The 288,358-nt window shown below is 41.5% G+C and overlaps 1 long non-coding RNA gene across 1 annotated transcript; it reads left to right on the forward strand.

Moving 5' to 3' along the window:
* Positions 1-38,574: 38,574 nt before the first annotated feature.
* LOC142829420 (uncharacterized) lies at positions 38,575-201,693 on the forward strand. Its single transcript, XR_012903820.1, has 3 exons — positions 38,575-38,731; positions 122,006-122,078; positions 200,779-201,693. It is a non-coding gene; the product is annotated as an uncharacterized LOC142829420 (long non-coding RNA).
* Positions 201,694-288,358: the final 86,665 nt, after the last annotated feature.

Below are 288,358 nucleotides of genomic sequence, written 5' to 3' on the forward strand. Positions count from 1 at the left end.
TGTTGTTGTCGCTGCTCCATTGGCTGGCAGGTTATTTATTTATTTATTTTTGTGCTAAGCGACTGCTCTGCCCCCACGCCAGTGTAAAATTAGAGAAGAGACTCCGCTGTGGTGCCCTGGTGTGTTGGTGAAGAAGAAAAGCCAAAATAAACAAAACCAACTTCTCCATTACTAGCGTTACAGGATGAACACAGAGAAAGCTCAAACTGTGCAGCTAGTGCAGCAGTACCCTTCAGGGCTTGTTAGCAAAACACGCAAACTGCTGTAAGAGAAAATCAAGTACATTCACCTCACATGCTGAATATTTTTATCCTACTATATGCAAAACCACTTTGCCTATAACAATGAAAGCTCATTTGTGTCCCTGAAAATATCCCTCCACCTATCTATGTTTGGTATTAACCAGATTCTCCAAGTGTTAGTCACGGAAGAAGTCCTATTGAACTGGAAGGGCCTGTTTGCATGCATAAGAATTATAGCACGAGTCCCTTTATCTCTTGGAGGCAGATTCAATGAAAAAGCGAAGATGGAAGGATACAGAGATTTTGAACTATATTACGTCTAAATGTGTACAGACGCAGATTTCCCTGGGGTAAATGTTGCATTCGAAATTTACTGCAAAGATAATGAAGTCATCGTTAACATTATAAAGCTTTTTCAGTCTTCATAATCTCTCTCTCTATATCCCCTGTTTGAATGAACTGATGTCTTTTATTATTATTCATTATTATTCTTGATATTGCAGTAGCAACTATTAGCCCCAATCATGGATCTGGGCCCCATAATGCTAGGCATTGTCCATATGAGCAAACCAAATGACAATACCAGGCTCAGGAAGTGACAAGGCCCAACAGATGGATAGGAAGACCAATGGGAGAAAGAGGAAAAAAGCAATAGTATAGAAGGGGACACCTTGCTATGGGAACTTGTGAATATCACTTCCTCTCTCTGTGTCTAAATAACCTCATTTGTACAAAGGAGTGATCCTTTTTTCCCCATCTTTGTAAAGTGCCTTGAGAATATTTGAGGAAGGGAGTTTATAAGTGCTATTAATTTCTAGTATATTTTATTACCAAAGGTCATGCTATTCTAACATCTCACATTTTTGGAGTCTATGACGGCCTTTCCCCTTAGTTCTGATGGGAAAAAATAACTTGGAAATGTTATACTTCCTGTCGTCTAAACTTTGGGCAGATGCCTGATTTCCATTTCATCACTGACCCTCTCCCCCTTTTGTGGGTGGAGGCTTTTGTCTCTGCCAAAAGCAACAACTTTAAGTGGGAGAGTTTGAAGGTCAAGAAGCAGAGAAAGAAACTCTGTGTGATTGCTAAATGAATTGCATATGCCATCATACTTTGTGTGGGTGTCGCTCTTTAGTGCAGACATGGAAATTAAGGCCCCTATATCATATGGTAGTGAAGCAGTTCGGGTGTGGAGGGGTGGTTCCGCCACGGAGAGTTGTGGAAGCAGAGCATCTCTCTATGTGCAACAAAAACAGTGTAGATGTCTATCAAGGTATTGTTCCCTCTAAGGTAAAAAGCCTGACTATGGCAGTAATTGGTGCACTATTTTTTTTGTCTGTACATATATAGTGCCACCTTGTGTATGTGTACTGTAGGTGGACAACATGCTAACAGTTTCAAACCAGCTGGTTTAGTCATATTTAAGGCTGCAAGTCTGTCATGGAGGCCACAGATTCTGTGACTTTCTGGGACCTCCATGATTTTTGCAGTGCCTGGAAGCTGCTTAGGCTAGCCACACTGGCCACTGCAAAGACAGTTTTTGGCCACCAGAAACACACTCCCCCCACCTCAGCAGCAACAGGGGTTCCAGACTGTGAGCCATCAATTGCCCCCCAAGCACCAGTAGGAGGTCCAAGACATGTGCTACCATTGCCTTCCCCAGAGTACCCCAGAGCTGCCACTTCTCAGATTACCCATAGTAGCCCTAGGCTGCCCCATGCCTGAGAGCATGGAAGAGTTGATAAAGGGTATATAATAAAAGTCATGGACAGATCACGGGTTTTGAACTTTTATTTACTGCCCGTGATCTGTCCATGACTTTTATTAAAAATGCCTATGACCTTAGTCATTTGTAACTTATAGAATGATATTTTTGGACTGCCTATGGAGGTCTGTCACAACCTGAAGCAAAATTCAGTTCACAAACATCCCACTCTCCCTACCTCTAATATCATCAATTCACAGACACTTACCTTCTCCCCCCCCCCCCCCCCTGCATTCCCCTCCTGTTCTGCAATGTGATTTGTCCTTTTCATATTTGTTCATTTTTTTTAATTGTATCCTTTGGTATATATGGTTGTGACTACTTTCTTCCACTATTTGATCTGAGGAAGTGGGTCTGGCCCACGAAAGCTCATCATCTAATAAACCATCTTGTTAGTCTTTAAAGTGCTACATTGTCCTGCATTTTGCTTCAGCTACCCCAGACTAACACGGCTACATCTCTATCACTATGTCACAACCTGTATGTTATTGTAGTGGCTATATCTTTCTTTGTTTTTCCCAGTGCCTGTTTATATTGTGAAGATATGCTAGATGCATCATATCTTCAATGAAAATACTATTTACAAATAAGTATCAATTTTTTTGTAAGGGAAATTTGGAGGCCAGAAAGAGTTCACTACTATTATTTCAAAATCATTTTTGTCTTAGTAAATATCGTCAATAACTTCTAAACCAAATAATAGTTTCTCCCATCTCTATTTTTCCCTAGTTTGTATTATTACTAGCAGATGTACCCAGTGCCACTCTGGTCTTTAAGTGAAGTTTAAATTGGTTTTGGGTTTGTTTGGAAAATACACATGCTTTATTTAAATGATTGTATTTTTCAAAAATGAAGGAAAAAGACGTTTGTATTAATAAAAGAAGGAAAGTGATTCAAACAATAGAGCTTGATGGTATACAATATTTGCAAATTTTCTGTCTTTTGCTAGAAAAAAAGGGGTTGGGAGTACAGGAGTGGGGGAGAGAGCTAAGAGGGTTGGGGGGCTCAGGCAGAGGATGGAGGGTGAAGGACTGAGGGCAGGGGTAGGTGGTTGAGGGAACAGGGCTCACTAGAGGGCTCAGTGAAGGGGGTGAGGGTGCAGCAGTTAGGACAGGGGTTTGGGTGTGAGGAGGGCTGAGGGCAGGGGATGGGGAGTGCTGGAGTCAGAGCAGGAGGTCAGGAGTGAAAACAGGGTGCTGGGAGGTACAGGGCAAGGGTGAAAGGTGCTGGAGCAAGGAAAGGGATGGGGGCTGAGGACACAAGATTCGATGGCAGGGCTCAGAATCTCAGGACTGTTTCTGGCCATTCCTCCAGGAGGACATCTCCTTTGGTGGGAGGCAGGGACACAGTTCCTGGTTCTGGCCTCTCTTTGGGGGAGCCTCTCCTGGGTGGTCCCAGGGGAGCCACGATGGTGGAGGTGGGGCTCATCTAGACTACAGGCAGGATTCGAAAGAGGATATGCAAATTCCCAGGGAATTTGCATATCCTCTTTCGAATCCTCCCCATAGTCTAGACATAGCCCTGGAGGTGGAGGGGCACCCTGCACTCCAGTCTGGCACTGTTTGGGATGGGAGGGGGGTACATACTCATTCTGGTGGCCAGTCATATGGAACCCTGTCTCCAGCTGGTCACTGTTCTGGTGGTGAAGCTGCCCCCATGTCTGTATAGCTGCTCCTCACACTCGTTGCCCCACAGTGGTCACTCTGCAGTATCACTCTCCTTCAATTGGCCACCTCCCTTTCCATGTTATGGAAAACAGTCCCATTCCTGTTTTCCTGGCACAAACAAACCCTGATCTTGCTATAAGTTAGGATAAGAGGAAGGTGCATACCACATTTGGTGGTTCTACCTCTTACAGTTTAAGAGGCATTCCCGAACAAACAGACTCACAGACAGACAAATGGATGGACTCACTGACATACTCTCTGAAGGCAGATAGAGAGATAGATGTATTATATATGGTACAACTTGATATTTACTCAAGCTACTATCTTCAGTGACTATCTTTGAAAATTGCCATACATAATTTTTTTCTATTTTATATCCTCATGTAAGAAGGTGATATCTATATATAATGACAACATTTAAGAATATATTAATGGATGATTATTTCATAGCCTAGATATCAAGCCTGACAAGGATTGTGTATTATATTATTGTAATAGTTTCAGCTATTGCAAATTATCAGATATCCAATGATGGCACCCATTATCACAGAATCTGAATGACTCACAATATTTTATGTATTTATCCTCATCACAATATCTTCATAAGGTAAAGATGTGCCCATTTTAAAGATGAGGAACTAATGCACAAAGAAGCTAAGTTCCAGATCCTCAAAGTTTTTGAGTTTCCTAACTTTCCCCTAGTCACACAGAATGTTTGTGGCAGATCAGGGAATTAAACCCAGTTCTCGTAAGCCCTAAACTAATGCCCTAAGTAGCAGGCCAAAATTCCTTTCAAAACATTTAGCTAAAATATGATGTAGTAGTGGGTTTTTTCTCTCCATGATGTAATATAATAGTTAAAATATTTCCAAGACAAATTCTGAAGTCTTTTCTCATGCTTAGTATCACATTAAGCTACAGTTCAATAAAGTATGTACACACTTACCAAACTGTAAGCTTGCCAGACTATGTTTAAGTTCTGAATCATGGCTTTGGGTAGGCATATTGAAAGGAAAGGGGAAAGGGGAAAGTATGGTGTTACTCAACATAATAGGTATCAGAATCTGGCCAACAGTTTTTGCCAAATAGCAGGTTTGACCCATGAGTAGGTGGCAAGAAAGTTCTAGATGGGTAGCCACATCCAAGCTGATTAACCTATCACTGTGCTCTAGTGTAGGCAAACACATACTTTTTGGCTGTGTCTAGACTGGCAAGTTTTTCCGCAAAATCATTCGATTTTGTGGAAAAACTTGCCAGCTGTCTACACTGGCCGCTTAAATTTCCAGAAAAGCACTGACGATCTCATGTATGTTGCTCCCGTTTGGGCAAAAGTCTTTTTCCGAAATACTTTTGTGCAAAAGGGCCAGTGTAAACAGCACAGTAGTGTTTTCTGCAAAAAAAGCCCCGATCGCAAAAATGGCGATTGGGGCTTTTTTGCGGAAAACCGTGTCTAGATTGGCCACGGATGCTTTTCCGCAAAAAGTGCTTTTGCGGAAAAGGGCATCCTGCCAATCTAGACGTGCTTTTCCGAAAATGCTTTTAACGGAAAAGTTTTCCATTAAAAGCATTTTCGGAAAATCATGCCAGTGTAGACATAGCCTTTCTGTCCTGGTGCAGACAGGAGTTCCTGGGGAGGGCTGTTCTTTAGGATGGCCATGGACCCCAGCTATGGGTTTTGGGACCTGGTACAAAGGCTCTGCTCAGGTTTCTCCTGGCTGCCCTGTGACCTTCCTTCCAAATTGCGTTGGGACTAGTGATGTGGTAAAAGGTACATATGTGTAAAAGTGTGTTGAAAAATAAAACCCAAACAAAAACAAAAAAACACAAAACACCCAAAACCCAACAAATTAAGTTGGTAGATCCCCTTAGTAAAAAGTTTAGAAACAACTTCATTGAACAATTATTAAAATCCCAATAATACATTTGCTTTTTGCTCCAGGCGAAGAATTTGATTTGCTGTGGAAAGGTGACGCCTTATATAATAATCTCTGAAATATTTATGATGAAATATTTTTATTCATCTAGGAGAAACTGTATTAAAAAGAACGCTGAGCTGATGATTTAAACCCAGGAAAAATAAAGACCAGTCAAGCACAAATGTAAATCTTCCATAACTATTCATACTGGGAGACTGTGAGGTAAAAAATAAGTTGTCATCTTCTATCACCCAGGCTATACTATGGGACTTGATCCGAAAAAGGTACGCAAATTGCTACCTTTTTCCAACAGTTTTTTCGGAAGAGGCTTTTCCAAAATTTGGCCCATCTACACTGGGCCCAATTTCAGAAAAAAAAACAACCTTTTTTGGAAGAGCCCTTCTTACTCATGGGAGGAGGAAGACAGGGCTTCCAAAAGAGCTCACCTGCTCTTCTGCAAAAAAAAGCGGAAGAGAAGACGTGTTCCCTCTGGTATCCTTGAAAACCCTTGTAGTCTAGACATAGCCCCACATCACTCCCTGATAATAATTAATTAATAAATATATACTAATTTTATGGTTACAGAGCACTGCTCAGATTTTTAGTCTAGGGCTTATGCCCACCTGTTTGTTCAGCAAAGCAACAACAAACTCGTGTGGTGCGTCAAGTAATGATGAAAAGCCCCACAAGATTTTAAAATCTTAATCTGGTTTACAATCTATGTCCAGGTATTACTCCAGCACCCTTGGGTGGAGGGTATAAGAGGCAATGCCTTCCCTGGGTCTTAGTGCTCAACTACTCCCCTCTTCCTATCCCTATTCTGACCATTCCTGAAGGCTCCCTCTGGAGGCTGTTGCTGATTGCAGACTGGTGACTCTTCCCCTGAAGTGGGTTTGTTAACTTAAAAGTGAAAAGCCTCTTAACTTACCAGCTCTATTAGTATAACATTGAACCTGTGAACGAGCCATTAAGTGGTAATGAAACCATTTAACAGACATGTGCGAACCCTGAATTTACTGACAAAAACCATTGCGCATTACTATGTCTACAGGAACTTAGTTTAAAAATTGCTTTAAATATTTCATTAGTTTGTTGCTGAAGATTATAAAATCACATCTCTAAAATCCTTGCACAGCTATTTAGATACACAATCTGAGTGTTCAGCTGTAACCTTAAATACTTGGGTCTTCAGATGTATAGGTTTTTAAATAAATTATTCAAAAGTCCACTCTTCTCTAAAATACACACTTTAATTTTTATTTCTACAGTACCAAAACTTGCTTCTATCCAGCCTTACTGTCCTTTCCACACACACAAACCCTGGTGAAGAGAGCCTTTAAAGGGACAACAGTCTTCCAATTAGTTGGACAAATGAGTTTCCCTATTTGATGAACTAGTTTTAAGGGATCCTTCCACCAAAATCATTACCTTACTAAGATATAAAATCCTTTGTTATGCCTAAAATCTTTGGAAACATATTTTTAATATAAACCTATGATGCAATTGCATAAACATGTTTTTGTTACAAAAATCACACAAAATAAATGTGTCCCCTTTTTCTAAAAGCAATTAACTTTGTTATGAACACACTGAACCACTCTGACTTAATTTAAAATCATGTGTTTATTTCTGCAAGTTTAAATGTTGTGACAGACCCTGACCAGGTGGCTACCACAATCTGATGGAAGGTAGAAATTATGGCTGAAGGGTTTTTTATTTCCTGAGCAAGCAGGGAGGGGCTGCTGCAGTGCAATCAGGAAAAGCCTGAAGCCAATTAAGAGTTTGTGGGGAAGCAACAGGCTAATCAGAACACCTGCAGCCCATTAAGGACATGCTGAGGCTAGTTAATAAGGATTTCCTTCAGAAAGGGCAGGCTGGTCAAGGACTGGGAGTGAAGAGGTGCTGGGGAAGTGTGTGTGTGTGTGTGTGTGTGTGTGTGTGCGTGCGCGCACGCGCAGGTATCAGGAAGATGGTACTGAGAGGAGTTTGTTGGCGAAGGAGCTCAGGGAAAAGCTGGCACTCTGGTGGTAGAATCGCTACCTCCTGCTGCTGCCATTATGATCCCTGGGTTGGAATCTGGAGCAGTGGGCAGGCCAGTGGCTTGCTGGCTCATGTTTTGGAGCTACTGGGTCAGGGGTAGTGACTGCTGGCTCTGGGCTGGCAGGCTTGGAGCTGGCACAAGCACTGTGGCCAGAGTCTACCTCTTTAAGGGCTCCAGGGATGGGGGAAGGGAGAGAAGTGTTCTTGGCTGAGGCTGGAGTGGCCACCAGGGCACCCTGGGAAGGCTGGAGGCCCCCTATTTCGAAATAAGGGTATGTCTACACTACCCCGCTAGTTCGAACTAGCGGGGTAATGTAGGCATACCGCACTTGCAAATGAAGCCCGGGATTTGAATTTCCCAGGCTTCATTTGCATAAGCGGGGAGCCGCCATTTTTAAAACCCCGCTGGTTCGAACCCCGTGCAGTGGAACGAGGTGTACCGGTAGTTCGGAATAGGAATCTTAGTTCGAACTACCTAGTTCGAGCCCCGTGTAGCCGCGCTGCATGGGGTTCGAACCAGCGGGGTTTTAAAAATGGCGGCTCCCCGCTTATGCAAATGAAGCCCGGGAAATTCAAATCCCGGGCTTCATTTGCAAGTGCGGTCTGCCAACATTACCCTCCTAGTTCGAACTAGCGGGGTAGTGTAGACATACCCTAAGTGTCTAAACAGCACTTAATTCAAAATAACTATTTCGAATTTGGCGTTATTCCTTGTAGAATGAGGTTTACCAAATTTGAAATAAGCACTCTGCTATTTTGAATTTAGTTCTATATCGGTTTGGCTGTGTAGATGCTAATAAAGTTATTTAGAAATAAGGGCTGTTATTTTGAAATAACTTTAGTGTGTAGACATACTGTAGAAGTGCAGCCCAGCCACAATGTGGTAATCTGGACTCCTTACTTTTATGAAGGCTTAAAAGTATAGTTAAAATATAAAATCAGATTAGAAATACTGATGAAGAAAATATAAAACAGAGAAGGGCTACATCATGTGTTCCATAATATTTAATGTTGTATTCAGTAGGACAACTGACTTGACCTTACTACAAAGCTTTTGCAAATAAATCTCTGACCAACTTCAAGCATATTAAAAAAAAACCCTGTGACTGACATTTTTATTCCTATATTCAGTGCTTTAATTAGGTACCTTCTGCATGTCCAGTCTTCACAACCTGGCATGTAATGGAAAATGTGCTCTAGTTTCTTTAGAAAGGCATTTTAAAAGACTGTTTTTAAATGTCATTTTCTACATTTGGGTAGGAGTGAACGAGGTGGGGGGGGGGGGAGAGAAGGGCGAGACTGTGAGGAGAGGGTGGAGCCTGGGAAGAGAAGGGGCAGGGCCACAGGTGGGGATACTTGCCTCCCCAAGCAGCAGTTTCACCTACCACTCATGCACACCCAGCAGTGAAATGCAGCCTTCTCTGGAATGAAACACAGCCACACAAGAGCTCTGTCTAGCAGGGCAGGACAAGAAATGAAACATCACATATAGAATTGAAATTGCAGAGGCTATTTAGCTAGCCAGGATTTAACTGGAATGTGGCTGAGAGTCCTCTTGTGTGCTTCTTCCCCGTTGGCTTCACAGTCACTTTGTTAACATCTGATTTTGTATAGAAATGGGCTCCAATTGTGTTAACTTGCAATGCTTGATTTACATCCTGACAGAGGCATTTCTTACCCCCTGTCTGAAGAAATGCCTGGTTTTCACTTTTACTGGTGACTGATACCTTGATAAAGACTTTCAAAATGTATTTTCAGTGAATAGACTGAAAATCAGCATAAATTTTGTTTTATCCTTGCATGAGAAATGCTAGCAGGAGAAGGTTTGCTTGCTCCTTGGAGGATGAAAGGACTAATTAGGGAAAAGGGCATCTGGAGAAGGTGCAGACCCTTGTGGACCACAGAGGTGGATTTTTGAATATCACTGTGGGTTGCATGGGGAAAGGTAAAAGACAGTCAGTTCAGAGGTTAGTCTGTAACTGGAAAAACCTAAAAAAAAAAAAAAAAACGTGCATAGACTAGCAGTACCTTAAAGACTAACAAGACATGTAGATGATATTATGAGCTTTCTTCAGATGAAGTGAGTTGTACCCACGAAAGTGCATGATAACATCTACATGTTTTAAGGTGCTGCTAGACTATTCGGAGGTTTTTTTAGGTTTTTCTAATGATATAGGGTTTTTCACTATTTGGGAGTCCATGTTCACGGGTAGGATGAAATTCAGAGTGGATGCCTGTACAGTGTGTTTACATACTGGTTCCTAATTGCACCTGATGATATGTTTGCCTTTATTGTTTCGAATTCACAAGTGTATGGTATGTTGTGGTTATAACAATAAACTTTCTTGATAAAATAAAAAGCTTTATATACAAACCTGTATTAAAAAGGATGTTAATCTTTTGCCCGACAGGCCAGCTGCTGCTACCACATCAAAACACTGGAACCGTACAGAAAATGGACATTCCCCCCAAAGTGCATGAGCAAATATGGACACTGAAACCAGGTGCACTCTACCATTGTCTGTCTCCTTGTTCCCTGTGCTCCATTCCCGTCTTTCTGTGTGTGCCACATACTTGGCACTGAGGCACAGAGGTGGAGTTCTTCACACAGGTAGGGGTGAATATGAAGGTCTCTACCCAGCTGCTCATGGAGGCCAATTGCATAGGCCACAGAGCCATGGTGTTTTCCAAGTTGTTTCTGGACTGCAGCACAGGGTGCCACATTGGGGACTCAGACCATAGAGTGGATCAAACAGGAGGAGCCATAAGTGAAGTGAGTCATTCAAACTCTTTTTTTCTCTCCTGAGCTCTGTCTTCCTCCCTTAGCTGCCATTCCTGTTCTAAGAACTACAAAGCAAGTGATCACTCTCATGCTGAAACCCTGTCCTCATGCTGTGTAGCAAACCTTAGCCTTGGATCTAAATTCACGACATGCCTTTCCTTTGTCTTTGACCCTGGACCTGCTTGTTAGCCCTCTCCAAAACTTCAACCATAAGTTCCTTATGGAAATGCTTCCTCTTGGAATGGTTCATGAAGGCACATTGGTGCAGGCCTCTTGGGGAGCTGCCACGGTTCTGCAGCCAGTAGATGCTGAGAAGCCTGGAGCAGGATGAGACCCAGAAGGTTATTGTTTCAAATAGCTCAGTGTGGGGGCACAGAAAACATCCTTGTGGAATTTCAAGGAGATAAACTGTTCAAATTCAGCTTGGAAATGTAATATGTTGTGAAAGGGATGCTTCAGGCCACAAACTCCCTGGACACAGCCCGGTTTGCTCCAGAGAAAAGTGCAGAGACAATGGTAAGTTAAAAATTCAAAGCTGTGTTTGTTTTCTAAAAAATTGCAGAACTACTGGGGTTGGGTGGGAGGTGTGTGTATGTAGGGGAGGGGGCGGCATTGGAGGGTGGCTGTGCTACAAAAGCTTTTCCCATCGTTTCAGTCCTTCCACGTTTTGGAAGATGTAATAGTTCTTGTGCCCATTGGCCAGAATGAGATGCTGCTGGGAAACCTTAGTTTCATGCAAGCATTTTATTCTAAGTGGAGTTAGCTGTTGAGGTTATCCCTGGAAAACTTGCCCTTTCCCAAAATGTGACTACCTATTTGGAGTTCCTGCTTCAGGAGAAGTTTGAAGCTATCAGCACTCAGGATTAGGCCAGAATTCATGAGAGAATCAGCAGGCTGTTATGGCTGTGTGCAAAAATACAGAACTCCATAGGGGAGATGGAAATCCATAGCTTCCATTCTTCCTCATTTCTGGACAAAACTTCAAGCCGCAGTTGAACTTGGCACAAATGATTTGACAGTTTGGACTTTGTGAGCTACCTTTAACTGAATTTAACTAGATTTGTAAAGGGGAAAACATTTCCACCTCCTCTGATTCCAAGCGGCTTGTTATACCACTGCGTGGCTACAGAGCAGTGGGCTTAAAGGCATGACAATATAAGATTATTGGTTTTAAGACATAGCAAGGCTCTAGCAAAAAACTGGGCCTCCTAAAATAAAAATTCACTTCAAAGCACTTCCTTTGTGTGCATTTCCAGATGTCATTTCTGACTCCACATGGTGGGAACCGGGGAAGAAGAGGAGCCAGTCCCAGCCAGGATGAGGGCTAGCTTCTATCCTTTGTGTCTGCTCCAGGCTCTGCAGCAAGCTGTTTCTTAGGGGATGAAGTGAGGATGATTCAAACAGCACCTGGGTGTTTGACTCCAAGATGTGCTGGTGCTGCTCATGCTCCAAAGCCAACTCTCAGATGGGTTTCAGCAACAGTCACTTATTCTCACTTGGCACTTGATGCTAGCTCCTATCATGCTGGCTCTATGCCGGCTTTTGGCACTTCAAAATTCATTTCAAGCCTGGGAAGAATATGAACCACTCATCCTATGAGGATAATCCTGTTGCCTGAGGTTCTGCCTTCACTCTTCCTCCCCACCCTCCAGTCCCTCTCATCTTCTGGAGGAGGCCCACAGGCCTGCACACTCCAGCCATCATGACCCCCAGCCACTTGACTGAAGTCCCCTACATACTGGCCCTCTGTACCAGCCCTGACAGCTGGCCTGCCCTGACCTACATGAGCAGCCCCAGCTGGCCCACCCATCTGCTCTAGCAGCCCTGAGCAGTGGCTCATCCACTAGCCTGCTTGCCCAAGCAGCTCTGGCCCACTTGCCTTCCTGAACCACCCCAGCAACTGGGAGGAGCGCAGTACCTCTCTATATCTTGGTTCTGGAGCTGTGGTAGGAAGAGTTAGCAGAGGTTTGTGGAGGTTTAGCTTCCCCAACCCCCATTACATGCTGCCCATGAGCCCAAGTTTTCATTCTTTGAGGTAGAGAGTTCACAATTCTACTACTTAAAGGCCAATTATAAACCTATAGGGGAAAAGTCACTAAACAAAAGCATCCATGTGCCAACATACAGATTATCCTACCCAAAAAAACACCAAATGACTTCCAGTTCTGACAAATAACCAGTGGCAGCCAGAACCTGGGGTGTTTATGGGGATCATCAAAGTGTAAACACCTGGGCAAAACTACAGCTTTTTCTTCCCCATCACTCCAATGTGAGCTAATGTGATCTGAAACCTGTGAACGTCAAGGACTTCTAACAACAACCAGCCAAAAAGATCTGCTGTCCAATATACCCCTGAGACAGGCTGCATTGTGAGACTGGTTTTCTCTTACCTTTTGATAAAACTTTAGAGGAATAAGAATGAGGAATGAAATTAGTGGCTGTAATTCTTGTACAGTATTTGTAACACTTTGCTTTTGTTACTTGAAATGCAGCTGCTTTACAAGCACAGCTATTGCTTGGCTAACGTGCATTATTTATTTTAGTAATGTGGTCAATGGCACAAATCAATGGTTCCCGCATGTGTGCTCCAGCAGCGAAGGTGTACTGTGATGAGCAACATGTCTGCAAATCAGGAGTAACTCTACAGAGGTCTGAGGGCCTACACTGGTGTAAATCTGCGGTGACAGAGGGAAATCAAATCCTATTTGCAAACTAGATAAGCCAAGTCAAATGGTTAGTAAGCTGGGCTAATGACTTACTTGTGGGGGAAGAGAAAGGAGGATGTCAGTGCCCCTAAAAAAACCACTGTCCACAACTGGTAATGACTATGGCCCCAAGATAATGGAATAGAAACATCATGGAGATCTTTGCCATAGGTCTAGGGGGCAGAGAACCATGGGATCTTATTATGTAGGCAGGGGGGAGCAGGGAACCTCTGACCCAGCAGGGCAAAAATGAAAAAGTTCTCTATCCCAGAGAAACAAATAATTAGGGACTGACTTTGATATAATCAAATAAGCTGGAAATCATCAAAGTAAGTATGTTAAAAGCAGTAGCCTATTGCTGCCCAAAGGAAAGAGAGCTGTTGTAATTTCAATTGGTCAAATCATTTGAAGGAAGAAAGGGGTTGAGAGCTTGTTGCTCAGTTAAGAAGTTTGAAAGAGGTAACATCTCAGACTCCGTCTGTGTTGATAAAGCAGGAGGCTTGCTATTAAGATGAACTCTAACATTCTTCTCCCAAGAGTCAGAGAAAGCTAGGATGAGGTTGGAAAGAGTAGTTTCCTAGAAGTATAAGCTCTCCAATTCTACAATGCTTGCATCTATCAAATTAATCAAAAGTCCTAGTGTAGGCATGTAGTATAACTGTACTTATGAGGAGTAGAGCGGGTCTGGTATTTTCTACTGGAATTATTATTATTTTATTATAACGGTGTTTGTCCAATCAAAATATTTTATCTAGAAAAATGTCAGTGATTCTAATTTTAACTTTTTTTTTTGGTCAGGAAAACCAATAATGAAACATTTTATTTCAGTTGGATTCAACATTAAATTGCATTTTCCTATTGTGCCACATGGCCTCACTGGAGTTATAGCATGGGCTTCCATGGTCTCCAGGCTTATTGGCCAGATTACATCTCCCATCATGATCTCCCCTCTGGACTATGTCATGGCAGATACCGTTCAGTCACAGAGCCTGATCCCTAGAGCATGATGAGGTCTCAGGCTCCCAAACTATAGCTCTTCTGAAGGAATTTGGCACCCTAAGAAAATGTAACTGAATGCTGAAGTGACTTGAAATGAAACATTTTAGGTCAGTTCAACAAATTGAATCCTTTTGTTTCAGAGAGTATTGTTTGAACTATTTCATTTCAATTGAAACTGTCAAAAGAAATTGTTTTTCCATTTTCAAAAGGAAAATTCATGATTTCGAGTAGTCGTTCCAATCTGAGATGAAATCAAATGTCAAAATATTGGAATTTGCTGCAGTTTGAAAATTCTAATTTTTGTTCAGTTACACCGGTAGAGCTTTTGAGTTATAGACGAAGGCCTTTAATTTTTTGATGAGGTAAAGTTACTGCAGTGAATACTTGAGTAAATATACCCATCTGATCTGTGAGAAGGAGCTGGGCAGCAGAATGGATGGCCAGTGCATTATGTGCTGCACTTGAGAGGTCAATAGAAATTGTCTCTAAATTCATATGGATATTTTGCAGAACCCTATTCACAGTGATCAATAGCTTATTCCATATGTATTCCCATGGATTTCATGGTATAATGTATCATTCAGTGTTTACCTCATTGTTTCTGAATAGTGAATAGAGTAGGGCAAATGTTGCAAAGGAAAATCTTGGAATTTTATTTTGACAAAAATGTGAATTTTCTGACATTATTGCAAATTTTATTTGAAAATACATGTGTGTTTTCAGAAAACAAGTTTCCCAAATACTCAAAAAAGATGTGTGTACCCAGAAATTCCCATCAATAGTTGAATATTCAGTCCTGAAGTCTTTGCATGGTCATCTTACCACTTATCTTTGTAGGTATCTGAGTCATTCATTCAAGAGGAAGAGAATAACACCATGTGACTTATGTTACTAATTATACAACAGGAATAGGAAATTACCAATTGAAAAACACAAATCAATAATCAAAATGCATAGGTAGTGACCAATTGACAAGGTGAAATATTTTTGTCAGCTGTTTAGCAAATAATTTCACATAATGAACACACTTGTAAAATATCAACGCCCTCCTGGAAAAAGAACAGAAGTCTTCAAGTAAATGCTGTATTCTAAGTTGTCTGACCACTTCTGTTTCTGGTATGAAATAACTGATGGCTTGACAAATTTACTGTAGACTTTCTGATTTGAACTGACTTATAGCAGAACTTCTTTAACAAATTGTGGTTTTGGCTTTTCACTGTTTTTTTTTTTAAAGAGGAATGAGGGAATTTAGTCTGACTTTAAAACATAACCCCAATTACTATTTTTAATTGACTGATCAAATGAAAGCTGACTTGTAAAATAAAATTAACCTCAGGCCTGTTGGTTTTTTAATCACTGATTAAATGAAAGTAAGTGACTGTTGGGCAAATTGTACCTCAGGCTCCCATGGTGAGAGTTTTAAATGACCATGTGAATGAAAGCAGACTTGACAAATTTTATTTACGTGAACTTTCCTAATTTTAGCTGGCTGATCAAATCTGACAAAAATTGTTAGTTTTAAATGAGTAATAGAACAAAACTGTTTTAAAAAGACTGAACAAATAGCTCATTAGTATTGTATAAAGAACTACTAAAATAAAAGTTTTTAGGGTCAAATGCCACTTTAACAGACACTTAATTAGGTTAGTTTTCCATACTGTTAAAATATCATAATTACAGTCATGGTTTGAATCCTTTTATTAGCAAAGATTATTCACTGGGCCCTTTAGCTGTAATAAAGACGCCAACACAATGTAGGTCAGGTATGGGAGTATCATCTGTAAATGTTACTTTTAATTATAGGGTTTTATGTGGCCATTCAATCAAAATGCTAATAGTTATAATTTTCGCACTGTAACTGAATATTGTTGTTTTAAAACCTACAAAGAACCAAAAGTATGAGAATGGCAATCTCAAATCCAAATACAACATACAAAACAAATATGGAATCTTAAAAGGTTCCTTTTAAAGTACAGTACAGTACAGTGCAGATGACATCCTCCTTATTGATGCCAAAGAATATATGAATAGTCTGAGCTCTATTCCGGTAATGAGTCTGGAAAGGCGTAATACCGTGATGGTTACAGATGGATTGCATTGCTATGCTTGAGAACTACAAATGTGGGACTTGCATACACATAAAAAATCTGCACCTATGAAAACATACATGTCCAATACACACACAGAGTTAAAATGCCAAATTATAAAAGAGCTAGTTCCACATCATTACTCTGCCTTTGAAAGAATCAAGTAACAGCTGGTGAATGAGTTATGGAAAGGAGTCCAGATTACATTTTTTTACATCAATTATACCCACAATGCAAAGCCTACACAGGACACTTGGTTTTACTACTTTCTTATCTAACCCATGTCTGAGTGACCCTCTTCTCTCTTTTTAAAAAAATGAGCCTGTCTCAATTTTTGCATTTCTATTTAAACATGTAACCAGGAAGAAGTTGCATATTTCCAAGTGTGTTTTTTGACATTTTGAATAATCTTCTTAAAATGTGGTTACACTAGTGAATCTAAAGTCACGCTTTTCCTTGTTTGGTAGGTAGGATGGATGTGGAGATGCTATATAATTATACACAAATATTGAGATGTAGTAGTTTTATGAACACTATGTGATCTGATCAGAGAAATGAATTTGTATATTCTGTTAAACTACATTCAGTAACATCTTATATCTTAATGAGAAAAACAATATAAAAATCGGTGGGGGAGGAAATAAACAAGGAAACAACAAGGTAACCATAGATAACCTCCCAGATAAATTGGCCAGACAATTACAAGACGATCACTTAATGAGAGACTGTGGAGTGAATCAAAAGAAGTGGCTCTTTCCCCATTTCCTGGAAATAGTAAATTTTTGAGAGAGGATGGGGTATGTATAGCCTGATTTATTGTTCTTGAGGTCTGATTTCTCAAACATTTTGCTTCTAAATAAATAACATTTGGCTTTAGGAAAGCTGTTTGGTCACTGGTTACCACTGGCAGCACTCCCTAAGGGAAAAGGGTTGCAGATGCTGAGCATAAGTCAAATGTGCTGAGATAATCTCAGTTGATCAACGACAATTGCAGCCCAAGGCCTGGTGGCAGAATCACGAGACCTGACTGGGGAGTGCACTTGAGGAAACCGGCAGGAATCAGTCCAGCAATGGTGGCAATAAGTATTGTCATTCTCATGACATGGATGAGAAAACAGATGCAGACACTTGAAATGTGCTTCTCGGACACATGGGGAGAATGTCCTGAGTATCCAGGTCTTCTCCATGTGTGTGAAATGGAAGGATCTGCTGCTTTTGTGATACCACCCTCCTGTTTCAAACTGCATGGAGAATACTCTGTAAAGTCAGGAGAATGATGCTTGGGGATGGGAGTGATCAAGAGTAGGGATGAGGAGATAAGCATGCACTGAGTATATCCTTCCATCCCCAGCAAGGAATCAACTCAGGAGTTAGTATGGGCTTAGGTGCTATTAATTCCTAAATATATGTCTTCCATATAGAGAATCTTTTCCTACTTCTCCTGCAAGACAAATTCCAGAGGCCTTTGCTGACCAATGCTGGGGAGTACAGTAAAGAAATACAAGGCATTGTGAAAGCATAGAGATCTCTGCATAAGATGACTCCAACCTCTAGGAGATCCCCAGAGATGTCAGAGGATTAGCAGGTGCTAGAAGCTGAAATTCATGTCCGTTACATGGAGGAGAGAAGGGATAGTTTACAATACAGAGATTAAGTTCTTTACCCAAGGTCACATTGGATGACTATCAACCGTATTCAAAGAACCCAGGTCTCTTAGCTGCCAAGCCAACGTTTTAATCTTAGAATCATCCAGTCCCCATCTAAAGTGATGTGCTTTCATTTTTCTAAACTGATTTTCCTCTGAAGGGAAATATAACATACGTTTAACCCTCCTTGTTAACAAAACTGGGTTTGTCTTTATCCATTTCCTGGGCTTGACATGGTACGACATTGGGATGACAGAAGTGTTGGCACATCACGGTTAATGCAATGTAATCTGACGTGGCAACAATTCAGCGAGGCTGGAGGTGTCGTTTCAATACTGTGTCAGAGTTTAGTAAAAACTAAGCGATTGTGAAAAATAAAAGTGGATTCAATAGGAGGGACGGGATGGCTCTGGGGACCGGTAATGGGATACAGAGCCTTTCACCTCTAGGTCACCGCTTTCACTTCAGCTCAGCTCAGTATCAGTGAAAGCTGTAACTATGACTGTTCAATGGACAATGTGAAATCAATTTGGAGATCTCAGCCCTTTTCCCCTGATACACATGAGCCTATATCATTACAGCCACCTCCACAACTGATACTACTTGGCAGTGCTGTGAGCTTATTCTATAGAGGTTCTTGTATGGTGTTCAGACTATAATATCTGAGCACATCAAACAACATGATTAAAATCTGTCACGTTTGTTCTCTTATCCTCTCTCCAGGGAAGCAAGGATGGGGTGTGTGCAATAGAGTCTTTTATTTGGAAATTGCTTATGCACACATGTTGCTGTATCTCTTTTGTATGCATTGCTTTTTTTAGAGGAGATGCTGATGACTGAATGGTCTACAAGCTGGAAGCCTTCTCTTGATGTAATGGTTGACAAGGTAATGCAAACAAGTGTCTGATATCTAGTTTATTGATTAAATAGAAGGCTTCAGTATCAAGGTTTGTTATGTTGTCACCATACACAATTCTTTAGTCATGAATATAAGAAAGATGCTGTACTGAAGTTTTAAACGCAAACACTAGAGTTATTCCTGATTCATATCAGTGTAAATGAGAGAGGAATCACTTATTTCATGTGATTTTTACAGTAATTAGTAAGTTGAAATGAGATCTAAAAATTAAAGAATATAGGCCATTTTTGTAAAATGTTTACTTACAATATTTGTTGCGCAGTCCTTATGAAATTTGTGTTGCTGCTTGCTGCCCATGCATTGCATGTATTTCATTACCACCAACCTACCATAAAGTCTACTATTAATGTATACCTACTATATTTACATACTGCTCACTTTAAACATTTTCTTCATATTCACTAAACTACATATTCAATAATATATAATATAATAGAAAATTTAAAAAGTAAGTCATGAGTAATCATGATTAGACACACAATGAATATTTTGAAATAAGTTTTCATAAGCTAAATACATCTGGAATCCAGTTCTGTGATGGCTTCCATTTAAGTCTCTCTCTTTTAAAACAATAAATAATTAATTACCTTGAGAAAAGTGTTATCTATTTTACAGATCACAAAACTACACCACAAAAGGTATTTGTCTCTGGCTACACTGTAATTTAAGGTTAAGTCTGGGTTTCAATTTACATTTTAGCTCAACTTTTTCAGTTTTTCGGGACTTCATCCAGAAAACTCTTTCCTAGGCTTTTCCATGATCTCAGCACAGAGGTGACTTCTTTTTTTAGCTTGTGTAAACAAAATTGGTTGAGCTGTTTTCTGAGTTGAGTTTGTCTGAAAACATTCAAAGAAACCCTCCGAATTCTCCCACTGAGGATCTGACCTCATTAGTTTGTTAGCACATTTACACTGAGCTAATTTAATAGCCAAATTTAAATATTTTAGCTTTAGTTTTTTGTTGCTGAAAATGTCATTAACATCTAAAAACTTAACCAACTGAGAAGAACATCTGTGGAGGTTTAAATATGACAGTTTAAAGTCAAAAGTTTCATGCATACAATGTAGAATTTTACAGTACATAATGTAACTTATTTCCATAAGATTGTCTGCCCAATTTAATTATTTAATAATATAAAATGCTATAAAATAGATTAATTCAAGTCATATCCACAGGCATAATTAAGATTTTTTTTATCGTTTCCTCTGCATTTCCTTCAGTTGAAGTGGGTGGCTTCTTAATCTTTACCTCCTGTTAAGAGTAGTTTGCATGTATCCCAGCATAATAAATAGCTTCAAGAGTATAACAGAGTGAAATATGACATGTTTACAGATTTCAATAATAAGTTAAATAAAATAATGACATAGTCCATGAACAATAGAATCAGAAGAAAGCATGTAGTACCAACAAGCAAGAAAAGAGCCGTGTTCAGCTTTTATTTGAAATAAACAAGTGTGATAAATCAGTAAGGCAGAGACATAAAAGATGGTTGCTCCAGATGGCAGGACCCAGAGAAGACCACAAGTGGCAGGATTGTGCAGAGGGAAATGGAGAGGCTATTGCTATATAAACAGATGATCAAATGTGGGCGTATAGAATGAGAAATTATGTAAGATGGGATGGGAAAAATCCACTGATTTTTATAAATAAGAAAGGCAATTTTTACTGGGATCCTTAAATGAATGAGGTGGCAATAGAGTTGATTGAGAATAGAGTTGACACTTTAAAGCTTCTTTCTTCCTCACATGTATGTGTGGGAACAAGTAAGAAGCATACTGGAGGATAGATGGTGATAAAGACAGGAGTTTTTGTAGTCTGGGTCAGAGGAAATTAAGGATGAGGATTTCATCAGAAATAGTCATGATATAGTGATCTGTATTCTGTATGAATAATACTGTGGAGGTGCTCATTTATGAATTACCAGATACAGGAGATGTAATATAATTCTTCTATATTCCAGACAGAACAGCTGTTTTTATACTTGAACATTATTACTTAGACCTTAGCTATTCTGTGAGGCATGCCAGTAAAGCATCAGCAAGATGTTTGTTTCCTGATGGTATTTGGGTTATGAGACTTATATAAAAATATTCACTGGGTGGCTAATGATGAATTTCATGACTTGTTTCTTTACCTCAAAAATTAAACATTATTAATATTATTCCAGCTTGATTACACTAGTAAATATGTAATAAAGCTTAGTCTTTTTTTAAAGTAATACAAATTATGAAACTGGACAACTCTCCTCCAAAATTTAAAACAAAAATGTGAAATGTTCATAGTTCTATGAGCTAGAGCTAAAACCATTTAAAAGACACACATTTTGTACTCAAAAGATACAATAGTACTGTCTTTCCTCTGACTGTACAACTTTATTCTTTATTTACTAAAAAGATAACACAGCATTTCTTACAGCCAGATGATTTACTTGTGCTTCTTTATATGTTTTGTCCTATAATCCCTGCATGAATTATGTGGGGAGTAGTACCAGGAAAGAAACAGCCCTTCTAAGGAAAAATAATGAAAATATGGATACAGTTTGGTTTCTGTACTTCATGCAGTTAAAATATTACTTGCTAAGCTGTAGAGCAATTAATGGCTAGAGCACAGGAAGTATTTAACTGTATATTGATTTAAGGCTCAGCTGGTATTAATCAGAGGTATTGTATTCTAATGAATTCACTGTATTCAGATCTTAATATTCTGCACAATCCTGATTTTCAGGCAATGTAGTTGCTTTTCCTCTTCATTTTTCAGGTACTCAAACCAGGATGTTCACTGACAGAATATGAAAGCATCTAGCTTTGGTTCAAGGCTGTGAATAGACCCTGTTAAAAACCAGAATAGAGTTATCTCTGGTCTTTTACCTTTTAGACCAAGTTCAGAAAGCTATCCTTGTACAGCAAAGTACTTAAGCACATGCATAAATGCGCTGCTGAATAAGGATGGATTTAAACACTGGGCTTAAATTTTGAGTTGAATTAGGGCCTTGCAGAACAGGAAAGTAAGTTATTTTTCTTTACTCCATTTTCTTATCTTTTTTCACTTGCTTTTTCTGGTTCTCACTGAAGGCTTTATTGGTCACTGATAAGGGTTAAGGAATTTTGTGCTAATTTTTAAAAGGTAGTTAGCAACTTAACTCCTATTGACTTACTCATTTCATGCCTTTTTGTTTTATGAAGAACTTAGGGACTCTTGCTGTAGTCTTAGCTTCTTTCCATGTCATTTTGATGTTCTTCACATCTGCTTCTGTAGTGCCCTTCCCTGTTTGGGTCTACTTCATTGCCTATTATCCTGGAAATTTGTCAATGTCTGTCTTGTTATAGTTTAGCTCTTTCTTCCACATGTCCTAACATCTCCATTTTTGTTTAATAATTTCCTGTCCTCTCATTTTCAGTTTTGCCCTTCTTCAAAGCTATTTATTTGCTTTTTTTTTTTTTTTTTTTTTTTTTTAAAGTCATCTGACATTGAAAGCAGCTGTTTTTGAAGACTTGGACTTTAGATATAAGTGACTTGATAACTCTTCAAGTTTCAGTGCAATATAATAAGGTGGACTTTATAGAGGTGTTAAATATCTAAAGTTTACCTAGGAAAGCAAAGTTTCTACTTCTCCAGATTGCATTAGGGTTGTGAAGACCTGATTTTTTCTGGTCTAGGTTTAATGACTTTGTTCCATCTGTTTCATTTATGATACTTCCAAAGTCTGAAGTGCTGGGCCTCTTCTTCATCAGTCTCAGAAGGATTAGTATTTCTTATTGCATGTTGATTCTCATTATTTTAGTTTTGTTGATTTTCAATCCTACTAACTGTATCTAGGTCCAGAGTTTGTGTGTTTCTTAACTTGCATGTCTATGGTATGCAGCAGGTTGGTGTTTTCTGCAAAGCTGAGACCTTCTAACTTCCATTTGAGTCTATTGTATACCCTTTGGTGGTTCTGTGGTCTTATTACCCAGTCCACTACTGGTAGACAGATGATGGATGATACAAGGCACACTTGTCTGACACAAACAGTAACTGCTAATAACTTAGTCAGTTTGCTGTTGTATTCATGAATGAAGTATTTGGCATGTCATATTTTCATAGGAACTCTGAATGATGTTTGCAAATATCTGAGGGATTCCATAGTGGTGTAGCAAATTCAACAAGACTTCTCTATTCACCGTAGCAAAGGCTTTAAAAAAAACTCTATGAAATTCATGTAAGCAGAGACTACTCTTTGATTAATTCTATGATGATACATAAGTTTGCGATTTGATTTATGCATTTTTTCTTCTGATTGAACTCTGCTTGGTCCTTCTGTAGCTTTTACTACTTTCTTTAGTCTTTCTAGGACAATGTGTGTATATATAATTTACATGGGATGGACAATTGAATGCCAGTCCAGTTTTTGCTCTGACCGAGGTCGCCATTTGAAATTGACAAAAGATGTGAAAATCCCACTATCTAAATCTTTAAGAACCAAAATACCTTTAAAAATATGTCCCTTTGGCACTAGAAACATAATACGCATAAGAGATTATATTGACTGGACTTCATAATGCTGTAACAATTCAGGACTCCGTTTGAATAGTAATGGAAACTTAAAATGCCTAAGACATTGCTTCAACAAAGCAGGAGAGTTACTGACAGAGAACCCACCAGAAGAATGAAGCTATGGGCAGGGTCTAAAGTAAGAAAAGAAGAGGATATTTCTATTTACCTTGTGAAGCAGGTATGCTCCCCTTCTCCTCCCAGATTTGGGCTCTTTTCTCAGTCACTGACTGGTGAAGCAATGACCCACAAGTCAGGTGAATCTACAATAAGAGAAGGCTCTGATGTATGACTCGGGATTTTCTGGGGTCACAGCTTTTCAGCAGTGTCTAACAGAAGAAGAAAATGTATCTCCTAGTTGTTTATTTTACATTTGTTTCTTTACCAGTTCCTCCAGGAAGAGAGAGGAAATGGAGAAACCAGCCCATTGCCAACTTAAAAAAAATAACAACAGTGGTCCAGGGAATGGATTTGCATACTTTACTCTTTAGCTTGTTTACAAAGTTATCTATCTATAAAAGGGTGTTTTATACTTACATTGATGTGGTTTTGCTTGTTTAAGCCAGAAAGTAGTATTTTAATTTGCCATAAAAAGGAAAGTCATAGTAACAGAAATATAAACTCTGTCAGAGTATAAATGTGAATCTAGAAATATCTGTGGAGTAAAAATAATGCTTTGGAAAAATATTCTCCAGTGGCATTTACAAATGTCAGACAGGTTGACAGGATTTCTGTGTGTCTGTCTACTCAAGGTCAAGTTAGATTTTAACAAGTTCATTGTATGTTTCTTTTTACAGCTATTTCTTGGTGAATTTCATCTTGTTCAATAAGAAAAACAAATGTAAAGGCCACTTCCAAGAAATCCTCTGTATTACAAACATCCCACCATGCATAATGGGCTAAGCCTAGGGATATTGGACTGAATTAGGAATTGAATTGGGTCACTTTTAGTAGATTAGAGTGCTTACACTTCTGAGGTTCTCAAAGAAATTAAACCTCAGTTAGAAATCTATCTATTGTACTTCTATGCCTCCATTCTGAAGTGTTTGCGCACCTAGCATATGATGTTGTGGTAGACTAACTATCCCCATTTTACAGACAGGAAACTTGAGGCAGAGAAAATTACCCATGGTCATGTAAGTCTGTGGCAGAGTGCAGAATTGGTCAGTTGAATTTCAGGTTATTGCCCTAACCACTGGAGAATACTTTATTATTCAGTGAGCATTGTAAAGATAAGGCACATGAGTCATGTGAATTGTGTAGCTTTCTGTAGTGAGTTGTGACAAGGCAAATAGAACACTGGTGTTCTGGCCTGTGTGATGAAGAGTGTATTAGAAACACTCTTTGCCTTTAAGAAAGAGCTGTATTATGAATAATCCAGTAGATTGCACCCACTATTGTAATTTGTCAGAAACTTCAATGATGAAGTGAGATGGCTAGTATTGTTCACATTAATATTAGGCAACTCATGTATACTCTGACAAACCAAAAAGATTAAAGAATAACAAATAACCTTCCAGACTAATATATTCAGTAAGTGTCCCACCATAAGGAAAAAGCCCCAGAATTATCTTCAGATTCAATTAATTTCTTTATGCTGATTGTTTGCTGGAAAGTTTTTTGTGCGTACAACACCTGAAATCCAAAAAATGACTTCAATGAGACTAGGTATATTTGTAAAGTTAAGCAACTGCATATGCTTAAGATGGCTGAATACACTGGCATTGTTTCCCATTGGATCACAGGAGCATCAAGAAAAACTTTTTTGAAAACATGTCAAGAAGCTATTTTTTGCTTAATGCACTTTGCCTGTCTGTAAAAGAGCACAACAGATTAGTAACTGATTATTCAGGAGACCTTCTACTTTAGGCTAGTGACAGTGACTCCTCATGATAGTAAAGGAGCCATAGAGATTTCTGATTTATTTTTAATCAAACTCATCATTGATTAGTATAAAAAAATCTGCCTTCACTGGTGTTGAAATGAGGATTCCAGACAAATCTCACCAGTATGAGCTAGTTAATTCTGAGAGGCTTGATTTGGATGAGATTTACTTGTAATTTTGAGGGTCTTACTGATATACTGTGCCTTTCTGAGCAAGGGAGCTCACTGTTGGAGCAGACAAACAGGGCTTCATTACTTAGTTCCTTTTGGGAGTTCAGCTAGATTTTAAACTGCAGCTAGGATTTCCTAGGAGCCCCACAAAACAGTAGTCTTAATGGATATCCTGGTCATTGATGTTCATTTCTGGGACTACTCTGATTGATAGCTACCACCTGATGGAGGTACTCTGTTCTTCTATAATCCCAAGGTTCTATCCTGGAGCCTTTGTGTCCTGGGTAGAATAGGGCATAACATAAGGCTGAATCTACCCTGTGCATCTAAAGTGGACGACAAACTGAGAGAGTCATGAATAAAGTGTGTAGGATTTGGAATCTTGCCCAGTTTATTTCTAATGTATTAAAAGAAACTATGATCATTTGAAACAAAGCAATATTATGGAGATTTGGGCCAAACCCATTGGTTGGTCATGTGATTTAGATGAGCAGAATTTGGCCTGTATTGTATGTGCTGGCATAAAGTTAATATGCTATTGCTATTGTAAATATGTAGAAATCTTTCACTGGGTTAGTAACAATAAAAAAGTGTTGTGAATATCTATTTCACACACATACACACTGAAAGAGAGAGACTCTACACTAACCAGTACCCACTACATAAGCCATAATATATGCAGCTCATGCTTGCATAGATTCCAAAGCAGTTATGTTGTAACTTTATAGGTGCAATTTGGCTAGCATGGAGGTATGCAAGAAGCAGATTGTTAAATGCTTTTTTTTACTGTTACTTACTGCTTAACAAGCTGTTTTGAGAGCTATTTTTCTCATTGGACCTGAAATGGTTCTCTCAATCATTTAATTAAATGTTAGGATACTAACAGGAGGGGGGGAGGTGAGGGACGACTGCATATTTTCTCATTTAACCTTCTCAGCCTTATTGTTCTTGCACTGTAATATTTGTGGAATTTGACTGAAGAGGGATAATTAAAGGGAGCTTACACTGGTTTTTTTTTTTGGTTTTTTTTTGCAGAGGTTAATGTATCCAATATCTGACTATCAGGATTACAGGATTCATGGGCTCCCATTTATCCCTCGAGGGTCCTGTTTGATAGCTGTATGTTGGAACTCAGAGGACATCTAACAATATTCTTCTTTAATGCCTTCAGTTTCATTCCATAAGAAACACAGCCTTCCTTCCCCCTTTGCTGCCTGATCTGACAGATTTCATGAGCTATAGTAATCCTTGTACCCATAGTTTGCCTGGGTCTACATGTGGACTGGAAGCCTCCAAAGAACATGCAGGAGATTCAAGTACTGGTGTTGATTGTTCAGAAGGTGATGTTCTTCCCTTTGAATCAGCACTGAGCCAAATTCCCAAAATAGAGATAGGGAAGTCTGTGCTGTTGTATGTGTGGTGTTTTTAGGTGAAAGTCAAAGTGGACCTCATCACTTCATGTTATTAATCTCTGTTTTCAGAAGGGAGTTATCATCATTTGGTCTACACAAGTAACATTTGGGTAAATACATTCTGCTTATTCAAAATTCCTCTTGCAATTTTACTAGAGTACCATACTCTCCTTAATGATTGTATAGTGTTGCCATGTGCTGCTAAACTGGTGTCATGTTTATGCAGAAACAGCTGCTGAATAATAGTTGGTAAAGTGTTTTAGTGTCCTTTGGGATACAGATGCTATAAAATATAACACTTTAAAACTTACCCTAGTCTATTCTTTGGTATCAGTAGAGAAGACGGAATAAGAAAACATTCCAACCAATTTCCTACATTTTAATGTCAGCCCAGCTACCAATTAAGAGCTTCTTTCTCTCATTTTGACAGAAATCCTAGGTGGTTTTCAAAAACATCTCAGTGGTTTAAGAGCCTAAGAGTGAGGAGACTTTCAATATACTAAGGCTCCTGAGTCACCTATCTCCAGAATGTCCAAGATACTTAGGCACCTAATGCCCATTGATTTCAAATACCTAAACAGCATTGAGGAACTAGGCTTTAGGTACATTTTAAAATTTGCCCCTCTATCTTGAGATTTATCCTTTCAGAACAAAGCTTATGGATTAATAATAGCTATAATTATCTGTAATACTCCAACAGAGGAGAGCAAGCACTGTGAATACTCAGACTGAACAAAGGCCTCATTCTCTTTCTGTCTTCATTAGGAGACCTGGGTTGAAATGGGTCAAGTGCCACCACACACAGAAGACAGTGATTTCAGACCAGTGTCAAAGAAAAATCAAAGGAAGGGAAGTACAAATGACCTGTGATGTTATAGAGTGGCTTCAAGAAATGGGCAGAGATCCATCCAGAAATACCTATAGTGTCTTAGAATTAAGAAAAATAAACTACTTTTATGACATCTTTTCTTGTGCTTTCTGTCTGTATCTGTCAGCTATTATGTGCCATACCTTGTGATTTTGTGTCAACCTCAGTTACTATCATTTTGGTGAGTAGTCAGTTTTGAAGCAACAATGACATTGTAAGCCAGTAGTTGTTTAAAAACAATATATGAATAAACTCTTGCATTCTGTGACCTCTGTGAACTCAAATTCTCAATCTCTCTCTAAAAACCAACAACTCTGGAAATTAAGAGGCACATTTATACTAGTTGGTAAAAAATGACAGCCTGGCAATATTTTGGTATTTTTCCCATCCAAAAGATTTATGCGACATTGCTATTGAAATGCAGGTAAAAAACATTTCTGTGCTGTCCCAGTCTTTCTTTTTGTTCTTTTCTAATAAACTGAAAAGAAAATGGGAAGAAGTTTTTTTTAATTGTATGTTTACCTCCCCATAGACATATACACAATGGCTTTGTCTACACTGGTGGGTTGTTGCGCCAGAAATATGCAAATGAGGCTAAGTGTGGAAAATCGCTAAGCCTCATTTGCATACCTAATGAGCCGCCATTTTTGCGGAAGAGGCTCTTGCGCCAGAAGGAGTATCTACACTGCCCCTTCTTGTGCAAGAAAAACCCTCTTGCGCAATGCCGCTACGCTGATTATTTTCAGTAATAAGGGCAATGCACAAGAGGGGATATCTTGCGCAAGAAGGGGCAATGTAGACAGCTCCTTCTGGTGCAAGAGCCTCTTCCGCAAAAATGGCGGCTCATTAGGTATGCAAATGAGGCTCGGTGATATTCCACACTTAACCATAGAGTTTATAGAGTAACAGATTTATTGGAGCACAAGCTTTCGTGGGCAAAGACCCACTTCGTCAGCTGCATGTAGTGGAAATTCCAGAGGCAGGTATAAATATACAGGCCAAACTGGACAGTCCTTACGTAAAAGAATAAACGGACACAAACCAGATATCAGGAACGATAATATACACAAACCTGTAGGAGAACACTTCAGTCTCCCTGGACACACAGTAGCAGATTTAAAGATAGCCATCCTGCAACAAAAAAACTTCCAAGAACAGACTTCAAAGGGAAACTGCTGAGGTATAGTTCATCTGCAAATCTGATACCATCAGTTTAGGATTAAATAAAGACTGTGAATGGCAAGCCAACTACAAAAACAGTTTTTCAGTTCTTGGTGTTCACACCTCCACATCTGCTGCTAGCAGTGGGCCTCATCCTCCCTGACTGAATTGACCTCGTTATCTCTAGCTTTACTCTTGATTGGTACTCTTTTCTTATGCCTGTATATTTATACCTGCCTCTGGAATTTCCACTACATGCATCTGATGAAGTGGGTCTTTGCCCATGAAAGCTTATTCTCCAATAAATCTGTTAGTCTATAAGGTGCCACAGGACTCCTCATCGCTTTTGCAGATTCAGACTAACACGGCTATCCCTCTGATATATAGAGCTTAGTTATTCCGAAAATATTTTGACAGGTATTTTCATGAACGTAATACAACATTGTGAAAAGTATATAGCAGCCACTCATAGGGTAGATAGGAGAAAGTTCCCTACTTTGGCTCCAAATCTGAACTTTAGGCCCGTGTTTAATTTTGATATGCTTTAGTAGGCTTAGGACTTAAGCCTGGTGTTCATACAGAGGGTGCATCTACACAGCACCCTAAACTCAAATCAAGATATGCAATTTCAAAATAGCTTATTTTGAAATTTGGTACATCTACACAGCACCAAATTTTGAAATAATGTGCTATTTTGAGCCATCCCTTATCTCTCATGCAACAAGATTTACTGGGATGGTGAAATAGCAAGCCATCAGCTTGCGTAAATATGGAGTAGCTATTTTGGGATACCTCCAGTATCCCAAAATAGCCGTGCAGCGTAGACTTACCCTACAAAACTGACTGAATGTAATAGTAACATTATTGAGTGTTCTGTCTGTTCACAGACCATCAATCAGTAAGGGTATGTCTACACAGCACGCTTATTTCAAATAAGATATTTCAGAATTGTTTTCTAAAATAGCTTATTTCAAAATAGCACATCTGTACTACAGGGACAAAATTGGTCCAAGGCAGGCTTCCCTAATGTGGACGTGCTACCTCGAATTAGAGTCCCAAGAAGTATTAAGGAATAATTACTTTAAATGTCTGTGGGGAGGAGCTATTTCAAAATTGCAGAAGTGGAGCATCCACACTGCTGCTATTCCGAAATAGTTTTTTCAGAAAAAGTATTATTACTCATGGAATGATGTTTACAGGTTTTAAAATAAGCTGTCCGTTATTTTTTGAAATAACAGAATTGCTGTGTTAGACGCTTGCATTATTTCAAAATAACATCAGTTATTTCAAAATAATTGTGCTGTATAGATGCACCCTAAGGGTATGTCTAGATTACAGGGTATGTTTTTTTTTTTTAAAAAAGTGGCCTTTGTTTGAAAAAACTTCCCCTGCATCTAGATTGCTGCTGTGTTCTTTCGAAAGTAAATTGTAATAATGCGGTAGTTTTTTTGACCGTGGAAAACATCATTTTATGAGGAATAACGCCTTTTTTCAAAGTTCTCTTTCCAAAAAAGGTGCTATGTAATGCAAACTGTGCTTTTTCAAAAGAAAGCATCCAGACTGCCTGGGTGCTTTCTTTCGAAAAAGCAGCTTGCTTTTTCGAAAGTACTGGTTGTAGTCTAGACACTCTTTTTCGAAAGAGGCTTTTTTGAAAGTATCTTTTTAAAAAGCCTCTTTTGAAAGAGGCTTGCAGTCTAGACGTAGCCTAAGTGTACAGATACTTTGGAAGGACAGTGTATAACATTTTGCTCTCAGAGAGCAGTAAAATAGATTGCCTGAACAGCGACTTTTTTTAACTTCTTTACAAAGCCACTAGAGGTAAGGCACATTTTTCACAGGCTCTGCATTATGAGAAAGGTGTTTTTATATAACAAAAGTGACCAAGCTTTTTAAATGCTCTAAAGTTTATTTCTGAAACATTATAGAGATCTCTTATAAGATCTTTTATTGGACCAACTTCTTTTGGTGAATGGGACAAGCTTTTGAGCATATAGAAAATCTTTCTAGGTCTTCCATTTTCTTCATTAACACAGTAACTTGGGTTAGCGGAGCTGAAACTAGACTGCTCAGAACAGGAGCAAGGACTCCCTCTTTTTCCTGCTCACCCTGTAAAATGAGTGGATCTTGTTGAGCACGCAGAAAAATAAAAGGATGAGAAAAGTTAACCAACAGCCCCGAAAAGGTCTGAAGGTTTGAAAACTATATGCATCAAATGTATAGTATGTGCACTATGAGATCTGCAATCTGCCTTTTGTGGGTAGATATGCCTTTTACTGCAGAGATCTGATGAGCCCCCCCCCCCCATTCACCTCAGGCAAACTGTGGATTTTGAACATTGCAATATGTTGCTGTTTCACTAGTTTCATATTAATCTGTGTCTCGTGACTGATAAACTGATGGGTCAATCTTAATTGATAGTCCCTTATTTATTAATGTGCTGATTCCCCAGCCTCTGCTTACACCTACGTGTACTAAGTTATGGTCAAAGTGGACTGCTTTCAGATCACTAACATAGTAATATTAAGTGTACAAAGTTATACTGGATCTGATCCTTGGCTGTGGCTCGGGAGCACAGAGGTAGAGCCAGGAGAACAACTGATAGTTTTGGTTCACTGAATAAACTGAATAAATAATACTAATAAATAGTAAATATTTTGGATTGTCCAAAACAACATTATTTTGGCTTTCTTGGAAAAACAAAAGAGCAGGAGAAAAGTTTTGGGTTGACAAAAATAATATACTCAACATGACATGAAGCATTTTGTTGCAATGCGTTTAACCCCTCAAAAATTAAATGTAGGCAACTTTCCAAATGAAATTTTGTTTCAAAAAGAAGAATCTAAATATTCTGTTTAGAAAATGTAAAAACAAAATATTTAGAATTAAAAAAAAACCTCCCCCTAACTTCATTTCTTGGAAAATAAAATATTAGTCTGAAAAATTTGCCCAGCCCTCTTGAGGAAGGGGAGGGCAAAGGTAGTATAAAATTGGCCTTCACGCTTCCCTGATCTCAGGCTGGTAATGTGCTGGTTCAGTGGCTAGGGCAATAACTTAGAAATTGGAAGACCTAGATTCAATTAGCTGCTGTGCCAATAGGTTTTCTGTGTGAACTTGGGTAACTCCCAATGGGAGTTAGGTGCCCGAGTCAGTAATGGTACTTTCTTCCCTCATGAGAGTTGTGATAAATATGTATTAAGGATAGTGAGGTGCTCCAATACTATGTCAATGAGTGCCATACAAAATGCCTAACATAGGGCTAGTTTACTAAGGGAAGTTAGGGAAAATGTACAAGGTCAGCAGGGCATGAAGGTACCTTTGGCTATTTCTCCCCATGCTGGCTGTAATTGTAAAGAAACGACATAGGTGCTGTGGTGATGTATATCACAAGTGTAACCCTCGGGTGGATTCATGGCCTGTAATGCTGACTTGGGGAACTCTGAAGCCATACAAGAGCACATAACCTGGGTCAGAAATTGTTATGTTCATTTAAATGCTGCACAATTGCTATATTAGATCTCTACATATGTGGCCACTTTCCAAATACTGAAATTTTGCCCCTTACAGCCTAATATCAGTCTGTGATTGAATTTGCCCTAGTTCCAGGAACATTGCTACTTAGTTAGCAACCTTTTAGCATTCAATTTAAGGGGTTTACAGTAGATCCCCAAATCAAATGCTGAGGGCAGCCCCTGCCAGCTCCTATACTCCTCATTCTGCAAAAAAATAAGGCACAGGACATACATTTCAAAGGGCAAGCAGCAGAAATTTTGGCTCCAAATAGTTAATGAGGAGTTAAAGATGGACTATTTCTGCAGTCAGAATAAATGAGTTACGTATTATTTGATATAACTATAGCAGAAAATGTGGAACATTCTGTGCTTTGAATACATAGTATGCAAGTTGGGAAGGGCAGATTGCCTATAGCATTCTCTCTCAAAGTATCTTCTATATTTTGAGCAGATGTGAACTTGCACAATTCACTGACTACCAGTGGGTGTTTTAAAATATTTATTAATTTCTATCTCTTTACAGTTGAAAAAGACTTTCAGTCTGCATCTGCCCACCACAAAACAAATCCTTAAAGAATAGGATTGCGTGATTCACCACCATTTTGACAATAACAAAACTGGTATTTAGCAGAGACGATATCAACTTGGTGCTGTAAGTGGCAATTAAATTACTCATCCCACTCATTTGTGTGGGCACTTCTCATTCCCTAATTTTTGCCTTCTCAGAAAATTCATTACAAACCTAATTCTAAGGAAATTGTAAAGAAAAAGTAGCTAATCTTGACAAAGCTCTTTAAAGAAAGGTATTTCAACTTCTAAAAAAGATGAATTTATCCAGCTGAAACTTCACATTGACTGATTTACATTATTAACCTTTTCAAAGCATTATACAAACACTAATTAATCACTCCCACAAAACCCCTGTGAGATGGATACAAAAATATTATGATCCTCATTTTACATATGGGAAAACTTACTCTGTGACAATCCCTGCTGTGCAAGCAAGATAGCCAGGAAGGAAAGGTGACAGGGACCATTTTTTGCGGGAGGAGGGATAGGAAGAGGGACTGTCTGAGCAGGGAATAAAACATTCAAATCTGTAATAATATTTTATACTATAATACAACAAGGGGGTAAACGTCCATAAACTGATGCCTATTACAGGGATAGGAAAAATCAGTCCTGGGGGCCGAATTGGGCCCACCAAGCATTTCTCTCTGGCCTGCCCAGCTGATTAGCAGAGTGTGTCCGGCTGCTCCTCCCACACCTTGTTCTGTCCTACAGTGGAGCTGCTCCTAAGATTCTCCTGCTAACTGTGCAGAGTGGGGGGGGGGGGGGGGGGTTGAGGGGAGTAGTGAAGTCAGGGTGTTCCCCTGCCCTTGTACCCATCTCTGTAGATCGGGGAGAGGGAGACACAGTGGAGATACTCCAATCTGAAGCATGGATGATAAGTGACTCAGGAGTGCAGAGCAGGGGAATGAGGGAGACAACAGAGCAGGACAAATTTCCTTTAAAGACACAGAGACTACATCTAGACTGCAGGCTTCTTTTGTATGAAGCATTTCTGGAAGAGATCTTCTGAAAAAACGTCTTCCTAAAAGAGAGCGTCCACATTGCCAAAGCACAACAAAAAAGCGATCTCCTTTTTTGAAATATAGCGTCCACACTGAATGGATGCTATCTTGCATTTAAGCTGTGATTACTATGGATGGAGTGGCCACCAGGGCACCTATGCTTTTTCCTCTTTCCTCTTCTTTCGAAAGAACTCCATCTTCCCCGTCCACACATGCCTTTTTTTCCCCCCAAAAGAGCTCTTTTGGAAAAAGGCTTCTTCCTTGTAGAAAGAAGTTTTTCCAATGTTGGAAAACCCCCTCAGTTCTTTCAATTTTTTTTGAAAGAACGTGATTGCAGTGTGGATGTAAATGAAGGGGTTTTTTTTTCCGGAAAAACAGCCGTTTTTCAAAAAAAAAACCTCTTTAGTGTAGACATACCTCTTAGAAACTTACACAGCAGCAGCTAGCACAGACCCTCTCTGTGTCACTATCACACAAATCCAGTCTGTGAAATACACACTGCTGCACACTCAAGCTGTGTCACAAAGTCTGTCTTTCACACTCACATATTCATAGAGTGTCTCTTTTATACTCATATACTCTCTTTGTGTCTCTCCATAGCCCCAACCCCACCCCTTCTAGGGGGCCCCCGGAGCTGACCTGTGACAAGATACCAAAATTCATGAAGTGGCCCCCCCGTGAAAATTATTGTCCTCCCCGACCTATCAGCTTAACTGCTCTTCTGATTGATTTCTGCTGCTTTATGTAGCAGATGATGCTTGTTAATTCGATCCAGAATATAAGTAAGAAGAAAGGGCCCCTTTAGATAGGGATATTTAAATAGGTTGGCTTGTCAGGTCTAGGAAGTCTAAAGAGAAAGTGAAGAGTTAATGTTATGGAAGTTAGTAATAAAGCTGAACATGAAGAATTGGAGTGAGTTTAGATGAAATACAGTGTTCTCAGTTTCACTTGGTTAATTTACAGCTGTTGAATTTTTATGGAGAATTCTAATGTGATAAATTTGGAAGGTTTAACTGAGAACTCTAAAACTCAATGGGCTACTCAGCCATTGGTCCTAGGGACTCTCATGGTATGGGGAAGCAAAATGCAGGACAATGTAGCACTTTAAAGACTAACAAGATGGTTTATTAGATGATGAGCTTTCGTGGGCCAGACCCACTTGGTCTGGCCCACGAAAGCTCATCATCTAATAAACCATCTTGTTAGTCTTTAAAGTGCTACATTGTCCTGCATTTTGCTTCAGCTACCCCAGACTAACACGGCTACATTTCTATCACTATTCTACATGCAAGGTATGGGGAAGGTATGTGCTTGTGGTATGTGCTTCATTTTGCCTTTGAGATCTCTAGTGTGAAGGGAGGGGGTTGGGATTCTGGCTTCCACTTAGGAGTCCTTGTCAGGCCTAGGGGACATAGGGAGGGGACATGACCTTCACTCTCATCCTATAGTTGCCAACTCTCCCAACCAGATGAACCAGACACCACTGCCACAACAGCATCCAGTTCAGGATCGCTGGCAATCCTAACTCACCCTCATGTTCTCATATGGGATCAATGGTGCTTGCTGAGATCCACACTGGAAAAGTCTTCTGGGTAACATAGGGAGGTTACCCAGGTTCCAGTTGTTAAAAAGGTGGGGCCTCTAAATGTAGTCATATCACCAGAGCTGGCCAAGAACAGTAATTCCATTTATGGAGTATGAGATTTCAGTGTTTGTGTTTTTGACCCAGTTAAGAACAAACCCCCAAAATGTCAAAATTCAGTAAAAGAAAATGAGAAAAATCATTTTAGATCAGCCATATGTTTCAATTGCACTTTGACTCTTCCTTATTTTGTACATGTTTATTTGTGTATACAGGGTGCAAAGAAACAAATAGGCCTTTTTTTTAACCTGAGACGGGAGCTGATTGTGTGTTTGTCTCATGAAAGGAGGGTCACAGCCACCTGACTGAAAAAGTGCTGCAGGGATTTTGGATGAGCGATGCTCCCTAAGACAGGGGAGTTGAGTCAGGTTTGGGCTTACTGTATATGTAGCCATTTGCTTCCAATTCCTTAGCTTATTGCTATTTAAATGTCTATGCTTTTATTCGACACCTTTACGGAGAAATTGAGTATAAGTGTATCTAAATGCTGTGCGTTACTAGTTCCAGCTCAGATCACTGCTCTGAGTAAGTTGGGGGGGTACTGTTTCTTTCATAGCAGCATATCTGCTAATATTCTGTGTCCAGTGGACCAAGGGCTGAGCACTCAAAGAGGAAGCTGGAGGGTTTGATGTTGGAGCATGCTACTTGGTAACCTTAAAGTGACAGTGAGAATGTGTGGGGATGGGGGGGGGGGGCGGGGGTGTTGCCCATGTTGCCCATGGCCAGTGGAGTTGGGAAGCTGATCCATATGAGGTACCAGTAGGGCTTCCTCATGTTTGGGCAGGCAATATCCAGGTGCCTCATAGCCTCAGGTCTAGTAGGAAACAGAGATCAGAAGAAATTTACAATAATCACTCTCACAGTGTGTGTAGTATTTTTCCTGTGGCGTATTTATCAGCTTTGTTTTTATTGTGGTCCTCTGAAGCACTAACCACATGAGAGTACATCTCTGGTATAAACTGCTGGAATGTTGACGTCTGGTGTCATTCCTTGTTAGAAGCTTGCTTTGTCTTTATTTTTCACAAGGCATCTGGGGATAAAACTTGGAGAAACTTCTATTGTATTTGTATCATAAATCAAACATTTTGCTAGAGGATAATGGAACACTTAAAAAAATTCAATCAATACAATACTTAAAAAGCAACAGCTTGTCTGCAACGTGAATGGTAATTCATTAATTAGTTAACATTTACATATTTACTCATGGAGCAGTGTCTTTGAAAACAATAAAGCATCAGTTACTTTCAGCAATGCCTTTAAATCAAGGTGTGGAAATCAGAACAAATATATTTTTCACGTTCTATCATCTGAGCATATGAGGTACATGACATGAATTTTAGAACAAGGTGAATGGGGGAGGGAGTCTAAATTTAATTAAACTGTATTTATTTTTTAAATTCATTGTTGCAAATATTTGTGTGAAGAGGCTTCATTCACAAAAGTGTTCAAGGGAAGCTCATATAGGCATAAGTATAATTGTTCATATATGTATTTTGCCTATATACAATATAAGAGATGCTGTCTATGGATTGGGACACTACATGTTATTACCGAGCAGCGGATTGGGAAAATCCATCAAACAGGGTAGGTGAGGACATGTGACTGCATGATGGTGCATCAGCTGAGTGGGAAACTAATCATCCTAATCCATGAAACACAGCCAGAAAAGCCATGTTCTTAGGGGAGATCATCTTTAATGGGACTCCAAGAAAAAAGGAATGTGGGACACTTACAATGGAAGCTACTCAGCCACATGAGCAGCTCAGTGCATAGGATTTTAAAAAGTTCAACTTGCTCTACTTAGCCTGCATTCACTTTACACTCCAGGAGTTATTGGTCTCCAAAGCAGAACAAAAATGGAATGATGCAGGTCTTATGGCACTACTGTATGCCCAGCGGCTGCTATGTACAATTTGACAGCCTCCCTGATTTGACAGGGTAGTCAAATCTGTGACACTTCAGATCACCACCTGCAGAAACAACTGCTTTGGGAAGGCAATCTCACACTAGACAGATGCTCAAATCTGGATCATCCAGCAGAAGTTATTTACTTGTCTTTACTAGCAAATTTTATTAGAGGAGCCTTTCCCAAACCAGGAATCTCAATCTTACACCTTGACATTTTTTATTTAAAAATAAATTTGTGCTATCTTCCAGCCCTGAAGACGCACATTGGATGCTCTTCATTCACCTATCAGGAAGTACTGCATAATCATTGCATCTGCCATTTCAATCCCTACCTTAAATGCAGAATTCTAGACCTGGAAGTTAGTTTTCCCAATGCCATAGATGGAGAGCATGAAGTCCCTAGCCCAAGTCCAACAGGGCTTTATGTGTTCTGTCTTTCCCTATGAAAGAACATTAAAAAGCATGCAAAGGCTCTGGGCCAGTGAATATTTTCTGTGCTTTCCAAAGACATTGTTTTCTTATTAATAGTTTTTTAATTGTGTTGTGGGTTATTAGTCTGAGGTTTGAGAGCTTTTCTCTTCTTGACATACTATTGCTTTTCTAAAATGATTGCAAAGCTAAACAAAGGCACTTATCATTACGTAATGTATGTGTATTAATTATTTTTGTTTGAGATAAGTAATCCACCATTTAAATTTTCAACATCCCTCCCCATTTCAATTGCTAGGACCTTTGAGAAAGTGTATTAGAATGTTTCCTCTAAGACTTTTGAAAATCATTCAGCACACTCTCTCACATTTCTTTTAATTAAAAAAAAATTCCTGTAGTTGCCTGCCCCTTGCTATCTTCATTATATCTGAAGTCAAACTAAATGATCTAATAGCCCCATAAGCCCTTTAAGCCTATGAAGTGGTCTTATTTTCTATCTGCTTCCATATAATGATATTAAGATACTTATGTGAATTAACTTTATTTCATCCTTTGCATCTGATGATCCTTTTCCCCAGTGTTTCTATTACCTCAATGGGAACAGAATCAGGCCACTAGTTCCATCAGGAACGAGGACTTGCAGCTGTGTTTGCCTAGTCTCTGGGCAGCCTCTTAGCACAGCTGAGACAGAGCAGGGCCACTTGGCTGACCACTCTAACTCATTGGCCAGGAAAGTAGGCAAGCTTGTTAGGCTTCACAGTAACAACTCAAAGTAGCTGCTATCTTTCCTGTATGTGCTCTGCTCCTACCCTTTGCTTCAGCCATGATCCTTGCCTTGCTTCTAGCCTGCACAGTGCCTGAATTTCTGCATCCAGGTTTGTGACAAGCTTTTTCTGTGGATATTTAGATTGTGGGGACAGAGAAAGGGGAAAAAAAGGTGCAATAATAATTCAGAGAGGAGGATTTTTTTTTGGAGGGGGGGAAGGTAGGAAGAGGAAGTGGTCACTGTAATTGCTCAATCTCTACCAGCCAGTCAATACCCCCTTTCATGTATAATGTAGATGGATGCATAGACAGACATGTGAAACTCTGCCTTTTTCATGTATCACATGGCTTACTTGTTTAAAATAACCATTGAGATCATGGAAGGACAGGTCCATAGGTGGCAGTTACTGCATTTAAATGGGGATAGGAAATAACAAATCCTCCAACAATCCTCACAATTTTTAGTGAGTAAAGAGAGTGCTCCATGAAAAGGAACAAGTTATAACCACAGGATTTTTAAAATGAACACTTTCAGAGGCAGTGGTGTAAATTATTATGCAATGACAATCATAGGTCAGATAGAAGCTTATTAGTCAAGCCTAGTAATAAACATGACTGACAGTTTTGCCTTGGATTAGAAAAGAGAACAGGGTAGTTTAGGTGTTCTGGAGAAATAACTGCTTGCTTGATGGTTAGTAACTGCAAAGGACTGTATATACACATGGATTTTAAGTAAGAGGCATCGTGTCACCCTCAACATTAATTTTTTAATTTAAATGTAAACCTTACTTATTTTTCCTCTGTAAACATAGCCTTCTTCCCAGGGAGACCGCATTAGAATTGGGATTTGGAAAATGAAGGTTGAACTCTTGGCCTGTGTTTGTTGGCCTCACTCAAAGATTTACTATTAGAAAAATGAGTGATGGATTCAAACAGATGCAGAGGAAAAATTCCTAATCTTTTTAATCAGGACCATCTTGTAAAGGTAGATGGTGCTACAGTGTAGAAGCTTTTTTTATTACTAAAACTAGGAAAAACATTAATAAAAGTAATGAGATGAATACCCTAGATTTTGTTATATCCAAAATCAGCAGGAAGAGAGTCTGAGCTTGCACCACCTACTATATGGTATATGAAATCACTTAACGGGTATATTGTAAGGGATACTGCATACTACAATACACTATAGGATGTAGTCATAATTCTTGAAAGCAAAATGTGCTTGCTTGTGTTAACAGACTGGGTCTGTAGGGGCATTTCAGTTTCTCTGAAAGACTGTACGTGCTGTGCACAATACTGCATGCATGCTTTCTGTCTATCCTCTGCCTTTGAGCCCCAAAGAACTGGAATGTGCCCTGTTATTCCATAGGTTCTAAAAACTACCAAATACTTGCTGTCTATTCACATTTCATGTATAAACAATGTGTGTTATACACATGCGGGAGGAGAAGGATTTCTCTTCTAAATATGTATCTTCTAAAAACCCGGATTTACATGTACTTTTCTGTTTGATGTCTTGATTATTTAAGTTACTATGACATAGGCTTTGTCTTAACATACAGATGTGTTTTGGTTTTGTTAAGTAACACAGTTGGACCTCTGCTAACTTGGCGTTTGTGTTTGTGACTTCTTTCTAAGGCCCTGAATGTGTCCACTGCCAGAGTTTTATCTGGACTGCAAAAGAAAATTATAGGCATACGTTTTGAGGGTATACTTTCTCCGGGTCTTTGTTCTCTTGTATCTCAGTTTCCCCTGCTCCTTATAGCCAGTGTCATCTGCCCTTATGACTGGGTAAAGTAGACAATTATCTCAAATGCTTATCTTATTTACATGTTCTCTTCCCACTTCTTCTCCCTTGCCCCTTGCTCCCTGATCTCTCCCTATGACTTTAATCAGACTTTACCAGAAAACATTTCCATTTCAGGACAACTGATATTTTAAACATTAGTTAGTCCAGTTCCAATATGTACACTGAACTCCACACCCTAATGTGATGACATGCAAGCTAGCATACACTTAGGAGGGAAGAATCCCAAGCACTAGAAGGCTAATGGCATATTAGGGTGCATTAGGAGGAGCATTGCCAGCAGATCTAGAGAAGTGATTATTCCCCAGAATTGGGAATTCTGGGTCACCCATTATAGAAAGGATTTGGGCACATTGGAGAGGGCCCAGTGGAGGGCAACAAAAATGATCAGGGGTCTGGAGCACATGACTTACAAGGAGAGGCTCTGGGATTTGGGCTTATTCAGTTTGCAGAAGAGAAGAGTGAGGGGGGATTTAATAGCAGCCTTTAACTACCAGAAGGAGGGTTCCAAAGAGGATGGAGAGAGGCTTTTCTCAGTGGTGATAGGTGACTTGAACGAGGAGCAATGGTCTCAAGTTGCAGTGGGGGAGGTCTAGGTTGGATATTAGGATAAACTATTTCACTAGGAAGGTGGTGAAGTACCTAGAGGTTTTTGAATCCCAGCTTGACAAAGCCCTGGCTGATTTAGTTGGAATTGTTCCTGCTTTGGGCACAGGTTGGACTCTATAACCTCCTCTGAGGTCTCTTCCAGCCCTAGGTTTCTATGTACTCAGGAAATCTGCTTAATCAAGATGCCTCCAAGGAAAGGACTGAAGAAAAACAATGCTGAATGAGAATGACTTCTGACTTTATAGGGATAGTAATTCCACTTACTTGATTATTTCAGGTGATTTAGCATTGCTTGGGTCTTTGGATGCCTTAGCTTCATTAGTGACTCTTCTCTCCTCCCCCCAAACCTAACACTTGCAAGAATCACCTTACTTGTGGCACATGCATAAAGTAAGTTGCTTCTCTTTTCTAGGGTTGCCAGATGGTTTCAACAAAAATACTGGACACACTTGACATTATGTAGATTATACATCACAATCTACATTACATCTTATTTAGAAAATACCGAACACTTATGTTCTCAATTTGTTTCCTGAAAAGAAAGCTCAATACTGTACTGTCCAGTTCAAAACCGATTACCTGGCAACCCTACTCTTTTCCCAGCTCCCAGTTTCTAGTTTGTTCATTCTATGCCAGCTGCACATTCTGTTTCACTCGCTGGGCAGGTAATCTCAGAGTTGCTCCTGTTGCTAGCACTGTGCTAGGCAGCATGTGCGGCAGGTCTGCCAACAACATTTCCAGGCCTGAGGGCAGAAGGCAATGGGTCCCCAATGCATGCAAAAGCTGCACCCATGCGGATGTAATCTGCCTTATGTTTGGGCGGTACTGCACCTGTGCTAGCAATAGCCAGAGCTTCCCTTTGGTACCACCTAGTGAGCAGCTAGGAACCTTGCAGCCTGTACGGGGCATTTAAAGAGACCTGGGGCTCCCAGCCTTTGACAATTGCCTGTTTTGCCCTCCCAATCCTGTTGGTCTGGTCTGGATGGGGATAGAATTCTCACTCTGCAGGGTCTGTGTGTGTGTGTGTGTGTGTGTGTGTGTGTGTGTTTCCAGGATGGGGTGGGGGGCAACTTAGGCCCTGATCTAGCCTGGGGTAGACTTCAGGATAGTTTAAAGTTTTCCTCTAATTGCAATGCCTGTCCCCCTGACCACTTCTAGCATGCTGTAGAATGGGAGTGGGCATGCACATCTGGTAATCTAGGCAGAGAGAGGCTTTGCCTTCCCAAACTGCCAGGCATGGCCCTGCCCACACTCTGACCCCGGAATGCTGGCTGTAGGTGTTCTGGGGGAAGAGTGTTGCTGCCCCCAATGCCCGCCCTCCTTGGTGCTCTGGGGAGATTGGGGCTGTCCAGCCTTCTCTCCTCTGTGATGCTGGGGCCACATGACTTCCTCCCTCCCTGGTGCTCTGGAGGCTGGAGTATGTGCATTCGCCCCCCCTCACTTTTCCCCTCCCCATGGTTGGGGGAAGGTGCACATACTCAGCATGCTGTCCCACTTCCTCCCCTCCCCGTAGTGGGGACAGGGCTGTAGGTGGGACTGGGGGCCTGCCTCCCCCAGCCCTTGCTACACCGACCATTCATGGGAATGGGGGAAATTAGGAGTGCAGCCACTGGAATCAGCTCTGTAGTTCTTGTTCTCAGATATTACTCAGGGCACATCATAGCCCCTTTGAGCTGGACTAAGTGTCACAGAGACCCATAGTATGCAGAAAATTCCTCTGGTAGTGTCTTTGTCTCTGGCATTGCTGGTAACATGATGGTCTCTGCAGCTCCCTGGGTGGCAGCAATGCTTATATATACTTTTAAAAAGTATTGTTTGATAAGTCAGCCCAGTAAGACACTGAATTTAATTAGAATTGATTACATTCAGTGTATGTGACTTATCTAATGCATGAGTAGAACTTCAGAAGTTCACTGACTACTAACATAAAAATAAACATCTCATATTTGTCTTCCACGAATTCCTTTGTGGCATCTATCAGGGTCAATTACAATATCCATTCTACTGACCATACTCCGAAGTAAACCAGTGGAACAGAGTACAGTTTGTCAAAGTCCAGAAGCCTTTTTGCAGGCAAATCTATTGAGGGAGTGAGGATTTAATGTTAATATCTAAAGCTTTTGTTTAGTTTGTAAATAATTGACAGACAGTAACAGAGGCCAGCCCCTTTACCTTTTAAAAAAAAATCTAATAACATTTTAGAGGAATATTTTTCTAATTTAATACTTCTCCACATCCTGATCAAGTAAGCTGTTTAACATGGGTTGACCCTTTTGTCTGTAGGTGGAGTCTTGTTAATGTCATAGGTTAATGTCAAAGGCATTTACCTGGGCAGAACAGTTTGCAGGTAAGACCGCTATTTTGTTGTAAAATTCTTGCAATGGAACTTAAAAAAATTCAGAAAGGTTGTTCCAGAAAACAGCTGTGAGGAGAAAATTCTAAAGTCAACTGTACCAAGGTTGTGCATTAGCATAGAGAAGTTCAGTGCTAGGCAAGCAGAATGAGTGGGGAAATGTCTTGCGATACAGATTTAAAAATACTCCCAAGCACTGACCTTTCTTGTTAGCAAATGGCCCGCAAAATTTCATTTAAAAGAAATGAAGCAGTTTGAGTTTAGAACTCTGAGCCCATGTGTAATCCTATGACTTGAAAACAGACAGGTTTTTTTTTCTGTTCAGTCTGATGTTAAAATGTCTTATGGCTGTGGCCACATATGCCAAGCATCAGCTGGGAGCAAAGTTTTACAGTTGAATTATAAACCCCTGGGAGATGGGGTTTCTAATGGAAAAACTGACAGACTCTTAACTACTGCGGCACTAGCAGGCGCCGTTATAATAAATGAGACTGAGGGAGACACGATACAGGCCCACAAGGTAATTAATAGCAGGAGTAAAATAAAATATAGACACAACGTCCCACAGAGAGCATGACTCAATGGAGCAAACTTGTAATAAAGCACAAAGAACGTCTATTTAGTACAGAGCTGTGTGAAACAGCTTGTAAAATAAATCATGGGCTAGTACTGTAGCTAGCAGAAGTCACTGCATAGTCCCTTTATTATTAGTGTGTTTTTCAAAAAATCACAACTATAAAATATTTTTGGCTACATAGAATCGCTGTGCATAATGGAACATGCAGTTATGAAGTGCAAATGGCACCTATCCAAACAAACTCTTAGTGTACTTCTGGGTATGAGCATAGTCACTTTTTCGTTATTTACTACTTCACATCTATTTAAACAAATTTTGAACTAGCTCTTTGATTTCTAAATTGTCTTGTCTTGTGCATGATGCTATACTTAAGCAATAATAACTTTGCCCCAGTTGCCAATGCAGATTTTACAAATTAATTTTTCCTGCTTACATGTTCTTCACTATAAACAAGCTTTCTGGCCCAATCCACAGTATCCTGGAGTCCATTAGAATCTTCCCACCTTTCAGTAGAAACTGCATTAGGCCCCTACATGCAATACCTATACAATGAATTGTTTAATGTGGTAATCTGCTGACCTACAAGTTAAGGTAGACAAGAAATCAAACATGAGGTAAGGGTACTTACACCTTTTCCAAACAGTGCTTTATGGAACAAAATGTACACCTCACTGAATGGAGCAATCACAGTTGATGACAAATTAAGGTACAAATATCACCTACTCATCACTATGGAAGCTAGCTGTAGGGTTTTTAATATACACTGAACATCCTACATTACTTGCATAGTAACAATTTATATGCATATTGCAAGCAGCAAGACTGAAGGACTAGAAGTCACACTTATGTTACTAAGGGAAGAATTTTTACAGCACAATATTTAAGAATAACAATTTAAATGAAATGTGGTTATCCTAGAATGTGTATCTTTTTTCAAGTGCACATGTCTTGTGTGCATTGTATGTGGAGAAATGTCTTAAAGATTATGTATCCTGATGGGAAAAGGACTCTCATACTGCAAACCTTTTGGGCTGGTGCTTCTCTGTTTTTATTTGTGTCTAGCTTGTGGTGTTAGTGATCCATTCAGTCTGAAGCAGTTCAACTGTGCAAAAGGGAAATACTACGTATATCATCTCTAAGGCTATGTCTAGACTGCAGTGCTTTTCGGGGATACCAGAGGTACTCTAAAGAAACAATGCTGCATCTAAGGCATGCATCTGCTTTTTTGGAAAAAATTCTGAAAAAGCAGACATAAATTCTGAAAGTGTTCTTTCGCCATCACTGTAAACCTTGTCTTATGATGAAGGGATGGCTCAAAAGAACAGGTGGTCCTCCCCCCCCCCCCCCCTGTAATGTGGTGCTGTGTAAATGCACCAAATTTCAGAAAAGCCTCTTTTGAAAGAAAAGTGGAAAAAGATACCAAATTAATTTGCGTATCTTTTTCCGACTGTTTTCTTTGTAGTCTAGACGTAGCCTAAGACTTGCCTACACAGGAATCTGATGTGAGGTATTTTACCCTCCCTCCGCCCCCTCCCCTTCGGCCCAGGATGATCCATAGTCCTCAAACTTTAGGGAGAGCACAAATTAACTGTTGCTGTTCTGCAGTGGGGGATGAGTGTAAGATTCCCTTGATTTCAGAGAAGTATATTGTTTTCTAAACTGAAACTGCTGTTTCATACATCCCCAAACAATAATAAAGAATATCTATAAGCTATTACTTAAGCTTAATTTTTGAAATTTACCTGCCTACGTAGCCAGGAACCACCTCTTTGATTTCAAACTCACTTGTACAGCTTTAAAGAATTATTTATCTTCCTCTAAGATTAGATTTGTAATGCTGTTTAGCTAAGGTATTGTTTGGCATATATGGGTATGTCTTTAGCTCTCTTTTTTTAAAGGTTCAGGTCTGTTATCTAAATTTAAACTCTGAATTCATAAAGCCAAGAATTATACTGATGACGTTCCACGATTGTCGCTATATAAAAATCATTAATGGAACAAATTCTATTTGTCTCTGTATCTAAAAATACCATCTATATCCATTGTGTATCATGGAATTCCATGACACTGGGAAATTATTAATAGCAGATCAACTTTCAGAATCATAACCTTAGGCTATGCTAAATAATCTGCTCTTTATAACTTATTTTGTAATGCCAGAGTAGCATCACAGAGTGAATTACACACTACTTAAAATAGTTTTGAAAGTGCTATTTTTAGTTGGACCATAAAATTTATACATTGTGCACATATATTACAACCAGGTGCAGCACTTATCTGATAATATCATACACATGAAAAACATACTTTAAACTTTTGGTATTCAAAAGTGTGAGGTGACCAATAGCCTTGGTTAGAAATTTACAAAGAAAAGGAAGGCAAACTGGGTAAACACCCCTAGGTGAGGGGCCCTGACCTACTTCAACCTTCTTGTTTTCTTCTAAAAAGAGACTTTTGAGTCCAACTGGGTAAGGGTTTGTGATGTGGACAATCAGAGAAATGGACAGGGTTATTGTTAGACCACCAAATATTTTTTTTTCCTGATAATGCATTTCAACCCCTTTCTCCAGAAACGAGAAGCTGCGTAAAACAGTGCACCTATCCCATGCATATGGAAAAAGATTTGCTTTATATTTTTTGAAGACTAATCTAGCACCTCACCTGTAGTTAAGGGGTTCCTGTGTGGAGAAAGCAGTGCTGTTCAAGTAAGCAAGGGTGGAGCTAGATGTGTGTAATTCATGAGTACCATCTATGTGAAGTCATACTCTAATTTTCCTGGGTCACTGTACATGGGAAAGGGGAAAATCGACTGCTCAGTGGGTATATGCAGTCTCTCCATTTTGTGTGAGAGAGTAGAGGTATGTAGGTGCCAACTATACACCACTTCAGCCAGTGGACTGAGGTTGCCTCTGCAGAGCTGCTCCATAGATGCTTTGCAGTTAGTCTTTGTCTGCTCCTCCCCAGGGTCTGGTCTAGTTGCTGTGGTCTATGTCAGGAGTTCTCAGCATACCCTGGGGGTACACAGAGGTCGTCAATTCATCTAAATATTAGCCTAGTTGTACAGCAGGCAACATGGAACACTAGTAAAGTCATTACAAACTGAAACTTCTTATGTGTCATTGTCTTTGTACAATATTTATACTTTCTTATTTACCATAGTATAAAATAGATAAGTTGGAATAAACAATTATTTAATAAATATGCTGTGACACTTCAGACACAAATATACAGATTAGTGAGGTGAGTCATGTCAGACTCCTGAAAGGAGTACAGTAGGGTTGAATAAGATCTAGCTTTGAATACGGCTTGTTTCACAATGCATGGGAAGATGACACCATCCATAGTGTGCTATTTTTGAAATGCAGATTATGTGCCATTAAGAACTATTCTGGATAATCCTGAAAAAAAATCATAGTAGCACCAAACACGATGATATGTCACTTTCAAAGTGCTGTACTTTATGGATGGTCTGTTGTGGAATTCTTGTCCTAAAATCTGGCTCCTCTTCCAGCCTGATACTGTCTATTGTTTCATGGTGGCATATCAATTTCACATCTGTAGATAGGATATTATTTGGAAAGTTTTATGATTTATTGGGAAAAGGCATACCCTCCCTTCTATTCAATACACACAGTATTGTTCTTAGCACATATCTTTAATGAAGCTTTTACATGACAAACACAAAAAAGGAAGCTTATAAGAAGCAGAAACTTGGACAGATGACAAAGGAGGATACAAATTTTTTTGAGCGTGCAGTGTTCCCTCTAACATTTTCCACCCATGAATGGAGTGAATTTTGTCTTTAATTTTTAAAAGGGGGCCACTTCCAAAATTTCTGAAGTGGTCCCAGGACACCCTGGAAGGGGCGGGACCTTGGGCAAAAGGGGTGGGTCCAGGAGACTTCTTGTGCTTCACCCTGATTGGTCTGAGGTGGAGGAGTGTGAGGTGTCTTCCCCCTCCCTCACCTGCCCTGCCCCCTAGAGAGAAATGCCAGCTATTTTAAAACAACTGGCACTCCCTCTAGGTACCTAGTGGGAGGAGACCTCGCACGCTCCCCTTGCCCCCAGGCCAATCAGTGCCTGTGAGCAAGGGAGCGCACCAATTCTCCTCGCCCCTTCAAGGGCACATGGCAGCTAGAGAGACATGCTGGCTCTTTTAAAACAGCTGGCATAGGTCTCTAGCCCAGGGGGTGGGCAAAGGGCTCTCTGCGGGCTGGATCCAGCCTGCAAAGCCAGTTGACAGCTCTCTAGCCACTGTGTGCCCCTGGCAGGTTGGGGACAGGATATGAGAGACTTCACGGGTGCTCCCTGCCCCTAGGCTCTAATTGGCCTGTGGGTGGGGGAGCGGCAAGGCGGCCATGGGCTGGATCCATCAGCTTAGCAGGGAGGCCCTTTGTCCACCCCTATAATAGTGCGTAGGTAAAGTGAGGTGTTTTTGTTTTTAAACAGATTACATAAATGGTCTACTGCTTATTTTCCTCTTACAATTTCAGGGTATAATTTAAAAATACACTTACTATAGGGGGACAGCACTGAACCTGCTTTATAAGCATAACCCCCCTTAATATATCTTGGGGTCTGTTAAACTGTGTGTAAATTATTACAGTAAACTTCCGATAATCCAGCACCTTTAGGACCCAGGGGGTGCCGGACTATCAGATATGCTGGACTATCAGAAGGGGGGGGGGGTTATGGGGGGTCTGGAGTGGGGTGGGAGGGGATGCCACCCCAGACCCCTCATAGCCCCCCCCCCTTACGATAGTCCGGCTCTGCCTCAGGCGACCCTGATTCAGCCACTGCTGGTCAGTTTCAGCAGCAGCTGAATTTGGGATGCCTGCAATAGAGCAGCTGGGGTGCTGCTGGGTTGGTCCCGTAGCGCCACCCCTCGTTGCTGCAGGACCAACCCGGCAGCACCCTAGCTGCTCTGCCCCAGGGGTCCCCAAGTCAGCCGCTGCTGAAACAGATCAGCGGCTGATTCCAGGAAGCCCCGGGCAGAGCAGCTCTGCTCTGGGCTTCCTGGAATCAGCCACTAGTCTGTTTCAGCAGCAGCTGAATCGGGGACCCCTGGGGCAGAGCAGCTGGGGTCCTGCTGGGTTGGTCCCACAGTGCTGTCCTTCGGTGCTGCGGGACCAACCCGGCAGCACTCCAGCTGCTCTGCCCCAGGCGTCCCCGATTCAGCTGCTGGTCAGTTTCAGCAGCAGCTGAATGGGGGAAGCCTGTCCGGCTGCCCCAGCACTTCCGGGTTCCTGATGTTGCCGGACCATCAGGAGTCCCAGAGCATTGGATGCCGGACTAATAGAGTTTTACTGTAGTTTTAAAATGTATTGCTTAAGTGACCATGCTGAGCAAGTCCATAATTCTAATAATGTCACACTGGGGTATGTCTACACTACAAAGTTAATTCGAACTAACAGCCATTAGTTCGAATTAACTTTAATAGGGGCTACACATGCAAACCACTAGTTCGAATTTAAATCGAACTAGCGGAGTGCTTAATTAGAACTAGGTAAACCGCATTCTACAAGGACTAACGCCTAGTTCAAATTAAGTAGTTCGAATTAAGGGCTGTGTAGTTGGAGGCTACCCCTTCCCAGGTTGCCCTGGTAGCCACTCTGGGCCAAACCAGGGAAACTCTTCTGCCCCCCTCCCAGCCCCGGAGCTCTTAAACGGCTACGGTCTGGCTACAGTGCTTGTGCCAGTTGCAAGCCTGCCAGCACACAGCCAACAGACCCTGCACCTGGCACGGCATGAGCCAGTCACCTGCTGCCACCCAGCCCTCTGCCTCTTCCCAGGAGCAGGCTGGCGGCTCCCAAGAGCCTGCCTGGGGCTACAAAAGACGGGCGCGTGCCTGGTCTAGTGTGGAGATGGTGGACCACATTGAGGTTTGGGGGGAGGACTCCAACGTCCATGATCTCCGCACTAGGCACTGCAATGCGGCCATCTATAACTGCATGGCTGCCAGCCTGGCCACCAGAGGCCACGTGTAGACCTGGGAGCAGGTCCGCTTCAAGATCAAGGACCTGCGGCAAGCCTACTCAAGGGCAGGCCTCCGGGTCGGCCTCTGGCTGGGAGGCCCTGATTACTAGGCCCTGGACCACATCCTGGGGACTCATGCAGTCCATGCCCCCCGGGTGGTGATCGACCCCGGGGTAGAAGAACCCATCCTGGACATGGAGGAGGAGGACGTCGAGATCCAGGAGTCTTCAAGGAGCCTGCCCAGGACCCAGAACCCTCGAGGCACCCCACAGAGCACATCAGCTGTGTGTCCGAGGCCGGGGAGGGCTTCACATGTGAGTGCCATCATGCTCCCCTTTTGCATGTGGGAGGAGAGGGAGCCCAGGGACCGTGTGCCTGGGCCTTGCCCACTATGGAGCAGCAGTTGGGTGTCATGCAGGCGCCCTGGCCCATTCCTCACACGCCAACCTCACCCTGCAGAGGGGGGCTGGGTTTCACCCACTGTGTCCCCAGGGAGAACTGACCACTGCTCTTGTTTCACTACAGCTACAGCACCTGGGACTGCAGGGCGCACCACCCCGCCTGCAACAGCCACCCTCATCCGGGCCAGCAGGCGCACCAGGTACCTGGAGGACTTCCAGCGGTGACACCTGTGGCTACTGGAGCACCAGCTCTGCACCCAGGATGACTTGGTCCGTGAGGACCTGCGGCTGTGGCAGCAGTGCTTGGAGGCACTGGAGGAGCAGGGCGGTGCCCTCAGAGGTCACCTCCAGACCTTGGTGGACAGGTTCCTGCCGCCTCCTGCTCCAGCCCCTGTGGCCTCCCCAGCTCTCGCTCCTCCTCCCATCCCTGCTCCTCCTTCCGCTTCCTCTACACCCCCCCCATCCCTCCTTCCACACCCACCCACCCCTGACGCCCCTGCAGTGCTGTGAGACGGGAGAGCCAGCAGGACCCCCAACCCTGAGCTTTCCCTGCCCTTCCTCCCCCTTCCAGCTCCCTCCTCCAAGGTTTCCCCCTCCCCTCTCCCACCCTCATTCCTCCCTCCCCCCCACCTCTTTATTGTTATGTACAATAAAAAGAGGTTTTCTTTTGGCAAAACAGGTGTTTTTATTTTACATTAGGGAGGGGAAAGGAGAAGGGGAGGGTGGAAGAAGGCCCCAGTGGGGCACGCAGGGGGAGTTCAGTCCTACTCCACCTGGAAGCTTTCCCGCAGGGCTTCCCAGATCTGGACAGCCCCCCGCTGGGCCTCCCAGACGACGGCGGTGCGGGGCTGCACTTACAGACCAGCCATACCCTCAGTCATCCGGGCTGGCAGGAAAGCTTCCCTTCCACTCACATAAATTGTGTAGCACACAACATGCTTCCACCACGGGAGGGATATTGTGTTTGGCGAGGTTGAGGCGGGTGAGGAGGCATTGAAATTGGTCTTTCAGTCGGCCGAAGGCCCCCTTGATCACAATGCGGGCCCTGGTGAGCCTGGCATTGAAGGCCTGCCGGGAAGGGTTGAGGTGTCCAGTGTACGGCTTCCTGAGCCAGGGCTGTAGGGGGTAGGCCGCATCCCCCACCACGCAGACGGGCATGTCCACGTCCCCCGACCCTGATGTGGTGGTTGAGGAAGAAGGTCCCAGCATGCAGTCTCTGGCACATGGAGGAGTTGTGGAAAACCCTGGCGTCATGTGCGTTGCCGGACCAGCCCACACTTATGTCCGTGAACTGGCCCCAGTGGTAAGACACGACCTTCAGGAGGACGGAGAAGTACCCCTTGTGGTTGATATACAGGGAGGCCTTATGTTCCAGGGCACAGATGGGGATGTGCGTCCTGTTGATTGGCTCCCCTCTAGTTGGGGAAGCCAAGGGCACCAAACCCCTGGTTGACTGCATCTGGGTCAGTGAGGCGGACTACCCTGCGGAGCAGCACCCGGTTGATGGCCTTGACCACCTGCAGAGAGAGACACCAAACTGCAAATCACTGGGGCACCCGGGTGGCTGGGAGTGTTCGTTCCCTGGCACTGCCCCACGCCCCACTCCCAGAAGCAACCCCTGCTGCGATCCTGGCAGCTGCGGGCGGCGTATAGTATGGTCAGGACAGACCAAACTCTCCTGTGCGGGGCACTTTCGCCTCTTCCCCTCCCCCCGACCGTTTTCCCTGGGATGGCCCATCCCCTTCTTGCAGTCCCCTGGGCCAGTGAGTGTCGTACTTGCATGAGCACTGCTCTGATGGTGGATTTCCCCACACCGAACTGGTTCCCGACGGATCAGTATCTGTCTGGCATGGAGAGCTTCCACAGGGCGATGGCCACATGCTTCTGGAGGGGGATGGTGAGCCTCATGCGAGTGTCCCGTCACTGCAGAGCAGGGGTGAGCCACTCGCAGAGCTCCAGGAAGGTGTCCTTCTTCATCCTGAAGTTCTGGGTCCGCTGTTGGTCTCTCCAGGACGATGCGGTCCCACCAGTCGTTGTTGGTGTCCAGACACCAGATGCAGCGGGGCATGCTGGTGTCCGGGCGCTGCTGTGGCTCCTCCATAGCCCCCAGAGAGGCCAGGGGGAGAGGCAGGGAGCTGATGTGCACCAGATGGTACCAGGCAGTCTCCAGCCATTGCTGGCAGGCTTGCAGCAGGAAGTCCAAAAACTGGAGCAGCATGCCCAGGGCAAGCTCTGGCTCCATTGTGCCAACTGTGGCGGCGTCCCCAATGGGAACCACCGACACAGGCAGGCAGAGAGGAAAATGCTTTGCTGTCCCTCGGCAAGGTAGGCGAGCAAGCGGAAAAGCTGAGAACCAGCTGTCCAGGGGGGTCCCTTTAAGCATGAGCCTCAGATAGCCACATAAAGCAACTACTGACCTGATGCCCTGCCGGAACCAGTTTCACCTGCCCTTAAATGTGACCCAGCATCCAATCAGTGTGGACACACTATTTTGAATTAGCAAAACGCTAATTTGAATTAATTTTTGGGTCTAGATGCGTTATTTCGAATTAGCTTATTTCAAATTAACTAATTAGAAATAAGTTAGTTCGAATTAGCGCTGTAGTATAGACATACCCCTGGATATTAGCCTTACATTCAGTGAGCATGGAAATCATGAAGAATTTAGGTAACGTATGCTTTTTTGTGGAAACTTAAATGTAAATTTTGGCAGATTTCTCTAAAATGTTTTGGGTGGCAAAATCCTGGCTCTACTATAGTCAATGGCAAAACTCCCATTGGCTTCAAGGATGCCAATCCTTGAGTCCTTTTGGCGTTGATCACACAGTGAAATACGTGCAAGACCCCTGAGCATAAAGAAAATACAATGAAAAGGGCAAGAAGTCCCTTTTTTAAAAATTTGAATCACTGCTTTTCTCTCTTCTTTCCTCTCTTCTCCCCCCCCCCCCCACCCCAATTCGGGATTTGCGCAAATCCCAAGTTCTGGAGAACTAGAATACATGAGCTGACTAATTATTCAGATCAGCTAGCAAAACCAAAAATATTTAGTTTGGTAGTGAAAATGGAAAAGTTCATTTTTTTTTTCATTTTTTTCTCCCCTTCCAGCCACCCCCACCCCTGTTAGCTTCAGAAAACTGTCTTTTCCTAAGTTCTACCTGGGATATGGGAGACCAAAATTTGAATTCCTACAGGGACTTTTGCTCTTCTGGAGGAGCATGTTATAGGCTATTGTTTTCAGTCTCTCTTGTGGAAATAGTTCCATTTTGGTCCCATGAATATTTATCCTGGAAGATTTATCTGGTGTTGCTTGAGTCCTTAACTTGAGGAAATTTAAGTAATTGTTCTGGGGTGGGGCTGGGATATGAGGGGTTCAGGATGCCCCAGGGAGAGAGGAAAACCCCAGCCTTCTCACCAACCTCAAGCTGCCACAGTGAGAGAAGTGACTGTCTATGGCTGCTGCTGTGGGCGCTGCCAGAGCAGGGGTGCACATCTCCTGGCTGGAGGACAAACAGACACCCTAACAAACACTTCAAAATGTATGTAGTAGATAGCTGTCCCTTTCTCCTCCTGATACAATTTGGTTATAGCTGTCTTGGTCCCCCATCTCTGGCCTCTTGCTTCCCCTCTGTGGTCATTCTACAGTATAAGTCCCTCCTACCAGACCCCCTCCATTTCCATTTTATGAGAAGAAAGATCTTAATTCCGGGCACATACCACTGCCTTTGCACAAGCAAACCCTGCCCTTGCTTTAAGGTAGGACAAAAGGAAACTCTCTACCAAATTTGGTGGTCATACCTCTTATCGTTTAGGGGGTGTTCCTGAACAAAGCGATACACACACATTTCTAACATCTGTAGAAAGTAGAACAACTTTAGAAGAGGTTACTGAGCCAACTATCAGGAGAATGGCCAATAGTTTGGTGATTTGGATGTTCAACTGGAAGAGGGGAAACCCTTGTACAAGTCCCAGCTCCAAGTTCAACCTTGTGTCTCAAGTCCCAGGCAGCTTCAGGGAGTAGCAGAGTTAGTCTGTACAGGATAAACTTAAAAACCAACAAATGATCTGGTAGCACTTTATAGACGAACAAAACATGTCCCAGGCAAACATTCCAGTCACTAGACTAAAAGTAGAAAGATGCACACATCTTTCTGAAGCTGGCCATTCCATTTTGGCTGTGAAAATATTTTTAATCGGGTCAAACTTAGAAATAGTTTCAGGTCACCTGAAACTGCATTTTTTTTGGTAATGAATAAACTGTCAAAAATTGTCCAGCTCTACACAATACAGTTATAACACTTGCATGTGGAGACAACAGTATAATTAGTAAACCAATGAATGCAAGAAAAGCTAAATTTGTAATTCTGAACGCTACCTTTTAAAAAGGGGAGAGGGAGAAAAGTTAACAGATTCCCTAAGAGAAGGGATTTGCTAATTCAGTGACTAGCCAAGTGATTTGTGGACCAATTTATGACAAACGCAAAAGAATCATTCTGATGCCAACAAAATTTAGGTGAGAACTTGTATAGAGCATTCACAAATGAGCTTGGGGGCAATTAGAAAAATATAGAGAAGTATACAAATGGAAGTTGGTTCTTCCTGAATTAATGTTGTTGGCATGCTTAACATTAGGGGCCTTTTGGTCCATCCATATAGAAAAAGCAATTAATACCCAAATATTATCATTATCATACTCAAAGAGAAGAATTACTGCTGCCCACTAATTAGAAAGAAATTCCAATAGATCAAGTATCAAAACAAATTCCACAAGGAATAGGGAAAACAGAGGTATCTGAGGCACAGATGTCTGTCTGAAGCTATGGCCTAAATTATGTACTCGGGGAAGCTGTAGAGACTCTTCTATGTCTTGATTCAATAACATGCCTTACAAACATTAACGTACATACTGATCTTTTTTCTGGACCATTCTATTATAAATTCATTTAAGAAAAACCAAAATTTCAACACACAGCCTTTTATCGAAAAGGGGAAATAAAGGGAAACATTCAATTGAGCTAGGTACCTGAAGAGGAAGGGACTAGATAGTTTTTCTTTCTCAGAATGCACTTTAGACTCCTCTCTAGCTCTATTATGTCTTTCCTCTGTAATCTAGTCTAAGATTTTGATTAAGATAAAAAATGCTCTCCCGTGGAAACATTTCTGTCTTTTTAATGACCACTTCACTGTGTATTGGATGAGCATGTGATTTGTTTGCTCATGGTTAACTTTTAGTCCTGTGTTCATGGAGGAGCTACTCTATTAACTCCAGTGTACCATATATTGTCTGTTTTTTATAGACTCCTCTAATACTGCTGTCACCATTGTTATCTCGGGATATGGGTTTTTTTTTTTTTTTGGTATAACCGAGTGCTCATCTTCATCTTCAATTCCCAAGAGCTGAATGGTATCTTTATAATACTTCATTTTGTATAGGTAGAGTGTAGGGATGTTAAAAATCAGGTAATTGGGTAAACATGGTTATCCACACCCATGGTGCAGGCAGCAGCCAGCTCCCTAGGAGCAGGGTTGGATCCTGCATGCAACTTTAAATGTTAACCAATAAACCCAGGCTTATTGACTAACCGTTTATTAGGAATGTGAAAGCATAACCATATGGGCTGTGTCTAGACTACATGCCTCTGTTGGCAGAGGCATGTAGATTAGACACATAGGCAAAGGCAAATGAAGTGGCAATTTAAATGATCGTGGCTTCATTTACATTTACATGGCTGCCGCACTGAGCCGACAAACAGCTAATCAGCTGTTTGTCGGCTCGCGTGCTAGTCTGGACGCCCCCCCTGTCGACATCAAAGCCCTTTGTCGGCAGCCCCGGTAAACCTCATCCCACGAGGAATAATGGGGCTGCCGACAAAGGGCTTTGATGTCGACAGGGGGAGTGTCTAGACTAGCGCGCGAGCCGACAAACAGCTGATCAGCTGTTTGTCGGCTCAGCGCAGCAGCCATGTAAATGTAAATGAAGCCGCGATCATTTAAATCGCGGCTTCATTTGCCTTTGCCTATGTGTCTAATCTACATGCCTCTGCCGACAGAGGCATGTAGTCTAGACACAGCCATGGAGTCCTTTCTCATCATCGAATAAAAAACACTTTTGTAGTTGATGAATGTCATACACGGGGTAAAATTCTGTTTGTCATCTTCAAAGATCACAGATTATAGACAAGTACTCTGTTGCAGAAGAATCATGGAGGGGGGGATGTTTCTGTTCCCTAGCTGACAAAATCTGTACCATATTGAGGCAATTACTTTGCATTTCAGTGAATGATCGTAGAGTGCAGGGAGTGAACTAATAAGATTGTATTTTCTCAGAATTCTATTATTGTTGTCTTGTTTTAAACAAAGATGATTGATACAATTCACCAAGACTTTCTCCCTTTGCTATTTTGTATGAGGGGTTTTGTAAGAAGCACACCTTTTTTTGCTAATCTTTCTAAATGCTTAACTAATACTTGTCTCTTTGTTTTTTTTAATCTGATATTTATGTATATTAGTACACTTAGCTGGTGTTGCTTGGGCTCCTTAAGAAGGGGTGTGAGGGGTGTGTGGGGGGGTACAGGAGTCAAGGTTGGGGGGAGGAAGGGCTCAGGGCAAGAGATGTATGGGGGGGGGCAGGAGCCAGGCCAATCCCTGGGCCGCACAGCCCAGACACTGCTCACCACCACGGGACCCTTATCCATTCGCAGTGGCCAGCAACATCCAGAAATCCACTCGAGACTGGCCATACTCTTACGGGTGTGCTCCTTGTGATCATTCTGCAGTATAATTTTGCCTGCTAGTATGCTCCTCTCTTTGCACTTTGAGAAACAAACTTATTCCAGGCAAATCCCATTGTCCTGGCACAACGAAACCCTGACCTTGCTTTGAGTTACAAGAGGAAGCTGCATGCCAAATTTGGTGGTCCTAGCTCTTAGTCATTGTAAACTTTTGTGTGTCTGTCTTGAATAGATGGATGCACAAACTCTCTCAGATATATAGCAGATATATATTTCTGATCATATTAAGCTTTTTTCTTAGGCAGTTACTGCATTTAGGTATGTTGTGGGGTTTTTTTTCAGCCCATGAATAAACCCAATTAGAAATGAACTAGTGAAATAAAAGGTTGAGCTTGATGCATTCATTTGTACCATCACCTCTCTTCTTTCTTCACATCAGTCAGTAAAGTTTTGTATTAGCAGACCTAAGAATTAGCCTCCGTTTGGTCTGTTAAATTCAGAGGGCTCAAGCCAGTCACCGTAAACCTCTGCCAGTGGTTTTGTATTGGGATCAAGGAGTCAATGGATGAAAAGATTGTTCTTAAAGTGAGTGGACCCTAAGAATTTGGAGCAAACCCAGGGGCTCAAAGGGAGTGAGATCAGATGTGTTTTCCATAGATCTGCAATGTTTGTGTTTAAGTGTTGCTATTTCGCCTTATCTTACTGCTATGCAGTGTCTGAAAGCAGAGCTTACACAGGCGGGTAGTCTCTGAAGGGAATGTGTCTCAGCAACTCATGAGCGGTGGGAGGGTAAAGTCACTGATTTCAGGGTCTGGGTGGCCAGTGGCTGTCAGACTCATGTTCTGCACCTGAGGCCAGGTACCTGATCTAGAGTTAGGAAAAAAGTGAGTAGTCACTTTCCAGACCAGGTAGCACAGCAGGCAGGTGGGATGCAAAGATTAATGAGTGCTGTTTGTTCAGTGGGGCTGAACTACGCTGCTGTGATAGATAAAATACCCAAAACTAATATTTATCTTTATCTAAGCCTTTACAAACGCATCCTTCACAGGTCTGCTGATGGAGGAGGAATGGTGGGGGGAGAGGAATTCCTCATTGCAGGAGGAATAATGGTAGTTCAAATGAGGAGCTTTAATTTGAACTACCTAGTCCGTGCCGCGTGTAGCCGTGGGCAGGTAGTTCGAACTACAGGCATTCAAAAATCGTGCCTACCCAGGAACATGCAAATAAAGCCTGGGATATTTAGATCCCAGGCTTCATTTGCAAGTTCGAATGACTACATTAGCCACCCAAGTTTGAACTAGGGTGGCAGTGTAGACATACCCGTAGTGTACTATACGTTGACATCCCTACTTTAAACTAGGCTGGAAAGGAAGAAGATGGAGAACTTCCTTATCGTTCAGATAGTCTGGCTGGCAACTCCAGCATAAAAACCAGGCAGCAGATTAGTATAGCTGTTCTACCACAAGGAATAAAGAAAACAATTAGTATATTAAAGAGCCATTCTACAAATGGCACGCCTAATAGGAATTAATGAAAACCTGTGTGTCCCTTTACATTCCTTTCCAATAGAAATTTAGGCTTAAATTTCCAAGACCTTATTGTTTTCGTTTAATGCTTGGCAAATTCTTAAAGTGACTTTGAAATACTAGCATCTTATGCTTTCATACCAGAAGTGATGGGTATTTTAGACAAAAATTAGAATGCATTGATCATGGAAAAAAAATTAGAAACTTTAACTCTTGTAAACCTTGAGAGAGAGGTACATTTTTCCTATAAGCAATCTTAATTCTGACATTTCCACATTTGGGGGCTTGAGTTGTAACCTGAAATATACTTAACATTTTTTGTATGTAATTCCATATTGGTTATACAATCTAACAAGCAGATTTCAGTCATAACAATCAAAACTTGACTATTTTTTCACTTATCTGGCTATATTTATATTTTTTTTCTTGATTAGTTTGCTGGTTTAAGCCTTGAGCTTCATCTTCATTTCTTTGATGGTTATCATAGTCTTTTAGTCCTTAATTTAGTCTGTACATCTTCTGATGATCAATCATTAGAGGCCAGAATCTGGCTCTGTTGGATAAATTTTAATCCTAGCAAACTACAACTAAATCAACTTTTAGTTTTCAACTTGGTATTGCATTTTTATGCCTATCTCAGGAACAAACATATTAGTTCTACTTTGGGGTGATGGATAACACAGAATTGATAAATATCTGATGTTTCAGGCACGTCTACTTTTTCCCCATAATCACTCAAATCAGACCTCAAGTAATCATACAGAGCAGCAAGACTGGTAGTTGATGCTGAAAGTCACTTGCTGCTTAATTTCATGAAGGCTTTCATCGTTGCCTCCTTTTTGGTGCATTCTTTATATTTGGCCATGGGCACAAAATATTGTAGCCACAGTTTACTCACTACTGCAGGAAGAAGGGCAGCACAGAAATATAAGTTAACTGATAAGCTACAGAATGGCAGGGAGAATGTATCTGAAAGTCACTGTCCTTTTGTTCTTTCCCTTAGAAAACAAATTCAAATATAGGAATTGACTTTGTTAAAGTTATGTTTCAATGCATTTCAGTACCAAATGAAGCTGAAAGTATATGAATGTAGTTTGGAGCAGAAAGGTCCTTCCAATGTTTCTTTTGAGTTGCCTCTGTGTAGAAAGCATCAATCCAAAAAAGTCCACCCAGATTGTCTCTCAAAAGGCTTTATTAATCCAGTTCACAGGAAATTCTTCACCGGGGGTATGTCTACCCTGCAATTAAACACTCATGGCTGGCCACATCAGCTGACTTGTGCTAAGGGATAGACTAACTGCTGTGTAGGCTTTTGGGCTCAGACTGGAGCCCAACCTCTGGGATCCTCCTGCCTCATGGAGGAGTAACTTGAAGTCAGGGAATCTGACAGACTCACCGGGCTCCTGACCAAAGTGAAAGGAGCACTCTGTACTCCCAGGCTATGTCTAGACTACACTGATTTATAGGAAAAAGGTATGAAAATTGCACTCTTCAATTAGCATACCTTTTTCCAATAGTTTTTTCGGAAGAGGCTTTTCCAAAATTTGGCCTGTCTTCACTGGGCCAAATTTTGGAAAAGCCTCCTCTTTCGGAAGAGTCCTTCTTCCTCGTGGAAGGAGGAAGACGGCTTCTGAAAGAAGCATGTCTACTCTTCCACCAAAAAAAAGTGGAAGAGAAAACATGTTCCCTGGATGCAGGGGAGTTTTTCTGGGATACCAGAGGTATCCCAGAAAAACCCTGTAGTGTAGACATAGCCCCAGAACGGATAGAGCCTCAGATAGAAGGGACAGGGGCACCTCCTCTCTTCCCCCCGTCCCATACCAGCACTGCCTGACCCATGTTGCCCAGGGCTCTAGCTGCCACAGTCACAGCAGTTGGGAGTCAGGTCCCAGGGCAGTTGGCCCCCTTGTGTGTCCCTGTCACCATCAACAATGAGCCTGCCTTAAGTGTGTCCATTGATAAGAAATATTGGTAATGCGTCAGTGTACAGCACTTTAGAAACAATAATTCAAGCCACAAATTCCACAAGGGATTCCCAAGTCTGCAATAAGTAAAAATTCAATCTAAAAAAGTACACTATCACAGATTTATTTTTATATATGAACTTGAGTTGAGAATTTTAGGAGGAAGCTGACCATGTTTGCTTACGATGCTTTATCTGTCATTGTCGCCACTGCTATTCTCTCAGTAAATGTACAGGTTTGTCAGCTTCATTATAGCCTTCCGATGCACGATTACTCTGGTCTTTCTAGCTGTGTAAAGAAGGTGACCTCCTGGGAACTATTCCATCTTACTTGCCTCCGCATTGGCAGCAACCAAGGGCCTGAAAACCTACTGATGAAGTAGTACAGCCCAATCACTGGGCCAGCGACTCAATGTGTCAGTATAGCACCAATAGCTGTGCATAAAATTTACCTAGACACAACTGTCTGTTTTATCTTTAGGTACGTCTAGACTACATGCCTCTGTCACCAGAGACATGTAAATTAGACTATCCAACGTAGTCAATGAAGCGGGGATTTAAATATCCCCCTGCTTCATTAAAACAAAAATGGCTGCCGCGCTGTGCCGGCTCAGCAGATTGTCGGCACAACGTGGCAGTCAAAATGTGGATTGGTCGACAGGGAATGCCTTTGTTGACCGCTCCCTCAAGGTTACAGGAGCAGTCGACACAGGTGTTCCCTGTCGACCGATCCACGTTTTGACTGCCGGGCTGTGCCAACAATCAGCTAATCCGGAACAGCGCAGAGGCCATTTTTATTTTAATGAAGCCGCTAATATTTAAATCTCTGCTTCATTGACTATGTTGGGTAGTCTGAGGGTATGTCTATACTACCTCGCTAGTTCGAACTAGCGGGGTAATGTAGGCATACCGCACTTGCAAATGAAGCCCGGGATTTGAATTTCCCGGGCTTCATTTGCATAAGCGGGGCTCCGCCATTTTTAAATCCCCGCTCGTTCGAACCCTGTGCCGCGCGGCTACGCGTGGCACGAACTAGGTAGTTCGAACTAGGCTTCCTAGTTTGAACTACCATTACTCCTCGTGGAATGAGGAGTAACGGTAGTTCGAACTAGGAAGCCTAGTTCAAACTACCTAGTTCGTGCCGCGTGTAGCCGCGCGGCACAGGGTTCGAACGAGCGGGGATTTAAAAATGGCGGAGCCCCGCTTATGCAAATGAAGCCCGGGAAATTCAAATCCCGGGCTTCATTTGCAAGTGCAGTTGCCTACATTACCCTCCTAGTTCGAACTAGGAGGGTAGTGTAGACATACCCTAATTTACATGCCTCTGGCGACAGAGACATGTAGTCTAGACAAACCCTTTGTGTCCATTTGGCATCTTTCCACTGAATCTGTAAGATGGCAATCACATAGAAATTAAGACTTATAACAAACTAAACCAAAACACCAAACTCATTACATCTTTTCTTTATCTTCATAGTTTTTTCCTTTTTGGTATTTTTCTTACACAATGATTATCAAATGCTAATATACAACTATCCCCCTTTTTCCCCAATAGGTAAGCAAGCTTTGTGGCATCAAACAAAAATAAATATTTTAACCCTCTGTTCTTGTTATCCCACATTATTATTTCATTGGAATGTCTATTTCAATAAGGAAAACATATTTTGTGTGCTTAGCCTAGTAGCAGGTTAAGATGTTAATGTGATCCTATAATGGAAAATGGCATCAATAATGAAGGCACAGAATGTGGTATACTTTTGGCTGCACAGAAAAAACAGTGTGTCGCAGGATGGAATTGAAAAGAGAAGCCTGAGTGACAAGTTTCTGCAACTCTTCAATATATCTGTAGAATCCCATTAAAACAAAAACATCGCTGCTCTATCTGAATAACTTTCTCTAATGTATCTAACCAGCTCTGAGTTCCTTTCCAACTCTAATGACTTCTTGTATCTGTCATGCTTTTTTTTCCATGAGTTATTTTGAATGTCAAAAGGAATTAAAGGAAACACCATTTATGCTCAGAAGAAAGTCAATAAAAGTAAGGCAAACACTTTCTTTACTTCTAACATATTGTAAGCAAGTAAAAGGCCAGACGGTGCACAAGTAAACAAGGCACAGAGAGGGGATAAAACTTCATGTCCCCTTCTCCTTCCTCTTCTCTTCCCCCCTCCCCCCCCCCTGCATTTTGCATCTCCTGCAGAAGTGATGGGCACAATAGGGTTTTTGTCCTCAAGACATTCAAGGACTTCATGGGGTAATGGTAGTATCCTCTGGACAGGAAATTGAGAGTTGGAGGAGACAGTGTAACCCTAGCTACGGCAACCTCTGCCATTGTGGTTTGCAACTTTGTGATTGGGATCATGGGTTTTCTGACATTCTATGGTGGGTTTTATCCCCCCCGCCCCCGAAAAAAAGCTTCAGTTCTTGGAACCATAGAATGTGAGAATCTTGGCTTTCATAGTAAAATAAGGCTCTAAGGCCAGGCCCACATGACCAGGGAAAGTCAGCTTAAGGAATGCAATTCCGGCTACATAAACAATATAGCTGGAGTTGATGTACCTTAAGCCAAGCTTCAGTGCAGTGCTCATAGTGGGAGGTCAACTTCCCTTAATCCTCATGAGAAGAAGTATTAGCGCCAATGGGGGCACCCTCAGCATTTGATTTAGTGGATCTTGACTAGATTCACTAAATTGAACACTGGAAGATCAACTGTCACAGTGTTTATCTTTCTGCAAGTGGTTTGAGCATTGGCCTGCTAAACCCAGGGTTGTGAGTTCAATCCTTGTGGAGGCCATTTGAGGCAAAAGTTTGTCAGGGATGGTACTTGGTCCTGCTGTGAAAGCAGGGGACTGGACTCGATGACCTTCAAGGTCCCTTCTAGTTCTAGGAGATAGGCAATCTCCGTTAATTAAAAAAAACTCTCATGGTAATGGAGAGCTGGAAAATGTTGACACTTAAGGCTGTGATAAATATTTAAAGCTAATCCCATGTTTTTTTGGAGCCTGACTTTATTTTTTGAATGCTTGGTGTGGGCAATACTCCATTAGACACATGTCCTTCTCTTCCAGTAGTGGTCCAGCAGTTGTGCTTTCCCTCAATTCTCCAGAGCTGTGTGAGCATTGTGCTAAAGGCATAATGCCTCTCAGAGCTCTGCGGAGGGGAGCATACCACACACTTCACTTAATTCTGAGGTGTTTAAGACTACAAGCCAGTCGCACTGGTACAGGAGAGGCATGGCTTAAAGTGCCTCCACTGCTGGATTGCAATGATATTAAATAATGGTTGCTTTGCTTTTTATTGCCACCTTAGTCAACAGGCAATCTGGTCTTTTAGTGGCATGAAAAAGGAAACAGTATAATGAGAACTGTGTTAGGTGGAAGCAGAATATGAGCCTTCCATTATGTCTGACCTATCTGTCACACCCTCCCTAACTCATTCACTTAACAATCTTTGTGCTGATTTCAGTTATGTTTATGAGCAGTTGGGTTCAACAACAGAACAAAGAAGAGACCACAATAGATGTGTGGCATTTAGTTGAAATTACTCAGATTTATTTGGAAACTCATTCTTTTCAAACCTCATGCAAAACTCCCATTAAACATTAAAAGTACCTCTTGAACCAGCAAATTTTTATAACTATAATTAAAATGTAATTTATAGCAATAATATCACAGTGTACTGCCAGCGAGCAACCTACAATATTTAAAGATACAATCTCATAACTAATTTTATGGTACTTCAGTATACAATAGATGACCATATAAATGAAACAGATTTCAGAATAAATTCTGTGCTGAGTTACTTAGGGTTTATTGCTATTATTTCTGATTTTACTACTTGGCCATGTGGGCTAGTGCTATAAAATTCAGAACATGGCCTTGACCTCTGCTCCTTAGCTTTTTCTAGCAGAGAAATGACACCTTTACTCAACACAGATTTTGAAATGACCTACATCTCTGGAGATTTTTGAATAGAAGACCTCCAGGGTAAGTGCACAAATCTGAAACAATAATGAGCTCTCTACGATGTTGGTGGCAGGAATGTTTCTGTCAATCTGACAAGCTCAAAGAAATCTACTGGAAATGTTGGTGGCAAGAACAAGAAATGGACTTGTTGGCATGTACAATATCCACAAGCAGATAAACAACAAGATAGCCCATTAATCAATCTGACAATGGGGAAATCCAGACCGAGGGAAAAGACACAATAGCTAGAGCTATACCATGTATTTCTTTTCTATACACATTCTGCTACTCAAGTCTCCTGTGTGCAGATGCAGTCAATTTCCTGTAGCTATTTTAAGGACCAGCTATTATAAAAATAAGCTACCATAATGTAATACAAACACTTTTTCTAGTGAGTCTTCCACTCCCCCTTTCCCCCCACACCCCTCCTGGAGTCTCATGTTGTCTTCGGTGCAGGGCTGCAAGCAGTAAAAACTTGGGATCCAAGTAATGGGAAGGAAGACTTTTAAATACACAAAGTTATTCATCACACAAGTATTTTGCTTCAGATTGTTTGTTGTCACTTCACGTTGTCAGGCAGCACCAGCTAGTTAGTGCTCATTGTCCCAGAAGATGAGATTTAGCACAAAGGCCACACAATGATGTATTGGTAATTAACAGTTTCTGTGGATTGGTAGATAGCTAGTTGAACTCCATAGTAGCTTTGTCATTCATCAACCCATACCCCATTTCCTGTTTTAGAACATCCCTTGCTACTCTGTGACTCACTTTCCGCTGGTCTGTGGCATCTGGTATGAGACTAGTAGACCCACTGACTGCAATTCTGGGTTCCAGAGCAGAAATCCATGGACCCCCTTCTCCTCCCTTGGCTGGGGCCACAAGCCCCCATGCCCAGAGATGCTCCATGCACCTCTTGTCTGCCAGAGGAGCCCTGGGCCTGACCTGTTTCTATCTTGTTCCTGCTCAGCTGAGCCCCAGGCTTACTGCGCCCTGCCTTCTCTGGGCACAACCTGGCTGCTCTGGAGAAAAGCTTTAGCAGCATCTCCTGACTCAAAGATGTTTTGATATGCCTCATGCAGGGTCGATGGCTCAGTAACCCTGCCATGGAACCTGCAGGGCTCATTTCACAAGGATCTTTGAATACAAGAGCCACTTTCCCCAGACTGCAGGCAGAGGTAGAGCTACCGCAGTAGCAGTGCCTGTAACTCTGAGAAATTGCTTCCTTTGCTTCTCCCCTTGTTGGTGGGTCTGGCAACAAGGCAAACCATATGTGTGGCTTCTGCATGTGCTCTGGAGCTACCTCCTGTGCCAGTGTGCTATTTCATCCCCTCCCCCTCCCATTAATTAGGGATGTAATCATGTAGCTTATCGGTTAATGCACTACATGCATCTCCCCTCACCACCAGTACATTTTTTAACAAGCTGGTCAGCAGCCCGGATCGGTCCTGGTTTGGGCTAGGTCCAAGACCTATGCCTTCTGCGGCTCTTCATTTAAAGTGTATTAGGAACCAGGCGGGCAGGAAGCCTGACTCAGATCCCCCTGGACAGGGGCTGCTGCCACCCCGCACTGCTGCCTTTGTGTGAGAGGCAGCGGCATGGCATGACAGGCAGCTGGTCCATGGGGGAGTGGGGCCGTAGCACACTGGCTATCAGCTCCACCCCCAGGAGAATATAAAATATTCAAGTAACTGATATAAAATATTCAAGTAACATGAAGTTAATCGATTATTCAATTAACTGATATTTAACATCCCTAGTATGTATTGTTCATGCTTCCCATCACCCACAATCCACCAGGACCATTCACACCTTTAATTCATCAGAACATCTATTGGCACGCTTATCTTATTCTTTGTCCCATGTTAAATTATTGTTATGAATATATTAGCACATGCCTTATCCAGGAGGCTGGCACTAGTCCGATAACTTTCTTTTGAGCATCTTTTCAAGTCCTTCTCCAAGACTCATATGGGAGCAGACATGATAGATGGTTCCAAGCATTACATGCTTTGGATCTTCCATGTCTATTCACATGGTCTTGATGATGTCTAAACCGAGTCCATTCCTTCTGAATTGAATTAGGCACTGTAATATTCCCTGTGCCCTCTGCATTCATGTGCTGTGTCATCTCACACTACTTTTGATGAAACAAGAAAGCATGGTTAACTTCTCCGTCGACGGAGCCATGTAGATTTGTTTTTTTGGCAAAGGCAAATGAAGCCACGATTTAAATGATCGCGGCTTCATTTAAATTTACATGGCTGCCACGCTGAGCCGACAAACAGCTGAACATTCTTCTTGAACTGAGGGCACCAGATACAGTGTTCTTGTGTGCCTATAGGTGAACATAAGATTTTGTGTGTCTCTTTCGAAAGAGACTTTTTCTAAAGATACTTTCAAAAAAGCCTCTTTCAAAAAAGAGCATCTAGACTTCAACCAGTACTTTAAAAAAAGCAAGCCGCAGGCTGGATGCTCTCTTTCAAAAAAGGACAGTTTGCATTACATAGTGCCTTTTTTCGAAAGCATTTTTCCTCGTAAAACGAGGTTTTCTGTGGTCAAAAATACTGCTGCGTTCTTTTGGCAGCAGTTTAGATGCAGAGGAAGTTTTTTTGAAAAAAGGCCTGTAGTCTAGACACACCCTTATGGAGGCTTCCCCTTACTTCTGTGGTAGTTTTGCTGAAAACTTACTGAAAACCAAAGAGGAGTGCCCCAACCTGATGTTTATTTCCTTCTTTAAGAATATCCCACTCTGATCATTCATAAAAAGAGAGAATGAACATTTTTTGAACAAATATCCTCTTTCTACATCAGTGTAATTGGGGAATGCTTCATAATGAATCATGTATTTGCTAAATCTTGCCTCTTTCTATTTGCAAATTAATCTAAACCATATTGTGACATTTTAAAATTTCTTTATTTAAAATTAACCATGAATTTCTTTATACAAATCTGGAGTCTTCTGGTCATTTCCAAGTATTTTTACAGATAGTCATAATTAGCGCTTTTAGCTGTGTAAGTCGTGTAATATCTCTTGTTCTTTGATTTGATCACTTGCATTTATAACCGGCAGTTTGTCCTTTGATTTCATTTTACTTGAATATCCACTCTAGTAAAGATTGAGCACTCAAGTGTTCATAAAAAGGAAAACACGACAGGATTGTGAATATGGTTGGCTCAAGCTTCACTTTTTCTTTTGAATCAATATTTGCTGACAGTTTTTTTTCCAGTTATTCACTCAACTGTTGTCAACATTATTTGCATTTGGTGTGCTCTGTGAGTTTAATTCCAAGGGCAGTAGCCCTATAAAATGTAATCCTTCTTTTGTTTGTACTGTTTCAATTGTATTGTGAACCTTGGACTGATCTAAATGAAGACAGACCCAATAGTTCTTTTTTTTTATTTATTGGGCTGTTTCTATTTGCCTTAATTTCTTATTTCATTAAAGAAATCATGAAGTAAATCTACTTTTGTGTATGCATGTGAGAGAGAGAGAAAATTACTTTGGAATCTCCAGATAGATTCACAAGGTACATTCACTATTTTTACAAAACTCCCAGAAAGTTCTGTGATTGTTTTAGTTGCTTTGAGGAGCCATCTATTCTCACTACTCAAAATGACTTGGTTAGTGAAAAAAGTATTTCTTCTATTTCTCGGAGACTCATGTCCGCCATCTCAAATGTAGATTTTAATATTTTATTACAAGTTGATTAGGGATGTCTTCTCTACTTGATATTTTAGCAGAGAATACTTGATAGAGAAGAAGGGAAAGGAAAAAATTTGAATAGATTGAAAAGGGGTCTGAATACTCAAACGTTGGGAACCACTGGTTTATAGGCAGTAGAGTGGGACTCTGAATTTGGCCCATTAATTTAAAATCTTACAATTCATGATTAATATCTCCCCCAATGATATTGTTGATGCAATGTAACTCCTCAGGGGCCAGAACTGGAACTTGAACTGAGGATGGGGGATTCTGGGGGTCTGCAGGGGCACACGGTAATGACTACATTTCAGCATTTGTAACAATCTATGGCTACGTCTACACTGGCCCCTTCTCCGGAAGAGGCATGCTAATTTAGAACTTTGGAATAGGAAAATCCACGGGGGATTTAAATATCCCCCGCGGGATTTAAACAAACATGGCCGCTGCTTTTTTTCCGGCTTGGGGAAAAGCCGGAAAAAAGCGTCTAGACTGGCGCGATCCTCCGGAATGAAGCCCTTTTCCGGAGGATCTCTTATTCTTATTCCGGGCTTTATTCCGGAGGATCGCGCCAGTCTAGATGCTTTTTTCCGGCTTTTCCCCAAGCCGGAAAAAAAGTGGCGGCCATGTTTGTTTAAATCCCGCGGGGAATATTTAAATCCCCCGCGGATTTTCCTATTCCAAAGTTCTAAATTAGCATGCCTCTTCCGGAGAAGGGGCCAGTGTAGACGTAGCCTATGTGACTACAGAGAATACAAATCCAGGAACATTTCCCAGAAAACCTCTTGCAAATAAGGTAGAGGTTGCTAGAAACCAACCACAAAAAACAAAAACAAAAAACAACCAAGGAACCTGCATTTTGGTCACTCATTCAAGCATCTTCATTCCATTCATCAGTTCCCCTTCTCAGTCTCCACTGTCTCCTTTCCACCACGCCATGCCCCTGTAGTTCCACTTTCATTCTAAGCCACCAGAGGATAGCCTAAATAACAGTTACATGTATAACCAACCTCCCTGTATATCAAATGTTCTGAGTCCAAAAATAAAAATTAATATGTTAGAACAATTGCTAACAACACAGATCACCCTTTCACACAACTTTTCCAACATGGTAAGAGGAAAAACAAACTTTACAGCAGCCATTCTCTGTCCAACCTTTTTTACTATACACAGTAAACCAGCTATATCAATAGAGATACACAGCTTCGGAAAGCCAAGTCTGTCTTTACATATGAAAGCACTTGAACATGTAACCAGTGAATCTGGAAACAATTAAATGGTGCCTGTTGGTTGCTTAGAATAAAGGAGTAGAGAAGAGCTGGCCAGACAATAGAATTTCTCAGCTGGAAAAAAAAATTGGAGAGGAGGGAAGAAGGATGGAATTGTTTTCCTGTGTAGGGATTTTTTTAACCTCAATACTTTTCATGGGAGAGAAAATTCTGAAAGTTCCACTTTGGAAGGACTAAAATGGATTTTTTTTCTCTCCCAGTTTCTCTTCTACTGCCTAGACAGCTGCCTCGATTTCCAGGCAGATAATCTACGAGTTGGTTTGTGTCAGAAGGCAGCTTCTAAGGGAACTGGTTTGCCAAATCCCCAGGCAAATTTTTCCTCAGGGTATCTGTGACGGGGTGTGGTCACAGACACTTCGGGGGTGTCTCCTGGGGTGCTGAAACGGCCACTGCCACTCGCCTTCCTGCTCTCTGGGGCTCCTCACTGCTCCGCTGGTCTCTCCCCCAGCCAAGTCCCCGAGCTGAGGTCCCTACGCTCACCGAGAAGCAGTACAGACACTGAACCACTTCAGGTCCAAGGAGAGTGCAGTTTAGGGCCCAGCCTCCTGAGAGAGCACTCCCCAGATGGGATCAAACTGCAAGAATTAGATAAGCCCCCCTTTGGCAATGAAAGGGGGAATGTGCACACTGGTTGCCCACCCCTCACCCCCGGTAACAATCGCTTACACTGGGTTTGATATAAAATAAAAATGGTTTTATTAAGTTGAAGCAGTAGGATTTAAGTAGTAATATAAGAGAAAATAGAGCAAAGTAGATTACAAATAATCAAAAGAAACAAAACCGCTTGGCTAATTCTCCACTGAAACCTCAGTACAAACTTAAACTCACCCTAAAACCTCTTTTCCAGCTGCCACTTTAAACCAGTGCTGTCTTCTCCACCCTGGAGTCTCAGGCTCCTTCCTTCAGGTGCAGCCCAGCTAAAAGACCTACCTCTCCTCTCCTCTTCTTTTTGTTAAAGGATTGAGGCCACTCCCTACCAATCACTGCTCAGGCTGAAGGACAAAATGGACAATGCAGGACAATGTAGCACCTTAAAGACTAACAAGATGGTTTATTAGATGATGAGCTTTCGTGGGCCAGACCCACTTCTTCAGATCAAATAGTGGAAGAAAATAGTCACAACCATATATACCAAAGGATACAATTTAAAAAAATGAACAAATATGAAAAGGACAAATCACATTTCAGAACAGGAGGGGGATGCGGGGGTGGGGGGAGGGAGGAATGTAAGTGTCTGTGAATTGATGATATTAGAGGTAGGGAGAGTGGTGTTCTATTGTTGGTTTTCTTGGGTCGCTGATCTGGAGGTATAAGTTGTTCTCAAACTGGAAATAATTGTGGGTGAGAACAAAGTTACATGGATTACAAGCAATTAGAAACACTATCCCAGAGGACACCACTGCCAACCTGATAGCAGACCAGAAGCTTCAGGATCTCTACCAAGCACTTATAAACCTCAACTACCCACCTGGAGAAATAAAAAAGCAAATTGAAAGAGCCAGACGAATACCTAGAAACCATCTACTTCAAGACAGACCCAAGAAAACCAACAATAGAACACCACTTGTCATCACCTACAACCCCCAACTTAAACCTGTCCAACACATTATCAATAAACTACAGCCTATACTGGAACAGGATACCATACTCCAAGAGGCTCTGGGAGACAGACCCATAGTCTCCTATAGACAACCACCTAACCTCAAGATGATCCTACCAACAACCACAGGACATACCACACTAATACCAACCCTGGTACCTTCCCTTGCAACAAACCCCGTTGCCAGCTTTGTCCACATATTCATTCTGCTGATACCATTATTGGACCTAACCAAGTGAGTTATAAGATCAAGAACACATATTCCTGCGCATCCAGAAATATAATTTATGCTATCATGTGCCGAAAGTGTCCGTCTGCTATGTACATTGGACAAACATCTCAGACACTTCGCCAAAGGATTAATGCCCACAAAACAGATATCAGACAAGATCACAAAGAAAAAACAGTTTCTTGCCATTTTAACCAGAAAGGACACTCTCTCAATGACTTAACCACCTTCATTCTGCTACAAAGACCTTTTACATCTGCACTTGAAAGGGAATCCTCTGAACTGTCATTCATGTTAAAATTCAACACTCTCCGGGAAGGAATGAACAAATACTCAAACTATCTTACCCATTACCAAGATAGCTTCCCCAATTATCACCTCTAATACCATTAACTCACAGACATCCCACTCTCCCTACCTCTAATATCATCAATTCACAGACACTTACCTTCCTTCCTTCCCCCCTCCCCCGCATCCCCCTTCTGTTCTGAAATGTGATTTGTCCTTTTCATATGTGTTCATTTTTTTAATTGTATCCTTTGGTATATATGGTTGTGACTGTTTTCTTCCACTATTTGATCTGAAGAAGTGGGTCTGGCCCACGAAAGCTCATCATCTAATAAACCATCTTGTTAGTCTTTAAAGTGCTACATTGTCCTGCATTGTCCATTTTGTCCTTCAGCCTGAGCAGTGATTGGTAGGGAGTGGCCTCAATCCTTTAACAAAAAGAAGAGGAGAGGAGAGGTAAGTCTTTTGGCTGGGCTGCACCTGAAGGAAGGAGCCTGAGACCCCAGGGTGGAGAAGACAGCGCTGGTTTAGAGTGGCAGCTGGAAAAGAGGTTTTAGGGTGAGTTTAAGTTTGTACTGAGGTTTCAGTGGAGAATTAGCCAAGCGGTTTTGTTTCTTTTGATTTTGTAATCTACTTTGCTCTGACTATTTTTTCTTATATTACTACTTAAATCCTACTGCTTCAACTTAATAAAACCATTTTTATTTTATATCAAACCCAAGTTAACAGTTGAGGGTAACACCCTCCATGTCTCCCATACATATATTTGAAACTCACAAATTATTCCCCACTCCCTGTATCTAATTTTACACACCCAAATGATACATACAACAGAGTAAGATAATGAGAACCAGTGGATCATGACATGAAGATTGATGGGTTACTTGAAATAATTTGCTCAAACCACCTTTGAGTTATATATTTTCGTGTCCATGAGTCCATTTCATAAACCATGGATGGGGAGGGAGAAGGGTCCATCACAGTATCAACTGCCCAGTAAGCAAGAGAGTTTTGCCTTTGACTTGAGTAGAGCCAGGTTTTCATCTGTGGATTGTAGGCAGTAGCAGTCAGGTGGCTGAAGCTTAGAAGGGGAATGAGTATGTACTTATTTTACACATCTCCTTCATCTCTCCTGTTTTTGGAAAGCTATGCATTATAACTCCCCTAAAGATAATAAAGTATTCTCTGTGAATTCTATAAAAAGTCACACTGAATATCAATAAATCGTACTTTATGAATCTGCAAATACAGTGCAGCCCGTCTTTGTATCGGGCACTGTGCCATGAAGATAGTTTTTCACATTGTTGCAATAACAAAAGCTACATGGTGATGATCTGTGGTTGATAGTTGTTAAGCTTCATTTCTTTAGCAAGCAGTATACTAAGAGGACACTTCTCCAGAGTAGAATTGTTTGCAGTCATGTCAGTGTTGCACAGTCACGTTTGTTGGGGCATCTTACTATGCTCTGCTTCATTTTGACAGCAGTGTGTAAAAATATGTCTGTTTGGTCCCTGTTAGGATTAACTACTGGCGCGCGCGCGCACACACACACACACACACACACACACACACACACAAAAGGCTGATGAAGGATAGAATGTGTTGAAAAGCTCCACACAGCTGCAGTCTGCTCATTAGCATAATGTGCTTTCTACTGTTGTTTGGCTCATTGGTTTCGATGTAGGACCAAGGTCAAGGAAGAACATAAATCTTTAGTGGTCAGAAGTGTACAAAGCACATAAATGTAACATGGAATAAGAACCAGAATCAATGCTCCTGCTTTTAATCCATTAAACTACAGTGGCTACAGGCTAACTCTACTTCAATATTGTTGTTTCTTTTACCTCTAAAAAAATCTTCTTGCATACAGACAGTTTGTAAGTGGAATGACAGGAAATTTAGTCTCACTATCACATTTATAAATACCTCTCTATGCTTTGCTGAAATACTGCATGACCCTCTAAAAGGGAAGATACCGTATGCCTTAACCCTGCACACATACCCACTTTTCATGGGCATGGAGGATCCTATACTCAGTAAAGACTTGTGGAGTTCTGCTGCACAGAAAGAAGACAGGATCTGGGGGAGATCCACAACTCCTGCACCCTATATAGCAGTGGTCCTTGGAACTTTTTTGTGATCCAATGCAGAGGAAGGGTTTGGAGCAGACCAGGGAAGTGGCACTGACTAAGTCTTATTAGTTGTGACTACTCCCTTCTACAACATCTATGAGGACTGCTGCAACTCTGAGGCCAGATCTACACTAGAGGAGAAAGTCAACCTAAGATATACAAATCCATCTATGAGAATAGCATAGTTGGAGTCGACGTACCTTAGGTCACATTTCTGCAGCATCCCCACTGCAGAAGGTTGATGGGAAAAACTCTCCAACTGAATTCCCTTACTCCTCCTGACCCAGTGGGATTGCTGGGATTCCACCATCAGTTGATTTAGTGGGTCCTTACGAAACCTGCTAAATTGAACCCTGACAGATCGATCTTCAGAGTGTCGCTCTCAGGGTAGGTGAACACAAGTACTGAGGCTATGGCACCAGTCATGGAATAGCTTTGCAGACAGCTTGTGGGTTTGTGAAGTAAAGGAATCCTTCTCTCTTCTGTGTCCCAGTGTATCTCACTGCAAAGTCTGGCTATCTGAGCCTAAAGCAATACATTTGGGTAAATCTTGTTTGGAGTAATGTTATGTTTCCACAAATGTGTTTTCCTCTTTTGGCCTCTGCGGAAAATGACAAGTAGCATACAACTTTGTTCCATTGTGGTAGTGGCACTTTCTGCATGATTTCCTATAGAGTGCTGAACTTACAATGCAGACCTCAAAAGCGGGAAACACAAGAAAATACACCTCAGCTATCATCATCTGTTCTTTTATATTGAGATTTATATCACTTTGTTCATCCACAATTCTTGATTTTTTTTCTTCTTTCTTTCTTTTTTTTTTTTTTCTTTTTACACAAAAATCTTTCAGGACTAATCTTAGAGCTCTCAAATATTTGCTTAGAAGTATGCTCTCTCTTGAGCCAAACTTTGCTTTTGACATATTATGTGATATCTGCACCACCATTCCATGAAATATTATAATCAGTAATTAAAATGAAGCTGCATTTATCCTGAGTGGCGTGGGGAACAAAGTATCATTTGCAACGTGTGGCCACTCTGCTAATTCAAACATACTACTTTGCGGTGTCAAGGGCAGCTCCCTTGAAAGCAGGTAAGAATTTCAGATCCTCAATATCTCTTGGGCTAAGGCCATCACCTTTGTTAAAGTCAGTGAAAATTTTATTTCTGGCATCAGTGAGGGGAAGAACAATCTGAAATTTACTAATTCAGAATAGATCTGTAGTTTCTTCTGTGACCCAAGATACTACTTCACTTATGTACCTGCAAAATTGTCTTTCATTTTAATCCATGTGTATTACTTTAAAAAAAATGTTATTGATACTGAACATATAAAGCGAACATGCTATTTAAATTTTCCATTAAATTTTAATGGAGAGTATCTGTTACTATTGTGTACTGATAGGCTAGAGTTCGTCATTTTGCAACTTGTATCAGTTAATCTCAATTTCTGGCTGGACCATGAGTATTTAGATTAATGAAAGGAAACTTATTACTTCTAATTTTTACTCCCTTCAAGTGAAGGATGGCTGGTCTATTTAATCATTTATGGATTAAAATGTTAGAAAGGAATGTGGACTAAGTGCCATGGGAATATTGACACACAAAGGTTAGGCAGCAAAGAAAAACAAAAGCATAATTTTCCATGGACGCTGGATTCATCCTTTCATACAATATGTGAAGTATTTCCGAATGTAATCTGCTGCAAAAACATTGGATAGTCAGTAGAGATGTGCCAAAGGTTTCTCTGTTAATTCAAATATCAGTGAATAGCAGATTGCAGTAAAGCTCATGAACCAGGCAAACACTTAGTCTTCATCCCACGTGTCTCTTTTTTTTGTTTTTTGTTTTTATAAAACATGAACTTCAACAGTTAATCAGTAGATCTTTTTGTTGTTAGTGCAGAATAAAAAACAAAAGATGTCAAAGGACAACTGTGGCCCATGTCCTCTGGTCTGGATGAGCTGTGTTCAGTGCAAGACTCAAGAGGATCAAATGTGGCTTCAGTCCCTGATTCTGGGAATTTGGTAAGGTGGCCCCAAGATCACTCAAATTTATGCTCACTATCCATATTCTTAGGCCTTTATGATAGCCAGGGATCAGCTGACATAGTTCCCTTTCCAGACTGCATGTCCCCTTTCTCAGACATGTCTGTATCTATGTGGGCAAGAGAGAGAAGTAGAGGTGTAATATAGGAATCCCTACCCTGGGGGAATTCTTTCAAGGTAAAACAGTGTTGCATCTTCATTGTGTTGTGAGAGTGGTGCAAAATAGCCAAAGTGAGCCAGATAATTCAGTCCATCATGCACATTCATTTTATACACACTTATTGTGCCAAAATTTTGGCTCTGTTCACTTCAGGCCCTGATTTAGTGAGAAGTGAAGCTGCAACAAAATGATTATCCAGCACAACCACTGCTTTATTAATTTATCTTGGCAGGTTTATAGTTAGTGAAACAGCTACTTACATTTTGTGTTATATGCACTTCAATGTATATAATATTCCAATACTGTCCACAGTCAATTTATGAAGATATTTAAACTCTTTATAGGTAACGCTGTTTTTCTGCTTAGATATATTTTTGAGTGAAGTTGCTTGTATTGCTCTGATCTCTGCAAAGTGTCAGATTGATTGACACAATATACTCTAATGAAATTAAACAAAAAGCCGTGTTTGTCCCTGGCAGGGAAAATAGTAAATATAGGTTGGACCTCCCTGGTCCGGCATCCTGAGGAACTGACCGGTCCCAGATGAGGGAATCTGCTGGACAAGGGAAGGTCCCCTAACACCAGCCCTTCAGTCTGCTGCCCCCACCCACTGTTGGCTCCTTTGACTGGCCAGGCTGTCTGCTGGCCAGCCGCAGCCCTAGCTCTACTGCCTGCTGGGTGTCACGCGGCCCCAGCCAGGTTGCCCCTTCTAGGCTTCTGTGGCTGCAACCCCAGTCCCACTGCCAGGTGGGTCTGTGCTGATTCTGCCAAGCCCCATTTCATCTTCCCCTCTGGGTTCCTGCAGTTGCAGGCCCAGCCTCAGTCCTGCTGATGGATGGCAGGCAGCCCCAATCACACTGTCACTGCTGCCCCAGCTAAGCTTCCCCTTCTGGGCTGCCATAGTTCCAACTCTGCTGCGGCTCAACAGGCAGCCCCAATAGTACTCTGCCACTGCTTGGCCTGCCCCAGCACCACAGCTGCCCTGACTGCTGCAGCTCTGCTGCTACCAGACTCCCCAGGCTCCCAGCTGTTGGCCCTTCTGCTGCGGAGCTGTCTCCTCCAGAAACATCTGTGGTCATGCCGGACCATGGATGTTGCCAGATGAGAGAATCCTGGGGAAGGGAGGTGCAATCTGTAGTAATCCAGTAACATAGTAGGCAAAATGGTATGCATGTTAAAAATGCTTACTTTCAAAATTCAAAATGAACTTTTGGAAAAAAGACTTATACCTATCAATGAATTTTAATCTTATCATTTTTCTGTCTAACATGCAATAGTGTAACTTGTAGGAAACCAGAATTTTACTTTCCACTTGCTTTTCCAAGCTTGCATCTTTTGTCTGCAAAATTATGGAAGCTGAACTATAAGTTCTCATGTGTCTTTCATTAAATGCAACTTTTCCCATTCTAGAGCCAGAGTTACTGCAGTCCATTACAAATCTGCCATTTCATACTTTTTTTGTCTCCTGTACATTCGATCAAGCTGAATCGTAATGATGCTGAGGTTGTACAAAACATTTATGCTGGGGGTGGGGGGAAGGGAATCAATAGTTTATAATGTCCAGTTAACTCTTTATCTTCTATTCAGTGCCCTCAATTTTGGATCCTTGTCAGTATTTCCAGCACTGATGGGTTTAAGAGTTAGATATAGTCCAGATTTTTCAGTGAGACTGCAGTCCTAATTGCAGCACAGGTGCATATATGCACATCTCTTAGAAATCAAGAGTGTGTCTTAACAGGATCTAGTTTTGTCTGTTCCCTCCAACTTTCCTTTTATTTATACTCTTTCAGATGTACAAAGCATAATGCCACTGTCATCCTTGCTGCCTCTATAGCAGACAATCTGCTGATTATTAGTAATGTTTCTGAAAAGCTTTATCAGCCTTCTACTACAGCAGCAGAGCTAGTGCAGTTGTATTGCAAGACCCTTGAGTAGCTAGTATCTGGATATTATGACATTTTGGGTTCAGTTAAAACTTCTGCCTCTGGCAGATGTGTGTGTGCGCAACTCTTTGACTGTAGGTGGCAGTGGGAATACGCTGTGCAACAACATTCCCCAACTTGGGGTCATGGCAAGAAACTACTTGCAGATTCATATTTTCAATGCCTTTTCCTTTTCATGGTGTTTTATTTTTTTTAAATGAAATTCTGTAGAGCTTTAAAGATTGAATCTCTTTGCAAGCATTGTTGACCTTTTAGCAACAATGGTTTCTTCTCATTCCAAATGCTGATCCTTCACATCCATTTCTTTAAACTAGTATTCACTCAGCCAAGGCTGGGATATATTTTAAAGTCTTTTTTGGAAAATGATTATGAAAGTAACTTTCATATTAAAACAGACAGAATATGCTAATTTTTCAGTCTGCTCCCTTCTTGATGCATTGCTTTTCCTGGCATGTGGAGACACTTTGAAATATGTGTAGATGTCTGTTTTAAAGATATCTTTTAATACCATAAGACTGCCTACTGCTTCTTTGGGATCTGAAGCCCTTGAAAAAGAAAGTGTAAAAAGACAGTTGGACAGCTGATCTTTGGATCCCCAAATGTAGGAATAACTTCTGTGTGTGAGGCAGGAAAGACATATAAGTCTGTGATAGAGGATAATTGTAGCATTCACAGAGCACTTGGCCTATAGGTTTGGAGGAAGGGAGGGAGGTTGCTGACTGAATAGTAAAGGATGAAGGGAAAGAGCTGGAAACATACAGATGTGGGGGCCAGCAGAGGAGATCAAGAGAGGGACGAAGGTTCTGAAGAGGGTTTGAATAAACTGTCCAAGTCCTAAAATTCTGTTGAGAGATCATTCCATGATCACCAAACATTTCTTTTCAGATGAATTGAGTTCTCGTGCTAACCCTTTGATTTTCACTTTGTATCAGTTTCTTAGGAATAAAACAATATTAATAATAAGTCAAAGTCAAATAATATAAAATAAGAGACAAGAATGACATACAATACAAGTAAAAAGGGAGTAAACAAAATTCAGTGGTTACACGTTTACAAAAATAAACTCTTTTTAACATCCCTAATCAAAACAATGCAAAACAACTCCCTTGAATGAGACCTAGACAATCATTGGCTTTCAGCAAAATGGGAATAAGGTGATTATGCCATACTTATAGTGTCTTCCCTTTCCTGTTTAAGTTATTTTGGCTCTGCATAAGACCTTATGAACTTTAAGCCTACCGTGCTGAAGTCCACACTTGCTGAATTAACTCCGTACAGTTTAAGTTCAGTATATAAATGTCCCAGTCTTAATAGAGATGGAATTGGCTCATTTGAACAAATAGACAACTTAAACAAGTTGTTGTTGATTACGTTCTTCAGCCATTTTAATCAAAGCTAACATTTCAGATACACTATGGGTGCATCTAGACTGGCAAGATTTTGTGCAAAAGAAGTTGCTTTTGCGCAAAAACTTGCCAGGTGTCTACACTGGCTGCTTGAATTTGCGCAAGAGCACTGACTTTGTAATGTACAAAATCAGTGCTTCTTGCACAAATACTTTCACGCTCCCGCCTAGGGATAAGCCCTCTTGCTCAAGAATACTTGCGCAAGAGGGCCAGTGTAGACAGGCACCTTAATTTTTTGTGCAAGAAAGCCCGATGGCTAAAATGGCCATCAGAGCATTCTTGCACAAAAGCGCGTCTATACTGGGCACGGATGCTTTTGCGCAAAAGCACTTTTTGTGCAAAAGCATCCTTGCCAATCTAGATGCTCTTTTGCAGAAATACATTTAACGGAAAAACTTTTCTGTTAAAAGTATTTCTGCAAAATCATGCCAGTCTAGACATAGCCTAACGGTAGATGTGGTCAGAAATGTCACTGATGAATTTTTGTTGAATAACAGGCAGGGTTCCGTGACTCATGTTGGGCCTTGAACCTCAGGGCCATAGACAGTGCTCAGGCCATGACCGCTACCCGGCAACTCACTGCAGTAATCAGCAGAGGGAACCAGTAAAAGATTAGCTGACAGAGGGCCCCAATTGGGGAAAACATCCAGTACCCCACTGGCTGAGGACCTATGTATTAATCAGGAGGTAGCCTGGAAAATTGTCTGAACAAAGGATTCCTTGGTTGGCTGTTACTATGGACCTCTCCTGTTTACCTGGCTCCTGTCCTCTCATTCCAGATCCACATTTTTTCCCAGTTCTTGCTTTCCTTCCTTTTTTACAAGTTGCTGCTTCTATGCCTGGCTCTCGCTTAGGTGCTGAACTTCATTGCAGGTTCCCAGAGAGCTGAGTTTGCCCATAACCTGCAATGACTGGGGCATGGGCAATCATACCTAGTGACCTGCTTTCCAGTCATGCAGGATGCATGTAGACTGCACTTAGGCTTCGTATCCCCAGATTTCCAGGCTTGAAGCTGGGAACCTGAATAGTCTGATGTATATCAGTGTTCCCAGGCTTCCTGACATATAGCTGGGAGCCTGGAAGATTCCTGAGCCAGCTGATTTTCTGGGCTGCCCAATTCCTGGAACAATTGGTTCCTTAGATCTACAGGAGTTTGGTGTCTTGAGGAGCCAGGTGATCCAGGGATTTGGTTGCTCTGGGGTCCCCACCCTGTGAAGTCTGCAAGGCAGGGTTGTCCCAGAGCAACAGGAACAAGGACCACAAGCAGCCGGCTAATGAATTGATGTGATTCTTATCAGTTGTATTGCTGTGCACCACCAAATAGAAGCATATTTGTGTTTTGGGAAACATCATGCTTCACTGTTTTTAACATGAATTTTGTTTTTAATCTCTGCCACTTCATGGAAAATCTCAAAATGTTAAAATTTCCTTTTGAACTAGACATTTTGAGTTCTGGCCAGCTCTGATAAACAGTTACTATTCTGATGATATCTAAAGCTGCTCTTGAAAGCATGAAGTAATAGTTAACAATATTTTTTTAAAATATTCACCATTTTTGTTTAATCATTTAAACCAGAATATACTTTTGCTTATTCTTTATTCAAAGTTTTCCTTTAAAAAAGGATCTATTATATTACATTTTTTAAAATGAAATCTCTTCTTTCCTTGTTTGCCAAACTGGAGGGATTAAAAAAAGACTGTAATTTCTGGAAGTAGAAAAGACCAAATGAACACCAGGTATAGTATACTAAACTTGGATCTATTGTACATTGGATATGTATTTATGGTGATAGTATGAGCAAGATGAACAGAAAACAGTAGAATGAAAGGATTAACTGCTAGAATGACATATCAGCCAGACAATGCCAAATTAGAGAGCTGAGACACACAGCATTCCTCTGGAAAGATAAGTGTGACATTTTCTTGATAGTGAAAAATATTAGAATGTTGCCTATGTGGTGACTTTATTTGACTGGGTAAATAAAATAATGGCTTTGATTAATCTAAAGGGTCACTTATGATTCAATTTTTGGTCATGAGAAAAATATAAAATGAAGGCCAAATTCTGCACTCCATGATTGTACATGAATACACAACCTACTGGAATCAATTGAAATTTTAGGTTCTTAAGGATCAAATTGTGTGTGTTTATCAGAACAGAGCTGAATGTTTCCCATAGCCATATAGAGAATCATTCAGACTCATAATATTTATAATTATTCAGCTATGTGATAAGGATGAACGTAATGATTTCATGATATGACTGAGTCATGTAAGCTAAGGGGGAAAAATAGAAATATCTCCAAATTATCACATACTGACTGATGTAGAGGAACTGGACATAACTGATAACTTTCCAATAGTCTATGAAATATATGTAAGAGTTTATATAGTTATTTGATTCCTAGCATCTTTATTCTTCATAAACTTCCTTTGACTTTCGTGTGATATTTCTCTTTAAGGGAAATATTGTTTCTGGTGTTCTCCCTCCTCTCTACCTTGAGGGATAAGAAACAAGCTGAGCAAGTTAATTGCAATGCTATGTGTGGTACATTGTATTCATTGTTGTAAGTATGATACATTCAGTTCATTGAATTAAAAGCATATGACCCAATTCACAAACCTTGGGAACATAAAATTGATTGTTCTATAATGTACTAAAGAGCTTGTAATTTGGACCTCGGGGATCAGCATCTGCTGTTTTAAAATCTTACACGTTGGATATTTTCATACTTAATGCACTTCAGTCATTTCTCATAGCCCATTATATATGGGCTGACATATCCCTGATTTGCTTAACATAAAATTCCAATTGATATTAGTGGTGCAAAGTCGATTTCACTGGAGTCTGTTATATTTACATACTGACAGATTTACTATGTATATGCTTAAAAACAATTAGAATGTTAAAAATGATCATGGTACACTTAGAATGGATTAAAAACTGGCTAAATGGTAAAAAAAAGTCTAAATGAAATTTTAGACAGGAAATTGGCAAATGGGTGTGTCTAGAGGGGTCCTTCAGGGATCAGTTCTTGCTCTCCACTATTTTACACTTTTTAAAATTACTTGGAAGACAGCATAAATTATCACTGACATAACTTGCAGATAATACAAAAACTAGGGGAGTGGACAGATCACTGAAAGAGCAACTGAGATTGCTTGGTAAACTGAGCACAAGCAAACATGTATGTTTTAATTGGGGGAAAACAAAACAGATGTCATACAGTAGTTCACCTGACCATTCTGGGAAGCTATGACTCTAAAAAAAAAAAAAAAAAAAAAGATTTGGTATGTCATGATGAACATGTATTTCCACAGTGACGCTTTGCTTAACGTGATCCTTGGAAGCATAAACAAGGGAATCTCAAGCAGGAATAGAAACATTATTTTACTTGGCAGTGGTGAGACCGCTGTTGGAAAACTGTGTCTAATTTTGGGATCAATAGGTCAAAGATGTTGGAAACATTGGAGAGGGTTCAGAGAAGAGCCATGAGAGAGGCTGAAAGATTAAAAAGATATATCTTATAGTAATGGCTCACTCTATTTAGCTTAACAAAGAGAAGTTTAAGGGGTAACTTCATCAGAGTCTGGATGCGAAATAAATATTTGATATTGGGCTCTTCAATCTAGCAGAGAAAGGAATATTATGATCTGACTGGAAGTTGAAGCTAGACAAATTTTAACAAGAGCACTATTGGAACAATCCACTCAGAGTTGTGGTGTATTCTTCCCTACAGACAAATTTAAAATAAAGATTGGATTTAATATAAAAGATATGTTTGAGGTCAAAAGGAACTATTTTGGGGAAGTATTAAATTCTGTGTTAATACAGGAAATCAGACTAGATTATAACAATAGTTCCTTCTGCCTTTACTACTTTGTATCCAGACACACAGACATAATGACAGACATAATGTCAGTGGCTACAGAATGAAACACACCATTAAACTAAGCATCATAAATAAATTGCATTGAATTAATGTGTGTATGACTAAGAGTTTGGGCAATATTACATATGATGTCAGAAAATGAAATTAATCTGCTGTATAACAGGCCTCAGATTCTAGCATCCCCTTCTGCTTCCATGAGAGACAATAGCAATTGACCATGGTTTTTAGCAGATGCTGCCATAATATGTATTTCTATACCAATTTTAAATTGTGCAAGCTGGAGACGAAAAGGCAGTTTAAAATGCACTTTTGAAAATTTTGGTTCTGTTATAAAATGTGTAACTTACTTTTCAGTATATGAAGTGAGCCAAACCAGAACATTTTGCTTTATTTAGCTGATATCTGAGAGAGTTAAGCAAGTTAAAACTAAGGCTGGGCAAACCTCACAAAGCTTTTGTTTATGAAGGGGGTCAGAGAATGGATGTTAGGCTCCCTCTGTTTTTCAGCACTGTGCATTTTGGAAAATTCAGCATGAACACGACTGACACTGGAAGTTTTCCTTGACCCTTATATTCCATGACTATAATCTAGTTAAACTGTGTATTGAAAATGGATAGAAATTCCCCAAACCAGCTCTTATGTATGCTATCGCAGTGCTAAAAGTTGAACATAACTAGTAGTGCATCAAGTGGCAACAGTTTCAATTATTTTTCTGCAAGAGATCAAATTGATAAATAAATGTCCTGAAAATCAGTAACATGCTTCTTTGGCTGTGACCTCAGTATGTACATATTTACAAGTCACTCACAGCTAAAATAAACGTTGGTAGTTCAATGGCTGACTGCAGAAAAACACATCCCACTCTTCTTAGAATATGTTATTGAAGACAAAGTGATGAGGGCTGCATCATTACCTTTGAGCCCAGTTCTGCATGTCCCTGAACACTAGGGGTAGATATCCAAACTGTCGTACAGAAGAGCTGCAGAGAGACCAGTTTTTCTTAATACAAAGTGTTTGGGGAAATTTATCCCTGAGTATTCAAATTAGTCATTAATCAAAAAAGCAATTTGTTGGGCATTTGAAAATCATTACTAGTTTGAAGGACTTAGAATTTCTATTTTAAAAAGTCCAATGGGCATATAGAACTTCAGCTATCACTGGGGAATGTTCAGTCTACAGGCGGTTTAAATACTGTATCTCCACAAGCACATGTGGCTTAATTTTCACAGTTTTATTGAAACAATCTTCTTATACAGTATTTATTCATAACAGGGAAAATAACCTTCAGTAAGGCAAGTAGTATGAGCTTCTTGTAACCAAGAATGTTAATAACTGGCTTGCAAAGCTCTTGTTGGCTCATCTTATAGAAGAATGCACTGCTGGGTGAATGTCTACATACAGCATGTTCAAGTCTAACCTAAATACACTTTTACACTGACTTTAAGAAAGGAATGGTACAGTAGGTAAAAGGGATAAAAGTTTTATAACCTGCCACACTCACCTTCTCATGCTGAGGCTGTATCCCAAGTACTATTGTCTAATACGGTTCTTATAGGATTTTTAGGCCATTGCTTCTACTACACTATAGGATGTATTTTCCCTCATGGATTTAACTATTATTTTTAGTCCTGTTATAGCTTGGCCCATTCACTTGGGATGACTATTTGGACTGGGTCCTAATCTTGGCACATTAGGACCATGTGCAGAAGGTGAAGCAGAGTCTTGCACTTGGACCTAATATGTCAAGAAGACATGCCTGCTCACTATACAGGCAGATGCAGAATGGGCAGAACCTTGGTTGGGCCCCCCAGCACAAGATGGGGTGCAGAAATCTTCTATTACACTGGTCTACAATTTTTTAGAAGTCGTCTGCTTCAGAGATAAAATGTGCTATGTATTATGTATTTTGATGTGCTGAATTCAAATATGACAATTAAACCAATTGATTGGCTACTGTTTCCAAGATATTTAAGTTTTTACATTTTACGTCTGTATATTGTGTAGATAGTAGAGTTTTAATCATAAATTGTAAACCTAGGTCTTTTCATGTGTTTATGGTTGCTTTACATGATAATATTTCACCTGTCCTGTTTATGTAACACTTTAAAAATCAGCAAAAGGGTTATATAAATAAAACGTATTATGAAACAAAAGGCAAAAAACTATTATGTACATAGTTTAGTCCGATTCAGTGTCTACTCGGCGCTTCTTGGCTTGTCTCTTGTATTCATTAAATGGAGCATCTCTTGTCATTGTCCAGCAATAGTCTGCAAGCATTGATGGGCTCCATTTGCCCTGATAGCGTTTCTCCATTGTTGCAATCTCCTGGTGAAATTGCTCTCCGTGCTCGTCGCTCACTGCTCCGCAGTTCGGTGGAAAAAATCTAGATGAGAGTGCAAAAATGTATCTTTAGTGACATGTTGCAACCAAGGCTTCTGTATGCCTTGAGGAGGTTTTCCACCAACAACCTGTAGTTGTCTGCCTTGTTGTTTCCGAGAAAATTTATTGCCATTAACTGGAAGGCTTTCCATGCCGTCTTTTCCTTGTCACACAGTGCATGGTCAAATGCACCATCTCGAAGAAGTTCACGAATCTGAGGACCAACAAAGACACCTTCCTTTGTCTTAGCTTCACTTAACCTTGGAAATTTTCCACAGAGGGACTTGAAAGCTGCTTGTGTTTTGTCCATGGCCTTGACAAAGTTCTTCATCAGACCCAGCTTGATGTGTAAGGGTGGTAACAAAATCTTCCTTGATTCAACAAGTGGTGGATGCTGAACACTTTTCCTCCCAGGCTCCAATGACTGTCGGCCAATCTATCTTGATGTAGTGGGAATCTCTTGCATGACTATCCCACTCGCAGAGAAAACAGCAGTACTTTGTGTATCCAGTCTTCAGACCAAGCAAGAGAGCAACAACCTTCAAATCGCCACAAAGCTGCCACTGATGTTGGTCATAGTTTATGCACCTCAAAAGTTGTTTCATGTTGTCATAGGTTTCCTTCATATGGACTGCATGACCAACTGGAATTGATGGCAAAACATTGCCATTATGCAGCAAAACAGCTTTAAGACTCGTCTTCAACGAATCAATGAACAGTCTCCACTCATCTGGATCGTGAATGATGTTGAGGGTTGCCATCACAACATCGATGTTGTTGCAGGCTACAAGATCCTTTTGACGGTCTCGGAACATAGAATCCCTAACATCACCTTCCAGGAGATTCCACTGCTGTATTCTGGAGCCCAACAGCTCTGCCTTACTCTTGGGTAGTTCCAAATCCATGACAGGGTCATTCAGTTCACCTTGTGTTATGAGGTGTGGTTCAGAGGAGGAGGGTGGGAGAAAATGTGGGTCCTGTGACATTGATGGTCCAGGACCAGAAGTTTCATCCTCTTCCTCGTCTGACTCAAGTGAGAATGATTCTGGTGCATCAGGAACCGGCAGTCCTCCTCCGTGGGGTACTGGGCGTATAGCTGATGGAATGTTTGGATAATGCACAGTCCACTTTTTCTTCTTTGACACACCTTTCCCAACTGGAGGCACCATGCAGAAGTTGCTGGTATGATCTGTTGGCTCTCTCCAAATCATTGGCATTGCAAAAGGCATAGATTTCCTTTTCCTGCTCAACCACTGGCGAAGATTTGTTGCACAAGTGTTGCAGCATATGTGTGGGGCCCACCTCTTGTCCTGATCTCCAATTTTGCAGCCAAAATAAAGGTGATAGGCTTTCTTAACCATAGTGGTTATACTGCGCTTTTGTGATGCAAAAGTCACTTCACCACAAAAATAGCAGAAGTTATCTGCACTGTTCACACAAGTACGAGGCATCTCTGCTCACTTTGGCTAAACAGAAATGTGTCCCTTTGCAAAATCAAACACTGACAAATAAGAGAGCACGACACTGTATGATTTCTAGAGCTGATATAGGGCAATTTGTTCAGCAGAGTGATGTAAGCTTCGTTATGACTGCATCATCCTTCACTTCTAGGAATAACATGATGCAATTCATATCATGTATTACGCAATACCAGCTTCAGATTGCATCATTCATTGTTTTGTCTAAAAAGCAAGTACTGTCCAAATCCAGTCATAGATCCAGTCAAAGATGTATTTTAGTCATTTCTGGTTTAAATTGAGATCCCTTCCCTTTATAATTCACTTATCCTCCGCCATTCGCAAGTCAAGGGTCGTTTATACTGACCCAATAGCATATCTTGAAAACTAGAGCCAATCAACAATTTTAAGCATCATTTTCGATCTCAGTGACCCAGAATTAGTAAAGTTTGACTACATTTATTTCAGAAGCATTTTGGCTGTAGAGCAGTGTTATGAGTGGGCTTTCTGTTCCACAATTCTTTCTAACACTCATGCATTTACAGTTGGGCAGATTGCATGTATAGTGAATAATGGAGCTGCTAAGAAGGATAAACCATATTGACTAGAGATTGGCAAGTCCTGGTGCACTTTATACAGGAAAATATCTCCAGAAATGTCAGGAAGTGGAATAATATGAATTATCCTGATTGGAATGTAGCTGCTGTTTCTTTGAGAAGTGAATGTGGCCATAAATCTAAATCTAAACTATTATAAAAAGAGAGGTGTCCGTCATGCCATAGGTCACAGAGACCATTTGAGAAGACATTGGAAGACTTGAGAAGTTTCTAGAAAATGCCAGAACATTTCATTCAGGATGAAATGCTTGGAGAGACAGAAGGGAAATGGTTCTCATTCCAAGGATAACAAAGACCCAATCAGATTCTGATTTCCCAGGGATGGGAGGATAGAGGAGAGGCTTGGGAGGGGTGAGAGGATGGGGAAAGGACCAGAAGAATCTGGTTGGGAGGAGTTGCAGAATGGGGAAGGTCATGAGGGAGCTGGTTGAGAAGGGTGGGCAATTGGGGGGCATGAGGGCTGGGGATGTGCAGGGAGGCTAGGGCAGGAGAGGGCATTGAGGGGAACCCTGGCCTGTGGTCGGAGAGGGCCCAGCGGTAGGCGGTCTAACAGCCTGGGTTGGGCAGGGCACATTCAGGGCTCCTCCCCTTGGGCTGCCTTTGGTGAGGATTGGGGTGGGGCTCAGCGCTTCCCTGGCAAGTGCCCAGCAGGTGTGGTTAAGAACTGGCAGTGGCAGTGATACCAAACAGACCTGTTCCCACAGGTGTTGTGGCTCATAAGGCGAGGCCCTATGTTGCTTCTTCACCCTGTTGGGGGAGCAGAGCTCTGGGGGAGGGGAGGGGGCTGTGCCTCGCCCTATTGACCAGCTACTTCCACAGCATGATGACTTCTCTGAGTGGCACATCGGGTCAAGGGGCAAAAAGAAGCACGAGAGGCTGTGAGCAGTGGGGCTGGTGGTAAGTCACTGTCCACTGTGCAGTGCTCATCTCTCCCTCGGCTGACTGAGCTGGTGTCCCCCAGGTCCTCCTGTGCCCTTCCTGTCCCCTGTGCTGCCCACTTGCCTGCCCCACATTGCTGCCACATCCTCCCACCACTGCTTTCCCTCAGCCCGCTGCACTGCAACTATGAGGCGGAGTTCACCCGGGCTCTGCTGGCATTGGCTGTGGGTCTTAAAAAAAGATCCCGCTCAGGGATGCAACAAGTGCTTGGAAAGCTTTTGCACGTGAGGGAGCAGGCATGCACCAGATACGAAGCTGTGAGGTGCTGGGTGATGCATGGTGCTCACTGACTGTTCTGTTTTCAGAGTATCGATGAGCAGTTTGAAAAAACCATCACATTGCTCTCAAGCTTAAAAGCTGGATCCCCACGAGCATTGGCTCCTGGGGAACTCCCTGTCTTCCCGTGTGTGAACATGTAACACTGAAAATTTCAGCAATTACACGTTTACCTAAATAAACACATTTTAACATCCCCAATATCTGCAGGTTTGCAGGGCTCTGCAGAGGAGTAGGTAGGAGCTATGCAATTTGCATGTGGAGTTACAGAAAATATATATGCAAATGCTCTGTAAGAGTTTCCCAAATAATTTTAAACTGAGTCTGTGTTCAAGTGGCTTTACGGTTTGGTGGGCCAGAATCAGTTCTGGTGTAACTCCATTGACGCCAGTGGAATTGCAGGGCTAAATTTATACCAATGTTAATTTCACATGCACAGCTTTACCTGGGAGCACTGTTTTGCAGTAGCTTTCATATGAAAGAAAACACCTCATGCAACATGTCCCTAATGTCATTCTAGGAATTGATGTTGTGTTGTTTGAAGGAGCTGCCAAATCACCAGTTTCTGAAGTGCCTAAGATACTAAAGAGGTCTTATGCAACTACTCAGCCTAAACTAACTTGTGAGAGTTCGGGCATGGGCATGGCTCCAAGATATGATGGAGGAATTGGCTATCAACCCCCTAATACTATCTGGAAACCTATTTGTGTGTGCACTCTTTTTCAATCCATGCCACAGTGAGCTGCTTGACTCTTGTATGCTAATAGAGGGATTACCAAAGTTGTTCAAATTAATGGCTACGAAGTCTAATGTTTGACCATGAATCCTATTCTTGTGGTTTCATATCCACCATTAGATAACTGTGGCAAAGCTTGTAAATTTAAGTATCTCACTGGAAGAATGTGTTGCTGAAATCTTTGCTGGAGGGCTTCAAAGTACCATAAAATTAATTTTTCACAGATTTGTAGAAAAGTGCTCAGACGTTGTCAGTATTGGTGACAAATGTGTCCTGCCTCAAAGAAAAAAGGAATTTTCATGACATAGCGCAATTTTGCAATCATGTAGTATGATGATGGCATGGTTCGTAAAATGTGAACTTTCACAGCAATGACAAAATACCTGCAGTAGGAAGAGAACTATTGACTGTCCTGGAAAGTTGGTAAAAAATTGTCTTGCTGCCAAAAAAAAAGTAAACTCTTATTTCATCTCTCCTCACCAATGTGGAAAATTCACAGAGGAAAACTTTCACTTACAAGAATCTTATACCTAATAGAAACTGCAAAGAATTCCCAAACACTTAAGTCCATTATAAAGACTACTGAAGTAAATACAAGAATTCCCATTGATTTCAATGGGCTTTGAACCAGTACCCTAGCAAGAAATATTGTAATTCCATGGTAGAAATCCTGAGTACCACTAGTTGTCTTCTAAAAGATCTTATATAAGCAACATAGCATAATGAAATCATAGGGGCAAGAAAACTACTGCATCTGTAGTAATTCTAACAGGAGACCCCAGTGGAACATAAAATACAATACCACCCAGCTACTCATCAAATAAAGTACTATTGTATAAATACTGTCTTCAATCATCTTTGTCATTTTGTGAAAGAACGGAGAGAAAATCCTGTGACTAAGGAAATACAGATTAAAGCAACTGCGCCAAAAGGCAGAAAAGTAATATCTTGGTTCAGGAAGATGTCAAAATCTAGAATGTGAGTAATCGCAGAAGACACCCAAAAAGCTCTATCAAATTCTCCCCATCACTTATAGGTTTCTAAAGCTTACCTCCAAATTATCAGCAACTGAGAGAAAACATAAATATTTCCAAACAAGAAGCTGATGGATTTTAACGTCCCTATTTCTGAAATATTATTCTGGAGCATATTAAATATTCAAGTACTTTTGAATCCTATTATTTTGGAATATATAAAGTTTTTTTACCATTTAAAATCCATTTATTAATTGTACAGTGTTTCGGTAGATTAGAACCACAGAGTAGTACGAGGAATCTGTAAAATACTGGCAAAGAGATTGTGTTTTAATGGTGGCCCTGTCACCTGTATTTTTCTAAGGGCAGGCCTATGCTACAGTCAGAGGTTGGCTTAAGGTACATAATTCCAGCTATGTAAATAGCATTGCTGGAATTGATGTACCTTAAGTCGAGCTTTGGTACCATCCGCACAGCGGGAGGTTGAAGGGAGAAACACTTCCCTAGACTTCCCTTACTGCTCACAACAATGAGAAGTACTGGTGTCGACTGGGGAACCCTCAGCATTTTATTTAGTGGGTCCATACTAGACCCACTAAATCAAACACCAGAAGATCAACCATCACAGTGTTGATGTTCCTGCAAGTGTAGACATACCCTAAGATTTTTTCTAAATGTGCAAGCAAATGTTCAGCCTTGGAAAGATACACTGCTATTAGTGCTTATTTGTGCCGATTTCTGATAGATGCAGTTTCTGAATAGGGCGCTGTCCCATCCAAGGGATAAATACCTGAGAGGGAAAGTTGTTATTTAAGTGCCAGTGTGGACACAAAAAGAAATAGACATAAAATAGCCATCAACAAGTTTAGATTCAAAATTAGGCAAAGGTTTCTATCCATCAGAGAAGTGTATTTTTGAAATAACCTTTCAAGGGTGCAAAAATGTAACTGTCTTTAAAACTGGACTTGATAAGTTTATGGAAGGGATACGATAGGTCTGCCTATGATGACACATGGCCAATTGGTGATAACCAGAGTGAAAATCCCCAATGGCTGATAATGGGACAGTAACTGGGGATGACTCTGCATTCTTAGAGTGGATTGTTTTCCAACCATCTGTCTGGTGGGTCTTTACCACATGCTCAGGGCATAACTGATCTCCATATTTACATTTGTGAAGAAATTTTCCCCAGGTCAGATGGGCAGAGACCCTTGGCATTTTTTCAACTACTTCTTCAGCATGGGGCACAGGTCACCTGCAGGTTTAAACTAGAGTAAGTGGTGAATACTTTGTACCCTGAAGTCTCTAAACCTCTGCTAGTAGATGTAAAAGGATGTCATGTGGTCTAAAATTAAGTTTTTAAGTTTTTAACAGCTGTTACTTCTTCAGCTATTGAAGTGTACATTTCTCAAGATTCAAAAGGAATCAACACACGTAAATTGACAGTTTTTAAGTCAGCCACTTTCGGTGACAAGAAGAAAGATTTCAATTACTATTCAAACATGTTAGCTTCATGTTGGTTTCTTTAACTGAACAATCAGAAGTAACTGGCCAGAAATGTATTCAGACTTAAGAAGAAACTTATCTTTCCACCCAACTGCTTTACTTTCTCTTTATCACTCCCAGTAGCTTCAGTGTAGGTGTGTGTATGTATATATATATACTGAGGAGAAAGAAAGGGGAATGTTTGCTGAATTTTTGACTCCGTAGAATTTTAGTGTGAAGTTCTAACCTTGTGAAACAAAAACTTATGATGGAATTGTTAAGCTTCACAAAATATACAATGGTGTATATTTCACCTATCTTACATGGTATCGGTCCTTAAGGTGCTGTGCACTCCTGGGAAGTACTGATTTCCCTCACATCTGATGGAAATCAGTGAGCGTTTAAGATTGAGCTGATAACAATGCACAATCGATCAAGATTTCAAAATCCAAAACTTGTCCATGCAAAAATATTGCTACCACAAGTTAAACAATTTTGGTCTAGTAAGGACTCAGTTGCCTTATTCTCTTAAGCAGTCTCACTGATTACTTTGGGTGTACTGAAATGAATAAGGATTTAAGGATGAGACGCAAGTACCTGATTATGCTGGGAAATCAGTGCCTTAGACATTGAGAAATCTAAAATATTGGTTGCAATTATTTATGCTTTCAGTCAATGAAAGGAGCTTTAAAATGACAATGGAGTTTTTAAAAAAGAACCATAGGTATATGTCCACCTGCTATCTGAGTTCCCTTTTCAAATGCCCACACTATATATTTTGAACTATATTTATATGCTGTAAGTCTTCACTTGACTATATGTTTCTCTGTTGTTCATGAGTCATGTCAGACACAGTTACAGTTCTGCCTCCACTTGCTGAGTGCCCTCTTGTGGTTTTCTCTTTCTAACAAGGGAGCTTACTAATGCAGTCCCCATTGCCTGCCATGGTGCACATGGAAACAGGTGGCTGTTGGAGTTCTGAGCACTGTTATGGCTACTCTGTAGCACTAGGTCTTTCTTGCCCTTTATGGGTAGTATTTAAAGCTACAGCGTCAGTTGAGAAATTCAGGTAGCTGGCACAGCTAAAGTTAAATTAGGACACTCTTGAAGACTGGAAAATAAAACATAGAAGCAAATTCCAAATGTGTTACAGAAAAATGGGGTATACACATATCAAAATTTTGAAAAAAAAATCAAACAAAAATTAAAGCAATATTTATGGGACAGTTTATGCATATTGGAACAAATACATATATAATGACAGCATACATATCCCGCAAGCATACCTGAGGGAGTAGGAAGATTGCAGTCTCTGGTTTGGTTTTGGTGTACATAAATGTCTAAATTCCAACTCTTCCCCCTTCCTGAGACTTTGATTTAGAGGGGATTTAGAGCAAGAGAGACTTGCACCTAGTCACCACCACCTGGGAGCAAGTGTTAGTAGAATTCCTAAAAGTAGACTTAAGCAAGAAAAGAAGCCGTTATAAAAGAGCAGAATAGAGATAAGTCCTAAACTTTCTCTGACCTTATACTCACACATCCCTAGAATGGACGGCTCTCTCTCCACTAAGCGCCAGATTACAACAGCCGCGATCTCCCAAATCACTAGGCCTAAATACCCCTTTTGGGCCCCAAAGCATTCTGGATATACCACCCCTTTTCCATAACTGGACCTAACTCCCCAAGATTTCTGAGCATACCATCTTTGAATGGAAGAAATCTTGGGGTATCTTATGAATATCCATTATGGGTGTCTGATGACTTTTTGGATGCTGTCCCTATACCACATAAAAAAGGCGGGAAGCTGTGCGGAAGCTGCGGTCTGTAAGATTCCATCTACTCATGATTGCACCAAGAGATTGAAACATACATAACTGTCATGTTAACAGATTTATACCATAAATTCCAGGTAAGGCTCAAAAAATAAACTTGCCCTGACTGCAGACTCTTGCTTCACACCTTTATGGAAAATTACAAACACAAGGCATATAGTTCCCCACTTATATCTTATTGCCATCAGCCATCTTACAGAACCTGGATTCTGTAGGCCCCTTGCATTACCAGCATATTTCAAATCTATATTAAAGAGAAGTAAGAATAACATAAAAACTATTGTTTAACTAAAGCGAATATCCTATTAATAGGCCAGAATAAGGTAAATGACAATTAATAGGTTACACACTGTGACATCATGTGGGTAAACTGAACCATGTGTTCATCCAATATAAAAACACACAAAGCAACATGTGAAAACAATCCATACTGGAATGGAATTTTTCAACATGAAAAATGAAATTAAAACAAAATGGGGGAACTTGTAATGAAATCCTGAAGTGAGAAAAACAGAGAACATGAAGTTTAAAAGCAAAATAAAAATAAAATACTCTTTGCCTTTCGTTTCATTCTAAATTCATTTCTGATGGAAATCTGCCTGTGATTTGACAGAAGTTAGTTGAACCTGAGATGCTCCTTCAAAATATTTTGGGTTCAATGAATCAGCATTTTCTTTTATTTCTAGATGGTGCAACTACAGGCAGTCCCCGGGTTACGTACAAGATAGGGACTGTAGGTTTGTTCTTAAGTTGAATCTGTATGTAAGTCGGAACTGGCGTCCAGATTCAGCCGCTGCTGAAACTGATCAGTTTCAACAGTGGCTGAATCTGGACGCCAGTTCTGACTTACATACAGATTCAACTTAAGAACCCCAGGCATCCCCAAGTCAGCTGCTGCTGAAACTGATCAGCGGCTGATTCCAGGAAGACCGGGGCAGGGGCTTCCTGTAGTCAGCCACTGGTCATTTTCAGCAGCTGCTGACTTGGGGACACCTGGGGCAGAGCAGCTGGGGTGCTGCTGGATTGGTCCAGGGGCACCCAGAACGGCGCTACGGGACCAACCAGCAGCGCCCCAGCTGCTGTACCAGAGGCGTCCGGAGCAAAGCCGCGGAGCACGGGGGCAGCGGGACAGCCCAGACTCGCTGTGGCTATCCTGCTGCCCTCGGGCTCTGTGGCTTTGCTCTGCTTTGCTCCCCGTCCCCCTGGTCTGCAGACCAGGGGGACGGGGAGCAAAGCGGCGGAACACACGGGCAGCGGACAGCCCAGACGCGTCTGGGCTGTCAGCTGGCCGCGTGCTCCGCAGCTTTGCTCTGCTCTGCTCCCCGTCCCCCTGGTCTGCAGACCAGGGGGACGGGGAGCAGAGCAGAGCAAAGCGGAGGAACATGTGACCAGCTGACAGCCCAGACGCGTCTGGGCTGTCCGCTGCCCGCGTGTTCCGCTGCTTTGCTTCCTCTCCCTGGTCTGCTGGAGACCAGGAAGAGGAAGGGCCCCGTTCGTAACTGCGGATCCGACATAAGTCGGATCCGCGTAACTCGGGGACTGCCTGTAGTGTATATTTCTATTCAGAAAATGTATTAGAAAACAACTAAGATAACTAAAATGATTATATGTTATATACACTTCAGTTTTCTTATACAGGCTAATTTTGTACCATGTTAATTGACATTTTGGCATTAAACTGTTTTTGAATAGTAAGTTATTTCATTTGTGTAAATGTTCATATTATGTTGTTAGAATTTTTTTTAGAAGACCTCCCTAGGTAAACCCATCACAGAATTTTGAAACATTAAGTATTGTGGGTATTGTAAGAGCAAGCTGGATGTGCTTATCCGAACATCAAAGAAAGGAGTCCCAGCTGTAAACCACAGAGAAAAACATCCAAAGCTAAAGTGAATGCCATCCACCCCATAAATATTTGCTGAGACAGATGCTAAATTGAGATGTGAATTTTTTTGATGGGGAGAGGAGGACAGTCAGTGCCTTTCACAGAACCTGAAAGTTTCTCTTTCTCGTATGTTTCTGTATTTGTTATTGAGCTAGTAGAGCCCTGAAGACTGACTACTAAGGAGAATGTTTGAGGATGGCAAAACCACTAAAGATCATATTGAAAGATATACTCTTTGTGACTTGCTCCACATTGATACCACAAAGCAGCCATTAGTCTATTTTAACTGGTTCATTAAGGTGGGTTTATGACTGATGCTGGAGTATACCTGAATCTGTCCATAGCACTGACATTCACTCCCAGGCAGGGTGTCAGCAAAAGGTGGTGAATATGATGTAAAAAGAAAGAAACGGCTAAATGTTGTTTCTTATTATCTGTTTACTTGTCCTTACATCTGTAAGGCAAGAATCTGATTCTCTAGAAAGTGCCTAGCCATAAGAGACACTCTCTTATGAACAAATATTGAATATATTGGGTGCTAGGCTAGTGCAGCTGATGTCTTGCATAGTTCAATTTTTCATAGGTCTTGTACTGATCCTTTGCCTAGAGTTGAATTTCACACTCAGCGTACTTGGCAACTCTGTGCTGTCCTTTAAAAAAAAAACTGATATTTTTACTCTATGCTTAGATGTAATGTGTCGCTATGTGCTATGGTAGCTGGATTGTTGGATTTTTTTTTTTAATATCTGAATTTCCTTGTGGAAGAGTAGAAGCCATGGGTAATATGTAGAGCCAGATCTTCAAATGTTAGAACTTCACAATTTCAAATCCATAGAGGCTGAGGGTTTGGAGTGGAAAGAATACTTCAGTTTGGTGAAGTAAAATACCGAGGTTACATTTTTCAAAAATTGCTGCTCGGGACAGTACTCAAGTAAACATTCAAAAATCAATGAAAAGAGATTATGTACATGTACAATGGGCAAGTATAGTTTATGCATACACCTTTGTAGGTTTTGCATATAATTGGCTTGCTATGGAACTCTTATCAAGAAAATATTATTGCAATCTTTAGTAATGGTCTAAAACACTACTTCCAAGAAAAAGATAGGACCATTACTGTAGAATATTGTGGTAATACTTTTATAAGGCTACTTAATTGCCTATATTTGAATGTGCCCTGGTGTATTTGCAGTAGGGTTTTATACTTGGTTCAGATACCATAGAATAGTCTAAATTTGTGAGGGAGTATTTAAAATATGAAGGAAAATGTATATCAATGTCCCTTTGTACTTGCCCCTAAACATAAGTCAAATAGGACTTAAAAAGGCAGATTGTCCTTGACATTCTGTTTATATTCACTGAAAACTTGTGCTATGAAACAGCTAGTTTCATAGACATTCTGCATGGACTCAAGAAGGGAAAAAAATTATCTACACTATCAAATTTGTTTTCTTGTATCCTAACAAGCAATAAATATCTTATTCATTGAATGTGCTGGTGGCTTTCTGGGGTCAGAAAAGAATTTTTGATTTAAGGTTCAGTTCTGTACAACTGCTTAGGTACCTTGCAGAAGTTTTTGGCCTTGTTATGGGGCATCAGATGCTAGCCAGTGTCAAAAACAGGATTCTGAGTTATATATACAAACTCTGTGGCTGTGTATTTTCTGAATGGTACCCTGAAATGTATCTCTTCTCTACTCCCCAAGTATCTCAGGCATCAGCTAACATTTCAACAGCTACCTTCAAAATCCTGATGCCTTCTAAGACACCATCAATATTCAGTATTGATTTGACTTCTAACTACAATAAATTGAAGCTACTGAATCCCTTGCATTTCAGCAATGGAGTCAGTGCTTCTAAGTTCTCTTTGTAAATTGTTTAGTGGAAGCATCACTTTTTTTTTCCTCACAGCAAGTCATTTCTTTGTCACATCTTGGTTTTATTTTTTTTTCTTTCTGAAATCTTTCTTAATGAGCTTGTTATGCTTGACTAGTTCTGAACCAGTTAGAAATTGTATTTGGTGAAAAGAAACTCATGCTTCTCAACCTTTCATCATGTTATTGTGGACATGTGGTACTTCAAATGTGTAAAGCATCTATGGATAATTGGAAATTTTATCAGGCTCTGGAAAATAAAGCTTTTGAATCTCAAAACAAGTGCTGCAGATGAAACCCCATAGTTCATTACCTAAATTTGAATTTGAAATTTCAGTACAAATTATGGGACTATGGTACACTCCTAGCAATAAACTATGGGAAACTGCTATATGAATGGTTCAGTGGTAGGGATAAACAAACAGTGAAACTGAGGCACAACAATTCAACCAATCTGATTGCTTTCTAAAATAGCAATGCCATATGTAACATTAAGTTAAAGGTTAAACGGACCATATTTTACATATTTAGAAGCTGACCCACTTACAAATTTGAATTTTAAATAGTTCCCTTTTTTGAGGAATAATCACATCTTGCTGCTCAAAGTTTTTGATAGGATTGTTTTTGTATCACAAATGTATAGTAGCAAAATTGTCTTGTATGAAGACAGAATGCTGAGGATTGTTCTTCAGCTTTCAATATATGCTTTTTTTTTTTTTAAGTTTGGAGAAGTGAACAACCACTAAAGCCACTCTAGCATCTTGAAACACTCACATTCAACTTAGGAACTCCCACACATGAAAAAGTTTGGGCAAAGTATTTTGGTCAGTTCCACCTATAATTTGTGTTAGTCTGATGCTAACTGTATAAATTTTAAAACTGCATTTATGCATGCAGCCTGTGAGCATAGCCAGCATCACTCTGAGCATCATATCATGAAAATGAAGGGTGGTGACTTTTGACTTTTTTTACGTAAGGCACCAAGATTATGAAAGAAAACTAGACCTGTAATTTCAAATACACGTACTTCATTCCAATTCTCTCATGTCCTTATTACATGCTCTAGAATAACAATAGACTTCAAAAGCCATTTTATCTGAATCTGTTCAAAATCAAATCAAGCTCTCATAGTTACAATGAACACATGCAAATGCTACCTCTTAGTCTAAAGCATGGGCAGCCCAGACAGCAACATGAAGAAAGTATTCTGGGAGACTGAGCAGGGTGTGTGTGTGTGGGATGCGGGGGGTATGCGGGAGTGAAGGAGGGGAGAGGAGGGGGACAGTGGTCTGTCTGTCTGAACAATGGAGGGAAAGGGAAAATCCACTACACCACCTGAGGCACTTTTGGGATCAGAAGACTAGCCATTGACCAGCATGAATAGTGACAGCCATTGTAGTTTTGATTCGGTGATCATAAACATGGCTTGCCATTCTCTAGGATTTATTTTAATCCTTTAATAGTAATAAAGGATATATCCCATCTTTTCTGTGGCTTCAGAAAAACCTGTCCTATTTTGCCTCTCTTTCGAAGCACAGTTAGGGTTTGTCTACACAACAAAGTTATTTCAGTAAAAATGGCCATTATGCTGAAATAACAATGTGAGTGTCTAAACAGAAATTCCATTATTTTGAAATAATTTTGAAATAACGGATGGCTTATTCTGACTTCTATGAATAATAACACTTATTCCAAAATAATTATTTCAGAATAGATGCTGTTTAGATGCTCCACTTCTGCTATTTCAAAATATCCCCTCACCAGCGCCATTCTATGCTATTCTTCCTGGGGTTCTAAATCAAAATAGCATGTCTACATGAGGGAAGCCTGCCTCAGACTAATTTTGAGGCTTCCCTGCAGTGTAGACGTGCTATTTCAAAATAAGCTATTTTGGAATAACTATTCTGGAATAGCTTATTCCGAAATAACTGTGTGGTGTAGACATAGCCTTAGTGTTTGTGGCTATGGTTGTGTATAGGTCAGGATTGGTCAAATAACTACAAACTTCCATTCACATTTTTATTCAATAAAAAACCTGGGCTTTTTTTATACTTTTCAAGAGGGAAAAAAAAAAAGATCTGCTCTATGTGAAAAAAATTTCTGGTAAAAAACCTGAACGTACAAATGGAAACATGTAATCATACATTTTTTTTATTTGGAAATACTGCTGTTACTCTGCCTGTCCCCACACTCCTTTATGGGTGTGGTTTGCTATTTGAACTACATCTCCCAGAATACACATCAGCAGCTTGCCCAAAGCTTTGTGCATCATGGGATGTGGTTTAGCAAGCTCAATAGTGGAGAATGGCTGCACAAGGCATCTGAATTGTAACTTCCATGATTTTTAACCAATCAATTAATTCAAAACAGCTCTAATAAAGGGAACTTGAAAGGGCATGATTGTAATTTATATCCCCTTATGTTGCCTGGGCCTCAGTGTAAATGACACTTGAGACCTTGAAATTAATTTTCTGTTCATTGATGAACAACTACACACTGCTTTATTTTGTAGTTTGGGTTTTAAATTGAGTGTAGCATTATGATAGGTAGGCATGTTGTTGTTAGAGGTGGTTCATTTCAAATTTTTTAATAACATTTCTGACAGCCTTACTTCTCTTGAATCTAGCGGACACTAATTTTCAAAACTACATTATTCCATTCTTCTTAGTCAGAACCTTCAATTTTTTTAGACTAAATTCTTATTGGATAGATAAATAATATTAAAATTTGATGGCATTCACTGTTTTAATGTGTTATTCACACTTTACATCTTGCTCTAAAAGATAAAATTGTTGCTTTTCACATGGGAAAAGCATTTTGTTCAGCAGAAACATTCCCTTTGATTGTAGAAGAGGGTTTTTTGTAGTAGGATTTCCAGTCAGATTATTAGTTGCCTCTGGGTGAGGAAAAGTGTTAATTTGAATGGCTGTTCCTGTTAATCCAAGTAATCCTGGTCTCTAAAGAGTTCAGTATAAACCTCATACATACTTGCTTCATTCTGTTCATGCTTTAGTAGTGTGGCTAGTGATGTTTTATTCTATCTGTGCCTTCAAACAAAATCATACCACTTGGAAAAGATTTTGGCTAAGTAAAACAATAACTCTTGATTTAAAAAAAAACAAGACAGAGAACTGGGTTTGAAATGGATTACTGTTTACTTAAAAGGAACATCTCCACCATGTAGTTGCAAAACTAAGAAAACTGTCACATGGAAGTTCTGCCACAGCCCCAGGAAGACCCAGGCTGACAGGAACAAGTTACAAGAACAAAAATGCATGATCAGCCAATATGAATACTATTGCACAGATGCAAAATAATATTCCAACTAATTTCAAGAAGCCGTAGGATGACTGAATAAATAGAACCCTGGCTATCTTATTAGCATCAGAATAATTCACATGAAAGTTCTTTAACTATGCTTTTTCAGTATATGAGGAATTTGTCCCTGTTTGGGCTGGAGCCAGACTTTCTGATCCCAGGACAAAAGGTCACCCAATTGAACTAATTTTCAGGAATACACCAAAACTAATTTTCCAGCTTTTGATTCACTAAAGACTATTGTATTTTGTTACTCAGTAACATCATGTTACTGTTACAGGTTAATAGATATATCCAAAATTATTTTAGAAGGCAATGTTTTGGGAGAGTTGCTCTTCAAAAAGAAAGTAAGATAGATCCTGCAATAACAAGTTTTGCATTTTATTATCCCAGAACATGAATGCATGAACATTTAGGAATATATGAATATTTATGTGCTTTAATGTAAAGTTAACTAAACAGCTAACTAGCCACAAGAACCATTCACTGGTGGCCTTGAACACCGATATCCACAAGCTGACCAATGATTTTTTTCGTTCTGCAACTCTGGTGTCAAGCTATCTCTGCTCTGTAACAGATGCTCCAGAATACACTAGCTGTAGCCACTACTGAGACATTTGAAATGAAATTGCCTTGCTATTTAGTTCTCTCTGCTTTTTCACAGATCCAGCCAGTTTTGATGCACCAGCAGTTTCATGATACTGCCCTTCATTCTGTCCAGTGCACTGTTTGCATTTCCAGGGTTGCTGAAAAGGCCTCCTTTTCGGGATGTGAGTTCCTTCCATTACTGCTGCATCTGGAGACTTGAATTCTCCAGCCTATTCTCAGCTATTTCTTCCTCCTTTCTGTCATTTCCTCCAAAGCCTGGGAAATTCTTCAGCATCACTTGATTATATCTGAGCTGTCACACTTAGAACTAGCTGCAAGGCACCTCTGTCTGACCTTAAGACTCAAATTTGGTCACAAGGACTTGATAATTTCAGTGCATGTCCATACCGACACAAGTGAGAACTTGCAAAGATTTCTTTTTCAGGTTAATATGAAATATGCCTTAATCTTTTACTTTAACCCATACTTTAACCTTATGCATGACTTCAAACTAAGTCAGGTAAGCCTCCCAGCTCATTTTGACAGCAAATGCAGGTGCATTCAGCCTTATCCTTGGCTTCTGCTCTTCACTAACTCCTTTCACAGTTGAGAATGTTTCATTCATTCCCTGCTTCCTTATTTAGTTGTCTCTAGCACTGTCAATTAATGAACAGAAACTCCACTATTTCATCATCTGCCCACTCAGTAAGTACTACAGCTGCCACAATCTCTTCATTAGTTTATTGTCTGTCCATGATTTCATGTGAGCTGGTGTTTTCTTAAAGCTCAGTTCCTTGTGGCATGTGATTATATGAAAATAGGTTTCCTTTTTTCCCCTGTAAAGGGTGGTTTCTGCCCTTATCCTTGAGGAAAAAAACATTTGAAAATGTGAAGCCTAAAGCCTCAAAATGCAGAAGGGAAATAAAAAGAACCAAATTTTATTTTATTTGTTAACATTTCATCCTTTAGGGGGTTGACTTATGATTTTTGTGTGCTTTGGTTTAACAGTACTATAACTAATCAGAAATGAAAACCTGATCTAACACCAATACAGCAAGTCACTCAATCATATGTGTAACACAAGCATGTGAGTGGTAGCATCGGGGTCAGAAGTCTATTTATCCCTGGTCTGCACTAGGGAGTTATTGCAAAATGCCCTTCCCCCCATTTCAAATTAGTAAGTGGAGCATCCACACTACCAAGCCCGTTATTTTGAAATAATGGGCTGGTTATTTAGAAATCTGTACCCCTGCTCTCCTTGGAGAATAACACTTATTTCAAAATGGTTATTTTGGGAGTTATTATTTCAGATTTAGTTATTTCGAAATAATGTCCTAGTGTAGATGTGCCCTTTCGTGCTTAATTACGTATAAGCCTCAATACAGCAGAATGTTTAAGCATGCCCTGCCTCTATATTTTAAAATGACAGTTTGTGACTCTTGTGTGTTAGGTATTGTGAAGTCTTCAGATCTACATATTTGTTTCAAGGATGGTGACAATGTCTTAGTAAGATGTCAAGTAGCAGAAATTGAAAGGAATGAGTGAGCCTATTTCATGAACTCCAGTTTTTCACTGGAAAACAATGGAGTATTTATTGCTGATTTCTATGCAAATTCCATGTGTCCAACTAATAGCAATTGGAATAGATTTTATTTTAAATTGCAATTTTAACTGGCAGAGGAACAGAAAACTATTCAATTCATATACCATAGAGGGCCCACAGTTGCCATGATATGTTCCATTTCAAAACTTATGGAGGTTGTCACAGTGAACATGGGTAACCCCCTGAATCCTTTCATTGTGATCTGTTCTAATTACTAAGGGTTTTGAAATTCTTTACTGAAGTTTACGGGGTTGAGAGAGTTGGGTTCTGAATACTGCTCTTTGAGAAGCAAATAGTCTTGATCTGACTATCAGCAACAGATATCTTCATGCAACTGCTTGTGTTTAGGCACCTAAAGCACAAAACTTGATCCTTCTGTTACATGGGCTCAGGAAAAATAAAGCTCTTAAATACTCATGTGGTAGAATTGCACTTATTGATAATAGTGGACTCTGTTTACGTACTATCCGGACTAGTTACATATCATATAATTTATTTACATGCTTCACTTGATTTCAAGTGCTCAACTTCTTAATTAGGCCTCTGTTAGACAATGAAACTTTTTCCTCCTGTACATACAACTGGTCTCAGTGCTACTGTAGCTGAAATAATGGCATATTTTTTGTGAGAGAAGTTAATTTGTTGCCTAAGATGTCATGAAGGAAATGTCAACATTTATATAAAGTTAATTCTTATACTCCAGCTACACCAATGTGAATATATAATGCCACATCTCTGAATGTGTGAAACTTCCACTTCCACCCTGTCACACAGAACTACATCCTGCTACCCTTACTCATCTTGAATACTATAGAACTGTGTGAGTAGCTGGAGTGCTACTCAACAGCAGTAAGTATGGCAAAATCTAGCCTGTGAGGGGTATATTTAGATCAGAGTTCATGGTCCTGTGGTAGCTGCACTTGATTGCCAGCCATGGGTGATTTTACCCTAAAGTTCAGCTTAGTAGAAACTCCAAGTAGTTGTGGAACATTTAAATTAACATTTCAAAAGGTTAAAAAAAAAAAACCCCAAATGGTCTGGTAGCACTTGATAGACTAACAAAACATGTAGATGGTATCATGAGCTTTTGTGGGCACAGCCCACTACTTCAGATGATCGGAGTGGGCTGTGCCCACGAAAGCTCATGATACCATCACCATGTTTTGTTAGTCTATAAAGTGCTACCAGACCATCTGATATTTTTTTTTCCTGTAACAGACTAACTTGGCTACCCCCTGAACATTTCAAAAGGTGTTTGTTTACTGACATTGTTAACTGCACTTAGAAAAGCACTTTGGTGTTGACACTTCCTCAGAGTAATTGTAGGTTAAGTCATGGGATATAACTTGTTAACCTTATGTGCTGTATCTAGTAGAAGAAAATTTCCTATGCATGTCGGTACATACCAGGAATGATTTTGATGCCTTCACGGTGGTTTAGCTGAACTGACCAACAAGTTTAGGAGTGGAGCCAAGTGTCCATCCAATTCTCACCCAGCTTCTACAGCAGTGGAGTTAGGCAGGTTAGCAGGGAGCCATATAATATGATTATGCATGGGAACACAGAACTATGTTTTCAGGAATTGCCCAATGAAGGAGAATACATTTGTGGATGAAGGAATAACATCTGAATGTTGCTCTTCCTTGCATCTCTCCATTGTATGTCTGAACACTAAATACATGTAATGGTGTAAGGATAGATTTTACTCACTTGTGTAGGCATGTAGCCCAAGTCACATTCTAGCCCTCTGAAATTAAATGGAAACTTCTACTTTAATTCAAAGTTGATTGTGCAGTCAAGTTGTCCAAGAACAGGACATGTGCAATCTATTCAGGTGTCTTCCAATCTATATTCTGTGATAAGTGACTGCTTTAGATTCTGGAATTATTTATAGTGGAAACAAAGGGGCTAGACAATCTGGTAAATCAACTTTGTGTTAGGAATTAGGATACTTCTCCTTTCCCTCTGAATTTAAACCAAAGAATTATTTCTTAAAGCTAAGAGGGATAGAATAGAAGGGGATATTGCAGGTGAACAGTAAATTACGGGGGCTGGCAATAGTGAATGCTGCTTAAAGAGTGCCTGACCTGCCACCTTTTGAAGGCAATGGGAGAATTGGGTCAGGCCAAAATATATAACAGCATTATGCCACCTTAAATTCTCTTTTATGCATACTAAGTGTGCCATCCCTCCGTACATTTTTTTAATGGATCCCAAAGGTGGTGCATCAAAAGAAACATCTTTCTGAACAATTTAGTCCCATCAAGACTAACAGTAATGTATAAAGCGTTGAAGCAAACAAGGTACTTTGCTAAATCTGTGCATATTTTAGTTAGGTCTTTAACCGAAGAAACAAATGAAACTAAGCCCAAATGGAGTAGACTCTGTAACAAAATCAATCCTAGAAGAGACTGAATATTTTACTGAAGAAAATGTGCTATGCCTAAGTCTGAGACACCTGCTATATGGTATGTTATCATTTATTTAAAAGAACTAGAAAAATCCATTCCACCAAATGGAATGCTCGGGTGCTTTATCATGATTACTCTTGGATAGTTACACTTCCAGGTATCTTGGGTTCCAAATTAAATGTCAAAAATCATTTGGCACTGAAAACACAATGTCTGTGACAGCCCATTTCAGAAAGCAAATAGCTCTATATCCCATGCTTTCCATTGGCTATTCTTGAGAAAGAGCCAAGAATGGTAATACTGCTACTGGCTGACAGACTTTTAAAAGTTCAGCACAACAAAGCTGGGAAGTAATAAAACATGAACAAAATAAATGAATAACATTGACATATGTTAGAAAGCACTGTATTTATGCAGCAGATACTTTCTACCTACCTGCTGTAATTTAAGGTTGTGCACAATAAAGGGACAACAAAATCTGTCTATGGATATGAGCTCTCAAAATGAAATTCATGACCTCCTATTTAAAACAAACAAAAGGGATTCTATTGCTTGAGATAAAGGAAATTCTTCATTAGGTTAAAGAGAAATAGGCATGATAGTGTATCTTCTTTTCAGGCTACTACAGGCTGACAGTTATATTGAGGGGCTTCTCCAGCAATTAATTAGACTTTTGCCTGAGAGATATAGCACCCAATACACTTGGACACACAGATTTATTTCAGAGTAGTATTTTTAATTCTGGAGTTTAATTGTCAATAAAGGCATGTACATTTACGGTAACTTCTGAAATTCTTCAAAAGCTGCTATAGGATGGAGACAATCTAACTAACCTCCCCACCTCCCATGACCTTTATCACAACTTCACTAGTATTCAAATCCTGAGGTCCTTATTGAGTCTTCACTCAACAATTTCAGTCAGTCTGCCCAGGAAAGGATGAAGTCAGTGGAAGTTTTTCTCTGTAAGAAGTAAGGGCTGAGTAAAATAGAAAAAAATGAATTATTGGCCTCAGCTCTAATATTCAAATACTGTTCCCCTTGATCTGTATCAAATTACTTTTCTATGCTCTTTTAGTTTGGACAGTTTATAATCCTAAGGATACCATTTGTTGAGTGTCATTGTACAAAACTTAAACAGCCAGGAAGCCAAAGAAATATTTTCTGTTAAGGAGTTGGGGTGTAGTGTTTGATTTTTTTTCTTACTTACTGGCCATTTTGCTGTTTAAATTAAATAGCCCAAATGTATGTTTTTCCTTTCTGTCAGGCAGTTTCTATAAACATAGAAACATTTAATATATCTTGGATGAATACTAGATGTAGTAACTTGGTGCAAAGATGACTTTGAATACTAGCCTTTGGCATAAAATGATTTCACATAAAGAAGGAGCAGAAGTAGATGTTATAAAAGTCCATAGAGACATGGAAGGAATTGTGCACTGATAGCCATTGGGTGTTCATGCTGTCAAACTGTGACATTTCAGAGGCTCAAAAAATGGCAAGGCCCACTCCAAGGTTGGTGATTGAGAAAGTGAGTAATTATGGTTTGTTGGATGGGAACCTGTGTTTCTCGAACAAATTTTTCTATTCCTTCCACAGTTTAGGGAAACACAATTATACCCAATTACTAGGGCTCAAGGTACAACCCTGTTAATTTAAACACCCCCCTTACTGAATTCCTAGGGCTCAGGGCATAACTTCCTGTGGGTCTGCAGGCTCTTTTGTCACTAAAAGAGCCTTATACAGCAATATTCATATTCTCTAGTTATTGACAATTACCAAGCAAGCGGAATATACATGTTAAACATGTTGGCTACGTCTACATTGGCAAGATTTTGCGCAAATACTTTTAACGCAAGAGTTATTGCATTAAAGTATTTGTGCAAAAGAGCGTCTACACTGGCATATGCTTTTGTGCAAGAGATGTGCTTTTGCGCAAAAGCATCCATGCCAGTGTAGACACTCTCTTGCTCAAGAAAGCTCTGATGGCCATTTTAGCTATCAGGCTTTCTTGAGCAAGAAATTCATGTTGCCTGTCTACACTGACCTCTTGCGCAAGAACACTTGTGCAAGAGGGCTTATTCCTGAGCGGGAGCATCATAGTTCTTGATCAAGAAGCCCTGATTTCTTACATTAGAATGTCAGTGTTCTTGCGCAAGAACTCGCGGCCAGTGTAGACAGGCGGCAAGTTTTTGCACAAAAGCAGTCGCTTTTGCGCAACATCTTGCCAATGTAGACACAGCCATAGTGTCATGCTCACCAATCCTGATAAAAGCAGAGTCAGTCTCTCAGGATCCTAGCTGCTGCAAGTCAGTCGTGCAGAGGAATACTGGAAGCACTGGCCTGAAGGCTGTATCTTGGAGGCGAACTCTTATTCCAGGTCTTCCCTCCTTCTTCTTGATATTCCTTTCTTTCTTTCCTCTTTCCTTTCCTTCATCCCTTTTCTACCTTTTCCTGCTGCTCTCCTTCTTGGACCCCAACTTATACAGTGAAATTTGAGTCCTGCTTAGCTACATTTTAACCAATTATTTTAGTATAATTTTACTAACCAAACACAACATACTGTAACAATTACCTAACCAATTATACCCCACTACCTTAGTTGATTTACATCTAGCAAAATGAACAATACAACGGAAAGAAACCATTCAAAAACAGGCAGTGATCATACAGACAAACAGTAGGAAAGTGAGGACAATAATCATAGAATGAGGATTCCACAAGCTCAGCTATTGATAAACAGTTTCTTGCCAGACAAAATGTTGTTTAGCGAAGTTTTCTCTACCCATTTTGATATCTATTTCTTGATCTGGTGAAAGTGGATGTCATTAAGACAGGATCTCCTTCTTAACAGCCTGGTGTGACACTATTTTAATGCAATTTAGATAGAATGTGAGTGTGAGACTCCAGGCTTTACAGCTGATGGTTGCTGCTCTTTAATCTGGCTGCAGAGGAAGGCTTTAGGCCTTCCAATATATCTACAGAAAAACCATATTGTTGCACCTGAGGTGGAAGGGTAGAATTACGCATCAAAAAGGTGACTGAAATTGTCCTGTAAACTCACATGATACCCCTTCACACACAGCAGAGTGTGAATGCTCACTGCTCTCTCATTAGTGAGAGAAGAGGAAGAAAGGCGGGAAAGGAACAGAAGCCAGGGAATTTCTCTGAGGTATATCAGGAAATTTATCTGGAGCAAATATGTATCAAGAACAATCAAACCATATAAAGAAACAGGAGTAGGTATTTCCTAAGTAGAAACCACTGGCTTTTGGTCCCTAAAAGGGTTAAAAATAAAATGAAAATATTTTTGCCAGCTGCTGTTTTGGTTTCAAGATCCAATGATAATCCCACTGAAATGTGCATTGGAGAACATGCCACCTTTCCTTTCATGACTCACTTGGGCAACAGGTTGCAAGCATTGGCTTCGAGACAGTTTTATCAGTTTAAATTACAACATGAGCTGATCATTCAATGAGAATATCCAATACTGAACCTTCTGCAGTTTCTAATATGGGAATTTTGCCACTGCCTTTGAATATTTGCACAGGCATTTGCATTGTCTCTTTATGCTACTAACACTCAGAAGGACTTTCTGCTGCTGATAGGATTTAAATTTACAAGTCAGAGAAATTCAGGTGCTTTTGCCTCATTCTCTATCCCATTATTCCCTAGGCTTCTGTAGTATTTCTTGCAGAATTCTCAATTTTATAGGATTGATTGGGAATAAGTAGACAGATAGAGTTTTGCATTCAGACCTCAGAATCCATTAAGCAAGGAAAATCCAAATACACTTTGCAGTTGGCCAAACATGGATGTTTTCATTCATTTTTTTTCTGCTTACTTACTCAGGCAGAATTATTGACTTCTTTTGGAGTTTGCCTAAGTAAAGACTGAATAAAAACTAAGTAAATTCCTCAGAGCATAGGGCAAGGATATTATTATTGGATAAATGATCAGCCAAGCTCTTCAAGAGAGAGCAAATATTAAGATTTCCATTTATTAAAAAATCAACACATGTTTTCATGTAAATTGAATTACTTCAATCTCTGATCCATTATTGCTCACAGTAAAAAATTGAGATGATTTATTTTTTAATCATGCTTCAAGAGTGCTTTCCACCTAAGGATCTCAAAGCACTTCATGAAAACAAACTCATTAATTATTACAATACTCTTGGATGGCACACACAATACCCAGGCTTGAGAACTGTTATCTCTGTTTACAGATTGGTTATTGATACATAGAGTGGTTAAAAGACAACTTTTGAAAAGCAGAGTGTACATGATTTGTCTGAGGATAAACCTTTATTTTTCTGCATATTGCTGGTTATTTGTACATATAAAATAAGGAACATACCCATTTTTGTTCTGGATCAGAGTGCATAAGTGTCAAGGATGTGATTCGAGCCTTTTGGGTTCTGTCATGTAATCATTGGACAACAGTGGTTCTTAAAGACTTGGCAAAACATTTTAAACAAAAAGGGACTGTGTTTAGACTTATGGCCAATTTCCTACCCATCCCCTGCAGTCTTTATAGGGGGTGAATATATGAATATTTGGCAAGAAAAAATTGGCTTTTTTCCTAGCTATGGAAGTGCTCTACTGATGTCAGATGGAGACTGGGTGTGGGCACAGTAGATAAGAGGTGCTAAAAAACCCCTAGCCCTATTCATTGTGCTTATTTGTGCTTCTCTTGTTGGGACCTCCATCAGATTGACTGAGTTGTACAACTGGGTAGGCCAGCTGTTAATGACATCAAGGGATGTGAATTAATATTATACATTTTTATGATAAATTAAAGAACACATAAGGCAGAAACCACACGCTCTCCTTCGCACCAAAACAGATGTGTGTTGTATGTTCACTAGAAGAGGAGGACTTACCCACATTGGTAGTTTCTACTTTTCAGAGCATTAAGGACAAGACTTAAAATCAAAGTCTGGCTATTTATTTTAGTTTAAAATGTTGTATTGGTTTGCCAAACAGGGCATTAGAAATAGAGATACAAGAATTAGTAAATACAAATTGGCCATCCCTGGTCTGGCACCCTAAGATCTGACCACTCCTGGATGAGGGATTTTGCTATCCCATGGGAGGTCACATCTGGCCCCCCCTGCCACTGGCCTCTGCAGCCCTAGCCCAACTGCTAGCCTCCTGGCCAGCTGCCCATTACTGCTGGCCATACTGCGTTTCTGGGCAACCCTTCTACTGTGCCGGCCAGCTGGGCTCCCAGCTGCTTGTCCTCCACTGGGACTCTCTGGTCCTAGAATAGAACCATGGATGTTATTTGCAGAAATATTCAATGACTTCTTGTTTACTTTAATTGCTCTCTGGCTACCAGATGCTAAGAAAAGCTCCCTCTTATAATACTAGAAAATAAATACTCCAAAATGTATGCATCCCACACACGAATGTATGCAAGAAGATTATTAATAAACTAAGGCAATGCAACCTAGATGGTGCTATTATAAGGTGAGTGCATAACTAGTTGGAGAATCATTCCCAGAAAGTAGTTATCCGTGGTTCACAGTCACAGTGCTGGAAGGGCATATGGATCCCACAGGGATCAGTTCTGGGTCTGTTTTTCATTAGTCATTTAAATAATAGCATAGAGAGTACACTTATAAAATTTTCTGACAATGCAAAGTTGGGAAGGGTTCCAACTACTTTGGTTGATAGGATTAACATTCAAAATTAACTAAACATACTGGAGAAATGGTCTGAAGAAAGAAGGATGAATCAATAAGGACATAAGAAAATTACTCCAAGTAGGAAAAAAACAACCAGCTGCACATATACAAATTAGGAAATGACTGCCTAAGGAAAGAAGTACTGCAGAAAGGGATCTGGGAGTCATAGTGGATCACAAGCTATATATGAACAGTATATCACTGTTGCAAAAAAAAAAAGTAAGCATCATTCTGGGATATGATCATAGGTCTAGAAAACATGACTTATGAGGGAAGATTGAAAAAAAATGGGTTTGTTTAGTTTTGAGAAGACTGAGAGTGGACATGCCCATTTTCAAGTATCTTTTTAACAATCAGGATGGTTAAACATTGAATAAATTGCCCAGGGAGGTTATGGAATCTCTATCATTGGAGATTTTTAAGTGAAATTTAGACAAACACCTGTCAAGGATATTCTAGAGAATACTTGGTACAGCCAGAAGTGCAGGGGAGTGGACTAAATGGACTCTCAAGGTTCTATCCAGTCTTGTGATTCTACGATTAATTACAAACAGTTCATCCAGTTTAGTGAAATAATTCTAGCAGCCCTTATCATTATATTTATCCATTTCTAATGATCCTCTCAATTTGTTTCTTTACTGTCATTGCTTTGAATTTTTAAGAGACATTCAGTGTTCACGAATTGCAATTTAGATTTTGATGAACATGTAGGGTAGCTTTCTTGGGGACTTTAATATTTTAACCCTGTCACAGGGTTCACCTCTGGCATGGGGTGCGCCCCCCTCTTAAGGTCCCATTGCCTGCTCTATCAGGGTGAATACAACCCTAGCAGTCCCAACATAAAGTCCATGCCTCTCTATCAGGGTAAATAAGGGGGTAGGGGGACCCGGGCCCTCCCTCTCCACTGGGTCCCAGCCCAGGGCCCTTTAGGCAGGGCCCATGGCTCCTGCCCGCTCGGCGGGGAATCCGGCCCATATACCCCGAGCCGCGCTTTGAATCCTTTGCCCTGGGCTGCTTCCTGCCCTGGTCCCCCTGGGGCCCATTCGCCTCCGAGTCAGTACCTGCCGGGGTTGTGGACGCACTCCTGCCTCCGTGGGGTTGGCAGCTGCTGGCTCTGCCTCCGGGTCAGGCACGGGCGGCAACTCCAGTCTCAGCTGCTGCAGAAACACTGGCCGGGCCTGGGCTCCTCCCTCATCCTGCAGCCTCTCTGGCTGCAGGACTCCCTCTGTTTTTATACCCAAGCTCTGCTGGCATGCAGGGCTGGAGGGGCGGGGCCTTCTCAGCCAGCTGGGCCTGGGCTGCCCTTTGCCCTTCAGTGTGGGGCCTGTCCACCCCATCACAAACCCGTTAAAATTTAATGGCCTTGTAACACCAAAGCTGAAGGACCCTCAGCTATCACAAAATTTCTAGGCAATTTTTTCTTCCTTTCTCTTTAATCCATTGTCTGTTTACAATCTGATTACAATCTTATTGGCTGTAAATTCATCCTGTATGCAATCGGTAACCAGTATTTGTACTGAAATCAATGGGACTTGTGGACTGTTTCTCTTCTCTCTCGGGATTGAGAACAAAACATGTTCTATTTCAAAGACTCTGCCTCTGAAATTCCACTTTTGAGGGATGTGAGAGATCTAGATTTTTCCTTATCTGAGCTGGACAAGTGTCTTTTATTTTTAGGGGAGAGGGAGAGAGAGAAGGACCAGTCTGAAATCTGTCAAAACTACATTTGACAGTTATTCACATATCTCTCCTCTTTAGTTGGATTACTATAGTTTTAGCAAATGGTTTTGCCTGCAGGCACATCTTTGCACTTGAATTTTCCTAACTTGACTGAGGACTTGACTTTAAGTGAAACTTATGAGACTATTTATGCTTACGTTTCAGATTTAATTTCTCAGTTGTTTTATTTCAAATCAATATCAGGACTTCTCTTTGGTGGTTGAAAATCACAGTTTTTCAAAGTGCTCTGTGACCCTGCTTTGGGAAAGCCACCAGTGGGCCTGTACTGCTGTGTTTATCTAAACTGTTGGTAACCACAGAGACTTGTGGCTTCCATTGGCTCTGGTTCACTTTTTCCAGCCTTGGGGAGCCACAGGAAGTGGTGGCCTGGGCCATGCTACTTCCTGTGGCTCTGGTTGGCTGGAAATGGCAAACTGGAGCCTTGAGGCTTCATGGCTATGGAGCCTTTGGTTAAACAAAGGGGCATGGACCTGCTAGCAGCTTCTCCAAAGTAGGACTCCAGTCCACTTTGAGAAACACAGCTCTAAGTGGAGGAACATACCTGCAAATCTTTACTCATATGAGTAATCTTTAATATTGATTTGAATGGGTCTGTTCATGCAATGAAAAACAATTCAAATGAGGAAGTGTTTGTGGGGCCATGCTCTGGAACATTACTCAGAAGTACAGTTTGTGGCTAAAGCTGCAATTATTTTGCTCTGGTCCTAGAAACTATAAGATCATTAACTGCAAACAACATTTTTTACATCTACAGAAGAGTCAAAACATGAGAACCTAAGCATGAGACCTCAAACTATGCTATTGCCTTAAACTTTGATACAGGGTTACATTTAAATCCATGGTTAGGTCCCATAAGCACAACAAAATAGAATTTTGTTATAACTGTTTATAATTTTACTTTAATATCAACAATCAAATATGCTAAAATTGGCCTTTTCTATATTTTACCCATCTGAAAAGCAAAAAATAACAGCAGCTTGGATGACCCTTTTAGAATAATTGGAGTGAAATTCAAAGTTGCTGTTAATGGTTCAGGATTTCTCAGCAAGTTACAGATTAGTCTGTATTGTAAACAATGCTAGTGGCCTATTTATAACTACAGCTGCCTCAAGAAAGAGCCTACAAGAGATGTGATCAAACCAGACTTTACAACAGAGCACATTAGGAAAACATGCAATTTATGCCAAGGAATAATTTGAAACTTAAGGAGAAAATGTCAAATAAGATGACTGAAAACCAACTCTCTTGGAAAATCAAAACACTGTGTATATGTGGCATTTGCCAAATTTCCATTCCTTTTCAGTTGGGAGTCAGTCATCAGTCATATCTGCACTTCTACTTTACTGAATTTTTGCAGTGGATTTCCCTCTTTGAGGAAGAGCAACGAATGCTATGTTATAAATGGAATAAAGCCATTCAAGTAATATTTCATTGTGAGCATTTCTATAAACAGATCAAAAATAGTTTAGCCTCAAATAGATGACCATGTTTCAAAAAATACACATCACTAAGAATACTGGTGCACTCTTGCTCAAAGGTTAATTTATAAGAAAAGCTCTTCCTAATAATTGTTGGCTGACAACTATTATTCCAGAAATTATCTCTCTTCAATGTGTTTGTTGTATATGTTTAATAGAGCGGTTTGAAAAAAATCGTGATGGAACAATTTTCCATAGGAGATTGCAGTTCTGTCTAAATTGAAACACTTAGCCAGGCAAATGTTGATTTTTAATTTAGTTGTCAATGTGAAAGTCAATGGCTGTTGATTTTGCCTATCTATTGAATTCAGAAACATTGCAATGTTTTGTTTTGACTTCTATCAGAAATTAATTTTAATATTGTCATACTTGTATATAATATTTATTCAATATTTGATATTAGAGTTTTGCATTATTGAAATGATTTTTTTTTCATTTTCATTCTGCAAGAAATGTTGGCATTTTAATTGAAATGTAAACAAATGTCGACATAATGAAATTTCCCTTAAAACTGAAATTCCATTTTAACCAGGACTAACATGTTCTCGGCACATGTAAATTAAATCAATTTACATATGCTAAGGATGTGATTCTATCTCCCTGTTGTTAATTTAATGATTAATGGTCAAATTCTTGTTTCACTGATATAAATCCTAAGTAACCTTCTTGATTTCACAGAGGGGGACTCCAGATTTACTCTTGTGTAACTGCAATAGGATTTTGGCATGTGTGTGTTTGGTTTTTTAAAGTATTTTAATCGTTAGCATTGCCAGCTCACTTAGTGTTGTGTTGTATCCAGTGGCATTTAGAAGATGTCTATTTGAGACCATACTGTGCTAAAATATTTGTTCTCATTTACACTAGTATGTACAAATATGTAGTGATCTATTGAAGTCCCAGGCATCATATGCCATGAGTGATTTACAAAAAATACCTAGCCACATCCTCAGATGTGACATTACAACCATACGTTACACATTGATAAATTCAAAGTCTTCAGTACAGGTTGCTGTGGCAGTGAGGAATGTGCTGTCATATTAGGAGAAGCAAATTGGTCAGCCCAAATTTATTGGCATTTCTCTAAATACTTCAGGAATAAATATAAATAATTGTTGTTATGATGGTGATACCATTTTCCTAATAGTTTTCTGTCACTGCCAGTACTCTGATTTCATAGCTCAAAATTTCATTTAGATTATTTGTGTCATTTAGGGAGGAGGTAGAATTAAGCCAGTCATTAGGGAATGCATTGAGAGGAATCTGCCTCGGGTGTGTGTGTGTGAGAGTTGTCCTCATGCCAAGAGAATAAGTATGATTACTGATACACCTATTGGGAGTGCATCTTATTCCCTTCAGTGTGCTGATCGTGCTCTGTGTGAGGGAAGGGCAAGACCAAGTCCCTGCCTCCTACTGACCATTTCAGTTGCTGTGTTCTCCTCTGTACCCAGTACCAGAAATTATGGCTGTCCCAACACCATGACAGGAAAGAAAGAAACAACCCTTTCCTTGCAACATCCCTTGCCTTCCCATCCAGGGTCAGATTCAGATTGAGATGAGCAGTAGGCTAGAGGTTCCGAGCACCTAAAATCCCACCCCCTTGAAGATTTTGACTGAAGTGTAGAATTCAAGTTCATTTTGGACTTAAAAATGCTCTTTACCTGTAATTTGTCCCGACCCTTTGAATATGCAGAGGTGGGTTAGAAATTTCAATGTAATCGGTTTCTTCATAAAATGTACAGAATAACTGGTTTTATATTCCCAGTAGGGAATTGGTACAAGGATAGTTATTGTAGGATTTCAGAATTTTTCATTTAGGGCCCTGGAAATAAATGGTTTGTGTGCAAATATCAACTACCAGATCAAAAAACTTCCATCCATAATTATAAAGAGTGCTTTGGAGAATGCATGCATTATTGTCACTATTGGTATATTTTCTGCAATTTAAAAAGGGGTGTCATTGTCAGGTGTTCAATTAAAGATTATCAATGATTCTTCTCTTGTTTCAGTAGTTCGTCACACAGTTACCTAACCTTCTCATAATCTGACTCAGACTAATGGAAGGCAGTGAGAAATTGGAAATAGGCATATAATGGCACAGTCCTTTTTGTTTTTAATATTAGACATGAACATTATAGTGAAGGGGAAAACTGTACATTATTTACTCACTTATTTGTACTATAAGCAAGTTCAGCAGAATTTTTGAAGAAAAATGCAAAAGATGTGGCTACTGTGAGAAATAAGGCTCTTGAAATGAAATGCAGAAGTCTATGTGTGAAGACATTTGGTCCAGATGCTGCTGTTTGGGGTCAGGACCTTAGCTGTCAGTCCCTACTTCTGTGTAGACTTGGAAATGGTATCATAGTCGTTAAATCTCTCTCTGACCTTTCTAATGACATTGATGCTAGGAGTGAAGTTATCTGCTTTCACTCTGCTTTCTGAGGACATTTAGAGGTGAGAAATATTGGACATGTGAGCTTTGAATTTCCCTTGTTTTTGCCAGTGGTGCCTGTTATGTGGGTTCCTGTCATAGATTTGACTTCCAAGGATGTCTCTCAAAGGATTACACAAAGTTCGGGGAACTGAATCCTCTTTAGCTAATCAGGATCCCAGCCCTAAAAATAAAGCCTAACAATAAAATGCACATAAAAGTTACTTTAGGAGTTATTTTGGTGGCTACTCAAAGCTTATGGGCCAAATTTAACTCATTTGCACCTTCTCTGGATCAGATCAAGTAAAAAAATGCTTAATTGAGAACAAAGAACAGTTTGCGTGGAAATAAAAATATGAAAGAACTTTATGTAGAAATTAATGATGCACGGATGCAAATTGAAAATATGGAATCCTTGGCAAGCATCTTAATTAAGAAGAATGTGCTTGCTTACTGAAAATTTGAAGTGATGGAAAATTTGTAAAGTCTGGTCATATGAACATGTGAGCCACTCCACAAAGCTAAGAACATGCATCTTTGTGAAAATAACTTTCTCTTCTCCTGTTAAATTCAATCTCCCTCTTTGTAAGCTGAGAAGAAATTTTGGAATCTTCTTGTATATTTAATAGCTCTTACTACTTCTGCTTCACTTCCCTTGACCAGAAATGTTGGCATCTTTGTGGGAGACTGATTATGCCATAAATAATATTTGGAAAATGAAAGGAAATATATAATTTCTATACAAAAAGGTTTTTATATTTCCTGATACTAATAAATGAAAACAAAGTTGGTGAAGGAAGCTCTACTCTTGCATGCTGGGTACACGTCACTGTTGAGTTTATTTCATTAAGTGTGCCATGCACCTTTATTCTTTTCTACAAAATTTAGATTAATTAAAAATTAAAGTGTGTGTGTCTGTGTGTGTGTGTGTGTGTGTGTGTGTGTGTTTGACCATGACAATGCCAAAGATGAATGTGGGTGCAATTTGATATAATGGAAGATAAGATAGATCCTGAAGAGAAGGGATTGAATCATTATTTTCTGAGTGTGAATATAATCCATTTTCTCCCTCTTTTTTAAATTATATGCTAATATTGTCCACTTTTGTGGCTACTGCCAAAACTGCTGAAATGGAAGATTGTTCTCCTTGATATATCCTCTAAACACTGCTATAGCTTGCTTTATGTGCTAGAGACACAAAAAATAATTTGAGAGTCTAACTGCCACCTTAGGAACCTAACCCCCAGAATCATTCTCCACTGGGAATCACAAAATTTCCACTTAGCTACTGCTGACCCCTGTAGATACCTAAACTTGTTTGGCATGTACATTTTTGTAGTAAACATCACCTGCGTGACTGTGTTTCTGCATCTGCACATGTGTGCGGCACCTCATTCCAGATGTCTGAATGCCTAAGCCTTCGTATGATGCACAAACCCAGGGAATATAAATATTCCTCCACCTAACACCCATGAGGTCAGACTGGAAAGCATCAGGACTTCAGCTGAGAGGTAGCAGATCCTTGCTCAAGTCTCTTCTCCTCCTGAAGTGGAGGGGTGATTTGACCGGGGGACTCCTATACCCATGGTGAATACCCTAAACAGTAAGCTAAAAGTTTTGAGGGAACTCTTCCTTCTCTTTCCCTACCCCCCCAGCTTCTTCCCAAAACAGCTGAGGTTCCTAACACCAGGAGAGGATTTCCAACTGACAATAAGAAGCAAAGGGAGATGGTTCCCTCCAGCCTGAACTAAGGCATCAAGCTCCCTGTGAGGGATGGATTTAGACCCCGCCCCTGAAGCTGGCACCTCCCATGGACTTGTTTAAGTAAGGAGTGCTGGCTTTTGTGAATCCATTCTAAGGTGCCATCCCACTCATTGCATAGGTAGCCTAGGTGCCTAATTCAAACTTTGTGAATCTGCAAGATTTTTAAAAATTAGATGTGGTAATGCTTAGAATCACTGTGAGTAAGTTCCCTTGTGAATGTAGTTCTCTATCTGTAATGACTGTTTAGCCTTTGGCTGTTACATTGGGGTGTATTTTTCAGTGAGGATTTCTTCTAACTTGTGGATATTCTGCAATGAGGAAAAAATGTTCTTCTATTGTTTTCCTGTGATTCAAAATGACATAAGTGTAGCTTCAGATAAATGATAAGAAAAGCTTATTTCAAGTGAACCTTAAGTAGGAGAAAGAGCTTAGATAACTTGAAGGCATGGTTAATGAGAAATCTAAGTAGAGTAGCTCCATTGACATCAATGAAGTTATACCAGTGTAAACTATTTTCTCTGTACTACAAAGTACTATTTTAATGATTGCAGACACAAACAATTTGACTCCTTTCACAAATGAACTGTACTATTTAGGATGTGGGCTCTGTTTAAAGGGGACACATAATATTAGTATTTGTGTCCCTAATTTAATACAGGTACATGCATGGAAGGATGTTAAATGAATATTAGGAAATTTGGGTCACATTCTGCTTTCATTGTCTCACTCACATACAGCAGCTGCGGGTCCACTTTATTGTATTTCTAAAAAGGATTGGGAAAATAATTTTTGTAATGCCTACTATTATTTCGATGCCTTGTCTAGTTTTAATTTACTTCAGTGAGAGTTGAGGCCAGCCCTGAATGAATGAAACCATGCTAGCTATTTTATACTGCATTTTAAATATATAACTATTGCCTGTTAATCCTTAAATACAGTATATTGTGTAATATGTAGCCTCTTGCATTATCTCACGCTGCAAATTCTGTAATACTGTAGAGACTGCCAGAAAAATATATCCTCTCTTTATAATTTATGGATATAATAGCCAGTTCTAGAAAATAGTACCATACCAGTAAAACATTTACTAAAAGGCATCAAAATATGGCCAATTAGAATTCAATTGAAAATTTGTGATTTACATTTTTTTTGAAGGCCAGGTTTGATGTTACTTTTTTAGGCTGGGGAAAAAAGTCTTCCTTTCTTGTTTATTGGTGGTCTATTATATTCCTCCAGTGTTAGTACACTTCCACAGGCTTTCCATCATCATGTCAAGGTAGTACTTCACAATATTTTTCACATTTTCTGCCTCATACATCAAACTATTGAATGCTATCCATATAGCACAGCTGTCATTCTGCAAAATTTTTAGCAATGTTCTCATTTTTATCTGACATCTATAAATACCTAACGTAATAAAAAATCATTTCTACCTCATATTTGCTTTGGTGCTCTTTCTGTCCCTGTCGGTCTCCATAAAGGGTAGCAAGTGAAGATTTATATATCACCTTGCAGGGAGTTGTGCAAAGGCATGCATAGAACCCCAGTTTGTGCTCTAGGTAAATACTCTTTCTAGGTAAATCTATATAAACCTGATTTTATGTATGGTGTGTATTATTCAGTAATTTAGCACTTACACAAAACAGTTCAACATACATGATGGTAGGAGAAGATTAATTTTACTCTCATTTTCCTATTTTTTTCAACCAAAATTCTGCCTCTTTCTTGTGTTCTATATTCCTTGAGTAGCCCATTGACTTCTATGAAACTCCTTGGGGAGTAAAGTACCATTCAATGTGAGAAAGCATATTAGAATTTGGCCCTTGATCAGTTATGAACATGCTCTTCAGAAAGTGGATATTCATTCTTAACTAGATTGCATTTGACAGCTGAAATTCAGTCCTCTGAGTACTTAGAAACATCATGTAGAGAATACCAAATATATCTCTCATACTTTAAAAAAGTGGTAATTTGTATTAAATACAGAGATCTGCTATGAGAGCATGAGAGTATAAGAGAAAGAAATGAGTTTGAGTTTCCAGCATCTAGCTTTCTTATGGTGAATAAAAAATCTGTTGCGAGCACCTGACATTTTTGCTCCAATCAGTACAAACATTATGTGCATCATTTGTTTAAAAATCAAGCAGGTTTCTTCATGAATTTTATGCCAGTTTCAAAGGGATAATAAGTTATACACACCAATACACCTGATCCTGCTACTTACCTATGTAATTCCAATTAAATCAATGGATCTACTATTAATATTTATTTTTATATTATAGTAGTATTGTATGTTATTGCTGAGTGTTGCATAAACATATAGTCACTGCCCCCAAAGAGTTTACCATTGAATTTATAATACTTAAAGATATATTTGTAAAGTTACCACTATAAGCATTTGCAAGTTGGTCCAAATGTCATCTTCCTTGCAAAGGTGAACCAATTTGAGTTTGTTGTTTCAATAGCATTCCCTGGCCAACATTAGCATTGCAAATAAGGACCACTGCTTCATATTAGAACAAAAACTGTCAGTGTCTCAGAGCTAATTAGACTAAACAGACAATTAATTACATCTTAAAATGTAAAAGACCTGTGACAAATTGTACTAATTGTATGTTCTTATATATCTGAAGAGGTCAGGCTACTTAAAAAGTGTGGTGTTAATGGAAGACAAATGTAGTTTTATGCACTTGATAGGGATATTATAAACTACATTATTTATTACTCCATTGGACACTTAATTTTAAACTGCTCATTAAACAGGAGAGCCAGCACAGAGTCCTGAAAGTAGGCTGTAATAGCCTGTTGCCAATGTAATATTAATGTGAAGGTCTAGTCTTTTCTGACACTATAGAAATGCTGTTATTTTAAAGTACTTGAACCAACCCTAGGGGAGTATGATCTTTTTAAATATGCCACCCCTGTACAATCAATCAAATGATGATAATTAAAATAACTTATTTAGTAATATTTACTGCAATTTATATAAAACTCCCCATCTCTCTCAAGTCTTAGCTATCATTCTGATCTGCTGGAAACTTTTTCATTATAAATGGCAAGAAATAGAATACTAATAGTGATAATGGAAAATGTATAAAAGGGGACTTGAGAAAGATAGGGGAAGAATTGTAATAGCGTCACATTTGATTTAGCAACCACATGGAATCCAGACCCTACCTTTTGGCTAGGGTGCCATATATGTCTGGAAGCCCTATCTTATATCTCTACACTGAAGCCTCTCTTAAAATATATATTTATTTCAGAAGTCCTTTTATCATGTTCCTTTCATTCGGAAGTCCTTTTATCATGTTCCTTTCCAGATTGTCAAGAAGATAACTAAAATGCTAAGCCCTCTTTTGCCAATGATTCCACAACACCAAGAAAAGTCAAAAGGTAATTCTGAAACTAATACGGCACCTTTAAATATTTCTGTCCAGTAAGACAGCTTTGATATAATTTTATTTCTTAATTTTTAACTACCATTTGCATGTGTAGGTTATAAAAAATTTTGGAGAAAGAAATGTGTTTTCAAACCTGTCTGAAAAGTATGTAACACACAAATGAAAATGTACAAATACTTAATAATTACAAATAACGAATCAATTCATTGGATGAATTTCAACTTTAGGAAAGCCTCATCCCATAGTTTGCACTCAAGCAAATTTAGCTTAGAAGTCAATGAGAGTTTACTTGAATAAGAACTGTCAGGCTGGATCCTAAATCTATCATGTCTCCAAAGATACATTTCAAAACTGAGGTTTTTTTTTTGTTTCTAATGCGGAGATTGCTTGATAAACTCTGGAGAAACTTGTATTGTTTCTGGAAAAGCATTGTTTCTGAAAATCTCTGTCATGTCTTTCTAAATTCATGAACTGTAGGTGTTGCAAGAATGAAATTAATGTTGCTTAGAGCTGCTATCATTTGTCTATGTTTTCTTGGGTTTTGCACCATTGGACATGTTTCTGCAATATACTTTTCTTGATTAAAGAGAGAGGCTAAAATAATCTTTTTGATTAGTTCAAATAGACAAGAGTAATATCCTAATTCTATTTCAAGAAGAAATCTATTGATATATTTTCTAATGGCCTGATGCTGTCAGAAGATAAATTATAGTTATTAACATCATAGATTGTAAAGGCGAGAGAGAGCATGGAAGTGAACAAATCTAAACAGAAGATTTTTTTTTTATTACAAAGGTAATAATTTATGTGCTTTGAACCATTTATATAAAAATAAATTTTAAAAATCTAGTCATGCTTATTATCTGAGGCCCCAGTACAGCAAAGCATTTAAACACATGCTTAACTTTAAGCACATGTGTAGCCCCATGAATTGCAATTAACTCCACACATGCTGAAAATTAGGCTGTGGTGGTTCTTGGGTATCTAGGACTGAAAGTCACCTTGTTACCCTCTCTGCCTCTATGAGCAGGAGTACTAAGATGTCACTTGCTTGTGGTAAGTGGAGATTGCCTCCCTAATAATACTAGTTTTAGCCACTCAAGTACACTCTATGCCAGCCCTGCCTTTGCCTCACAAGAGGTGGACTCCAGTCCCTTTGAAACATTCTCCTGTGAGGTCCTCTGCCCCTGACAACAGATATTCACAGATATTCCAGTTCCCCTGAACCCAAAGGTAAAGCATTCCCCAATTTTCTAGTTTTACCTTAAACTACCACTGCTGTAAATCATACAGCATTTGTGAACATTTTTAACAGGCCCATTGATGGGAGGGGCTTGGGAAGGAGGTAATTGCCCTGGGGGTTGGTGATTGAGAGGGCCTGGAACTCCCAGCTGTCACTGCTACTACTGTGACAGTGATGGCGGCTGGAGCTCCAGGCCCTTTAAATTGCTACCACAATGCGAAGCTGCATACTCCTCATGGCTCTGAGGGCTGGGTGGTGCCCAGTGCTGCATTTCCAGTAGCACTGAGGTTTGACTACCTCTGTCTCTGTCCCTTCTGGGGCACAAACCTGGGCGCTGTCCTCGCCTTGCTCAGAAGTCTGCATTGGCTGTTGGCCTTGCTGATTTTTTAATAGAAGTTTTATATAACAAAAAAATAGATATTCCCCTGTAAACAAGAGAGATAATGATGGATCTAAGTGATTACAATGTAAAATGAAATTAAAAATATATATGAATTATGGCCTGCAAGTATTAATGGCTGCCTTTCCTAGCTAACAAATTAGTTTCTCCTCCCCCCGCCACTTCTCCAAGTTTAGTCTGTTGCAGGATAGGCTGTCTTCACATGAAATAGGATCGAGGTTTTTGTGAATCGCCCTGTCTCAACAAGATGTCTCCTTTGTGAATGGATGTAGAATCTTTCTCCACCCTGTGATTTAATTAATCATTCTTTTGTTTTCATGCACAATCAGTGTGATTCCTGGTTTGTTGTTATGCTACCTTTTTCCTTCCAAGTGGTTTTGTTTGCTGTAGACTTTGATGGTGTTTCATTGATTTTTCGGAGATGGAGCAAGTGTGGATAATCGGGCTTTCCATTAAATCTCCAACTAACTCGGGAAGGGACACAACTTCTTTAGGCCATCATGGAGACATATTAATCAATCCAGCTACATTATTTCTTAAGTATTACCTGTTCACACATCTTCATCCTTTGTTACAATTTATGGATGAATACCATGAACATGATATATGAGGCTTAGTGAATTTGTCAGGTCTGAGACAGGAGTTGATTGTAAATGACACTGAGCTTTTGACGGTTGGCTTCCGTAGGACTCTGAGGGTACGTCTACACTGCACACTTATTTTGAAATAAGCTATTCCAGAATAGTTATTCCGAAATAGCTTATTTCGAAATAGCATGTCTACACTGCAGGGAAGCCTCAAAATTAGTCCTAAAATGGCACAGGGTAGGAATCATATATATAGTAGCCCAATGTCTGAGACTTTGTAATGCTGAAATGCTGGCTGTTCCCTCTGGGCAGCACTGTTGCCTGAGTCACATCCTTCGTCTTCTGCCATGGTGCTCGGCTGACTTCTGCGCCACTCAGCTGGGCTGACGCGGGGGAGCAAGTGGCGCAAGCAGCCGTTTGGGCGCCCCGGTCCCCATACAGCACGGGAGTGCTACATGGGGAGCACGGGGCTCAAACGGCCGCTTGTGCCGCTTGCTCCCCCACGGTGGCCCGGCTGAGCGGCGCAGAAGTCAGCCGAGCACCACAGCGGGAGGGGAAAGGGGGCAGGGCGGTGACGGACATGGCCAGGGTGCGGGGCCCGGACGTGGTTGTCACCGCCCCTCTCCTCTTCGCCTACCGCCATGGTGCTCGGCTGACTTCTGTGCCACTCAGCCGGGCTGGCACGGGGGAGCCCAAACAGCTGAAAACCAGAAGTCAGCTGAGCACCACGGTGGGAGGCAAAGGGGGGGGGGGCGTGGCGGTGACGTGCAGTGTGACAGCAGCTCCGGGCTCTGCCCCCTGGCCATGAACGTCACCGCTCCACCCCCTTTTGCCTCTTGCAGTGGGGATCAGCTGACTTCTGCACTGCTCAGCCAGGCCGCCACGTGGGAGCAAGTGGTGCAAGCGACCGTTTAGGCTCCACGCTCCCCGTGCAGCACGGGGAGCATGGTGCCCAAATGGCTGTTTAGGCTGCGCGGTCCCCCGAGTGAGAGGCAGGAGGGGGAGGAGAAGAGAAAGAGAGAGACCGAGAGAGAGGCAGGTGGCAAAGGAGAGCTGAGAGAGAGACAGGGGGAGGCAGGAAGAGGAGGAGGAGGAGGAGAGAGAGAGAGAGACAGGGAGCAAGAGACTGGAGGCTCAGGAGAGATCTGAAAATCCCATCTTATGACGGGCTAATTGGTAGTAACTTACAATGGCCCTGAGCGGCTATTTCGAAATAGCAGCAGTGGAGCATCACTGTCTTATTTCTAAATAGCTATTTCAGAATAAGCATTATTCCTCATAGAATGAGGTATAGAGATTTGGGAATAAGCCACCTGTTATTTCAAGATTATTTCAAAATAATGGAATGGCTGTGTAGACGCTTGCATTGTTATTTCGAAATAATGCCAGTTATCTCGAAATAACAGTGCAATGTAGATGCACCCTGAGTCACACCAAGATGTGCTTAAGTAGTTTTTTGGGACTAGCAGTAGGCCAACTGGTTTAGTACTCTTTGTTTATCTAAAGCTCATATTTTGTTATCTGACGTTTCTCTATATTGATGGATGTTCATATCAGAAATGGCGTCATGCCACAGTGCTTTTCTCTATAACTTGTAGAGTGTGGCATGAATATCTAACTTTTCTTTCACTTCATATAACGTTTATCCTCAAGGAGTATGGAATAGTTGGCTAATTAGCTAATCCCCCTAGTTCTAAATACTGCAGAATGATGGAACTGGATATGGACATACTCCTGATCTTTACTTATACAAGCAGTCTCTTGAAGTAAGGAATTACTCACGCAAATATCATGTTGCAGTATGCAGTGCCGATGGCACTTAATGCTGACAACTGAACTTTCTTCTAGTTGCTTCAACAAACTACCAAGTTAATTAGTCTAGCATTCAACTGAGCGTAACAGTCAAGAAAAGATTACTTTAATGCAAGATGCAAAGTTTTCTAATATCGGATTCTCTTTCCTTAATTGACCTACATAGTAGCAAAGAAAAATTAAAAGCCTTAGAAACACCCAGGAGATGCACCATAGTTCAAACACATCAGTGATACATTAGCAGGAGCATATCCAACCATCTGATTGTTGTCTCAAATTACCACAGTATAACTCTAGACTTGAAAAACTGGTACAACACAACATAGACACGGTGGATAAAAGTGGCATATTGGTATATAGAAACAGGACTCACTCACAGAGTGAAATCTCTTCATTTAAAATTATCTGGTTATAGTATCTATTCAGGGTATAGCAAAATTGGATATTTCTCCTCAATGCCTTATTTTTTATTTTTAAAAATTAATTTAATTAAAATACATTAATAAAATGATAAATATGTGCTTCAACTACAGTGAACAGTGATAGCAACTGTATCTTTTAAGATTGTCACCACAACAATAAAATAGTCTCTTCTTGATATATTTCAAAGTCTCCCAACACTGAAGCACCTATGGAGAAATCCTAGCCTCACTGAAGTCACTAGCAAAACTCCAGTTGTTTTCAAGGTGGCCAGGATTTCACCTGATGTTTTTACATATGGTATCTAGAGTCTTGGATAATGCAGCCATACTGCAAGGTCAGCATCGACTTCGTGCTATAATGCTGTGGTTTTTATCTAAGATGCATTTTCTGTTTTGGCTATTATTCAAGTCCTGTTTTCAGATATGGTTTGCTGATGATGATGGGCTTTTAGGCCTGACAGACATAATACTGATTCGAAATAACCCAATCTGTTTTTTAATTTTCTGCACTTTTTGTTTTGGCCTTCAGCAAGATGAGTCATTTTGCAGTTCTCAAGAGTATGTGTCATATTTGTAGCTGCCCACATTAACTTAGTGAACTGTCTTTACAGTTCCAAAAGACCAAATTTCCTCTGCAGCATGAATTCCATGTGTGACACAAAACCAGTTCAAAAGGCTCCATTGCCTTCATGGTAAATCAAACCTGGGTTGATGTTCAGTGCAGTCCAAGATAATTATTTGAGACTTTCTCTGCTAACCATGAAGCTCACCATATATCCTCTACAGTAAATCTGTCACCTAGCAAATTTATCCACAATAGGTGATGTGAGGACAGAGGACCATGTGGAGGATTAATTAACAGTCTTTGTGGCATAGCATGCAATTTTACCATGAGTTTTGCTATGTTTTCCCTTCTGCAAACACTAGGTGGAGCAATATTGCAGAGAACTAGGAACTGTGCTAGAGGAGTAGATTTAAGTGTGCCTGAAATAATATGCATGGTAGGATTAAGATGTATGTTGATCATCTTTGTGAGAGATGAGCAAGTTCATAGTGGAGTGCAGTATTCTGCCATTGAATAATAGAGTGCCAATGTTGAAGTGTGCAACATTTAGGTGTTGGTACCCAGGTCATTCCAGCCAGTTTTCCAAGCAGTTTGTTGCACATGTTGACCTTTGTTTTTATCTTTTAAAGACAATCACAATATATGAGAATTCTATCCAACATGACACCGAGAGAGACCAGATATGAATCTTGATTTATTTGCTGACCACTGAGAATTATGTTCACCTTTCTGCTGAACATAATACAATATATATGCATGATATAAGTGGAAGATATTAAAAAGAGTCTTACTTCAACATGGTACCAGGTGTCATCAATGATCATAACAGCTGCCATATCTGCATTCTAAACACATTCAAGTATATCAAAGGAGTGTGACTAGGAGATGAGTCATATGTCATCTGCATAAAAAACATGGAAGACTCAGTGGATGGTAGGTCATTTGAAAATAAACTGAGTAACTTTAGAGCTAATACCGATTCTTTTGAGAAGCTGTTCTTCTGGTGCCTCCAAGCACTTACTCTTTCACCAATATGCACACAGAAATTCTGATTTTTCAAAAACTGAGCCATTGCACATACTAACCAAATTGACATAATTCTAGACAATTTTACCAAAATACCCATATGGCAAACCTTACTGTGTGTCATGGTCAAGTCCAGGAAAATGGAACCAATCTTCAGTTTGTGTTGGAATCAATTTTTCATGAAAGTTGTAAGTGCTTGCACTTGATCTCGTGTACTAAAACTGCAGCAAAACACATCTTGCATTGGTGCCATCATGCCTTCCACAGCTGGTAAAATTCTTGTGAAATCAAATGCTTTGTGTGCCTTTAAAGCAAATACTTAGAAGTAAAATTAGCCTGTAGGTTGAAGGCAAGTGTGGGTCTCTCCAGGTTTCAGCAAGGCCGTGACCTTCGCTTGGAGCCAGATTCTAGGTGGTCTGGATTTCTGCAGAACTCTGGAAAACATTTTTGAATGAGCCATTGCTGAGAAACAGGGAAATAGCCATGTGAGTCTGATCTTGGTAAAACAAAACAAAAGTGATGTAGCACTTTAAAGACTAACAAGATGGTTTATTAGGCACTGAGCTTTCGAGGAGAAGTGGGTCTGCCCCACGAAAGCTCATTGCCTAATAAACCATCTTGTTAGTCTTTAAAGTGCTACATCACTTTTGTTTTGTTTTACTATTGCTGAGTGTAATGTTTCATAAATGAGGTGCAATTCTATCATATCTGGGAGCTGTACCCATTTTTAAAATCATTCAACACTGTATCCTGTTCCTGTCTAGTGAATGGCTCCATTCTTACTGTTGGTTGGATTACGCCTTAAAAAATGATGCCCCTTGTCATATACCTGTTGTTTGACAGCTCTGTAAACAGGAGCTTGAAGATCTTCAACAGATAAATGGCAATCTGATTTGAAGTAATTGCCAGCCTACTTTGTGCACATTGATGTTGAATCATATCTAGTTGACGAAAAAGCTCCATCTCTCTGGATTTGACCATTTACAATCAAGTGCCACTTTCACTTCCTCCCATTGAGCCTGGCCACTGGTATCAAATAATTCTATAAGATTGTACAAAATCACCTGACTGCTCATATTGCCTCAGTAAGTTTGCACATTCATTGTTCAAACATGGACTGCACACTGGTCAGAAGTGGTGTGGAACTTTGTGCAACTGTTGCACAGAAATAGCAGTTCGCATTTTTCATGGAGATGACATTTAATGGGATGGTTACAATACTCCGTTCTAAATAGCTGAAGTTCCATCTAGGCTACAGTTCACTCCTGATAATTTGAAGATGCATTTCCATCTGAATCAACGATGGATGATGTTGGCTATGTGGAAAACCATTAAGTACAGTACATGCTGCTGGCTGCAGGTAACTGACAAATGATGTGACCCACCACATGTCTAGGCAATAGTCCCTCTTCCAACATGGTGCATGGAAGATATGGTGCTTAGGGTCATAGAACAATACAAGATCATTATGTGTTGCCCACTCCAAAAGTTGTTGGCTGTTTGGCTCTGCGGTCATATAATCCCTTTCACTATGATGACTGATCGCCATATTTGGGGTCAGGAAGGAATTTTCCTCCAGGGTAGATTGGTTGAGACCCTGGAGGTTTTTCGCCTTCCTCTGTAGCATGGGGCACGGATCACTTGCTGGAGGATTCTCTGCATCTTGGGGTCTTTAAACTATCATTTGAGGACTTCAATATCTGAGATATAGGTGAGAGGATTATTACAGGAGTGGGTGGGTGAGATTCTGTGGCCTGCATTATGTAGGGGGTCAGATTAGATGATCATAATCGTCCCTTCTGACCTTAAAGTCTATGGCTGTGTCCAGACTCAGGGGTTTTTTCGAAAAAAGTAGCCTTTTTTCGAAAAAACTTCACCTGCGTCTAGACTACAGCCGCGTTCTTTCTAAATTAAATCGAAAGAACGCGGCTTTTCTTTCGATGGCGGTAAACCTCATTGCACGAGGAAGAATGCCTTTTTCGACGGAGATCCGTCGAAAATAGGTGAGTTTGGACATGGGGAGGCCATTTTTTCGAAAATAATGGCCTCCAGGAAGAAGCCCTGGTGGACAATCTGGGGCATGCCTTGCATGTCTCTGGTTCCTGTCTGCAGCCATTTCTTAAAGGGACAGGCACCCTCACAGCCACTTGTGGCAGCAAAACAGCCAGAGCACACGGCTGGTGAAGTGCAGCATGTCCCAGCCCTAAGACCCTCCTGGCCCTTCTAGAGACCCTTCTGGGGACCCAACCAGGGGCTCCAAATGCCGGGCACCATCATGGTCTGGGCCAGAGCTCAAGACCCTTCTCGAGCTCTGGGGAGAGGAGGAGGCCTTACAAGCCCTAAAAAGCCGGCGGCGAAATGTGGACATTTATGGCCGCATGGCAGAGGCCCTGGCCCAGAAAGAACACTACCCCCGCACCCAGGACTAGGTGCGCTCCAAAGATAAGGAGCTGCGCAAAGGGTATGTGAAGGCCAGGGAGGATAGCTCCCATTCTGGGGCAACTCTCCACTCCTGCCCTTATTATACTGAGCTGGACCAGATCCTGGGTGGTGGTGAAGCACGCACACCACGGCGTCTCATGCAGTCAGGCTTGGCGGACCCTGTGGTGGACGCGCCAGAGCAGGACCCAGAGCAGTCTGGAGACGGGGACATGGTGCCAGAGGAGGACAGTGAGGAGACGGTGACCCTCACCCTGGAGCCAGTCACACAGACCCCAGAGGCCTCCCAGGTGTCATCTGACATCGGAGATGAAGCAGCAGGTGAGTGCAGTGAGGTTGTGTAAACCTGGGGGAGCGGGAGGTAGGTGGGTGCACAGTGGGTGATGCACAAGGGAAACCTGTAATGCTCAGGCTGATGCCCAGGTCACACACGGTGTTACCTTCAAAATGTCTGATTCCCCTGTCTCAAGGAGAGGGCATGTCCTTTTGGACAGCCATTGCACACATGAATGATTGTGACAGAAATGTAGCCGTGTTACTCTGATCTGAGGAAGTGGGTCTGGCCCACGAAAGCTCATCCCCTAATACACCATCCTGTTAGTATTTTAAGTGCTACATAGTCCAGTTCTTTAGGACTGGTTGTGTCTTCCTCTTTTCCTCCACTGCCGGACCAGCCGTGCAAGAGGGCCGCAGCACCCCAGCCCCACCTCCATCTCGGGGACATGGGAGCCGCAGGCACAGGCATGTGTATGTGGACATCCCGAGGCAGCATGTGGAGGCCGTGCAGGAGCTCAACACCATCCTGCGAGAGAGGGCGGAGGCAGAGGATCGGTAGCATGAATGGCTGATGGAGGAGCTGGTCCAGCAGCGCATGTCCCTGAGTGCCACTCTCAGGGAGGTCTGCAGCTTGCCTGCTCCTGTGCCTAGTCCTGCTCCTCCAGCACCCCATGACCCTGCCCCACCAAACCCCCCTTCCACAGCAGCATCCCTTTCCCCCCTTGGACCTCCCTCTCCCCCAGCCCCCCCAGTTCCCCAGCCCCTCTCTCCCCCTGGCCCTCCTCTCCCCCAGGCCTCCCAGTCCCAAGAGCACCTACCCGCTGTTATCCAGCCAACCGACAGGTGCACCACCCGATCCCGTGGCCATGGTGGACCCCGAAAACGAGGCCCAAGCAGGAGACTGAGATCAGGCAAGCACCGTGCAACCTGATCCCCTTCCCCCCTCCAGGTTTCAAGTCCCCTTCCCCCCTCCAGGTTTCAAGTCCCCTTCCCCCCTCCAGGTTTCAAGCACCCCCATCACCTCAGTTAAATGACAAGGAAAGTGTTCAACAAAATGTTTATTGTACATAGTTTGGCATGAAAGTATATTTTCTACATAAATGAACAAAAGCTTTTTTATGTTTGCAACAGTTATACTATTTTCCAGTGAGTGATATTTAATTAAATAAAACAGAACTTATTATTTTGAGACAAACCCTGGTGTTTATTATTTCTCCAAACAGAGTCAGGAGATGGGTTGTGGAGGGAAGCTTCTATTGGGCCAGGGCCCAGTCCCCAGGCAGAAGCCCCTCAGTAGAGTCAGTGGCCTCCAATTGAGAATTGCTCCCGTAGGGCCTCCCGTATGCAAACAGCAGAGCGGTGAGCCTGGCGGATACCAGCTGTCCGGGGCTGGGCAAAGAGCCTCTCCTGACCATCAGCACCTGTACCCCACCCTGGTAGGAAGGCCTCCCCTTTCCTCTCCACCAGGTTATGGAGAATGCAACACGCGGCCACCACCTCAGGGATGTTGCTCTCCCTCATGTCTAGGAGTGTGAGCAAGCACTGGAATCTGCCTTTTAAACGTCCGAATGCACATTCCACCTGGTTGTGAGCCTGGTTAAGGTGAGAATTAAACTGCTCCTTGCTCGCATCCAGGTGGCCGGTGTAGGGATTCATCAGCCACGGCATCAGGGTGTAGGCGGCATCAGCCACTATGCACACCAGCATGTGCACATCCCCAACCGCAAAGTTGTGATGCGGGAAAAATGTTCCTGCCTGAAGCCTCCGGTAGAGGTACGAGTTCCTGAAGATGCGGGCATCATGTGCCCGCCCTGACCACCCAACACAAATGTCCGAAAACTGGCCACGATGGTCGACCAGGGCCTGGAGGACCATAGAAAAGTAGCCCTTTCTGTTAATGAATTGGGCTGCTCGATGGGGCGGTGCACGGATTGGAATGTGTGTCCCATCGAGCGGTCCTCCACAATTCGGGAAGCCAAGGGCAGCAAAGCCGGCCATGATGCTGTCCAGATCTGGTAGACAGACGAGCCTGTTCAGCAGCTCCGAATTGATGGCCCTCACCACCTGCAGAACGAGACAGACAACAAAATGTTAGAAGGGGTGCCTTATCTCTTAGGAGGAGAACCCACCACCCTCCTTCCCTCTCAAACACCCCGGGAATCCCCTCCTCAGAACTCCCCCCCCCAGCAGTTCAGGGTGAGTGGAGGAGCTCCCTCCCACTCACACTCCACTTTGCCCTTCCTGACAGTCTCCCTTCCCCCCACCCCAAACTGTGACTGTCCCCAGACAATGACTTACTTCCATCAGGATGTATCCAACAGTAGACCTGCCCACTCCAAATTGGTGTCCCACGGAGCGGTAGCTGTCGGGGGTTGCCAGCTCCCAGAGGGCAATGGCAACCCTCTTTTCCACGGGGATAGCGGGTCGCAGGTGGGTGTCTTTCCATTGCAGAGCAGGGGCGAGTCAGGTACACAGCTCCTGGAAAGTGGTCTTTCGCATCCGGAAGTTGCGTAGCCACTCTTGGTCATCCCAGAGCTGCATAACGAGCCGGTCCCACCAGTCAGAGCTGGTGTCAAGCCTCCAAAAATGCCTGTCCACAAAGAAGTTTGGAGGCAAGGGCAGTGGGGCTGCATGACAGACGATCCCTTCGTACCTCTGGTCTGGGTCCAGATGGGGAAGTAGCCTCATGACTGTGTCATGCAGATGCAGCAACACTTGCAGTATGATGGTGTGGGGCCATTGCCTGCCCAGGGGCAGCTCTGGCTCCATGCCAAAAAAAATGGGTCTAAAACAGAAAAACCTCCACACAAAAAACCTGCTGGGGTGTCCCAGGAAACTGAGCACTCCAAACCAGCACTGCAATGCCTTCCTTACCTCCTACAGGGACAGCAAAGGCAGCTGCAGAAGCAGAGCAACGGGTGTTCAGGGGCGTCCCTTTAACCACGCGTCTCTGCAAAGGGCAGGCAGCAGCACCCGGAAGGAAATGCTGCCCCCATGCCCTGGCAGAAGCAGTTCCGGGTGGCTTTTAATTTCGAAAGAGCGTCCAGCAGTCAGGATGCTCTTTTTTGAAAAAGCGGATCGATTTTCCGATCCGCGTATTGTAGTCTAGACGCGCTTTTTCGAAAGAGGCTTGCAGTCTAGACACAGCCTATGAATCTATTGGAGTCACCAACATAGATTACCAAATGCTTAAATCTTGGGAGAACATGTGCACCCTATCTTTCACACAGTGGCTCATATACATTTGCAATTTGAAACCTACCAACTTCAGTCATTTCATTATACTTCACTATAGGGTAAAGATTCCATATGAATATCACCTGATACATCACTATGAATGTCTGTGGGTTGAACATATTTTTTATGAAGTTTGTGACTTAACAGATCAAAACCAATGATCTTGTAACAGTGCTTCTTTTAGTGCCATGTGAATTTCTTGTGAACCAAAGACCTCAGTTAGAACATCCTTTGCCAGAACACCAGTAAGTTTCTGTTTGGTGACAGATTTGGTGACCCCCTAAGAGTACTATAAAAATCTGCATTTTTGGTGAGGGTTGCAGGTGTGCTTCCTACAAGGATGAAGGGATAGAAAAGAGCTTTTTTCTATGTGGCTAGCTGGTAGAGTTTCTTTGTGAATATTTCTTTTAACGCTGCTGGGGTTCTGCTGTGGTCCTAATTATGTGCTCCTCAGGAGTTGAGAAAGGGAATGCAAGGATAGATTGGGAGATAAAATACTGAACATATGGAAGAGGATGTGCAAGATTAGGAATAATTCTGGTATGGGTATGTACACATCCTTATGAAGATGTGGGGATGGGCACAGGAACTGGGGGAGGAACAAAAGAGAATAATGCAATTTTGAATCCTTTCCCTGGCAAGAATATGGTGAGAGAAGTTAAATAAATCTTTTGTATTCTGATACTCACATATTAAGAAAAGTGTTACACATTTAAAGTCACATGAGTAACAATGCATAAAGCAATTAAAAACAGGATAGTTCCCATATTCTTGTAGCTCAGTAAAAGGAATGCAAATACAAATCAATTTTTTCTGCAGATAAATGTGACACTGATTATTAATGGTATCAACGGGTATTGCATGTGTATTGGAAATGCTATACCAAAAGCTAAAAAGAGAAATAGCATAATAAACACAAAATAAGGAAATAAACATCCCAAAGTTCCTCTTGGGAAAAAAAAGATCTTTCTTTTTACAAGCAGGCAGGGTCTATATATGTATTGATTGCATATGTTGCTATTTTCTCCAAATCATTTCACACATTCTGGCAAATCAATTTGCTAATTTATATATCATTTACTCATTCTGCTGCTTCTGCTACTACTATAAATAAAGTACGTATTGGGCCACAGTATTTGAATCTACCATAGCAGTCTCAATTCTGTGAAAAAATTTGTATACCATTACTGAGTTTCCTGGTGATGGCATCTACCGTATCAGGGCATACTCCATAAAGCTCTAGGATCTAGGGCATAGAGTAAAGGAATGGCAATCCTGAGGGCTAATCCCTGACGGCTACTCAATTACATTTTAACATTGGACAAGCCACTTATTTATCCTGTTCATGCAAACCAGTATGAAACACCCTGAGCAGCATGACATTGCCAGCCAGGTCCATGGAATTTGAAGGAAATGAACCTGACCACCCTCAGGGGACCTGGCACTCCAATATCTCCAGCTTAACTACATGTTGGTAAAAGCCAGTGCACATAAGTGCCACACCCTATGAATAGGCATGTGAGGCACTTTAAACCAATTCCTTTCTTGGTTTCCCCACACAAAACACCAGCTAAGAGGTAAGCTGAATTTCCCTGCCTAAAGCCTTCACTGATGAATGGAAAGTCAAGCAAACTACACACCTGCATCTGGTTTTGGGTGAGAGACAGCCTTATCTGTACCACCAATATCTGCTTTAATATGATCACCAGTCCTGGTGTTCCCACAGGTTACTCAATAGAACAGAAACGAAGTATCGAAGAGAAAAGCAACAAGAAAAAAAAAAAAAAAAGAAAGGAAGGAGAGTTAGTACATAAACTTCCTCTTGCCTTTAGGCTTCTAGACCATGTAGGTGTATTCAAAGGTTTTGGTTTGTACAGGATGTGGATTGCCTTTCCACATCTGAAATGTTTGTGTGTTTACTTGCTGTAGTGCATAAAGCTCCCAGTTTCATCTTCCATGCTGTACAGATCAGATCAGGATTGGGCCCTTCATTTTAATATCCCTACTCTCCCCACACTCAAACACCACAATAAGTAATATTTAGAAATGATACAGGGATATTTCTTACATGTAGCAACTGTAGAAACTCTCTGCTAGAAAGTCATTACTCCAGCTCGTTTTCATAATCCACATTTACCCTTTAAATTCTAGAACATAAGTTGATGTTCCTTATGCACTTTCCCCTGGAAGTTTCAGACCAGCTATTCCATACTCCTCTGAATCATTAGTTCTGACACTGGATTGCACAACTTTAGTTTAGTTCCTCTATGAACCAGATTTTTTTTTAGGATATACTAGTATACACTAGATTTATTTGGCGATTCTTGGATCCTTAACTCAACTAATTGTTGTTTTTGAAAAATAAAATGAAAATGTACATACTTCATTTAATTCATTGCTCTGGGCTGGGGAAAAGGGGTTCATATGCAGGCTACCCCAGAGAGAGGATTAGCCCAGTCCTTTTTCACCATAGCATCTCTGTGCCAGGTGAAGAGTTCCTCTCCATGGCTACTGCAGCTCCAGCAGGCATAGCCAGCGGAGGGGTGCATGTTCCCTAGCTGGGGCAGGTCCAGGTTTGCTCCCAAGCCAGAGTGAGGAATGCAGCAAATTCTGCATTTTTCCCTTGCTCCTTGACAAAGGGGAACAGACAGCAAGGTTCCCCTACACATTGGGGGAGAAGCTTCAGCTCCTCCCGACCTCTCTAAATGGTTTCAGGGAAGGGGGTGATAGGGGGTGGGAGGCTCAGAGCTGGAACAGTCCTGGACAAGGGAGCGGGGTCATGCTCCCTGCCAGCCCCTTTCATCTGCCTCTTTTTTTTTAATTTGGTTTTCTGAGAGGCAGTCCCATTCCAGGCACATCTCATTTTCCTGGCACAACCAAACCCTTACCTTGGTTTTAGTTATAATAAGAGGAAGCTGCATACCAAATTAGGTGATCCTAGCTCTTATCATTTAGGACAGGGACGGCCAATAAAACTGTAGTGGTTCACCAGGGTAGCCCCTGACAGGCTGCCACCATGATATTTATCTGTGCCTCTGCAAGTACCAGTGATCACCATTTTCATTGGACTGAGAAACCTCTTCATGCAGTTCTCATTGGTCGGGAATAGCAACCCCAGTACCTGTGGAGGTGCAGGTAAATATAGCAATGAGGGCCCACCAGGGGCCAACCCTGATGGACCGGATCTGGCCCAGTGGTCAATATTTGCCCATTCCTGGTTTAGGAGGAGTTCAACAAACACATGAACAAACAGGCAAACACATGGACAGACAGAGAAACTGTTGCAAATATATAGTAGATGAGAGAGACAAAGTAAGTAGGATAAGAAGGCCGACGTCTGTCGATGAATAATACAAGCTTTCAAACTACAAAGAACTCTTCTTCAGATTGTTTGGAAATTATTAGGCACAATCAGATCCGATAGAAATGCTTCCTCCCTCACTTTCCCACATATTCAATATTTATCCATATCAGAGATCCACTGCTTAAAACAAAAGCCCAAAGTGTAATTTCCAAGCAATGTAAATTTGTGTTAATTTGTGCATGCAAACTCTCTTATTTCAGTGCAGGATTTTCCTCCTTCCCAAATAAAGGTTTAACAATACTTTAAAGCTGTTTTTAAAACTTGGCAGACATCTGTGGTGGCAACATGCTGAAATTATAATTGAAATGAGGAGCTGTGATCATCCTTATCATCTGCATATGTCCCCACATGGTGAGCATTAATTTATTCCCGTTTGCTCTCTTGGAACACTAAGACTGAATCCTACTTTAGTGAACATAATCAAAGACAACAGCTGCCCTCTTCTCCATCTTTAATAAAATCTAAGCTTCCCAACAACTTTTAGTCTGGGAAAATAACTATTTTCTTACAAGACCCAGTGTCTTCTATTACTGTGCAATTATGCAGTGTTGTTTTAGCCATATTGGTCCCAGGATATAAGAGACACAAGGGAGAGAAGGTAATATCGTTTATTGAACCAACTATTGTTGGAAAGAGAGAGAAGCTTTCAAGCTTACACCAAACTCTTCTTGAGGTCTGTGAAAGGTACTCAGTGTGTGAGAGACTCTAAATACATTTTCCAGACCTGAAAAAGAGCTCTGTGTAAGTTTAACAGCTTGTCTCTCCACAACAGAAGTTGGTCCAATAAAAGACATTACCTCACCATCTTGTCTCTAAATTACGGTGCAAGTTCAATTGACTGGAATAAACCATTTAAGAAGTACAGTTCCAAAAATTTGATTATAAAGGCATGGATAACAACTCCACAGTTAGAGACATTTCCAGAAACAAGCAGAGTCCCCACAAACATCAAACCACAGACACTGACTCTCTCTCTCTCTCTCATGTATATAACATCTTTGAAACATTGGTTTAGAAATGTTTAAATTAAACACCTAAAGAGTTAGCCCAATTATTCAGGATATTCTGATTGTCACCAAGATTAGCCATCAGAATTCCTCAATTCTGTCAGCAACTTCCAATTTTTGATGCCTCTTTCTCTGACCTATTAGCTATTTTCTGCATGTACCTGAGTGAGCAAGAAGAGCAGGCTGGGTTGAAATTGGAGTATTGGAGACCAGAGGATCTATAGGGGAGAAATGTAGCTCTGGGAAGCATTAGGGAATAGTGGAGATTTGGAGGACATTGGGAAGGAGATAGCAGAGCTGAGTGGGAAATGAGAGGTGAGCAGGGTTTTCAAGAGACAGAGGGGGGTTAGCAAGGATGTGGGAGAGGTAGGGGCTGTGAATGGGTGTAACATGCTGTGTGGAAGGGGGCTTGAGTTGGGGGGGAGCCACTTGTCTCTTTGTGCCAAGGCATCAATGCTTGAAGAACTGTGCTCGCTTGGCAGTACTCCCTTGAGCACTGAGGCAGCAGCATAATGAAGGTCCCTTAAATACCAACGTTTCAGCACAGTCCTTTGGAGTACCAGTGACACTGAGGGCACTAATATCTTGGCTCTTTAGTTCACTGAAGCTTGGGGAGTTGAGAGTGTGTACTTTGTCTACTAACTAGTATGGCACTGGCATACTGACACAGCACAGCCATGATGAGTCTTCCATGTGCCCGTCTTGGTGCAGAGACACTTGCTATTGAGGAGAAGGGATGAGGCATGTGTTAGGGTGCTATATGTGACTGGGATAACACAGAGAAGGTGAAATCATGGCTGAACATTGCTAGGAATGTCTGAGGATTAGAATAGGGTTTCCTGTCATTTTTATGGTTTTGCTGGTGGATTTTTCAACCTTAATCCCCTCCCCCTCTTTTTGAGGACATGATAAAGACAATAGGTCAGATTCTACTTTCATTTGCAGTTGTGGAAATTCAGAGCAACTCCACTGAAGTCAGCAGAGTTTTTCTAGTTTTACACCAATGTAGCTGATCCAAATCTGTGTGAAGTTTGGGGCTCATTACATTTTTAATGGTTTATTACTTTCATTTATGGCAAAAAAGAGTGTGCTGTCTTGAACAGCTTACAGTTTTGGAGCTTGTCTACATGAGGAAATTAACTGAAATAATTATTTCAGAATACCTTGCCATCAGAATACTTTTTTCTGGAATGAAAAAAAAAACCTATCTCAGAAAAAATTCTGTCACTTTGGAAGTGTACTAAATTATTTTGAATTAAATTGGTTTTTATTCTGGAATAGCATGTACACATGGGAGCTATTCTGGCATTGCCAGTGTGGAATAGTTTGTTCTGGTCAATTTTACCACATAGGCAAGCCATAAGGCCCTTAGCTGGAAATCTGATCTGTGTGAAAGGCTCTTGCAGCCACTTGTGTACATTTCTACTTGGAGCAGGAAGTGTAATTTCCAGCATGGGGAGACACATGTATGCTAGTGTGCTAATCAAGTTAGCATATTAAAAACTGAAGAATATTGCAGTGGTGTAGATGGCAGGACAGGTTAGCAATCCAACACACTTTTTCTTCAGGGACCCGTACTCAGTACATCCATTAATTTCACTGGGTCCTATTCTGACCCACCAATGTGGAGCATGAGTATGGTCTGGGCTTACTAGTATTGGACAGCAAAAATATAACACTGAAAAAAGGAAAGAACAAGATTGCTTTATCTTGTCACTTTTCTCTTAAAAAACCACTTATCTGTTTGCCTCTATTTTTTGCTTATGTATTTTCCTCTATCTAATTTTAAACATATCCGGCCGTATTGAACTCAGTAGCAAAACTCCAATCGATTTCAATGGGGCCGGGATTTCATCTCTGATTTTTATAAGCAGTATTTTATTTTTTTATTTTTTTAGACGTGCTGCTGATTTCCTTTGAATTTATTTGTAGGTATCTTGATGTTTAGATCCATTAGTACTGATTATTAATAAACTACCTGTCTTGAATAGCAAGGACTATAAACACATGTGAACAAGTAGTCAAGTAGATGATTAACCAGTAAGCCTCCATAGTGCTTAATATTTTCAAGTATTTTCATCCCCCCGCATTGCTGCCTCTGTATCAGAGGCAGCAGGTTAGGGAGGAGCAGGAACTGTGCTGTGGGGAGCCAGCTTTAAAGCCAGTTCCCACCAACACTGGCTCAATGATGCTGCCTCTTTCCCCCCCCCCCCTCCCCCACACTGCTGCCTCTGTCAGAATAGTCAACTATCAGAGGCAGCAGTGTAAGGGAGGGAGCGGTGCCAAGGGAGGCTGCTGTGAAGCAGCCTCTGCCTGCAGTAGACCCTGACTCTCCACGGGCAGAGGCTGCTTTGCAGCAGCAGCCTCTCTCTGCAGGGGTTCTGAGCTCCCCACAGACAGGGGCTTCTGCCAGAGCAGCCACCTCTGTCCATAGGAAGCTCAGATCCCTTGCAGACAGGGGCTGCTGCCACCCTGCACTGTGGCCTCTGTATCAGGGGCAGCAGACAGCTGATCCATGAAGTAAGCTGGTTTTTAAACTGTTTCTCCTTGTGGACTGACTTCTGCCTGGCACCTTGTGCTGTTGCCTCTGATACAGAGGCAGCAATGGAGAGTGGCAGGGAGCTCCCTGAGTGTGGGGCCAGATTGCACTTCCTGCTGGCCCTGCCTCTAGGGACTATAGAATAGTTGACTAACCACTAAGAATTAATTTGGTTAGTCAACTATTCTATTACCTGCTATCTAACATCCCTAAAACACAGGTAAGTAGATAGGTATGTATTTTGTGTTTCAAAAACAATATGATGATATAAAAGGTTTGCACAGTCATGGAATTTTGCTCTCAATCTGCCAGTTTGCTACAGAGACTGTGAGTGAGTAGTTCCTCATCCTGGAAATGTTTATGAAAGTATCTGATGCTGAGACACTAACCAGGCACTTGAAGCAGTCATGAAGTGAGGTATTTACATTAGCGTCTTTTTTTAACGCTAAAATATTCACTAGTGTTATTAGCAGGGTATCTCCACCAGTGGAAGGCAATTATGTGAGTGATGGTATAGACTGGCCATGTATGTTTTACCTGATATGGCGTCGCATTCATTGTATATAATCTATAATATACTGGAGATTGCAGTTATTTTATATACACTACAGTGGTTCTTACCTTTGTTACTGATTGTGGAGCTGCGTCGGTGGTTGTAATAATGGGACATTTTAGGGAAATAAATTTAGGATAGACAAGACCAGGATGTCTTAATCATTTCTTTAAAAATTGCAATGTCTCCCTCCAACTCCCCTACCACACGTGGAAGGGGGGACACTTGAAAGAAACTTCATCTTTTTCAAGTTTATTCATCTACTTGAATAAACTTTCTTCAGATTGCAGAACAGAGCATGTAAAAGCTTAGAAAGTGTCTTTGAGGCAGGGGTGGCCCTAGACTAGCTGCCAGCAACTGGCGCCCTAGGCAAACCATGCAATCGGCGTCTTCCCCCCCAAATCCTAAGGGCAGATATAGGCTGAGGTTTTTGGTAAACTGGGAAACATTTTGCCCCTATTTTCCATTTAATGTTTTTTAAGCATATTTATTTAAACAGGCATAATTATTCGGTTTGTCCATCAGTCCAACCAATGTTTCTGAGATCAGATTAAAATAGACAGGAAATTTTCAGAATAGATTTGTACACAACAGCTAGACGATATTTCAGTACGATTTCAAATAAAAATGCATTACAAATGTTACTTATAATTTTTATTATTACAAATCCAAAATAGTCCATTAAGCTATCCTGCTTTAGCTACCATTACTAACACAATGCTGGGGACAGGGGGGCTGGGGATGGAGTTCTGTGGCTGGGGTGGGGGGGCTAGGGATGGAGTTCTGTGGCTGGGAGAGGGGGAGCTGGGGATGGAGTTCTGTGGCTGGGAGAGGGGGGGCTAGGGATGGAGTTCTGTGGCTGGGAGAGGGGGGGCTAGGGATGGAGTTCTGTGGCTGGGGTGGGGGGGCTAGGGATGGAGTTCTGTGGCTGGGAGAGGGGGAGCTGGGGATGGAGTTCTGTGGCTGGGAGAGGGGGGGCTAGGGATGGAGTTTTGTGGCTGGGGAGGGAGGGCTGGGGATGGAGTTTTGTGGCTGGGGAGGGGGGCTAGGGATGGAGTTTTGTGGCTGGGGAGGGTGGGCTAGGGATGGAGTTCTGTGGCTGGGGAGGGGGGCTAGGGATGGAGTTCTGTGGCTGGGGAGGGGGGGCTAGGGATGGAGTTCTGTGGCTGGGGAGGGGGGGCTAGGGATGAAGTTCTGTGGCTGGAGAGAGGGGAGAGGAAACAGGGTGCCATTGGGGGGAGAGAGTCCTTCACACTCACCTCCTCCCAGGATTCCTTTCTCCCCAGAGGGAAGCCGGCGTGCGCCTCTCCCGGGGCCAGCTGCCCCTCCCGCAGTGCATAGGAAGCCTATGCGTGCCTCCCCTGGGGCTGACCCCCATCCTGTGGTGCAGGGAACCCCCGCTCCGTGCGCCTCCCCTGGGGCCAACTCCCCACGCTCCTCCTCCAGGGCCAACTCACCCCTCCTGTGGTGCAGGGAAGCTGCCACCCTCCTCCTCCGAGGCCGATGCCAGGCGGAAGGGGAAGGGGAAGTGGCAGGGAATTTGGCACTCCATTTAACTTGGCGCCCTAAGCAGCTGCTGAGTTTGCCTATAGGCACGGGCCGCCCCTGCCTAATGCAGCAAATTCTCCAAATTTGGCCTGGCACCTGCAAAAGGGAGGTGAGGGAAAATCTAAATTTGACTGTGGTTCACTCAAAGAAATTACTGAGAATTCCTTCTTCCAACTTCACTTCACTTTTCTTAAGAGTCTCAGCAACCCAGACCAGACCTCCTTTCTAGTCTCTCTCTCTCTTTCTCTCTCAGCAGCTAATGGGAAGTTGGCTTGTTTAATAGGTTAATGAGTGAGTCAGGATGGAGGAGACTATTGTTCATTGGGCTTTGAAATAATGTTGCTATATATTTTTTTAACCACATCATTTAAAATCCTTTTAAAAGTAAGACATTTTATACCAGCATGTGCAGCAAAAGCAGTAGTGGGGCCATGTGGTTGGAAGGCTGGGACTCCTATTACACTTTTAAAAGCCATTAGATGATGTATAAAACCCACTGTAACACAACTTAATATACCTTAATAAATGTTCTCTCCCATACCCTGAAATAGTGTCAGAGATTTTTAATTGTGATGCTGGGTTACTTGAGCCTCAGCTACCAGCTTGTTCGTTGGTCAGCATCTGAATGAAGTTCCTAAAACTGGCATCATTTACTAACCTATGCTATGTCTACACTGCCACCCTAGTTTGAACTAGGGTGGCTAATGTAGGCATTCGAACTTGCAAATGAAGCCCGGGATTAAAATATCTAAAAAAGGTTTTAAAGTATTTCAGCCTCTTTTGCTTTGCTTTCACAGATGAAAACAAGAAAAGCAAACATCAATATGACCAGTCATGTACCTTAAACCATGTAAGCAAGTGCTAAATGCTCCTCATTGCAGGAGGAGTAATGGTAGTCCTAATTAGGGGCTTTAGTTCGAACTACCTAGCCCATGCTGCGTGTAGCCGCAGGCAGGTAGTTCGAACTACTGGGCATTTAAAAATGGTGGCACCTGGGAACATGCAAATAAAGCCCGGGATATTTTAATCCCGGGCTTCATTTGCAAGTTCAAATGACTGCATTAGCCACCCTAGTTTGAACTAGGGTGGCTAGTATAGACATACCGCTAGAGGCTTATAAAGCCTAGAATTCTATACTTTCCATTTAATCAAAAGATGCAAGAAAATATAGAACAAAAGTAGTTCACAAACTACTCCCCCTCCTCTCTCTCCCTGTACCCCCATACCAGTCATCCATTTAGCACTTGCTTACATGGTTTAAGGATACATACCTGTAAGGATACATATTGTTGTTTGCTTTTCTTGTTTTCATCTGTGAAAGCAAAGAAAAAGAAGCTGAAATACTTTAAAACCTTTTTCAGTATTTTTCTGCAATGCAGCAATTGTTTTAGGTGACAGGAAGCCTACGTTATCACTAAGGGAGAATGAGGTATCCTTCGTAATTGTAAGGTGGAGGGAAGTGAGGTGCATGAATGAACTTCTGCCCTTAATCAAGTGATTTATGCAGTTCTGTTCTTCAAAACAGTAGTAATCTTCACTGGATTTGCAAATGCGAGTCATATTTTTTGTGGATATCTGATGGGGTCGTTTTCTTAATCAGAAGGAAAATCAAAACAGGATTCTATGTGTAAAGCCAAAACCTGCTCTCCTTTTTTATTCCTTCCTGTGCTACAATATGAAGAGCTGAGGCCAAGCACACTGCCATGTTTCAATTAATTCTACAGGCAATGAATGATTTCATGAGCACAGAAATATGAAAACCAATCAACGATCCTGAAAATAGCTGCTTAACGTGCTGGTGGGGTGTCATATGATTCACCGCTACAGATACAAGCTCATATTTTGCCATTAGAGCCATTCAAATATTTCCCATTAACCTGAGTGGGTGGGGACCCTTGTGCCCATATTCAAGTTCAGAATTAGCCTATCGTTTTTATTGCCACAGATTTTTGCCTCCTTTTCCCATGGTCATTTGTACAAACAGGGGCAGATGACCGTTTTGTGGGGCCCCGGGCAGCATAATTCCACAGGGCCCCCGCTTTGCCACAGCGCATGCGCAGTGATGCCATGCACGTGCGCAGCGGCGCCACGGCTCATGCGCGGGGCTTTCTGAAGCGCGGGGCCCGGGGCAGCCGCCCCGTTCGCCCTGCCCTATATCCGCCCCTGCATACAAAAGTAATGCAGAATTCCAGTGTGCAGGATCCACATCTTTGTGACTTGGTACAATAGAAAAAGTAGCAAAGAGATGGAACTGATAATGTCACTGAAATAAATATGTGGGATAGGAACTCACAGAAGGGATTAACAGCTCATCAGATTCACTGACCTATAATTAGCTTAATTCTTAAAGGTATTTGAGTGAAAAAGATAGCTAGTGACTTCTAGTGGGCAGTTAACAACCAATGCTAACTGCCAAATCCAAAAGGGACGTAAATGTATGGATGGATAAAAATTACACATAGGCAAATCCTCAGAAACTAGTATATGCTAATGAAAAAGGGCACAACTGAAAAATGACATAATTTTTATATTGAAATTCAGATGGAGTTTTAGCATGAAAAGAAACCATCAGGAAGCTATTAGGGCTGTAAAATGACTCTCTCCATCATGAGCACACACCACCTAGCCAATCTCATATTTATATACACTGTCTGCCTCTGGGTTTTTTTACTTCATACATCCATGTCCTACCATCTGCAGCATTTATTACATCAACTAATACTCACTGACACCATTTGGGGTCAATTTTCCAATCTGTATCTCACTCCAACATTTATATCACTTCCAGGTTGGGCTCCGAAGGTAAAATCTTAACCCCAATGAAGTCAATGGCAAAATTCCTATTGGTTGTGAACAATGTTCCAGCTAATCTTTACCATCCATGTGCGGATTTTTTCCAGACACTTGCATCAAAACATATACAAATATGCACCACTAGTAGGAAAACATAAATCACCCCTAGCTGTGGGCGCTCTGCTAATCAGCTGGGCAGAATCTCTCCTGCTCACAAGTGCACAGCTTACAGGAAGTACTAGTTGTAAATCATTCATGGAATTCTAGTGTACTTCCTCTCTGTTGCAGAGCAGGACAATGGGGGACAATGCACTTGCCCAACTTCAGAAATATTGTGGATCAGATTTAGACCTGGTATAGGTGGCTGAGGGGACCCATGTCATTCCTCAGATTGAAGTTAACCTTGAATTTAATAGCATGCCGGAGCTGCAAAACAAAACAAAAAGTGGTGGCAAGTCTCAGAGCCTCAGACTATAATGTTCAACTTGAGCTGGAGTCAAGTTCTGAGACCCAGCAAGTGGTGAGGACCTCAGAGCCAAGGCTCCAGCCCAAGATGGAACATCTACACTGCTATTTGTAGTCCCATAGCATGAGCTAAGGTCACTTGAACCAGGTTCTGAGACTCACTGCTACAGGTTTGGGTGGTTTTTTTTTTTTAATTTTTTGTTTGTTTCTGTGTAAACATGTTCGAAGCCCGGGCACACTACATCCCAAAGGAGTGTTTAATTTTAACTGACAACCCAGGAACATGTTTTTGAGGATTTTAGGATGCACTTTAGTTTGTCTGAATGTTGAGAAGTTTTTGCTTGAATTCTGTAAATGTCACCGCATCTGTCTTTGCTTTTTTCTGAGGCTTTGCTGTTGCTTTTGCTGTAAATATCTAATTTACTGAAAGCAACTGGAACACTGCAACTAAAAATAGATGAAGAAAATAATATCTCAAATCTGTGTCCACTTTCTGTCTCTCAAGAAGGAAATAAGATACTTCTGGTATCTACATATTTCCAAATTCCTTGGAAATCATAACAGTGTAAAGTAATGGCATGATGTAAAATAATATAAAGTTATACCACAGTAACTGAACTTTGCCTTCATTCAAATTCTCTCTCTCTAAGGTTTACCATATAGCTCCTCTCTCTCTGAACTCAATGAATTTGCTGAATGTACTTTTTAGAACGTCTCACAGAAAAATGTGAGAATCATCTAAGCCAGTGTTTCTCAAAGTGGGAAATTTGCTAGCAGGCCCGTGCCACTTTGTTTACCTAAAAGGCCCCTAGCCATGGAGCCTCACAACTCCCATTGGCTCTGGTTCACTGTTTCCAGACCAGGGAAGCCACAACAGCATGGCATTTTAGGTAAACAAACAGCAAGGGCCCGCTAGTGGCTTTCCCAAAACGGGCCCATGGCCCACTTTGAGGAACGCTTATCTAAACCAAGTTTTAAGACTGTAAATAACTTCAACTTTGTTCAGTATCGATTCTTGCTACCTTTCAACAAGTAGGTAGGGTCGTATGATATAAAATTTGCCAGAAGATTTGTTACCAATAGTTCTTCGTTGTTTTTAACCCTATGTAACATGATGGATTTTAACTGAAAGTCCAGATTTAATTATGTAGTAATAGAAGGAAGATTAGGGGAGGAAGAGGAATCATTGCTTCTATAAATGACTGCCTGATGAGTCACAAAAGTCAGCTTAAGTTTCAGATCTGTAGAGGCAAATTAGCAAAAAAAAAAAAAAAAAAAAAAAAGAGAGAGAGAGAGAGAGAGGCAATGCTAAGTACTACTTTATTTTGGATGCTTGGTAATATACTATGTCTAACATACTATAAATGCCATCAAATTTGATTTAAATGATGCAGCAAAGTAATTGTTTAGAGTTTTTAAACTTTCTTTTTAGTCTCTTCAGGCTTTTAATGCCCTGAAAATGCATTCCCCCTCTCCCCACTATTGATTTTTATTCTCTTCCATTTGGCAACATTGATTTGTTTTCCCATCTTTTAAATGGAACAGAATCCAGGCCAACCGGTTTTAATTTAACAACTTCCATTTATATAGCACTTTAATATCTTTCTTACTGCAGCAGCATCTTTGGATGATGTTAGAGCAGATCAGAGAATAATGTTTGATAGTTTACTGATGAAGTCAGCAGAGAGGATGCAATATATTATTTTTGTGCTGCCAACAAAAAGAAAAGCTGGTTTTTATTCTTCTTTATCTATCCGCCTGCTCAACATTTTACCAGTACAGAATAAATGTGAAAAGAAACTTTAGGCCAACATTTTTCAAATTTGGGTGCTTAATATTAAGCCTCAACATCCATATTTAGGCCTTCATTCATTAAGGTAATTAAGCATGGGTCCAGGCTCTCCGATGGGGTGGGGGCAGGCAAAGAGGGCAACTGCTCTGGGGCCTAGCAATTCAAAAGAACCTGAGGCTCCTGGTTATAGTTGCTTCCATGATAGTGATAGCACCTGGAGCCCCAAACCCTTTAAATCTCCACTGAAGGCCTAGGTAGCTCGCTCTGGGTGCCTCTAAAGACTGTCTGGTCCAACCCTGCCCCTTCTGCCTGAGGTCCCAACCCTTCCAGGAATGCAGTGACACCCCCCCCAGCAGCTTGTCCAGGGGCCCGTCAAGTCTGTCAGCACCACTGCATGGGGCGATCTTTAAGAATATGAATAGTCCCATTCATTTCCCTGCTTAAAGTTAGATACTTAGTAGGTATTCATGGTTTATTATATGCCTAAATAAAAGTGACCTGCTTTTTCAGAGAAACAGAGATCCTGTAACTCCTACTGAATTTCAAAACCAGATTTAGGCCTGAATTATATCCCTCAAATCCATCTCTACTTAAAAGGCCATAAAATGTCTCATCAGTTTTTCAGAATCAATATTTTAACAACAACATTTCCTCACTCTAGAAAGTGCATTCCTCAGCAAATGTTAAACTTTCTGTTTGAGGTTAATTTCAAATTTCTTTATACTAAAATCTTTGTTTACTAATCATTAACTCACACACTCCATAATTTATTTGTTCACTCAGATGCAGGTGCTTCATAAAATCATAATTTATAACATTTAGAATAATCCATGTGAGGTATAGATCGATGTGGGAGGATCGTGGGTTTTTTCTATAGGAATCTGGTGATGAATTAATGGAAATAACTTTGCCATCTGACTCTTCACTGGAAAGTTTCAGGTCCTGTGCTTTAGTCTCTTTGTGACATTCGGACAGTGCAAAGGAACTGTCTATCTATTTGATCCAGCCAGGTGAGGAGGATTTTCCCAGTGTATAAGAAACATTGGTGGTATAAAGAAGCACTTCCTCTTGCCTCCAACGTGTGTATTGGATACAGCTTAGAGATAGAAGACAGGATTGTCGATGATCCCAGAGTCTGTTGACAAACAGTATAGTTCATTGCAGCCCTGAGATTACTCTAAACCAAGGGTGGGCAATAATTTTTGGCCAGGGGACACTTTAAAAATGTTTGAAGTGGCCATGGGCCAGGTCGAAAAGGGTGGGGCCTAATTTGGAAGGGGCAGGGCCAGAATGCTTCTGGGCTTCCCCACCCCCAGACCATAATTGGTTTGGGGGTGGGTGAGCCACTTTGCCTCCACTTCCCACTAGGCACCCATGCCCCTGGCAGGGCAGGAAGAGGCTTCACACACTCCCCCGCCCCAAGGCCCTCATTGGCCTGGAGGCGGGGGAGCGCGTAATGTCTCCTCCCACCCTGCGAGCAGCATGTTGCACTTTGAAGTGCTGCGTGCTCCTTGCAGGGCAGGGGTAGGGCAGGAAGAGGATTTGTGTGCTCCCTCCATCCCCAGGTCAATCAGGGGTGGGGGAGCGGCCGGTCCTCCATGGGCCCGATCAACCCACTTGGTTGGCCGGATCCGGCCCACAGAGGCCCTTTTGCCTGCCCCTGCTTTAAACTATGATTGAGATGAGGCATATGCAGAACTGGATCCAGATCAGGTAGCTTACACTTCCTTTGCATCCTCCTGCCTCATGTGCACGCAGACCTTATTGGGTGCAGCAGAGAATCTAGCTTGTCATGTACAAAAATGGAAGCCGAACTTTCTTACCCTGGATTCAATCAAGGGTTTTAGAGGTAAAAGCATCACTTAATCAAAAAAATACTAATTTTGCTTTCCAAGGAAGAAACATCAATGAGAGAGCAGTATCACGAATAGCAAAGTCAAGAAAAAGTGTACAGAGTCATTCTCTGCTGTCGTTTACATAGAAGCAAGTTTGTAAGCTTCTATTGTATTGTGTTATTAGTACTGCCTGGCAGTGGTGAAGGCTGGCAAGCAGCCTACTGTTCACAGTGTGAGCATGCCAGCGCTGCATTACATAGGAAGTTCAATTCTCAGCCAACTGTGCTTGGGTTGGAAGAGAGTCAAATAGTGTCAGCATACTGGGTCTTAAATTGCCACCATGAGGTCTTCACTCAAAGACAAATTACATGTGTGCATTAGAACAGGACCTTAAAAGACTATCTGAGAACAATATTTATATTCATGGTGCTACTATAGAATTTTTATCTGAAAATGAAACAGAGTGGGAGTATTTCTCACAAAAAAAGTTCTCATTTGTGAGATGTTGGCTGATAAGCATAAACAGAAATAAGATCGTGAAAGTACATGTAGAACAAATACAACAACAAAAATAGAACCTGAAACAACCATAATGTTGAACATACAAACTAATAGCCTCTTCTGACTTTCCCTTTCCCTTTCTTTCACTAAACAGTCTTTATTGTGAAGGCACCTGATTTCTCTGATCTTGGAGTTCAGTGTTAATTTAGTTTAGTAACTTGTGGTTACTGAACAATGGACCTTATGCCACTATTTGTAGTGAAGGAACTAACCAGAACCTGCTCTTTTGGATAAACAGACATAGCAATGTCTGTTGCATGAATTCTCAGTAATTCACATTTAAACTCAAAGTGGTGAACATGAGCAGTTTTGGCTTGTACAGCTAACTGCACCCATTGCAGTGAATAGGTCTGCAGGGGTTTAATTTTACAAAGATTGGCTCATCAAAACCCATCCATTCAGGAAAAAGAAAATCACCCTTGCAGATATATTCTACCTCCATCTAGAACACTGGTGAATTGTTTTAAGACTGTAATTACTCATCCTAAACCATGTGTTTGATTAAACTATTTAGATCACATTTCACATCTCAAAAAGAATTAACACTTGTGGTAGGGAAATGAATCAGGTTTGTTTGATCTAATTCCTTCTCTCCACACTAGGTAATTACAACAGTGGGTTGGTATTATTTACTGTAGTGTAAATATTGAAGAAAAGGCCATCTCCCTGCAGTCACTTTCTTAATGGAAGAAAAGCTTTTATAACCTTGGACGTTTTAAAATTCCTACCTTTTTCCCCCCAGATCCATTAAGCAGTGCCATACTAATAGAGAAACAAATGTGTTGCAATTGGAGTAAGTCCTTTAAAATGTGTTTGGAAGAGGCTTCTCTCTCTGAGACACCATGTGTGCTCAATGACTCCCTGTAACTAATCCACTGGAAAGACTCACCATGAGGGAGCTCAAGATCTGCACTTCAAAAGAAATATAGGAAAGGATTATTATTCCCTTGTTTCTGCCCATTTCCACAATGTCTCAATGCTCAGAATGAGCTTTACAAATTAAATAAATAAATGACAAAACCATAATGTTCATGGGGGCCTTTCTTTGTTGAGCTAAAAATGCAGCCAGTATGAATGAATCACAGTTCATTGTTTTTCTCTCTCTCTCTCTGTTGATCTAGAGAGAAAATAATAAAATATACCATTGCAGAATGCAAACAACAACAAAAATGTACAGCAGTCTGCTCTATAACAATTTTGCATACGAATCTCAGCTGGCAGATTTGAGGTTCAGAATGCATTGACAACTAGACAATAAAAATGGATCAAAGGCAGTGCTTCCAATCTGTGTTATATAACTGAAAGTGCAAGATGCCAGCTCCATACAAAGGCTGTGCCCTAGTCCTGTGTCCATTTAAGTCATTAACAAAGTACCCACTGATTTCTTTGGGTGCAGCATTAGGTCCTTAACAACAAAGCACTATCTTAGGGCCAAATCTTTAAAGGTGTTTGTGTGTTGCTGAACTCTGCTTTGCAATCCTTAACTGTGTTAAAAACCTAAATCTTATTTTCGTAGAAAATTTTGGCATCTCGGAGCCTAAATCGCCTTTGAAAATTAGATTTCGGATCCAAAATCAGTTAGGTTTTGCAACATAAAGTGCAGCAGCATCTAAATACCTTTAAAATAAGGGCTTTAAGTACATGTTTAATTTGGAGCATGTGATGACTCCCATTGGACGAGATTTATATTCATAGTCGCAGGAAGGCCCTTTTATACTACTCTGGTAGCATAAAGGAGCCTTGGGGAAGGTATAAATTACCTTTCAGAGCAGTGTAAAGAGACATTTATATAAATAAGAGTCAAACCAATTGACTTCAATTGGACTGTTCATGCATTTCAAGTTAAGCACATGCTTAAGTGCTTTGCTGGATCATGGCCAAGCTATTGAAGAATTTTCACAAAAAAAGGGACTGCAAAGTTGGGCAGATTAAGGCAAACATGGAAAACTGAATTAAACTGGGTATTTTGCTTTCATAGGGGTTAGCCCTAGACTGCACAGTTAATTCCTGTAAGCATTTAAGATACAAATAAATTAGTTTTACATTTGGATTGAAATATTTTTAGTTGCTTTCTTGCGTTAACAACTTGTAGTATATTAGCTGCTTAAAGATGGATTTTCTTTTAAATATCTATACACATTGCAACTTTTCTCGGTCAGAGCACAAATGAAATCTGCCTTGACAGATGATAATCTATTTATTAATTTTAAGTTCTGAAGGTACTCAGATACCACCATGATAGATGCAGGAAAAAGAACCCAAATAGGCTAGAGATCATCTCTCTTCTCGTGCCCTTTTGATGAAGCATTGCGTATAGTGTGGACACATTTATATACTTTCTGATTGCATAGGATAGTAACAAATATATTGTCTTTTATTTCCTTGAAGACCAACTGAACCAGATACTGTTGAATAACGTGGTTTATTTGAATCCACAAAAATATCTCAGCTCTACTGTTTTCCTGTTATGATTTCTCTCACAAATGATGAACGCTAGACAGAGTGTGAGGGGAAAAAAAGCTTTCTTGTGCTATTTCTGCCTGTTCCTGTGACTTCAAATCATTCTTTGTGACATTACTTTTAGACTCCTAAATTGTAATGGATTTTTTGGACTTAATTCAAGACATTTTTTTTATTTGGATTTAGTTTTTGAAAAAGAGTCTTTGGAGGGGGGGGGGAGGGACTACAGATGAAATTGATATTTTAAATCCCATGTCAAAACTGAATAAAATATTCACACTAACCCATATGTTTGTCTGGATCATCAGTAATTTAAGTAAGATGTGCCTATACCTATGAAAATCATATACGTTAAGGGTGAGGGACTTTACTTTTTGAACAGAGGTCTCAAACTCCCAGCCCACAGGGCATCCCTGGGCAGAGTGATTGCACACTCTGGCCATGGACTCTCAGTGGGCCAGAGAGGTCTGTCTGTTATGGCCTCCAAGTTTGTTGTGTCATGCAAGCAAGATACTAAGAAACTTCAACAGGACTTTATTTACCAAAAGTGAAACCTCTTTACAAAGCTGCTGCACCCCTCTGTAGCTCTCACGCAGCTCTGGTTAATCTTCTCCCCCCTCCTTCCTATTTCCTGTGCTTCCAGATTCCCAACAGCCAGTGCTCCCAGTTCTAATAATTACAAGCAGCATCTAAAACACCACAGATTTCCACCCCTTCTCAGCATTGTGTCACCTTTTCTCCTTTCATGGCACAGCTTCCCCTCAGGGCACAGCTTCTGGGATTACCACAGACAAGTGGAGCACAGCATAGTTAGTACACTTGCTCAGTTTTAGATTAGGATGGAGCATGTTCCAGAGATGAGGACCTGTCTTGGAATAGAATCTTCAGCCAGCCCTCATTTCCGTTTTGTCTTCACTCGAGAAAGTTGTACTGCTTTAGCTATAAGGGTACAGTTACAGTAGCCCACCTCAATCCTGGCCCTTGTTTTATTGCAATTATATTGCAGGCACTTCCAATGTGGTATGTTATTCTCATAAGGGAGCATGAATATAACCAATACAGATAGCCAGCATGAGCACCTTCCATGGCTCACATGAAAATGACTGATAAGGTTCACTCACAAAAAAAGAACATCCATATGTCTGAGTTTGTGGTATTTTTAGAACCTATCACATTTGTTTGTAAGTGCAAGTGAGTTTCTGTCATTTGTAGTTATCATTTTGCGTTCAATACCATGCTACAATATTGGGCCCAATTCTCATTTACACTTCTGGTAGAATAAAAGAGTTTTACTGGCCACTCAAAAGGCACCATACAGTGCCAGAATGTTGTAATGGAGCCTTTTTTGTAAAGGAGAATCAGGTTTATTATCTATAATATTGCTCCTTTAAGTAATGGAAAAGCTGAAAAGATATGAGGATGAGTGTTGTGATTCTCTATAACATTTCATGACAAATTACTCTGGTCCTTGTTTTCTTACATGTGAGAACCATAATCCTATACTTTCCAGTAACAGTGTAGAACACATATGCCAGGTGACACTTATGAAAGGCAGAAATCGAGATCATTATGGAACTTGTAGGAAAAGGAACAGGCATTTGTTGTATCAACTCTGTCTTGCCACATAATTTTATCTTTAAAGGATGGCACAGCTAATACAGCACTTGCTGGGAAGTTATACTTTAACTGTAATTTTTAAATATTTATGATTCAAAAGAAAGCCACAGGCTAAGAGGTATATGCCATTTGTGAAAAGCCTAATGGACTCATTTTAGACCAATTTGAAAACTGTTTTGGGATCATCACTGCATATATTTAATGATACATGAAAACATTAGTCTGTGTTTGGCACAACATCAGCAAATAATTGGACTGAATGAAAACTTAAGTATAATGTGCAAGATTTGGCTCCTGAAGACAAACTGGAGAACATGTGACTTGTACAGTCATAGCTCTGGGGCTTTGAACAGAAAATATTACAGTACATATATGTAATAATGCAGCTGCTCTAGAGAGGTTTGGTTGCAAGTGAGGTGAAGTGAACAAATATATTTTAGCACTAGTACCTGCAACATATACAACATTGAAGGCAAGTGCTCTAGTTAGATACATCAGATACTGTCCTATGGGCTTCAAGTGGTCTAAATGAGGTCTCTAAAAATGCATACCCAAGTTCATAGTTAATAATGGAGCAAACTTTACTCATGGCCTAGGAAGAAGTGTTATGACTGAGTCATGGGAAAATTATCTGGCAGAGGAGTCAGGCCTGGTCAGACACCAGGGCTACGTCTAGACTACATCCCTTTTTCGGAAAAGGGATGTATATTAGACGTATCGCAATTGCTAATGAAGCGGGGATTTAAATCTCCCAAGCTTCATTAGCATAAAAATGGCTGCTGCTTTTTTCCGGCACTGAGCTTTGTCGGAGAAAAGCGCCAGTCTAGACACTGATTTTTCAAAAAATAAAGCCTTTTCCGAAAGATCCCTTATCCCTTATTTTCAATATTCAAAGGGATGTAGTCTCGATGTTGCCTGACTCCTCTGCTGACTGCCAGATAATTTTCCCATGACTCAGTCATAACACTTCTTCCTAGGCCATGAGTAAAGTTTGGAGAGGGAGTTCTCCAGGTAAAAGTGGAGTAAATACCGGACCCTTGTGGTAAGTGTGTGTTTGTGTGTGGGAGGGTTATTTGCTGTGTGCTGAGGTTGTGTTTGTCTGTCTGTCTGTCTGTCTGTTTGTTTGTTTGTTTGTTTTTTTGTTTGAAGGAGCTTCTAAAAGGTTTGAAATCTAGAAGCCTCTGTTAATTGGCTGAGCCTCAGTCAGGGGGAGGAGCTACCAGAGCTTTATAAGCCTGTGAGTCAGCGACCAGGGAACTTGCGTCCAGGAGCAGCTAACAGGGAGTTTGGAGAGGGAATTTAGAGGGGGAGGTTAGAGGGTGCTAGGGACTTCTGACCTTCTTTAAACATAATTTTTATAATCTATATTCTAGACATTTAATAAGCCCAGTTTAGACTTAAATTTATTCATAAGAAAAATGGAGACAGAAGCCCATGAGCAGAGTGGAGGCTATCCTGTTCATTGCGTCGAGTGTTGCATGTATGATTACCTGCCCTGTGGGCGGGTGGCGTATGTGCAAGGTGCAAGGAGCTCCTGACCCTAAGAGACTGAGTTCGGGCTTTGGAGGCTGGGGTGGCTGAACTGGAGGAGCTAAGGGAGATAGAGAGATATGTTGATGAGACTTTCCTGACACTGTAGTACTGTCCCACCTCCAGTCTGAGACCCCCAGTGCTCTTAAAGAGGATGAAAGTCTCAAAGGAACAGAGCATTCAATGGAAACTGAGGGAAACCATCCCGTAGTTGGGACCCTCCTTCCAGAGGACGTTGCAGTATCCTCTCACACTGAGGATACCTCTGAGCGAGAGGGAATGCCAGTTCTTAGGAAGAGGCAGGTGTTAGTAGTGGGTGATTTGATCGTTAGAAACATAGATAGTTGGGTTTGTGATGACTGGGAGAACCGCACGGTCACTTGCCTGTCTGGTACAAAGGTTGTGGATCTCTCGAAGCATCTAGATAGACTTATGTGTAGTGCTGGGGAGGAGCTGGTGGTTGTAGATACCAGTGATGTAGGGAAAGGTAGGAGAGATGTCCTGGAGGCCAAATTTAGGTTGCTAGGAAAGAGACTGGAATCCAGGACCTCTATGGTGCTATTCTCGGAAATGCTTCCAGTTCCACTCGCAGGGCCAGGTAGGCAGGCAGAGCTTCAGAATCTCAATGCGTGGATGAGACAATGGTGTAGGAAAGAGGGGTTTGGCTTTATTAGGAACGAGGGACACATTTGGGAGAGGGGGAGCTTATACAGGAAGGATTGGCTCCACCTAAACCAAGGTAGAACCAGACTGCTGGCACTAAACATTAAAAAGGCAGTAGAGCAGTTTTTAAACTAAGAGATGGGGGAAAGCTGATTGGTGCGGAGATGCACGTAAATCGGATGGAGACTTCTCTTAGAGGAGAATCCATTGATAGAGATTCTCTAAGCTGTAGTCAGAAAGAGAGGAGGGGAGAGGACAAACCATGGGCCAGAGCACACACACAACCGCATATAAAGGAATCCAGTGCATCAGGGAAGGGCAGACAAATAAGCAGTGGCAAATTTTTAAAGTGCTTCTACACAAATACTAGGAGTCTGACTAATAAGATAGGTGAACTAGAGTACCTCGTATTAAAGAAGGAGATTGACATCATAGGCATCACTGAAACCTGGAGGAATGAGGAAAATCTGTGGGACTCAATCATACCGGGATAGAAAATATATAGGAAGGATAGAGCAGGCAGGGTGGGTGGCAGAGTGGCACTGTATGTGAAAGATAATGTAGCACCAAATGAAATAAAAATATTAAATGAATCAACATGTTCAATAGAATCGCTATGGATAGTAATTCCATGCTCCAATAATAAGAAATTAGCAATAGGTATATATTACCGGCCACCTGACCAGGACAGCGATACTGACATTGAAATGCTGAGGGAGATTAGAGAGGCTACCAAAATAAAGAACTCTATAATAATGGGGGATTATCCCCATATTGACTGGATACATGTCACCTCGGGAAGAGAAGCAGAGATAAAATTTCTCAATGGCTTAAATGACTGCTTCTTGGAGCAGCTGCTGCAGGAACACACAAGGGGAGAGGCAATTCTCGATTTAGTCCTGAGTGGAGCGCAGGATCAGGTCCAGGAGATAACTATTATAGGTCCGCTTGGGAATAGTGACCATAATATAATAACATTTAACATTCCTGTGGTGGGAAAAACACCTCAGCAGTCCAGCACTCTGGCATTTAATTTCAAAAAGGGGAATTACACAAAAATGAGGAGGTTACTTAAACGGAAATTAAAAGGCACAATGACTAGAGCCAAATCCCTGCAAGCTGCATTGAAACTTTTTAAAGACACCATTATAGAGGCCCAACTTAAATGTATACTCCAAATTAAAAAAAAACATAGCAAGAGACCTAAAAAAGAGTCACTGTGGCTTAACCACCATATAAAAGAAGCAGTGAGGGACAAAAAGGCATCTTTTAAGAATTGGAAGTCCAATCCTAGTGAGATAAATAGAAAGGAACACTGTCATATCAAGTGTAAACATGTAATACGAAAAGCAAAAAAAGATTTTGAGGAACAGCTAGCCAAAAACTCAAAAAGAAATAACAAAATGTTTTTTAAGTACATTAGAAGCAAGAAGCCTGTTAAAAAACCTGTGGGTCCCATAGAGAATCGAGATATAAAAGGAGCAATCAAGGACGATAAAGCCATTGCGGATAAACTAAATGATTTCTTTGCTTCAGTCTTCACGGCTGAGGATGTTAGGGAGATTCCCTAATCTGCACTGTCTTTTGTGGGTGATGAATCTGAGGAACTGTCCCGGATTGAATTGTCATTACAGGAGGTTTTGGAATAAATAGAAAAACTTAATGTTAACAAATCTCTGGGACCAGATGGCATTCATCCAAGGGTTCTAAAAGAACTCAAATGGGAAATTGCTGAACTATTATCTGTGGTTTGTAACCTATCCTTAAATCGACTTCCGTACCTAATGACTGGAAGGTAGCTAACGTGACACCAATATTTAAAAAGGGCTCCAAGGGTGATCCTGGCAATTACAGACTGGTAAGTCTAACTTCAGTACCGGGCAAATCAGTTGAAAAACAAAATTGTGAGGCATGTAGAAGAACATAATTTTTTGGACAAAAGTCAGCATGGTTTCTGTAAAGAGAAATCATGTCTTACTAATCTATTAGAGTTCTTTGAAGGGGTTAACAAACATGCAGACAAGGGGGATCCAGTACATATAGTATACTTAGATTTTCAGAAAGCCTTTGACAAGGTCCCTCACCAAAGGCTCTTGTGTAAATTACCATGGGATAAGAGGGAAGGTCCTTTCTTGGATTGAGAACTGGTTAAAAGACAGGAAACAAAGGTAGGAATAAATAGTACATTTTCAGAATGGAGAGGGGTAACTAGTGGTGTCCCCTAAAGGTCATTCCTGGGACCAATCCTTTTCAACATATTCATAAATGATCTGGAGAAAGGGGTAAGCAGTGAGGTGGTAAAGTTTGCAGATGATACAAAACTGTTTAGGATAGTCAAGACAGAAGCAGACTGTGAGGGACTCCAAAAAGATCTCACCAAACTGAGTGATTGGGCAACAAAATGGCAAATGAAATTTTAATGTGGCTAAGTGTAAAGTAATGCACATCGGGAAAAATAACCCCAACTATACGTACAGTATGATGGGGGCTAATTTGTCTACGACAAATCAGGAAAGAGATCTTGGAACTATCGTGGATAGTTCCCTGAAAATTCCACACAGTGTGCAGCAGCGGTCAAAAAGGCAAATAGGATGCTAGGAATTATTAAGAAAGGGATAGAAAACAATACATGGAATACCTTACTGCCCCTGTATAAAACTATGGTATGCCCACTTCTTGAATATTGTGTACAGATGTGGTCTCCTCACCTCAAAAAAGATATTTTGGCCTTGAAAAGGGTTCAGAAAAGGGCAACTAAAATGATTAGGGGTTTGGAACGGGTCTCAGATGAAGAGAGGTTAAAGCGACTGGGACTTTTCAGTTTAGAAAAGAGGAGACTGAAGGGGGATATGATAGAGGTTAATAAAATCATGAGTGGCGTGAAGAGGGTGAATAAAGAAAAGTTATTTATTAGTTCCCATAATAGAAGAACTAGAGGACACCAAATGAAATTAATGGGTAGCAGGTTTAAAACTAATAAAAGAAAGTTCTTCTTCACACAGCGGGTAGTTAACCTTTGGAACTCTTTGCCAGAGGAGGCTGTGAAGGCTAGGACGATAACAGAGTTTAAAGAGAAACTAGATAATTTCATGGAGGTTAGGTCCATAAAAGGCTATTAACCAGGGGATAGAAATGGTGTCCCTAGCCTCTGTTTGTCAGAGACTGGAGAAGGATGGCAGGAGACAAATCGCTTGATCATTGTCTTCGGTTCACCCTCTCTGGGGCACCTGGTGCTGTCCACTGTCAGCAGACAGGCTACTGGGCTAGATGGACCTTTGGTCTGATCCAGTACGGCTGTTCGTATGTTCTTCTATCTAGTGCTCAACAGCAGTTACAACAAGCACAGGTGAAAGAATATCACCTTATGAAGCCATTCCCCTGATACACTTATATTTCTTTATCTTCTCCTCCTTTGCATGGGTGTTGTGACAGGACAGTCCATTACTGAAGGAACCATGTGTAATGTAATCCTGTCTATTGCTCATGCCCGTAACCTGCTTGTCATTTTCAATGTATATGTCTCTTTTTAGGTCTTTAGGTTACTCAGCTTTGCAAAATCTTTCTGCATAGCCTTTTTAAGATATGGGGTTTCTTGTCCATTCTTATAGCTAAAACTCTCATCCAGGATCTCAGCATCTCCCATCATGATTAATGCAGCATCCGTTTCTCTGCAACTGGCAAATGCAGTCTTGTTCCACTCATATTTATTCAGAATGGTGCTTAAAAGATTGTTTCCATAGCCCTTACCTTTAACCATTACATTCTTCTACTGGTTGTCTTTTCTCTGTCATATAAGCAGAAGTTATTGGTCTTCACTTTTATGATCTCTTGAGGCCTCTCCCCTCCTTAAGTATCATCACTCATTCAGTACCGAAAAGACAGCTCCTGCCTCTGATCGCCCCATGATGTCAGCCTCTATTGCCCACTTGTTAAATTTTAAAAATGAGCACCTTCATGCTGCTCTCTATGCTTGACAGGTGTTCCCTGTAAACATCTACAGAGCTACTCCATTGTCCTTAAAATCCTCCCTAAAACTCTATTTTGCTCTGTTGCATACAAAAACCTTGACAGCAGTTAGACTGCTGCTGCTGAGACCACTTTCTATCATGCTGATCAATAGTGTCTCATTGTTTCCTTGTGCTCCCTGTCAGTCTGTCTGTATCCATCTGCTTTCTCTTACACTTAGATTTGGGTCATGGGCTGTCTTTTTTTAACTCTGTGTTTAGATAGCCCCTAGAAGAATGGGATCCATGACTTGGGCACCTACACACGATGATGCAAATAATAAAAACATATTTGCTGAATTAATGGATGCTTTCTAATGAAGCTGCATGACAGAATTTCTGCTGACAGTAAAATTAACAGTTTTATTAATTGACTTATGTATTTTTACAAATACAACCATATTGACCTTGAATAATCAATTAACCACTATTTGCCATGTTCACCTGATAAATATCACAGTCCAAATTCTCAGTTAGGAACTTTGTGTTGCTTGGTGATCCAGATTCTGTCTCTTACTGCCTAGATGAGAAATGCACCACTGGGATAGGTGGAGAGAGAAGGAAACAGGGGCTCTCTCAGTTGGGGTAAGACCAGCAGAGCTAGCTTCTGTGCCATCTGTTCCCTCCATCCGTGAAGAAGGGCTGGGTTGGAGGTGGAGAGGTTGTGTCGAGGGCGTAGTGCACCAATCCTCTAATACAGCATGTGGACAGTAAGCTGATTGGGTAAGATGGGGGAAAACCTGTTACATCTTGCTAGGGTCTAACCAAAATAGAGTGATTCCCAGGTTATGTAATTAGCTACTCTGACTTTGACTACAGTGCCTGGAGAACTTTCTACCTTCTCCACTCTTGCATTCCTGAAAATACTTGCAGTCCTGCATACTTCTCTGAACTAGTTTTCATGTGTGTTCATTGAAAACTGATTGAAGATACTGATAAAAATACCATTGATCACTTTGAAAGAGAATCAATTTCTCAAAGACTGTTCTTTGTACAAAGCATTATATATTTTTCTATACTTGGTTTGCATGAAAATATTTAATCTTTGATCCTTTACTCCATGGTACTTAAATCTTGTCTTAATTTCGATGAATAAGTATTTTTGCAAGAATTTGAATTGACAATAGAGTGATGAAACCACATGATAGATGTTGTGTCTGTATATTTGTCTATTTTGACCACCAGTTAGTACCTCCACAGATCACTGACAGCAGATTGTGAGTATTGTTGTCTATATTGTCCTGGAGAAGAGTTTGATATTCAAACAGACAGAACTATCTGCAAGTGAATCATTCCACCATGGAAAAAGGAAGCTAACTATTAATTTATTAGTAAATAAATGTATTACTCAAAATGAACAGCAGTTAACTACAATTTATAAAGCATACATCTTACCTTTGTGAATGCAAAAAGGTATCAGATGAACAAAATCTTGACTTCAAGTCTAGAACTCTTTCAAGTCCTTGAGTTTTAGGGACATTTTTTTTCTTATTGATCGGGGTGGGCAATAAGTACCACAGGGGCCTTATGCGGTTTGCCAGTGTCAACCTCAGGAGGCCACCAGATGCTTTATTTACCTGTGCGTCTGCAGGTACAGCTGCTTGCCAGTCCTGTTGGCTGCATTTCACCATTCTCAACCTCTGATTGCTGCAGGAAATGGAAAGCTCTGCTGGGCCACTGCTTGCTACAACTCCCATTGGTCAGGATTGGTGAACTGTGGCCAATAGGAGGTACGAGTGACTGTACCTGTGAATTCACAGGTAAGTAAAGAGTCTGGCTACCCATCAGGGGCTAACCCTGGTGAGCTGTTTCCAGACCACAGGCCACTTATTGTCCACCCTATGATAGATCAAAACTCATAAGGTTTTATGTTTTGTTGAAAATGTGCCAGATTTTTTTTAATTTGTTCCACTGTGGAATAACTATGGAATTTGGTGAAGAGTGTCCATGTTTTACCTGCCTCACATCTTAGAGACATTACTCCCTATTTTTAATGTAGCTCATTAGAGGTTTTTGGAACTGTTGTGCCTGTATTCAGGAGCGGCCCTACACAAGCTGCTGGCATCTGGTGCTCTAGGCGAAACGCGCAATCGGCACATGATAGGTACCCCCGCTTCCAAAGCCCTCAGCGACCATTTTTCTTGGCGCTCTAGGTGACTGCCTAGTTCGCCTCTATTGACGGGCTGCCACTGCCTGTATTGAGCCATACCCACAAGAGGACCTTTCACACACACAATTGTCCTGGCCCCCATTGTGAAATGAAGGATGAAGCTATGATTCCAGTCCCGAACCTTTAAACAATATCTCTTCTATGCCTCTAAAGGGTAACCGTAAAAGTCTGGGAATGTCTAAACAAAGACATCCATGACTTTGGTATTGTGGATGCACTAGAATATTGTGGATTTAACATCAGCCTCCCACGCACTTCTATGAGGTTCTCAGCAGCTCAATTAGATCACAGCATATGTGATTGCCTGTGTTAAACAGCAACAGAGACGTAAAGTTGTTTTTTCCCACTTATATGTAGTAAATATAGTGTTTTTAAAAGGACTGATATGGCAATTCCACGACTGAGGTGATACTTGGCAGTTTGCTGGAGTTTTCTGTGCTTATTTTGCATGGATCCTTCTTGCACTTTCTTTGTTTTGGAGTTGAATGAAATCAAAAACTGCAAGCAAAATTCAGGCAATCCCTCCCCCCCCCCAACCTTGATGTAGCTATATGTCACAACTGAGTTGAAACCCAAGTTTCTGCTGATTTTTGTGTGGTTCCTCCCTGAAGATAGAACTGAACCCTGGTTCACTGAAATATTGTCAAATCCTGCAATTAATGTGGGCTGAACTGCGGTTTTGTAGCTAAAATACGATCATTCTCAGATCCTATAAGCTAGTAAAGAGCTTTCTGTTGCCTCCTGGCTCTCTGTTCCATTTCAGAAATGTCCTTTCTTGTTTGAGGAGGCTGTGTTGTGGAGGGCCACTTGCATTGGCTGCAAATGGAAATTCATGGCCAACAAGAGCTGCGATCCTCTGATACCTACAAGTGCACAGGTTAACATGGAGGTGGGAGCCTGCTAGGAACTAACCCTGCAGACTGGATGCAGCCCACAGGCTGGAATTTGCCCACCACTGAGCTAGATAGAGGAGGCAGTTGGTAAAGGCAATTAGAAGCTACATTACACTCTGACTCTCTGAGAGAGAAGAGGAATCAGAATGGTGGGAAGCCATCCAGGAAAGGAGCAGAGATGGAGTGGGGGCAGAGAGAGTTATAGCCAGCCCTCCCACCCGCCCCCCAGCCAAGAACTGCTATGCTGAGGGCTCTTGAACTGAAATCTGGAGAAAAGAGAAGGCCCAAGCTCCCAAGCCAGCCACTGATGGAGAATTAAGTCAATGAAAGGGAATTCTGTCTAGGACTGCTGATGGACTGTACCTTAGAAAGGGGGAATGCTAAGTGGCCTAGATAGAGGGCTGTGTCACCCAATAGGAGCTAATAACCAGGGAGGGAGTTGGAATGATAGTGTACCAATGCAAATGGTGGCATCTACCTCAGGAGCTAATCCCCAGGAGTGTCCAGGAGATATGTTCAATCTAGTGGTGAGTGGTGCACCCTCTGACAGAGCGCATGCTTCTTCTAGGCATTTGGGACAGCAAAGCACAATGACAACTTCATTTTCAAGTTCTGAATTCTTAAAATCTTAAAAAACAACAGGAATGTGTTTGGAACTCTGGTAATCCTAATTTGAAACATTTCTAAAAAGAGTATTTTTGATTTGGAGCAGTCCATAGGGAGAGAATGTGATTCTACCTTTGGAATTTACCTTCTTGTAATTTCATTTTACCACAGTTGTGAGTTAAATCATTAAAGTCAGGATCCACCACCTATGTTTAGACAATTAAGCTTGACATTTAGTCTTGGAGGTCAGGGAATTAATAGAATCTGTGACTTCCAAAGACCTCCATGACTTCAGCTAGTGCTGGCTGGGAACTGCAGGGTTCTGTTGTCTGTGAAGGCCAAGTGGCAGGGGGTAGGGATGTTAAAATGTGGTTAATTGACTAGTCAAGTAGTCCGTGGAGCCCAGGGTCAGCTGAAATGCGACTGCTGATCCCAGGCTCTGCACAGCATTTCCCCAGCTGACTCCGGGTTCCAGGGAAATGCTGCACAGAACCCAGAGTCAGCTGGGGAGTTCCCAGCTGACCCTAGACTCCACAGTGCTTTGGTGTTTTAAAGGGGCAGTGCCGCACAGCTTCGCTGCAAATCATCCCCTTTGAAATGCCGCCTTAGGATTTCAAAGCAGCAGTGCCACACAGCTTATCTCCGGCTCAACTCTGCGACGCTGCTGCCTTGAACTACCTCTTCCCCCACCCCTTTCTGCTTCTATCTCATAGAGGCAGCAAGGTGGGGATCAACTAGTTGACTAGTCCTTAACATCCTTAGCAGGGGGACCCTCACCATTCCTGGGTGGTTGTAAATATCCATTTTGTCAAGGAAATTTTTAGTAAAAGTCAGGGACAGGGGACTTTTGTGAATGTTTCATTGTCTGAGACAAAACTTTATAATTCCTGAGCATACATCTTCTTTTCCATTGTCTTCAGCTCAAGCCATTGTTTGGTCTCTTCCATTTGTTTCCTCTCTGTTTTCTGAGAGTGTCCTTAGGTAAAATACAGCAAATATTCCTTACTTGTAGTAAGGAATGTGTTGGAAATCTGCTATCAACTTCAACTGGTAGGCACTATATTCTCCATCCAGGGGTATTGCACTGCCCTCCTCCCTGCATAAATGGAAACCATAATCTTATCTCCTCCCCCCTTTTTTTTGCAAGTGAGCCATTGCTGCCAGTAGATCATAATCTGCTTTCAACAGGGCTATGTCTACACTGGCCCCTTTTCCGGAAGGGGCATGTAAATTTCACTAGTCGTCGTAGGGAAATCCGCGGGGGATTTAAATATCCCCCGCGGCATTTAAATAAAAACGTCCGCCGCTTTTTTCCGGCTTTTATAAAAGCCGGAAAAGAGCGTCTAGACTGGCCCCGATCCTCCGGAAAAAGCGCCCTTTTCCGGAGGGTCTTATTCCTACTTCAAAGTGCCTACCTTCAAAGTAGGAATAAGACCCTCCGGAAAAGGGCACTTTTTCCGGAGGATCGGGGCCAGTCTAGACGCTCTTTTCCGGCTTTTTTAAAAGCCGGAAAAAAGCGGCGGACATTTTTATTTAAATGCCGCGGGGGATATTTAAATCCCCCGCGGATTTCCCTACGACGACTAGTGAAATTTACATGCCCCTTCCGGAAAAGGGGCCAGTGTAGACGTAGCCCAGTAGTTTAGTATCTGCATATCTTGTTTTAAAGGTCTAGCCAAGACAATATGTCCTGGAGATTCAGCTTTCCTCCCCCACATCCAGTCATTCTGCTTTCTCCTACCTGCTACATTACATTATTTTAATTCTCCTATTTTATTTTCCTTCTGCTTCTCTGTTGCTAGGCCTCAGGGTTTTTACTGCAGTTTTGTTTACTATGCTTACTAAAAGGTATACTTTTCATCTCAGTGAAATAGTATTTCTGCACAAACTCCATGTACATTAATACAAGAATATATTCCATAATATTGAGGTGCTGAGTACTTGTAACTCTGCACCTCACTGTCCTCACAGACTTAGCACCTAATTTAACTTTAGTCTCCTGCATGCTCTCTTTTTTACAATGCTGGCTACTACAGCTGGTTAAAAATGTCCTGGCAACATTTTTCTGTTGGAAAATGCCACTTTTGTCAAAACTGAAACTTGAATGTGTCAATTTGATGAAATTTCATTTTAAAAACATCAAAACAAAGTATTTTGATAATGTCACTGTTACATTGTAACATTTTCAGAATGGAACACTTAGATTTTTATTCAAACATGACATATTTTGATATTTATATTAAAAACAAACAATTTAAATGTTTTATTGACCTAAAAAGATTTTTTAAAATTTTAGTAAGAAAATTTGTTTGCCATTTTAAAATTACGTCCTCCAAGTGTCAGCATTTCCCACAGAAGAGAAATTGCATTTCCTGGCCAGCTTTAACTGTGTAATAGGAATAGCAACATATGTAACAATAGAAAGGAGGGAGCAATGTGTAGTGGTTATACAAGAGGGCCAGGCATCTTAAATCTTATATGGACTTTTCAGCTATAACCCTCTGAGGCAGCAGAAACCAGTAAATCATGAGGTATAACTGTAGTTTACAAAAAAACTTTTAAGTCCTTGGATAAAAGGTACCAAAATAAAGCAGAAAGTTTGTAATGCTTATAAAGTATTTACAATGGTCATTGCCCAGTATTTTCAAACTTAGATGCCTAAAGTTAGGAATCTAAATATGCATTTAGGTTCTGAATAATTGGCTTGAGCACTCAAGCAAGGCAACTTTGTAACTTACTGATTTGATTTTTGTCAAATGGTCTGCAGGAAGGTGTTAATTCCATCAAAACTCTTAATGAAAACAAGGCAGGCTCACTAGAATGCTTGCCTGTCTGTTTTCCTGCCTGCCTGGACTCTTCTGGAGCAGTTCTCATCTTATCTCATCTCATCTGAGGAAGTGGGGTTTGCCCACGAAAGCTCATGATATAGCTCTTTCCCAGAGCTGGTCTAATCCCTAGGCCACCGGCTTCCTGGGATTAAAAGCTTCAAAGGGGTAGCCGTGTTAGTCTATAAATGGAAAAACTTAAAACAATAAATAGTCTAGCAGCACCTTAGAGACTAACAAAACCTTTAGATAGTATCACAAGCTTTTGTGGGCACAACCAATTTCTTCAGATGAATGGAGTTATTAAAGGTCCAGTTTCTAAATACATAGCAGATGAGTGAAGGAAAGGGGGAAGAGAAGGAAAAAAGGGAAGAGAATAGTCAGTGTGTCCAAGCTACATGAAGCTGATAGAGAAGGTACTAAGTGTTCTTAACTACCCATTGTTTGGTTTTTATGTTATTAGAAAATGGAATGTAGCGGGCCATCCACCCACAGAGGTAGCAGACTACAACAATTCTGTTCTGGTTCTCCCAAAATAAAATTTTTCAGAATGCTTGCAACCATTTTGAATTTTCATCAAAATTAAAGATGGAAAGTTTTCTAAGGTGGAAAAAAAGTATTTTTCCATTCAGCTCTGCTTAGCACCAACATCCCCCATTAAAGATGCTCAAGGGAATTAAGCTGATGTACTTTGAAGTATTTGTAGCTGGGGGTTTCCATAACGTTTTTGAAGACTAATGTAGGGTGAACACTGAAAAACAACCAAGACTTCTTGGAGGAAGAAATAACATTGTTCTGACACACCTTTGGGGAAGACCATAAACCTAATAGTTCCCCATATTGAGAAAACTCTTTATGTACCTTGGTCAGGGTGGGAGTTGGTTCTGGGCCTCACCACCCAATAGAGAAATCTTCATGGGATCCTGTCTCAGCAAGGGAAAACACTTCCTAGAAGGCCCTGGAGAGCAGAGGGTTTATGCATTTTACAGTATCCTTTGCAAACATGAAGCAAGATTTGAATTCAGTATAGCCAATGAACCCAGAGTTGGTATTGCTTACACTGGTGTATAGTGGGGATAATTCCATTGACATGAGTATATTTCATTCAGTGTAGGACTTGTATAAGCGGGCCAAACCAAGATCAAAATCAATATTTTTACTAGTGATAGAAATGTAGCCGTGTTAGTCTGGGGTAGCTGAAGCAAAATGCAGGACAATGTAGCACTTTAAAGACTAACAAGATGGTTTATTAGATGATGAGCTTTCATGGGCCAGACCCACTTCCTCAGATTATAAAAAAAAAAAAACACCTATTTTTACTAAACTTCTCAGTGCAAGATCTAAATCAGCCGAGCATGGTGCCCAGCAGTGGGCCAGGCTCCACCCAAGAAGGTATTTATGTGAAAGCAAATCTGAATGGATCAGTCTTTATTGTGCAGACAGTATTGGTTATGAAAGCATTAAAAAAAATCCAAACACCTTTTCATTATGAACAGTCCTATGAGAGGCAGAGTAAATTGTGTAGGCAAGATGGCAAAAGCAGTACAGAAGAGAAAACTAATGAGACTACAAGTGAGATGTTCTCCATTATGTGATCTCATATATTCTCCGTGTCTTATATTCAGTATGTTTTCAGTAAACATGCCAAGCCAGCATGTGATATTTATGTGAATGCTATCCTACCTATAAGGGCCTTTCAGCTTATTTCTTATAGGAAGGTACTAATCAGACTTCCAGCTTGTGGTGGTGGTGTGTCTGTGCGTGTGTGAGGGGGAGGGAGAAGATAGTTATTCCTCCTCAAGAATAAAGTTTGCTTGTGATGTGCCAAAAGTGATTTACTGATAACTAATACAAAAGCATTCTCACACATTTGCACTTTTAACAAAAGTAAAATAAGCAGATAAAAAAATGTACAAGACATAGCAAGTTGCAGATTAGTGGGTAGGCCTATAAATCTTCAATACAAATCATCCAAAAGTTAGGACTATTTTTCAGTTAATCTACTCAACCACATATAGCACACCAAAAACGTCAGCAAAAAATTGGATTGCACCTTGAGTGGTGATTCTGTTTTGGAAAACTACTTTCCTAGGAAATAACCTGCAACACCCTTAAGTCTTTATATTTACATTTTGAAGTGGAGAGGAGAGGTAAACAGAGCTTTTGGAAGTGTTAGGCCCCAATCTAGAAGAGCAATTTTAAGAACATGAACAATTCCACAATGGGACTAAAACTTGTGCTCAAATTTAAGTACATGTATAAGCATTCTGGTTGGTTTGGGGGAAAATGTATGCTTCCAGGGTGGGAAGCGCAGCCCCAGTAGGGCTGGGGACAGCAGGTTTGTGGCAGGGAGCAGGGTGGACCTTCCTTGGTCCAGAAAATGCTGTCATTCGGGACAGCGCAGGTTCCGATGGTGCTGGACTAGGAAGGTGTCACCTGTAGATTTATAGAGCACCAAGGAACTGTTAGTGCACAACATAGTTTCCACATGGACACCTAATTCAGGGTGTGGTAGTTTTACACTCCAGTTTGTCACAAAATAAGTGTTCATGTAGGTTCTTCCCATCATTGTCACTGTAAGGTAAAGCTATTGTAATTCACACCATTTGAAGATACACATGGGGTCTGTTTCAAACTCAAGTTAATACAGACTGTAGTTGTTTCCTTACTAAGTAGTGCATCCTGCAAATAGCTTTGAAATGGCTGCTTGTCTGTTTCTGCAATAGTTCAAGGTGTTGCTTTAAACCTATAAAACCTTCAACAGTTTTAGATTTGTTTGCCCAAGATTGGCTTTTTATATGAGCTATTGAAAAAGCTGAGATCAGCAGAGTGCAAAAAGTGTAGCTCCCTTGATCCAATAGGAAGGAGCTTTTGGCAAGAAGTTCTCCAGGAAGGCCCCTCATCTATCAAAGGTATTTTCCATTTTCGTTTGCCAACCCATGTTTGTTAACCTTTGAGTACACTGCAAAATCCACTTCTTTTTATGAGTGCTTGGGGAGTAGGAGGCTGAGGTAAGATTTTTCCAAGACTGTTCAATTAATATACCCGATTAACAGAGTTTGTAGAAATTTTTCAACTTCAAAAATTTTGTTACCAAGAAGTGGAGTTTCAGTCAAAAAATTTCCATCCATTTTTGTTTCTAACAAATGGTTTTTATTAATTTTTGTGAGAGGGGGCATTTTTTTTTACTAACTCTCGTTAGTGCCTACATATTGGACATCATTCTCCTATTCAGTTCTGGGAAATCAAGGCCATGAACTGCATCCAAGGGGAGAATTCAGCTAGAGTTTTATGAGCTCCTAAGTGATGTATTTAGGTGTCTGGTTTATCCCATACCTTATTGTTTAAAATGTTAAGAAAAGCCATGATTTATAGATGGATGCTTTAAAGTTGAAATATATCACCACATAGGGTGCATGTGCTCCAGTGCCTTGAACTACAACAGAACACATGCCTGGAGGGACTCCAAAACAATTCAAGCATCTTTCACCTTACTTTATTGCTGTGACAAATGAGGGATGCTTTCAAAGGTGCTTTGAATTTGAGCACATGTGGATAACAGAAATACTGTGTGTGCTCTCCAAAACTTTGTCGGTGACCTCTTAGCGCAGATACCTATCCAAAGGCAAACTCCCAGTGGTGGATGCAGCTCAAGATTTTGAGTGAACCAGGCAGGCATGGAGCGGGCCCCCGAGAAAGGGTGTGTGTGTGTGTGTGTGTGTGTGTGTGTGAGAGAGAGAGAGAGGCGCAGCCAGCTCTCAATGCCACCAGGACTGCCATACTGAGCCCCCTCTTACCCTTCATGGCCATGCGGAGTGCATGCCCCTGTGCTCTGGCAGCAATTTAAAGGATGTGGGGCTCCAGCTGCCACAACAGCAGCAGCAGCAACCAGAAACCCTGGGCCCCTTTGAATCACTAGACTCTGGAGTGACTGTCCTCTTGTCTCCTCCCTGTCGGCGGCCTGGGACCAGGTATATCTTGACTCCTACACACCTATCTTTATTGTACCTTCATAATGTTATGTCTCCTTCCTGTATTAAGGACAGCAAGTAGATGGCAGCTCATGCAACTGTTTGGACAGGTAATGGCCTACAGTTGGCCACAGAGGGTTGATGGACAGCAATCACAAAGAGTCCCTCCCTAAAGCAACCAAAAGCAGAGTGTGCTACCTAGGCAGTGTTTGCCAGCCCCAGAATGAGAGTAAAATAGAAAAAATAATTTTTGAATTTCATGCACCCATTTTCAGAATGTGCTGAATGTGCAATGAGAGGTTACATGGATGCACTCCATATTTTATCAGCTTGGAGACTAAAAAAATTTGCCAATAGGTTTCAGGAATGATTTAGGGTGTCTGTGCTGCAATCAGTGTGTAATGGGAGCTTGAACCAGCATATCCAATCTAGGTTTTAATCCAACTAATTTGGGTTTACATCTCTCCATGTTTCAATTTCTACATTTATGACTATTTTTTAAAGTCAGGCTAAGTGATTTAGGATAGTAATTTCTGTTGAAAGTCAAAGGGATATTATAAGTGTTAGACCTGAATTTTTTGCTGACGTTTTTGGAGGCACATAAACTTGTGCCTAGGTTCCACTGAACCTGGGCTTAAGTGTCTTCATTGATAGGAACATTTTTTCTGAACTGAGGCTTTAACTAAATAATTATATAAAGGACTTTGGGATCCTTGGATGAAAGCTATTATGGAAATGGCTGTAGAGGAAAAGTGACAATTCCAAATGTCCACAATTTGGAACTGAGTTTACTATTTTTGAGTTGTTTATTTTACCAGAGGGACAAGTAAAACATCTTGAATGTGCATTTTTATAGGTACTTGTGCTCATATTTTTAAAGGGGATAAAGCATCGGTGTATTCAGTATTGCAACACCTAACTGAGGGTACGTCTACACTACAGCGCTAGTTCGAACTAACTTAGTTCGAATTAGTTAATTCGAACTAAGCTAGTTCGAACTAACGCGTCTAGAACTAAAAACTAGTTCGAACTAGCGTTTTGCTAGTTCGAACTAGTAAGTCCACATTGAGTGGACTCTGAACAGGGCTTAAGGATGGCCGGAAGCAGTGCCGGCAGGGCATAAAAGGAGGACTTAGAGCATGGAGATGCTGTCTCAGGCTAGCCGAGGGCTGCGCTTAAAGGGTCCCGACCCCCACCCCGGACACACAGTTCTAAGGGGTGCCCCGCTTCCAAAGAAGTTCTGGCTTGGAGTGCCCACACTGGGCACATCACACCACTCGGCCATCAGCCCGGCTGCACTTGCCGCAGGCTGCCATCTGGGGAGAGGGAGTAATTGGGGGGCTGCAGGAGAGCTTCCACCCCCAGAAGCCCGCAGAGCCAGCCCAGTCCTCCCCGTCGGGGGCTCGTACCCCATTCCTCCCTCACCTCCTTCCACTTACCCTTCCCTAGCCCCTCTTCTTATTGATGTACAAAATAAAGATAACGTTTCTTCCAACATTGACTCTGTCTTTATTGAAAAAAACTGGGGGACACTGGGAAAAGGAGGTGGGAGAGGGGAAGAGAAAGGCTGGGAGAGGGGAGGGCAACTAACATGATCAGGGGTTGGGAACAGGTCCCAGATGAAGAAAGGCTACAGAGACTGGGACTGTTCAGCTTAGAAAAGAGGAGATGGAGGGGGGACAGGATAGAGGTCTCTAAAAGCAGGGGTTGGGTGGAGAGGGTGCATTCAGAAAAGTTCTTCCTGAGTTCCCATAAAGAAGGACTAGAGGACACCAAAGGAAAGGAATGGGTAGCAGGCTTGAAACTAGTAAGAGAAAGTTGTTCTTCTTGACAAAGCAAATAGTTAACCTGTGGAACTCCTTGCTGCAGGAGGCTGTGAAGGCTACAACTAGAACGGAGTTTAAAGGGAAGTGAGATAAAGTGATGGAGGTTGGGTCCATGGAGTCCTATTAGCCAGAGGGTAGGAGTGGTGTCCCTGCCCAAAGTTTGTGGAAGGCTGGAGAGGGATGGCACGAGACAAATGGCTTGGTCATTGTCTTCAGTCCATCCCCTCCAGGGTCCCTAGGGTTGGCCGCTGTTGGCAGACAGGCTACTGGGCTAGATGGACCTTTGGTCTGACCCAGGACGGCCATTGTAAGCTCAGGGCTCAGTGTCGGGGGTCTCAGTGGACCCCCTTGATTTTCATGCACACCTGGTCCTGGGTGGCCAGGCTGGCAGCTCTCCTGCCCTAGACAGCCACTTTCCTGTGCCTAGTGAGGAGATCGTGGACGAGGTCCACGATGTCCGCACTAGCCCAGGAAGGTGCCCGCCTCTTGCGGTCCAGGGCAAGCTCCCGGGAGCCGCCAGCCTGGTCCCGGCAAGAGGGGGTGGGCTGGGGGGCATCGGGTGGGTGGCTCTGTGCCGTGCCAGGTGCAGGGTCTGCTAGCTGGGTGCTGGCAGGCTTGCACCTGGCACGGGCACCGTAGCCAGCCCGTGCCCCTTTAAGGGGTCCGGGGCCGGGAGGGGGGCATAGAGTTTCCCTGGTGTTGGCCAGAGTGGCCACCAGGGAAACCTGGGGAGGGCTAGCCTCCCACTAGTTCGAACTAAAGGGCTACACAGCCCTTAGTTCGAACTAGCTAGTTCGAACTAGGCGTTAGTCCTCGTAAAATGAGGTTTACCTAGTTCGAACTAAGCGCTCCGCTAGTTCGATTCAAATTCGAACTAGCGAAGCGCTAGTGTAGCGCATAGGAAAGTTAGTTCGAACTAACGTCCGTTAGTTCGAACTAACTTTCTAGTGTAGACATACCCTGATTTAGGAGCTTAAAACTCATTGACTATCAGTGGGCTTCTAAGTGCCAAAACCTTTTTGAAAATGATATTAGGAACCCAGATCAGATAAGTGCAGTCATGCCTATACTCTTTATTAAATAAATGTTTGGGTCTCAGTCTTCCAGTGTGAGGTGAACATTTTGTGTTTATTAATAGCACTGTGGTGTAGTATAGATGTGTCGCTAAGGTCTTTTGTCTCTGACAGAGCTTTGAGAAGGTTTTCTTTTTGAATATACAGTACAAGAATCTGTACATGGTTGGATAAATATGTAATTTTAATTTTTTATATATATTTATATTGTGTTTTAAAACATTTTGTAAGCCACCTCAAATATTTTAAATAGAAAGGTGGGGTAAAAATACTTTAAATAAATAAATAAATAAATAATAAACAAACGTGCACTAAACGTGGTTTAAATATAGATGTTTGTCACCTGTTGATTTTAATGACGCCCTTTTGGATTGGTGTAATTGAGAGCAGAAATGAGCCCAAATACTGAAGAAGACTTTGAGGTAAGAATAAGACAAGTAAGGCCATACAACACACTCTAAAGAGTTACTGGCAGGATTTCAAGAACCTTTGGTGGAGAATATGGATGTGGTGGTGTAAGCTCTTAAGATCTATTCTCTGCATCCTCATAAACAGCTAAGATTGCTTTATTTTTGTGTGAGATAGTATTCAGGATTATATTTTTGTACAGCCCACTCTCCATATGCACGTGTCAGAAATATGAAAGAGTAGTTTTATCCCTGTGAGTCCCGACTGATTAGAAAGCAGGCAGAGAATGGATGTGAATTCAAACTACTGTTTAGCTAGAAGACTGGAAGGAGAAACAACCTCTGACTTCCTGTTGCCAAACCACCTTGTGCTGGAGATGGGGAGATAGCATGTGTCAAGAACATATCCTATTCTTGCCGTTGAAATGACATGAAGGAGCAGGCTCAAGTTACTCAAATACAATCTCAACATTGAGTTAAGGAATCAGTTCCAGGAGCAGACTAGAACATGTCTGCAGCCAGACCAGAGGAGTAGTTTAGAACCCATACAGGACCCCTGACCAGCATGGTGATGGACACCAGGCAATAAAGCGGAGCCTGTGATCACCTCTATAACACTCAGATTTAGGATTGGCCTGGACCCTCTCACATTCAGCATCAATCTCCTGGTGACTATTGAAAGCAATCATGGAGATTTTAATAAGATATTTTAGGAAAATGACTTGTCATGTTGTTGGGGTCAGGAGGGCGGTTCTTGGAATAGCTTCAGTCGGAGTTGGCACCCTAGCCAGGCTGTATCAACCACTGCAAAGGACAGAAGATACTCTGGTTGGATTTAGGAGCAGTTGTCCCTTTTGATTAGGCAATGTAGTAGTTGGCTGTATATTGAAGCACTGGGGACTGTGTAGTATAATATTGCTGAAGTTGTCTGATTGACCACCTGTGGAGACTCATGAATAATCTGTTATTGAGGTTTGGATCTGCCTTGATAAATGGGTTAGTGTGGCATTTATTTATAGAATTCATTCCTGTTTCTCCAAAGGCTATAAAATGAACCCAGAGGTTTGAGCCTAGTGAGTGGCAAATGGGGTTCCTTGCCTCTAGGTTCATGGTGTGAAATCTGGGAATGGCACAAAAACCAGGGAATCCTCAGTGTGCTCTATTATTATTTTTGGGGGTGTTTAGTTCTGTTCATGTCTCAGAATGCTCAGGTTTTTTTTATTGTTTAGATGGGTTCTTTTGGTGGGACATTCTACTTCTACAGGAGGTGTGCCATCATCCTCCCACCCCCAAAAGGGACAGAATATACTATTAGCTGTTGAGGGGTGAGTAGAAGCCTATAACTGTGTAGGGTTGTACACGGAAGTATAATTTTGGAAAATTATTTCATTTGTGTTATGTCTGGGAGTCCAGGATTTCAGTGATCTCTGCTGTTACCATACCACTTATCCACAGAATAGGGGGTTGAGAACATAAGAATGGCCATCCAGTGGCCAATGCCAGGTGTCCCAAAGGGAGTGAACTGAACAGGTAATGATCAAGTGATCTCTCTCCTGCCATCCATCTCCACCCTCTGGCAGACAGAAGCTAGGGACACCATTCCTTACCCATACTGGCTAATAGCCATTAATGGACTTAACCTCCATGAATTTATTTAGTTCTCTTTTAAACCCTGTTATAGTCCTAGTTTTCACAAGCTCCTCAGGCAAGGAGTTCCACAGATTGACTATGCGCTGTGTGAAGAACTTCCTTTTATTTGTTTTAAACCTGCTGCTCATTAGTTTCATTTGTTGGCCTCTACTTCTTATATTATGGAATCAAGTAAATAACTTTTCCTTATTCACTTTCTCCACACCACTCATGATTTTTATAGACCTCTCTCATATGCCCCCTTAGTCTCCTCTTTTCCAAGCTGAAAAGTCCAAGTCTCTTTAATCTCTCCTCATATGAGCCCATTCCAAACCCCTCATCATTTTAGTTGCCCTTCTCTGAACCTTTTCTAATGTCAGTGTATCTTTTTTGACATGAGGAGACCACATCTGTACGCAGTATTCAAGATGTGGGCGTACCATGGATTTATGTAAGGGCAATAAGATATTCTCCGTCTTATTCTCTATCCCTTTTTTAATGATTCCTAACATCCTGTTTGCTTTTTTGAGTGCCGCTGCACACTCCATAGACATCTTCAGAAAACTAATTTAAAACAATTTAAAACCAATTTAAAGGGCTCACACCTTCCCCATGGCTGTTGCCTGACAGCCATGGGGAAGATACGAGCCCTATAAATAGAAGCAGTTGAAAGGGCTCGCGTGACCCAGCTCCTAGGCAACGTGGGGCCAGGAACTGATGTGTGGCTGGATAAAAGAGCTAGGTGGGCCAGATTTGGCTCGTTGACAGGCTCTTTTCTACTCCCATGCTAGAATGTGCTGAGCTAAGATCACTTGTACTGGGCTGGCTTATTTGGCTCGAAAGACTAAACAAACCAGCCTCCCCTCTCCTCACACTCTGTACCTAATGAAAGGGCTTATAAACTCTCTAATGTGTTTTTTTTTCATTCACTTGTCTCATTTTACACTAAAATTATGCCCAGCATGAGGCAGAGATGCCCTTTGCTAATGTCTTTATGGAGCCTAGCACAATGGATCGGGGCCTCTAGGAGTTTCTGCCACACAAAGAAGATAATAAATAAATGATACAATTAAATCATTCATTCATTGAGGTTCTGTTTTTTTTCCTCTTTCCCCTAGTCCTGCCCTTCCTTTAAGGTAGTGCTTTCCCCTCTTGCTCAAGCGTCTATCCTTGTAGCTTTTAATATCTGCCCTGAATTACTTCAGAAACTTGTCTAGTTGGTCTTGGGTACCTCCACCTTAAATCACATATGATTTGACTCAAACATCCAGTCACATGTAGATGAAGCTGCCAAGTAAATGGGATTGTTTTAAGGCTTATGCATAGGAGAACTAGTAGAGATGCATCTGAGCCCCTTAAAAAAATTCCCCTTTCTGATATGTCCGATGTGTATGTGGCAGGTTGCACAAAAGACCAGGGGTAAAAAGTGGAGGAAATAAGAGATTGTTGTGATTAAAATTCAGAGCTGAAATTCAGGTTTCAGTTCCCACCTCTGCCAGATTTCCTGTGTGATCTTGGGCAGGTCACTAAGTCTCTCTGTGCCTCCATTCTCCGTCAGTAAACTAGTAGTCTCATTTATTCTCCCCCCCCCCCCCCGTTTTGTTTTATCTCTATTTATATTGCAGATGGGAGCAGAGACTGTGTCTTATTTTGTTTCTACAGTGTGTAGAAACACCCCAGTCTTTGTTGGGTCTCTAGTTGCTGCTAAAATCTTCCAATTAGTATTATTGTATAAGTGGCTGGAGCCATGTTGTGTGAAGAGATTACATGTTGGGAAGGGATGTTTGTTTGCATGTGGGGTTACATCTAAAGATTTAAATAAACACCGAGACATTAAGATAATGATGTGAATGAAACTCCATTCTTAAGGTACACCCACACCAGAGATACATACCTTAAAATGAAATCACTGTATTTGTATTCATTTCTTATTTTAAGATGGCATTCTGTAGTCTCATAAATCAAGAAAAGCTGAAGTCAAAGAACTATGAAATTTGGCTTCTAGACATTAATTGCTTCTGTGTAAGTGACTTTGCTATGGAAATCTCACATAACTTGCAAATAATCCTTCTCCCTGTGGGGACTGCAGTTTGGAGAATTATACTATGCTCCTGTATCGTCACTATTTTCCTACTTGACTGTCATATTGGAAGCTATTATACCAACAATCCCCTCTACCCTTAACTTTCTCTCAGAAGTAAGGATAATAGGAAGTACACCAAGTAAAAGTTTCTTTGGACATAAAAGTACCATATCAGGAAACACTGTACAGATGACCTTCATTTTCTCAAATTCACAGGCATTATTTCAATCACGTAACACTGTAAAAAGCTTAAAACTAGGAGGAACATTCAGTAATGATGCATTCACTGTGAATTATGGATGTAAGCAACTAGTCATCTAGTCCCTTGACTAGTCCCCACCCCAGCTGCCTCTGTCAGAGGCAGCAAGGAGGGAGCAGGAGCCAATGTTGGGGGGAACCAACTTAAAAGCCAGTTCTCCATCTCTGCAGGGGCCCTGTCAGCTCTTAATACATTTAAAAGTCAGAGCCACAGCGGAATTAGCTCCTGTGGCGGGAGCTAACTCCACCGCAGCTACCCAGTTTATCGACTAATCGATGAGGTGATGGAAAATCCATCAACTCATTGATTAGTTAATTAAACTAAATTTATCATCCCTACTGTGAATATATTTGTAAATCCCTAGAGTCTTCTCTCCACCATTATTCAAACTGCTTGTACTGTGCTGAAAAGTTGCTTATTCAGCAGATTTAAAAATGTATGCTTCTGGAGGATGAATTGCAGAATGTATGCTTCTGGAGGATAAATATGTGCTGCAATATCATCTTTAATGAAAGCAATTAACTATATCAATATATAAGATTCAAAGCAAGATTTGTTTTGAATTTAGATATAGTAAAGTTGTGCCTTGGATCCTACTGCCAGTAAGTATTACACAAAGGGACAAACATATTAAATGTTAATATTATCAAATCATAATAAAGTTGCTAATGTAGAAGACCCCATTTTTCAAATGCTGCATTTTTAAAAAGATTAGAATGCTTTTCCCTGTTAGAGACTTCCCTGTGGAGCTTTGATTAATCCATTCACTAAGGCACAAGAAACATTTCTAATCCCTCCATATGGTAGCTCAGTAAGCAAAGCTGTCTCTACATGTGTACCTTTAACCTGAAAGTAATTTACACAATGGTTTGGAGAATACTGTCATAGGCTGCATGACTTGAGCATGCGTGATTCATGTCTTGAATGCCAACATTGCATTTTATGGCACATTCTTCTTTACAACAGAGGCTGAACAAACAACCTTCACATTTTTATTTTGGAAACCACAAAAAGCCCTAAAGTCAACTTTAAGTGTGTTATGTCAATTGTTTCTTGTCCTAGATTTCTTTATGTAAACAAAACTGTGTTCCTACTCTTTTCCACATTGTCTTAAATTTTATGTTAAAGGGATGTCTTTGAACCATATTGGGCACTATTGAAATCTGATGCACTATTGAAATCTGAGGCATGATTAGAGATTTTAATTGAGGAAGGATAATCATAGCAAGGCATTAGACCTGGATTCAATCTTTTGGCTCTGTTAGTCTTCCTGCGTGACTTTGAACTAGTCACTTAATCTGTTTGCTTCCCATCTATTAAATGGGAATTGCAGTCTTAGAAAAGAGACAATTATACTCAGTCTTTGCCTTGTGGTGGGGACAAGTCTGTGTGTATACTTCTGTACAGAATCAAGAACAGGCCCAACCCGGTGGGAAAATTTCTGTAATGCAAATGATAAATAGTTAATTTCTATTAATTTTTTGCAAAGCCCATAATGTACATATTTAGACAGAAGTTAGATTTCTTGACACTTCTCAGGGAAAGAAAACAATGGCAGCCTGCCAGAGTAAGGGCTACCTAAACATGGAGAACTGTGTGTCTGACTCTGTGCAGGGGCCCAGTGTAACTGTCCTTGATGGAACCTTTCCAGTTACTTTAAGGGGAGATGAATTAACTGTGAGGGTACAAGGAGGCAAATGTATTATATAGTGCAGGCTCTCATCTATGCTAACGTTGGTAGATGCTCTAATCTCTGCAAATGGGATTCAGGTGTTAGGTCACATGGAGACATGCACATGCCCTCCTGTGCCCTTGGAAAGTGTGTTCATCAGCCAAAATTCTTAAGAAACTCCTTGTGAAAACTCTGCCACTGAAATGCATAGAAAATTGTTAAGTTTTCCCTGACTACTGAATATTATCTGTTCATCCCTGTAAAAGATGATTTACAACAATGATGTTTGAACATCAACAGTCTTTAGAATGGATTTGCTTGTATTAAATATTGCAAGGGTATACACTATGCTATTTATAAAGAATTTATCCTCTTTAGATTATAGAAACATGACAACGTGATGTACAGTTTGAACCTCTCTAGTCTAGCACACTCTGGACCTGATGAGGGCTGAACTGGAGAATTTGCTGGACCATGGGTGGTCAATATTGTCTAGCAGCACTACCAACACTTCTAGGAGCCCGGTGAACAGTGGAATACATTTAGGGGTAAATTGGAGTTAAATAACAGCCCAGAAAACTGAGAGCCAGAACTGGTGGCTGTAAACAAACTTTATGGAACCATGGGAAACTTGGCCACATCCATGATAAGTGGACGTGTAGCTAACTAAAATCTTGCTGGACTACAGAGGTCCAACCTGTACCACAAATAATACCCAGTTTGTTTTCTGAGAACATAGGGTAAACATTTCCATCAAAATGAAGCTTAAGTACGTTTGTTGGCTGTTGTTACAGAGAAAGCACTTTACATGGAAAAAGCAAATTAACAAATTCCTCAGAGCCTAACGCTCATCCACTCTGTAAGCATACAAGGTTCGTCATGGGCTAAGGCAGAATTTTATTAGCACCCATTCACATGTAAGGTCACCACTCCTCCTTTTCCCAAGTGGCAGTGTTAAGGCTCTTTGGACCTGACTTTGAGATCACAGATTCAATAGGAGATTATTTCCATGAGTGTAGGACTGAAGCTCTCCATAAGTCATTTATGCTTTTTTGTGATATGCAAAATATTCTTATTACAGAGAGACCATATGTGGTGGAAGTAATAGGAACTTGTAATTTAATGTTGACACTTATATCCTTTTTGAATTCTTCACCTCATCTGTGCTGCTGCTATACAGATACTTCCTTTGATTCAGGCCTCATTTTCATGTTCCTGTTCTTATTTGAACATACTTCAGACTTTCAGTTTTAACCAACAAACCCTGATAAAACACCTCAAAATAAATCAATAAATTGGTGTTAAACACCAGCAATGGTTACTTGTATCTAAAGGGCTTGTCCATATGGAGCCATCATGTGTAAACTACATGGCTGTGATTTCTAAAGCGCATAAGCCTGTTGTGAGTCAATTCGTCTACAAAGACCCTGCTGGTGTATTCTAGATTCCCTAGTGCTGTTTGAAACCATACTACGTTAAAGTTCAGTAGGGAACATTACAGAGAGTTTGTAGTATACTAGAAGATTTACTCAGTTTTGCTCAGGTCCTTAACTAATTTTTTGAAAAATAAAATGAAAATGAACATGCTTCATTTAAATCATTGTTCTGGGGTGAGGCTGGGTATAAAAGGTTCAGTATTCAGGCTGCCCTGCAGACAGAGGACTCCTCCAGCCTTCTCTCATGGAAGCAGCTTGGGGCCAAATTGAGAAGCCACTGCAGATCCAGTGGGCACAGCAGGAGAGTGGTGCATGTCCCCCAGCTGGGGCAGGTCCAGGTTCATCTGCCCTCTGTGCTCCCCAGCCAGAGTGAGGAATAGAGCCAACTGTGCACTTTCCCTTTGCTTCTTGACAATATTCAACACCCAGCAATGTTCCCATACAAATGCGGGGGGGGGGGACTTCAGGCCCCTGTGCCCCATCCTCCCTCAAGGGCACCAAGTGGCTGTGAGGCTCAGGACTGAGGCAGTCCTGGAAGGGAGGAGGGTGCGCTGCCAGACAGCCTCTTTCACTTGCCTGGTGATTCTGTTTCTTTTCTATATGGTTTTATGAGAAGTGATCCCATTCCAGGCACACACCATTTTCCTGGCACAAGCTGATCTTGCTTTAAGTTATGGTAAGAGGAAGCTGCATACCAAATGTGGCGGTCCTATCTCTTACCATTTAGGAGGCATTCTTGAACAGGCAGGCAGACACACAGACAGACACACACTCTCAAATATATAGTAGATAATAAGATAGCCATCAGCTCATGCAATTTTTGACATTTACATTCAACTGTAATAAGCCTCTGAATGGATAAATCCTGAAAATAAATAACAGAAGCCTGTTATTAAGGGAAAGATGTGAAAACAGCAGACTTCTATCCTACACTCACATATTAAACAGTGATGGCTGCTAAAATGTATGGTACAATTGAGTTAGCATAGTGTTAAAGGTTGGTATATTTTCTCACTGTGCAGCCCACATTATTTAGCCTCCTTACCCTATTGGGAATATCTAGGTAATGATTTATTAATTTGATGGACAGAGAAGAGATGTGGCTATCTGTTTCTGTGGCATGCAGCCAAAGCCTTTGCCTCGCAGCTGTTCAGAAAAGCCTGCTGGAACCCAATCCATCCTCAAAGAGTCTGTTTGGTCCAGGCAAGCAATAAAGGCAGCATTTAACTCCATTCTGGATCTTCATCTTTGATGTAAAGAATGATACGATCTGTTCTGTCTACGCATTTGGGATGAAAATCCCGCAGAGTTTTGGACAAACCATAACTGAGTTTCAAGCACTCTCTGACAAGGGTGCCCAAATGCTCTATTGGCATTAGCAGAGAAGGAAGGGATTTACTGTCTCCAGATTAGTGAAGGTATCACTTTATTCTGGGGGAGGAGGAGCATCATCCATTAGGGCTTGTATTTGTAGATGGTGTTAGATTGGCATTCATCTGAGAAAAAATGTGTCTCTTGATTCCTCTGAATGAATTGCTTTGGAAGAGAATATTCTTTGTTCACATGTTTCTTTTTTCTTTTTTCTTTTTACACATGTATTTCATGCTTCCTAAACTTGTGTGCTGTACATAGTTGGACTGCTATGCTATCTTTAAATACATTTGTGCCAGAATACAAGAAAATGTTTTGGGTTCTGTTCATAAAAGTTCATTTATGAAACAACAACAAAACTATTTATTCTCTCAGAACTAGATTTGTTTTGACATCAGTACCTGCAATCATCATGATTAAAATGTATAGCTACTTATAAAGTAAATAACAGAAATCTTATCTTTTATAAAAGGAAAGCATGTCAAAAGAGCAGCACTTCCCAACTACTTATCTGGAGAAGCATAGATCCTTAAGATTTAACACAAAACAACAGTGTAAATGAACAGTTTAATGAGCTAATATTTGTAAGATTTGCTCATCACTCTAAATGAGTGATGGCACAAAGAATAAGGCTTAGTAGAGTAGAGTTGTGAAAAACTATCATTTCACTTAGTGTAGTTTAGACTTTCTTCTGTATTTATGGAAACATTTTAGATAATTTACTAAGGGAAAGAGTTAAGAGTTCCACAGAAATTTAATTTGCTCCTATAGAAAATATGTAAACATACTGGTTTTAAACCCAGGGCTGTGGCCAAATTTGGCACACGTCTGCATGTGAATGGGTGCAAAAGTTGCTTTAAGCCACATTTTCAGCCCTTTTTGTTCTGGAGATGTTGAGCCATTGGGCTGGTCCTCAGAATAAACTGACACATCTTGAGGTTGGTCTAACTTACTGGCTGCAGAAACATCAGAGACTTGTTCCAGCATCTGGGGAATACTGGCTCATAAGGATATTATAGCCACAAGAGTCCGTTCGTTACTTACATCTGACCCACAGAATTTCAGTGTAATATATTTTCTATAGCTACTTGAACATGCAGCAAGGATGCAATTTTATCTTAAATTCTACTAGCTGTATAAAATGCCAATTACAAAACAACCATTTTCCATTTATAGTCTATAGGAATTTTCCATTAGGCTATGAAAATTTGACCATGGTAAAGCACTGTTTTTCCTGCTCCTACATTCTTTGAAGTCAGTGGGAATTTGAGTCCATAGGGAACACAAGCTTTGTGAATATTGCACAAGTTCTCCCCAATGCAGATAAATCCCTCAGAGGAGACACTATCTGTTTCAATTCATGAAATTTCCATTTTTCTTCTCTTGTAGGAAGGTAGATGGGTTGTCCCCTTGAGGAACAGAGACTAAAATCTTTGGTTTTGCTGGAGGCAAGCAGCATTTATACAGAAGCTCTTTCTCTCTCTGAATTACTGCTGGGTTTCTTGTGACCTCTAGACAGTACAACATTTGTCTCCCCTCATGCCCACCTTTATCTTTGTTCAAATGTTATGGGGGTTAGGCAAGAGATAATGTGTACCAAGCTCCTTTGACACAGAAATGCTAACTAAATGCATTATGACTAGAACTAATTTGAGTACTTGCTCAGATTTCACACTGAAGGGCACAATACAACCACATTTTAATTTTCACAAATATTCTAGTGAATGTAACAATTAGGAAAATGAATTTTGTTGAATACTCAGAATTAAAACTTCAAACTTGAAATTCAATAATTCCCAATTGAGACCTGATTTGAGTTGCTCTGATCATTATGTTAATAAATAATAACATAACCTATGTTTAGTCTTTTAAATCTTGATTTCAGGACTTCAGTAACTTAACCCAAGATTATGGGCCTGCTATAGGGGTAGTCAGTTTGTGGCCTGCAGTGTACAGGAGGTCAGACTAAATGATTGTGATGGACACTTCTGGCCTTGAAGTCTGACTCTAATGAAAACTGTAGTCTGTTCATGGACAATGCAAATACCAAAACAACAGAGTAAATTATTTGCTGTGACTGGTCCTGGCTTTAGTTGTGAACTTTGCAAGTCTGAAAATGTTAAGCGCAGGTTTATTGTAAATACCTATGTGTCTAATGGAGAGAAAACACATGTGAAGGTGTAAAAATGTTAAATCCTCATGCATAGAGCCAAGGTTCTTATAATACAAGCTCAGTTTGGCTCACAGGAATGATGTAATATTGACTTTTCTGCATTTCTGGATGGAAAGGCATGCTTTGCTGCAGAAGCATCTTCCCTTTGAAAAACTAGATTCTCTTGGAGAGATAAATACATAATTTTGATTATTAGAATTAAGGACAGAAGCAGTCAAACCAAAAGTCTGCTGTGATGTAATTGACATCATTATAATGTCTTCTCATCTTTTTGTGCTAAACATCAATTCATAATTTTTCTTCAATGTATTGACAGGCAGTACAAAATGAACAAATATTGCTGTTGCTGTATTACCTCTCCACACTAAGAGAGTGATAATGTGAGAAGAAATTAGTACTGCATCCAATGGTAAGAGTTAGTTGGCCTAAATCTTTGCTCATGTAAATCAGAGTAACTCCATTATTTAAGTGGCATTGTGCTGATCTCACATTACCCAAGGACAGTAAAATTTCTGTTGTCCAGTATGTTGGGGATTTAGGGAGTGCTAGTTAATCGAATATTCTGGTTAACAGAGAGTTGTACTTTTCTAATTGAATTCTACTATTCAAAGTCTTAAAATACAATATAATGAATAAAGTATAAATAAGTACACAAGTACTCACCAGTCCAGCTGTAGTACTGCACAGCAGAGGGTCTGGTTTCTTGAAGCACTTATGTATGTGCAAATAAAGTTTTCTATACAGTAGGTTATCTTACGACACTACACTTCACTGTGGGCTGCATTTGGGGAACACCCCAATCACTAACAATACAGTTAACACAAAAACTATACTGATCATAATTTAATCTTTCTTTGATTCAGAAGGAATTTCAGAATCTAGCAGTGCTTCAGGGTCAACATTATCAACACCAGTTATTATTGTAGATGTAGAAGATTGTACTGAATCTGTAGTGACCATATGACACACCCTGTAAGCTACTTTTTTTGAACAATCCTCTGATATCAGTTTGCTTATTTTCTGCTTCTTTTGCATAAAAGTAGAGTGCAGAATATGCAATTGCATAACAACATGCTGAGCAGTCTACTGGTCCTGGTTACTAAAGTGAAGATTTGTATTGGAAGATCTCAAAAATGCCAGTTAATTGAGCTTTCTGGTTAATTGGCGGCCAGATATCGTAGCTTATCCTGCATTTGACCCCTTATATTTGTCCCTTCTTAGTGTTTGAGGAAGAATATAACACATTTTAAATAAAGCAAAACTTATTTTTTCTGATTTTTAGTGTTTTGCAAGTCCCAATTATACAATCAAAGGATAAAGAGGGAGTTTGAGTTAAATACGTCATATATTAAGTTTTTGAATATACTACTAGTACTCTTTCATCTCCACATCCTTCTACTAATGTGGGGAAAGAATCATTCTTCCCATTTTCTCCAAAGAGCCTCAAAAGAGCCTGCTTAGGGTGAGATTCCACTGGAATATTGCTTTACAATATTGCTTTACAATCTGTTTTTCCTTATTAAACAGATAAAGTATGACATTCTGTGGCTAATTATGGACCACTGTTTTTGAAATCTGCCCACCATATGTATCCTTCCATTTCGTTTTTGTTCAAATCTACATACAAACTTTAGATTGAGCCTGAAGAACAAATAATTACTGATGCCAGTTTTGATGCCAGTGAGAGGTCTTTGAAATTGCATTTAATCACAAGGACAAAAAGCATAATGTTTTAATTGTAGGCAGGAAAATAATAGCTGAAAGTTCCACCCCAGACATTTCTGTCGTAAACAATTGACATTCTCCTTTCTCCCTTATTTCAAAAATGACCTCTTGTTTATGTTTTTATGTTGCATCTCTCTCTGAAGTATCTTCATGCCCTGTTTTGTACTAGTGTTAAGAAGAATGAGGGATGTGCTGGCCCTGACCCTATCTCATCCACATTTCAAAGTTATGACACTCAGATGTGAGTCGTAATTCTTCTGAAACCCAGTGTTTAAGAACTTCCCCTGACCCCCTGAACCTTGTCGCTAAGGAGTGTAATTGTGCTGGCTGAAAAGATGCTTTTTTAAGCAGCTGTAATGGCCTATACAAGATCTTACTAAACCAAGGTAATGTGATTTTCCCACCTATACACTTAAATACTATAGTCTGTATAATCTCTGTCACTGTTTTGGGAGAGTTTGGATGCACATTATTCATGAGATTATTTTTAATATTTGTATTCCTACCTATCACAAAAATAGCTGATTCATGCACATTAGCAACATCTTTTCATAAGTCATTTTGAAGAGTAGGACATAACTGAGTGTCATAACTTTGCTTTAAAAACATTTCCGGGATACCCAAAATGTCTAATATATTTCTTGGCATGCTTATACATTTGTCTGGAGGGCTTGCTAAGAGGTATCCATCAAGGCTTGTTTCTTGCAATTAATAGGAAGTCCAGCATCATCAGTCAATTCATAATTTATTGGAATAATGGATACTGAGCTTTTACATACCAATGTAAGAGTGGTTCGATAAGTTGATGGAAGATGATGATTGATAAAGTATAGCTGGATTCAAAATGACAAGAAATCTGTCACAAGGATATATCTGTGAATGCCAGAAGACTCATGATGAGCCCACTCATTAAACATTGACTCCACTAGGTAATCCTTTGGCCTGACCCTCCTCTCAGCTACATCAGGTTTACGCTCTGTAGACTCCCGTGGCGTTTGTCTGGATTTTCCATAGGGTAGTGAGAAGTGAATTGTCCTGCAACTTCTCATATGGGATTCATTTGCCCATCACATTGATATCTATAGCCAGCTTTGCATGAAGGCAAGTTAAGAGCTGTTCTTTTGCAGTAAGCATGGTGTCCATATAGTGTGGTGACAGCTTGACTGCTGTTTTGTTTGATTTACTGTAAGTGCAATGGATGGATGGATAGATGGAAAGACTATAGAGTAGAAAGATTATAAACATTTCCCTCAACTTTGTGTAGGTTTGACAGAATGGCAGAGGTGGGGTGAGAGAGAAAATCAGTGTCTAATTGACCATAAGACTCACCTATATGCCAAATCCACTGTTATCTGATCAGTTACTACCTGAATTTCAGCAAAATGTTATCTTATAAATATTTCCGAAAGTTTGTTTGTTTGTTTGTTTTTGTTTGTCCCGAAAGAGCTCTAAGATGGTAAGAGCTAGAGACACCAAATTTTGCACAGATACTACTGATTTCCTAACTTAAATAACTGGATTGGTTATATCTCAACATCGCTTCCCCCAGAGCCGCAACTGGGCCACTAATTAGCTTTTAGTAGCTCCTGATCATAGGCATTTGCTGGACTCTTCTATTAAGCATGTCACATAAACTGCAACTATGAGATCCTTTCCCTATGATAACAGAAAAAGTACTAGCTATGTTAATTTCTTAATATATGAGAAAAGTAAATATAAAAGTAATATAAAAGTAATATATGAGTAATATAAAAGTAAATATAAAAGTAATATATGAGAAAAGTATTTCCAATAAAATATGCTATGTTAATGTCATTGACATAGTTCATTCATCATACCTTTTACTATATTTTCCCTGGGTATTGCTGCTAGTATAGACTAAAGCCAAGTCTAGTATCTATAGCCAATTATATCAGTGACCGCCTGCTACAGTTGGCTATAGGGATACAGGGATATGAACAGGGCCCTGTACTCCCGTCACTGACCCTCTTCACATCAGTTGAGCTGATTTAGTCTAAATGAGTCCAAATTGCATTTACTTGTTTATGTTCTACTTTACTCCCGCAACATACCTGTTAAAGTAGGGTGTAAGAACAAGTATAATTTTCAGTTTTGCCTACCCCTACTTATCAAAAATGTGTCTTTCCCTGCACTACTCAAATGAGTGTTTTAATCACAAGGTTTCTATAAAGTATTTTAAGAGTTATTGGCTCAATTTACTGCAGCACTACACCATGGGAATGTACTCTCTGAAGTCTTAGTGCCTCATCTGTTCAGTACAAGTGAGAACACATTAACTAGCTTTGAAGTGTGCTTGCTCACCCTGTGGGTAGGTTATCCTGGTAGCACAGATCCAGGTGGTGATCACTTGGTGCTATCCTTATTGTTTTAGGCTAAGTTCACACTACGTAGGTTGGCTTCAGGCACCTAATTCCAGCTATGTAAAAAATGTAGATGAAGTCAACATACTGTAAAGCTGTGCTTCAGCGCCATCCTCACAGTGGGAGGTCAATGGGAGTACCATCACTGACAGTGTTTGACTTAGTGGGTCTTTATTAGACCTGCTAAATTGAACTTCAGAAGATCGACTGCCAGGGTGTATCTTCCAGCAAGTGAAAACGTAGCCTTAGACTCCCCTATTGGTTGATGTATAATTTAACATGATTATATACTTCCCTCTACATTTTGTTCACAAGCTCAGGGCAGAAAGTGTCTAAGGGTACGTCTAGACCCGTGGTTCCCAACCCGGTGCCCGCGGGCGCCATGGCGCCCACCGGGCTCTCTACATGCGCCCGTGGAGCAATCTGGGCTGGCAAGTGCCAGCCCCGGGCGCATGGCCGGTCCCAGCCCCGGGAGCACCGCGCGTGCCCCGGCCCCGGCCACGCGGCGCTTACGGGGGGGGACACCGGGCACGCGGCGCTTACGGGGGGGGCACCGGGCGCATGGCGCTTACGGGGGGGGCGCTGGGCGCGCGGCGCTTGCCAGGGGGCGCCTTCCTCGGGCGCGCGGCTATGGAGGGGGCCCCGCCCCCGGGCATGCGGCTGGGGGGGGGGCCCGCCCCTGGGCGGGCAAGTGTCCCCGCCCCCTGGCACCCGCCAACCTGAAAAGGTTGGGGACCACTGGTCTAGACTACCGCGTTTTGTCGACGGAAGTTTTGTCGACAGATACTGTCGACAAAACTTCCGTTGACAAAGACCGTCCACACACATTGAGTTCTGTCGACAAAGCAAGCTGCTTTGTCGACAGAACTCCGTAGTCTGGACGCAATGTTACAGGCAATAATACCTTCTGTCGACAGAGTTCTGTCGACGGAAGGTGTTATGCCTTGTAAAATGAGGTATACCAGCGTCGACAAAACTGCTGAGTTCTGTCGACGTTATGTCGACAGCGGTAGTGTAGACGCTGGTATAGTTTTGTCGACAAAAGTCCTCTTTTGTCGACAAAACTAGGTAGTCTAGACACACCCTTAGTGTTCATTGTCACAGAGAGTCACTTTATTTTCACATTGAACAGGAAATGTCATTGGAATAGGGAAAATACAGTTCTCCCTAAAGCTACACAGGCTGTTTTCCCTCTTCACTGTGGAACATTCCCCAGTCCTCTCTGGCTGGAATGCCTGCTATAAATTGAAGAAAACGTGGCACACATCTTCCTATTACAGAATGAAGTCTTAAGTTATGTGAGAGTTGCACTTTGATGGATACAGTAAAAGAACTATCTGGATTTTCAGGAATCTCTTTTCTGTAGGTGACAGAAATGTCCTTTAATTAGCATTTTCCAAATGCAATATTCAACTAGATATATATGTAAAAGGGACGGGGGAAAGCAATTTGTGACATAATGCCTACAAGTGTCAAATAGACTCTGTAATCTGCATATGTTGTATTATTTTCTATCAGAATCTTGTAAAATACCATGTTTTGTACTCCGTAGGCTTTTTAAAAAAGTCTGTATCTGGTTGTTGCCAATGCTCTTTTGAAACTGGCAATAAAATGAGGTGGGAAGAACGTTTCGTTGACAGATGGGCATAATCAGGGATGCCAAATAACCAGTGTTTTCATCAAGTGTGAATGTTACTGGATAGGAACGAGACTTTTAATGCCAGAACAGCAGCCTGTTCAGAGCTTTTGAAGTAGCTGGTGAAGTGAAGCAGAGGGGGACTTCAGGCCATCAGTTCACAAATCTGGCTAATCTTTGCAAATTTGGAAATTAAAAAAAAAACACCCCAACTTCTTGTCACCATGACATTCTCTTAGTTTGTGTGAATTCAGGATATACAGTCTGAAAGACAGACCTACAGTCTCTACTATAAACATGGGTTAGGTGCTGAGAATCTTTGGAAGGGAGGGGGAATACTATTATTTTGTGGTTACATTTTGTAAGTAGCTTGATTGGATGCAGAAACTCAAGCTCCTTGAGGTTTGCTGCTTACCCAAGTTGCTGAGACATTCTACAGCGCTAATTTGTAACTAGCAACTTGTCAATAAGCAATCTGAGCAATTGTTTTAGTCTACATGATAGACCATCATAGCCATATCAGATACTTTTACATACTGCCTTCTGCAATGTGATAAGTCTGTGATTCAAGTACTGGTATCATGCTACTCTTCTCCTTGTATAGTTCTGAATGCAATGCTTCTTGTGACCTGTTGTAATTCCTTCTACCACTTTTCTGGTTATCTTTTCTATATACACATCTAAAATTTAAAGCTGGATGAATTTTATATTTCAGATTCAGGAAAACAGCAGCAAAGGAAAATTATGCTTCCTCTTTCGAATGGAGACTATCTGGTCTGTGAGCCCCCATAACAGCTTCTTGAATTGCATGCTGCAGCTTCCCTCAGGGTTTTTCTGTTCAGTGACTTAAATACAATCATAAGATGTGTCCCGTGTTTGCACTGATACTTACTGGTACATATAACACCTCTTCCCTGGAGTTCTGCAGTCACTAGTATATCAGTTTTGGAGACCATAGTGCCGGGGGCTAACAGACTTACTTAGCCCCATGGGCAAGGTGGGAGGCTGGTTCCATGCTTCCAGAAGGAGTGAAGCCTTACACAGATGGGGCAAAACTGGAGATACACCCCACCTCCAACCAGCCCTCAGAGCTGTCCAGAGTATGCCACACAGGGCTCCAGCAATGATTTAAAAGGGCTTCGGCTCTAGCCTCAGCAGGAGTGGCAGTGATTGCTGGGAGCCCCAAGTGCTTTTGAATTGCTTGGTGCCAGGGCTATTACCCCCTTACCTCACTTCCCCCACAGTGCCAAATTCTCTTTCATAGGAAGAGAATTTAAACCACTGGTTTTCAGAATTCAGAAATCAGATAAATTATTTGTTTAAGTAAATACACTATAGGAATCCATTAAATTGAAGAAATATGCAACTTATGATCCTGATTTTTGAGGGACTTGAACCCATTAACACTTACAAGAGCAGTCAGAATTTTCGGGAGTCTTCCCACTTATTGTAAGGATTATTACATGCAACTCTCACCCTACAATTTAAAAAGAGAAAATAGGATACCCTAAGCCACCCCTCTGCCCTCTCCCCTTAGGGGACTGGAATCTTCACTTATCACTTTTTTGACAAAGGTGGGCATGAATCCCATTTTCTCTTGCCAACTGTTCAAATCAGTAAGAGCAAATGGGAACATGCCTCCTTTGCCGGGGGGGGGGGGGGGGGTGGGGGGGGGAGGTCAGGACAGCCAGGGCAGGGGTTAAACAGGGATTGTCCCACCCCATGTGTCGTCCTACATACAGTGATAGAAATGTAGCCGTGTTAGTCTGGGGTAGTTGAAGCAAAATGCAGGACAATGTAGCACTTTAAAGACTAACAAGATGGTTTATTAGATGATGAGCTTTCGTGGGCCAGACCCACTTCCTCAGATCAAATAGTGGAAGAAAGTATCTACATACAGTATCTTTGAACAACTGTCCTGTCCTATACAGGACAACAGTACCTACATACAGTATCTTTGAACAACTGTCCTGTCCTATACAGTATGGATGGAGGAAAAGAGAGGAGGAAGCCCATGGAGTATAGAAAATAAACATTTGCTAAACCACAACATCCTTGTTTGTGAGGGGACAGGAGGCATGACAGGTGTGAGGCTAGTGCACTTTTCAGCTCAATAAAATGCTTAGAGAATGTCCCTTTCATTCATCCCAACTGTGATAAACCCATGTGGTGGTGATCATTCCCCCTCTGATGACCCTTTAGACTACAGTGTATTGTATATCACTTTCCATTTGTAGCTCTAAGAAATAATTCCCATCTTTTTCTACTCACCTGACCCACATTTTGACTATGACCCTTGAGAATTGCAGACCCACTGCAGGGTTACAATGGGTCACAGAAATGAGCAGTACTTCCAAATAGGACCCAAAATCCAGCACAATTGTGCTTCAATTTTAACTTCTGTTTTAAGTCTGCCCTTGTGGCAGCTGGTAACCACACTTGAGACAGCTGTGTAGTGCATAAAGATCCAGCACTTCTAACAGGCTCCCTTTGGATTTTTGTATCAGTGTGTGTCTCTTAAAGACTTTATTTTCAAAAATCAATATTTTGAAAGACAAAGGAAAAAGAACCCCTTTTCTTGCAAAATATTGACTTTCTCTTTGAATGTCAGATGTTGCAGACTTTCCATCTGTTAAGCACTTCACAGACAGATGTCTGAAACAAAATATCACCCCTGCCATAGTCCCTTCTGCTTCCCACTTCTTCCTACTCATTACACCTACCCTGTAATAACTCCCAGCTTGCTGGCTCCGCTTCCCTCCCCTCTCTCCTCAATGTGAATGCACAAACAGGGAAAAATGTTTCTGCTGTCTCCACAGTTTTGATAAAACTCTCACATTTTATTTACACCTTCCCAGTCCTCTCAGACACAGATGACACGTCTGGAACATAAATAGATTTAAAAAAATAAACAACCTAAAACAAAATGCTCTCCTGATGTCAATAGTTTGTTTTTATAAAAATGTAACAAACACTGCAGAGTCTTCAGAGCTATGGATCATGCATCACTTTCTTTCAGAGGCTCATTTACTATTTTTAGCAATTCCATTGGTATTGTGATCTTTGAGATAAAGGATGCATGGTGCAAAATTAAAACCTTCAAAATACAGACTGCAGCTTTGCAGGCACCAGAGTGGCCTCACAATCAAACTATGTACTACAGAATTTATCTTTGCACTCTTCAGTATAGGGCGTGCTACAAGGCGAACATCATGCAGAGCTAAAGTTTGCTTTGTTTCCTTATATGGTCAGGAATAACGGGGAAAGTTTGGGGTCCATAGTTGAAGACTGTACTGAAATTTGCAAAGCCACATCTCCCATTCACATAGCTCTGTGCACCTCGGGGTTTAGCTAGACATATCTATGTTGCTCAGGGGGATGGATTTTTCACCTCTCTGAGCAATGCAGTTACACCAATGTAAGTTTGTCATGGTAGACCTGTCCTCAGTTTAAAAAAGGCTCCTAAATGCCCAAGTCAAAAGTCCAATTGGTTTTCAGCCCAAGTTCCTAAATGTGGTGGGGTGACTGCCTCACACTGGCCAAGAAGGATTAAAGTAGGCAGGAGGCAGCCTGAGTAGAAACCTGGCCAATCAGGGAAGGGTTTAGAGGAGCCCATAAATGTGTGTAGCTTGCTGGGGAACCCTGAATAAAAGGAGTTGCGCAGCAGAGAGTAGGCAGTTAGGCCCTGACCAGGGAAGGTGCAGGGCCTGGTTCCCAGAGAAGCACCTTTAGGAGAGCAGTGCCAGGCCGGTTCAGGGGAGCTAGAGAGGGAGGCCCCAGCCTGATACCTGCCAGGCTGCTGGCCTTGCTGAAAGGGACGGGAGAGTGCAAAGTATCACAGGGGAAGTGGCCCAGAGAACAAGAGGCAGTGGAGGGAAAGTGAAGGAGGGCAGGACAAGGCTGTCATTGGGGGTGGGGGGCTGGATCTCCCCTTTCCGCCTTGCACTGCATCTAGCTACCATTGGAAGGAATGTGGCTGAAATGAGGGGCTAAATTGAGGCTGCAGTTGGCCATGGTGGCAAGTGTTAGACTAAGGACTGCTGATATCCCTGGAAGGAAACAAGAAACCAGAGGAGTGGGCACAGCTAGAGGGCAGTGTCCCGAAGAGGATGCCATGGACAGAACAGGAGTGTGGCGCGAGAACAGGGGAGATACTAGCCAGAAGGAGGCACCCTGCTGACGAAAGAATTAAGTACTTGTAGTGAGTTCTGCTCCTGACATGAAGTCACTTGACCCAGATAGAATACGATTAAAGCTTGTAGTGCAAGTGGGACTTAACCACAGTGAGATCAGGTCACACAAACTATCCAACACTTCAACTTAGTTACACGAGCCAATTACAGCATGTTCTACTTAGATAACATTGCATTGTAATATGATCTACTAATTGATTAAAAAGATGTGGGGTGAGGTAGGTATAAGGAGTCAGCTGCACATAAATATGGAGAATGGCAAGTATTTGGGATATAGAAGGATTCGCAGGGAAAGAGCAGTGTTGACTAGGGGTGGGAAGAGAGAAGTAACTCTTTCATGGAGATAGTTCTGATAATTTTGTCCTCTCTAGTGGAAGGGACTAGAGACTCAGCCCCAGGACAATCTGCAGGGCTGGCTGCCTGGAACTGCAGACCCTGGAAACCAGGGTCCTTGTGACTCTGAGGAAGCTGCTGAGGAGTCCCCTTATCCTTCTTATGATCCAAGGATACCAACTCCATACCTTGGGCAGCTGGTGCTGGGTGACACCAGGTTGGGTGGGGCTCCAACCCTCAGCCACCACCCCCAGCCTCCTGCTCATTCACCACCAGCTTCCCCAGCCCTACCTTCCAGGTTGCTGTTGGGTAACCAGGCACAGTTCCATCAGAACATTGCCAAAATTGAAAGTTCTCTGAGAAATGTGCATCTCTTGATGAATCAGCAACTTCTGACATGCTTGTTCGAGTTTCTCCACCCAGATCTAGTTGTCACCCAAATAAAAATAAATTTGTTTGCTTGTTAGAGATGGAGTCTTTATTACTATAGGGCTGTGTCTACACTGGCCACATTACCCGTAATATCTATGGAAATGAGAGAAGTCAGAATAGGGAAATGCGCGGGGGATTTAAATATCCCCCGCGGGATTTAAATAAACATGGCCGCCGCTTTTTTCCGGCTTCGGGAAAAAACGGAAAAGAGCGTCCAGACTGGCGCGATCCTCTGGAATAAAGCCCTATTCCGGAGGATCTCTTATTCCTTCCTTGCAAGTAGGAATAAGAGATCCTCCGGAATAGGGCTTTATTCCGGAGGATCGCACCAGTCTGAACGCTCTTTTCTGGCTTTTCCCCAAGCCGGAAAAAAGCGGGGGCCATGTTTATTTAAATCCCGCGGGGGATATTTAAATCCCCCGCGCATTTCCCTATTCTGACTTCTCTCATTTCCATAGCTATTACGGGTTATGTGGCCAGTGTAGACACAGCCTAGTAGTCTCATCCATTAGAATGGGGCTGAAAAATTGTTGTGAGAAATGGGAGGGAAGGGAACCTGCAACTCACTCCTGTGTAGGCATTTTTGAAGCATTTGGCTTTTGGCTCCTTTCCCCTTCCTTCTAAAACTTTTAATACTGACTCTGGTGTATTAGTGAGAGACTCTCATCTCTCCTCTGTAGGGGCTCTGGAAGTTTTCTTGGCTATTTTCCTGCTCTATAGGGCTCTCTTTTCATTCAGGGTTTGTGGTCAGTGAGCTACCAGTTTGCCTTTTTTGGCTTGAGTGGTGAGACCCAAACAGAAACAACTCAAGAAGATAGTGATGAAGCCTAGGAAGAACAGTTGGTCTGGTTGTCCCATATATGCTGCTTATGGCATCTAATATTGACTGTCATGGTGAGAGGGAGTCTGTCTGAAGAGGATGGACTAGGGGTGAGATAGTAAGAATGGTGACTGCAAACAAAAATGAGCATAAATGGGCTGAACAGTAATTGGTGGCAAGATTGTGTGTTTATGAACAAGCCTAGTCACAGATTTAGGTCCCATTTTGGATCACCAATTTGATTGTGGAACTATGTATTGGTAAACTCTATTACAATTCCAGTGCTACTGGGAGGAATTTTTTGAAGAAGCTTACAATGCATGTACTTTGGCTTAAAATAATGCTAACATTTTGTACTGTTATAGCCTCACAGAACTTTATAAACATTAATAAATGTAGCCCTACAACACCCATGCAAAGAAATAGTATCAGCATTTCACAATTGAGTACACAGAGGTAGAGCCATTAAGGGTTAGTTTCTTCAGAAGTAGTGTGTATGCTGTGCACCTAATTTGCCTAGATGCCCATGGTAATTTTGTGTACAAAGAGCCAGCTTTGCATCTAATGATCATTTATTGATATGACTTAATTTTACATACAAGGTAACTATGATAACAAGATATTTGTGTGTGTGCTCGCAATTGAATAGGAGCAGTACTGAAACTCTGGCCCTTGAAAATTTGTCAGCACTGGAGAACCTTAACAAAAATATTAAGGGTGTTGTAGCATAGAAGAGATTCCTAGGACAGCATCCAATTTACTACCTCTTGATTTTGGTGTAATTTCAGCAGTCTTAACTGAAATGGTGGGAAAAATGGATCTCATCTATAAATTATGGCTCCCATTGGTTCTAGCACCTCTGCAGCTGAGTAGGAGGAAGTTGTTTTTATAAATTTCTTCAGGGTAGACATAACTTTGGGGGCCAAATAAAGATCATAGTGAAGCTGTGATAAAGTTGGAATGGAATCCTGGTCTCTGAACCAGTCATGTGCCTTGACCCCAATATGTTTCTTGCAAAGGGGATTCTCTGGATTATGTGTATTTTCTCATTTGTGAGTACTAAATTCACTTATATTGTATTTTTGTTTTGATAGTACTGAAGAGCCCTTATTAATCATGTAGATGCTGAGAAGCAAATTTCCTTTATTTTCTAAGTTTTCCTGTAACTGAACAAAAATAACTTGCAAGAGAGAGTTTATGATTTTCCCTGTTTTCCAGTATGACAGATTAGAAAATGCATTAGAAAAATGTAATGTACTCTAGCAAACAAACAAATTTTGCATATTGAATAAACCACATGAAATAGTAAAAATAAGAACAGATGTGTGTGGTAGGAAGGCAGTAAAAAATTAACCATGTTTATTTGAAGAGATTTAAGGTCAGTTATATTTAAAATTGCATGCCACGTAAATTTACAGACATCTTAGAAATCAAGCCACATAAAAAAGGCCACATGCAAATATGAGTTTGTCAGGAGGGCATAGTTTCTATTTCTTACACTGACAATTTGATTTGTGCAATAATTACTCTAACCAATGGCCACTAAAGACAGGCCAAAAGCTTCACAATTGATATCTGGTTACAAACTTTCACAGAGTTTTGGGATGTATAGAATCTAGGACTTCATTAAATGAGGAGCTATGAAATATTCTGCACCAGGAGCTACCTTACCAGAAGACCAGTGACTAGTGGCATTAAGAAGAAATATATACATTGTTGACAATAATAACAAATGGATAGGGTAAAATTCTGTTTGGTTGTTTGCTCCTAGATATCTGTGTATTTACTTTTAATTTGAAATCTGACTGGTCTTAAAGCTTTTCAGAGAAAGCATATGTTAAGGTTTATTTTAAACTTTTACGGAGGATTAGGCATACGGGAGGTGGATTTGGGTTGGTGGGTAAGTTTGGATACTGGACCTGCGAGGGTGCTTAGAAAATTTGTTATAAGGTATTCTAGAAGTCTCATCCATTTACATATGAATCTTTGTCCGCCATAGGTCAATAAACTATTCTTTAATGCGAACAATGGCTACAGTATTCTAAATTCTAATATATCAGCCACAAATTAGTTCCAGAATCTTGCAACCTTATGGTAAGTGGAGATAAAGCAGTCCTTTCATTCTTTCACCTTTTTTATATTGTATTTTGCTGCACAAAATCTGTAGCTATAATTTTTATGTGTGTTCTCATCCCAGAAATAGGGATTAGTGGTGCCTTTGACACATGTGATACTTGGGAAGTGTCAGGAGTTCAAACAACTTTTTTTTGAATGTACCAGATAGGCATGGACTTGCAGGGCAATAAATACTGTTAACCAATGCACAGTCAATGTGTAGAACTCATTGCAAGGGGATGTTATGAAGGCCAAAAAATGGGTTCTAAAAGAATTGGATAAGTTCATGGAGTTCCATCAATTGTTATTGGCCAAGATGCTTAGGATGCCATCCTATGCTCTGAATTTTACTAACCCTCCAATTGTCAGAAGCTGGAACTGAATGAAAAAGAATGGATCGCTTGATAGTTGTCCTGTTTTGGTCTTTTTCTTGGAAACAGCTCACACTGGCCACTTTAGAAAGACAAGATATCAGGCTAGTTGGATTATGGGTCAGAGCCAGTATTGTCATATCTATATTAGACAGTAATACTATTTTTTCAAGAAAATGTGCTTAATTGCTTTTGAGTTACTAAAACAATAGGATACAGGAGGTCCTGGTGCTAGGATAACAATCATTATTTTGAATTTAAAGAACATTTGACATGTAAATTTTTCTCATTAAGGTATGGTGCCAGCAATACTTAAAACGCATCCGAGAAATGAAGCACACTAGTCATGAACACTTCATTGCTTTGCTTGCCTCAGTGCCTAACAAGCTTAGAAACCCAAAACTAAGGTAGCCATTAAAAAAACCTAATGTTCCTTGTGGCCTCCAGACACTCCTTGAATTCTAATAAGCCATCTCTTCCCTGCATATTCATGAACCCTTCCAAACCATTAATAATTCTATCTAAGGAGGCCCAGCAGGTCTGGCTGCCAGCCTTAGTGTTAAGCCTTGGCACAGCAAATTTCAGAGTGCAGATTGCACAGATTTCAGACAGAACTTGCGCCTGGGGCATGGCAACAGTGAATTTGGACTGAGCATATGATGCACTATCCAGGCACTGCAGTGTTGACTTTTTCATATTCTTCAGAACTGAGGAAAAATAGTTTTAGCCCTCTTGGTTGTGAAGAAAAGCTTCAAATGAATGTATGCAGTCTTGTGTACCTCAGACTGCACATAACCTGAACTAGTAGCTAGATCTAAGACCTCATCCACGCATGCCTATAGTTGCAGTGGGGTGTGGGTGTATGTAGTTGTATACCACAGTGAAAGGAAGGCTATGTACACACTTACTATAGCATGCATTTAACCATACATGAGTGAAAGGCTCTGGCAGGAGATATCTCTCCTCGCAGTGTCACTCCTACCAGTGTCACTCCTACCACTTCCGGAAGCTTTCTCTTTGGCGGGGAAAGGTTCTGGCTCAACTAGATGGTTGAGCCAGTGTAAATGTGGGAGTATTGCTTGGGCAAACAGAAAACTGTGTAGAGTATGTTCCCTGGTGCTTGAGGTATGTAAGGCATCCTACTCTACTCACTTAAGGCATGCTTTACCTTCTACATTGCTATTTGCACCTGAGCTAGTGGGGCATGCTGTGTCTGTACACGCTGCATACACATGAATACCATTATGCTTCAGAGAGAACACATTAACATGTTAAAACTATACTGGGATTTTGGATGATGCCTAGAAACACCTGCTTGGTGAAACCCCACCTCAATGCTAGGGGAAAAGTATTGTTGTGGTGTTCTCCGCTCCAAAGGGGAAGGAAACAGAGCCCAGGCAAACAAACAAGTGGGTTTTTCTCCTTTATATTACTTTGGCTTTTAGTTGTATTAGGCCAAAGTCAGGTCCAATCCTGAAAACATTTACCCACATAAATAACTTTTACAGAAAGGCTGATAGAAAAATGTTTATTAAAACTGAGATTTTGATGCAGCTTTTCCTCAGAAACAAATTGACATCGTGCCATGACCGGGACTCCAATGATATACCACAGTGACACAGCAAGAGAGGAGACCATCGTATGCTAAGGAATCAGTCTGGACTGTAGAGAAGAATGGAGCACCTGAATAACTCCCATGGGGCACCACAATGGCACTGCCAAACTGATTTTTTTTTCATTTTTTCAGACTTAAAAAATAATCTCCAAAAGTGCCATTTTCCACAGGGAAAATAACTAACTTTTTACAAGTTCTGAATAAGTGCTAGCTGGAGAATCAGTGTAGACAGGTATAAATGTTCACATTAGGAAATCTTTATATTGCAATCTCTAAAAGGCAAGGACTGTGTCTTTAGTAAGTACCAGGCATGCCATGTAAGGAAATGCAATGTATAATATAAATGCCAGACAGGCTGCACCAGAAACAGAAATCCTTTGTACCCGACAAATGATGTTGCAATACATTGTGTCCGTCTCTTTTTCCTGTATCTGTTTCTAAGATTTTAGATTTCTTGGGCAAGAATCTCAACTAATATGAATTGGGGTAGCTCTACTACTAATAATGGAGCCTCTCCAGTTTTACCAGCTGAGGGACCAGATGACTATTTTTTAGAAGAAAAGCAATAAACATTTGGAAGCTTAAAGATGATAATCCTAAAACTTCAATTTATAAAATGTTACATTTTGCACATTTTCTGGATGAGGATGAAAGGACTGATTTTTTTAAAATCACTTTGTAATCGGATGATTCATGAAGAGATGGATAATGTGACACATGATTTTAACTTTCATTAATGTGCTTTAATTGGATTAAACTCTATCAAAGACTTTCTTCTTTTTTCCAACACCTTCAGGGTCCTTGTCTGAACTCTGTGAATGTATGGAGAGTGCTACAGAAGGGTATTCATCCAGCTTTATGCTGTACATCCTGACACTAACTTAACATAAACAGAGCTTATCTTCAATGACAAAGATGGTTCCTAGGATGCCAGTGGGTGGTGGGCATCAAATGATAATTGGGCACTTATAAGATTTGCTGCAGCATTTGAAAAACTAAAGCTCTTTACATCTGAATGAATTGAAGTTACAGTTCCGGAAACTTTCACTGCACATCAGTTTTCCAAACTATATTTTTAATAAAGGCACAGATTGTAGATGACAGACAGACAGTCAATTTATCCCACTATCGTGAATGCTGAGTATAATCGTACTCCCTAAATTATCCCATTGCAATTAATTGGGACTACTTAAGTGGGACTACCTAAGGAATAAGGTGCTACTCATGGAGTAAGCATAGCAGAATCTAGCATAAAATAATGTAAGGACTATATAGTTTGCCCCATTGGTTTGGGAACCTGTTCTGCACAGTTTAAAACTGGTCCTGTGAGTATGGTAAGTGATGTTTGTGAGATCAGGCTCCAGGCTAGCAAAACTACTGTAAATAGATAATTATGGAGTTTAATTGAGTTATAAGCACCAAATAGCTCATTAGTGAATGATACTATCATGTATCCTGAAAATTAACTTACAAGTACTGTTAACTATAGATCCAATTTAGCTCATACAGATGAGAGAGGGAGTGAAATGTTCAAATGTGAGGCCTTCATAGGACATCCAAATCAGAACTTAGATGCATAAAGGTCTATTTAAATACCTATCTTTGGGATTTTGACATTCTGTTAAGGCCTCTGTTTGCAATTCGGGCTCACTCAATTTGCTGCCTATTTTTTTAAAGTACTTATGTGTGAATTTGGAAGATAGTTTGCCTAATTTTATACACATTACGTTGGAATATTCTGGATATGGAAAACTTAACAAATTCTATTTTTAGTATGAAAAAGTTCTAGGAAATAATCAGATTTAAAAAGTGGCTGAGAAAAGGTGTAAAGTTGGGGAGAGAAAGTTAATGACAAACTGAATGCAAGATATGCAACATAAACGGCACCTTCTGGTGTAAATCTAGTTTTATGGCATATTTCCTAGCCTTCTAGATAAGGCTCACTACTGCAGAGTGCTGAGCATGCTGGCTCTATCCAGCAAGGCCCTTCAGCACATACTTAACCTTAATCATATGACAAGCAAGTCCCAAATGACTGCATTTGTGTGCACTTAATTACACGTGTACTTTTTAAAAAATGTAGTCCCTAAACAAACAAGATAAAACTTACTGGCAACGTTCTTAATTTTCCTAGTTCATATTCAGTGGTATTTTACAGAAGGATTTTTAGGAACATACAGTAGTATTGTAATGACTAAATTTATGGGCAGCTACGTATTGTGTTGCAGCCAGAGCCGCTTGTGTTCAAAGTTTTCCTACTATATATCTTCTGGGATGTATATCGGGAAAAGCCAAGAATTCTGAAATATTTGATGTTGAATTATGCTCTATATGAAAGCTCTTTATTCATCTTGACCTAAATATGTGGCATATCAAGATTTTTCTTTTCCATATTTTTGTGGCTGACTTTCACAGGTCTTTGTCCTGATTTTTTTGAGTAATTTTCATTTTTTCTTTTATATTTAGGCACATAATCTCAGAATTGTTTCATTTTTACTTTAGAATATTCTCCCCTTTCTTTCAATATGAATACCTTTTTTAGATTAAAGAACTAAAAATACTGTGAATTTTCTACACATAGCTATCAGAACCAAGATATTTTCCACATTCCTGCTTGAAATCCTATGAATACAGTAGATATACTAAAAATTGCTAAGTTAGCAAGTTTTACTCATCTCCATTTTCATTTCTTAATGTAATTAAGTCTTGCTTTCAGCTTCTTGGTGTTTCCTGCCCCTCCTCCAAACTTACCTTTTCTCTTGAAGGCGAAGGAAATCTTTGTTCAAAGCACAGTCTGCTGGAGCAGAAAAGCTCCCCAGAGAACATGTTTGTCCCTGCCTCCACCATTCTGGTCCAATGCCAATCAGAGAATGTTATCTTGACTAGGAGAGAGTAGAGAGGAAATATTCAGGAGAAAGAGAAATCAACACAAACATATCGTCTTTGCTAACATTCCTATGGACAAGGACACTTTGTACCCCAAAACTCTGCATCACAGCTAATGACACTTTGTACACTGATATTCCCTACTAGCACAGTGTGACATGCAGGTTACCACAATTCTAAGTTGGCAGTAACCAACTAACTAGCAAACACATTGTAAGAAATTTGTGAATTCTGAGGCTCAGGCTCAGATTTATTTAGCCAATATTTAAAAAATTATCTCTATGTATTTGTGTGAAACCCCTTAAAATAAACCTTTTCATGCCATCTTTATTCTTTATGCATCATTTAATGAAAGATACAGTTCCAATATTTTTTTTGTTCCTTTCCAGGTCACTGTTGACTACACTGGCTGACCTCTGAAATGGAGCAGTAATCCTCCATTTCAGGCTAAAAACTCCTTGTCTATTTTCACAGTAAAGCATTTACATTCTCTAATTTTTTTAAGATCAAAAATTGGTAACCAAACGTATGTTGACTCTATAACTGTGTAGGGAACAACTGTAAAAGAGCACGCTCTATAATCATGTAAGGAGCTTAAGCGGGTAGCCGAGTTAGTCTGTTTCAGAAAAAAACAACAAATGATCTGGTGGCACTTTATAGACTAACAAAACATGTAGATGGTATCATGAGCTTTCGTGGGCACAGCCCCTATCTATTTACTTTGATCTGCTTAGGTTTAAGTACCCATTCTTCAGATACTTAATGATGCCCTATCTCACCCCCCCTTCCTTTTTCTTTTTTTCTTTCTTTCTTTTTCTCCCCCCTCTCCTTTCCCTCTCCTATTTATTTCAAGTCACCTACTCATACTCCAGTCATCTGAAGAAGTAGGCTGTGCCCACGAAAGCTCATGATACCATCTACATGTTTTGTTAAAGTGCCACCAGACCATTTGTTGTTATAATCATGTGAGTGTAGTAGCAGAACCATTGGAGGGAACACACAGATTGTCTGAGTCAGAAAAATGTAGGATCTGTTCTTTTGTTTATTGTCTGTAGGGGGAAAACGTCTTCCCTCTTCTCCCCAACTCCAGACCCCTCTTCTCTTCTCGCTTAAAATCCATTATGTCTTTGGGTTAGTCTGCTTTTAATTTTATTAACGATCAAGACAAATATTTAAGCATTCTTCTTGTGCTTAATATGTCTTTCATTTCTCTATTTCTGGGAAACATAGCATTGGCAATTTTTAAATTTTCTCATGGTTCTAAAGGCAACAGTTAAGCCATAATTAATAGCGTTGGAGAGGAAGCCATCTCTATATAGTCTAGGTATCAGCAAGTCAAGTTTCTCCACATAACCACACTAGTGTGACACAACGTTGATCAGGAGAGACCACTTTAGTAATAGGGTCATTGAATTTTGATGCCCATTTAGTGGTATTTTCTGCTGAAGTATCAGGAAAAAGAGCCAACTGTGATGGTGTTTGGAGACATACTTGTATTTACTGAACTGAAATCATCACACTTGTGTCCCATAAGATACTGAACAAACCATTATTAAATGTTGGTCTCAATTTATTTGGGTTAGAGTCAAACAGATAACCTTGAAGTGAAACACTCCATATTTAGCTTGCAAGTTTCTATTCTAGGCCATGTTGGGCAATATTGAACTTGTAGTATTCTAATTACTATTTCTGGGGTTGTTTCTAAACCTTAGATTTTGTGAACCTTAAAAGTCAGGCTAAAAATATAATTTCAAAAGAGTTAAAGGGAGATTTTTTTCAAAAATACAGACAACAGTTATGTACCTAACTTCCAGTGCCTTTCATTGCAAGTTGGATGTTTAACTCCCTCTTTGGACTTGTCTCCATGGCAGCTTAGTGAGTGCCAAGATAAGTCAAGCTATACTCTTGGACTTTTCAGTGCCCTGTTGCAGTGATCCCACAGGATGTTAAAGCATTGGAAGCTGGTTTGCTGGAGGCTCACACTCTGTCTTGCTATACAGTAATGTCCTGTGTAGACAAGCCCTTAGTGTTAAAAATTTCTCCCACTAAATGTGATGGGTGAAATCCTAGCCCAACAGAAGTAAATCCAAGTTTTGTCATTGATTTCAGTGGAGCAGATTTTACTATGTTTGAAGCTTATCTATAAAATGAATGGCTAGAACACATTTTTATGATACATCCTAGATAAGTTTTTGATTTTCTTTCCTATAGTAGTTGATATTGGGTTGAGAGAGCTTAAAATCACAGCTACCTGAAACTGGTCTTTTTACATATTGCTTTTTGAAAAAACAAGAATGTAGGTGATGGCTGCAAGCATCAGAGCCCATCCTCCCTACTGAGAAACAGAGAGGGAGAGAGAGAGAGCAAGAGTGAGAGAGCAATCAATCTGAATTTTGTGTATTATTCTGGCCTGTCTGTTCCATACTGTGGAGCCAAACATATGGTGACTGGCTGTGGGCAAGATCCTTCAAGCTGGCAGCATGGGAGCTGTTGTCTGTCAGTTCATCTGCCCTGTCTTTCTGTGGGTTCAAAGGAAAGTCTGCAGTATCCCTCCTTGTGCTGAAGTCTGATTGGGTCCATATTTTTTCAGCTCCTAAGCCTCTCTAACCAGGAAAACCATCAGGCACTTTTAAAAAGCTAGGAACCTGAGCCAAATGTGGACAAATTAGGGAGTGAGAGCAGAAGAGTTACATCTGTCAGGTCAAACTGGGTGCAAAACATCATAGGATTTGCTGGAATGGAAGAGGAATTTTACCATGTTGAGCTTCTCATGAGAAAATAGGCTGTTCTGCTGTATCTTCCTCTCAAGGATCAGTGTGAATCAGCTCAAATGGTATTTGGTTTATGAGAAAATTCAGGGGGGAGAAGGGGAAATAACTTGAGTCCTGTGAATTCCAAAGAGATAAAGATGCTTATTATGTAGCTTTTTGTATTACTAAGTTTTATTTTCTCCCAAGGGCAAAACATTACCCGGTAGTAGCAGTCATCATTAATAGCAATTTGAAAGCATTATTCTCTTTTCAGGGGACAGACTTTGAAAAACTGACTTAATCAAAAATCCATTTCCTTTCATGTATTTTACTACTACATTATTGATACCATTTCCTTTTTAGGCAAGCATTTACACATAAATACCATCTTTCCCTTTTTCCTTTAATTAGGCTATGTCATCTCAGACCACTTTTTAATTGCTGGATTATAATTTGTTAATTCTATAAGGGCAGAACTGCATTAGTGTCTTTGCTTAAATTGGAAAAAGCCAGAAAGTATACTTAAGGTTTTTTTTTTAATTTCTATTTATAGGGAATATAAATAAATTAATTTTTAAAAAACCAGACCAGCTGCATAGCCACTGTCAATATAACAATTCCTGGTAAAGCCAGCTGATCTGGCTTCAGATCTTTAAAACTTTTTCTAGTCTGAGTTTTCAAAGAGTTGCTAATGCTATATACATACAGTGCTCAACTAACAAGATATAGCTATATAGGAATAGCTTATGCCACCTTAATTTATGGTGTGTTGTATTTTAATTTCAGGGAAATGGACGTGACTTCTTACGAATTAAAGTGTTGCTCAGTTTAAGAATATCAGAATCAGAGTCATAAGTATCTTTACCAAAATATTCATACCTTCTAAGTCTCATGCATCCAATAGGGATTTTACACTAGTGGTGTATTTTAGAGATGACCCTTTGTATCTCTACCTCTTAGAATGGGTGGCAAAGGAGCAACCTGCTTCCTGATGGTTACTCCCTTCTTCTGGGCTAACTGAAACAGAGGCATAGGGGAGAATTGAATCCTGCATATTAGACTGCAGTGCTCCTATTGTGTATGACATTTTTGGGAGCTATCCATGTGTTGTGAATTACTGAAATCATAAAGCTGCAAGCCAGATTCAGAAGGTGAGGCTACTTTGGATTATCCAAGGGGATAATAAATACTTCCAAAGAATAACTGACAATATTTCTTCAAAAAACAAACACATAAAATATTTCTAGCTGAAAATAGATTGTTATTCCTCCCCCGGATTGTGAACAGTTTAATTTCTCCTGTGAAGCTGCACCATCCTGTTCAGAGTTGCCTGTACGGTCATCTACCACATGTGATTTTCCCCTCTAAGTACATTAATTAGTGTGACTCCTTGTTCTTCTGAAGTCAAATGAAATAAGTGTGGCTTTGCACAGGCATGTGTGGTAGTGGCAGATTTGATTGGACCTGTGTTTTGCCCTTGAATTGGGCCTTTCTCACATCAAAGTACTAGACCTGCAAGCGGAAGCAGAGAAGTAGATATCCAAGAAAGCAGATGGAAGGAATGAGACGTTACAGTGAGGGACTCATTGAAGGGAGCAGACAAGCAGAAGAGCATTCTGGTGAGATGATGATAATAATAAGAATAATATAGGGAGATATATCATCTCATAGAACTGGATGGGACCCTGAGAAGTCATCGAGTCCAGTCCCCTGCCCTCACAGTAGGACCAAGTACCATCCCTGACAGATTTGCCCCAGGTCCTTAAATGGTCCCCTCAAGGATTAAACTCACAGCCCTGGGTTTAAGCAGGCCAATGCTCAAACCAGTGAGCTATCCCTCCCTTCCGTTTCTTCAGGGAAATGAAGAAACTGGTATTACCAGATGATCCCCTCACTTCCTTCAAGAATATGTGAAACCAAAACAGATTGCATTGGTCAAAGCTGTAAGTTTCATGCTTTGGGGATAGTCTCAGATGTAAAACTATTTAAATAGGGGAGAGCTAACATCAACTCAGAATGTGCTTAAAAACCCATTTCTGGTCATGCACATTTTTTGATAGTTCAAAAAAGCTTTGAAATATACTTAATTGAACCTTGAAGTTAGGTTCTTTGCAGTTACCTTCAGGCTCAGCTAAAACTTTGATCCATTATCCAGAAATGTTTCTTAGATTTCTCCCTCTATAGAGATAACTTGCTGCACTGAGAGGTAGAGAAATTCAGTAATTTGAGGCCAGGGCTGTGGAAGGAGGGAGAAGGAGGGGGGAAACGGGAACAGTTGTCCCAGGGCCTGGTGAATCAAAGGAGCCCAAGACACTTCAAATTTCTGTCTGAGCGCTGCTCCATGCACTTAGCATGGCTCTGAGGGCTGGGCAGCACCAAACTCTAGGTGGCACAGAGCCGGCCCCCACACACCTTGCCTGGAGCCCTGTGAAAGCGGTTGGCTCAGAACTGCCTTCAAACTCCCCTGTTTTCACATAGACTTCAGCATCATATTGACCTGGAGATATGGCAAAAGTCCAATCAAATCTGCCATAGGGGATGGTGTAGAGCAATGATACTCAGACTGACACCACAAGTGGCTCTTTATGGTGTCTCCTAGGGCTGTTTGCAGCACAACATTAAAAAAAACCTGTAATTTAATTATTAATCAATCAGGATGCATTTACTATGTTATTAAACAATTATAGTTGATAAAATAGTATTTAGTCAATTGTTTTGCTGTGAAAATAATATGTAAACAAATAATTGTAAATGAAACAATTCACGCCACTGTAGCTCTGTTGAATAACAGTGATCCCTAATTTGGCTCCTGAATCATTGAGTATCACTGGTGTAGAAAGCTTTGGTTAGCTAATAGGGTCACATTGCCGTAGGTTTTTATTTCAGTGGAGTCCTTTAATTCACCTTAGTTTACTCAATCTCGGCAGGCTAAAACAGTGACAATGACAACAACAACCACCTCCATTTCAAATCTCTCTCCAAGTTAGCTTGATTATGTTTCTGTTACAGGATGGATGAAATCCACACAGGCACCCAACCCAAATACCTTGGCTAGGTGCTATGGAAATTTATGGAAAAGAATCCTTGTCCCAAGACTAAGGAGTGGCAGCAGGGCTTTTTCACATGGGGTATTTCAATGACAGAAGGAACTTTAAGGCTCTTACACCTTCTCCTTTTCAAAGGAGGTACAGATCAGTGGCTGTGAGTTCCATGCTTTCTCCCCTGAATTTTATTGCATCATCTTGCTTTCCACCATCAGTGGAACAGTGAAGGTGGGGGAAGGATTTGTCTTTTGCCACTCTTTATTTTTTTTTTGACGGTGGTGATCTGTGAGGACTATGTCAAAGAAGGGATTATTGGTAGTGCAAGCTTTTGTCTAAAGCAAACATGCAACTCTCAAGCAATGGTTTGCTTTTGTTGTGCATTGTACAAGGCTACCACCTTCCACCCCGGAGAAAGACACATTTCAGAGATGGATAGAGTAATCCCTTCATGCTATCTGTGTTTTGTAATCCCTTTTAAAGGATGTTGAATTCTTTTGGAAACTTTCAAGAAAGGGCACGATGGGCTAGACACTCTGATTTGACCGCAGTCCTTTTGCAAGAAGCCATGTGTAATTGTACTGCCTCAGGAGACCATCAGGGATCAGATTGTGACATAGTGTTTCCTACTCCCTGAAATCCTCACTTGCTCCAGGGTGAAGTAATTTGCAGCAGTGATCTGCAGTATGATGCACAGTATTCTCCCTCTGCCCCCCACAGATGGGGCGTTGGCTGGGGGCAAGGGTTAAGATTCTACCCACTCCCTGCCCCTGCCTGCTTATTGCTGTCTACCCCTATAGGAGAGGAGAACTGACACTGAGTGGGCTGATCTCTCCCCCTCGCTATAGCCTGCAATACAGATACCTCTACTTCCCTTATTCAAGTTAATCTTGCATCTCTTGATCTGCCATCTGAACTTGCACATACAGTGGATCACCATCTGCACCCAAATTACTACCCCTTTATAACATCTCTCTGCTTCTAAATAAACCTCTCTTTTCATGTGACCCCCTATGTCTCAAGAAGGATTCTGAAGCAATCTGTGTGCAATTCTAAATTAAGCAAACTCCTCGAATAGGCTGTCTATGCTTTTCTTGTATTTAATTGATTCAAGATGGTTTCTCTTAAAATCCAGTGAGAGTGTGTGTGTGGGGGGGAGGGGGGCAGGCAAGGGGAAGGAGGAGGCAAGAATGATGGTTAGACTGAGAGAATTGTGATGAAAATGAAAATGTGTCACTGTCAGGAATGTCCTCTTTCAAGCTGGCTTTTGTAGTCTGAAACAGAACCTTTCCAAAGAAGAGCTCGCACACAGTTATTGAGGCTTTAAGTACTTGCTCCAACTTCTTTCTTTATTGTCTGTCCTCTTCCTGTGTTAGCCTTGTGTAATGTTACATGTTACCAGAAACTGAAGACTACAACAGCTGGTCCCTATTACCCTGGCTACAGAGGGATTTCACAAATGGCCAACATTTCTATGTAGTTCCATGCCATACAGAATGACTAATTTTAAAAACTGACTGAGATGTTTGTGGTCATCTTAGACATTTGTTTCTGTTCAGCTTTTTTTGGTAAAGCTCTGTTCACATGATCTGTCTAATCAAGCAGGCCAGTGTATCTGAGAAGAGGAAAATAGCTATTCAGCATTAAACAGACACAACAGAATAAGGTGCGTGAAAGCAGAATAACAAGAACAAGTTTTTCCTAGAACTAGACTATGGTTTTAGTAATGATACAAATTAGTGCAGCCTCAGTAGTAAAAATGTCCTTTCTATTTCAAGTGAAGACAGCTGAAAAACGTTCAGTGTTTTGGACCCAAATGACCTTTATCAAAGTCACAGACTCCTGGCTACAGCACTTTATTAAGGCATAAACAGTGCGCTTTGTACTGTCCTTAATAAAGGTCACATGGGACTAAATGTCAGACCTTTTCAAACTATTCCCCTGCAATAAAAACTTTTATGTACTAAAGCTATCTCATTTAGTATTTTTAAGGATTTATTTCGGTCCAGTGTGCTCACAGGAACTTAGGGCTAGTTTGTACCACATATGATACTGAGTGAGGAACAGCCAGAGCCCTGGAGCCTATGGCTTATCCACTGGTGAATAAAGCCTCAATGTTGTTCTCTGTGTGTTGAAGTCTCCTTACCCTTTAAGAAGTAGCTAGGTGAAAACTAAGAGGAAGTCAGGCAGTTCCAATGCTATGGTGTCATTAATGCCAAGAGTCTTTTTCCAGATCCTCCTTTATAAATGGGATTTAGCTTTCCTCAGTGGTGAATTTTCTTTTGAGTGACTGCCACCTTTCCACCACCCCTGTCCCTGAGGCCTGGAAAGGAACCAGGCCTCTCTTCGAGTATGGTCTCCTGTACTGTACTGTTTCCTGCCATGACTCCATGTGCCTCATTGATTTCTTATGACCTTATTTACAGACTCTTTTTACACTTGGGGTATGTCTACACTACCCTCCTATTTCGAAGTAGGAGGGTAATGTAGGCATACTGCACTTGCAAATGAAGCCCGGGATTTGAATTTCCCGGGCTTCATTTGCATAAGCCGGGCGCCGCCATTTTTAAATCCCGGCTAGTTCGAACCCCGTGCCGCGCGGCTACACGCGGCACGGAGTAGCTAGTTCAGATTAGACTTCTAATCCGAACTAGCTGTACTTCTCGTGGAATGAAGAGTACAGCTAGTTCGGATTAGGAAGCCTAATCCGAACTAGCTACTCCCTGCCGCGTGTAGCCGCGCGGCACGGGGTTCGAACTAGCTGGGATTTAAAAATGGCGGCGCCCGGCTTATGCAAACAGTTTTCCGTTATAAGTATTTCCGGAAAAAGCGCGTCTACATTGGCAGGATGCTTTTCCGGAAAAGCACTTTTTCCAAAAAAGCGTCCGTGCCAATGTAGATGAGCTTTTCCACAAAAAAGCCCCGATCATCATTTTCGCGATCGGGGCTTTTTTGCGGAAAAGAAATCTGTGCTGTCTACACTGGCCCTTTTCCGGAACAGTTTTCCGGAAAAGGACTTTTGCCCGAACAGGAGCAGCATAGTTTTTCCGGAAAAGCACTGATGATTTTACAATAGATCGTCAGTGATTTTCCGGAAATTCAAGGGGCCAGTGCAGACAGCTGGCAAGTTATTCTGGAAAAGCGGCTGATTTTCCGGAATAAGTGGCCAGTGTAGACACAGCCTATGGGAATGTCTAGATTGCATCCCTCTGTCAGCAGAGGGATGTGGACTAGGCAGGTCAACATTGCAAATGAGGCAGGGATTTAAATATCCTGTGCCTAATTTGTATAAAAAGGCCGCTGCATTTTGCCGATTCAGCACTTTGTCGGCAAAAAGCGGCAGTCTAGAGGGGGATCTGTTGAGAAAGAAAGCCTTTTTCGACAGATCCTTTATGCCTCCTGCAAGGAGGTTTACAGGATCTGTCGAAAAAGGCTTTCTTTCTCGACAGATTCCCCTCTAGACTGCTGCTTTATGCTGACAAAGTGCTGAGTCGGCAAAACATGGCAGCCATTTTATGCAAATTAGGTGCGGGATATTTAAATCCCTGATTCATTTGCAATGTTGACCTGCCTAATCTGCATCCCTCTGCCGACAGAGGGATGCAATCTAGACATACCCTATATGTGAGCCTGCAGAGCTACTTCAGAATCTTGCTTCCACTCTGTGGTAAGAAACTGAACTCCCATTCTGTCTGCCACTAGGAGTGAATATGAATACTTGAATGTGAATCTTTTTTTTCCCTTTACCTCCTGAGTTATCCCTCATCTGTGGTTCTGGTCATGGTGCTTAAGCCCAGAAATATGAGATGGACACTGTCTCAGGGGCTTCCAGTGATGCTGCAGTGTCTGTGCAGCTGCAGGAACAGTGGACACTGGAAATAAATCACTTTAAAATGTGTAGGCACTGTGGCAGAGCAGGTGTTCTAACCTGCTTGTTTATCTAGAGCATGGCTAAAGCTTTGGGGCACATATAATCAAAGCAATTTAGACTCTCAGGGACAAGTTTATATTCAAGCAGGAAAAAAACAAAGCATCCATGCCAGAACTGACCATCCCCAAGCTAAGCAGTTACAAAAACAAAAGGTCATCATTTCTAGCATATAAAAAGCCTGTAAGCTTCTGCTGCATGACATAGCTGGGTAGCTGCACTTGCATACAATTCTGGAAAAGGTGAGCTCTTTTCTGAATATTTTACTGGTTAAAAGATTCAAAGTCACAGACAGCCCTTCTGCAAATAGTTAAAAAAAAATAATCAGGGGTTACTCATACCAAACAAGTTTCTAGTTACATATGCTTTCAAACCAAAGAAGAAAAAACCCTCTATTGACCATTGACTTTCAGAATAATAAACATGCTAATTTTAAATCTGATTAGCGAGAGATACGGGATTAGATTGGCTTTTATTTTGATCAAAATAATTTGACTAATTTTCCCCGGGGGGGGAGTTTCAATTTGCTAATGGAACTCAGATAATGACATCATTAGTTATGACTTCAGTAATGCAACCAACAGTCCTCTGGCTCTGGAGTATGAAGTAGAGTCCTGGTTTTTGGTAAATTGGTTTGTCCTTACAAAAGGGCCATATTATTTCCAATTGGATAGATTTTGAGGAACAAGAATGAGTTTGGGAGTGTGGAGATTTTCATACCTAATTTTTAGCTCTAATTATTTTCACGTGCAAATAAATTCAATTCTCCATTTCATTTTTTCAGAGTGTTTTTAAAAACAGCAAGGCACCAAGGTTGCTAGGAGGTGGAATGAGCTGATATTCACATAGTATTTTCTAGTTACGAGTGAATTTTCGAAAGCCCTTATTTTTAGTCTAATTCTGCTTCAATTTAAATCAATGGTAAAAATGTTTGATTTTAATGAAGGAGCGTTATTAGGTCAATGCTTTTGAAAATCCCACTCTTACAAGTGTATATAAATAATATGGTAAGTGATGATGGTGGTGCTTTTTGTTCAGTATTGATTCATGTTGTCCTGGTTAACTTTAGAAAGTGAGAGGGATAGTAACATTACAAGTCTTTCACTCCAGTTCCCGTCCCTCTGCTTTACATTTCTAAACTAGACAAACATTTTGACTAGGTGTTCTGATATATTCTAGCAAACACATGCTTATTCATATCTCATAGCCGATTCCATAGGCCACAAGTTTGAAAAGGTGAGTTCTCACTGATTATGATTTTATTAGACTGAATTATCTGGAAGTTCCAGAGCCTGTGATACACAAATGCAAATGTTTATTAACTATCAGTTTTTGAGACAAGAAAAGAAAAAAATACCTGAAAAATAATTGGATTGCTATTTAAGTGGTATTGACTTTTTGGTAGTATTTCAGAGAGCATCTTTATGTTGCCGGTTTTCAGCAGAAGTTCATTCTAGTGGGTTGGGCTGTCTGTATCTCAAAGTTTAACCATGTCTGCTTAGATGAAAGGCTTTATTGGTGGTGACGTTTGAACTAAAGTACACTAGCCAGTTTGTGGTGGGTTTTTTGTTTAAATAAGAATAACCAAGTATAAAAGCAATGTTTTCTCTTGACAGCGAGTGACCTCTTCTCTTTAATCTCCATAAAGACAGCCTGCGAAGGGACAGTCAGTCTGTGACAACTTGTCACTCACTGAGGTAGAATTCTTTTTTTGAGAATTGTGCTGAGATCTTCTAAGCCTCAGGCACAGTCTAGTTGAACAACTATGAAAGCACATGAGAGAAACTTTTACTACCTCAGCCAGGTTCATGCTAGTATTTTGTATGATCTGGAAGGGAGCTACTATAGAATAAGGACATTTAGGCTTTTAAACATTACTTAAGTCCATTGTCTAAGTATCTGCTAGGGCATGCTAGAATGCAAAACGGATGCTTTCATTATAAAAAGTTCTTTTTCTAGCAACATGAGAACATTTTACTTCTTTTGAAATACATGGCGAGAAATATTTTCAAGTTAATTACAAACGTAACATTTTACATGTGTGGGTGGCTGCCTAAAATTCATAGTGATGTGTCAAATTCTAATATTTAATATTCTTCTGGAACTTCTGTTTTATATTCCAAATCAAAAGCTAAATATACAGTACTATACTTTAGATTCATCTATAACTGTCAGACAGTGATGTACTTTTCATTATGTGGAAGCAGAGCACAGATTGATCGAGCAGCTTGAATACTTTTAATTTTCTAGTTTCAAACCTTGTATGTACCTGTGCCCGGAAGCCTTTCTCATTATTGTCAAGTATTAGGTTTATAGAGAGGTTTTAATGGTAACATGCTGTAGGAAAGGTGATGATTTTTTTTCTTTTTAGCCTTTTAGGGCCCTGTTAAAGTAACTTATATTCTCAAGGTTCTCTTGGCCCTTAAGGGTATAATATAGGTCTCTGTATTGACTTAATTCTGCTCTAATGAGCGCTTCTTTGCTAATTTCAGTGGAAACAGTTAAGCCAACACTTAGCACCTTTGAACACCCCCCCCACACACATACCCTCTCTCAACTGGGGAGGGCCTGGGGCTGAGTACACCTGGCCTCAGCCCCCCCACCCCCCACTCCCGGCCACCACTGGGAGCGTCTGAGGCTGCCCTGGCCCCAACTCTTCACCCCTTCTCCCAGCCTCTGGGAAGGACCCAGCCCAGAGGCCACCCCCAGCTTTTTGCCCCCCCCCCCCCCCAGCCACTGGGAGGATCTGAGAGAAGGCCACATTCTCCCTACCCCAGCTGCTAGGAGGGACCAGGCCAGAGCCACCCCGGGCTCCCTCACCCCCAGCCATTGAGGGGGGCCCAACTGAGATTCTTCCCCTCCTCCTAGCTCCCCACCACTGGGGAGGGTCTGAGGTCATCATGGCTCTTCCTGCCCCCTTCCTGACTCTTTGCATTCTTCCCCTGGGGAAGTGGGCTGTGGGGAGATGGCATCCACCTCTTCCCCATCCCCAGCCACTGAGGGGTGGAGGCTGAAGCCATTCCAGGCCTGGCTTTCCCTCCAGCCTGCTGGGAGGGGTGGACCTAAGCTGGGTCTGGCTTTTCCCCTGGCCCACTGGGAGGGGCTGGGGCCAAGCTGCACCAGGCCTGGCTTTCCCCCTGGTCACTGGGAAAGGGAGGGGAGAGGAGGGCATGACCACAGGAGGCCCAGCCCTCCACATGGGCCCTGGGAAGTTACAGACTGGGGGTGGGTAGGGCCTGTTCCTGTGGGATGCAGAGTGACGTGATGATGTCACTCTGATGTTCCACAGGAAAACATTTTATATATATATAAAATATAAAACATTTAGTAATACAGTAACCATAACAATTAGCTTTAGTAGTAGACAGATAGAAAGATGCACAAACTGAAGGACTGTAGATGGGAGGCAAACATCTTCAGAGCCACCTATATTTTGTGTAAAGATCCCATTGAGGGTTGGATTCACATGAGGGCTTAAGATGCTAACAGTGAATTTAGGTGCCTATCTTGAACATTTAGGCATTCCTGGCATTTACAAAAATACATCTGAGCTGCTGTCTAACACTGCAGGTGTTTACTGATATTCATAATTTGTAGGGTGGAAAAGGACCATGTCATAATCTGGTTTGACTCATAAAACTTTCCCAAAATAATTCCTAGATCTTTTACTCTTGATTTAGAAGTTGTCATGAAGAATGAAGATGAAGAATCCATTCCAGCCTTGAGTAAATTGTACCATTGGATGGTGTTGCATCTTTCTCTGCTGATTTGAGGAGCCTATTAAATATTTATTCCCCATGTAGATTGTAATCAATTCACCTCCAAGTTTTTTTCTCTGTTTAAACTAAATAGCTTTGTGATCACTGATCCTTCTTGCACCTTGTAGATGACCTCTCTCCAATTTATCAACATCTTTCTTGAATTTCAGGATTCTAGCATCAATTGCCCCAGTGCCAAATAGAGAGAGAAAATATGTACTCCGACTGATGATTATCTTGTCATATGCAGCTCTGGATCACATTAGCTCCTTTGGCAACAACATCCCCGTGGGAGCTTGTATACATCTGATTATTCATCAGGATCCACAGATCTGTGTCACTGGTTCCCTGGACAAAGCTCACCTTCCTGTAAGAGTGGCCTGCAGTCCTTATTCCCAGGTGTACACACTTCCTTTAACTATACAGGTTGGTTCCCTATAGTCCAGACTTCCCTTGTTCAGCAACATCTGTGGTCCAGCATCCCCTTGGTTGTTCCCTGGCTGGAGTATTCACAGAGTAAAGCGTGGGCCCCCACACTTAGCAATCCCTCCCCTGCCTTCCCAGAGTTTCTGGAGCTCTGCAAATAGCTGTTCTGTTACAGTGTTTTAAGTGTAAACAATCTCGGAGGCTCCAAAGTCATTTAGGTGCTTTTGAACATTTTCATAGTATCATAGAATCATAAAATGCAAGAACTGGAAGGGACCTTGAGAGATCATCAAGTCCAGTCTCCTACCCTCATGATGGTACTAAGCACCATATAGATTATCTCTGATAGATGTCTATCCAACCTGATAGATGTCTACCATACCTCCAGTGATGGTAACTTATTCTAGTGTTTCACCACTCTAACAGTTAGGAAGTTTTTCCTAATCATAGAATCATAGAATACTAGGACTAGAAGGGACCTCGAGAGGTCATTGAGTCCAGTCTCCTGCTCTCATAGCAGGACCCAGTACTGTCTAGACCATCCCTGATAGACATTTATCAAACCTACTCTTAAATATCTCCAGAGATGGAGAGTCCACAACCTCCTTAGGCAATTTATTCCACGGTTTAACCACCCTGAACTTTTTCCTAATGTCCAATCTAAACCTCCCTTGCTGCAATTTAAACCTATTGCTGCTTGTTCTATCCTCAGAGGCCAGGAAGAACAATTTTTCTCCCTCCTCCTGGTGACACCTTTTTAGATACCTGAAAACTGCTATCATGTCCCCTCTCAATCTTCTCTTTTCCAGACTAAACAAGCCCAATTCCTTCAGTATTTTTTCATAGGTCATGTTCTCTAGACCTTTAATCATTCTTGTTGCTCTTCTCTGTACCTTCTCCAACTTCTCCCTTGAAATGTGGTGCCCAGAACTGGACACAATACTCCAATAGAGGCCTAATCAGCACAGAGTAGAGTGGAAGAATGACTTCTCCTGTCTTGCTCACAACATACCTGTTAAAGCATCCTAGAATCATGTTTGCTTTTTTTGCAACAGCATCACACTGTTGACTCATATTTAGCTTATGGTCCACTGTAACCCCAAGATCCCTTTCTGCTGTACTTCTTCCTAAACAGTCGCTTCCCATTCTATATGTGTGAAACTGATTGTTCCTTTCTAAGTGGAGCACTTGGCAATTCTCCTTATTAAACTTCATCCTGTTTACTTCAGACCATTTCTCCAATTTGTCCAGATCATTTTGAATTATGACCCTATCCTCCAAAGCAGTTGGAACCCCTCCCAACTTGGTATCATCTGCAAACTTAATAAGCGTACTCTCTATGCCGATATTTAAATAGTTGATGAAGATATTGAACAGAGCTACTCCCAAAACAGACCCCTGTGGAACCCCACTTGTTATACCTTTCCAGCAGGATTGTGAGCCGTTAATAACTACTCTCTGAGAATGGTTATCCAGCCTAAACTTTCCTTGCTGCAATTCAAGCCCATTGCTTCTTGTCCTATCATCAGAGGGCAAGAAGAACAATTTTTCTTCCTCCTCCTTGTAACACACTGTTTAGATAACACACTCTTAGCTATTTTATTCTGTTCTTTTGTGTTAGTCCATTATATACATAGGGTCTGGTCACAGTGTTTGGTTCTCAATGTTTATGTGGTCAAAAACATTTTGATTTTGGGATTTGGCTTGGGCCCGCTTTTTCATACAAAAAATTATACAGGATAAAACATTTTTAACGTCATCATAATGCAGCACTTATTGCTACTGCTGCAAAAAATGTAGGGACAGTTAATTAGGGGATCCTTAGTCTTTTCTTTTCTAAGTATAAGCATTTATGAGAAGAGGCCACTCAGTAAGTCTTTAAAAACTAGCCAATTAGCCCATCATAAAATGGGATTTTCAGGGCTCTCCTCCACGTCGGTCTTCTCTCCTGAGCCTCTGATCTCTCGCTCCATCTCTCTCTTTCTCTCTCTCTCTCCCTCTCCTCCTCCTACTGCCTTCCCCCTCTCTCTCTCAGCTCTCCTCCACCTTCTGCCTCTCTCTCCGTCTCTCTCTTTTTCTTCTCTCCTTCCTGCCTCTCACTCTCTCTCCGCTCTCCTCTTTCTCCGTCGGGGATGCACGCTCATTCAGGCCCTACTCCCTGGTCATGTACGTCACCACTCCGCCACCCCTCACCTCTCGCCGTGGCGCTCAGCAAGGGGGGGCAGGGCGGTGACTTTCACGGCCAGGGGATGGGGCCTGGAGCCATTGTCATGTTGCACATCACTTTCCCACCCCCCTTCGCCTCCCACCGTGGCGCTCGGCTGAGTTCTGCACCGCTCAGACAGGCCGCCACGGGGGAGCAAGCAGCTGTTTGGGCTCCCCCGCAACGGCCCAGTTGAGCGGTGCAGAACTCAGACCAGCACCACGGCGGGAGGTGAAGGGGGGCGGGGCGGTGACGTATAGTGTTGCCAGGTGTCTACTGGACAGTCCGTTTTTCGGGCCCTCTGTCCTGTAAAAAAAATCAGAAAATACCAGACCTATACAATGTCCGGTATTTTCTAGTTCTGCAGCTGGGCGCTAGACGGAAGGCTGGTGGGGGTGGGAGATTGGTGGGAGTGCGGGTACGATCGGCGCTGGGAGCCTCTAGTTGCCTCTGGGAAGCAGGGGAAGCTCTGTCCCTGCTCCTGAGCCCTGTTCCAGTGCGTGCTAGAGCCGCAGCTGGACTTGCTTCGCTGGGACCATGAGCAGGGCGGGCAGCACCCTGGGATCTGCACGTATCCAGGTGAGTCCGGCTCCCCGCTGTCCAATTCCCTCTCCCTGCCTGCCAGTTCTTCCTCTCGATCCCCCACAACCAGCTTCGCTGCCCCCAACTCCCACCCCCGACCAGTTTTGCTTCCCACTGGCCACCCCTCCCCCATTTTCCCCTGGCCAGCTAAGCTGCCTCTGACCCCCCCTCCCCAGCTCTGCTTTCCACCCTCCCTCCTTCCAGCCAACCCCGCTCCTCTCCCGGCTGGTCCCTCCCCCCTCCTTCCCCCGATCAAGTGTGTCTGTTTTTTTTTTACCCTACCTGGTAACCCTAGTGACGTACACGGCCAGGGAGCTGGGCCATGTACGTCACCTCCTCTTTCCCTTCCCCTCCCGCCATGGCGCTCAGTTGAGTTCTGTGCCGCTCAGCCGGGCTGCCGTAGGGGAGCAAGCAGAGCAAGCGGCCGTTTGGGCTCCCCCGCGGTGGCCTGGCTGAGCAGAGCAGAACTCAGCCGAATGCCACGGTGGGAGGCAAAGGGGGGCGGGGCGGTGACATACATGGCCAGGCCTCACCCCCTGGCCATGTATGTCACCGCCCCACCCATCTTCCCCTCCCACTGTGGCACTCGGCTGACTTCTGCGCCGCTCAGCCAGAACGGGGGAGCAAGTGGCGGTTTGGGCCCTGCACTCCCCATGCAGCACAGAATTGCTGCATGGGGACCTCGGTGCCCAAACGGCCGCTTGCACCACTTGCTCCCCTGCAGCAGCCCAGCTGAGTGGCTCAGAAGTCAGCCAAGCATCACGCTGGGAGGCAACAGTGCCCCCCACAGGCAACACTTAGTGCTACAGCGTTACAGAGGCACAGACATTGGGCTACTATATGTATGATTGGGTACTACTTGATATTTTTAGATTCTGGTCCAAAACCTGTTTAAGTCTATGAAAGTCTCATATAGTCATGTAACAGATTTTGCTACCATAGAAAATGGCTATAGCCTCATAAGCAGGATAAATATGTTCAAATACATAACCAGACAGTTCTGTAAAGAGTCCTTTAACAGCTTTTCTTTTGGTTTGTATCACAAAAAAAGGGAAAGAATAGGTAATACAGGCAGTCCCCGGGTTACGTACAAGATAGGGACTGTAGGTTTGTTTTTAAGTTGAATCTGTATGTAAGTCAGAACTGGCGTCAGCCGCTGCTGAAACTGATCAGTTTCAACCGCGGCTGAATCTGGACGCCAGTTCTGACTTACATACAGATTCAACTTAAGAACCCCAGGCGTCCCCACTAGCTGCACCCCCCCCCCCCCCAGCAGACCAGGGAGACGGGGGTGGCGGGACCGCCCATGTCCTCCACAGCTTTGCTCTGTCTCCCTGGTCTGCTGACCTGGGAGACGCGGAGCAAAGCCGCAGAGCACGCGGGCAGCGGGACAGTCCAGGCGCGCCGCGGCTGTCCCACTGCTGGCATGCTCCGAGGCTTTGCTCCCCATCTCCCTGGTCTGCTGGTCAGACCAGGGAGACGGGGAGCAAAGCCTTGGAGCATGCCCGCAGGGGGACAGCTCAAGCGGGCCCGGCTGTCCCGCTGCGGGCGTGCTCCAAGGCTTTGCTCCCCGTCTCCCTGAAGACCAGGGAGACGGGGAACAGCTTTTCTCGCCCCGGAGGACGGGGGCGGCGGACCGCGGCGCATCTGGGAGTCCCGCCGCTCCTATCTTCCAGGGCGAGAAAAGCCCCGTTCGTAACTGCGGATCCGACATAAGTCGGATCCGCGTAACTCGGGGACTGCCTGTACTCATTTTTGGCAAAACACAGAGAAGTCCTGACTAAAGGAAATTTCAAAACATTCAGTATTTCAAAAGTCATGAAACCATGAACTATATTTCCCAGCAATCTTGGGTGCTTTACAGTATCTTGCTATTGTAGGTCTGCTCTCACAAGTCTGTCTATAGCCTGGTTCTGGCTTTCATTCGCTTAATTACAACCAGCTAGTTACCTGAACATGTTGCTAGTTCTGACTTCTCTCTCCCGGGTCCAGCCTTTCCTGGACAGTTCAGATAAATAATGTAGACTACTTGTTTTCTTCTAAAGAGACAAAAGCATATCATGGTTTATTAACTTACCTGAGGTAAATATATCTTCCATTTAAATTTAGGTGTGGATTGGTGTATATTAATAGTAAAACAAATGTTATTAACAAAAGCAGATAGGTTAAATGATGCAAAGTGCAAGGACTCAACTTAGAGTAACAAGCAAATAAATGAAAGTGAAAGACTTAATCTAGCAAGTTATAGGCTTTGTTCAAGATATTTTTTCCTCATCTGTATTTAGTTCCCAGAAACTTTAAGGCCCCCTTTCCCCTTAGGTTGAAGGGCCCAGACTGTATTTCTAAACTTGCAGGAGCTCTGTTCCCTTGTGTATGTTTAGTGATGGATGCCAAAGATGACATTTGTCATTGCTTATATCGTCCAAAGTTCAAAGACCTTGCTTCAAGAGGCAGGATGACCTCCTGTTGTTCTTCCTTTCCTGTGAGCTTCCCATCCCCTTGTATGTAAATGAAACTTTGATTGTTTTTATTACGTAAATTAGGTATGGTGCAGATAGAAATAGCTGGTTTCTTATGTCTGTGAGAGCATTTCTTTCTCCCTTTTTGGCCACAGACTTTAAAACACAATATTATTAAGGATATAGATTTCCTCACAGTGTTTATTGCCATTGTGAAATGTGGGAATTTATGACCAGGTTGTCATTCACTTTTCTGAAAGGCATCCCTTAATACATTTTTATAATACAATATTCTATACAATTGATTCAATTGCTTATGACTTGAGAGGCAGCACTGCTGTTTTATAGATTAGTAATTCTTTGAAATAAATTATGTAGGTTAACCCTCAGAAGAAAGTTTATTCAAGCTGAGAGGAAAGTGACAAAGGAGTTTGACCGCAAAAGAAACTCCATGCTTTCTTCTCTTACCTGTGTTTGCTGAAGTGAAAATTATCCTTTTTCCTTCCACTATCATATTGATCCAGTTTTACTACTTTTATGTAAAATGAGTCGTGTAAACAGGTCTGTTCTAGATTCAAGAATGTTTTAACAACTCCCCTGTGATATCTGCTTTACATATGCTTTGGTAATTCCAGCATATATTTATAACTCTTAATACACAATAAGTACATACATCATGCAAGAGCATTAATGATCAGTGTGTCTTTAGTTTTAAAAGGATACCTCACAAGGCATATTTTATACAAAAGACTATTACAATAGTCTGTGTCCAGACTCAGGGGTTTTTTCGAAAAAACTTCACCTGCGTCCAGACTCAAGCCGCGTTCTTTCGAAATTAAATCGAAAGAACGCGGCTTTTCTTTCGACGGCGGTAAACCTAATTCTACGAGGAAGAACGCCTTTTTCGACGGAGATCCGTCGAAAGTGAGTGAGTGTGGACGGGGGGAGGCCTTTTTTTCGAAAATATTGGCCTCCAGGAAGAAGCCCTGGTGGACAATCTGGGGCATGGGTTGCATGTCTGTGGTTCCTGTCTGCAGCCATTTCTTAAAGGGACAGGCACCCTCACAGCCACTTGTTGCAGAGAAGGAGCCAGAGCACACGGCTACTTTGGTGCAGCATGTCCCAGCCCCAAGACCGTCCTGGCCCTTCCACAGAGCCTTCTGGGGACCCAGCCAAGGGCTCCAAACGCCGGGCACCATCCTGGTCTGGCCCAGAGCTCAAGAGCCTTCTGGAGCTGTGGGGAGAGGAGGAGGCCTTACAGGCCCTCAAAAGCCAGCGGCGAAATGCCAATATTTATGGCCGCATGGCAGAAGCCCTGGCCCAGAAGGGCCACTACCCCCGCACCCAGGACCAGGTGCGCTCCAAAGTAAAAGAGCTGCGCCAGGGGTACGTCAAGGCCAGGGAGGAGAGCTCCCATTCTGGGGCAGCCCCCTACTACTGCCCTTACTACACTGAGCTGGACCAGATCCTGGGTGGCAGTGGTGAAGCACGCACACCACGGCGGTTCGTCCAGTCAGGATTGGCAGACCCCGTGGTGGACGCTCCCGAGCAGGACCCAGAGCAGTCTGGAGACGGGGACATGATGCCAGAGGAGGACAGTGAGGAGACGGTGACCCTCACCTTGGAGCCAGTCACACAGACCCCAGAGGCCTCCCAGGTGTCATCTGACACCGGAGATGAAGCAGCAGGTGAGTGCAGTGAGGTTGTATAACACCTGGGGGAGGGGGAGGTAGGTGGGTGCACAGTGGGTGATGCACAAGGGAAACCTGTCATGCTCAGGCTGATGCCCAGGTCACACACAGTGTTACCTTCAGAATGTCTGCTTCCCCTGTCTCAAGGAGAGGGCATGCCCTTTTGGACAGCTGTTGCACACATGACTGATAGAAATGTAGCCGTGTTACTCTGATCTGAGGAAGTGGGTCTGGCCCACGAAAGCTCATCCCCTAATAAACCATCCTGTTAGCATTTTAAGTGCTACAGAGTCCAGTTTTTTAGGACTGATTGTGTCTTCTTCTTTTCCTCCACAGCCGGACCAGCCATGCAAGAGGGCCGCAGCACCCCAGCCCCACCTCCATCTCCATCTCGGGGACATGGGAGCCGCAGACACAGGCGTGTCTATGCGGACATCCTCAGGCAGCACGTGGAGGCCGTGCAGGAGCTCAACTCCATCCTCAGAGAGAGGGCGGAGGCAGAGGATCGCTGGCGTGACCGGCTGATGGAGGAGCTGGTCCTGCAGCGCACGTCCCTGACTGCCACTCTCAGGGAGGTCTGCGGCTTGCCTGCTCCTGTGCCTGGTCCTGCTCCTCCAGCACCCCATGACCCCACCCCACCAAACCCCCCTTCCACAACAGCATCCCTTTCCCCCCTTGGACCTCCCTCTGCCCCAGCCCCCACAGATCCCCAGCCCCTCTCTCTCCCTGGCCCTCCTCTCCCCCAGGCCTCCACGTCCCAAGAGCACCCCAGCCAGCCAACCGACAGGTGCACCACCCGATCCCGTGGCCATGGAGCACCCCGAACACGAGGCCCAGGCAGGAGAGGGAAATCAGGCAAGCACCGTGCAACCTGATCCCCTTCCCCCCTCCAGCTTTCAAGTCCCCTTCCCCCCTCCAGCTTTCAAGTCCCCTTTCCCCCTCCAGGTTTCAAGCACCCCCATCACCCCAGTTAAAGCATAAAGAAAGGGTTCAACAATATGTTTATTGTAAATAGTTTTGTCAACATCAAAAATGAAAAAAAGTTTTTTTATGTTTGCTACACGTATATTATTTTTTGAGAGGTATGTAAAAAAATTAAACAGAACATATTATTTTGCAACAAACCCTTGTGTTAATGATTTGTCCAAACAGGGTCAGGAGATGGGTTGTGGAGGGAAGCTTATATTGGGCCAGGGCCCAGTCCCCAGGCAGAAGCCCCTCAGTAGAGTCAGTGGCCTCCACTTGAGAATTGCTCCCGTAGGGCCTCCCGCATGCCAACAGCAGACCGGTGAGCCTGGCGGATGGCAGCTGTCCGGGGCTGGGCAAAGTGCCTCTCCTGGCCATCAGCACCTGTACCCCACCCTGGTAGGAAGGCCTCCCCTTTCCTCTCCACCAGGTTATGGAGAACGCAACACGTGGCCACCACCTCAGGGATGTTGCTCTCCCCCATGTCTAGGCGTGTGAGCAAGCACTGTAATCTGCCTTTTAAACGTCCGAATGCACATTCCACCTGGTTGCGAGCCTGGTTAAGGTGAGCATTAAACTGCTCCTTGCTCGCATCCAGGTGGCCGGTGTAGGGCTTCATCAGCCACGGCATCAGGGGGTAGGCGGCATCAGCCACTATGCACACCGGCATGTGCACATCCCCAACCACAAACTCGCGATGCGGGAAAAATGTTCCTGCCTGAAGCCTCCGGTAGAGGTACGAGTTCCTGAAGATCCGGGCATCATGTGCCTGCCCTGACCACCCAACACAAATGTCCAAAAACTGGCCACGATGGTCGACCAGGGCCTGGAGGACCATAGAAAAGTAGCCCTTTCTGTTGATGAATTGGGCTGCTCGATGGGGCGGTGCATGGATTGGAATGTGTGTCCCATCGAGCGCTCCTCCACAATTCGGGAAGCCAAGGGCAGCAAAGCCGGCCATGACGCTGTCCAGATCTTGTAGACAGATGAGCCTGTTGAGCAGCTCAAAATTGATGGCCCTCACCACCTGCAGAACGAGACAGACAACAAAATGTTAGAAGGGGTGCCTTATCTCTTAGGAGGAGAACCCACCGCCCACCTTCCCTCTCAAACACCCCGGGAATCCCCTCCTCAGAACCCCCCCCCCCAACAATTCAGGGTGAGTGGAGGAGCTCCCTCCCACTCACACTCCACTTGGCCCTTCCTGACAGTCTCCCTTCCCCCCACCCCAAACTGTGACTGTCCCCAGACAATGACTTACCTCCATCAGGATGGACCTGCCCACTCCAAATTGGTGTCCCACGGAGCGGTAGCTGTCGGGGGTTGCCAGCTTCCAGAGGGCAATGGCAACCTTCTTTTCCAGGGGGATAGCGGGCCGCAGGTGGGTGTCTTGCCGTTGCAGAGCAGGGGTGAGCCAGGTACACAGCTCCTGGAAAGTGGTCTTTCGCATCCTGAAGTTGCGTAGCCACTCTTGGTCATCCCAGATCTCCATCACGAGCCGGTCCCACCAGTCAGAGCTGGTGTCAAACCTCCAAACACGCCTGTCCACAAAGAAGTTTGGAGGCGGCGGCTTGACGGAGGAGCCCTTCGTACCTCTGGTCTGGGTCCAGATGGGGAAGTAGCCTCATGACTGTGTCATGCAGATGCAGCAACAGTTGCAGTATGATGGTGTGGGGCCATCGCCTGCCCAGGGGCAGCTCTGGCTCCATGCCACAAAAATGGGTCTAAACCAGAAAAACCTCCAGAGAAAAAAGCTGCTGGGGTGTCCCAGGAAGCTGAGCACTCCAAACCAGCACTGCAATGCCTTGCTTACCTCCTCGAGGGACAGCAAAGGCAGCTGCAGGAGCAGAGCAACGGGTGTTCAGGAGTGTCTCTTTAACCACGCCGCGTCTCTGCAAAGGGCAGGCAGGCAGCAGCACCCGGAAGGAAATGCTGCCCCCATGCCCTGGCAGAAGCAGTTCCGGGTGGCTTTGAATTTCGAAAGAGCGTCCAGCAGTCAGGACGCTCTTTTTCGAAAAAGCGGATTGATTTTCCGATCCGCGTATTGTAGTCTAGACGCGCTCTTTCGAAAGAGGCTTGCAGTCTAGACATAGCCATAGTGTGTTGGGTCTGAATAGAGAGGTGGTTAGAGTCAAAATCTGGGTCATATGTTCACTTTTCAGTTCCAACCCCCTAACAGCCTCACCTGAAGTTCGTAAGATAGAATAATGATTAGAAAATACTAGAATACCTTGAATGGAACAGTTTAAACTGTTGTAATATCACAGTAGTTGAAAACAACTTCCTCCATTAAAATATGTATAACTGCAACATGGCAACACAGAAAAGTAATGATAGATTAAAGGAAAATACAAAATGACTCTAATAAATTAAAGACCACTAATGGCTTATAGTGCTAGCAGAGTAACATAACAATAGATGGCTTAACATTTTGCTGCTGTGTAGTATGGATATATCTTGTATATTAATGCGATATGCATCTACCTCATCCAATAGAATACAATTCATGTAAAGAAAATTCAGTTTAAAAAGTGTTTTTTTCCTATAAAGAGGAGCCATTAAAAAAAATCCTGCCATACTAATGGTGTAAGACCTGCCAAAGCAGAATCACATAAATAGTTGCTACACTTAAGCTGTGATTCAGCAGAGCATTTTAAGCATGTACCTAAATATAAGCCCATGAACTGAAATCACTGGCACTGGTCATGTGCTAATAGTGAATCTTGTGCTTTGCTAAAACTAGGCCTTAATAAAAATAAATATTTAATGAAGGTTCATAGTGTAAATGAATGGTTTTGTTTGGTCTTAAATATCAGTATTTTTAAGACTTCAGAGAGAGTTTAGACTCCACTTGAATGGTAAATACAGTTATGAAATGGTTCTTGTTTGTGCTACACATGTTCATCCTAACCATGAAAATGCTACCTTTTGTTGGTCTCACAAGTACCTGTGGTAGTTTTGCTGCTGTTTTAGTATTTGTTGTAGAGCAATGTACTGCAGAAATCTGATGTGAGAATAACAATTTCATTATTAGCTGCCTATTTTGATATTGAGCTCTGGGCACACATCGTTTATATGTTAGAGATTGAAAAATATACATTATGTTTATATGGATCATGAATGCAAGTAATATGCTGTGTTCTTTTTTAATATATGGTTTTACAATATATTATAAATCCAAACAATGGTCCAACTTGTAATATTTCAGTAGTCCCCAATGCCCCTACTTTTCATACATGCCAAAAAAAAAAAGGGGGTGGGGGAGTCAAACATGTTATATAGTGGATAGCTGAGGGTATGTCTACACTACAAAGTTAGTTCGAACTAACGTACGTTAGTTTGAATTAACTTTCATAGGCACTACACTAGCGCTCCGTTAGTTCGAATTTAATTCGAACTAACGGAGCGCTTAGTTCGAACTAGGTAATCCTCATTCCACAAGGATTAAGCCTAGTTCAAACTAGCTAGTTCGAATTAAGGGGTGTGTAGCCCCTTAATTCGAACTAGTGGGAGGCTAGCCCTCCCCAGGTTTCCCTGGTGGCCACTCTGGTCAACACCAGGGAAAATCTACTGCCCCCCTCCCGGCCCCGGACCCCTTAAAGGGGCACGGGCTGGCTACGGTGCCTGTGCCAGGTGCAAGCCTCCTAGCACCCAGCCAGCAGACCCTGCACCTGGCACGGATCGAGCCACCCACCCGATGCCCCCCAGCCCTCCCCCTCTTCCCGGGACCAGGCTGGCAGCTCCCGGGAGCTTGCCCGGGACCGCAAGAGGCAGGCACCCGCCTGGTCTAGTGCGGACATCATGGACCTCGTCCACGATCTCCGCACTAGGCACAGGAAAGTGGCCGGCTTGGGCAGGATAGCTGCCAGCCTGGCCACCCAGGAGCAGGTGTGCAAGAGAATCAAGGGGTTCCACTGAGACCCCCGACCCTGAGCCCTGAGCTTAGAATGGCCATCCTGGGTCAGACCAAAGGTCCATCTAGCCCAGTAGCCTGTCTTCCGACAGCGGCCAACCCTAGGGACCCTGGAGGGGATGGACCAAAGACAGTGACCAAGCCATTTGTCTCGTGCCATCCCTCTCCAGCCTTCCACAAACCTTGGGCAGGGACACCACTCCTACCCCCTGGCTAATAGCACTCCATGGACCCAACCTCCATGACTTGATCTCACTTCCCTTTAAACTCTGTCCCAGTTCTAGCCTTCACAGCCTCCTGCAGCAAGGAGTTCCACAGGTTGACTCTTTGCTTTGTGAAGAAGAACTTTCTGTTACTAGTTTGAAGCCTGCTACCCATTCCTTTCCTTTGGTGTCCTCTAGTCCTTCTTTATGGGAACTAATGGAGAACTTTGCTGTATGCACCGTCTCCACCCAACTCCTGCTTTTAGAGACCTCTATCCTGTCCCCCCTCCGTCTCCTCTTTTCTAAGCTGAAAAGTCCCAGTCTCTTTAGCCTCTCTTCATATGGGACCTGTTTCCAACCCCTGATAATTTTAGTTGCCCTCCCCTCTCCCAGCCTCTCTCTTCCCCTCTCCCACCTCCTTTTCCCAGTCTCCCCCAGTTTTGTTCAATAAAGACAGATTCCATTTTGGAAGACACGTTAGCTTTATTTTGTACATCAAGAAGAGGGGCTAGGGAAGGGTAAGTGGAAGGAGGTGAGGGAGGAATGGGACACGAGCCCCCGATGGGGAAGACTGGGCTGGCTCTGCGGGCTTCTGGGGGTGGAAGCTCTCCTGCAGCCCCCCAATTGCCCCCTTTCCCCAGATGGCAGCCTGCGGCAAGTGCAGCCGGGCTGATGGTCGAGTGCTGTGATGTGCCCAGTGTGAGCACTCAGGGCACTCCAAGCCAGGACTGCTTTGCAAGCGGGGCACCCCTGAGAACTGTCTGTCCGGGGTGGGGGTCGGGACCCTTTAAGCGCAGCCCTCGACTAGCCTGAGACAGCATCTCCACGCTCTAAGTCCTCCTCTGATGCCCTGCCGGCACTGCTTCCGGCCATCCTTAACCCTGCTTCAGGGTCCACTTAATGTGGATGCGCTAGTTCGAATTAGCAAAACGCTAATTCGAACTAGTTTTTAGTTCTAGATGCGTTAGTTCGAATTAGCGCTGTAGCGTAGACATACCCTGAGTGGTGTGCATTGACAGTGAATAACTTAGGATCCCTGGATTCCACAAACCATAGCCCAGTACCTTCAACGCAACCTCTTATCTTCTTGAGGTATGAATAGACAAACTAAGTATCCATCAGATTACAGATCATCCTTTAAAGCCCTCCAAAGTACTGACACACTTTTCATAAGAAAAGGGTTTGCACCCAAGTCCATGAACCCAATTTGTCCTCTGCTGTGTAGTGTATATCCTTTGCTTGTTGTTCTTTACTCCAAAAGGGGCTATATTTAAGTAATATCACTTTTGCCTTTAAGGTGCTATATAAATATTGTATATTTGTAAGTTGCGTCTCTTGATCATATGGAAAATAATTTAAAGGAAGCTTTATTCTTCTGTGATGCCTTAATTTTTCCTCCACAAGACAAAACCAGAGTTATCAGACAAAAGTATGACTTTTGAATAAAGGAGCAGAATGGTACATGTTATAGAAACAATCCAATTTACACTTCAAGTGGAGATTAGTTCACAACTTGTGCATAATTCAAATATATGGCAAAGAAAAGGTCCTAACAAATAGGAATAATGTAAATAAAATCCATTTCAGAGGATTAAATTAGATAAACTAACTATTTTCTTACTGTGCACTCCTATCCCATATAGAAAATTTAGCTGAGCTGGACTTCCTTTTGGACAACCTGTGGAATTCCTTGCCAGAGGAGGCTGTGAAGGCTAGGACTATAATAGAGTTTAAAGAGAAGCTGGATAAATTCATGGAGGTTAGGTCCATAAAAGGCTATTAGCCAGGGGATAAAATGGTGTCCTTGGCCTCTGTTTGTCAGAGGCTGGAGAGGGATGGCAGGAGACAAATTGCTTGATCATTGTCTTCGGTCCACCCTCTCTGGGGCACCTGGTGCTGGCCACTGTCGGTAGACAGGATACTGGGCTAGATGGACCCAGTACGGCTGTTCTTATGTTTTCTGTTACACTACAATAGAAGTTGTTTGAATCTCCTGACGGTGATTCTACTGCTGCTCTTCTGGTTCCTGATTGGGCAGTGATAAATCAGCCAATGGGAGAAGTTCCATAGCATGTAGGAGGATGTTTGCAGACCTACAAGGATGGTACAAAAAGGGAGGAGTTCTTATTAGTGTTTACATGTTGGTTTAAGAATATCAAGAATCTCATACATAGTATAAATAAATAAATTACACCATACTCTGTCCTCAGTTTCTCCCCAGCCATGGAAACTCGCCTGCCACAAGGCCGCATTACTGACCACAACATATGTTTCTAAACCATTTTCAGTAATAAAAATATTTTCACCATTTCCTCTGATGAACCATTATAGATAGTGTTATATGTAGAAAGCCAGAGAAAAATCACTTTGAAGGTTGAATGGGCTTCAAAGTGGAGTCAGCAGCAGTGAGTAAAAAGAAGTGCTAAAGGTGTCTTCTGTTCATTTTCAAACACTTTGGAAAAAAGTGCTAAATGCATGAATCTTATCTATTCAATAAGGGCTTGATCTTGCTCCTATTGGAGTTGATGGCAATCTCCAGCTGACATCACTTGGGAACAGCATCTGAGCATATGTCATCACAGTATTTAATATTTCATGATTGCTTTCCTATTCATCTCACTTAGCAAGTACATTTTGTATTTTGTTATAGATAAAATAGCCACTTCCTTACCTATACCCTAATATTCTGTGGAATAATTCTCCCATTGTATATCTATAGTCTCCTCCATGGATTTCAGTATCCTGTGGTGGGAAAATAAGGCTCCAGGGACACACAGTTTGCTGTACAAGAAGAGAGAGCTTAGGCTAGTGTGTGCTCTTTCTATTTACTTTTCTTTGTGTACAGATCTTGGAATCCAAGGAATCTGGCATTGTAGGGGCCAAATGAGAAAATATCATTATAGCCTTAAGGGCAATTAAATTCAAAGTCTCTCTTTCAATCTCTCTCTCTCTCTCTCTCTCTCTCTCTGCTTTATTAAAAGTTGCTTAAAATCTGGATCACATATTAGGTATCTAATCTGACTGCGTTTTATTACAATTTTGTTATAGGTTATTACATGTCATTCTGTTAGCTAAAATGACAAATGGTAGCTCAAAGTCACAAAATATGTAGAAGTTCTTTCATAAATACTGCATGCATTTTAGTTCTGCAGTTGAGACTGTGAGCACAAAACCAAATGTGCATCAGTGGATAGAAATAAACATAGACACTGGTAATAACTGTTGGATACTACTAAGCTGCTGCTTACTGTATGCCTAACCAAATTATTTTTGTGTTAGGAGATGCAAGATGACACACAGTATTAAACTAACAAAAATGACCTTTGAAAAGAGATGAAGTATGGACTAGAGTTGGCTGGAGCCTTAGCTACATCTTCAACTGACTGGCATCCAAGCCTTTTTATTAGTTTTGGATCAGTCCACACCCCCTTCCTACTTTTGCCAAGATCCGTATTAGGTCACAGTAGGTGTCTCAATCTCTGCTGGGTTGGCTTTTCTCTTAAAATTCTGTAAGGTTTGGCATTCTTCAAGCTCAGACAGGAAACAGTATATGCGAGGGCTATCTCTGAGCTGGCAAGCCTTGACATAGACAGAAATTCAATACCATAACTTGACAGAGCAGAAATAGTAATGGGGACTCATTGTGATCAAGGAGCTGCTTTTGAGGGGCAGGAGTGTTGACATCAGTGAAATGAATTTGGAAGTTATTTGGGTTTATTGAGGGTAAAGCCGGAGGAAGAACTATTGGCCTGGATATCTCTTTTAGTTGGATGAAGGCAGTGTTTCTCCAAGTGTGGTCCGTGGACCACTAGAGTTCTGTGACCATCTTAAAGATGGGCCTCCCTACTGCAGAGAAGCTGGTGCTCCATCCCCACAAGGTTGGAGTGCCACCGCCAGCTTCCCACTTCAATGGGGGAGAGCCTCATGGACTGCATCTGGCTCATGGGGAAGGAAGTGGCTCCACACGCTGCTGCTCTCCCTTCCCCCAGCTGGGAAGGGAGAGCATCAGTGTGGGAAACTGCTTACCTGGAGGCTTTCCCCACTGCTCCTGTCGTCTGGAATCATGGCCAAAGGGAGCAGCAGGGAGTGGTGGCAGGAGGCATAAAGCCAGGTAAATGCCACCCATTCCTCTCATGCCCAGATCTTCCTACCCTCAGCCCTCTCCTGCATCCTCCAACCCACAGCTCCAATCTGCTCCTGCACCCTCCCTGCAACCCACAGCTCTAGCCAGCTCCTGTACCCTACCTCCCACATAGACCTCACTCCCACACCTCCTCCTGCACCCATTTTGTCGTCATGGGTGGTTCGCTGGTGGTCCGTGGAAAGGTTTGTATTGAGTGGGGTGGACTGTGAACCAAAAAGTTTGAGAACCAGTGGTTTAAGGGAGCTGAGGTCAAAGAAATGGAGCTGGGATTCAGAAGAGGGGGTCAGATGATAGGAGACAACATAGTTGGTTTTAAAGGAGGGAAGGTAAAGAAAGAGAGAAAAGAAACTGTTTTCAGAATGTCTGGCTAAGACAACTTCAGAGTTGTCAGTCTTATCTAAAACTAAACTTGAAAACCCCCCACATTTTTTTCAGTATACTCAAGTAAAGCTTTTGCCTATAACCCAAACTCTCATTTTGCTGCAGCTACTCATGTTTATAATTATAACAGCCATCATATGGCACAGACAAATACTCTTGGTTAAATATTATTTTTCTCAGCCAGATTCATGCTGACTAGAATTTTGAACTGACATGTTAAAGTGCCGAGTCAAAGCACTGTGGAATCAATCTTGTAAGGAATTTTGCATCCAAATGAAACATACTCTTTCCTCCGATAAAACGTCCATTGATTTCTGTGGGCTTTTGCCCTCTCCAAGGACTAAGCACTGCATGATTTGGCCTAAGGACAGTAAATAATAGCTACTGTGTCATATATCTGGTACAATAGAGAGAATTCACATATAACACATTTTGCAATGCAGAGATTAAATTTCTGTGAGTATGAGTTGAAGTAGATATATTCAAGGCTCAGAACAGATGAAACTTTAGTCATTAGAGAGAGACTAGTCTGAAGGTGGTGTTAATTTCAAGGGTTGAAGGTGTTCTAAGATTTGGCTAAGAGTTGATGAGAGTGCTCTAGCAAGTAGGAGTGGATTCATGGTAATTGCAATATGTATCTAGGTCAGAACTCTTTTCAAGAGCATGTCCAAAGAGTGAGAGGATGTGAGGCCACTGTGGGCAGTGGAGAGGTCTGAGTCATTTCTTGCAAGCATCCTAATTGCCCTTTGGAATCTAAAGGTTAAGATACTTTGGAGGGATGATGTGAATACATGTGCTATATAGCTATGCTGCATGCGTGACACTGAGCCCACTGTATTTTCCAAGGAAATCAATTCATAGCATTTAGTAAAGTGCCAGTGGAACTGACATGCTTACTTGCACATTTACATTTACAAGGAGCCTTTTTCTTTATCCAACAGTTAATTGTATGCTAGGTTTCTCTGACAGTGCTGAGTTGAGTCCTTGTTACTGAAATGCTGACACAGTGTGAGCAGTTTAAATTCATAGTAAAGAAAAATAATGTTTAGGGCTGTTCTTTTTTGACAAGACTTTTTTAATCAAGGTCATGAAATATTACAGAAATGATGATTGTATAAATGCATGTTGAAAACTCAGCTATTTTTTCCTTAGCACAGGTCTGTAAACAATCTCAGTGGAAACAGGTAGAAAGCAGGACTCCTCTTAAATAACATGCCTTAGTTCAGCTTTTTTCTTTGTCCAGTGTATACTTTTTACAGCAAATTAATTCTGACAAACAAACTCCTATAGTGGAGATGCACAGGTCTGAGGCTCATGCAGTATCAAACTGCTCTATATTACATCCAGGTCACTAAGTAACTTTTATTACTGATACAGTTTTCTATGCATTAATTCCTGTGGCAGTGATCATATCATAATGGGTATGTCTACACTACAGCGCTAATTCGAACTAACTTAGTTTGAATTAGTTAATTCGAACTAAGCTAATTCGAACTAATGCGTCTAGAACTAAAAACTAGTTCGAATTAGCGTTTTGCTAATTCGAACTAGCGCGTCCACACTGATTGGATGCAGGGGGGCATTTAAGGGTGGCTGAAACTGGTTCTGGCAGGGCATCAGGTCAGTAGTTGCTTTGTGTGGCTGCTGCCCGAGGCTATCTGAGGCTCGAGCTTAAAGGGACCCCCCCCCGGACAGCCAGTTCTCAGCTTTTCCTGCTTGCTTGCCAACCTCGCCGAGGGACAGCAAAGCGTTGGTCTCTGTGTCCGTCTGTGTCGGTGCTTCCCTTCGGGGACGCCGCCGCAGGTGGCAACATGGAGCCACAGCTCGCCTTGCACCTTCTGGTGCATTTTCTGGACTTGCTGTTGCAAGCCTGCCACCAATGGCTCAAGGCTGCCTGGCACCTCCTGGTGCACGTCAGCCCCCTGCCTCTCCGCCTGGCCGCCCTGGGGGCCGTGGAGGAGCCACGGCGGCGCCCCGGCACAGGCGTGCCCCGCCGCGTCTGGCGTCTGGACACCAGCACCGACTGGTGGGACCGCATCGTCCTGGAGCGCTGGGAGGACCGACAGTGGACCCAGAACTTCAGGATGAGGAGGGACACCTTCCTGGAGCTCTGTGAGTGGCTCGCCCCTGCCCTGCGCAGAAGGGACACTCGCATGAGGCCCACCATCCCCCTCCAGAAGCGGGTGGCCATCGCCCTCTGGAAGCTCTCCACGCCGGACAGCTACCGATCCGTCGGGAACCAGTTCGGCGTGGGGAGATCCACCGTCGGAGCGGTGCTCATGCAGGTACGGCACTCATCGGCCACCACACCGGGGGGGGAGGGAGGCTGCGAGGAGGGGATGGGCCGCCCCAGGGACAAAGGGGGGCGGGAGGAGGCGAAAGCGCCCCCCACCGGAGGAGTCGGTCTGTCCCGGCCGTACTACACGCCGCCAGGGGGGTTGCTTCCAGGAGTGGGGCGCGGGGCACTGCCAGGGCACGAACGCTCCCAGCCACCTGGGTGCCCCACTGATTGGCGCTTTGCTGTGTCTCTCTCCGCAGGTGGTCAAGGCCATCAACCGGGTGCTGCTCCGCAGGGTGGTCTGCCTCGCCGACCCGGACGCCGTCATCTGGGGGTTCGGCGCCCTCGGCTTCCCCAACTGTGGGGGGGCCATCGACGGGACGCACATCCCCATCCATGCCCTGGAACACCAGGCGTCCCGGTACGTCAACCGCAAGGGGTACTTCTCCATCCTAGCAGTTCTGGAAAAGATATCATTAGACTGACATTTGAAGTATGTTTTTCTTGAAGGTTCCTTGGCCATTGGAGAAACATAATCTTAATTACAGATACCCCTGGGTCTAGATTCACTGTCCAGTTTTTGCAAATGGAACCTTTGGCCTAAACTGTTTCTGGCTTCAGGTATTGTTATTGCTGCTTTTGGATCATCTAAAAGCAGCTTAGGACATAGCAAAACCCCAAACTATAATCTCTAGAGACTGCTGGTGAACACAATAAAAAGGCAGATTTGACCACATATCAGGAGAACAAAATCCCGAGTGCTTTGTCCAATTTGGAATTAACCTAAAACAGCTGAATCTTTTTCCTTTGTCTGAATCAACTTTCACAACGGTAAATTATTGCTTACTGACACATACTGGGAAGAAACCTTTTCTTTTTAGGTCTAGTCAGCTTTTGGTTTTAGGAAACTTTTAATGCCTATTGAGATCACTAGAAACTTTTCTTCCCTTCTTTTAATCCCATAGGCTACATCTAGACTGCACTGTTAAATCGGTATGCAAATTGCATATCTTTTTTCGATTTACTTTCGAAAGAGGCTCTTTCAAAATTTGGCACGTCTACACAGCACCACATTTTGGAAAAAGTGTTCTTTTGAGCCATCCCTTATTTCTCATAGAATGAGGTTTACAGAGATGGCGAAAGAGCGCATCCGTTCTTTCGAAAAAAATTTCGAAAAAAAGGACACGTTCCTTGGATGTGGCGTTGCTTTTCTGGGATAATTCCGGTATCCCCAAAAAGCAATGCAGTCTAGACGTAGCCATAGTTAGTTACTTCCTGAAGAACACTAAACCATCCTGTAAATCTGTAGATGGATACTTGAGTCATCAAGCTGCATGGTTAATGGAACTTGCCCTATCCTGTAGCCTGTATGGGTTCCAATGATCTGCCCTTGCTTCTTCTCCCTTTGTCCTTTCTCCTGTTTTAGGTTTCAAAGCCTTCATCTAGTTTTCTCTATGCTTCAGACAGGCTTTGCATTTTACTACCAGTTATCAAATCATGTGGGTTTTTTTATAAAGTTCTTTTTTTCCTTCTTTTCTCTCATTTCTTACCATTCCTTTCTTCTTTCTATTCTTTCTGTTAACCTTTTTTCTGCTCTTTTCTATTTGATTTTAGTTGCCACTGTTGGGAAGCGTAGTTGGGAAAAGCAAGTTTAATATTACTTTTTGCAGCAAAAGACATTAACAGCAATGCCTCTGCACATGTTTAGAGAGTTTTTTAAAAAGCTGTATATTAAGCCATTTTAGAATGCAGTATTTTCTTTGCTAGCCTCGGTCACTGAGACTATTGAACAAGGAGAGTGAAGTTTGCTCTACAATGTTAACTGAGAGCCATCTTGCTTTTTGCTTATGTCATAGAGGCACATGGCTTTAGCCCTTAAGGTCACGGGTTTAATCCCACCTGCTGATGAATTGCTTTACAATTTGTGACTTGTCTGGGATGAACTGTAGGGAGGTCTCAGAAACTCAGTAGGTGCTTCCTCAGTTGAAGGAAGAATGTAACCTAGAGGCACTGAGATTACTGTAAGGCTGCAGGTTCAATACCCCCTGCCATTGACCAGAATAAGTCAGCTCTACATGTTCATAGGCAAAAGTTCCTCGAGGGGAATTTTAGAAGCTCCATTGTCCATTACTGATGCCATGGAATGAAGCTGTAACAACCCAACAAGTTTCAATGTCAGGAATTAGATCCCCCCCCAATTATGATAATTTCATTTTGCTTTATGTAACTTGCTTAATTAGAAAATGTTTTATCTGTCAATTTTGTAAGTACTTAAGTCATGCGGTGATCCTAATAGAGCATGAGTATGGGTGGGGATATCTATATTAATATTTATGAAGATATCTTTGACTTTTAAGGCTAGGGAATTAAGCAACTGTAGAAAATAATTGAACTTTTCGTGGATCTTATTGCTGGAGAGAAGGGGTGATCCTGTGAGATGCTCAGTGTCCCTCGGAGGTACGGAGTGTCCTTCACTGCCAACAGGATGCTCAGAACCTCCAGGGAGAAACTCTTCAGCTTTTGGGAATAACTCTCCTTGGGCTAATTTAGCTTATGCCGGGCATTTATAAGTAAATGTCTCAGCCAGAGGAGAAAATAAGAATGAGCTTGTTTGAAAATAGTTCTGTTTCACACCATCTCTACCCTTTTAAACACCTCTCTCCTGCTCTCTCCTTGACTAGTGCCTACTGACTGCTAGGTACTGGTGAATGAGAAACCTGTTCATGCGCTCTGAAGTAATTGCCACTTAACTCACATGCATAGCATGTTGGGGAGAGCACAAAAGATTCCACTGTGGTGTTGATGTGTGTGATTTAGTTTATGAAATTATAACCAAACAAGCCTTTTCTGTTATCATTGTTGTCAGTTCCTAATTGTGTTCTGTTTCATGTGCAATTGGGAAATAAAGCTTTAGCTTTACGGGAGGAATCCCTTTCTCAGCACCCAGACCAAGTAAGTATAATAAGGAGAGCCTGGAGGCTGCTGCAAGGAAATGGAAAAAGGAATCCTTCCTTTCTCAGTTGCAGAATCATATTGACAGAAGCGACTTCAGCCTGTTCAATAAGCAATAAGGTAATATAACTACTGGCTGAATTAGCCTTTCAGACTCTAGTGGGCTCCTTTCCCTGAAAGCATATGATTCCTTTCAGAGGGGTAGCCATCTAAGTATGTATCTGCAAAAACAATGAAGGGTCCTGTGGCATCTTAAACACTAAGGCTGCATCTAGACTGGCAAGTTTTTCCGCAAAAAACTTGCCAGCTGTCTACACTGGCTGCTTGATTTTGCGCAAAAGCACTGACGTTCTACTGTCTGAAATCAGTGCTTCTTGTGCAAATGCTTTGACGTTCCCGTTCGGGCAAAAGCCCTTTTCCAGAAATGCTTTTGCACACGAGGGCCAGTGTAGACAGCTAAAAATTGTTTTGCGCAAAAAAGCCCCGATGGTGAAAATGGCAATCGGGGCTTTCTTGCGCAAAACCGTGTGTAGATTGGCACAGGTGCTTTTCCGTAAAAAGTGCTTTTGTGGAAAAGTGTCCATGCCAACCTAGACACTCTGTTCCGCAAATGCTTTTAACGGAAAAACTTTTCCGTTAAAAGCATTTGTGGAAAATCATGCCAGTATAGACGTAGCCTAACAGATTTATTTGGGCATAAGCTTTTTGATGCTAGAGGGATTTAACCCACAAAAGCTTATGCCCAAATCAATGTTAGGGTATGTCTACATTGCAGAATTTTTCCAGAAAAACTACACTTACGTCCACACTGCTATTGCGTTCTTTCGACAAAAAGTTGAAAGAACGCACGGGGTTTTCCAACAGCGGTAAATCTCTTTCTAGAGGAAGAAGCCTTATTCCAAAAGAGCTCTTTTGGAAAAAAGGTGTGTGTGGATGGGGAGCTCCATTTTTTTTCGAAAGAAGAGGCCTCCAGGAAAAAGCATAGGTGCCCTGGTGGCCACTCCATCCATAGCAATCACAACTTAAATATGAGATAGCATCCAATAAATGTGGACGCTATATTTCGAAAAAGCAGATCACTTTTATGATGCACTTGTGTTGTGTGGACGCTCTCCTTCGAAAGAAGTTTTTTCCAGAAGACCTCTTTCGGAAAAGCTTCTTCCTAAAGAAGCCTGCAGTCTGGACATAGCCTTAGTCTTTAAGATGCCATATGAGTCCTAAGTATCATAGGTTCTGTTTCTACATGGATCATTTGTTCCATTCCCAGTCCTTTTACTTGCCTATGTAAGGAGCCCCTTTGAGGATTGAATGCATAGCACAATCCCTTTGTGGCCTCCACGGCTCCTGACTCTCCTTTGCCTTGCATAGCAAAACCAACCCATGGATAAGCAGTGAGGATTTGCTCTCAAGAAATAACAGTTATGTCAGTGGTCTCCAACCTTTTTAACCACAAGATCACTTTTTCAATTTAAGTGTCTCAGGGGCTGCAGGGACATGCCAACCACTTCCAGGAGCAGCAATTACCATAGGGATAATTACTCCAGCCACGGCAGGTTAGGCGTTTTAGAACTCACTGCTCAAATAATTAAATTTAAGCATAAGAGTGAAATGAAAGTTATAAAATGCACAGACCAATCAAAATAAAAAATAACCCACTTTGCAGTCAGTAAAAGTAGTAACAACAACCCCCTATATATGTCCTGGGTCGGGAGATGAGAGTGAAGGACAGTGTGTATTTGTGAGAATGACAAACACACACACACTGTGAGATTGTGACAGAAATTCACATTGCCAAGCTCCCTCCATCCCCTTCTCTTTGTGTTGAGATAGGGTACAGACGCGGGGGTAGGGAGGGACACCCTTACATCAGCACCCCCCTCTTCTCCCTCCCACACCCTCCATAGCTAGCAGAAGGCTCTCAGGGGGCAGCTTCAAGGCAAAGGGCAGGAGCAGCATGACGTGGGTGGAGGGGCAACTGAAGTTCCAGCACTTGATAGCTTCCTGGCCAAACTAGTCAGGATCACCTGTCAGAGGCTCTAAGATCTATGGGTAGATCCCCATTTACTGGTTGGTGACCACTGAGTTATGTACTTTAACAAATGAGTGACTAGAATTCAAGTGCTAGAAAGGATAAAGTCACTAATTATCCCTGGGCTAAAATTTGTGTGTCTCTAGCCCACAAAAGGTGGGGGCTGTTTTTTTTAATATTTATGAAATGTATACAGAATAGAAAGGAATGAACCCAGGCCTGGCCAAAGGGTTTGTGGGGCCCATGGCAGGATGTTGAGAGCAGGGCCCCAGTCCTGGCCGGTGGATGGTGAATACTCAGCAGCGCAGGACCCTGAAAGCATTTGCCTTGCTCGCCTTGCCCTAGGGCCGGGTCTGAATCAACCCACTAGGCTACATAGGTTTTAAAGTCTACATATCTGTTCAGTACCTCGGGAGCAGGAAAATCAACTTTCACCTCAGGAGGCAAGGGGATATAAATGGTTTTATTGGACAAAGCCATGTGGCTTCTATAGCTTCTTGATTTGCATTAGAATAGGTAACTCAAAGTGAATGAACTCAAAGTTTTAAGAAATATGTTTTTTAATTGTCACCTTCACTGAAACTTTCTCATGAATGGATGGTTTTTAGTCAAGTGTTTACTGAATAAACTCATTTTCATGTTCTAATCCTGCCACTGTTTTTTAGCCTAAAGACTTGTGTGTCTAACCATGGGATGGATAAACCAAGTATTGTATCATACTCATATTCATACCCTGTAGTTTAGTAGACATCTTCACAGAGGTATTTCTCCTCTTTAAAAGCAACCAAACAAAATGAGAATCCATAGAAAATGATACTATCTACTGGTGAAATTATAACTTCCCATTTGAACGATATCAAAGGAGACTAAGTGGTGTATATACTGTGAAGATGAACAAAGAAGCCACTAGGTCTAGGTAGAGAAATTAGCCAGAGATCAAATTGTACTAAAGAACGTGGGAGTAGAGATGGGAGATATAGACTGCAAAGATGATGGGGGAGGAGGAGCTTTGGAAAGAAAAGCTTGGCATGGAGGAGGGAAAGAATACCTCAGGAAATTCAGATGAGCTTCATTTGGTTCACTTCAAATATTTTAGTGCTTATTAGGAAGTTTATCCAAAACCTAACTGTTTGAAGATACATACCCCTGTCTTAGAAAGAAAGATATGTTCATCTTTTACTTTACCCTTATTAGTGGATTAGTAGTTATTCCAGGGTATGGCTTTTATTCTGGCACACATCAGTCTATAGTATTCAATGATTCTTATTAAACAAGCCAGGAATAGTTTATCTTTTTTCCATGTGTTATTTCTTTGTTTTTTTAAAGTGGATGACTGAGCTCCCAGTGTTTACTGTTCCAAAACGATACAATTCTAAATTTCCTGAGAATGTCAGGAAAAATTGTTTATAAACATATTTTAATAAGTTTACTGACCTTCATAATCAGTGTCAGGCTGCTATAAAGGGACTATTCCAATTTTCCATATGTTCATATCTGGTATGTGGGTTTGTTTATAACAGGAAGTGGAGCTTTAAAAGCAGAATAAAAAGAGAACTGTAACTTCGGATGAGGTTTTGTTTAGCAAAAGCTTTAAATAAAGCCCCAAAGGCTTTCTCCTGCTCTCTGCTTCTTGCTGCATTATGATCATTTACAGATGGTTCATGAGAGACTGTTATGAGATCCAAGTATTAACCTCACTGGAACTTCTAAGCCACTTCATGCTAAGGCTTTCCCATAGCCCAGTTAATCCAAACACTGAGAAGTAAGTCAGCCATTTCATGTCATTCTGTTAACACTCCACAGAAAGTAACTCCACCGTCTAAGACCAATCTTGAAAACTGAGGCTTTGCAGAGAACACACAAAAGCTCAAACAGCATGGCTGCAGGAGATCATGGCTCTATATATTAATAGTAAAAAAGTTTAAGGTTGCTTGGCTTTTTTGACCTTATTTTAAACCAGAGTTGCTGTGCTTTAAATCCCAGCATCTTGCCTGAAGTGTAAATCTCTGTACTTTTCAAATCTGTAAGACTGCTGGGGAAGTCAAGGAAGTACAGTATCCTTTTTTAAAACATAAAATCAAGAGTATTTCTAGACAGAAAGAAACAAAGGAGAGAAAAATAGTTGATTTAAAACTGATGCATGTATTTTAAAATCTGCTGCCCAAAGCATTTTTCAGTTGTTGTAGTCTGCTATATATATATACCTTTCAGATACCCATAATAGATTTAGAGGGGATCTTTGTGATATTCGAGTCCATTACTCACAGTTGAAATGGTCATTTTCTTTATAAATGGAAATAGTCTTACTTTGTAGGTGGTTATGGTGCTCGTGCTTTTAAAAGGAATTGAAGATCTGAAAGATGCATAGGTTTGCTTTCTTTCTTTGTTTACACTTTTAAGGAATATTTACAAAGTTATTTTTATTAAATATTTTTAAAATGACACATGCAGTTAGCCCAATGGGTTTTTAATACCTAGCGAAGCATGAAAAGACTGTAGTTATAGTTGCAGGAAACCTGGTGCTAGACTTTCCAATCTTTGTGTTTAAACCTGAAAAGCATGATACTACAATAAGGCTGTCAGTTTTGGTTGGATGTATTCCTGGAGGTTCTAGCCCATGCTATAATCTTTGATTAATTTTTAATTCCTGGAGACTCTAGGACAACCCTGGAGAGTTAAGACTTCTATTCTGTAATCCTTATTCATACAGCCAAGCAGGCTCATATCCATGCAAGTATGTTCAGTGAAGTCAGTGGGGATACTCGTGTGAGAAAGGATTGAAAGACTAGGCCCATAATTGCTAGCTTACTAATGAAAATGCATGCCAATATATCTTATCTCAGCTTTTCAATACAATGTGTTGTATTTCAGTGATGGTTTCCTAAGACTTTCCCCCGCCTTTAGACATTACATGGATTAGTTGCTTTTCATCGTCCATATAACTTATTAAACCACATAGTATTGTTTTTAATTAGCACAGGTTGAAACTCTCTAAACCGGGACTCTCTGGTCTGGTCACATCCATGGTCCAGCGTGTGGCAGTGGGGTTGGGAGACTCAGTGTGTGGCTGCCTGGCATAGCAGGGAGTCACGGTGGCCCTGCAGTGCAAAAAGGCTGTCAGGAGATGGGGAGTTGGCTGGGAGGCTGGTGGGCTGAGCTAGGGGAGCTGGTGGCAGGGGTCTGGAAATGACCTCCCCTTGTCTGACAATATCTCTTATCTGGGACAGGTCAGGTCCCACAGGTGCCAGACCAGGGATGTCTAACCTGTATTAGCTGAAATTTTACAAGCCATGAATTCCCCTCCTCACCCCACCATTATTTATGTGGCTGTCCCTATACTCAGCAGGCAATTGTTATCAAGATTTCCAGTGTGAATTTTGTGGCAAAAACACTGCAGAATATAAAAGGGATGTTAACATTGCAGTATGCCAAGAATGGCAAATCCAATTCACAGCTGAGGCAAGCAACTGCAAATAATGGTCTGTTAAAGTAAGGTGACAGATTATTTCATGTCCTGTTTCATGTACAGCCTAAGAGCATACTGTGAGACCTGGCTGAAGCCATAAAGAGTGAAGTACATCTTATGGCAATATCCAACAAACAGAAAGAGAATGAGATGTACAAACCTCAGTTCACTCCTCCAGTCATTCTTCACAACAGAGTTGGGATATCGATTAGTGCATGTGGCCTCTTTTTGCTCACAATCAAATCCCAGTGTTGTTAAATGTTTTGTTAATAATTCAAAATTACTCCCTGAATAATTTGTCCTGTCACATTTTTTGAGCATCTGTCATTCAAGCTTTGCTAGGATGCAAATAGCATGGTATGTTTCTAATGCTTAAGTGGATGAGTGCAGCCCTTAGTGAGATTTGTGGTGCAAATATTCATGCTTATGAACTTTTAATATTCCCTTTCTGTAAATAGTCTGCAGTATTTGCTATTAAATTAATTTTCTAGCATAACTGATAAAAGCAAACACAAAAATGGGAAGTTGTTCCAAAAGCTGAACGAATGTTCAAGCAAAATTATTTAATATTTCTTTAGCCTCAGTACCCAAAAAAATAAACATGTTTGCAGTGAAATTGTGCATGGAGTTACTTCAGCTTTACCCCGGTTTATCTGAAGAGAAATAGGCCCTTTACCTAAAATCAGTTGACGATGTAGCTAACTTCTTTTTAACCGCATTTGTTTAGTTTTCAAGCATAGACACAAAAGAAGGCATATAATATCAATGCTAGTATGTATCAGTTGTGTAAAGGAAAATGAAAAAAAAATATTAACTCCACCCCAAAATAAATATAAAAGACACATTCACACATCGCAACATCCCTATTTAGACTAAGATAACCATGATATGGTACACGTACATCCTGAAAAGTTGCATGTTGGGCTAACACATGTCCCAATTTGTTTAAGGAAAAGACTTTTCCAGCTTCTGTTGCCGAAGAGCTGCTTCTAGGAAGGGCTTTTCTGTGACATATGATGTTTCTTATTGGATATGCTCCTTTCCGCATCTCTCCCAGGGCTGTGCAGCAAATCCATAATGCTATGATAAATTCATTTATAAAGCTCAATGGCGGAGGGGATGGGAAGGAAAAGAAGGTAGGATCTGGGTAAATTTCTAAAAATAAAAGAGTTTGTTTTACAGTGGGAAACTGGTCCTGTGTTGCTGCATGCCTTCATTGGCTATGAATGTTCCTATGCTTGAAGGAATCTATCTTTCTCTTCATGTGGCCTGTCTAGTAGGCTATCTTGAGTGTGTATATGTCACATATTGCAATAATATCTGAGTGCCTTACAATCTTTAATATGTCTTCATTGCACATCTGGGAGGGAAAATGTATGGCCCTAGCCTGGAGCCCTAGCCACACTAGAGCATCTTTCTCTAAGCATTTGCTTTTTTGCCGAGAGCTCCAGTTCTATAAGGGAGCAGAACGGCTAACCCTCTCTTCACATTTGGAGGACTCATCTCCATTATATCTTGGGCTGATCCAAATGTAGCATTTAATGCAAATGACAGAACTTGTATATTTATAAAGGATTTGCACATGACTACAAACATTTTGGCACAGCCTCAACCAAGCAGTGGTGAGCTGCGCTGAACCTGGAAGCTGTGTGGCTGGGGTACATGGTAGGGTGATGGAGGGTGTTAGGTGTCTAGGGTGCTTTGGAGTGGGTGCTGGCTGAGGTCTGGATAATAGTGAAGTTGGGGTGGTTGGAGGGGGCACAACTGGGAAAGACTGGGATCAGTTCTGAGCTCCCTTCATCGACTGTCCCCATTACTTCCTAGTTTAGATTGAGTAGGATAGGGGTTTTCAAACTCTGGATTGAGGTTTGTAAGGGCAAGCCACTAGCTGGACACGAGATACTTTGTTTTCCTGAGCCTCCACAAGTATGGATCATTACAGCTCCTGTTGGCCACAGATTGCCATTCCTACAGTAGATACCGCAACTCCCATTGGCTGGAAATAGTGATCTGCAGCCAACAGGAGCTGCACTTTCCCGTGCCTGGGAAAGCACAATTAAACAAAGTGTCTTTCATCCAGCTAGCAGCTTGCCCTTACAAGACTTGACCTGAGTTTGAAAACCCCTGCAGTAAGGGGCCCAGCCGAAGAGGCAAAATATACATCAAAGCAGCCTTTGAGGCTCACCGGGTGAGCTGCAAACCCATCTTTGCAGTCCAGTTGAATGAGTGACATCTCAGCTTGCTTGCAGAAATGCATGACAATGCTACCACATGTAGAAGGGTCTAACATGCCACCTGAGAGTTGGCAGTCCAGGCGATATCCTCTGTATCTAGGCCTAGAGATAACCATGAGGCAGGCAGAGAGCCAAGTAACATCCGAGTGAAGACAGCTGACAGCATTTGGTTTCTGTGCTGAACTACAGTGGAGTACAACTATATGATTTTTTTCAGATATGAAAACAATCACATTTTTTATATTTGTATTTTACCAGACTTTCATATATATTGTACTGCATTTTAGTTGTGTAGGGTTTTTTTTACTGAAACATTTACTGAAAAAATCACTAACAACTGCGATGCTTTTGATAAACACTTTGATTTATAAATGTCAGCGTTACAGAAAGTGATAATTTTTGAGAAAGTGAAGGTGTTTTTCATTTGAAAAAAGTTCTCTCATCTGGAAGGACTCTGCCACTTGTGAATGAACATAGTCCCGGTGGGTGCAAAATCTGGTCTGTGAATAATAGTTTATACAGGAGAGGGTTAGAAAGTTTTGAGACTAACCTGTTGGTAAATTCAGACCCCATTACATTTTGTCAATCCCTTTGGATTATCATTCTAAATACTTTGTCTCACTTTTAACACTTAAATTGAATATCTGCCATTGCCTTAGATATGTCAGTGAATTGAAACTGACACTTTGTGATATATACAGCTTCACAGCTGCTTGTGCACTGAGCATGTCAGAGAATGATTTCCCCCTCCCACAGAACAATAAAACTTTGAAGTGCCCACCTTTTGCCTGGTATTTTGACAACCAACTGCTTAACTTCTACTGCCCTTTCTTTCACTTACTCCAAGTTCAAATAGCTACAGAAACAACTTGCACAGGGAAGGGGGAAGTCATGAGTTGAATATCTGATAGGTCACTTGAATTTCCTGTGGTATTTTATATTGAGCTTTGTTTGGGGAAAGAAGTTATCAGGGAAGCCCATTTTGTGAGCAGAAAATTCAGACAGCAAACTCAAAAGACCAATTAAGCTAATTTGCTACATTTTAGGGTCACTGGCAATGGAGCTGCTATAAGTGGAGATGGTTGAGAACTCCTCCTTTCCACAGAATACACAGCACACGGAAGGTGTCAGTAAGAATCCCTAATTTACAAGCATTGTCATATCGATCTGGGGGCATATGAGTTTGTTTATGGCAGGGAAGATCCTCCTGGCTTCATGTAGATCTTTTTCCTTAATTTCCTATGGCTTTTCTACACACAGGCTACATCTAGACTGACATGAATTTCCGAAAATGCTTTTAACGGAAAAGTTTTCCGTTAAAAGCATTTTTGGAAAAGTACGTCTAGATTGGCAGGATGCTTTTCCACAAAAGCACTTTTTGCGGAAAAGCATCCGTGGCCAATCTAGACGCGGTTTTCCACAAAAAAGCCCTGATCGCCATTTTCGCGATCGGGGCTTTTTTGCGGAAAACAGTACTATGCTGTCTACACTGGCCCTTTTGGGCAAAAATCTTTCAGAAAAAGACTTTTGCCCAAACGGGAGCAGCATAGTTTTTCCGGAAATTCAAATGGCCAGTGTAGACAGTTGGCAAGTTTTGCAGAAAAACTTGCCAGTCTAGACACAGCCACATTGTTTCACATTTTTCCTCTGGTTTGAAGGGGTTTTTTCCTACTTGGTTAGATTTTTCCCTGTTAACATGTGTTTGGTGTAGGGCATAACTTCATAAACTCTGATTTTTATATGGATCTGAAATAAGCAAGATGTTGCTTTTAAAGTATATACTTGTTCAGATTTGTATAGAATTTTTGAAGGTGTATGTTTTTTAAGAACTGGAAGTCATACAGTGTAGTTGCACAGATGTAACTAAAGGGAGAACTTGGCCTGCAGAATATTGGGGATGAGGCACAAACCAGAAATAACTCATCTATATTCACAACAGAGGCTGAGTTTACGGGGCTGACAGATAGGAAAACCACCTGTTTATTTCCAGAGGGCCAGTTTGGGATATTTAGCCATTGGCCTATATATGGGGAGCAGTGAGGTACCTCAGTTCTTCCTCAGCAGGACTTTTATCAGTTAATATACCTTTTCAGGAGTGCAGAATACTGCCAGTGGATAAGAGACAGAGCTATGGCTCCATATCCTTCTAAGTTCTGTAGGATGTCCTGAACCTCACGTGGTTCATGAAGAATCTCAGGACTGTACTTGTGTTCTCCAAAATTTGTAGAGAAGAAGGGAATGATCTTGTTCCAAGTTAGTTGCGGACGACAGTGAGAGACAACTGTAAAACTACATAATGCCACTCTTAACGTGTCATTTCTCAGACTATAACTGCACTTTTGTCCAAAATGGTGTGGATAGGTATACGCACACATGCTGGGAATATACTATAGGTCACATAGCAAGCTAATAGAAACATTTTACATCATAACCCTGCTGCCGCCACACTCAATCATGAGGAAAATTATCATTAATAGGAATTACATGTGCATATCAATAGGGGAACTGCACCCTGATTCTCAAATGCTGTATGCAGCTTTCCTGGGATGTGAATGCATTTCTGTGTACTGTTCTAAGAGGTTAGTGGAGAAGGGAGGTTGCCATAGCAATAATGAAAAATCTTAAACTGCTAATACTTCCTTTACAGCTGAATAGTGTGCTGAATAAATGAACTAGCATTCATCATCTTAGGCATCATTAAATCCTTGTATATATTAAGGATTATATTTATATTGTACCTTTCCTTATTCAGGATCTCCAAGCACTGTGTAATTGTAATATACACTGTAATATGGCACCATTCGAATACAGAGCATGGTGATGGCAACCAAATACTGTGTGATGGTGGGGTGGGTTAGACTCTAATAATCTGGATCCAAACTTCCTCAGAATTTTGGGTGTTACTATGATCTAGACGGTACTGGGTCCTGTCATGAGGGCAGGGTACTGGACTCTATGACCTCTTGAGGCCCCTTCTAGTTCTAGTATTCTATGATTCTAATATGCAAAGTCACTTGCTGTTCTTTAGCCTTGATGATCATTTCTGAAAGTATTCATCTGAGGAGCATGTCAAAGATGTGGCTCCTAGCAGAATTCAAGTTGGACCTCCCCGGTCCGGCACCCTCGGGAACTGAACCATCCCAAATGAGGGAATTTGCCAGATAAGGAGAGGTTCGCTGTCACCGGCCTCCCAGGACACTTCCCTTCCTTCCAGATGGCTCTGCTCCATCCCTGTGGCTACAGGGCATGGGTTACGGCGTGCTACCGCCAGCTGGCTAGGTGTCTCCAGGGACGGAACTCCCCAGCTGCCACTGTCCTGCTTCTGCCCCACCCAGGTGGGGCTGCCCTGCTGCTGCCACACTCCATGGATGTTGCCGGATCAGACAGTCCTAGATTTCAGAGGTTAAACCTGAGGTATTAGCAGGCTCAAGAGGTTCGTAATAAAGACATTGTTTTCTGAGTAACTAGTTATCAAGTTCTCTTAAAGAACCATCCTGTCTTTAGCGCTGACAGAGGCTATTTCAATATTGCTGAACATGGTGTAAATGTAATGAATCCGTCTATGGACTTGCCAAGTTACTTTATATAGTCACCCAAGGGGCTTCTCCTTGTCCTTGCTGTACATGCTGAAATGTGCAGTCAGCCAAATCCAGCCAAGCAACTTGTATGTGGCAGCATATTTTCTTTTTCAGAGTATTTTGACAGCGCAATGTTATCTGTGTCACATGGAGAATTTGAATATGATAGTTACTGCTAAATCCTTTAGAAGGAGTTTTTTTGTCTTACAACAGGGGCAGGCAAAATGTGGCCCATGGGCTGCATCCAGCCCACTAAACTTCCAGATCCGGCCTGCCACCACCAGGTCCGTGGCACAGCAGGCTTTGGCAGGCTTCCTGCCTTCTGCGCCCCTGTATACCTCTCAAATTGGCTGGCTCTGGGGTCCATGTGCTCTGTGTGCTGTGAGCCCCTGCAGGGAGAAGCCTTCACATACAGCCCCCAGAAGAATCTTACAGCTCCCGTTTCTCTTTGTATTGTGGCTGCTCACATCTAGGCTCCCTGCAAACACCAGCTCCTGCCTGCCCCCCATCCCCACGTTGCAGTCTCTGATACAGAGGCTGTAGTGTTAGGGGGGCAGTTGGCTTGGCAGGAGCCAGTATATGCAGGGGAGCTGGCTTTTAAGCCAACTCTCCCCCCAACACTGGCTCCCACCTACCTTCTCCCCCTCTCTCTGCCGCCTCTGGGGGAGGCAGAAGTGGGGGATGGGTGACTTCACTGAAGCAGAGATGCCCTCACCCCCCACTGCCTCTGTATTAGAAACTGCAAGGGGAGATGTGTGCAACTGATATGATTAACCAATGAGCCTATGCTTATGGGTTCATTGTGTAAATGGCTTCACACTGACATCCCTAATTGGAAACATCTGCCTCTGCATTCTATTGCTTCAGTCTGATATGCTTTATTTCAGAATCACAATCAGATGCAGAATCTGAAAAGCCCAGATTCCATTTCTTTAAAGTTTACATCTTGCAAATATCTTCACTGTGGAAGGAAATATAGAATCAAGGCCACTTTTTGACCGTCACTTAAAAAAATTGTCTTAAGTGTCTAGATGTGTCCCCAAATGATTCCTACTAGAAGTGGTTTTTATAGATTTCAAGTTCTTTAAACAGAAGTGTGTGGCAGAAAGCTACAGAACAGGTTAATGTCATCATGTTTCACACACAAATATTCCCAATTATATTTTCAGGCATTTTATAATCCTTTTTTGTCAAAATTTGAATATTGCTATTTGAACATCTATCTATCTATCTATCTATCTATCTATCTATCTATCTATCTATCTATCTATCTATCTATCTATCTATCTATCTATCTGACTTGCATGTTACATGTATATGTAATAATTGCAAAGTCTTTATTTGATTCCAGACCCTGTGTTATTTTAGATACATGCTTACAAAGCCTGAACTATATAGTGTTTACTTCTATGCATTTACTTACATGGTGGTGTATTTATTCTTTTATATTTTTCTCTGAGAAAATCACTGCAATAAGCAAGTCAAAGTTTTCATTAAATATATTATAAGTATTTGATTAGAGATACTGATATGTATCAGGAAATGGAGCACTGAGTGTTGCTTTAGGGCCTTTCCTGGGTTAGGGGGAAATTGAAGCCTTTTACAATGCTCATTGTATTATTTTTCTGGCTCTTTGAGTTGCTGCAATTCCCTAAAAATCTAATATGTTGCAGATGGACCAAGACCATAAGAGAAGGGCCTTGTTAAGCCATTATCCTTAGATATAACTTGCAGAAGTAATCCATCAAGCAGGTTATGGGAAAATGACTATTGGTGTAATAAGGCGTGTGGGTGTTGTCCTCACGGAAGTAGTGCAGATAGTCAGATTCTAGTTTCTCATGCTTGAGTCTTCCTGTGAGAACACGTACACTTCTAACAATGTGCTTGGCACAGTTTCAATGGAAATGAATGCAAAGAGGGAAAGAAATGAAAATAAATAAATAACTTCCCTTGCCAACCCCCTCCCACAGGAACAAAGAGGAAAGAGGACAGAAAGAAATCTATGTGAAATGTGAGGGTCATTTTGAAAGCACTCTGAAGAAATAAAAGAACACATTTATATTTTATAAGATAGTCCCCATATCACCAAATGAAAAAAGCACCAAATTAAACAATTCCCTATAGATGGACTCTTTGATAGCACTGCTTTAATAATTAAAACAAAAGTCTTTTTAAAAGAACTTGATGTAGAACTCTTTCAACCCTACAGAATGAATTGGAATGACAGAGAATTCCCTATAAAGCTGTTTGTTAATACAATATCAGCTATATTTTTGATTGTTGACTCAATCCCCTTTCCCTCCATTTCCTGCCTGTCGCCCTGGTCTTCACAAGATTATCTGACTGTGTTTGAAATTCACACTCCAAATACTGGGGCACTTCAGAAAATGTAGACAAGGGCAGGAGAATCCAAGTAAGAGTTTCCAGAACTTCACAGTGGTTTTTTTTGGGGGGAGGGGCGGGGGGAGGGAGAGGAAGGGGGGAGAGATTTGATAAGATTTGTTGGGTCACATGGAAAACTGGGCTAAATGTCCATTTTTGGTGCACTATGTTTTACATGCACAAATCCAATTATAGAAGAATAGGCTCTATGTGCTTGGCTCCATGCCCCATTTTTAAAATGTACCCCCTACCAACTGAGCTGCGTTTCATCATGTGAACTGAATTTGAATGAATGATGTTACTAATGTCTCTATTAATGAAAATAGCCAGGATGGCACCTTCTGAATGTTTGCAGAATTCTTTGCTTGTGAGAAGAAACTTTTGATCAATCCAAATGTTTGTTCCTAATCTGATTATTTGTAGGCCTACAGCCTGGGAATCAGTGTATAGCCGAAGTTCTGGGTGGTACACTGGCAGTCTTTTTTTTTTGTGGTGTGTTTGTGGACTCTTTACCTTGGTCATAGAGCAGCTGTGCAGCTGCTTTCGCATATGTCTGTGCTACTCTAGTCCTCATTATGTGGTGTCAATAGACAGTGGATCTAGACAATGATCAATAGACCAATCTTGCCCATTCTGTATATGCTCTTAGGCCCAGATCCATAAAAGTATTTAGGCTTCTAACCTCTATTGAACTCAATGTGAACTAGAACCCTAAATGCATTTTTGGATCTAGGTCTTGGTGTTCAATGTATTTTCTTGCCTCTTACTCCAATTCCAGCCCTTCCTGCAAAGTAGATTCATACTGATTCCATGCTATGAAACTCTTTCCATCATGTGCTAGCTCTTCAGGAGTTAATATAGCTCCAAGGGTATGTCTACACTACCCCGCTAGTTCAAACTAGCGGGGTAATGTAGGCATACCGCACTTGCAAATGAAGCCCGGGATTTGAATTTCCCGGGCTTCATTTGCATAAGCGGGGAGCCGCCATTTTTAAAACCCCGCTGGTTCGAACCCAGTGCAGCGCGGCTACACGGGGCTCGAACTAGGTAGTTCGAACTAGGCTTCCTATTCTGAACTACCGGTACACCTCAGGTTCCTATTCTGAACTACCGGTACACCCTGCTGCACGGGGTTCGAACCAGCGGGGTTTTAAAAATGGCGGCTCCCCGCTTATGCAAATGAAGCCCGGGAAATTCAAATCCCAGTCTTCATATGCAAGTGCGGTATGCCTACATTACCCTCCTAGTTCGAACTAGGAGGGTAGTGTAGACATACCCCCCAGTGTCTTCTACATTTCCAGCCACGATCTACAAAAACATGCTGAGGGAAAATGTTATTAAAAGTGAGCAAACATGCAGAGGAGGAGGATTGGTAGGAATGAAGTAGATCCCAAGAATTTTTTTTAAATTAAGTGAGCAATTACAGTTAAATCAGATAGTGAATGTATTTACCAGTGCGTTTACTTTGTAAACTGTACTCCTTCAAATGATGTCTTGTTTTTACCTAGTAACACCAAAAACAGTTGAAGAACTGGATGTAGTTATAGCTGCACATAAACCAAAAGTAGGAGGAGGGAATTCACAATGAATATTAATGAATAATATTCTGTTGTCCCCAAAGAGACTTAGTCTATAGCTGTATAAGAGAAATATAATGACAACATATTGCAATATTTTATTACATTTTATTAATGCCATTTTCCCCCAAACAGAATTAAACCTTGGTATCTTACACTGTAAATGCACAATAGTTCTGAAGAGGCTGCTGTAGAATTGGTAAAGAATCAATAACTCTGGGGCATGTGTGCCCCTCTGCTGTTGAGGATCAAGGAGAGAACAATGGGCTTGACTCCACCCTCCTCTCCAGTCTGTGGAAAGAAGCTTGTTTTTCAGCACATTCTGGTGAAGTGCTTCCTTGTGAGAGCCACAGAGGGAGTCTTTCAAGGATGAGAAGGGGGATGTTTCCAAGAGGCAAGCAGAAATCTATTGAACCAATAGTAACAATGTCTCTCATTTACCACCCTATGGCCAAGGGGTTAGAAGGCAGGGGCCTGCGTTGATTGAATGACTCAATGGAGTTGTGTGACTAGGTTACCCCACAGACACCTTTGGATAGGATAGGCAGCAATCCAAGCAGCTCTAAACAAATTTTGCTATTTATTGAATCACCTCCTACTTTCCTTTTGGCTGGCCCAAACTGATTCTCCCAGAGGATGAAAAGATAGTAGGTTTGTAAGCTCTATTTCATGGAGTATGAAGTTCCTTAAGACATTTTGGCTAGAAGATAGCATATAATCTGTTATAAAACCACAACTGTCTGGATCTATTTTTCATAGTATTGTTATCTGTTCGAAGGTTCTGACTCCTCACAGCAAAAATGGAATTGTACCACCTGTGCGCTTTCAGGCAACTAATTGTATGGGTTAGGCAAAAGAAATCAGTTGCAGCCTTTTTCATAATGCGTTTTTCTTGCTACATTTTTAACATGGTCTCTAGCTCCTTCATCCCTTCAGAAAGTGCCACAAGATGCAAAGAGTTTGAGACTACTACCCTACAGTATGTCAGCTGTTTTTATCTATTATTCTATATTTCTTTGGCTGCTTAACTCCTAACTGCCTGTAACTGCACAAGCTTTCCTGATCACACTTGAAAATATCACATTTTAAATGCTGGACTCTATGCGGTAAATGAACAAACAAGGGCAGGGGGAGCCTTGGAGAAGTTGTTCTGGGAGCTTTCACAATTTTCTGTGTTTTCTATTGAATGATTTGCTGGGTCACATGGAACACCAGGCACCTACATTAAAATTTTCAGTGCACGGGACTTTATGCACTCAAATCCCATTATCGAATAATGGGATTTGAGTGCGTATCTCCAGTGCTCTGTTTTAAAATTTCACCCCATGTGGGCTGAGCTGAATGTATCTCGTGAACTAAAGCTTAATGAATAGTGCTACTGTTGGCTTCATCCCCAGCCTATGCCATGTGATCTCTCTCATTTCCCAACAGGGCTGGCAAGCCTAACAGCTTGACTCCCATTGCCACCCTGTTAAAATTATGGCTGCACTGTCCAGCTGTCCAGAGTAGCTCCTTATTCATAACTGTTTTTTTAGAAGAAAAATGTCAAGAGGTTAATTTTCTGTTATTGTTTTAACCTGAGTGTTCCAGGATAATTACCATGAAATGTATCAACGTGGCAGTAGGTATATTACACCGTGTGTTCCATACATGTAGAGGGTAGTGATTTTTTTGTTTCATTCTTCTTTTATTGCTAGTTTTCATTAATTATTCTCCGTAGTGTTTTTAAACACTCAAAAAGGATGGTCTCTGCTCTGAGCTGTTCACTAAGTCATAAACTGCTGTAGTGAGTGTTGTGGGTTTTTTGGGGTTTTTTTGCAGTTACAGCAGGCTCGCAATATTAGTGTTAGAGTAAAATCTGTTAGATAACAGTGTAGGAGTTAGGTTCCTGTTGAAGACTATTAATGGATAAGGGGAAAAGTAACATTTTATAATAGTTATGCTTGAGATATTGCATACTTTTTCAAACACCAAGCCATCAATCTGTGAAACTCATGATCGAGAGAAGTTATGAAGGCCAAAAGTATAAGTGGACTAAAAAAAGAATTAGATGAGTTCATGGAGGATAGATCCATCAATGATTATTGGCCAAGATAGTCAGGGACACAACCACATACTACAGGGGTCTCTGACCTCCAACTGCTAAAAGCTCTGATTGGACCATAGAGAATGGATCTCTCGATCCCTAAAGCATCTGCCACTTGCCACTGTCAGAAGATAGGATGCTGCGCTAAATGGACAATTGGTCAAATCCAGCATGACTGTTCTGATATTCTTAATAAAAAAATGTTTCAGAGGATGGTACAAGTAAATCCACAATAAAATAACTAGCCAATAAGGGTGGTTGCTGTCAATTTGTGGCTTGCTTGTGCCTCATATTTTTTTCTTATTTTCTATAACTGATTCTACTGCTTTTGATGCTCTATTGTTGATTCTCTACAGCAGTGTTTCTGAAAGTGTTCCACGGAATCACTCTCAGAAACACATTAATTGGCTGCCCTAGTTTGTTTATTTACCAGCGCCACTGCCCCGGAGCCTCGTGGCTCCTATTGGCTCCGATTCGTCCTTTGCAGCCAAGGGGAGCCGCGGGAAGTGGCATGGGCTGGGCTACTACTTCCCAAGGCTCCCCTTGGCTGCAAAGTAAGAAACAGAGCCAATAGGAGCCGCAAGGCTCCATGACTGTGGCGTTGGTAAGTCAACAAACCGGGGCAGCCAATTAATGTGTTTCTGAGAGTGATTCCACTGAACACTTTCAGAAACACTGTTCCACACAACATACCATATGCTATTTGCTTTATTGAAGATAGACTGGAAGGAGGATGCAGTAGAGAAAAAAAAAAGCAGGAAAGGGTGAGGGCAAAGAGTGGGAAGACACACGCATGCAGCTTTCACAGTATTCATTAATAATTTTGTTCAAACTACTGGAGTGTTTTGAGAGTGGGTTTTTTTTCATAAAACTCTTCTCTCCTTATCCTTCATGCTAGTATGGTAGTGCTTAATTCTCTCTCTTAATTTCTTCATGAACTGAATGTCCAAACCTCCCCTCTTGGAGCATGGGGTAATGAGATAATACTTCATAGCAAATCTTTCCAATGCTCAAAGAGTGTGAGTATTTCAATACCCTTATTAAAGTGCAAATCTCACACTGTTTATATACAGTATAATGTATTCTGGGGATATAGCAGTTATTTATTTTTCCTCTTTGCTAAAAACATACAATTGTTTGTTGGCTGCATTTTTTATTATCTTGCAAAACTTTATTGGCACTGTCAAATTCATTGGTGGGAAATTATTACAAATAAATTAAATGAAATCATCTCCCACAGTACCCATTTACTGTGGCTTCAGAGGATAGACAATTCCTATCATGATCAATGGCATGAAATCCCACAACAGTGAAAAATCCAATGATAAATTGACACATTGAAGGGACCAGAATAAAAAGGAAGAGTGGTCTAAATTTGTTACCATCTGGCATTCTTCAGTGAGCTGTGTGAAAAGAATGTGTGGTCTCAGCACTGTCGTACCAGTACATGCCTATGGTTATTGATGACTTCTCTGCAAATCCATTGGTGAGGCCCCATGAAGATAGAACAACTTTCTCAGTCCTTACCCACTGGTAGTCATGCATGTAAGTGGCAAAATGTTGAGAAACCTGCATTTCCACTACACATGTGGCATCTGTTTGGTAGATAAATAAGTACTTTAATTCTGTCTTCAGGATTATCTGGTGCATTTCTAAGTACGAAGTTCACCGGGGAGTAGGCTCAATATAATTTATGGTATAAGGCACATGATAAAACAATACTTTAAAATCACCCTTGATGCCCTACGTTCAATTTAGTGTTTTCCTATTCAATTAAACTGACTATATAAAGAACATTTTCACAGCAAAATGGAAGAAGAAAGGTAAAAAGCCACTGAAACCTGTTCATAAAATCCCAAACCTATTGTAGCATCTATTCTTGTATACTGTCATGTTAATCCTAAAATGTATCTGCAGTTTTGGAATTTCAGTTTGGTCAGATGCTACTGAGTTTCAACAATAACTCTGAATTCTTCAATCACTCTTGTTCAGTAAAAACAATGCTAGTTCTGTTTTATCATTTGATTTTATTTTACAACACTGATACAATTTTTGGCTTCACTTCCTTTGCTTGATTTACTTGCTTTGTGTCTAGTTATTAGAGGTAATCTCAGCATAGAACCAGAGACCCAATAAATTCAGCATAACCCACATACCTTAGGAATTAACACAATACTTTTGGTCAGTCTCCAAATATAAGTGGGCTAGCCATGTTAGTCTGAATCTGCAAAAGCGGCGAGGAGTCCTGTGGCATCTTATAGACTAACCGAAGTGTTGGAGCATAAGCTTTCATAGGCAAAGACCCACTTCATCAGATGCATCTGACAAAGTGGGTCTTTGCCCACGAAAGCTTATGCTCCAATGCTTCGGTTAGTCTATAAGGTGTCACAGGACTCCTCGCCGCTTCTCCAAATATAGAGGTCTTTTTGGTCATGTAAAGAAAGAAGAAGTGTGAGACTTCAGTTTGCAATTATTGGTTTGTCACAACCTAATAGCGCTTCAGTATAAAAGTAGGCCTCACATGTGGTTTCTGTTCCGTACTTTGTCACTGACTCTTGGATAAGTCACTTAGGGCCAGATTCCAAACCATACTGGCCAAGTAATAGAGGAGGGCACAATGACAGCACCTGCACTATCCACTGTTGTCTCCATATATTCCCTGCGTAGTGACCCCATAAAGTGTGTGTGTGGGGAGGGGGTTTAGCAGCGAAAGTGATGGGTTGTACTTTGTCTCCTACACTGCCCTGTTTACTGGCAGGTAAGGATGACCAAGTGCACTAAGGGAACATACAGCTTTCCTAAAGTAAAGTAGCAAGAGACGTGCTCATACTGCTCATTGAGGAGCTCTGGGAGAAATTCTGGCTGGCTAGTCACAGTTTCTCCAGAGATTCCTCTTACGGTTCTACAACATAGGGCTATGTCTGACTAACACAACTGAGGCACTGTTAAGTAGTTTGGTTCAAGAGAGGAAACTCAAAAATGTTGATGGCCATCACCAAGCAAGACTGTTTCTTTAAGTACAACGTTGGATTAAAAAAAAATCAAATTAGGATATCACCCTTCTCTTTGCTGTTACCTCTTCCTTTCTTACATTTTGCCTTTCCTTCAGCTAGAGCAAGGGTTTTCAAACTTTTCCACAGTGTGGCTGTCATAGACCATATACTTTCCCATTCAAAATGAAACAACATTCATATGGTAATAATATGACCATAGAAAAGTAACATCAGGACAACATGGAATGTACATTTTTTTCAGTCTTTTAATGCAGTTTAGCATCTAGAAGGAAGACAGGGGGACCAGAATCATGTGATCAGATAGCACTCAATAGACAATCACTAAGAGGACTGCAAATTAGCAATGATTGCCCACCACATGACAATCAACACAAATATCTTGTATCAGAGGGGAAGCTGTGTTAGTCTGAATCTGCAAAAGTGGCCAAATGCCTCATCATCTAATTAGTGATGTGCATGAATGGATGAACGAGATTCCCACTGTCCCTACCTACTATCTAGCGAAACCACAGCCAAGGGAACGGTCTTGGCAGAATCAGCGGGGAAAGAAGACCCTGTTGAGCTTGACTCTAGTCTGGCACTGTGAAGAAACATGAGAGGTGTAGAATAAGTGGGAGGCCTCTGGGCCGCCGGTGAAATACCACTACTCTTATCGTTTTTTCACTTACCCGGTGAGGCGGGGGGGGCGAGCCCCGAGGGGCTCTCGCTTCTGGCTCCAAGCATCTGGTGCGTGCCGGGCGCGACCCACTCCGGGGACAGTGTCAGGTGGGGAGTTTGACTGGGGCGGTACACCTGTCAAACCATAACGTAGGTGTCCTAAGCGCCACAAATATCTTAGTTGATCTTTTCTTCTATGTTTCTCAATGCCCTTATCCCTTCAAGCTAAACTTCCATTATTTAATATGCCTAAAAACATTAGTAAACATTTTCTGTATTGTTTGCAGAGCATGGTGTGAAATAGTTCTGCCAGATATGAAGCGAACATCCATACACGTACAAACATAATATTTTATGATAGAATTATATACTGCAAATTCCTTCCTCAGACATTGTGGTGTCTTTTTGTGGACATATGACCCTGAAATCCTTAAGCAAAACTCCTGTTGATGTCAGCAAACTCATTGATTACAGTGAATCCACTGAGTCAAATTATGTACTCATTGTAAATGTAGAGAAAGCAGAAGTACCCAAGGACAGAATTTTGACAATAGACTTTCATAAGTGTTAGGACTTGATTTTCGAGGTGATAAATAGATGCTGCTTTCATTGATTTCAGTGGGATTTTTTGGTGAAATCAGACTCTAATTTCGTGTTAATGGAAATTTGGTCTGATTATATATTATAGGATTTGGAATTTATTTAAGACACAGATTCAGCTCATGTTTAGAGAGAATCTTATTCTATTGATTTCTATGTAATGTCTACCGAAAAACTATAATCTGGATTGAAGTTGGCAGAATCTGACTGTGGACAGATAAATTATTTAATATGCTATGGAATCTAGAGATATAGACTTCAAATGGAGTATTATACAATATATCTCAACCACAAGAATTCTCTTGCTTCTGAATATTTTTGATGTATTTAAAATGGCTGTTACAGAATATTTTTACATTTAAAAAACAAACCTTGAAATTATTTGTAATGAAAGAATGAAATGGAAAAGGAAATCTCTACAAACTTAGTGGCACTCATCTTTGTGCTAAACTTATTTTGAAAAACAGTAGGTAGTTTGGAGAGTTTAGCATTATTCTCATATTACAATAAAACAGAGTAGAGGAAATTCCAAATGTTATTGCTAGACTTTCTTTCAACTTTTTCTCATAAAATAAATTCAAAACTGCAGATCTTCAGAAGAAAAGCTTCCAAGCCGCCAGCCGTTTTGAGCTGTGTGAGATAAAATGGAGGTGGGAGGACAAGCCTTTTCAGTAGTGGGCACAGGCCATGTAAACAGATGTGGTTGCAATGAATAGGAGAGACTGAATAGCTGCTTTGTTCCTTGCTTTCTGGTCACACTGCACAAGGTCTCCTCAACACAAGTCATGCTGGCAGATGAAGGCTTAAAGCATGGCTGCTATAACTCAGAGAGCCAAACAGTATTTAAGTACTAAGTGCAGCAGATATGGTTAACAGTAGAGTTTATCGCTCCAGAATCCCTCAGAAACATTGCTTGGTGGCAAAAAAGAGCAGCATTTACAAAACTTGCTACTGTTGGTAATGAATTGTATTTAAAAGGGAAGTGGTGTATAATGTCAGTATAACTCTTCTTAATATCATTGCTATTCCTTTTGAAGAATGCGAGACTCTTGTATCAAATTCTGTTTTGGATTATGTGTATATTATGAAGGAGCAATAAACAGTGGGCTTAAATAATTATGAATTGATTATCATATTGTTACATTAAGGCTACGTCTACACTGGCCCGTTTTTCGAAAGGGGCATGCTAATTTTAAACTTCGGAATAGGGAAACCCGCGGGGGATTTAAATATCCCCCGCGGGATTTAAATAAAGATGTCCGCCGCTTTTTTCCGGCTTGGGGAAAAGCTGGAAAAAAGCGTCTAGACTGGCCCAATCCTCTGGAATAAAGCCCTATTCCGGAGGATCTCTTATTCCTACTTCAAAGTGGAAGTAGGAATACTTCAAAGTAGGAATAAGAGATCCTCCGGAATAGGGCTTTATTCCGGAGGATCGGGCCAGTCTAGATGCTTTTTTCCGGCTTTTCCCCAAGCCGGAAAAAAGCGGCGGACATCTTTATTTAAATCCCGCGGGGGATATTTAAATCCCCCGCGGGTTTCCCTATTCCGAAGTTTAAAATTAGCATGCCCCTTTTTCGAAAAAGGGGCCAGTGTAGACGTAGCCTATGTGTACATCTACACTGCAGAGCTATTTTGGGATACCGGAAGTATCCTGAAATATAGGTATTCCGCATCTATTGAAGTAGCCCATTATTTCAAAATAGATTTCAAAATAACAGACGGCTTATTGTGACATCCCTATAACTCTTGTGGAACGAGAGTTTAAGGGGAATTTCAGAATAGCGAGTTATTTCAAAATTTGGTGCTCTGTAGACAGCGCCAAATTACAAAATAAACTATTTTGAAACAGCATTGAAATAAGCTACACAATTTGTATAGCACAAATTGTGTAGATTATTTTGAGCTAAGGGTGCTGTGTAGAAGCACCCTAAGATACTGACTTACCATGAGGTAGAGCTGAGTTTAAAGGCTTCAGACTTTAAACTTTAATGTATTTTGTAAAGTTACATATGCCACATACTTAGTGAAATCTGCCAGCTGTATGGATTAGATTCCACTGTTTTCTTACAACTTCATCTTAAAACTTTCATGCCACTGCTGAGGTACTGTACACATGTTCATTGATTTATTTCATAGGGAACTGTTATTGTTGAGCACTTGTAAAAGGTCACAGATACCAGCATTTGGAAGCTTGCCCAGGTTCTTTTAAATAACCCTAGGGACACAGGGTTTTGTGATTTCTGAAGCCTTTTTTTGGGAAGAGACAGGAATAGCGGGGCCATTTCAGTTTACAGTATCTTCATTTTCATTGAAAGAAAGGCAGCAGCATTTTCTCTGGACTAAAATCAAATCAAATAGTTCTTCATAAATATATATTGCCACATTCTGCTGCACAGCAGCATTCTTCTCCCCCCCCCCCCCCCGCCACATTGTGAAACAAATGTGTCTCTAAGAAGTCTAGCGTTCACAGCTGTGGCTGTTCTTCTAACATTATTTTCACTTTTGTAGTAAAGATGATGAATCTGTTTTACAGCATTTTGTTGATGAATGAAACACACATAAATAGATATGTGAGGCCAGAGAGGGCATTGAGGGAAGGCCAGGGGGGGAGAAGGGGGAGAGGAGAGAGTATGCCCTGTACATGCTAATTTATACTTCTACCATTATTTAAAAACAGAGTACAGTTCTTATGTATGTATTGTTTCTCAGTGACAGTCACTATATTAAGCTTATTACATTTCCATCCTCAAATTCTTTTTCTCTATTTTGCCAAACTGGTTACTTGGGCAAACTGGTGTTAAAATAAACACACTGGCAAGAAGCATGTTTTAAACATTTAGGTTGCAGATGCATCTTGATGCTCAATTTTTGCATTGTGCAGTTCTCCAAATATACAGGCACAGAGGCACAGAGCTGAGAATGTGCAATACTCTGTTTGAGAGTGGGGGAGTATTAGCTTGTTTCTATCCAGGCATGCAAGGAAAGCCTATGATTTTTGGTGATATGATTCTGTCTCGGAACATGTTACAGTGAATAAATAAGGTGACCTAATTTAATGTCTTGTTCTGCTGCAAACTATGACTTTGTCTCACGTCTTTAATAGAACTAATAGGATTTTGGCACAAAACGAAAGGCGGGAGGGAGAGGGAGATGAGTTGCAGAGAGAACTGCTGCCTTTCTTTACTCTAAAGTGATGTCAGGTCTATCAGCCTTCTCTTTAGTCCTCCCTGACAGGGCTCGAGGCACTTCTCTATACATGAATGTGTCTCATGCATTCATGAGCCTCTTTGACACCACAGCCTCTTTTGTTAAGAGCTAGATCACTGCTCTACCCTTCTCTCAGCTGCCATATGGTGCAGTGGAAACAGGCTTACAAAGAGAGGGTGAGACAGAAAGAAGAAAGAAGTCAGACTTGAGCAGATGAAATTGATTTATTTTCAGAGCTAAAGGGGCAAGTGAGTAAGACTGGGTGGAGGGAGGGGGATGTCTTGGAATATAAAACCTTCCACAGAACAGGCAACCAGGCTGTTCATATGACAGCCGTGCTGTGCTTGTTCTCCAAACACAGTACTTGAAAATAAGCATACACATTTTTGTTATCTTAGTAATGCTCTCTGAGAATGACTTATAGCTTCAGAGGCTTGACAGAGGACTCTGGCGACTGCATTTCATTCTCTATTTTTTTTTAAAAAAAGAACAACATCTATGTAATTGCCATATGTGTATAATTGTCAAGTATCACCTGACAACTTTAGACGTTTCCAGGAAATATCTGTTTCCAACATGAATTTTAAAGAGATACTGCCCATAGAAAGATCAGGGATAAAGTCTGCCCTCAGTTACACCTGTGTAGAGCTGAAGTAAATCAGCAAAGTTTAGTGAATTTACACTAGTGTAAGTGAGAGAAAATTTGGTCCAAAACATTGTAAAGCACACATATTTTTTATCAATGGTATAAAGAACACTTCTGATTAAATCTGAACATTTTAAAAAGTCAATTCACTTCTTGGTATTTCTGCTTTTTATTTCCTTTTTGCTTTTTATTTCCTTTTTGCACTTCATTCATGTTGAATTATGAAAATAAAGGATGTTCGCTTCACTTTTGCCTACAAGCAATTTCACTACAAACAATACAGGGGAATACTTATTTGTTTAAAAGCCAATGTAGTTCCTGGAGAATTAATTTTGGACCAAGTTAAACTTTAAGCTTTGGATCATTTATGTCAATGTAGATCAGTAGCAGATGAAGCTGATGCTGATTGTGGTTTAGCAGCAGTTGTAGAAAAAGAGAAACTGTTCACCACTACCGTGGAAAAGCTGATTTGAAAAGTGGAATTTCTGTTTCAGGGAAAATTTTTATATTTGGACATTTGTTTTCATCCTGAATCGAGACTGTGTCAAAATATCATTTTTCATTGGTAGGAATGTTAAAGAAAACATTTAGAAATGTTGAAATGTTTTGTTTAAGCTCATTTTAATGGTAATCTGTGTCCCTCTTACTTACTGAAGTGTCTCAAGGGAATTGTAGTTCAGGAATTTCATCCTCGTATTTTTCTTTGTGACCTAGGTCCTCTAGCTGGACTATATCTCCCTTAACTCACCATGGTCATGAGACTTCCATGAGCCACCACTGTGATTCAAGCAGATTGTTGCAGTAGGTGTTATGGGTGCCTGACCCATAGAGGAAAAATGAGGTCATGTGACACCCAAACTATAGCTTTCTTGTGGCATTGTTCCAAGTCAAACAGGCACAGATTAACGTAGAACTAACCTAAAACAAAACATTCTGATTTGGTGGATCAAACTAAAATGTTTTGTTTCAGTTCTACATATGACAGGGGGAATTGAAAAAAAATAATCTAAAGTTTTCCCTTTTGATGACAAAAATCATGACTAGCTTTCATTACTGTGCACTGTAAATGACCTCCTGTGTGCAGCCTACAACACTGCAGAATTTAATCACTCTTGGTTCTGAACACAGCCTATTGTTTTAACAGCCCTTCAAGTTTAAGGACAAGCATGATGGGCTAGAAGGAGAGAGGAGGAACAAACAGTAATTAAAACAAAAATGAAATACAACCACTGCAGCTGCTACTGTGGAAGGAGAGGGACCTGGAGCCAGGAATTGGTCTTGTCGACTACAGGGCTGAATCAGATCCAGTTACAGAGGTAGAATTAGGTCTTCAGACCTCTCACACCTTCATTTCTGGACTATTTTCCTGTGAATAGCAGGGAATGGAGCCCCCTTTTCTACATTCTTTTGCACAGTGTGGACTGGGTGCTGTGTAACCAATAGGCAGCAGCCCCAGATTGGGAGGTCACCGTTAGAATTTGGCGTGCATAGTGAATCCAGTTTCCCATTGGATCATGTAGCTCCAATGAGCTCTGTAGCACACTGTGCAATGAAACCGGAAGTGCCCGTAACTTCTTCTAACAGCCAGAGCAGACTGAGCAATACCAGTTCTGCTTCTTTTGGCTGAGTTTCAAAAAGACTTTTGAGCAAGAGGCAGCAAACCTTGTTTTAAATCAATGATTGTGTTACATATAATCCTCATGGAAAGCATGTGCATAGGATCATGTTTCTCCATGTATGCATGTCAGCCCTTCAGAAAAATAGAACAAAATTAATAAAACCACATCAGCTGAGCTAATTAGAGATTTTTTCCATTGAGTCATTCAAGTTTTGTATTTTAAATTATTTGTATAGTTGCGTCTCATCTTTCCAAAAACAAAAACACTCCACAGAGCAATTTTGTGCATTTTGGAGGTGGCAGCAGAGTTCTTGTTTGAAAGCAGAGATTTTTTCCCTGACGTATTGTTTATTAGTTTTATTTTTTGCCTTTGTCCTGTCTCCACAAACTAACAATGAGCCACACTGTGAAATGAAGAGTCATTGCAATTATATATCCCTTTACTTTTTGAAGCTGGTTTCTGATTAGAAGAAAATACCCCTTGGTTAAATTCTGACTGTGAATTGCAAATAATTGTTTTACATGTACACATCTCATGCAGAATTTTCCATTAAATAATGATAATTACAATAAAAAGTCATTACGAGTTTATGACAAAAGAACAGGAAGTTGGTTAATTGGGTTTCTCTCATTTTTGTTTTCACTCACCTCTATACTTTTGGATTTCATCTGCCAGTGTAAGGACCAAATCCTGATAGAATGTCTGTTCTTGTAAGATTTTCAACAGAGAGGAATGGGAAGGTAAAGGAAATTGAAAGACCAACTTGGCTACTAATTCAACGGCTCCTTGATTATGCTTCCAACAAGTATCTAAACACAAACTTGATGTCGTTCACTCATTGCTAGATTCAGCGGAGTTATTTATTTTTAGATTAACTATTTTTATTTTAAAACATAGTCACGGGTTTAATGCTGGTGAACACTCCAGCCATGATTCAGGGGTTAGACATTAAAAATGTATACAAGTGTTTAGGTGGATTAAGACCAGAGTGCTCAACACTTTGTAGGATGTGGAATAAACAATCTGCCCAGTGTCATACTGCTTGCTATGTACAGGCACTAATTAATGTATTGAAATGTCTGAAAATGGGACAAAACAATATTTTCTACAATCTTATTTTATGATGACACAGAATATAATAGTGATAAAACAAATTCCACTGCCTTTTGGGATCTTCCCTGGTCATTTGGTAGTAATAATCCCAGTATTCTATTTGGGGGATCATCCAATAAAAGCCACTGTATCAGCTGTGGGCAACCAATGATGCCTTTAGATTGTCTTGACATTGTGTAAGACCCTAAAATCATGAGGATATGATATGGGTCTTGTCTTTTTGGAATGAGTTCTATTGAATTGCTACTGAGTTGAGTAGGAGCAGGTTACATAGTTCATCTGGCATTTAGTCTAAAGCTTCTTTTGTGGAAAGATGTACTTTTTGAAGTTTGGATTAAATATTATTTGTAGCACAGCATATGGTGACTAATCTAGTAACACATTTTTGTCAATTGAAATAAATACTAACGTAAATGTAGTGTCGATCTGAGGTATAGTCTTGTTTTATATTTTGGCCATCCGATCAGTTTATGTGTGGCCTAGCACATTATAACTTATGGAAAGGGTGATAACTTCTGACTAATTTATCAGAGAAGCCTTCGAAAGCTGTGACTAGCAATACCTGAACAAAGTTTATTTAAAATGATATTTGTTGGGAAGTATCAACTTGGTTTTACATTGCTCAGAAAAGTTCATAGTACTGTTTAGGGAACATGCCTAATGCTATATGTTGTCGTCATCTTCTGATCTGAATTAAGATGGCAAGATCTCAGCCAGTATCTGTGTATTGTAGAATAAGCTAAGCAATTATGTCCTTGGAGATAGAGCTGAAGGAATCAGTTCCAGTATCCGACAGTGGTTAATCACATGGCCAATACTGAAAGTCTCTTTATATTTCATATACAGGATTTCCAACAGGAGTATATTGCCAGTTGCTATCTTGAAGTTGTTTAAGACAAGCAGCAGGAAAGACAGCAGTTTCTTAAACCTAGATCTTAGGAATTTTATTGTGCAGAAAAGCCAGTGGAAACAAAATATCTAAATTAAAACAGCAGGTATAATTTTTAAAATTAACGTGTGACATCATCGGCTAGAGGATGACTAGAGAATCAACCCTGTAGCATACTTTTAGACTTATTTACATATGTATGGCTATTTACAGAACTTCTGCTCTGGGGACCTTGGAGTGTAAGTTTAGATACCAAGATGAGTGACTATAAAAATTAGGACAAGGAGAAGGGAGGTAGGGATTATGACAATAAGATCGTATTGCATTGATAAGTAAAGCATACCTTTTACAGGCTACAGACTCTCAAGTTTCTTGCATAATAAGTAAATGCACGAACTATGTTTAGCATGACTAAGGACCACAAGTTTGAAGCAATCTAACACCTATGTGAAAGTAATTCTTTAACATGATCTTGCAATTATTATTAAAATATCACACTATGCTAGGGCTCCCTTTGAGATGGGATTCCCTTAAACTACTTTTATCAAACTATTTTTAATCAGGACCGAATGCTGAAAACTAAGGAATTTCTTCTATACTTAGGTAATGCCTACACAACAGTGTTATTCCAAAATAACAGAGTCCGGGTCTATACTACATCAGTTATTTCGACATAATGTCAAAATAATGTCGTGTTGGAGGACTTCTTGCTCTGACTCCTGTAACCCTCATTGTACATGGAATAAGGGAAGTTGGAGGAAGAGTGTTCGTTCTCGGACTTCCTGCTGTGAAGACAGCGCCAAAAGCCGAAATAAGCTACACAACTGACATAGCTCAAGTTGCGTGGCTTATCTCGGCTTTAGCCCTGCTGTGTAGATGTGCTCTTGGTGACCTGTATGCCTTGTCCCCAGAGACGCTTGCTAACAATCAGACGTGTCTGTTACCCTTGGTGATATTAATCTTCAGTAACGCAATCCAATGTAAGTGCTTTGAAATTCTTTAAATATCTTTCTGCAATTTATGGCTGTATTTAATGTTCACTTAATAGCTGCCTGAGTTCCACTTTTTAAATCATATTTATTCTAGTTGAGGATTCAAGGGGAAGCAGAATCAGAACACGAGGAAGCAACATAATCTAAATATATTGTTTTCATTCATAAAATTGAATCCTCTAAATAGTCCCAGGGGACTATTCTGCAATTGGTGCATGTGACGACATAGTAAAAGTGCAGAATTCCCCCAGGACTGATCTTTTGAAGAAATCTAAATGGTTAAACCTACTGCAAATGTCCTATGTATACACCATGACATATATCTACATGTAAAATTCATGTAGTTTGTGCAACTTTGGAAGGCAAATATTTTGGTAATAAAATAGAGAAGTCCTACTGGCCAAAATTTAAAAACAGGTATCATGGGTTAAGCACTTCAGTTCATATTTAGGTATGTGCCTGTGAAATTGGGAACCTGAGCCACAGGTCCACTCAGCTTAGGCCAGTGTTTCTCAAAGTAGTCCACAGACTTAATCTGAGAGAGCTGCTAACTGGTCACTTCTGTTTGTTTATTTACTGGTTCCGCAGCCACAGTTCACCATTTGCAGCCAAGGGCAGCTGCAGGGAGCAGCAGTCCAGTCCATTCTGCTTCCCGCAGCTGCCCTTGGCTGCGAACGGTGAATTGCAGCCAATGGGAGCCCGAAGCCTCCGTTGCTGGAGACCCAATAAATAAACAAATGGGAATGGCTAGTTAGAAGCTTTCTCAGAGTGGGTCTTAGAGAAACATTGGTTTAGGCTGAATCATTTTCCACCTTTTCCTTATACAGGTTGAACCTCTCTAGTCTGGCAACCTTGGGATCTGTCTGATGCTGAACCAAAGAATTTGCTGGACCATGGGAGGTTAATATTGTCTAGCAGCATTACCAACACTTTCACTGCTTACTAGGCTTTTAGAAGATGTTTAGAGGTAAACAAGAGCTAAATAACAGCACAGAATAGTGAAAGCCAAGACTGGTGGCTGTAAGCAAATTTTATGGGACTGCAGTAAACTTGGCCACACCGATCATAAGTGGATGTCGGGCTAACTAAAATAATGCCAGAACATGGACTTTGCTGGACCTGTACAACTTGAGACAGAATTATTGTCACTTACGCTACGTCTCTCTATAGAGTTTCTGCGTAAAAATGGCTGTTTTTGTGCAAAACCTTGTGGAGTGTCCACACTACAAGCATATTTTTTGCACAAGAAAAAGTACAGTAGATTGTCAGAAGACAGGGCTTTTTGTGCAATAGTTATTCCTCTTTCTAAGAGGAATAAGCCTTTTTGCTCAAGAGCTCTTGTGTAAAAAGGTGTGTATGGTGAGCTTTTTTATATATTTCAACATTCCAGATTAATTAACCTTTCTCCAATGAGCTTTTAGCACACTGGACATTTTTTTTGAAAGCCATGCATTACACATGTGCAAGCCCAGTTTACCTGCTACTGGATTTTCCAAGTAAAAGGCTTCTTGTGTTAACAGGTTTATTACCTTAAAGTTTGAAGCTGGGCTGGAGTACCCCTGCCCTCGGCATGCTGGGCCAGGCTGGAGTAGTCCCCTACTCTGTGATGCACACCAGTTAACCATTTACATCCCTAGCTGCTGGGAGCTCAGCATTTTGAAAAATCAAAGTGCTTGTTTGGATACCTAATCATGGATTTATAAGCTCAATTTTAGGAATCTTTGTTAATAATCATAGAATCACAGGGCTGGAAGAGACCTCAGGAGCACAATTCTGAGGGCACAATTTTGAGAGGGTAGTTTGAACTAGGAGGGTAGTGTAGGCATACCGCACTTGCAAATGAAGCCCGGGATTTGAATTTCCCGGGCTTCATTTGCATAAGCGGGGAACCACCATTTTTAAAACCCCGCTGGTTCGAACCCCGTGCAGCGCGGCTACACGGGGCTCGAACGAGGTAGTTCGGACTAGGCTTCCTAGTCCGAACTACCGGTACACCTCGTTCCACGCAGCAATGTCATTCACACAAGGAAGCAAACAGTGAACTCCCCTCCTTCCTGTCCCTGACTCTTACTCCCCCATTATCTCTCAAAGGAATTGCGGAGAGAAAAAAGACATTTACTAGAGTTTAGCTTCTGGCAAGAAACACTATAAGGAATTCGTTTCCTGGCTCATAATTTACGTGTCCAGTCCTCTCTCCCTCTTTTCCCCACCCCTCCCCCACCTTCCTCATCCAAGCTGTCTTATATCTGTAGCATTCAGCACCATTTCCTGCCTTATGTTTGCTTTCAATTTTCATATCCATGGGAATGGAATCTGTGCCTCCTTGTCAGGCCCCTATCCCTCCTGCTGCTGCTGCCGCCACCTTAGACTTAGGCCAGAGTTACCAGACTTAATTAAATAATGCTGAAGCATCGAATGACACCTATTAAATTCTAGAAGAGTCAATCCAAGAAATCTCTTCCTGTTCTTTTTATTAGTATGCGTTAGCTTGTGTCTTACAAGAGAGATTCATTTAAAATTTTAAATATTTAACCTAAAGCTTAGGTTTTGATTTACTCTGAAGAAGACACAGATTGAGTAGGGAAGGGAAGAGAGCAAATCCGTTATGTCCCCCTCTCTCATTCAAAGGGCTGCCTGTTTTACTGCTGCTCTGGGCAGCTCTGCTACTTTGATCCTCTTAGAAATAGGCTCATTACAAAAATGAGTAACACTTCAAAGAGACTGATTCCTGCAAACAGCTCTATTGTTGGGGTTGGGGGAAAGGAAATTGTCAGGCATAACAATAAATAAAATGTATACTCACCTACATAAGCCAACCCCAGATTTCAAGGGTGGCTTTTTAAATGTTATCTATAATGAATTTTCTTGAATTCAACAATGTTATTCAAAATGTGTGTGTTTGGAATATATACGTCTTCTGCTAGTTTGAAGACAAAAGTCCAATAATGTAATTGCTGTTGATTCTTAATCTTTTATTCTGATATTTTTCACAATCCAATGAAGTTTAAATTTCCATTTTCTTAAAAAAGTTGTTTGTCTTGCTTTATGTTTACATGGAAAATTGGATTGTGTTAATTATTAATTGGCTCAACTTTAAAGTGTTTGGAGGCTCAATTCTGACATATCTCCATGCTTCAGATGTTTTTTCACTCTGCAAAATTAGGAGTGATATTTCATTAGAATATGTTTTCCAGTTTAATATTCGGGGTTGCTGCTTTTTGCTTGGGTTAGAAACACCACAATGAAGGTATTCTCCCCCTCCCCCCATGGCAGAAGTTTTGCTTCTAATTCTTGCCTAAATTAGGAAATCAGAACAGAGATGCATTCTCCTCTCTCCAGTCTCCCCTTGCCAGCCCTTTCTAATATTTATCATTTTAATGCAAGTTGCACTTTTTACAAACCATTTGAAGGTTCAGTCCATATTTTACCCAAACTATTTCACTTACGCCCAGCACTAAACAGTCAATACATTCGTATAATATTACATTCACCTGCTTCTGTGACAGAAGTGAGCTACAATAAGCCTAGCACTTTTTTCAACTGTTAAATATTACATTATTTCTTTAATTAAAAAATCATTTGGAAAGGAAATTACCATTACAATGCAATATATATGGGTTAGCTATAAGGGTTCTAAACAACCTGAGATAGAAAGGTGGACAAAACAATCATGAAAGAGAGCTCTCTCAGGTGTTCCAGGGTATCAGGTAGGCTACTGCTCCCCCCTGCAAAGTGCAGCTTATTCATCTGGTCCGTTCCACTAGGCAGTGTATGGTAGGGGCAGAAGCAAAGCCAGGGTCCTATTTGCTGTCTGCCACTGCCTGTTCCTTTTATACTGCCGTGAGTCCCAAGTAAATAACACACAAGCTCGCTCTGTTCCCCTTTGCTTGCTAGAGCTGCAATTCTGAGTGGCCTTTAGAAAGCTCTGCTGGGGGGCAGGACAATTCCATAGAACCTCCTCACCCACCTAGTCCTGAATAATTGAAACATTGCTGGACACTGAAAACTTGACTAGTGACAAAGTCCAGTGTGAGAATACATGTATGTAGCTCAAATTACTATTACACGTATTTTATATTTTAGATACATGCACAAATTATTTGAAAATCCTCTAAAAATATGTTGTGGCATGTTACAAAGCATTTACATAAAGCACTGCTGTTGCCTTTATTCAAACGTAAATTATTGGGCTCCGTAATAGGGTAATATTTTATGGCCTTTGAATACAAAGGTTAAACTGGATGATCAATTGATGCTATCTAGCCTTAAACTCTATTAACTATTGTTATTGAACCTATCTTTAAAGCCTTCCACAACTGCGGTTGTTTGCAACATTGACATTTCAGCTATGCAGGCAAAACTTACGTAGTTTTGCATAACCTCTTGGAACAAGAAAGCCCGCACCACCCACCCACTGGAGGCCAACCTTTATTTTCCAGTGTAGCTGGTTTCCCTTTGTCTTCAGGGCTCAGTAGCAACAACACTGCAAAGGCCCTTACATATTTGCACCGTTGTTTCCCCCCTCGCATGGATCAGTGGTGGTTGGGTCTATTTCCCTCCCAGGAGCTGAACAGATATCAAATGTGAAAAATCAGGATGGGGTGGGGAATAGTACGTACCTATATGAGGAAAAAGCCCCAGGTATTGTGTCTGTCCCTATAAAGTCAGGACGTTGGTCACCCTAGCCCCCAGACAGGCAGGGATGGCTTCAGGAAGATCTTCCAGGACTTTCATTGGCTGTTGTGATGTATCTGCTGGGATGGGTAGGCCTTCTGCACTGTTCCTCTCCTGCCATATGTAGAGGGTGAAATAGTCCTGCCCTCAATGGGAATTGTGTACTTGACTTAAATGGGGCCAGGATTTCCTCAGAGTTCATTTCCAGGGTGATGTTGGGGGGTGAGGGAAGCTCCTCCCAACCCCACAGCAGTGAATCTGGGTATTCTTAAAATGTATGGGACAATTAACACTGCTCAAATTCTTTCAGGCTGTCCACATACTTGGGCAGAACCATTCTTCTGGCCTAGCTGCTACCTCTTGGGGAGGTGGATTATCTACATGGATGGGAAAAGCCCTTCACATCAGCATACTTAGTGTCTACACTGAAGCATTGTAGTAGATAGCTGCACCACTGCAGTCTTTTAAGTGTAGATCTTTTTTTGTTTTTCTGACAGCTGAGGGATCGATAGCTCAGAGGGTATCAGTATCCAGGAAAAAAATAGAAAAGTGTCTCCCTCTAAACTTGAAAATGTGGTGGCAATGTTCTGTGATTCACTCTGCAATTAACCCAGTGGCCAAAGAGACAAAGCGGTAGTGTATAATGTGGGCGTATTAAGTTAACCCCTTTAGGGACTATGACATTTTATTTCTTTATCCACTTTTTTAACCACTTTATCACTACATTAAGGCAATCATTATAGTGACTAGATTGAAATACCCAACTGCTTAGGTGAAATTCAAAAAAGACTGTTATTTCAGGTAAGTGACAAACTGTTCATATCCAAAGAGATCTACTTTTGATGTATTGGCATCTGTACAAGAAAGCTATCATTACAATCCAAAGATCTGGTTCCCAGTCCTCCCCTTAAACTAGAAATTGAAATAGAAGGATCTTCAGCTGATCAACAGCTGCCTTCTTAGACTTATCCATCAACCAATCGATGCAGATATTGAACAATGATCACAGATCTGAGCCTTTTCCAAACTTCTTTGGTATTAGGAAACCATGATGTGTATCTGCCATTGACTGAAATGAAGCTTTCTGTTCCATTAGAGAGCTGTTCTATCAATGACAGAGATGTAGACTGGCCTTTGATCCTACATGTGCACATTCAATAAATAAATAAATCAGATTCCATAAACTTGCTCAATGCACACAAAGACCCCAAGTTATTTAAACATACTGTTCATGGTTTATTAATTTCAGCAAACTTCTCAAAAATCTATCTCAAAATAAAGGTCTGGTTGAGAAGGGCATGACCAGATAGATCTAAAGCTCCACGGAGAGTCCTAGTCTTTCCCATGAAGTGATTCACAGATGTGAGACATCAAATTTGAAGTAAAGACTTTCCATGTGCGCTACAACTACACAGCCGCATTATTTTGGAATACAGTGAACCCTCGCTACTTCGCGGTTCGACTATCGCGGATTCACGACTTCGCGGACTTTTTTCATTACATTATGAATCCGCGATGGTCGAACCGCGAAGTAGCGGTTACCAAAACTTTAAAAAGCCTTTCAAAGCCGCGGAGGGGCTCCGGCGGGGGAGCAGCCCAGGCGCGCCTGGGATGCCCCCCCCGCCGGCTTCCCCCGAGGCTTTCAAAGCCGCGGAGGGGCTCCGGCGGGGGAGCAGCCCAGGCGCGCCTGGGATGCCCCCCCCGCCGGCTTCCCCCGAGGCTTTGAAAGCCGCGGAGGGGCTCCGGCGGGGGAGCAGCCCAGGCGCGCCTGGGATGCCCCCCCGCCGGCTTCCCCCGAGGCTTTGAAAGCCGCGGAGGGGCTCCGGCGGGGGAGCAGCCCAGGCGCGCCTGGGATGCCCCCCCCGCCGGCTTCCCCCGAGGCTTTCAAAGCCGCGGAGGGGCTCCGGCGGGGGAGCAGCCCAGGCGCGCCTGGGATGCCCCCCCGCCGGCTTCCCCCGAGGCTTTGAAAGCCGCGGAGGGGCTCCGGCGGGGGAGCAGCCCAGGCGCGCCTGGGATGCCCCCCCCGCCGGCTTCCCCCGAGGCTTTGAAAGCCGCGGAGGGGCTCCGGCGGGGGAGCAGCCCAGGCGCGCCTGGGATGCCCCCCCGCCGGCTTCCCCCGAGGCTTTGAAAGCCGCGGAGGGGCTCCGGCGGGGGAGCAGCCCAGGCGCGCCTGGGATGCCCCCCCCGCCGGCTTCCCCCGAGGCTTTGAAAGCCGCGGAGGGGCTCCGGCGGGGGAGCAGCCCAGGCGCGCCTGGGATGCCCCCCCCCCCCCCCTTCCCCCCGCCGGCTTCCCCCGAGGCTTTGAGGATCCTACTTCTACTTCGCGGATTTTCATCTATCGCGGTAGGGTTTGGAACCTATCTACCGCGATAAACGAGGGTTCACTGTAACGGACATTATTCTGAAATAACATAATGCATATCTACACTACAAGCCTTTATTTTGAAATAATGTTGAGCTAGAGGACTTCTTACTCTGACTCATGGTAACCCTCATTTCACAAGGAGGAAGGAAAGTCAAAGTAAGAGTGTTTTTCCTTTGACTTCCTGCTGTGTAGACAGCGCCAAAAGCTGAATTAAGCTATTTCTATTTCAGCTATGCAATTAACGTAGCTAAAATTGTGAAACTTAATTCGATGTTAACCTTGCTGTGTAGATGTGCCCTGGTTCTGAAAAATCTATAGTTGTTACTCTAGCCTCATCATCCTTTTTGAACAAAGGCCGAATAACTCCATTCTGTCAGGCTTTGGTAAAGTTATTAATAAACATCCAGTTGTTGTCTACACTGACTAACCAGTTTTAGATCACTACAAGACTGTCCACTTAGCAGTCTATTTGGATTTACCTACTTCAATTTTTAACCCTATTTAAGTAAAATTAGTGCAATGATGTGTGTAAACGAGCTTCTAGTAGTGAACTTTGGAAAAATGTTGGTGCTTTCAAAGTGAGGGGTTTTGAGGTTTAGAGAGGCAACTGTGAGAGAAAATCGTGTGACTGCCTACCAAGCAGAAAGAGCATTGATTATATTTGTGGCCTTACCTACCAAAGGCAAATCATCATTTCCTGAAAAGGTTTCAAGTCACTGTTGTACTTGCTGGGGCTAACCTGTGTGGATGAGGCAAACCTTTTTTTGCTTTTTGTTTTCTTCCTTTTTGGGGGGGTCTCTGGGTGCTCTAATAATGATTATTCTTGAGGGTAGGTGGTATTTCTCATATTGTTCCATCTTACAGTAGGGAAGTGTTACTAAACAGAACAGTTTTCAGTGGCTGTTTCTTTCAAATTTTTGCAGATAATATGGACAGCATTAGTTACTACAATAGTGAAACCTGAAATGGCTTCAACAGGCAATTCTAAAAACAGTGCCAGGAAAGAGTCAATTTGATAATGCTAATGGGGCCTTCGCATGTCCATTTCTCTTCAGGAATAATGGTATGAAATTGGTGTTTCCAGAAATTAATTCCCAGTAATGGCTACCCAAAACAAGCTACCTGATAACATTCCCTCCCACCAATATCATCTTAGGGCATGTCTACACACCAAAGTTATTTCGAAATAAGTCATTATTTTGAAATAACTTTACTAGCGTCTACACATCCAAACCGCTATTTCGAAATGAATTCGAAATATCGGAGTGCTTATTTTGAATTTGGTAAACCTCATTCCACGAGAAATAATGCCAAATTCGAAATAGCTATTTCAAAATAAGTGATGTGTAGACACTTATATCAAAATAGGGGGCCTCCAGCTATCCCAGGGTGTCCTGGTGGCCACTTCAGCCTCAACCAAGAACACTCCTCTCCCTCCCCCTCTCCCCAGAGCCCTTAAAAGGGTTTACTCTGGCCACAGTGCTTGTGCCAGCTCCAAGCCTGCCAGCCCAGAGCCAGAAGTCACTGCCCCGACCCAGTGGCCCCAAAACATGAGCCAGCAAGCCACTGGCAGTCAGTCCTCCACTGTTCCCTAGGAGCAGTCAGTCTGCCAGCTCCCAGGAGCATGCCAGGGCCCAGAGAAGGTGAGCACCTTCCTGGTCCATGGTGCAGATCATGGACTTTACTCAGGTTTGGGGGGATGCCCCAAATGTCCATGATCTCCGTACTAGATGGAGGAATGCAGCCATCTATGGCAGGATAGCTGCTAGACTGACCACCAAAGGCCACATGCAAACCTAGGAGCACGTTTGCACGAAAAACAAGTTGGTCTGGCGAGATCCTGAACTTCCCCTCCCCCTTCTTCCCCTTCCTTCCCCCTGCCATGTTTCCCCCTTCCCTCTCCCACCCTTTCTCTTCCCCTCTCCCGCCTCCTTTCCCCAGTCTCACCAGCATTTCATTCCCCTCCCCCCAGTTTTGTTAAATAAAGAGAGTTTGTGTTCATGAAAATACATGTATTTTATTTGACATCAGGAAGGGGGGTTAAGAAGGGGTAAGTGGAAGGACATGAGGGAGGAATGAGGCACAAGCCTCCATTGGGGCAGACCAGGGAGACTCTTAGTGCTCCTCAGGGAGAAAGCTCTCTTGCAGGGCCTCCTGGATACTGACAGTCCCCCAATGGACCTCCGGGATGGCAGCCTGCAGAAAGTGCAGCCAGGCTCACAACAACATGTCCAAGAGAAGCATCACAGTGCTCAGGGGCAACTCTGGCTCCATGTTGCAGTGTGCTGTGGAATCCCGAGTGAGGGAAATCAGAGCACACAGAGAAAAAATACTTTGATGTCCCTCAGTGAAGTAGGTAAGCAAGCAGGGAAACACGAGAACTGGCTTTTCAGGAGGGGAGGTCTCTTTAAGCACAGGCCTCAGGCAGCAGCCACGCAAAATAACTCCTGACCTGATGCCCTGCCGGACCTGGTTCTGGCCAGCCTTAAATGCGATTCAGTGTCCACTCAGTGTGGACACGCTATTTCGAAATAGCAAAAAGCTATTTCGAAATGCATTTTGTATGTAGACACGTTATTTCGAAATAACGCTGTAGTGTAGACATACCCTTATAGATAATAACCTGTGAGTATAGAGCACATAATCAAATGATCAGGCAACTCATTCCAATCCTGTAGCAATGTGTCAGCGAGTGTTTTAGCCTTAGATGGAACTAGGACCCTCCATTCCATTTTATATTCATTTATGCCCATTTGCTAAATAACTCTTTTCTTCTTTGTTTGTTCTGACACCTTAATACTGCTGACATTTCACTATAGTTAATGAAAAACTGTTCTGCCTTTTAGTTATTCATGCTTCCTCTCCTGGAACTATAGCAATGGGTGCTAGTTCACTTTTGTAAAATTTGAAAATGCTCTATTGTTCTTATCCTATGATGAATACACACATATTAACAGAGCTCAAACCAAGAGCAATAATGACAACATCATAAACATGATGACTAGCTGAGACACAAGTGCAGACACCCTCTTGAATATATCACCCGGGCATTATTTTCAGCTCTGAACCTGGAAGCAATTTCCATATTTTATAGACAAAAACATGACACCTCAGTCTATGAAAGACAGTTGTGGAAAACTACAGCTGATCTGATATCTTCAAAAATATACTTCTAAATAAAACACTGTTTGGGGGATATCTAAAACCTCTCTACTGTGAGGTTACTTCATTAATTCCAAATCCCCTGAAGTCCATCATGTACTTAAAACATGCAAATACTTTTAACGAGTAAAAGCCCTGACTCCCAAGAGCCACAGTAGAGAGGACATAAATACAATAAACTATGTTAAGCTAGTGCTCAGGGTCTAACCTAATTAACACTGAAAAAAACCCCAGACAAGTAACATTCCTCAATCTGTCCTTTCTACAGCATTAAGCAGCACTTAAGGTGCCTGCACTCCACAAAGGAGAGAGTCTGTTTGCTTATATTAATGGGTGGGCAATGGATTCAAAGGAGGAGACATGCTTACTGTTACCTATGGTTGTAAAATAGTATTCAGACCTGTGACCCAAGCAGCCCACTCCTTGTAGCAAGTCATAAAAATTCAGGATGTATGTATATCAGACCTGCACCTGTCCAACACTGGTGATACTAACACGTGTTCTTTAAATCCATATGCAGAGAAACAGTTAGGCTCCCCACCAGCCTTCTTCCTTTGTGTACGTTAGTTTAGCAAGAACTTGAACAGGAAGCATCAACTGCCCAGCAAGCCAGTCAAAATCATCTGCAGATAGTGAGTCTACTTGTTTCTGGGCTTAGCTTGTATAAAATAAATAGCTGTCCTAATACAAGCTCCTCTCTTTACCCCCAAGTGTGCTCCTTTGAGAATTCCATTGTCAGTGCATTTTTCTTGGCCATTCTACTCTCACCTCTTTCATGAAGACGACACTTGTGTGGCTTTGTTAAAATGTGTTGTGGTTACAATAAATTTGTGCAACAACCTGATAGAAAGGTTCAGTGATTTGAAAACTTGGTCCATTCTGTCTCATTCAGCAACTCCTTTCAAATATAATAGGTTAGTTCTTATGATTCAATGTTTCTTAGATGTGTGTGTGTGGTGATTCTGATTTACATCAAGCTGAAGTCTGGAGATATTATTTTTGACCCATCTACACTATACATTTAAATTTCAGTGAGGGACTCATTTGCAATATGGGAATCTGACATGTTCAAAAGTCAGTTTTGGCATTCTAGTCCCAGATTCAGGTCAAAGAACTTGATTTTCTTCTCACTTACAGTGACCAGACACTAGCATGTCTTCACTGATTTCAGTGGAATTACCTTGATATGAATAGAGAAGCTAGTCCTATGTCATTAAAACACACAGTCTGAAAGCACAGCTAAAATGTGGTTTGATCCTCACCACATAAGAAGGCAGAATTCTATTGCAGTAGTGTTTGTAGGACTTTTTAATTGGGTTCCCTCCCGCAGTTAATTTGGTACCACAGATGGATCGCATTAGTGTAACAGTTAGACATATGATTTTAAGGTTATATGTTTGAGAATAAGTAAAGATAAAGGGATATCACAGACAGAGAGAAACTGAAACTGGTTTGTTGAAGGTTTGAACTCAGAGTTATTTTGCTGGATTTCTGGCTAGCACCAATACAACATCTGAACAACATCTTTTTTTTTTTAATCCATTCTAGGGTCAAAGTAGTAACAAGTAATATGTATTGTAATGCCAATAAAGTATGCCAACATTTTCTACTGCAGGAATTCATTCATTTTCTCTGGAAGTGTTGGGAACTGGTAGCTGTCAAAGAAGATATTATGCTAGACAGATTACTGCTCTGGTCATTCCTGATAAGCAACCTCTATTTTCCTATGTAGACTAAGAAAGTATAAAAGGGACTAAAGTCCTGATTCTGTCTGTGTAGTTTCCAGTGAAGACACAGAGGAATATAGTGGTATGGCTGTCTTTGAGGACTTCATAACAATCCCTAGTTGGAGGTGTAGGGATATAGCATGAAGAAGTACTGAGAAGATTCTGGATTACACCATAGTCCATTCTGCAGCCTGAAGAGGCTGCTCTATCTCATGCAGGCCTCTGGGACTCTAAATTATGCTGGGAGCCTTTCCAGCTCACAGAGTACCCCATTTTTGCCACGTGTCCCTGGGTTAAGAGTTTTGCAAAGACAGAATTTCACTATGGAAGTCCAATCTCCACTTCACTGCAGGAAAGCTGGGACATTATGTAGTACTGTGTGATTACATCACTTTAGATAAGTCACTAAACCTCTCTGTTAGACAGTTTTCCCTGTGTCTCAGGATCTGTCTACACTGGGAAGGTTTGGCAATTAAAATGCTGTTGACATGCAAAAGTTGCCAAAAGTGAAAACCAGTCAAACGTTTTTTCTGCCTTCCGTTGTCAACGTTTCATGGCCACATTGCTAGCACCTAGTCGACAGATAAAGCAAAGCAATGCGGGTAAGATCCCACAGAGCAGTGTTGTGGGAAGGCAGAATTGCTCTGTGAGCTCTCTGTGCTGAGGAATGTCAAAGCAGCACAGCAGTCTGTCCACCCTCTCCCTGCATAAGCAGTCTGCTTGCCACTATGTTCCTTTTGCAGGGCTGAACAGAAGCATTCCAATGATTTGTTCTTCAGAGCAAAAAGGCCCCACTGCTCAACTGTCAGATACTTTCCAGAGATTTGAAAGGGGAAAGCAGCAGGGATAAAAAAACTGAGCACAGCCATCAGGGCAGAAATTGTGGGATACTAGCGGAAGCCAGTTCTGTCGACAAAACAAACAGTGGAGCCTACACTGGCTCTCTGTCAATAATAAAGAGAAGGGAAAAGACACAAGTCTCTCAGAAGGATGGAAGTTTTTTTCACAGAAAATGGATATTTCTCCCAACAAAAGTCGTATTGCAGTTTGATCACTCTTAGAGACAGTTTTTGGTGACAAAACTTGGCAGGGTAGACAAAAGCTTAAAATTCTGAGGATTAATATCAGTAAAGTGTTTTGGGAAAGTCAGTGAAAGGTCCTCTGTAATGTCAAGGCATTATTATTTACAACCTAGAGTATTAACAATTCATTTTCAAAGTTATATTTTGTGTAGAAATGATCCAAGCTGCAAAGAGAAGTCTTGGAAACTGACAACTCTGAGCTTAATAAGGCAAACTTTTTGGAGAGTGTGTGAAGTGTTATCTTTCAGTGGTGCATCATAATATAATCTTGCAGGAATATGGAACTACTGTATCTTAAATGAGCTTTCATAGGCACAGCACTGATAAAGCTTATCTGACTTTGTTTGCTCACATGGGTTCAGATAACCTTCATGGCTCTGTTATATGGTATGATAAAGTGCAAAATGAAATTGAAGGCCGTTGGGAAAGCTACAGTGCTATCTGAATTGCTTGCACACCAGGGTGCTGAGTCATGCTTGGTTTCAAGTCAGATTTCGCACTGCATCTCCTTATTCATCTACCACAAATTATTTCCAACCTTGCATCACAGATAGTGATTTGTGATCTTCATAAAGTTCAGAGGCTTGGTTTGTTTTGGTTGGGATAAGCAGCAACCCCCTAGCTCCTTTGAAGTATTGTACTTGTTCTTATGCACCTGCCCCCTTAGTCCAGCTAGATTCTTCCTATTTTGTGACCAGAAAAGCACTTTATCCAAGGAACAGTTGATTTCCTGAATCCATGCTGCCCAAAGCAATTTCAAACACTTCTAAATTATGAGTAATAATCTTATTTCTTACTGATATTTCTTCTTTAATATAATCACATATATAGGTCACCAGATTCCTCTCAGGATGTATTCTCAAATATGGAATTAACATTACTCCCCTCAAGTCTTATAGGACTTACCCAACCTGGGGATTAGAAAACTATCAGAAGCTGACAGTTTACTTGTCCCCCCATTCCCTATCATACCTATAACTTCTTCCCCAGCTGTTTGCTATTCTGTGAACAGAACCTGTTAGAGAGGATGGGTAGACTTTCATGGGTTCAAATTAGGGCCAAGTATTTCAAGTGAAACGTGCAATTGCACATCTCATCTGTGTGTTCCTAATATCTGGGTTCAGATAACCAATGCTCATATGCAAACTCAGATACTTTACTTGTGCATACATCTGTTATTCATCAAGTCACATGCACAATTGCATTTCCAAACTTTAAAAATAGTTCTCTTTTTATATTTATGCCAGCCCACAGAAGTGTCTTATGTCTGTCTCATTTATAATCCTGTTCTCCTATTTTAATAGCATCATCTGACTTCAGTTCTCCTTGCTTCTGCCCATTTCCTTCAGTTTTTTTCATCTTCAGTTTTTTATTTCTTCTCCCAATCAAGCATATTCACTTATTGCTGAAAAAGTGCATCTCAGGTTAAATAAGTAAAGAGTGGTAACAACAGAAACACAGTGAAGTATATACATATCTGTCTCTGCTGCCTTCCATTCAAGATTGTCAGACTAGTGGGGTTTATAATTCCAGCAGCATTTGAAAATTAAAAACAGAAACTTTCCTCATTGATTTTCTAAAGGAACTTTTAAAGAAACATGATCAATTTGTTGTTGTTATTTATACAATTCACCAAATAAAAATAATAAAGTTTCTGAAACAGTACTCTTAAAATAGCTTGATTTTGGAAAAAAATCGTTGAGCATATTTTCAGGAGGGTTTTCTGCTCAATTGTTGATGCTTTCCAAGGGTTTTTCAGCAAGGAAGAATCTAAGGGTACGTCTAGACTACAAGCCTCTGTCGCCAGAGGCATGTAGATTAGGCTACCAGACATAGTAAAATGAAGCGGCGATTTAAATAATCGCCGCTTCATTTAAATTTACTTGGCTGCCGCGCTGAGCCGACAAACAGCTGATCAGCTGTTTGTCGGCTCAGCACGATAGTCTGGATGCGCGGGTGTCGACATCAAAGGTATTTGTCGACCACCCAGGTATGCCTCCTGGAATGAGGTATACCTGGGTGGTCGACAAATACCTTTGATGTCGACACCCGCGCGTCCAGACTATCATGCTGAGCCGACAAACAGCTGATCAGCTGTTTGTCGGCTCAGCGCGGCAGCCATGTAAATTTAAATGAAGCGGCGATTATTTAAATCGCCGCTTCAATTTACTATGTCTGGTAACCTAATCTACATGCCCCTGGCGACAGAGGCATGTAGTCTAGACGTACCCTAATTCACTAGCCAGACATATAAATGAGAGTAAAAATGGTGTCATAGAAAGTATTATAAAAGGCTTAAAGGAAACTGGGTAAAACAGAAACCCCTCTCAAAAGGGATCCCCACTCAGTTTCCATTTCCTGTCCCTGCTTCTGATACATACTCTGCCATCTTTGACTCTATGCCCCCGCTTTCCGGAACCTGGAACTGGTTGGAGTCCATAACAGCTTCCCATGGACTCTTTGGCGATGTCTACACTGTCCATGAGCTCACCTAGCAGTTTAAAAGAAAATGAGGGGCTGGTCGCTTTGACGCCAGGAGTGTGGCTTCTGACAATAAAGTCTATAAGGGCACTTTTCAGTGTTAAAACTTTTATTTATTGGGGAGTATTTTTCATAGCCCTGAAAGCAACAGTGTAGACATAGACTTTCACTAGCCATTGCTTATTCCTCACTCATCACAGATTGTCCATACCTACTACTTTCAGTTGCCTCCTATTTTGATTGGGGAGTAATGCTGGCTTTACAATACAGGGGAATTCCCTATGACAGAAGGGAGTGTTAGGTCCCATTTATGCTACTGGGGCTGGGCAAAGAGGACAGGAATCTGGCTCTTCATCTTTTTATATTTATTTTCTTGAGTGTAAGCAATTTGGGGTACTTTGTATTTGTACAGGGAGTTCTGGTTCGGTAGTTGCTACCACAGTAATAATTCTTTGCTATTGGTCATTGAACTTGCTGTCTGTATACATTTATCAAATTGAAATTAAGTTTCTCATTTATGCCAATAAGCGTTTGGCTACTGAGTTCAATAGGAGCAGGATCAGTCTCTCCCTTCCCTGCACCCAGTGCAACAACAAAAATGTCCTCTGGTATTTGATCTTCTTATGAATTTGTCATGAGTTCACATACATGCATTGAAAATGCCTGGTGTGGCTATGGGTGCAGTGAATTAGTGAACTCTTTCAACTTTGGCACATTGTGTTTGCTATTCCTGCTACAAACTCTATTAACTGGTGAATATAACCTTCACATATGTTCCAATTATTTAAACTACTTCCATTGTTTATCTGTCCCTAGTGCACAGCTTGATTTCATTTGATTTTGCTGAAGTTACCTCATAGAAAAACTATGTATGTACTTCAGAAATTTTTTAGTATTTCTTCCTGTATCTCTAGTTTCATGATCTTTATGATCACTAAATCCTCATATTTAACCATATAAGGCAAACTCTAGCTTTTCAACTGATTTCTCTCTTCCCTACCCCCTTCCTTCTCCTTTTCTCTTTTCTTACTGTTTTGATTTTATTTTTCTTTGTTAATCTATATGTTTACTCTTAAAGGCTGAGTCTAGACTGCAGCGTTTTTTCGAAAAAAGTAGCCTTTTTTTGAAAAAACTTCACCTGCATCTGGACTACAGCCATGTTCTTTCAAAATTAAATCGAAAGAGCATGGCTTTTCTTTCGATGGTGGCACTCCTCATTTCACAAGGAAGAACGCCTTTTTTCGAAGTCCTCCTTCAAAAAAAGGCGTTCTTGAATGCAAACAGAGCTTTTTTGAAAGAGAGCACCCAGGCAGTCTGGATGCTCTCTTTTGAAAAAGCGGCTTGCTTTTTCAAAAGTGCTGCTTGCAGTCTAGATTCTCTTTTTCGAAAGAGGCTTTTTTGAAAGTATCTTTCGAAAAAGCCTCTTTCGAAAGAGGCTTGCAGTCTAGACGTAGCCAAAGAGTCTTGTGAGAATCACAAAAATGGACCTGATCCTATAATCTTCTTTCAAGCAAAAATCTCTTATTGAAGGTTCCCTGTATGACGTTTTATACTGTTGCCTTCACTCCAGTAACACAGTATCTTTCATATAAAATCAGTAAGATTAGTGAAATCCCTAGTGGACTTCATGGGCTCTGTGGCACATCTTTCTGGATTTTTTTTTTGGGGGGGGGGGGGGGTTGTTTTATTAATTTAATCTTGACTAATTAACCAATGAAAACATGTTATTTTACTAATTAATTTCTTTTAGTTGACTTTAAAATAGCCATCTGGAGCTACAATAAATGCCTCCTGTTGTAGCAATATAAGGTACTAGTGAAAAATAGAGAGACACACAATTAGAATCATGTCAAAAAATCAAGCAAGTCACAGGAGCATGAGAGATTGCTTTGTTCCTTTCTGTTTTTCAAGTAGGATAATTGTCTTTCATTTATAGTTCAAATGAGCCATGCTATCCATAGGTACCTAAACTTGGAGTGCTTGAAGTGATTTCCATCATATACGAGGTTTAGAGTTTGTTTTAATGGTTCTCAGTACCTCCATTATACAAATTGTTTCTGCACCCATGATACAAGTTCATCTCCAGTGGAATGTTTATGGGGAGGGCTATGTATTGGCAAATAATTACAACTCACTTCCAAAGTCTTATAAACTTGCTTACTGCTGCTTGGTAGGGGAGGCAGATGGGGGAGTAAAATCTGTCTCCCCCTATTATGGCTGTGGCTAGCTCACAGACACACTCCAGAATTTCCTCCTTTTTTGAGGGTACAGGAAGCAGAACACAGTAAAATGCAGGACTTTTCAGTTTAATTTTTGAAAGGTGTGAGCTAGAACTGGCTGGAGGCTGACTACACTTCTTGGAAAAGATTTGGTTTGTTCCAATACGGACCAAAACCAAGTTGTCACAGACACATTTATGAAACAGGGGTGTGTCAAAATTACTGTTTTCATTTTGCAAACCTGAGCTTTTTGACTCACTCTCTCTTCCTCTCTGTCTGGAGAATGGACTTAATCAAAAGTGATCCCTCTCTGTGAATCATTTCAGCTTCAACAAAACAGCATATATCAGTGAAATTACATTTAGTCAAAAACGTTCTGAACAGTTCTAGAGGGAGTACGTGGGTTGTGCCCATGAAAGCTCATGATACCATGTACATGTTTTGTTAGGCTTTAAGGTGCTGCTAGTCTAACAAAAGGCTGTAAACAAGTTTAAAAACAAGGAATAGTGAGGTTTTCAGGCTACATTCTCTAGCACTGTCACACAAAGGAGTTTGAGTGTCTGGGTAAGAAGAATGACCCTGGGTTAGGCTCACATCTCCAGTGTGAAAGAAGTAGAGAGAAGTTGCAGCTTCTCTTCAAATCCTCCCTTCCCATTTTCCTGCCTGATCACTGAATCTGCTCTCTTGCTGCCCAAAGTTTTTCTTTGTTTGCATTCTCCTTCCAGGTTGTTTCTTACGATAGCCCTGCCTGCTAATTGATGCCACGTTATTTCTTCATGCTTCCTCTCAGGCCTGTTCACTAGCATTGAGGGTATGGCTATACTAGCCACCCTAGTTCGAACTAGGGTGGCTAATGTAGTCATTCGAACTTGCAAATGAAGCTCGGGATTTAAATATCCCGGGCTTCATTTGCATGTTCCTGGGCGCCGCCATTTTTGAATGCCAGGTAGTTCGAACACTCTGCCCATGGCTACACGCGGCACGGGCTAGGTAGTTTGAATTAAAGCTCCTAATTCGAACTACCGTTACTCCTCCTGCAATGAGGAGCATTTAGCACTTGCTTACATGGTTTTAAATTGCCCGTCCCTGAGGCAGCGTCCCGCTTCGCAGGCTCCTCCCCTAATTGGCCAGCCTGCTTCTCTCCACATAAACCTGCTTT

The sequence above is a fragment of the Pelodiscus sinensis genome, chromosome 5 (assembly GCF_049634645.1).
Source record: "Pelodiscus sinensis isolate JC-2024 chromosome 5, ASM4963464v1, whole genome shotgun sequence".
Lineage (NCBI taxonomy): Eukaryota > Metazoa > Chordata > Testudines > Trionychidae > Pelodiscus > Pelodiscus sinensis.